Source organism: Nomascus leucogenys, chromosome 8 (assembly GCF_006542625.1).
Source record: "Nomascus leucogenys isolate Asia chromosome 8, Asia_NLE_v1, whole genome shotgun sequence".
NCBI classification, from domain to species: Eukaryota; Metazoa; Chordata; class Mammalia; order Primates; family Hylobatidae; genus Nomascus; species Nomascus leucogenys.
The window spans coordinates 78,544,375-78,818,716 of record NC_044388.1 but is presented as its reverse complement, the minus strand read 5'-3'; the positions used below and the strand labels follow the sequence as shown (position 1 = coordinate 78,818,716).

At 43.7% G+C, this 274,342-nt stretch overlaps 1 protein-coding gene and 1 pseudogene across 10 annotated transcripts; both read right to left on the bottom strand.

Moving 5' to 3' along the window:
* Window positions 1-13,534: 13,534 nt before the first annotated feature.
* LOC100591410 lies at window positions 13,535-37,333 on the bottom strand (annotated as a pseudogene).
* A 10,493-nt stretch (window positions 37,334-47,826) lies between these two features.
* Window positions 47,827-204,622, bottom strand: RNF38 (ring finger protein 38). 10 transcript variants are annotated; one of them, XM_030817454.1, is made up of 13 exons: window positions 204,275-204,622; window positions 138,556-138,626; window positions 104,612-104,761; window positions 90,144-90,337; window positions 83,416-83,629; window positions 70,573-70,740; window positions 69,127-69,297; window positions 65,632-65,793; window positions 65,216-65,322; window positions 63,355-63,439; window positions 56,829-56,950; window positions 54,314-54,413; window positions 47,827-51,230 (listed from the first exon to the last, which is right to left on the bottom strand). In XM_030817454.1, the coding sequence occupies exons 1-13, from the start codon at window positions 204,525-204,527 to the stop codon at window positions 51,168-51,170; spliced, it is 1,860 nt and encodes a 619-aa protein (XP_030673314.1). In that variant the 5' UTR covers window positions 204,528-204,622; the 3' UTR covers window positions 47,827-51,167. The 10 variants fall into 10 exon arrangements, with proteins under 10 accessions (XP_030673314.1, XP_030673315.1, XP_030673316.1 ...); XM_030817455.1 differs by having other exon boundaries at window positions 104,714-104,761; XM_030817456.1 differs by lacking the exon at window positions 104,612-104,761.
* Between the last annotated feature and the right edge of the window lie 69,720 nt (window positions 204,623-274,342).

Genomic DNA, 274,342 nt, shown 5'->3' with positions numbered 1-274,342 from the left:
AGCCACCATGGCAGCCTGTGTGTCTATTTTTTTTTTTTTTTTGAGATGTAATTTCACTCTTGTCACCCAAGCTGCAGTGCAGAGGCCCGATCACAGCTCACTGCAACCTCCGCCTCCCAGGCTCGAGCAATTCTCCTGCCTCAGCCTCCTGAGTAGCTGGGATTACAGGCTCCCATCACCACACCCAGCTAATTTTTGTTTTTTTTTTAGTAGAGACGGGGTTTCACCATGTTGGCCAGGCTGGTCTCAAACTCCTGACCTCAGGTGATCCACCCGCCTCAGCCTCCCAAAGTGCTGGGATTACAGGCGTGAGCCACCACACCTGGCCCTGTGTGTCTTTTATAAGGACACTTGTCATTAAGTTGAGGGCTTTCTTGGAGAATCCAGGATAATCTCCTCATTTCAAGATCCTTTCTAACATCTTCAAAGACTCCTTTTTCAGATAAGATAACACGGGTTCCAGGGATTTCTGTGATGGTTAATTTTTTATGTCAAATTACCTGGGCCATGATACCCAGATATTTGGTCAAACATTGTTCTGGATGTTTCTGTGAGGGTGTTTTGGGGTGAGATTTGCCTTTAGATTGATGGACTTTGAGTAAAGTGAATTGCCCTCCATAATGTGAGTGGGCTCTATCTAATCAGTTGAAGGCCTGAATCAAACCAAAGGCTGACCTCCCCAAGCAACAGGGAATTCTGCCAGCAGATGGCTTTGGACCTCATCTGCAATATTGGCTTTTCCCGGGTCTCCAGCCTAACTGCCTTTGGACTTGAACTGCAGCTCCTTCCTGGGTCTCCCGCATCAGATTTTGAATTCATCAAGCTCCCACAATTGTGGGACCCAATTCCTTAAACTAAGTTTATAGATTCTGTTTCTGTAGGAAACCCTGACTAATATAGGGGGTTGTTCTATTGAGGCCTTCAACTGATTAGATAAAGCCCACCCACCATTCAACCCACTCTACCAATATTTAACCTAGAGAAATGCTCTTCAGACCTGAATGTGTATATGGTCTTGTTCAAATGCAGATTCTGATTCAGTAAGCCCAGAATTCTCCATTTCTAACAAGCTCCCAGGAGATGCTGGTGCTGCTGGTTAGAGTGACCAACTCATCCCAGGACTACCCCAGTTTTAGCACTGAAAGTCCCTTGTCCCAGAAAATCTCGGAGCTCCAGGCATTCGGGATGGTTGGTCACCCTACTGCTGGTCCACAAACCACACTTTGAGTAACAAGGAGTTAGAGATCTCTATAGTAAGGAAAAGTCATAAAAATTTGGCCCTTCCTCAAATATGGGGATAAGTGTGAAAGTATATACCCAATGGATAAATCGATTGGTCCCAACATAAAGTGTCATGGATGGTGGTACATTTACTCCCCAAGGGTCTCCCCTTTCCAGTGCTTTTATTTCTTTGAATTTTCTATCAGAACAGGATAAAAGCTTCAATCAGGGTGATTTCTTATCAAATTCCCCCACAGTAGCTCAGCAGAAGCTCTCCCCACTGACTTCATGAAGACAGGGGAACTCCTAGGCAAACTCCCTCGTCCTTCCTCTCCCAAGCTGAACAATGCTGTATACACTGACCACTCTCTTCTCCTCGGCTGGCAGATAGTGAAAGGAACAAGCTTTGAAGTCGGCAGAGCTTAGTTTGAATTCTGCCTCTGCCATTTACAGTTGATTGATCTTGGACAAGTTAACTTCTCTAAGGTTGGTAGTACTTCCGGAGGAATAAATTTAAGAGGGCCGGGAGCAGGGGAAGGAGATACCTAGGCAAAGTGCACATCCACCATCTGACACTTAATGAGTTTCCTTCCTCTCTGCCAGCCAGGCAGAAGGTGATGTAGGCCCTTGTGGGTGACGCAGGCAGTGGGGGAGACAGTGCACCTCGGGCTCAATGCTGTACCAAGCACTGCTTGTAATATTATTTTACTTATTTCTTCCTTCCTTCTTTCTTTCTTTCCTTTCCTTTCTCTTTCTTTTTTCTTTCTCCCCTTTCTCTTTCTCTTCCTTCTTTTTTTCTCTTTTTGTCTTTCCCTCTCTCTTTTTTCTCCTTCTCCTTTCTTCTTTCTCTCTTCTCTTTATTTTCCCCCCTTTCTTTATCTCCATCGCTCTCTTTCTTTTTTCTCTTTATTTCTTCCCCCTTTCTTTATCTCCCTCTCTCTCTTTCTCTCCTTTCTTTCTCTCTTTCTCTCTCCCTCTCTCTTTCTTTCTTTTCTTTTTTCTTTCTTTTTCCTTTCGAGACAGGGTCTTACTCTATCACCCAGGCTGGAGTGCAGCGGTGTGAGCCTGGCTCACTGCAGCCTTAACCTCCCAGGTTCTATTTATATCTTTCTTGAAGTCAACTTTAAGTCAATTCATTTTTTTAAATTTAGCCTTTTCTAACCAATATTATTTGTGAAATCATGGGTTTAACATGCCAATCATATATTTTTCTTCCAATGCACTGTAAATACATTTAGTCATTCATTCAAGATATATTTAGGGCTGGGTGCAGAGGCTCGCACCTGTAATCCCAGCACTTCGGGAGGCTGAGGCGGATGGATCATCTGAGGTCAGGAGTTCAAGGCCAGCCTGGCCAACATGGTGAAACCCTGTCTCTACTAAAAATACAAAAATTAGCCGGGTATGGTGGCAGGTGCCTGTAATCCCAGCTACTCAGGAGGCTGAGGCAGGAGAATCGTTTGAACCCGGGAGGTGGAGGTTGGAGTCAGCCAAGATCACGTCACTGCACTCTAGCCTGGGTGACAGACATTCCGTCTCAAAAATATATAACTAATATACATTATAATGAATGCATTCAAGTAGTCATGCATTCAGCAGCTATGGAGAGTGCCTTTTTATGTTAGAACAGCCTGGCACAGTTCTAAGCTCTTGAGCACTTGTGCTGATCCCAGACCCCAGTCGCTCCCATGACTGAGAAGAGTGATGACTTAAGAAGTTCTGTGGTGTATTTACTGGGGACCCAAGTCAGGGTGCACCCAATCCCAGGCCTGGCGCTGGAAGCTTTCTTCTACTCTTCATTTGCCTCCATGCAGTGGGCAGGAGGGAGGTCAGAAGGCATGGAGGGTTCTATGTTAGGGCCTGGCTTCTTGTGTTCACTTTTTCATCTCATTCTCCCTTATAGGTGACTGCAGGAAAAATGGACTAAAGCCTGCCCTGTGGGTTTGGCTAGCGTGTGTGTGTGTGTGTGTGTGTGTGTGTGTGTGTGTGTGTGTGTGTTTTCTCGTTCTTTCTCTTCCTTCATGTCCTCTTTCCAGGCACCCCCATGAGTAAATTGGCTCAGGGCAAGCCAGCCACGCTCACACTTTTTATTTTCCCGACAGGCCTTCATCCTTCTCCTAACATTGCTTTGGTCTCCAGGCCCACGCACTGCTAAGATCCCAAGATTCAGACTGGGGGATAGAAGTTGAGGAGATGCCACCGTTAGGCTGAGCTGGGAGCTTCTGTCCACCTTTATCAGACTTGATCAGACTGTGCACCCTGGGGTATCACCCTCTGCTTCAATCAACACAATGACTTCTCACCTTCACATGCTTTTCCAAGGCTCCTTCTTCAAGGGGGACTTGGCTCGGTCAATTATTTCCTTCGCCTTTTGCATGTTCAGTGTTTTCCTTTCTTCTCGAGCCTTCCCCTCTGTGGACTGACATGTTCCTCCATGGCAAAAACAAAAACAACCAGCCCAAACCGGTTCTCTCTGCCCTCCTGCCCTCTGCATGTCAGTGCTGCTTCCTCCCTCCCTTTCATGGCACTGAATGGTGAGAGTGCAATACCCTCAGCGGCGCCTAACAGTCAGCAGTGAGCGCTCAGGACCCTCACCCACCTCTGCGGCTGATGACCCTCTCTTTGGCTCTGGCCCCAGCCGGCCTTGCGCTGTTCCTTCTCAAGGTTTTTCCTGGCTCATTTTCGTGCCCCCTCCCCGGAGGGTCCTGGAGGTCTGAGTCCTCTGGCCGCCTCTCCTCTCTCCTTGCACTCCTCCTCTCGTGGAGCGACCCCATCTGTGCCACCTTCTCACCTTCCACGCCACACACCTTCAGCCTTCACTGAGAAGACAGCAGGGCTGCAGCATCGTGTTGCATTCTCATCCCTCATGGAGCCGAGAACTAAAAATTGAAACAGAGAAACCTCCTGACAAGGCCTCTGGCAAGTTCAATGGGAACAACTCAGGTTTTCAGAAAGAAGTGTGATCCCTGCAGCCAGCGGGTTCAAAAGAACGAAGAGATTTATCAAGAATGAGACATACCAGACCAGCTGTGTTGCTTTCTATTGACAGGAAGCAAATCAGCTGCTCAGGAAAAGGTCAAGCGTGGCACCTGGTCTCAGAGAGGTGTCCATCAAAGGCTGTCATAATAGCCCTATGGACAAGAAGGAGACCTGGGCCAGGTGAGAGTGCTGCAAAACCATTTGTCCCAAGGAGTTGTGGATGGGACTTAGGGAAAGGAGGGGCTCCAGAGGCACTGTGACAGTGTCAGAGCGACTACAGGCTCCTCAGGAGATGTTGAGGGAAAAGAAAGGGCTGGGACGTGCCCTAAGACTTCCTGTGCGCAGGCACTGGTCCCCTCTGCTGATTCAGGGCTCCCCTAAAACAGCCACCCTCATCACGAGTATGGTACCAGGCAGTGGCAAAACCTGTTACAACATCAGCAGGGCCGGGCGCGGTGGCTCCTGCCTGTAATCCCAGCACTTTGGGAGGGCATTGCAGGAGGATCACTTGAGGCCAGGAGTTCGAAACCCCTTCTCTACAAAAAATACAAAAATCAGCCAGCTTGGTGGTGCATGCCTGTAGTCCCAGCTACTTGGGAGGCTGAGGTGCGAGGATTGTTTGAGCCTGGGAGGTCGAGGCTGCAGTGAGCTATGATTGCACCACTGCACCAAAGCAAGACCCCATTTCAAAAAACAACAAACAAACAACACACCAGCAGGTTCTGACTGTGCAGCCTCAGAAAGCCCCCGGCTTTCCTGTTCAGCAAGCAGGCGCCCTGCAGAGTGAAGGTGCTTTCCCAGAGCCACCCTCAAGTGCTGCTGGAGGCCCAGATTCCTTCAAATGACCTGGGCAGCCCTGCTGGAATGCAGTGTGACAACAGAAACAAGTTGGCTGCTTGGGGAAACCATGCGGGTGTCCCCAGGCTCTGATTTGGTAACCGCAGATACTCTTTGATAAATCGTAGAACCATTAGGCACTGGTCTGGACAGTATGTGTGTGGATGGGGAATCTGTTTATGAGAATATAAAATAAAACGTGCAAACACAGGAGAAGTAGAAGATACAGGTGGCAGGGTGGAGTGAGAACTGAAGTCAGGACTGGGGAGCTGGAGGAGGAAATCAGGCCTGAAGAAATTTTGTGGCCAAAGCCAGCAAATCTTGTATATGTAGGATCTCCATGAACTGTCCTAAAATTTCCAAGAGAAGCAGACATCTATCAAGTAGAAGACAAAAAGGGATGCTGACCAGGGAGGCCGGATGCTGGTAGGTAGAGCCCATGACTGGAGAAGCAAGAGCAGCACAATGTCCCTGAGGGGTAGTTAAGAGCAGCTGGTGGCCGGGCGCAGTGGCTCATGCCTGTAATCCCAGCACTTTACGAGGCCGAGGAGGGTGGGTCACTTGAGGTCAGGAGTTTGAAACCAGCCTGGCCAACATGGTGAAACCACGTCTCTACTAAAAATACAAAAAAATTAGTCAGTCATGGTGGCACGCACCTGTAATCCCAGCTAAACTTGGAGGCCAAGGCAGGAGAATCATTTGAACCCCAGAGGCAGAGGTTGCAGTGAGCCAAGATTGCACCACTGCACTCCAGTCTGGGGCAACAGAGCAAGACTCCGTCTCAAAAACAAAACATAACAAAAAACACAAAGAAAAGAAAAGCGGCTGGAGGCTGGGTATGGTGGCTCATACCTATAATCCCAGCACTTTAGGAGGCCAGGGCAGGAGAATCGCTTGAGTCCAGGAGTTTGAAACCAGCTTCGGTGAAATCCCTTCTCTACAAAAAAAAACAGAAATTAGCCGGGTGTGGTGGTGCCCCAGGTCTCAGCTACTTGGTGGGCTGAGGCAGGAGGATCCCTTGAACCCAGGAGGCCAAGGCTGCAGTAAGCCAAGATTGTGCCCCTGCACTCCAGCCTGGGTGACAAAGTGAGACCCTGTCTCAAAAAAAAAAAAAAAAAAAAAAGCAGCCGGCACCTTGCCACCTTCCCATCTCTCTTCTGTTATGGGGTGGGGGTTCAAAATCAAGATAAATAATTAAATAATTTAAATATTTTTTCCTCCAGATTTTCTTTTTCTTGACAATAAACTTATTTTTCATAAAATATATCAAGTATAGAGGCAAAAATAGAGAAAAATATAACAACCAATCTTTTAAATATTAGCATTATGCTGGCTGAGCATGGCATCTCACTCCTTTAATCTCAGCACTTTAGGAGGCCAAGGCAGGAGGATCACTTGAGGCCAGGAGTTCAAGACCAGCCTGAGCAACATAGTGAGACCCCCATCTCTACAAAAAATAAAAAATTAGCCAGGTATGGTGGCACATACCTGTGGTCCCAGCTATTCAGGAGGCTGAGGTGGGAGGATTGCTTTAGTCCAGGAGGTTGAGGTTTCAGTGAGCTGTGATCACACTACTGCACTCCAGCCTGAAAAACAGAGCCAGATCCATCTCAAAAAATAAAAAAGTTAGCATTATTGCATTTTGCATCAGATTTTATTTATTTATTATTATTTTTTAAGACAGAGTCTCACTCTCTTGCCCAGGCTGGAGTGCAGTGGCGCAATCTCAGCTCACTGTAACCTCTACCTCCCAGGTTCAAGTGATGCTCCTGTCTCAGCCTCCCAAGTAGCTGGGATTACAGGTGGGTGTCACCACGCCTGGCTAATTTTTGTATTTTTAATAGAGACAGGGCTTTACCATGTTGGCCAGTGTGGTCTCGAACTCCTGACCTCAAGTGATCTGCCTGCCTTGGCCTCCCAAAGTGCTGGGATTACAGGTGTGAGCCACCACTCCCGGCTAGATCTTGTGTTTTAGATAGTATTGCAGATACAGTGGAGGGATGTACTTTCTTTCTGTTTCTAAGAGGCTACCTCAGTTCTATCAGCTTCTAGTCACTCTTGCTGGCTTCTGGCCATGGAGTACAAATCCTTTTGAGAATCACAGTACATAGATTTTTTTTCTTTTATTCTTAAAGAGTTCATTTTGCCTGGTATGTACATAGGTCTTGATGTCGGAAGGCAGGCACTGAAGTGAATGCTAAATTCCCTCTCTTGCTCAGGAAGGGAGGCAGAGGGTGGAAGGTGGGTGTGTGAGGGAAGATCTGTTGCTAACTGAGGTCTAAAGTAACAAAGACGCCTTCAAGCTGTGCCTATGTAATTAAGAGCACCCGCCCAAGCACTGGCACCAGTTTCTCTTGTTTATGACTTTAATCTTGCTGGTTGTCCTTTCATTCACATGTTTCCTGAATTGTCCACCCTTTTTATGGTATGACCTTTTAACCACCAGGGTTCATGAACCATTATTGTAATTTTCCACTTATGTGACTTGATCTGCAGTTGGGTGTTACCATACTTTCTCAAATATTTCCTGCTTATTCCTGCAAAATTAGGACAAAGATCTCAAGGATTTTCTGAGGAATAAGTGAGATTAACGTCTGTGTATTTAGCACAGTAATTGGCAATATACAGTTCCTAGTAAATGCTTTTCCCCCTTTTCTAATTCTCATAAATGTCTGTTTAAAACTCCATTAGAATTATCAGAGTTGCCAACAAGCACTGCAGATAGAGTTTCTGGAAACTACTTTTGGTCCATTTGTGAAAATTGTGGGATTTACTTTCTTCTGATTAGCCTAGACACTGGAAAACCTGCAGGAATTAACAATGTAAAGTATAATATTTTAAGATGTAAAAACAAGGGCCAGTCGCAGTGGCTCACACTTTTTTTTTTTTTTTTTTTTTGATATGGAATCTGGCTCTGTCACCCAGGCTGGAGTGCAGTGGAATGATCTCGGCTCACTGCAAGCTCCACCTCCTGGGTTCATGCCATTCTCCTGCCTCAGCCTCCTGAGTAGGTGGAACTACAGGAGCCTGCCATCATGCCCAGCTAATTTTTCTATTTTTAGTAGAGACAGGGTTTCACCGTGTTAGCCAGGATGGTCTCGATCTCCTGACCTTGTGATCTGCCCGACTCAGCCTCCCAAGGTGCTGGGATTATAGGCATGAGCCACCGCAGCTCACACCTTTAATCCCAGCACTTTGGGAGGCTGAGGCGGGCTGATCTCTTAAGGCCAGGAGTTTGAGACCAGCCTGGGCAACATAGTGAAATCTCATCTCTACAAAACATGCAAGAAACTAGCCAGGTGTGGTGGCATGAGCCTATGGTCCCAGCTACCAGGGAGGCTGAGGTGGGAGGATTGCTTAAGCCTGGGAAGTTGAGGCTGCAGTGAGCCAAGATTGTGCCACTGCATTCCAGCCTGGGTGACAGAGTAAGACCCTGTCTCAAAAAAAAAAAAAAATTCAAAAACATAGTTTTGTGCAAATATAGAATGATCACAAGTCAAATATTTTATTCAATTCAATTAATGAGGGCACTGGTAAGATGTTAAGATTATTTCAAAGGGCATTTGAGGAATAGAGAGGCAAAGAGAAAAGATGAAATGGTTTTGCAAATAGATGCAAAACTGGTTAATATCCTACAGTGCAGGCCGGGCGCAGTGGCTCACGCTTGTAATCCCAGCACTTTGGGAGGCCGAGGCGGGCGGATCACGAGGTCAGGAGATCGAGACCACGGTGAAACCCCGTCTCTACTAAAAATACAAAAAAAAAATTAGCCGGGCGTGGTGGCGGGCGCCTGTAGTCCCAGCTACTTGGAGAGGCTGAGGCAGGAGAATAGCGTGAACCCGGGAGGCGGAGCTTGCAGTGAGCTGAGATTGCGCCACTGCACTCCAGCCTGGGCGACAGAGCGAGACTCTGTCTCAAAAAAAAAAAAAAAAAAAAAATCCTACAGTGCAATAAAATGTAATGTTTGGTGTTCTCTCTTCTGCAGAGGAGAAATCAATTGTGTCTTTATCAGACAAAATTTATTTGCATTGCTATGGATAAGAATTTGCCTTACCAGGCCGGGCGCGGTGGCTCACACCTGTAATCCCAGCACTTTGGGAGGCCGGGGCCAGTGGATCACAAGGTCAGGAGATCGAGACCATCCTGGCTAACATGGTGAAACCCCATCTCTACTAAAAATACAAAAAAAAAAATTAGCTGGGCGTGGTGGCAGGCGCGTGTAGTCCCAGCTACTCAGGAGGCTGAGGCAGGAGAATGGCGTGAACCTGGGAGGCGGAGCTTGCAGTGAGCGGAGATTGTGCCACTGCACTCCAGCCTAGGTGACAGAGCAAGACTCTGTCTCAAAAAAAAAAGAATTTGCCTTACCATCAGATTTTTTTTTACAATTTTACTTCATTTCCTACAAAATTATAAAATAACTTAGTCAATAAGAAATCAGTTAAATTGCACAACCCTATAAAATCCAAAAATTCCAGAAATTCCAATAGGCAGTAATAACAATTCCATTGAAAGGAAACCTAGTAATCTCCTTTGTCCATTTCCATATCTTGGATAATTTTCTCTGGCAATTCTTATGCATTTAGGATGTGGTCTAGGAGGAAGCCTTGGAATTTTCTCACTCTGGATTGTGGAACCACAAAGTCAGTCTGGAGCTGCCTACATCTGGACACCTAGGCTCCTGTCACAGCCAGTTTATTATTTCCAGTCACTCATTACTGGGATTCTCCTCTCCCTGGGGCATTATGAAGGTAAGGAGATGGTTCTTGGGCAGTTTCAGCATTAACCATTTTATTCCCACATTTGGCAATAGGGCTTGCCGTCCATTATTTATAGCCTCTGTCTTAGTCTGTTCTGTGTTGCTATAACACTGTACCACAGACTGGGAAATTTATGAAGAAAATCAATTTATTTCTCACAGTTCTAGAGTCTGGAAGTTCAATATCAAAGTGCCAGCATCTGACAAGGGCCTTCTTGCTGAGTCATCCCATGGCAGAGGCCAAAAGAGCAAGAGAGAGCAAGGGCAACTGAGCAAAAGGAGGCCAAACTCACTTTTACAACAGCCCACTCTCGAGATAACTAACCCACTCCCTCAAAAATGACATTAATCCATTCACGAGAGCAGAACCCTTATGACCTAATCACCTTATTAGGCCCCACCTCCTAATACTGTTGCATTGGGGATTAAGTTTCCAACACATGAGTTTTGGAGGACACATTCAAACCGTAGAAGCTTCCTTCCAAAACCTGTCTCAACAGCCCAAAGCCTTTTCCAGACTCTTCTTCTACTTGCAAACCCTCCATTCAAACCAAAGAAACAATTAATAGAACCTTAAATTTGCAAAACCATGTGGTTTGTTAAACAATTATGCACAACCTTACAACTTTTTTTTTTTTTTTTTTTTTTTTGAGACAGAGTCTTGCTCTGTCGCCCAGGCTGGACTGCAGTGGCGCGATCTCGGCTCACTGCAACCTCCGCCTCTGGGGTTCAAGCAATTCTCCTGCCTCAGCCTCCTGAGTAGCTGGGATTATAGGCACCCGCCACCACGCCCAGCTAATTTTTGTATTTTTAGTAGAGATGGGGTTTCACCATGTTGGTCAGGCTGGTCTCAACCCCCTGACCTCATGATCCGCCTGCCTCGGCCTCCCAAAGTGCTGGGATTACAGGCGTGAGCCACCGCGCCTGGCCATGCACAACCTTGAAACATCTCTTGTATCACATTTTTAAACTTGTCTATCATTTTTTGAGTGTTCTTATGTCTTGTGTTTTCAGTGAAGTTGCACTTCTAGAATAGATACCAGAAATTTTTCTCCTCTACCACCACCCCATATTAGATGTTAGTTTTTTGTTTTTTTTTTTAGACAGATTCTCACTCTGTCACCAGGCTGGAGTGCAGTGGCATGATCTCGGCTCACTGCCACCTCTGCCTCCCGGGTTCAAGCGATTCTCCTGCCTCAGCCTCCCGAGTAGCTGGGACTACAGGCACCTGCCACCACGCCTGGCTAATTTTTGTATTTTTAGTAGAGACAGGGTATCACCATATTAGACAGGCTGGTCTCGAACTTCTGGCCTTGTGATCTGCCCACTTTGGCCTCCCAAAGTGCTGGGATTACAGGTGTGAGCACCACGCCCAGCCCTGATTTTTTTTTTAATATACAGATGGGGGTCTTATTATGTTGGCAAGGGTGGTCTTGAACTCCTGGCTTCAAGCAATCCTCCTGCCTTGGTCTCTCAAAGTGCTGGGATTACAGGCTTGAGCCACCATGCCTGGCGTAGGTATTAGCTATTTTGTATTAAAGGGCTAGAAAAAAGGGCTCAGAAAAAAATCTTTGACTTCTCAATACCTTCACAATAGTGTGCAGACACTTAGCAGAGAGTCCAAGTTCCCCCTCAATATTTTCCACCTTCTTGTGCCAGGCCAAATGCTTACCCCCAAACATTTCTTTTTGCATCTCTGTATCTACGCTCCCAACTTGGAATGCTCTTTTACTTTACTTTCAGGGCTTAATTCAAATGCTGCCTTTTCCATGAAGTCTTCCTTGATCCCTCTAATTAGAAGTTACCAAGTGACTTGCCTTGTCCTGTAAAGATCTCCAGTGAGATGACGCAGGACACAGGTGTGGAGCCAGACTGCCCGAATTCCCTTATTAGTTTTGTGATCTTTGGCGAGTTATTGTAGGAGACCAGCATATGCCAGCACAAAATATGCCTCCTTAGCATAAGGACTATTTTGAGCTGACGATTTTGAGAAGCTACAGATACAAGAGAAGCTCTGAAAACAGTAGAAATTACCCTTTTGTAAAGGAAATTTAATCTATAAAGGAAGTCTCCATTTTTGTTTGTTTGTTTGTTTGTTTGTTTGTTTGTTTTGAGACAGAATCTCACTCTGTCGCCAGGCTGGAGTGCAGTGGCATGATCTCAGCTCACTGCAATCTCCGCCTCCCAGGTTCAAGCAATTCTCCTGCCTTGGCCTCCCGAGTAGCTGGGACTATAGGTGCATGACACCACACCTAGCTAATTTTTGTGTTTTTAGCAGAAATGGGGTTTCACCATGTTGACCAGGCTGGTCTCAAACTAGTGACCTCAGGTGATCCACCCGCCTTGGCCTCCCAAATTGCTGGGATTACAGGCATGAGCCACCACGACTGGCGGGAAGTCTCCATTTGTAAGGGTTGTCTTCCTTTCTGTACCAGGAAAAGCAGGATGATTCTAAATCACTAGGAACTCATCAGTAGAGATGGCTCTGATTTAAATCGGTGCAGCAAACCTCACTCTTGTTTACTCTGCTGTTCCTGGCGGCTCCCTCCTTGTCAGCCTTCTCCACACCCTTCTTTCCCTGTCCAGCAAACGATGGTATGGAACCCTGAATTCAAAGCCGCCTCTTTGAGGTTTACTCCTTTCTCTGTTTATCTCCTATGGATACCTAGGAGGTATACATGTTGTTAAAGTTCTGGAGTTTTGTTTTGTTTTGAGACAGGATCTTGCTCTGTTGCCCAGGCTGGAGTATAGTGGCACAATCTCAGCTCACTGCAGCCGCAACCTCCGGGGCTCAGGTGATCCTATTACCTCAGCCTCCCAAGTAGCTAAGAATACAGGCACCTGCCACTACCCAGTTAATTTTATTTTGTATTTTTTGTAGAGACAGCGTCTCAGCCATGTTGCCAAGGTTGGTCTCAAACTTCTGAGCTCAAGCAATCCTCCCGCCTAGGCCTCCCAAAGTACTGGGATTACAGGCATGAGCCACTGTGCCCGGCCTGTTTTTCTCTTGTTATCTGTCCTGTGTTACAGAGGCCCATCCTGTCTAAGAACTATGAAGGGCAGAAAAAGAAGTTATTTTTCCTCCCCTTCAATATTAAACCACTCTGTGCCTGAGTTTTCTAAAAAGAGTGCTACTCACTCACATCATAGGGTTTTTGTGAAGATTAAATTAATACATGTAAAGCATTTAGAAGATGCCTAGAACATAGTGAGTGCCCAGTAGAAGTTAGTTATTATTGTGGCCGGGTGCGGTGGCCCACGCCTGTAATCCCAGCACTTTGGGAGGCCGAGGTGGGTGGATTACCTGAGGTCGGGAGTTCAAGACCAGCCTGACCAACATGGAGAAACCCTGTCTCTACTAAAAATACAAAATATTAACCAGGAGTGGTGGTGCACGCCTGTAATCCCAGCTACTCGGGAGGCTGAGGCAGGAGAATCGCTTGAACCTGGGAGGCGGAGGTTGCGGTGAGCTGAGATTGCGCCACTGCACTCCAGCCTGGGCAACAAGAGCAAAACTCCATCTCAAAAAAAAAAGTTATTATTATTCCTTTCAGATGCTCTCATAATTCTTTGCTAGTGCTTCTTTCAGAGTTTTTGTTTGTTTGTTTGTTTGCTTGTTTTTGAAGCAGAGTCTCATTCTATCGCCCAGGCTGCAGCACAGTGGCATGATTTTGGCTCACTGCAGCCTCAATTTTCTGGGCTCAAGCCATCCTCCCACCTCAGCCTCCCAAGTAGCTGGGATTACAGGCGCCCACCACCATGCCTGGCTATTTTTTTTAAAATGTAATACTGTTTATTTAACTTCAAAAACATTTCAGCATTCTAAACATACCAAAAAAAAGCAAAAATGTTGCAAATCGTGTTTAAGTACAGGAGGTTCTTGAACTTTCATTGATGCAGTGGCTCTTTGCTGACAATGAAGAGTTCTACAGTTTGTTTAAAAACTACCCCACTTAACTCAAAAAAACAAACAAACAAACAAAAAAAAAAACTTCTCATGCCAGCTGACCCCGCTTTGTCCACAGCTAAGATGGCAGCAGAATGCTATGTCACTGTATACAGAAACAAGACAACCTGAAGCTGAATGGATGCCCACTGCATAGTCAACAGGTCCAGCCTCACAGTGCACGCCCTGAGCTACAGCCCCTCCAAAAGGCATCTTCCCCACAGCCTCAGTGCCGAGCAAGGAGCATCAAGAGTTTGTCTTGGCTGTTTTGTTCTTTTTACAAACTATAGAGATATACAGTTGATAACTCAGGATTTCTAGCCAATAACCATATAGTTAACACCACCTTACAAATAAAAAGAAAATGCCAGAAACATCTTTAAATACCTTGTCACACCAACAGCAAAGTGCACAGAGAGAGGAGAACATGAGAGTGCCTTTTCATTTTAAAAATGTTTGGAAATATGTACAACTTTGACGCAGTTTCAGGGTGCTCCAGACACCCATGGCCACTTCACGTAAACCACTGGCAATTTCTAGAGCACTTTGAGAGACTACACAATCATGATCAAATTTTGTAATTAAACCTAATGAGGGCAACAGACACTTCTCAAATAAGAGATGTGTCAATTACGGTGCTCCCCTACTCTAAGTATTCACAAGGAGACAGATAAACAGTTTCTTTGTTCATCCTGCTGGTCCTCCTCCTCCTCTTCTTCCTCCTCGTCGTCTTCATCTTCCTCTTCCACCTTTTTCCGGGCAACTTTAGCAGAACCCTTTGCACCATCAAACTTTCCTTTCAACTTATAGTCAATGACATCCTTCTCATCTCCTTCAGCTTTGTCGCCTTAGTGATGTAAGGCTGCTTTTCACTGTCATTTAAGTTATTCCACATCTCACCCAGCTTTTTTGCCACATCTCCAATAGAGATGCCGGGGTTTGTGGATTTGATCTTGGGGCAGAATTCTGAACAGAACAGGAAGAATCCAGACGGTGCCCTTTTGGGGGCATTAGGATCCTTCTTCTTCTTGCCTCCCTTAGCTGGTCCATAATCCTTCATTTCTTGATCATAGCACACTTCATCCTCCTTTGCCATTTCATCAAATTTAAATTTCTCTTTCCTGGACATTGTCTTCCACCTCCAAGAGCACTTCTTGGAAAATTCTGCAAAATTGACAGGGACTTCTCGGTTTTTCTTCTTATGTTCTTCTCTGCATTGGAACAGGAATTAAAAGAAATTAAAGAGGCTGGGCGCAGTGGCTCACGCCTGTAATCTCAGCACTTCGGGAGGCTGAGGCGGGCGGATCACCTGAGGTCTGGAGTTCGAGACCAGCTTGACCAACATGGAGAAACCCTGTCTCTACTAAAAATACAAAAAATTAGCCGGGCATGGTGGCGCATGCCTTTAATCCCAGCTACTCCAGAGGCTGAGGCAGGAGAATGGCTTGAACCTGGGAGGCCGAGGTTGCTGTGAGCTGAGATCACACCATTGCACTCCAGCCTGGGCAACAAGAGCAAAACTCCATCTCAGAAAAAAAAAAGAAATTAAAGAATGTGTAAGCAAAAACTCAGTTGTATGTAAGAAAACCCAATTCTCCCTGAGAAAGAAAAAAAGCTGAAGTCCTTTAAAAATTGACTGACATTTTCCTGTGGCTAGTGAGCCTTATCTCTCCCTTTCCCAGGCATTGTGAAGACTCTGTTTCTCTAGCTGTGCAGCTGCAAGGTCACTAGGCAGATAATCTCAAGTCGTAAAACATGTTGTTCCTTGGAAAGTAAGAAATGATGTAACGCATGTCTTAATTAAATAACTGTCTTTGTTTCTTGCTTCTGTAATATGCTTCCCCCTGCACAGATCTCCCTCCACCCCACAAAATGCTTAAAAGGTAGCTTGACTCTTTGTTCATGGCTCAGTCCTTTGGATGTTAATCCGACTGGGTCGGTGCACCTAAATAATTAAATAATTCCTCCTCAACCCCTCAGTCTTTCTGATTCCTTAATTATCCCGCTGCAGCATGTCTGCACAGAGAAGGCATAAGCAGACATCTTGCCCTTTGGTTTCTTGGGGTCACCTTTAGCCATCCTGACTGTATTGTTCACTAGTCTGGGTGGCACAGGGCACGACGCGTGGCTCGGCGCTCCCTAGCCTCATGCAAGCTGCCTCCATGAGAGCCGCCTCCATGCCTGGCTAATTTTTTTTTTTTTTTTTTTGAGACGGAGTCTTGCTGTGTCACCCAGGCTGGAGTGCAGCAGCACGATCTTGGCTCACTGCAACCTCCGCCTCCCAGGTTCAAGCGATTCTCCTGCCTCAGCTGGCTGAGTAGCTGGGATTACAGGTGCCTGCCACCATGCCCAGCTAAGTTTTGTATTTTTAGTAGGGACAGGGTTTCACCATGTTGATCCGGCTGGTCTTGAACTCTTGACCTCATGATCCACCCGCCTTGGCCTCCCAAAGTGCTGGGATTACAGGTGTGAGCCACTGTGCCCAGTCTGGCTAATTTTTATATTTTCAGTAGAGACAAGGTTTCATCATGTTGGCCAGGCTGATCTCAAACTCCTGACCTCAAATGATCTGCCCACCTTGGCCTCCCAAAGAGCTGGGATTACAGGCATAAGCCACTGTGCCTGGCCACTTTTTACTTTTTCTTTTGTTGTAGAGACAAGATTTCATTAGGTTTTCCAGGCTGGTCTCGAACTCCTGGACTTAAGCAATCCTCCTGCCTCAGCCTCCCAAAGTGCTGAGATTACAGACAGGAGCTACTGTGCCCAACCCTATTATACTTATAATAATTAGTTCATCAGTTTACATATATTTATACTCTTACACTAAGTTTATCAGTCTCATATATATTTTATTCACTTTTTACGTTTCTGTCTCCTTCACTGAAGTAAGCTCCTTAAGGGATGTTTAGGGAACATTTGCGAATGAGTGAACAAATTTAAGAATGAGTGAATGGGTAATTGGAGCCTTGGTTCTCAGTAAACAAATCTTAATAAAAAATCAGACTAGTTGGGTGTGGTGGCTCATGCCTGTAATCCCAGCACTTTGGGAGGCTGAGGTGGGCAGATCGCAAGTTCAGGAGTTTGAGACCAGCCTGGCCAACATAGTGAAACCCCGTTTCTACTAAAAATACAAAAAAATTTAGCCAGGCATGGTGGCATGTGCCTGTAGTCCCAGCTACTCAGGAGGCTGCGGCACGAGAATCACTTGAATCCAGGAGGCAGAGGTTGTGGTGAGCCAAGATCACTCCACTGCACTCCAGCCTGGGCAACAGCGCAAGGCTCCATCTCAAGAAAAAAAAAAAAAAAGATTCAGGCTGGGCTTGGTGGCTCATGCCTGTAATCCCAGCACTTTGGGAGGCCAAAGCAGGCGTATCACCTGAGGTCGGGAGTTTGAGACCAGCCTGCCCAACATGGAAAAACCCCATCTCTACTAAAAATACAAAATTAGCTGGGTATGGTGGCACACGCCTGTGATCCCAGCTACCAGGGAGGCTGAGGCAGGAGAATTGCTTGAACCTGGGAGGCAGAGGTTGCGGTGAGCTGAGATCACGCCCTTGCACTCCAGCCTGGGCAACAAGAGCAAAACTCTACTCAGACTTTCTGCTCATGATATGTGGAATTTTTTTGTGTGTGCGCCAAAATATCATGTTGAAGGATTTTTTGACAAACCACCAAGCCCATGAAATGAGCCTTTATTTTGCAATGTCAGGTATCTGTTTGAAGTGTAATGTTTGGACAGGCCTGAAATCTACAGCACCAGGATTTTTCCTACATAAACCATCTTTGGTATATTTCTTTTCTGGGTGTTAAATCAGAATAGTAACTTGGTAGTCAGTTTATTGTGCCTCCTAAAATTCACACAGATGGTTTTTGTCCCCCTCGCCATCAACAAAAGCCCTAAGCTGAACACTAGGTACATTATCACTAGCAAGTTTTGTGACCTTGAGCAAGTCACCTCTACAATCTCAGGTTCCATTTCCTCATTTCAAACAGAAGGTGAGTTCATTTCCTGTTCTGTGTGGCTGCTTAGTGCCATTCCCACTTCCTCCTGCGTTCTCCCTGGTATCACAGGAGCTGGCATCTGGGACATGACGGTTCCTGTACCTGCTCATCTGCAGGGCTCCAGTGCAGGTTCTGCCAATAAATAGTGTATCTACAAAATTAAGAGAGTGAGAGGAGTAGAGAGGATTATTGCTTCTGGCAGCGGAAGGCAGGTGAGCAGACTTCAGCAGGCTTTGGAAAGAAGGTTTTAGCCACATGTTCCAGGTGTCTTCTTGCAAGGTGTTCACCTCAGTGCTGCAGGGAGCTGAGTTCATTGGTAGTTCCTACACAGCTTGATTTTCTTAACACTAGCAGCAGTCTTCTGCCCTTCCAACAGTTTTGTTTGTTTGTTTTATATAAAAGTTAGGCTTGGTGTGGTGGCTCACGCCTGTAATCCCAGCACTTTGGGAGGCCAAAGTGGGAGGATCACCTGAGGTCAGGAGTTCGAGACCAGCCTAGCCAACGTGGTGAAACCCTGTCTCTACAAAAGTACAAAAAAATTAGCTGGGCATGATGGCAGGTGCCTGTAATCCCAGCTAATCTGGAGGCTGAGGCAGAAGAATCACTCCAGCCTGGGCAATCCGCGAGACTCCATCTCAACAACAACAAAAAAAGGCCAGGTGCAGTGGCTCATGCCTGTAATCCCAGCACTTTGCGAGGCCGAGGCAGGCAGATCACTTGAGCTCAGGAGTTTGAGACCAGCCTGGCCAACATGGTGAAACCCTGTCTCTAGTAAAAATACAAAAATTAGCCAGGCGTGGTGGTGCATGCCTGTAATCCCAGCTACTTGGGAGGCTGAGTCAGGAGACTCACTTGAACCCAGGAGGCGGAGGTTGCAGTGGCCGAGATCGCTCTACTGTACTCCAGCCTGGCAACAGCAAGACTCCATCTAAAAATAAAAATAAAAAGGCCAGGTGCAGTGGCTCACGCCTGTAATCCCAGTACTTTGGGAGGCCTAGGCGGGCAGATCACAAGGTTAGGAGATTGAGACTGTCCTGGCTAACACGGTGAAACCTTGTCTCTACAAAAACTACAAAAAATTATTTTTTGTATTACAGGGCGTGGTGGCAGGCTCCTGTAGTCCCAGCTACTTGGGAGGCTGAGGCAGGAGAATGGCGTGAACCCGGAAGGCAGAGCTTGTAGTGAGCCGAGGTTGCGCCATTGCCCTCCACTCTGGGCGACAGAGCGAGACTCTGTCTCAAAAAAAAATAAAAATAAAAAAGTTAGTTTTAGTTTTTATTTTAAAAATAACTACAGATTCCTTATTTACACGGAAAGACTACCAACATTTTTTTTAAGTAACAGCTTTATTGAAATATAATATCGAAAAGCCACTTAAAGTGTACAATTCAATGGGTTTTTAAAAATATATTCAAGGTGTTGTGCTGTCATCACAATGAATTTTAGAACATTTTTATCAGCCTTAAAAGAAACTGCAAACCCATAAGCAGCAGTCTCTCCCTGTTCCACCCCAACTCTGCCCATCCTCTGCTCTCCCCACCTAGCCCTAGGCAACCAGCAATTCACTTTCTGTCTCTATGGATTTGTCTGTTCCGAACATGTCATATAAATGGAAACATGATATGTGACCTTTTGTGTCTGGGTTCTTTCACTTAGCATAGATGTTTAAGATTCCTCCACGTTGTAGCTTGTTATAAGTACTTTGTTTCTTTGTATTACCAAATAAAGTCTCATTATATCGCATTTTATTTATCCACTCATCATTGGAGGGATATTTGGAGTGTTTCCACATTTTGGCTATTAGAATAATGCTGCTGTGAATATTTGTTGTTTTGTGTTGTTTGTTTTTGTTTTGAGATGTAGTCTCACTCTGTTGCCCAGGCTGGAATGCAGTGGCATGATCTCAGCTCACTGCAACCTCTGTCTCCTGGGTTTAAGTGGTTTTCATGCCTCAGCCTCCCAAGTAGCTGAAACTACAGGCGCCAGCCACCAAGCTCAGCTAAGTTTTGTATTTTTAGTAGAGATGGGGTTTCACCATGTTGCCCAGGCTGGTCTCAAACTCCTGACCTCAGGTGATCCACCCAACTTGGCCTCCCAAAGTGCTGACATTAAAGGTATGAGCCACCACACCCAGCAAATGCTGCTATGAATATTCACATACAAGTTTTTGTGTAGATGTATGTTTTTATTTCTCTTGGATATTCACCTAGAAGTGGAATTGCTGTGTCATATGGTAACTCTGTTTAACCTTTTGAGGTGCCTCCGGGCTGTTTTCTAAAGTCCCTGCACCATTTTACAGTTCTACCAGCAGTGTATGAAGATTCTATTTCTCTGTGTTCTTGCCAATATTTGTTACTGCCTGTCTTTTAAATTATCCTAGTGGGTGTGAAGTGATATCTCTTTGAGGTTTTGATTTGCATTTTCCTGATGGTTAATGATGTCAAGAATCTTTTCATGTGCTTATTGGTCATTTGTGTGTGTGTGTGTGTGTGTGTGTGTACTTGTTGTTGTTGTTGTTGTTAAGACAGGGTCTGTTGCCCTGGCTAGAGTGCAGTGGCATGATCTTGGCTCACTGCAGACTCGACCTCCTGGGCTCAAGCAATCCTCCCACGTCAGCCTCCCAAGTAGCTGGGACTATAGATACAAGCCACCATGCCCAGCTAATTTTGTTCATTTTTTGTAGAGATGAGTTCTCACTATGTTGCCCAGAGCTGGTCTCAAACTCCTGGGTTCAAGCACTCCTCCCACCTTGGCCTCCCAAAGTGCTGGGATTACAGGCGTGAGCCACCGTGCCTGGACGGCCATTTGTAGATCTTATTTGGAGAGTTGTCCATTCAAATCCTGTGCGTTTAGCTGGGCTAACTTTTTTTTGTTGAGTTGTAGATTTTTTAAAAATCACATATATGACTTGCAAACATGTTTTTCCATTTTGTGGGTTGTCTTTTCACTTTCTTCATGGTTTCCTTTGAAAAGTAAAAGTTTTAACTTTTAGGTGGGCGTGGTGGCTCACGCCTGTAATCCTAGCACTTTGGGAGGCTGAGGCGGGCAGATTGCCTGAGCTCAGGAGTTCAAGACCACCCTGGGCAACATGGTGAAACCCTGTCTCTGCTAAAATACAAACAATTAGCCGGGCATGGTGATGTGCGCTACTCAGGAGGCTGTAGTCCCAGCTACTCAGGAGGCTGAGGTATGAGAATCACTTGAACCTGAGAGGCGGAGGTTGCAGTGAGCCGAGATTGCCATACTGCACTCCTGCCTGTGTGACAGAGCGAGACTCTGTCTCAAAAAATATATATAAAAATATAAAAATTAAAAATAAAAATAAAAGTTTTAACTTTTAATAATGTATAATTTGTCTATTTTGTTGTTGCGTGTGCTTTTGATGTCATAACTAAGAAATCATTGCCTAATCCAAAGTCACAAAGATTTATGCCTGTTTTTTTTCTAAAAGTTTTATAGTTTTAGCTCTTACATTTATGTATATGATCCATTTTAAGTTAATTTTTACATATATGTATGGTATGGTATTTTGCACCCAAACACATAAAGCAGAAATGAACGGAATGGAGGGGAGAAACAGAAACTGAATAATGATAGTTGGAGATTTTCATGCACATCTCCACAGATGTATGTTTCCCAAGTTTCTTTGTTATCGATTTCTCATTTCATTCCACTGTGGTCAGAAAACATGCTTTACATTGTTTTTATCCTTTTAAATGTATTAACATTTGTTCAATGGCCTACCATATGGTCTATCTTAAAGAATCGTCTATGTGTATTTGAGAAGAATATATATTCTGCTATTTCTGCTATTGCTGGGTAGAGTATTCTAGAGATGTCTGTTAGGTCTAGTTGCTTTATAGTTTTTTGGGTTTGGCTTTTGTTTTTTTTTTTGAGACTAAGTCTCACTCTTTTCCCCCCGGCTGGAGTGCGATGGCGATCTCAGCTCACTGCAACTTCCGCCTCCCGGGTTCAAGCGACTCTCCTGTCTTGGCCCCCCCCGAGTAGCTGGGACTACAGGCACACGCCACCACAACTGGCTAATTTTTGTATTTTTAATAGAGACAAGGTTTCACCATGTTGGCCAGGATGGTCTAGAACTCCTGACCTCAGGTGATCCACCCGCCTTGGCCTCCCAAAGTGCTGGGATTAGAGGCGTGAGCCACTGCACCTGGCCACTTTATAGTATTAAGTCTTCTATTTCCTTGTTGATCTTCTGCCTAGTTGTTCTATCCACTATTAAAAGTAAGCAGGCTTGCTTGCTTGCTTGCTTGCTTTCTTTCTTTCTTTCTTTCTCTCTCTCTCTTTCTTTCTTTTTCTTCTTTTTCTTCTTTCTTCTTCTTTCTTTTTTTTTTTTTTTTGAGACGGAGTCTCGCTTTGTCTCCCAGGCTGGAGTGCAGTGGCGCGATCTTGGCTCACTGCAACCTCCACCTCCCAGGTTCAAGCGATTCTCCTGTCTCAGCCTCCTGAGTAGCTGGGACTACAGGCGCCCGCCACCACGCCTGGCTAATTTTTGTATATTTAGTAGAGACAGGGTTTCACCGTGTTAGCCAGGATGATCTCGATCTTCTGACCTCATGATACGCCAGCTTTGGCCTCCCAAAGTGCTGGGATTACAGGCGTGAGCCACCTCGCCCAGCCTCTTTTATTTATGTATTTATGTTTGTATGTATGTATTATTTTTGAGACAGAGTCTTGCTTTGTCATTCAGGCTGGAGCGCAGTGGTGCAATCTTGGCCCACAGCAACCCCTGCCTCCCGGGTTTGAACAATTCTCCTGTCTCAACCTCCTGAGTAGCTGGGATTACAGACGTGAGCCGCCACACCTGGCTGATTTTTGTATTTTTTAGTAGAGACAGGGTTTCACCATGTTGGCCAGGCTGCTCTCAAACTCCTGGCCTCAAGTGATCCACCTGCCTCGGCCTCCCAAAGTGCTGGGATTACAGGTGTGAGCGACCACAACTGTGGTGATTTCTTAATGAGGTGATAAAAATATTCTAAAATTGACTGTGGTGATGGTTGCACTATCTATGAATACACTAAACATCATACACATAATTAAAAAAATTATAGAGATGAGATCTCTCTATTTTGCCTAGGCTGGACTCAAACTCCTGGGCCCAAGCAAACCTCCTGCCTTAGCCTCCTCAAGAGCTTCAACTACAGACTAATTTGTGCATTTTAAATAGGCGAATTGTATGGTATGTGAATTATATCTCAAGGAAGCCGTTACTTTACAAAAGTAAAAACATAGCCCATGAGTGGCCAGGCGCAGTGGCTCATGTCTGTAATCCCAGCACTTTGGGAGGCCGAGGTGGGTGGATCACCTGAAGTCAGGAGTTCAAGACCAGCCTGGCCAGCATGGTGAAACCCTGTCTCTGCTAAAAATACAAAAATTAGCCAGGTGCCGTGGCGCATGCCTGTGATCCCAGCTACTCGGGAGGCTGAGGCAGGAGAATCACTTGAACCTGGGAGGTGGAGGTTGCCATGAGCTGAGATCATGCTACCGCACTCCAGCTTGGGCAACAGAGTGAGATTTCATCTCAAAAGACAAACAAACAAAAATAACAACAACAAAAAAAACCTACAATGAGATACCACTGCATACCCCCTAAAATGGCTCTGATCAAAAACGTGGAAAAATGACAAGTTTTGGAAGAGAAACTGAAACCCCCATACATTGCTAGTGGGGTGCAATATGGGGCAGCAGCTGTGAAAACAGTCAGGCAGTTCCTCAAAAGGTTAAACATGGTTATCCTATGACCCAGGAATTCTACACCTAGGTAGAGATCCAAGAGAAATGAAAATAGACATCCACACAAAAACTAGGATGTGACTATTTATAACAGCATCATTCATAATAGTCAAAAGAATAACAAACCTAAAAGTCCATCAGCTGTAGAATAAACAAAATGTGGCACAGTATATTCTTATCATGGAATATTGCTCAGCAATAAAAAGGAATAAAGTCCTGACACTTGCCCCAACGTGGATGAACCTTGACATTAACATGCTAAGTGAGAGGAGCGAACACAAAAGTCACATACTGCATGATTCCGTTTATATGGAATGTCCAGGACAGGCAAATCTATAGAGACGGAGGGTGGATTGGTGTTTGCCAGGGGCTGGAGGGAGGTGGAAAAGGGAGGGACTGATAATGGGCATGGGGTTTCTTTTGGGGGTGATGAAAGTGATCTGGAATTAGATAGCGGTAATGGTTACACAACTTTGCCAATAAATAAAAAACATTGAATTGTATACTTTAAACAGGTGAATGTTATGGTATGTGAATTATTTCTCAATTTTTAAAAAGAAAGTTTTGGAACAGAAACATTTTTGGAGAGGATTAAAATGGCACTGGATGAACAGGACATGTGGAGTGGGGAACTCCAAGCAGGATGACAGCTTTCAAGACAGAAGTGTCGGCTGGGTGCAGTGGCTCAAGCCTGTAATCCCAGCACTTTGGGAGGCTGAGGTGGGTGGATCACTTGAGCTCAGGAGTTCAAGACCAGCCTGACCAACAGGGTGAAACCCCATCTCTACTAAAAATACAAAAATTAGCTGGGCGTGGTGGTGCGTGCCTGTAATCCCTGGTACTCGGGAGGCTGAGGCAGGAGAATCATTTGAACTGGGGAGGCAGAGGTTGCAGTGAGCTGAGATCGTGCCACTGCACTCCAGCCTGGGCAACAGAGTGAAACTTTGTCTCAAAAAAAAAAAAAAAAAAAAAACCAGCCGGGCGCAGTGGCTCAAGCCTATAATCCTAGCACTTTGGGAGGCCGAGGTAGGCGGATCATGACGTCAGGAGTTCGAGACCATCCTGGCCAACACAGTGAAACCCTGTCTCTATTAAAAATACAAAAAAATTAGCAGGGCGTGGTGGCGGGTGCCTGTAGTCCCAGCTACTCGGGAGGCTGAGGCAGGAGAATGGCGTGAACCCGGGAGGCGGAGCTTGCAGTGAGCCGAGATGGTGCCACTGCACTCCAGCCTGGGGGACAGAGCCAGACTCTGTCTCCAAAAAAAAAAAACCAAACACAAATGTCTCCCTGACCCTCACGTCAAGAACAAGACCTGACATCAAGTATGCACTTGCACTGAATAAATGGTTATATTCATAAACTTGTATGAATAAACGGTTATATTCTAACACTTGTATGAATAAACGGTTATAGTCTATGGATTGGATTAACTGGGGGAAGAAAAGTTTCAGATGAAAGAGACATTATGAAGAAGCGCTTTGAGGACTTGGAGAGAAGAGCTAGGCATGGCTGCAGTGTAAGTAACATAGCAACATTGCTGGGCGCAGTGGCGCCCACCCGAGGTCCCAGCTACTTGGGAGGCTGAGGTGGGAGGAATGAGCTGAGGAGTTCGAGTCAAGCCTGGGCAATATACTGAGGTCTTGTGTCTCAAAATAAAAAGCTTAAAAAAAAAGTTTTTTAAACATGAAATGCATACAATGCAAGAATGCAAGAGATGTCATAAAACTTATGTGGCCATCACCAGATAAAAAGCATAGACAATGGCATATCCAAATAGAGGAGAGAGAATTTACTGTGAGCAAGCAAGGCCTCCCAGAAGACATCTGGCATCCAGTGGGCCTCAAAGAATAGCAAAGATTTTCAAGGCTGAAGCAGGGACAGTTTCCTGTTACTAGAACTCCTGGACCCAAGGGTTTACGCAGGACAGTGCCAAGAAAATAGATCGGGAGTTTCCAAACTGTGGCTGTCCAGTGGCCCCTGGCTACCAGGGGAGGGAAGAAAGAGTTCTATCCTTTAGTCCTTAAGATCAGAACTAAAACTCTATCTCTTCTATAACAACCAGCCATAATCCATAGGCTTTTTTTATTTTTATTTTTTTTGAGACATGGTATAGCTCTGTCACCCAGGCTGGAGTGCACGGGTGAAATCATAGCTCATTGCAGCCTTGACCTGCTGGGCTCAAGCGATCCTTCCACCTCAGTCTCCCACATAGCTGTGACCACAGGCACATGCCATCATTACTGGCTAATATTTGATTTTTTGTAGAGATGGGATCACTGTGTTGCCTAGGCTGGCCTCAAACTCCTGAGCTTGTGTGATCCTCCCACCTCAGCCTCCCAAAGTGCTGGGATTACAAGTGTGAGCCACTGTGCCTAATCTATAAATTGCTTTCTGATATAAGCTACTTTCTTTTTAAAAGTGTTTTTAGAAAAAATAAAAAGCATGTAAGAACACACCTTTAAGACCATTTTAAAAGAGAATTTAATCCAATGGTTGTGAGCTGACGTTGGTAAAGCCCACATAATGCTGGGTCATGCACATACCGAGATACTCAACAAGCCTTTGATGAATAGGTGAATCAATGAATGAATGAAATGCCTGAGGCCATCCTGATTCCCTCAATGAACTGAAGCAGGGTGACAAGGGTGTGGGCAGAGTGGGGGGGTCAGAAGTGTGAGGGGAGGGGGGATGTGGATCAGCCACTCAGGAGAAGTCTGTCTGATGAATAGGTTTCTAAATCTGTTGCTAAGAAAGCAGCAGCAGACATCTGACTTTTGTGGGTAAGCCCTTGTTCGGCCTCAGAGCTCTGTGTGCAGGAGATAGCATGACCTCCATTTCCCCTGTGTCTGGTCAAAGAGGCTTTCTGGTTAATGTTTGTAGGACACAGAGACAACAAATATAAACAAGTGCCTAGCCTGGGCAAGGAGAATTTTTGGTTTGGGTCTTTTTTTCCAGTTTTAGCAGGGTCTGTGTTGGGGGCAGGCATTATTCAATCTTTGCCAAATGATGTTCTGAAACCCCTTCCTGGTGGAGGGCACAAGGGCAGAGCCCTGTGAAGAACGGACAGGCGTGGCCAAGGCACCTGTGTACCTGGCAGCGTTTGGAGGTCCCCCTTCCCTAGGCCTAAGGCTGTCCTTTGTTTAGGTGAGCCCTCTCTAGAGCCAGACTGAGGCAAGGACAGTCATTGGCTTTCTGGAGGCAAGGACAATCCCTGGCTTTCTGGGAGAAATACACATTGATGAGCAGGAAAGTCCCAGACCTGCTGGGAAGACAGGATTTTTGGAAACAGACAGACGTAGGTTTGAAGTCTGACCACCTACCTGTCTACCGGCTAGGAGAGTCATATCTAATTCCTGCTTCTTCCCAATTTACTCTAAATCTGAAAATGTTTAAATCTCAGCCCTAAGTGAGTAGCCCCCAGGAGAAGCCAAAGGAGGAGTGGGAAGGAGGGAGAGAGACAGAGGGAGGAGAGAGGGAGGAGAAGGAGGGGGAAGAGGGGAAGAGGGGAAGGGGAGAGGAGGAGGGGGAGAGGGGGAGAGAGAGGGAGGGAGGGAGAGAGAGGGAAGAGAGAGGAGGAGAAGGGGGGGAGAGGGGAAGGAGAGGGGGAGAGGGGGAGGGAGAGAGAGGGAGGAGAGAGGAAGGAGGAGGGGGAAGAGAGAAAGGGGAGAGGGAGAGGAAGAGGAAGAGAGACGGAGGAGAGAGGGAGGAGAAGTGGGGGAAGAGGGGGGGGAGGGGGGGAGGGGGAGAGGGGGGGAGGGGGGGGAGAGGGAGGAGAAGGGGGGAAGAGGGGAAGGGGAGGGGGAGAGGGGGAGGGAGAGAGAGGGAGGAGAGAGGAAGGAGGAGGGGGAAGAGAGGAAGGGGAGAGGGAGAGGAAGAGAGACAGAGGGAGGAGAGAGGGAGGAGAGGGGTGGAAGAGGGGGAGGGAGAGAGAGGGAGGAGAGAGGAAGGAGGAGGGGGAAGAGAGGAAGGGGAGAGGGAGAGGAAGAGAGACAGAGGGAGGAGAGAGGGAGGAGAAGGGGGGGAAGAGGGGAAGGGGAGGGGGAGAAGGGGAGGGGGAGAGGGGGAGGGGGGGAGAGGGAGGAGAAGGGGGGAAGAGGGGAAGGGGAAGGGGAGAGGGGAGGGGGGAGAGGGAGGAGAGAGGAAGGAGGAGGGGGAAGAGAGGAAGGGGAGAGGGAGAGGAAGAGAGACAGGGAGGAGAGAGGGAGGAGAAGGGGGGGAAGGGGGAAAGAGGGGAAGGGGAGAGGGAGAGGGGGAGGGAGAGAGACAGAGGGAGAAAGGCAGAGAGGTGAGGGAATAAAATGGGAGCCCCCTGCAGGGCCCAGACCAGCCCTACCAGCCAGTAAATGATGGCTTCCAGGCAGAGAACATTGTACTGCAGGCAGGAGCTGAGCTGACCTGGACACTCGAAGTCAGGGGCCCACAGACAGAACAGAGAGGGCTGTACATTCAGTAAAGAAAAAATTACACACTTATTTTCATTAACCCCTAACTAAATTTTAGCTATTCCTTCAGTTAATGTATGCAACAAAGTAGGGTGTATCAGAGGCACCTGTGACTCTGGCGCAATTTGAATCTGAAATATTTTCACTTCCCACTGCGTTTGTTGCAGATACCTTGAAATTTCTTACATTCATCACTTCTTCAAAATCATCGTTGTTATTAGAGTGACTGCCAGATCTTATCATGCAGTGCATTAATAAAGTAGCATTTATCTTGCCTGAGTTTGTTTACATTTTGATAACTGTATTTCAATACAGCAGGTTCTGTCTGGAGTCCTTTGTGCTTGTTTTAGGCATGAAGAACATGACTCCAAGAATCCGTCCATCCACCTCCCCAGGCTGCCAAAGACGGGAGCACGGCACACAAGGGTGAGAACTGAGGAGGGCAGCTGGCGGGAGGGGCTCTGAAAGCACAGCTGTGTGAAGGTCCGGTTCAATATCCGCTTCAGAAGACACACAGCCCTTTGTTGCTCATGTCTGTTGCTGTCTAAAGTTGATCAAGGGCCAACTTAGGGAACAGGATGGAGCTGTGGAGAGGAATGGGTAGAACGCCATGCAGATATTGAGAACAAAAGGCCATGGCTAATATTCCCACTCCAGCCCCAGAACTCAGGCACAGGGAATCTGAGCCCCCTCCACCCGCATCTGCGAGCCCCTGACAGACTCAGCAGATGTCAGCTTTTCTGAAGAGACGGTGTCTCGCTCTGTTGCCCAGGCTGGAGTGCAGTGGTGCAATCACAGCTCAATGCAGCCTGGAACTCCTCTTTGCAAGTGATCCTCCCACCTCAGCCTCCTGAGTAGCTGGGACTACAGGCATGTACCACCACGCAGAGCTCTTTTTTTTTTTTTTGAGACGGAATTTCCTTCTTTTTGCCCAGGCTGGGGTGCAATGGTGCCATCTCGGCTCAATGCAACCTCTGCTTTCCGGGTTCAAGCAATTCTCCTTCCTCAGCCTCCCAAGTAGCTGGGATTACAGGCATGCATCACCATGGCCAGCTTATTTTGTATTTTTAGTAGAGATGGGGTTTCTCCGTGTTGGTCAGGCTGGTCTCGAACTCCCGACCTCAGGTGACCCGCCCACCTCGGCCTCCCAAAGTGCTGGGATTACAGGCGTGAGCCACTGCGCCCAGCCTCGCAGAGCTAATTTTTTACAGAGGCTGGGATCTCACTGTGTTGCCTAGGCTGGTCTCAAACTCCTGGCCTCAAGCGATCCTCTGGCCCGCAATCCCAAAGTGCTAGGATGACAGGCATGAGCCACCGTGTCCGGCCTCTGTCTGCCTTCTAACTCCCAGCCTGCTTCTATCATGTGCCGGAGAGCTGCCCTGCCTGTTGAAGAAAGCTGAGACCCCAAACGTCTTTTCCTCAGGAAGGTGAAGGTGAACTTGGTGGCCTTTACCTGATGACTCTGCTGATATTTGATCCCTGAGGGAATGAGCCACGGCTCAGCACCCAACACCCACTTGAACTCTGCAGTGTCCCAGTTTCATTAAGAAGCCCATTGTTGAGTCTGGCCGTGCGTCAAGGACACGTGGACTCTTGGGGCAACCCCTTTTCTCCAACATCCTCCCAGGTGATGGGTTGGTGTGGCCAGGAGCCAACAGGAAGGGTGTGGGCCAGAGGGGAGAGGCTTCCTAGCAGCTGGCTGCCCTGGAGCTCTGGGAAGGTTTGACCATCAGGTTTACTGCACCAGGAATATCCTTCAGTCTCCCCCAGCCAATCTGTAGAATAAGGAGAAATGGAGAGTGTAGGAAGGTAACTGCAGTGTGGATGCAGCCTCAGGTTTCTTCTTCGGTAAAGCTGATGTTTATTACACAGGGGCATAGTAAGTAAAGCATGCACTTCATTTTTCATTTTTCCTAGAATCCAGTGCTGCTAAAAAAAAAAGACAACTGTTTACTCACTGAAGAGCAAATATATACGTTGTTGGATGAGGAAGAAAAAGTTCCATTGGGACTGGGCGTGGTGGTTCACACCTGTAATACCAGCACTGTGGGAGGCTGAGACAGGAGGATTGCTTGAGCCCAAAAGTTCAAGACCAGCCTGGGCAAGATGGCGAAACCCTGTCTGTCCAAAAAATACAAATATTAGCTGGGTGTGGTGGCGTGCGCCTAGTGCCAGCTACTTGGGAGGCTGAGGTGGGAGGATCGTTTGAGCCTGGGAGGCAGAGGTTACCGGGAGCGGGAGGTTACAGTGAGATGAGATTGCATCACTGCACTCCAGCCTGAGCGACAGCAAGACCCTGTCTCAGAAAAAAGAACAAGTTCCATTGCTCCCCACCACCCTGATGAATGCCCCCTAAAACAGCTCCCGAATGGCCGGGGGCCAGAGTGGCGGGTTTTGGGCGAAACAAACCACAGCTGCCAGTTATGAGGCACCAGCTGCACCACATCGTTTCATTAGATCCCCCGCGATGCCACGAGGCAGGAGCCCTTCAACTCACTTTCCACACGAGGAAAATAAGGTTTTGGGAAGTTAAGAAACTTGTTTCTGCCACACACATCTTACCTTCTGATTTGATTTTGTGAGAAAAGCCTGGTTGGTTGGTTTGTTTTTGCCTGAGCATGGTGCATCTTTCAATCTGGAATGAAGGAGTATAGTGAGGGGGAGGCGCGGCGCACCTCAGCTGTTCAGGTATGTGGTGTTATTTAAAGCACACCGTAGCGGCTACTGGGAAGCCTGGGTCCCAGCCCTGTTGCTAAGCTGCTGCTTGACCTGGAGTAGCTCCGTTTTCCCAGCGTGCCTCAGTTTCCTCATGGGAAAGCTCACTACCAGCTGAAGGTGAGTGGACTGGGGAGGGAGAGGAGGGGACAGAGCTGGGGTGCAGGCCGGCAGACGGGTGGAGTGTGGGAGGGGCTGAGACGGGGAGAGTCCAGGGAGCAATGGGGTTCCAAGGAGGGGGCTGAGTCCTGGCCTGGGGAAGTCAAGTTCAAGGCGCTGGCGTCCCAGCTGATCCCTGGACCTGAACAGGGACCTGTTCCCTGTCCTGCTTGGAAGTCCCGTCCTGGGTGTGGGCAGCCAGAGAAAGGAAGCGTTCTCCCAGTGCTGCCACGGGCTGCAGCCCTACCTTGCTGGGCTGAGTTTTGTGTTTAACGGAGGGAGGAGGAGGAGAGGGGTGAAGAGCTGGGCCTTCTGGTACCTTTTTATAATTATTTCTAAAATGCTATATTTGGATATTATTTTCTGCTTCTACAAATAAAACACGCTTATTGTAAAAAAATTCAAACATAACAAAAATCTGAAATTGCTGGAAATATTTTCCCAGGGCTGCTCCCTAGAACAAACAATTAATTATTAGGTGCTCATTGTAAATGCTTTGTTACTCCTTTATTTTCCTTTTTTTGGTAACATATGAACATGTTTATGTTGGACAATATAGAAGTATTTGAATCCAAATATCAGAGTTCTTCCACTCCTTTCAACCCCCTGGTATGGCAGTCCAGGCCTCAGGAACGCGGGCCTCCGTAACAACTGTTTCAGCACTGAGTGGTGAAGTTAAATATTAAAAGCTGATAGAGCCAGTGTCCTTATACAAAGGCTGGAATGTAACAAAATCCCACCCAGAGTTTCGCCTAGGCCTTTCCTGGGCCTTAAAGCATGACAAAATAACAAGGCATTCTTAACAAACCCTGTCTAGGATTAAACAAACAAGTTTTACTGGGGGTCTGAAGCAACTCCCCAGGCCTCCACGAACAAGTTTATTGGAGGTCAGAAGGAACTCCCCAAACCTCGCGATTTAGTAGGAGACAAGATAAGGGTAATCACCGCAGCACCTGGACCCATTTAGATGAAGTCAATTTACTGAGGCTCCAGAGGAAGGTCCTCAGGACTCAGACCTTAGTTATAGATTAGAAGTTGATCACTTATGTCTTCAGATAAATGCACCCTTACACATACACATAGAGCTTAGAAGGTATATAAGCTCTGGAATACTTTGAAATTTTGAGTTGGTCTGGCGATAATTTCCAGGCCTTCTCCCTGCACCCGGTTACAGAAATAAAAATGTTCTTCTTTCCCAGTTTATCTGCATCTTGATGTTGGGCCACGAGAATAAGCAGCTCGCCCCTCAGTGTGGTCCGGGAGCACTGGCACTAAACACTGGGCAGTGGGAGGGCAGCTTCTGGGCAGTGCCTCCCAGCCTGCTCCCTCCTGCCTCTCCTCCTCCCAGGCAGGTCTTCCCACCTCCCCAGGGGTGTGGTGGGGAGAGCTGGGGAGGCCTTAGCACTCCACTGACTCATCAACCCTTCTGTCCTTTGATGGGTAGGATGGGGTGAACATTAATGCCAGCAGACCTGGTTTCATAATATCTTAGTGTGTTCTGCATGTGTGATCCAGCCCCTCCCTTGGGATGCAGGGGAACTATGCATCTTTTATGTATTCTCAGACTTCGAGGTCTCAGCTGAATTGGAGACAGAAATAATCCCATCTTAATGTCCAGTCACATAACTATATCATCACTTATTTAACTGGCTTTCACTGATGGACATTAGGTTGTTGTGTGTGAGTGTGCGTGCAATACACGTCACACCCATGTGTGAGCTCCTGTGCTAGTATTAATATTATAAACAATGCCTCTCATCATGCCACCTGACTTCAAACTATACTATAGAGCAGCAGTAACCAGAACAGCATGGTAGTGGTCAAAAACAGACACATAGAACAATGGCACAGGATAGCCTAGAAATAAGGCCACACACCTACAACCATCTGATCTTTGAAAACCTGACAAAAACAAGCAATGGGGAAAGGACTCCCTATTCAAAATGGTGCTGGAGTAACTGGCTAGCCATATGCACAAGATTGAAACCAGACCCCTTCCTTATACCATATACAAAAATTAACTCCAGATGGATTAAAAACTTAAAACCCAAAACTATAAAAACCCTGGAATGCAACCTAGGCAATACCATTCCAGACATAAAAACTGGCAAATATTTCATGACGAAGAAGCCAAAAGCAATTGCAACAAAAGCAGAAATTGACAAACGGAATCTAAAGAGCTTCTGCCCAGGAAAAGAAACTATCAACAGAGTAAACAGGCAACCTACAGAATGAGAGAAAAATTTTACAAACTAGGTATCTGACAAAGGTCTAATATCCAGCATCTATAAGGAACTTAAATTTACAAGAAAAAGACAACCCCATTAAAAACTGGGCAAAGGATATGAACAGACACTTTTCAAAAGAAGACATACATGTGGCCAAGAATCATATGAAAAAAAATCAACATCACTGATCATTAAAGAAATTGAAATAAAAAACATGATGAGACACCATCTCACACCAGTCAGAATGGCTGTTAAAAAGCCAAAAAAGAACAGATGCTGGCAAGGTTGAAGAGAAAAGTGAATGCTTTTACACTGTTGGTGGGAGTGTAAATTAGTTCGACCATTGTGGAAGACAGTGTGGTGAGTCTTCAAAGAGCTAAAAACAAATACAATTCGACCCAGCAATCCCATTACTGGGTATATACTCAAAGGAATACAAATTGTTCTATTATAAAAACACACGCACACATATGTTCATTGCAGCACTATTCACAATCGGAAAGACACGGAATCAACCTAAATGCCCATCAGTGGTAGACTGGGTAGAGAGAATGTGGTACATATACACCATGGAATACTATGCAGCCATCAAAAATAATGAGATCATGTCCTTTGCAGGAACATGGATGGAACTGAAGGCCATTATCTTTAGCACACTAATGCAGGAAAAGAAAATCAAATACCTCATGTTCTCACTTATAAGTGGGAGCTAAATGATGAGGACACATAGAGGGGAACAACACACACTGAGGCCTGTTGGGATGTGAAGGGTGGGAGGAGGGAGAGGGTCAGGAAAAATAACTAATGGATGCAAGACTTAATGCCTGGGTGACAAAATAATCTGTACAACAAACCCCCATGACACAAGTTTACCTATATAACAAACCTGCACGTGTACTCCTGAACTTAAGTTAAAAAACAAAAATGCCTCAGGCACTGTAGCTGCCAATTCTCGTAAGCAATTGTCACTTTGGCCTCCCTAGACCTCTAACCAGTCTCCAAACAAGTTCCCCTGCCCTGCTCTTCAAACTAGGAGAAGTTTAGCACTGGGCCTACCCAATGTATGTCACAGGGCTCCGAAAGCATCACATTTACTTAAACATCCTGGTGTAACAGGGTATGTAATGTAATTATTATGTACTTAAGAGAGGATAAATTGGCTGGGCATTTCTCCATTGTAGTGAGCCATTTGCTGTTGGTGCCAAACCTCCAGGCCCTGCAGAGTCCATTCACAGTCATTCCCCTCTGCCCTCAGGGATATTTTGACAGGAAATCTTGAAACGTACTCTCTGTAGTAGGCAGCATCCAAGATGGCCCCAGGGATCCCAGCCTCTTGATACCCACACCCTTAGGCAGTCCCTTCCCACAGTACACCAGGGTTGGCCTGTGCGACCAAAGAATATGGCAAAGGGACGGCAAGTCACGTCCACAATTAGGTTATAAGGTTACTATAGGTTATAAAAGGCTTCAAAGCTGAGTGCCATGGCGTGTGCCTATAATCCCAGTTACTTGGGAGGATGAGGTGGGAAGATCCCTTAGCCCAGGAGTTTGAGACCAGCCTGGATAACATAGACCCTCATCTTAAAAAAAGACTCCACCGGGCGCAGTGGCTCACGCCTGTAATCCCAGCACTTTGGGAGGCCAAGGCAGGTGGATCACCTGAGGTCAGGAGTTCAAGACCAGCCTGGCCCATATGGTGAAACCCCGTCTCTACTAAACATATAAAAATTAGCTGGGCATGCTGGTGGGCACCCGTGATCCCAGCTACTCAGGAGGCTGAGGCAGGAGAATCACTTGAACCCGGGAGGCGGAGGTTGCAGTGAGCTGAGATTGCACCACTACACTCCAGCCTGGGTGACAGAGCGAAGACCCTGTCTCAGAAAAAAAAAAAAAAAAAGATTTCTCTGGCTGGATATGGTGGCTCACACCTGTAATCCCAGCACTTTGGGAGGCCAAGGCAGGTGGATGACTTGAGGTCAGGAGTTCAAGACCAGCCTGGCCAATGTAGTGAAACTCTGTCTCTACTAAAAATACAAAAATTAGCCGGGCATGATGGTGCACGCTTGTAATCCCAGCTACTCGGGAGGCTGAGGCAGGAGAATTGCTTGAACCCGGGAGGCAGAGGTTGCAGTGAGCCGAGATCATGCCACTGCACTCCAGCCTGGGTGACAAGAGTGAAACTTGGTCTCGGAAAAAAAAAAAAAAAAAAGACTTGTGCTCTCTTTCTTGGATAATTTGCCTTGAGGAATAGGGATGGATACTGGTAGGCATGAAAAATGTTCATTAGACAAAATGTCTAGATTTGTAAACCCAAGAACTTAGTCCAGGAGACAATATTGCATCTTTTGATTTAGAAGAAACTGAATGCTCTAGAGGGCAAAATAATCTATTTTTCATTCAGTGCCGAGTTTCAACCACATATCATTAATATGTGAATGATTCCAGGACCTTCTCTCCAGACCTTTGGAGGTGCCTTCACATAGGAAAGGCGTTGGTTAATGAGCCTGACATGTGGGTATACCGTAGTTGGCATTTTCATTCTTACTCAATTATTTGCGTCCCTTTGATCCTGCGAAGTATCTTCTTATCCCCACATGCTAGATGAGGAAATGATGCCTAGAGAGGTTATACAAATGACCCGTGGACACGCTGCTAATTAGTGGCACATCTCTGGTGTTAATAAGGATTCTCAACGAATTCGAGTTATGTTACCAAGTCAAAACATGGGGAACTGGCTGGGCGCGGTGGCTCACCCCTGTAATCCTAGCACTTTGGGAGGATGAGGTGGGCGGATTGCTAGAGCTCAGGAGTTTGAGGCCAACCTGTGCAACATAATGAGACCTCTTGTCTCTACAAAAAATTTAAAAAATTAGCTGGGACTGGTGGCACAAACCTGTGGTTCCAGCTACTTGGGAGGCTGAGGTGGGACAATGACTTGACCCTAGGAGTGAGACCCTGTCTCAAAAATAAAAACGAAAACATGGGGAATTCGTCCTAAGGATCCACGGGTGTCTCATGGAGCTTGAGAGCTGAGGTCCAGGTAGGACACGACCAGGGACTGAAGCACCATCGGGGTGCTCTGCTTCCCCCTCTGCTCCTCTCCGTCTCTGCTCTGTTCTTCTCTTTTCCTGCAGTCAGGCTCTCTCTGCTCCTCTAGGCCTTGCGGCAGGAAAAGGTGGCCACTACGGTCACTGGTTTTTTGTTTTTTTTTTTCCTGCTTTTTTTTTTTTTTTGAGATGGAGTCTCGCTCTGTCACCCAGGCTGGAGTGCAGTGGTGTGATCTCGGCTCACTGCAACCTCTGCCACCCAGGTTCAAGCGATTCTCCTGCCTCAGCCTCCCGAGTAGCTGGGACTACAGGTGCCCGCCACCACACCCGGCTAATTTTTGTATTTTTAGTAGAGACGGGGTTTCGCCATGTTGGCCAGGCTGGTCTCGATCTCCTGGCCTCAGCCTCCCAAAGTGCTGTGATTGCAGGCCTGAGCCACCATGCCTGGCCATCCTGTTCTTTTCTTCCTCCCTCAGTTCCAAAATCCTAGAGAAGGCACACCCATGGGCACAGGGGGCAGGTCATGTCATACAAAATGGACGCTGACCTGGCCCCACTCCCGGGGGCCTCAGTGGATAGAGTCATGAGCTGCGCCGATAGCCCAGAAGCGGAACTTGCGTTGCAGATCAGCAGCAGGGAGCGAGCCCCTGTGAACTCGGCCAGGGACTCCCCATGGGTGGATTGCTGTGAAAGCAGCTTTGTGCCTACAACTTCTGCCAGCTTCCTGCTTTTTCTCTCATCACAGGCATTTTGTCCCAGCAGCCTCTGAGGCTACTTATTGTGCAATTCACAGAGTGCACTGAGGAGCCTTCAAGAAATAGCTGCCTGGGCCTGAGTTTCTGTCCACATCTTTGTGAGTTGAAACTCTGGGGCATTTCCCTCCAGCATGGCCTTTGGTTCCAAGTCAGGTTTGGGTGGTAGATTCCTAGGAAGAGTCACGATGAGCCAGTCCCTGTGGGACAGGCGATGCCCTCTCTGGACCATGGGCCCCGTGGACCCTGGACGGTCGAGGAGCTGATGGCGTCTGAGTTCTGTGCACGGGCCAGGGCTTGTTGCTGGTTGCAGTTTCTGTGTGCGTGCGGTATGTGGGGGCGGCTGTCAACTCTGTCTGGGTTAATAATGACTGACTTGAACCTAATTCATTAGGTACACAAGTCCAGGAAGGTGGTTCACCCAGAACTGGGCAAGTCATGGGAGCCGTGGCAGCCTTCCTCTGGCCTGTCTCTGCCAGGCCTCTGCAGTGCATCACTCAGAGCTGAGAGGAGCCCTGCCCAGCTCAGCAGGCCCAGGGTCCTGAAGAAGGTGTTGTTGGCCCAAGGCCCCCAGGCAGCCCTGGGATGGCAGAGGTGGCTCCTCACCTGTCTGGAGGCCCTCTACAGCCCCTGAGGCCTTTCCCAAGAAGGCCTTCACCCTGGATCTAATCTGGAAGGGAGGAATCTTCCTCTAGTAGTAAAAGGGGTAGTCCTCTCTTAAAAAAGGAGGCTTCCTTCTGAGGCCTCCTGAAGTCAGCCTTGTCTTAGCTGCCACAATTACACGCTAACACCCAGTGGCCCAGGCTTCTCTCTAGAGCTCTAGGTCTGGTCATCCAGCTTGTCTGCTGGACATCTGCCCTTGTGTGTGCCCTGGGCACCTCCTAGCATGCGAAGCCTGGTCCACCTCACTCATGGGTACTCTGCTCTCCTTCCTTACTCTTCTCAAAACCTGCTCCTCTAATATTCACTCCGTACGGGACTGTTCCCACCAGCCCCCTAATCAGTTCGAGCCCAAGTGTTATTCTCCACTCCTTCATTCAAGAAACATTTATTTGGCCTGCAGTGGCTCAAGCCTGTCATCCCAGCACTTTGGAAGGCCGAGGCAGGCAGATCGCTTGAGGTCAGGAGTTTGAGACCAGCCTGGCCAACACGGGGAAAACCGATCTCTACTAAAAATACAAAAATTAGCCAGGCGGTGGTGGTGTGCACCTGTAATCCCAGCTACTTGGGAGGCTGAGGCAGGAGAATCGCTTGAGCCTGGGAGGCAGAGGTTACAGTGAGCCGAGATTGCACCACTGAACTTCAGCCTGGGTGATGCAGCGAGACTCTGTCACATACACACACACACACACACACACACACACACACACACACACACACAATTTATTCAACCCCTGCTATGTGCCAGGCCCTGTGCTGGGCCCCAGAGGTAAAGGCATGAGTCAGTGCCAGCACAAGATGCTCGCAGGCTAGTGGAAAGCACACCACTCCACCCTGGGAAGGGAAAGAATGAGAACTTGGCAAGCTCACAACAGAAGGAGGGTGTGGAGCGTCTTGCCCCCTGGCTTATAAGATTCAGGAAAGGTTTCCTGGAGGAGGGGATACCAGAATTGAGTTAGGGGAGAAGACAGAGGAGGGAGGAAGAGGACTTCCAGGCAGAGGGGAATCTGGGGCCCAGTGTGTCTCGGGGAACTGGGAGCAGGCTGACGCTGCCAGAGTGTAGTATGCCGGGCAAGAGAGTCCTGGCAGCCAAGGCTGGAGCCATTATCAGGAGCAGGTTAAGAAGGCTCTTGTTGGGAAGAGGAGCATCTAATAAGATTGGACTTTGTCCTGTGGCAGGGGAGAGCCATTTCAGGGTTTGGAGCTATGGGTGGGAGTGGGGGGTAAAGGGGCCATGATCGGGTTGTATTTGAGTGATTCCCTCTGGAGGCTGTGCAGAGGTCTGAATGTGAAAGTGAGGGGTACAAAGCAGGAAGCGAGATCGTGGAAAGGCAGGAGATGATGGGGCCTGAACTAGGGCTGTGGAGGAAAGGGAGAGAAAAGGACCGTTCACTAGGCGTGGGGGAGGCAGAAGATGAAAGAGTCAAGGATGACCCTCGTGTTTCTGGCTAGGGTATCTGGTGAATGGTAGGCCAGCCATGGAGCCAGACAGTGCAGGAGAAGAAATGTGTGTGCGGGGAAGTTTGAAGGGTTCATATTTGGATATGTTGAGTCTGACTGCCTACAGCTGGGGTGTCCAATCTTTCGGCTTTTCTGGGCTGCACATAAAACTCTGTCACTAATGATAGCTGATGAGCTGAAAAAAAAATCGAAAAATCTCATGTTTTAAGAAAGTTTATGAATTTGTGTTGGGCCACATTCAAAGCTGTCCTGGGCTGCATGTGGGCCCGTGGGCCATGGGTTGGACAACCTGGCCTACAGGATATTCAGGAGGATAACTTCAGGAGGAGATGTTTAGCAGGAAACACAAGGAGAAGTGGGACTGGAGATAGGAATCCCTGTGTTAGGGGAACTATAAAAATGTTGCTGGTGCAAGTAGGAGAGGATGCAGTAGCTCCAGGAAGAGTACGCAGAATGGGAAAACGGTGAGGGGGTGAGGGTCATATCCTAGTGAGCCCTGATGGGAACGGGTGGGCCAGAGAAAAAGAAACTCAGGAGAAAGAACTCAGAGAGCAACACCGAGGACTCAGTGAGAGGAGTATCATGACAGCCAAAGGGCGAGTCATGGGAGCCGCAGCAGCCTTCCTCTGGCCTGTCCCTGCCAGGCCTCCACACCTAGATATGCAGAGTCTCACACCACAGAGCAGTCCAGCAGCACAAAGACTGGAACGTGTTTATTAGACCTGACATTTAGGAAGCCACTGGCAAACCTGTGGTTGGGAGAGGCAGGCCTCAGCCGACATGGTAGCTCCAGTCTCAACCGTACCTATGTCAGTGTGGAAGGAGCATGGGAGTGGAATTCACATGCAGGAATCAGTCTTGTTCAGCACAGACGAGGCTTGATTTTAAAGCTAAACAAATTTGTATTTTGGAATACAACCAAAGCTGGGCACGGCGCCTCACGCCTGTAATCCCAGCACTTTGGGAGGCTGAGGCGGGCGGATCACTTGAGGTCAAGAGTTCGAGACCAGCCTGTCCAACACGGTGAAACCGTCTCTACTAAAAATACAAAAATTAGCCAGGTGTCGTAGTGGGTGCCTGTAATCCCAGCTACTCGGGAGGCTGAGGCAGGAGAATCACTTGAACCCGGGAGGTGGAGTTTGCAGTGAGCTGAGATCATACCACTGCACTCCAGCCTGGGCGACAGAATGAGACTCTGTCTCAAAAGAAAAAAAAAGAATACAACCAGAAAAAATCCATTATTAAATATTCAAAAACCACATAAACTTTTAGAAGCCCCACTCTGTAGGGAATAAACAACATTGCTCAAGAAGGAATGAGGTTGTAAGCTGTAGTGATCCTGGACGATTCTGGCAGGCGGATTTCTAATGTATGCTTTCCACGAATAAAAGCCATCTGAAAGCACATTAGCTGTTTATAACCGCGTCAATCCTGGCCTGTGCATTAAGAAGCTTGTACTGTATTTGGAACTTGGTTTTGAACAACAGTGCCCCCTGGTGTAAATGTCATGCATAAATACTTTACTAGCATAGTGGCAATATTCTAATAGAAATATTGCTGCTCTGATACTTTTTTGCTTAAAAAGCAAGTTAAAAACATGTTTTGGGATGAGGAAAGTGATATGGGGGACTTGTTTAGGTTTTATGTAGTACAGCATTAGGGATATTGATAAAGCTATCATTTAAGATGATACAAATTCATCTGCCCTTGCATTGTACAGCTGTGCTTCTATAAAGTGTCACAGAGTGGGGTCTACCACTTATTTTTTTAAATAAAATTTATAGCCAGGTGAGGTGGCTTATGCCTGTAATCCCAGCACTTTGGGAGTCTGAGGCGAGCAGATCACCTGAGGAGTTTGAGACCAGCCTGACCAACCAACATAGAGAAACCCTGTCTCTACTAAAAATACAAAAAAAAATTAGCCGGGCATGGTGGCTCATGCCTGTAGTTCCAGCTACTTGGGAGGCTGAAGCAGGAGAATCACTTGAACCTGGAAGGTGGACATTGCAGTGAGTCGAGATCGCGCCACTGCACTTCAGCCTGGGCAACAAGAGCAAAACTCAAAAAAAAAAAAAAAAAGTTTATAAAATGATACAGAAGATTGAACAATGAATTTCTCCAATTGAACCATTTGTGTAACCAAGCACGTAGATCAACATATAAAAAATGACTGACAGCCCAGATGCCTCCTCATGCCCTGAGCTCCTATAGGTCACGACCACCTGGCTAGGGTAATCACAATCATGTCTTCTCACATCACAGATCAATTCTGCTTGTTGATATTTCTATGATTGGAACAATTTGTAAGAATATTCTCACAAGTATATTGAATAAGACACAAGAGTGTGTTCTTTTGGGTCTTATTCAATCATTAGCAAGATTTACCCATGTTGCTTGGTGTAGTTGGTTTTCTCTTTGCTGTATAAAAACCATTGTAAAGCTCAACCATAATTTATTATCAGTCCTATGGCCGATAAACATTTGGATTGTTTCCAGGGTTGGGCTTTTATAGCCTGCTATGAACATTATTGTACATGCCTTTTGGTGCCCATATGCATGCATTTTATTAGGAATATACCTAGAAGAAGAATGACTGGGTTATAGCGCAATGAACTTTAGTAGACAATGCCAACCAGTTTTCTAAATTGGTTGTTCCAATTTATATTACCATCAACAGCGGATGAGAATTTCAGTTTGCTTCACATCCTCACCAACATATGGTATTAATCTTTCTAATTATAGGTATTTTCTGGTGGGTATATGTCATCGTACTTTTTAAAAGCAGCTTTATTAAGATGCAGTTCAATTATAGATAATTGCACCATACAACTGATCCACTTACTGTGTAGAATTCAGTGGCTTCCAGTATACTTGGAGTTGTCATCCATCACCATAATCAATTTTAGAACATTTTCATTACCCCCCAAAGAAATCTTATAGCCTTTCATTATAACCCTCAACTCCACTATCCCCTCAGCTCTAGTCTACCACTAATCTATTAATACTTTCTCTGTAGAGTTGCCAATTCTTAACATTTCATATAAACAGAATCATACAGGCCAGGCACAGTGGCTCACGCCTGTAATCCCAGCACTTTGGGAGGCCGAGACGGGCGGATCACGAGGTCAGGAGATCCAGACCATCCTGGCTAACACGGTGAAACCCCGTCTCTACTAAAAATACAAAAAATTAGCCGGGCGTGGTGGCAACGCCTGTAATCCCAGCTACTAGGGAGGCTGAGGCAGGAGAATGGCGTGAACCCGGGAGGTGGAGCTTGCAGTGAGCAGAGATTGCGCCACTGCACTCCAGCCTGGGCGACAGAGCGAGACTCTGTCTCAAAAAAAAAAATAAAAATAAAAATAGAATCATACAGTAAGTGGCCTTTTGTGACTGGCTGCTTTCACTTAGCATGATGTCTTCAAGGTTCATTAGATTTTGATTCTCCATGTGGGACACAGGTTGTAGGCTTCCTATTTATTCCCTTTAAGCTCATCTATCTGATGATACATTTCATAGTGAATTTATCTTCATGGACCTACCAGGAAGCAGTGCTACTCTAAATCAATCTGTGAGGGCATGACTGAGGTTTATCTTTGACTGCAGGAATGAGTGAGCTTTGTTAACATTTTCTAGGCCAAATTATTTTGGTCATCCTTTATGATGAGACATTCTGAAGTCTCAAGTTCATTTGTTGGAATAGATCCAAATGATTTATTGAGTTGAAACAAATCTGGCTCTTTATTTTTTGAGAGGGGTTTTTCGCTCTTGTTGCCCAGACTGGAGTGCAATGACACAATCTTGGTCATCACAACCTCCACCTCCCAGGCTCAAGTGATTCTCCTGCCTCAGCCTCCCGAGTAGCTGGGATTACAGGCATGTGCCACCACGCCTGGCTAATTTTGTATTTTTAGTAGAGAAGGGATTTCTCCGTGTTGGTCAGGCTGGTCTCAAACTCCCAACCTCAGGTGTGATCTGCCTGCCTCGGCCTCCCAAAATGCTGGGATTACAGGGATGAGCCACCGTGCCCGGCCTGAATTGGGCTTTTCTTTCAAGTATCCCTACAGCCAATCTTATTGCTGACATCTATGTGGAGGCATGGGAACTTCCACCCAGCTGAAGAAGATACACATGTGGGAGGTGGCCATGTGAAGATAGAAGCATAGATGGGAGTTATGTCTACAAGCCAAGATATGCCAAGGGTTGCTAGCAGCCATCAGAAGCTAGGAAAGGCATGGAATGAATTCTCCCCCAGAGCCACCAGAGAAAACCAACTCTGCCAACATCTTTACTTTTAACTTGTGGCCTCAACTATGAGAGAATAACTTTGCTTTAAGCCATCACATTTGTGGTAACTTGTTATGGCAGCACTAAGAAATGAATACACTAAAGACCTGATTTCAGAGCTGCCTGGCATAAGCTGGTGCTCAATAAAAGCTCGTGGAGCCGAGTTAGGTTGTGAATATTCCTTAGCAAGGACCTGGACCTCTGTGTGTGTGTGTTGAACAAGAATAACTGAACGTGAGCTCTTTTTCCTGATTTGTTTCCCTAACTAAAATTTAGTAGCTTGGATCAGAGAGATGGTCCCAGTTTCCTGTAGATCTTCTGGAATTAGAGTAAATGTGACCTATTTTCCTCTTTAATGGCATCAAGCCTGGGGCATTCTGAGCATGAATCACCATGGATAGTGACACATTTTTTATTGGCAAGGGGACCGGCCTTATTTTGGTAGATGAGTAGTTAGTTATTTTCCTCTGATTCAGCTTAAGTTTAGCACTAATGTCCAAAAGCAGAAAAGGAGAAAAAGAGCCAGTTAGGATGTCTGGATACCATACTGCTTACACTGACTACAGAAATGTCTATCATACTAGGATTAAGTTCGAACTATCAGAAATCCGCCTCAGCACATATTTGGAGATTTTTTGTTTGTTTAAAGACAGGGCCTCACTCTGTCATCCAGGCTGGAGTGCAGTGGCATGATCAGAACTCACTGCAGCCTCCACCTCCTGGGCTCAGGCAATTCTCCTGCCTCAGCCTCCCTAGTAGCCTGGACTACGGGTGTGCACCACCACGTCTGGCTTTTTTTTTTTTTTGTATTTTTTGTGGAGATGAGGTTTCGCCATGTTGACCAGCCTGGTCTCAAACTCCTGAGCTCAAGCCATCAGCCAGACTCAGCCTCTCAAAGTGCTGAGATTACAGGTGTGAGCCATCACACCCAACTGGAGAACTCACCAGAAGATATACAATAACCACCTTATTTAGCCAGACTACTGGGTCCTGGCAGACTGCTAGGTGTGGCCCATTGGTTATTAACCAGTCACCATGTATTGTTCCCATGTGTAGATGAAGAACTAGACGTTTGAAGGGGATGTGGATTTCTTCTTCCTGAACAAGTCACTTCTTCTATATAGCGGGAAAACATCCAAACTAATCCTACCACATATTTTCAGATTATAAGGTGACATTCAATATTCCTGCCTGTCACTATGTTTTTTCCTTTTCCTTTTCCTGTATTTCCTGCATTTCCTGCCAAATTAGGAGACAGAGATACATGAAAAGGTCAAGAGTATGTGTGCTGTAGAGTATCTCAAGAGGAATCCACTCCATCTCAAAGTGGGGCTCAAGTTTCCTACCCCCAATTCTTCGGAATGCTGAATTTTATGAGGATCAAATTATATATATATTTTTTGAGACAGAGTCTCACTCTGTTGCCCAGACTGGAGTGCAGTGACATGATCTTGGCTCACTGCAACCTCTGCCTCCTGGGTTCAAGTGATTCTCCTGCCTCAGCCTCCCGAGTAGCTGGGATTACAGTAGGCATCTGCTACCTCGCCCGGCATTTTTTTTTTTTTTTTTTGAGATGGAGTCTCGCTGGGTCACCAGGCTGGAGTGCAGTGGTACGATCTCAGTTCACTGCAACCTCTACCTCCTGGGTTCAAATGATTCTCCTGCCTCAGCCTCCCAAGTAGCTGGGACTACAGACATGCGCCACCACACCCAGCAAATTTTTCTATTTTTAGTAGACACAGGGTTTCACCATGTTGGCCAGGATGGTCTCGATCTCTTGACCTCATGATCTGCCTGCCTTGGCCTCCCAAAGTGTTGGGATTACAGGTGTGAGCCACCATGCCCGGCCTTTTTTTTTTTTTTTTTGTATTTTTAGTAGAGATGGGGTTTCACCATGTTGGCTAGGCTGGTCTTGAACTCCTGGCCTCAAGTGATCCATCCACCTTGGCCTCCAAAGTGCTGGGATTACAGAAAGGAGCCACTGTGCCTGGCCCAATTATTTTAAATAGCTGTGAATTCAAGCAAATATATCTGAAGATTTACTGACAAACAAGGAGCTTTGTTCTTGAATCTATGGCAGCTTCAGAGAAATTAAGACTGCTTTAAAAATGAGTATTTTCTAATGTAGCAACAAAAGTTACATTCAACTATATATAGAATAAAATGTTTTAAAATCATACTGTAGTTTAAGGCATACAATAATAGAAAGTCATCTTGGATATCACGAGTAATGTTCAATTCTGTAGAAACCAGGTAACTTTGCACAGTTCTGGTCTAGACCTATGCCGTCTACCTTGGCCACTATGCACATGTGGCTCCTGAGCATTTGAAATGTGGCTGGTCCAAATTGAGATGCATCGTCATTGTAACATACACACTGGATTTCAAAGACTTGGTAGGAGAAAATATAAAGTATCTTAACATTACAGTAGAAATATTTTGGCATATTGGACTGAATATTAAAAATAATTTCAACTGTTTTCTTTTTAATGTGGCTACTAATAAAATTTAAAATCATGTGGTTAATTACACTTTATTGAACGGCCTTGTTCATCCAGTTCATTAAAGTGTACAAGAGAGCTAAACATTGGCTGTGATGTGACCCCATTCCTAAGAATCTTATCCTCCTGGCCAGGTGCGGTGGCTCATGCCTGTAATCCCAGCACTTTGGGAGGCTGAGGCGGGTGAATCACCTGAGGTCAGGAGTTTGAGACCAGCCTGGCCAACATGGCAAAACCCCGTCTTTACTAAAAATACAAAAGTTAGATGGGTTTCGTGGCACATGCCTTTAATCCCAGCTACTCGGGAGGCTGAAGCAGGAGAATCACTTGAACCCAGGAGACAGAAGTTGCCGTGAGCTGAGATCACGTCACTGCACTCTAGCCTGGGGGACAGAGCAGGGGAAAAAGACAAAACAAAAAACACCACTCTTTTCTAGGGAATGACTCAGGCTGCCACTACCCAAGCAGACGAAGAGAGCTGGCTTTTATGTATGCTTCTGCATGGAAAGGCCACATAGCCCATGCTTACAGGCCCTTGGCCAGAACCATGCCCCTCCATGACTTATTTAAGTAGGGTGACTTGGGATAGTGCATGGGTACTTAGCAGTAAATGCCTCTGTCATAAGACATGGCGTTAGGTTTTGGGTTTCTTGAAACATTCAAAGTTAAACACAAGTACTCTTCTACGTATGTTGGAAAAAGGAGGGAATAAAATCAGGATGTGGTCACTTCTGTCAGATGAGTACTGGAGCCAGTCAAGAGGGTAAAATCTTAATTAATACAGCCTATATATATTGTTTTTATTTCCTTTTTTAGTCAAAGAAAACTATTAAACATGTGGAAAATGACAAGCAGAAGCTCCTCTTTCCATATTATGTTGACAGTAAGTTGTATATAAACTGTAGCTAATGTGGACAAAACTAGTTGTCCATTGCAGTCTTGTAGAAAGAACTCTAGTTGAATTCTAGTTACCTACGTGTATCTTTTTTTTTTCCCCCCTTCCCAAGATGGAGTCTTGCTGTCACCCAGGCTAGAGTGCAGCGGCATGATCTTGGCTCACTGCAACCTACACCTCCCTGGTTCAAGCGATTCTCCTGCCTCAGCCTCCCAAGTAGCTGGGATTACAGACATGTGCCACCATGCCTGGCTAATTTTTGTATTTTTAGTGAGACAGGGTTTCACCAGGTTGGCCAGGCTGGTCTTGAACTCCTGACCTCGCGATCCACCCACCTCAGCCTCCCAAAGTGCTGGGATTACAGGTGTGAGCCACCACACCCAGCCTTTTTTTTAAATTTTTCCTGAAGAGACAGGGTCTTCTTGCTATTGCCCAGGATGGAGTGCAGTGGCACAAATATAGCTCACTGTAACCTCAAATTCCTGGGCTCAAGTGATCCTCCAACCTCAGACTTCCAAGTAGCTGGGACTATAGGTGTGCGCCACCAGGCCCAGCTAATTTTTAAAACATTTTTGTACAGATGGGGGTCTCGTTATGTTGCCAGGCTCTACTTACGTATCTTTACTGTTCAATATGCATATACCACGTTTGGCTATACTTTCTGCTATCTTCTTGGCCTTTATAGAAATATAAATATGGCCGGGCGCAGTGGCTCACGCCTGTAATCCCAGCACTTTGGGAGGCTGAGGTGGGTGGATCGCGAGGTCAGGAGTTCAAGACCAGCCTGGCCAAGATGGTGAAACCCCGTCTCTACTAAAAATACAAAAATTAGCTGGGCATGGTGGCAGGATACCAGCTACTTGGGAGACTGAGGCAGGAGAATCGCTTGAACCAGGGCTGCAGAGGTTAGTGAGCCGAGATTGAGCCACTGCACCCCAGCGTGGGTGACAGAGTGAGACTCTGTCTCAAAAAAAAAAAAAAAAAAAAAATTATATATCTATAAATAGGTACCATATGTTACAATGCTAGTTACTTTTGCATTTCTAAGTTGTTTACGCAAATGCAGAAATACAGAATCTAATAGCCAGTAATTCAACCCAGCTCTATCTTCCTGCTGCTCTCTCCCCATCCCCATGCATATACACCCCTTCCCCATCCCTAACACAACGACATGAAACACAACAGATGTTGTAAGTGTACATCATACATTTATTACCAACAACCCTCTCAACTCCAAAATTGGGCACAGGGATTAAAAATAAAAATTCATTGCACTACTTAGTAAAGCATTACTAGTAACTTTCATAAAAAATGTACAAACTTTGTTAAAAATTTATCAAGCCTTCAAATGATTTGGTTACAGATATTTATAATACATACATTTAAAACTATGTTAACTGATACAATGGAATATGATTTGAGAAAATGACTCAGCAAATGATTCCAAAAAACACCCGTGAGCTTTCACAATCTGAAACGGCAAAATGAGGTAACCAAATGTACCAACAGGGGGACAAACAGCTTTCTAATGAAAAGGCCCAAAGATATCTGTGAAAAATATTCTCACAAGTGAGTCGGTAGATCTCATTCAAAATTATTCTAAGAGGCCCAAATTTAAGAATCTTAACAAATCACATTTCAGATAGTATATAAAATCTAAATATGCTTTCACATTTTCCAGATTTTGCTCAAAAAATTAAGGACAGAAAATCCTAATATGAGATCTTGATACCTGGAGGCCTTATTTTTTTGAGGAGTGGGGGTTAAAAAAACACCAAAGATGACAATTCATGCCAAAAAACAAACAAGAACCCACAAAAAACCCACAGCTGAGTTAAGATGGTAAAGCCAATATTATTTTAGGAGGAAAGAGGACGAAGGCCAACAAACCAACATCTGCCTGCTATCTGGTGCATCACCCAAGGTGACAATGGCTGGGCACAAATAAACTGTTCTCTTTTGCTAGCCACAAAGTTGCTCACTGCGGCAAGCCTGAGCTGGTCAGAACACCTGTGCGTGTGTTCCTGATACACACTAACCACAACAAGCAAGTCTGCACACATGTCCATGAGCCCCATGCAAAGACAAGACATTCCCAAAGATCATTCACATGAGTGCAACAACGAAATTCAAGATTTTACCAAAACAGACCCTGCTGCCTCCTAAATTGCCAACTGCCTCTCAAAAATTTACAGAAAAAGGGACATTATAAGAATTCATAGAGGGAGGCAAGAAAAAGCTGCTACTCCTAGTCATTAGTACAATGTGCTGTGTTAATTAGGTACCTCTATATAAATTAGAAAAAGTGCTTTACTTGCATGCTTCAATAAAATGAATACTGAGTGTAGTAGTGTTGTTAGATCTGTACAGATATAAATTTTTTGCAGCTATATAAAAGTGTATAAGATGGGCTTTTGCCATTTTAAACATGATTTTTTTTCATTAAAAAAGATTAAACTATATGTGATTTGTATGTAGCTGATTATTATGCCAAGAATTTTGGTCTTTAACACACTTTTTATTCATCAGGAACAGGTGAGGGATATCCTAATGATTTAAAAGTAACATGTGCATTAACCATGTGCATTTTTACCACTGTTTATAAGTATTTCTGATGCACTGACAACCTAGGGGCAAACAGAGTATGCAAAACCCTACTTGTAGGACTAGATAGAGGCAACAGTGTCTCGAAAAGGGCAAAATTGTGCTTCTGTGAATTGACTTTACTTAACTCTAGGCTGTGATGAGCTTATAGACACTTCAAGGGAGGGCAAGCAGCATGGCAGTAACGAGTAGTTAACACTGAGTGGAAAACTGACACAGAGCCAACTGAAAGTTGAGTGGGGCTGGCAGCAAGTTATCAGAGTCCTGACTGGAATAATGCAGCTTGTGCTATTGCAAACAAAGCAATTACATCAACTGCAGGAAGAGGCAGACAATGTTGAATACACTAAAAGAATGAGAAAGTAATTTAAACATTGCTGGAAAAATGACTTTAAAGTGAATTATGCTCAAAGAACTCACTAAAAAAAACCCCATACAGCTATGTATTAGATCAACTAAATGAAGGTCAATTCCTGTTTAACAGCATTATTTTTTTATACAAAAATCAAATCTTCATTTATACTGCAAGTATTCTGGACACCTGTTGTATCAAACTTTTCTCATTCAAACAAAAATTAAAAGGAAAAGCAATAAAACATCAAAACAAATCAGGTCTAAGGAACATGAGCTGTAACAGCACTTGATCCATCCTGAAACAAGGGTTTCGAAGAGAAGCACATGTGATGAAGGAAGAACTAGACAACTTTCAGAATTGGAGTCTGGCAAGTGAATTAATATGAACAGAAATATAGTTTTCTTAAAACAATTTAGTTGCCCACAGGAGCTTGAACACAGAACACACATCAGAAGTCAAGCTGAATTAACAGGTTTTGTTCTGGTGGAAGTCAACAAGGTGAGACTTCATGGGACTAGTGGTCTTCTTAGAAATATATTAATCAAATATCTTCAGAATAGACTACAAATCTAAACATTAAAAAAAATCACAGGTACTTTCTGTAAGAAACTTACTGGAAATGTAAAGGAAAAAAAGTATCAACATTCAAATCATTGATTGAAATGCTAATATTGCTAACTGATTATATATGATATTGCACCTTCTTTTTGGAAACAGCAAGTTGGAGATTTAAAAATTTCCACAACAGAATCAAAAAAATCACGTTCATGGAGTGAGAATTTGTTACACTTTTTTTTTTCTTAAGTGACCCACTTAGGACCACCAATAAAGAGAAGGTGACAGCTGCCTGAAGCAAAGGAAGAAGACTTTTCTCATTCCATTCACTGGGAGGGAAGGGGATGGAGTATTCAATGCTTGTAATTGATGCACCCTCAGCAATCAGTGTGCAACAGCAAACACAAGGGGAAAAAAACCAGTGTACAGTACTAGTGCTGTTTAAATAACACACCAGATTATACATTGCAGCATAATTAAAACTACACACACATTCTTGGTACATGCTGGTATATAGGATCTCATACACACGTTAGCTACCATGCCCTCACACAAGTAGTTGCACACTCTCACACAGATACACTTATCACCAACACTCATACGCTGCATTCATTTCCACTCACAGTTTCTGAAGGCTCTATATAAGGTAGATTGCTATATCATCTGTAGCTACCACTTTTTATAAAAGCACATGCTAAAAGATCACGTCCACTGTAATCTTGCAGCAACACTCGGAATGATCACACAAAAACCAGGGAATGTTAGTGCACACACAAAATTAAGCTAAAGAAAAAGTCTTTGGAGTTCCAATCACACGGTTAGTATAACAATCCCATAACTGTGAAGACTAATTGTAAGCTTTTATAGTTGATTAAGTCACACAGTGCAAAGAAAGGTCCATTGACCCTTTTGGTAAAGGGAGGGCTGGAAGCCACACAGATTAAGTTCAATGGATAGTCCGTATATACATGTGATGAGGAACACCCAAACTAAATTTGTGCTTCTTAGGTTGGTCATTCTGAATCCCGATGCACTTCTGAAGCATCAGCTCGGCAAATTGGGCAAGTACGATTTGCCTACAAAACAAAAGGGAAAACTTGTTTAAATTGTGACATATACAATGACACACATTCAAAGCAATGGAACTACTTTTACTTCCCACAGTTTTTACATTCTTTCTTCCTCTGAAGAGGTACAAAGCAATTTTTGTCTTTTTTTAACCCACAAACCTCCAAATTAGCCCAGGAATTTTTTTTTTTTTTTTTTTTTTTTTTTAGACGGAGTCTCGCTCTGTTGCCCAGGCTGGAGTGCAGTGGCGCAACCTCGGCTCACTGCAAGCTCCGCCTCCCGGGTTCACGCCATTCTCCTGGCTCAGCCTCTCCGAGCAGCTGGGACTACAGGCGCCCGCCACCACGCCCGGCTAATTTTTTGTATTTTTAGTAGAGATGGGGTTTCACCATGGTCTCGATCTCCTGACCTCGTGATCCACCCACCTTGGCCTCCCAAAGTGCTGGGATTACAAGCGTGAGCCACCGCGCCCGGCCGGAATTTATTTTTTGAGATGGAGTTTCGCTCTCGTTGCCCAGGCTGGAGTGCAATGGCACGATCTCAACTCACTGCAACCACCACCTCCTGGGTTCAAGTGATTCTCCTGTCTCAGCCTCCCAAGCAGCTGAGATTACAGGTGCCCACCACCATGCCTGGCTGATGTTTGTATTTTAGTAGAGACGGGGTTTCACCATGTTGGTCAGGCTGGTCTCAAACTCCTGACCTCGGGTGATTCCACCCACCATGGCCTCCCAAAGTGCTGGGATTACAGGCGTGAGCCACCGCACCTGGCTGCCATGAATGATTTTTAGTAGGTCTGTTAAAATATATAAACAAGATTACCATTCACCATTTTGGACCAAGTTAACAACTGACATTAAAGTAAAAGCTTGGTTAGTCTTTTTTTTCCCCCTTTTTTGAGACAGAGTTAAACCCTGTTGCCCACAGGAGTGCAGTGGCATGACTACAGCTCACTACAGACTTGAACTCCTGGGCCTAAGTGATCCTCCTGCTTCAGCTTCCTGAAAACCTAGGATTAACAGGTGTGTGCCACCACACCCAGCCAATTTAAAAGGCAGGGGTTTCACTAAGTTGCCCAGGCTGGTCTCAAACTGCAGGCCTCAAATGATCCTCCTGCCTTTGCCTCCCAAAATGTTGGGATTACATGCCTGAGTCACCATTCCTGGCCCCTTGGCTATTCTTAATGAAGACATAGAAAACATTTAGTGGTACCGAGGAAAGCTTGATTGTAAAATAGGTGACTGACACTATACTGATAGCTCTACTTACTCACCTGTTCCCTGGCTACTAAATTTGCTTTCTCCATTTCAACAAATGGGACCATAATTTGTGGAGTTGCTAATGCCAGAAACATAAGCATCACCTGCTCTCCTACATCCTACAACCCATTATTCAGCACATAATCTTATTTCTGCATTATAGTAATTCTCAAATCAGTCCCTCTTTTCATCTAGTTGCCACTATCCATCCTCTGGCCCACCATGTCTTTATTCTATCTCCCTGTCTCTCAGAAATTACCTCTTTTAGGCCTGGCGCGGTGGCTCACGCTTGTAATCCCAGCACTTTGGGAGGCCGAGGCGGGTGGATCACGAGGTCAGGAGATCGAGACCACGGTGAAACCCCGTCTCTACTAAAAATACAAAAAAATTAGCCGGGCGTGGTGGCGGGCGCCTGTAGTCCCAGCTACTCGGAGAGGCTGAGGCAGGAGAATGGCGTGAACCCGGGAGGCGGAGCTTGCAGTGAGCCGAGATTGCGCCACTGCACTCCAGCCTGGGCGACAGAGCGAGACTCCGTCTCAAAAAAAAAAAAAAAAAAAGAAATTACCTCTTTTATTCCATCCTCCAACAGTGGCCAGAAATCCTTCTAAAACACAGTCTGTTATATCCTTCCCAAATGCCTTCAGGATCACACCTAAACTCCTTTACGCTTCAGAGTGGCTTCACAACAAGCCGGTCATTGATTTTATCTCTGAACACCTTTTCTTTTCCCACTCTTCCTCACATTCCAACTATCAGCCACATGGAACTTGTGGTTTTCTGATTCTCTGTCTGCACGTGTCAGGGATTTACACATATAATGCTTTCCTTTTAAAATAATTTAAGACTCTTTGTCTTCAGGATTGAGTTTGGGCTAAGCTAGATACTCTGGAACTGTGCTCCCTCAGAACTGACTTTAACTCTATCTTCCTCAGCAAATTGTAAGGTTATCTAGTTTTATCCAAACCGGAACACTTAATTTAAAAAATAACATAAATTTGACTATATAATTTTCTTTATAGTCATGGAGCCACTGCACCCAGCCTATTAAAATTCTTTTACTGTATCACATTTTTATTCTACTGTTACAATTTGAGACTATGAAACTATGAAGAGTAAAAAAGCAGCTTTTGTAAACTTTTTTTTTGAAACATTAAATAGCCAGGTGCAGTATATAATCCCAACACTTTGGGAGGCTGAGGTGGGAGGATTGCTTGTGCCCAAGAGTTCAAGACCAGTCTGGGCAACACAGTGACACCCCGTCTCGCTTGAGCCTGGGATGTCAAGGTTACACTGAGCCATGACTGTACCACTGCACTCCAGACTGGGTGACACACTGAGACCCTGTTTCAAAAAATATATATAAAAAAAGAAGCCCCTGCAATAATTTCACCCTGTCATAGCCACTCTTAGGATTTGTGTCCTTTGTGCTTTTGTTCATATATACAAAGGAGAAAATGGTCAGAATTAAATAAAAACACTAGATGTATTTTTCTCCATGCAAACCTCTGACAATAGAGCTATAATTAGGTAGCCTTCTAAACTCTCAAACTGTGGCCTAGCAAGTTCGGGCCTTGTCCCTATATACCATGAAAAAGGACATACTGATTGTCAAGAGGTCATCCATTTTGGGTTTTGTATAGTCACTCCTATGTTGTTGACTGCAGTTAATTTTTACTGGCCTTTTCTCCTCATTTGCAGAGATCATACTGAAAGCTGTGTTTCCATTTTTGTCTTCTTTCCTGTCCACTGAGCTACGAACTTACTCTAATTAACCTGTGGTCAATAAAATAGAAAATTCAATGTCATTTCCTTTAAAGATGTCATCACTTTACCTTAAGCCATTTGTCAACACACTTGGCATGGAACTCGTGGTTACAGGGTAAGACTCTAAGTAGCTGCCTTGACTCAAAATCACACATGCATACTACACACCTAAAAAAAGCAAAAAGATCATTTCACCACAAAACCAGATGGTTTTCTATTGTTACAACTATTGAAACCTACAAGATAATTTATTCTGTTATCAAAATGTCACTTAAATTTTTAAACAAAATTATCAACCAATACCCTGAAAAAATTGTGATGTTAAGACAGTAAGAGTTTTGCTTTGCTGACAGAGTAGCAAGAAGATTTCCAGTTAACATCAAGTCAATCTTAATACCAAAGATTCTATACTATTTAAAAAAAAAAATGGTATTGGAACAACTGGATGTCCATATACAAAAGAATAAAGGTGGACCCCTACCCTCATACCATATACAAAACCTGACTCAAATGGATCAAAAAGTTACTTAAGTGTTAAGAGCTGAACTATTAACCTCTTGGAAGAAAACACAGTAAATCTTCATGACCTTGGATTAGACAATGCTTTCTTGGAGATGACATTAAAAAGCACAAGAATTAACAACAAAAAAAGAAATGCAGTTGTTCTTCAGTATTTGAGGAGGATTGATTTCTAGGACCCGCAATGGATACCAAAATCTGCAGATGTTCAAATCCTTTATATACAATGGTATAGTATTTGTGACCTATGCACACCCTCCTACTTTAAAATCATCACTGTAATACCTAATACAATGTAAGTGCTATGTAAATAGTTGTTATACTGTATTGTTCTTTATTTGTACTATGTATTGCTCTATTGTTATTTTCTATTTTTATTTTTTCCTGAATATTTTCAATCTTTGGTTGGTTGAATACAGAGGGCTGAGTGTAGGCTGAAATAAACCAAAATCAAAATTTAAACATTTTGTGCTTCAAACGACATCACTGAAAAACTCAACAATCCACAGAATGGCAAAATATTTTTTTACACTTTTTATTATTCCGTTCCTCAGAGATCCCTGTTCTGAGGGAAGACATTTTTGAAGATAATTTATCTGGTGAGATCTATAATATGTATAGAACTTCTACAACTCAATAATACAAAGACAAACCAATTTATGGAAAATGAAGTAAGGGTCAGAATAGACATTTCTGAAAAGAAGGTACACAAATGGCTGGCAGCACATGAAAAGACACTCAAGGTCATTAGCCATCAGGGAAATGCAAATCAAATCTGCAGGAAATATCACTTCACAACCACTAGACTGGCTATAATAATAAAAAAAAAATAGACCATATAGAGTGATTCAAAGCCATTATTTAGCCTTGGCATTTATTCAATGTCCAAAGCAGAAACCCAAATGTCCATCCACTGATGAAAAAAAAAATATGATCTATACAATGGAATATTATTTGGCCATAAAAAGAAATGACTTACTAGTAAAAGCTACAATATATAGAAAAAGTTATGCTAAGTGAAAGATGCTAGACACAAAAAGACCATATATTATATGACCCCATTTATGTGTAATCTATACAGACACAGTGTAGACTGGGGATGGGGAGGAGGCACCAAGGTGAGGTAGAAATATGACGAGTGTTGCTAGTGGGTGACGGGTTTTTCGTTTTAGGGTGATGCAATGGGTCTAAATTTGATTGTGGTGATAGTTACACAGCTCTATACGAAAAACCACTGAATTGTACTTTTTAAATTATTATTATTTTTTTTGAGATGGAGTCTTGCTCTGTCACCCAGGCTGGAATGCAGTGGTGTGATCTCGGCTCACTGCAACCTCCGCCTCCTGGGCTCAAGCAATTCTCCCTGCCTCAGCCTTTCGAGAAGCTGGAATTACAGGCGCCTGCCACCATGTCCAGCTAATTTTTGTATTTTTAGTAGAGACAGGGTTTTGCCATGTTGGCCAGGCTGGTCTCAAGCTCCTGACCATAGGTGATCCACTCGCCTCAGCCTCCCAAAGTGCTGGGATTACATGTGTGAGCCACTGCGCCCGGCCTGAATTGTACATTTTAAATGAGTGGAATTTTATGGTATGTAAATTATATATCAATAAAGCTATTTTTAAAAGATCCCATACTATGCAGAAATTTTAGGTAAGAACCTCAAACTTTATGTGCATGAATTTTCAATCTTGTGTGAAAACAAACATTCTAGAATGTGAATTAGAAACAAAATTGCTAAGCAACATAAAAATCCAAAACAGCCCTAACAGAACTTTCTAAGATGACAGAAATGTTCTACATCCATACCACCCAACACAGCAGCCATTAGCTAGTACGACTAAGACATTTAATTTTTAATTTAATTAGCTCTACATTGACTTATTGGACAAGCATTGGTTTAGACTATGAAATAGAGATAACTTTATCAGTTATCTCTGACTCTGAAGCATTTTCTTTTAATTTTTTATTTCCTCTCCCAACTTTTACCTTAATGACTCTTAAGCTTTTATTTCATAAAGGTAGAAAAGGAAATTTAGCACAGTGATGTCAGAAAAATTTACTTACAAAGTCTGTTCTGACTGGTGGTTGTTAGGATTGAACCGGTAAGAAGGAAGTTGTTCAATATCTGCTTTAGTCAGTCCACGAGGCTTTGCCTCTCCCAGTCGCTCTGCCAGGTTTAACAGGGCCTGCAGTGGTAAAAAACATATTTTCATCTATCTTTACATTTTGCATTCCGATACTTTTTTTTTTTTAAGAGGTGGAGTCCTGCTATGTTGCCCAGGTTAGAGTATAGTGGCTGTTCACAGGCGTGATCATTGTGCACTGAGGCCTCGAACTCCTGACCTCATGCAATACTCTTGCCTCAGCCTTCTGAGTATCTGGAACTACAATTGCATACCACCGCAGCCCTATTAAAATAATTTTTTAAATGTTTCTTATGAAAAAAATCTAAACACATACAAAAGTAGAAAAGTAATGTTAATGAACCTTGATCTTTCCATTATGCAGGTCAGTAGTCCATGGCTAATCTTTTACCTATTACCATCTATCCTAAACCTCACATTATTTTAAAACAAAACTGAAAGATGGTATTATTTCATTCATATCAAGTGCATCTGTAAAACAAAGTTAGTAACTTTGACCCTGAGAGCTGGATAATTCTTTGTTGTGGGGGCTGGCCTGGGGACTACAGGATGTTTTGCAGCATTCCTGGCCTCCCTCTACTCTCAGTGCCAGTAACGCCCCCTAGCTGTAACAACCAAAAATGTTTCCACACATTCCCAAATATCCCCTAGGGGACAAACTGTCCCCAGGTTGAGAATCGCTGCTCTAAAAAGATAGACTTTTTAGAATATAACCACAATGACATCATCACACCTAAAATATTAACACTAATTCTTTAACATCAAATGACCAATTAACGTTCAAACGTCTTTGTTTTCAATTCAAAACTTTAAAAAGTAGTTTGTTCAAATCAGGATCCAAACAAATCCGTAACTTACCATGGCCTAAGATGTCTCAAGACTCTTTTTCACTCTTAAATCTGAAGAAACCAGCTTAATGAGCTGTAGAAATTCCCAGTTTGAAATTTGCTAAATGAACTTCCCATCCCTGACCCACTGGGTTTAACAAATCCCTTGTCCCCTTGTCCTATAAATAGGTAGATGTGAATACTTTTACCATAAGACCCATCATGTCTACTGGTTATGTTAGCAGCCAATCATGGAATACTGTCTAGATCCATTAATTCATTAAAAATGGCAAAACGGTAATATTCTAATTTTATAATTCATTTATTAGAATGCCTCATATTAAATACTCAGAATAATTTAGGTAGAATAGGATAAATGAGACCACCTAATTTCTTTTATGAAGTATCCACCATCAACTCATGAACTTTAATATATCTGATGTGTTTCAATATTGTAATTACTATGCTTTTTTTTTTTTTTTTTTTTTTTTTGAGTCAGTCTTGCTTCATCCTCCAGGCTGGAGTGCAATGGCATGATCTTGGTTAACTGCAACCTCTGCCTCCCAGGTTCAGGCGGTTCTCTGGCCTCCTCCTCCTGAGTAGCTGCCCAGCTAATTTTTTGTATTTTTTATTTTTTAGTAGAGAAAGGGTTTTGCCATGTTGACCAGGCTGGGCTTAAACTCCTGACCTCAATTGATCCACCCGCCTTGGCCTCTCAAAGTACTGGGACTATAGGAGTGAGCCACTATGCCCAGCCAATTATTATGCTTATTGATTTTACACCAGTACCTCCTCCTTTCCTTAATGACTCTAATAACTCACTTGTTTTATCCCACAATTAGTCTGCCTTTTGTGGACTGCTTTTCTCCATTTTTCAGGTTGCCCCAGGGTTAACAGAATGGGTAACAAATAATAATAGATGAGAGAAACAGAAATAACTTCCCCAAATGTCAATAGTTAATGTGGTAATAACTGTGTGTGTTTTATTATGATACCACAACTTTGCTTCTGTGTCAACATTATTTAGATAATTGCGTCATCTAAATAATTTGTTCCCCTTTCACTAGCTCCCCAGCCCTTCTAAATGCTGGAATAGAAAGTAAATTGCCAGGCCACACGTGGTGGCTCAAGCCTGTAATCCCAGCACTTTGGGAGGCTAAGGCAGGCAGATCACTTGAGGTCAGGAGTTTGAGACCCACCTGGTCAACACGGTGAAACCCCGTCTCTACTAAAATTACAAAAAAATTAGCCAGGCATGGTGGCGTGCACCTGTAATCTCAGCTACTTGGAAGGCTGAGGGAGGAGAATCACTTGAACCCGGGAGGCAGAGGTTGCAGTGAGCCGAGACTGTGCCACTGCGCTCCAAGCCTGGGCGACAAAGCAAGGACTCTATCTCAAAAAAAAAAAAAAAAAAAGTAAATTGCCAAATTGATGGTGATCACAATATATAAAATTTAGATACAATTTATGATATCATTGATAATGACCTTTTATATCTCTTAGTACACAAAGGTCAACAAATACAATTTGTGACAAAATGTGTTAAGTTCTGGCCAGGCGCGGTGGCTCACGCTTGTAATCCCAGCACTTTGGGAGGCTGACGCGGGCGGATCACGAGGTCAGATCGAGACCATGGTGAAACCCCGTCTCTACTAAAAATACAAAAAAATTAGCCAGGCGTGGTGGCGGGCGCCTGTAGTCCCAGCTACTCAGAGAGGCTGAGGCAGGAGAATGGCGTGAACCCGGGAGGCGGAGCTTGCAGTGAGCCAAGATCGTGCCACTGCACTCCAGCCAGGGTGACAGAGCAAGTCTCAAAAAAAAAAAAAAAAAAAAGGTCCTTACAGTATAAAGACTACACAGGCATACTTCACTTCACTGCATGCCACAGGTACTACCTTTTCAAAACAAAAACAAAAAATTGAAGGTGTGTAGCCACCCCATGTTGAGCAAATCTATTAATTCAATTTTTCCAACAGTCATGTAGTCATTTCATATCTTGGTGTCACATTTTGGTAATTCTCACAGCATTTCAAACTTTTTCATATCTGCTATAATGATCTCTGATCTTTGACATTACTATTGCACTTGTTTTGTGGTACCACAAACTGCACTTGTATAAGACAGAAAACTTAATTGATAAATGTTGGGTATTCTGACTACTCCACTGAACAACTGGCTATTCGCCCATCTCTCCCCCTCTCCTGGGGTATTCCTAGTCTCTGGGACACAATAATATTGAACTTATGCCAATTAATAACCCCACAATGGCCTCTAATTGTTCAACTGAAAGGAAGAGTCACATGTGTCTCACTTTAAAAACTAGAAATGATTAGGCCGGGCACGGTGGCTCACACCTGTAATCCCAGCACTTTGGGAGGCTGAGCAGGTGGATGATGACATCAGGAAATCGAGACCATCCTGGCTAACACAGTGAAACCCCATCTCTACTAAAAATACAAAAAATGAGCCGGGCATGGTGGCGGGTGCCTGTAGTTCCACCTACTGGGGAGGCTGAGGCAGGAGAATGGCGTGAACCCAGGAGACGGAGCTTGCAGTGAGCCAAGACTGTGCCACGGCACTCCAGCCTGGGCAACAGAGACTCCGTCTCAAAAAAAACAAAACAAAAACTAGAAATGATTAAGCTTAGGAAAGGCATATCAAAGCCGAGACAGGCCAAAATGTAGGCCTCTTGCACCAAACCAGTAACCATGTTCTAAAGGCAAAGGCAAAGTTCCACCAATAGAAAAAGTGCCATTCTCACTGGGCACAGTGGCTCACGCCTGTAATCCCAACACTTGGACTAGCCTTGGATGGCAAAACCTTATCTCTGAAAGAAAAAAAAAAAAAATCCACAAAAATTAGCCAAGTATGGTGGCATGCATCTACTGTCCCAGCTACTTAGGAGGCTGAGGTGGGAGAATCGCTTGAGCCTGGGAGGTTGAGGCTGTACTGAGCTGAGATCGTGGCAATACACTCCAGCCTGGGTGACAGAGTAAGACCCTGTCTCAAACAAAACCAAACAAACAAAAAAACAGAAAAGTCACTCCAGTGAATGCACGAATAAGAAAGCAAAGCAGCCATATTGCTGATATGGAGAAAGTCTGAGTGATATGGATAGAAAATCCAACCAGCCACAACATTCCCTTTAGCCAAAGCCTAATCCAGAACAAGGTCCTTTAATTCTATCAATCTTGAGAGAGGTGAGGAAGCTGCAGAAGAAAACTTGGAAGCTAGCAGAGGCTGGTTCATCAAGTTTAAGGAAAGAAGCCATCTTTATAACAACAAAGTGCAAGGTGATGCTGGAAATGCTGATATAGAAGCTGTAGCAAGTTACTCAGAAGCTCTAAGATCACTGATGAAAGTGAATACACTAAACAATAGATTTTCAATGTAGATGGAACAGCCCTATATTGGAAGAGGATGCCATCTAAGATTTTCATAGCTAGAAAGAAAAGGTGGCAATGTCTGGCTTCAAAGAACAGGCTGACTCTTTTTGGGGGGCTAACACAGCTGGTGACTGTAGGCTGAAGCCAATAATCATCTGCCATTCTGTGGGCCCTTAAGAAATTATGCTAAATCTACACTGCCCAATAATAAAGCCTGGATGACAAAACGTCTGTTTACAGTACAATTTATGGAATATTTTAAGACAACTTTTGAGACTTGTTCAAGAAAAAAAGATTCCTTTCAAAATATTACTGCTCAAGTGCTCTGATGAAGATGTACAAAGAGATGACTGTTGTTTTCCTGCCTGCTAACACAACATTCACTCGGCAGCCCATGGAATAAAGGATTCTCTTTTCTCTACATTCTTGCCAATACTCACTTTTTGATAACAGCCATCCTAACAGGTGTGAAGTGATATTTTATTGTGGTTTTGATTTACATTTCCCTGATTGCAACGTTGAGCACCTTTTCATACACCTGGTTGGACATTTTGTGCCTTCTTTGAGAAATGTCTATTCAGGTCTTCCACCCATTTTTTTTAAATTGGGTTATTCATTTTTTTTTGCTACTTTGTATAAGTTCTTTGTATATTTTAAATATTAACCTCTTATCAGATGTTTTTCATATTTTCTCCCAACCTGTAGTCTGCCTTTCATTTTGCTGTTTCTTTCTTTTGCGGTACAGAAGCCTTTTAGTTCAATGTAGTCTTAGTTATTTATTTTAGCTTTTGTTGCCTATGCTTGTGGTGTGATGGCCAAAAAACCAATGCCATAGCCAATATCGAGGAGCTTTTCCTGTTTTCTTTCAGCACTTTTATCATTTCAGGTATTAAGTTTAGGTCTTTAATCTATTTTGAGTTAACTTTCACGTATGGTGTAAAGGTCCAGTTTCATTCTTTTGCAGGTGGGTATCCAGTTTTCCCAACAACATTTCTTTTTTCTTTTTTTTCTTTTTCAGACAGAGTCTCGCTCTGTCACTCAGCCCGGAGTGCAATGGTGTGATCTTGGCTCAATGCAGCCTCCACCTCCCGAGTAGCTGGGATTACAGGCACCTGCCACCACGCCTGGCTAATTTTAGTATTTTTATAGAAACAGGGTTTCACCATGTTGGCCAGGCTGGCCTCGAACTCCTGACCTCAGGTGATTTGCCTGCCTTGGCCTCCCAAAGTGCTGGGATTACAGGGTGAGCCACTGCGCTCAGCCTCCCAACACCATTTCTTAAAGAGGCTATCCTTTCCCCATTGTGTCTTCTTGGTGGCCTTGTCAAAAATTGGTTGACTGTTGTATTCCTTTCTATTCACAGTTCCTAAAGTTCAGAACATGCATGGTTTTATAATTTATTGCCTGACCTATTACAACATCTAAATAGGTTTCCTTGTCACCATTTTCTAATCACTCCCATCAATGACTTCACAGTAGTGGCAGAGTTTGGACTCTTAACAAGTACTGATGCCATAAAGCACCGAAAACATTTAGTGGCTCCTTCCTCCCCCACAATATTCAAAATTATGTCCAATCTGTAGCAAGCACTGAAGGACAACCAATTGACTTTTCAATCAACTGCCGATTTTCTCCCTTTTACGTTAACCACAGACCATCTGTTGATTCTCAAGAATGTCTAGCCCTTCTCTGCCTAAATCTTAAAGATGAAAAGCTTGTACATTATTTAAGATCTAGCTCAAACATTTTGGCTTCCACAAAATCTTTTCAGCATACCTAATCAAAATTCACTGTTTTCTCATTTGCATTCTCATTGGAATTGTACGTAATTCTAATAGAGCACCAATCTACATACCTATTATCATAGCTATGTGGTAGTACATATTCAAATATCCTTAAAGATGTTAAAACATTTTTATGACATGTTTGTATCTTGAAATGCAGTGTTTAATTTTAATAAATGTTTAGATCAAGCTTGCTGAACACATGGCTTGCATGTGGCCCAACACAAATTTATAAACTTTCACAAAATGAGATGTATTTTTTGCAATTTTTTAAAAGGTTATTGGCTACTATTAGTGTTAGTGTATCTTATGTGTGGCCCAAAACAGTAATTCTTCCAATGTGGCCCAGGAAGCCAAAAGATTGGACGCCTGTGGTTTAAAGAGTTAAGTAGAATAATACTTTCATGCACACAATACTCCCCAAATTAATTCACAATTCATCTACTAACCTCGTAATTTTCTACTTCTCCATCTTCTACATCTAATTCAAAGCTGAAAGTTGGGCCCACTGCAGGTGGCACTGGAAGCATTGATCTGCAGTGAAAACAATCACACTAGCATTGATATGTTAGTACATTAAATCAATGAACAGGACAGGGAGGACAGAGGCCAGTGCTATAAGGATGAAGAATGGTCAGTGTTAATCTGACAAATTTAACAAAACATATGCAAGAACTGTACAACAAAAACTACAAATATATTGCTAGGATAACTTAAAGGTGAATAAACAGAAATATACCACATAAGACTCAATATCATTAAGATGTCACTTTCTGCTTAAAATAATCTATAAATTCCATGCAATACCTACCAAGACTGCAGCAAGCACTTAAGTAAAAACTCACATGCTGATTTAAAAATTTATAAGGAAATGCAAAAGACCTTAAACTAAAACATTTTAAGAACAAAATTGGGAGACATACTATATCTGACATTAAGATAGAAAGATAAATACAGAAAATCGGGGGAGAGAGGAAGGAAGGAAGGAAAAACTATGACCACAGTGTGGTAACATAAGCACGTGGCCTTCTGGTATAAAAACTGTATTTCCCAGCATTCCTAGAAAGTAATTATAGACAGGTGACTAAGTTCTGGCCAATGTGATACAGAGGCAGGGGTTATACGTGCAACTTCTGGGACAAATCCTTGAGAGGAGCAGGTAGGCAGAGGAATCTATTTTTATTTTTGCTAGGTGGAATGTCATATGACTAGAGCCTGAGAGGCCACCTTAGATCTTGCACAGGAAGCCATTAACATTGTTCATAGTCACAGGGCTAACAAATCATCCTTGAGCTGCCTACTTCTAGACTTTATTACGTGAGACAGAAATAAAGAATTACTGGCAGGGCGCGGTGGCTCACACCTGTAATCCCAGCACTTTGGGAGGGTAAGATGGGCGGATCACCTGAGGTCAGGAGTTCGTGACCAGCCTGGCCACATGGCGAAACCCTGTCTCTACTAAAAGTACAAAAATTAGCTGGGCATGGTGGTGCACGCCTGTAATCCCAGCTACTTGGGAGGCTGAGGCAGGAAAATCACTGGAACCTGGGAGGCAGAGCTTGCAGTGAGCCGAGGTGGCACCACTGCACTCCAGCACAGGCGACAGAGCGAGACTCCGTCTCAAATAAAAAAATAAAAAAAGGGCGGGTCACGTGTAATCCAGACTTGGAGGAGCGGGGACAAGTAGAGATCGAGAACAGTGAACCCCTCTACTAAAAAAAAAAACAGCGGGGGGGGGGGGGGCAGACCGGAGGCTGAGGGGAAGGCGTGACGGGAGGGGAGCTTGCAGTGAGCAGAGACTCCCACGCACTCCACCGGCGACAGAGCGAGACTCCGTCTCAAAAAAAAAAATAAAAAAAAAAAAAATAAAAAATAAAAAAAAAAAAAAATAAAAAAAAAACCTACCCATGGGAATTTCTGTTACAGACCAACTTAATCCAAATAGAGTAGTTCTAAGATATAGAAATAAATAATTTTTCTCCTTTCCCCCTAAGAAAAACAGCACTAAAAGCTGAATAATCAAGACTGGTGGTAAGTGTTATCAAGTTGTAAAAGAGGCAAAAAATCTTAACCTTTTGTGCTTCCTGATTTGTTAAACCTATTTTTTTGGCTCACAGATTTCTTCCTTCCCCACTTCTCCTATGTTACTGTTCTTTCTTTCAGCCTTAACTGGCTCCTCCCACCCCACCCTTTAACATTAAGACAAATAACTAACACACCGAAAGCTACAGACCACAAAGACATTCACAAAGGAAAGAGAATCTCAAGGGTTTCAAAATTCAGAAATCATTAAGATAAGAAAGAACTTACAACACATATGGCAGTAAACTGGGATGATAAGGGGGAGGTGGTATTGGCTGCTGGGATCGGTATCTACTACGTCCTGTGAGCCTCCGAGGCATAAATGGAGGATAAGGCTGCAGGGGGAAAAATGTTAAGATTTAGAATCACTCTACATTTACAAATAATCTGTCAAATAAAGTATCTAATTAAAAAAAGACAAACAGTAAAGTTCTTTATTGTTCAAGGTTTTAATATTCCTTAAATACTAACTTATTAATGGATGCAGCAACCATACACTCAGGTGTATTTCTAAATACAACTTTCCAACTGAATGCTGTCGAGAATACATATAATTCTAAATATGGTGAATTATACTAAAACATAACTCAGAACAAGTAAGTTGCCAAAGCAAGTAATTAACATAGTACTCTATGAAAACTTACTACTCCAAAGGACACCTCCTGATGCAAAGGATCATGTGTTAAGAACTGCAAGGGAGCTGATGGAGGTAATGTTGGGGGGTGGGCTGATGGAGGGTAAGTAAAACCTCCTACTGGAAGATGTTCTCCTAAAAGTTCCACTTCATTTTCTATCCTTTGCAGAGGCTGAGGAGGAGAGAAAAAAAAAAAAAAAAAAAAAAAATATATATATATATATATATACACACACACACACACACACACACTCTTCCTGTGTTTAGATATATTATGCTTTATAATAATCACAAATTTAAAATCCCAAAATGTCTCTAAGGCCATGTATCTCTTGATGTTCACGTGAATCTAAAATTCATACAAGTAAACATATAGACTACAGTAAAATCTTCCTAACTTTGATTTCAACAAGGTTTAAAACATGTTATTAAACATTTCCATTATCCTCTATTTATTTTACTATTTGAACCTTCTCTTAAAATGAGAAGGCAAAAAGTCATCGAATAAGCCAATTATAGGAAAATTAAAATTATTTTTTCAGTCATAGCACCCTAACCTAAAGGATTTTCAGACACTTAACCTTTCACAGATGAAACAAAACAGGATGTGCATTTATAAATCAGAAACAGGGCTAAATGAGATATGGTACAGAGGCATTAGGCTGTGCAGAAAGATTATGGGCTTCTGGACATTAGAATCTTGGTACTGTCACCAATCAGCCATGTTAACTTTCAGATAAATTACTTAATCTGAACCTCAGTATTGTCATCTATAAAACCGGCATGTTCACAGCCTACTTCAAAACTGTGTAGTTAACACTGAAGCAATGTAGTGCTATGCAAAGCACACAGAAGATATGTATTTTTTTTTTTGAAATAACAGCTCGGCTGGGGGCGGTGGCTCACACCTATAATCCCAGCACTTTGGGAGGCCGAGGCCAGTGGATCACCTGAAGTCAGGAGTTTGAGACGAGCCTGGCCAACACTGTAAAACCCTGTCTCTACTAAAAATACAAAAATTGGCTGGTCGTGGTGGTGGACGCCTGTAATCCCAGCTACTGGGAAGGCTGAGGCAGGAGAATTGCTTGAACCTGGGAGGCAGAGGCTGCAGTGAGCCCAGATCGCCCAGATCACACCATTGCACTCTGGCCTGGGCAACAAGAGGGAGACTCTGTCTCAAACAAAAACAAAAGCCACAAGAAAACAAAGAACAGTTCATTGAGATATAACTGACATATGATAAAAGGAATTCAACTGAATGGATTTTTGGTTTATTAACAGTTATGTAACCATCACCACTATCTAATTCCAGAACATTTTCATCAGCCCCAAAAGAAACTGTATACCCATTATCAGTCAATCCCCATTTCCCCAAGCCATTAGCTTTCCATTATTTGTTTATGTATTTATTTTTTGAGACAGAGTCTTGCTCTTCTTGCCCAGGCTGGAGTGCAGTGGCGCCATCTTGGCTCACTGCAACCTCTGCCTTCCAGGTTCAAGCAATTCTCCTGCCTCAGCCTCCTGAGTAGCTGGGACTAGGGGCGCCCACCACCACACCTGGCTAATTTTTTGTATTTTTAGTAGATTTTAGTAGAGACAGGGTTTCACCATGTTAGCCAGGATGGTCTCGACCTCCTGACTTTGTATCCACCGTGCACGGCCCAGCTTTCCATTTTTATGTATTTGCTTATTCTACACGTTTCATGTAAATGGAATCAGTTCATTTAAATAGCAAGAAGCTATGTCTACCTTCTCTGCTTAGCATAATGCTTTCAAGGCTCATCTGTTTTGCAGACTTTATCAATGCTTCACTCCTTTTTATGGGTATTACATTGCATGGATATACCACTCTTTCGTCACCCATTTATCAGCTGATGGACATTTGGATTGTCCACTCTTTGACTATTAGGAATAGTGCTATTACTACATTTGTGTACACATTTTCATGCTGATGTTTTCAACTGAATTCTCTTAGGCACATTTATTTTTAAATGCTAGTCTGACTTCTTCCCTTAGTTACAGAATAGCAACATGTTATTCAAATATAAGTAAATACTAAGCTTTAATTTGGAAGCCTATGCACGCTTGAGAGAAATCACAATTGCTTACACTATGACAACACTAGTGAAAACAAAGTCTTGATATGGCTATGTGACTGGACCTTTAAAAGAATTCCAGATTTAGATACAAATGATAGCTGAATTTTGCTTTAGCCTTGAATTCCCAGATACTGGAAACTGAGAAGGAGAACATCCTGGCACAAATCCTATCCTACTTCCAAGAAAAGATTCTCTTGCAGAAGCAATTCTACCTCTTCTGATGAGCCAAACTTGTGTCATAATTGCTTCTACAGTTTTCAGGACAGCAGCCTCTTTGGTACCCAGCATGGTATAGAAATCCTTAGTAAACAATGGTAAGACTCTGCTATAATAAACTGTCAAGTTCTTTCCACAGAGCTGAAGTTTTCCACTTTAGCCATTTCTATAGGTTATCTCTCCTGTTTCTCCTTAATGTCTGATGGTTTTGATGCTGAACCTGGCCTATCGAAACAACTGGACCTTTTTTCCTGTGCCCTTCTTTGTACTTATATAGTACTTACATCTCCCAGTGTCCCAAAATAATATGCCTCTCAACTATATCCCAGTCCCAAGACAGAATTAACTATGTTAATAGACTACCTCATCTGCTTTTTCATCACAATATAGCGAAAAACCAGGCCTTCAGAAAAACTGAAGTTCAGAAAGGTTAATTTCCTTGCCTAAATGAATACAAATATTATTCTAACAAGTATTAATAATTTTATAATATTTTCATTTTCCAATTTAGAACCACATAAAAAGAAAAAAAAATACAACTAAAAACTTTTCTTCAGATTTACTTCCTGAAGGACTGCAGATGTAATAGAACACAAATTTAGACCAGTGACATTAAAATAACTGGAAAAATTTAAGAAACCAGAAATTTAAGGTAAATGTTTATACTAATTTGTGTATGTTTGGATTCCTTTAATTCTTTTAAGAGCCAGAAGAATGCCTAAGTTATTATGTTTGTTTGTTTGTTTATTTTGGAGACAGAGTCTCACTCTGTTGCCCAGGCTGGAGTGCAGTGGCATGATCTTGGCTCACTGCAACCTCTGCCTCCTGGGTTCAAGCGATTCTCATGTCTCATCCTCCTGAGTAGCTGGAATTACAGGCACGTGCCACAATGCCTGGCTAATTTTTGTATTTTTAGTAGAGACAGGGTTTCACCATGTTGGCCAGGCTGGTCTTGAACTCCAGACCCTAGGTGATCTGCCTGCCTTGACCTCCCAAAGTGTTGGGATTACAGGAGTGAGTCACTGCACCTGGCCAAGTTACTGTGTTTAAGTGTGCCATTTAAACATAGTAACTTAGGCATTCGTCTGGTTCTTAAATCCACTAAGGTTATATGCCTGGCCTAAACGTTCTGAAAAAATTAAAAATTAATTAAAAACAAAACATTCTGACATAATAGTAGAGATACCTACCGATCGTGATTGCTGTGTTTGGAAAGGGACAAACTGGCCTGGTGGTGGCAAATGAGGAGGATGATGGGGAGAAAGGTGAGGAGGATGTATAAGAAATGGATCACTAGAAATAAGGGGTGGGAATGCAGCATATGGTACTGGTAAGTGCTGAACTGAACATGCCTGAAGCATCTGTAAGAGAAACCGTTACAGTTTGGTTAAAAATATCAGAATATATAATTAATTTAAAAGGATAGTGAGATTAAAATCTGTAATTGTCACACCTCCCCCAAAATCATGAAAATGTTTTTAATAGCTTATATTAACAATGAAATACCAGTGTATTTTTTTTTTTATCTACTAGTAAAGTAATGGTACTAATAATCTGTATTTTATGTAATTTTTACAAATTGGTTGAAATACTTGAGCCTTTTAAACATCTATGAAACAGGGTTGGGGCGGGGTGGGGGGAAGTGCTGCAAAGAAGAGGAAACTCTCTCTAGTTGGTTTAAGATGTAGCAAACACTACTGGTATTTCAAGAAACTCCCCTTTTCAATCCAGTGGAAATCTTTTTCTTCCTAGGATTTTTATAAGAACACAGCTCTCAACTAATTGCCTTATAATCTCTCAGTATTTTAGTTCGCAAATTTGGTACAATGTTTCTATTACTGAGAAACCAAACCTGAGTAAATTAATCTGTTAAGTTAGTATTGGTATAAGTGTGCGTTTGCTTTAATCTCACATTCAGAGCAACGTATTAAGAGTTACATTTAAATTTTGCTGTGATTTCCTTTGAAGACATTGTTGACCTTAGATACATCATTTAAATACAGCGCCCTCATTTCTGAAAGGAGGCTGAACTGAGATTAAAGGACAAAGCATAAGCTTCAGAGGCAAGAAAAAAAAAGTGTGACTCTCTACTCTCCTATACTAGCTGTCTCTACGGCACTAAGCAAGTCATTTAACTTTTCAGATTCAGCGACTAGAAAATGGGGGATGATGCTACTTTCATCATAGGTTTCCTATAGTAAGGAATAAGACAAAGCACTCAAAGTGCCCATTAAAACTCAGTAAATGCTGAGACTCTTAAGTGTTGAACAACAAGGTCTCTGAGACTTAGGCTGACCTTCATTGGCTTTAATTATAAACGGTGTTGATATATGAGAAAACATGGTTTGACCCTCAGGATATCCAAATATGTATAAGTTAATTAATGTAAAAATATATCCGGTTATAAAGCTAATTTTATTAAATGGTTACTATAAGGATACTATTGAGACTTTTATTGCAATAAAATTGGCCTTTTTACTTGAACGTGAAACTACAAAGACAGTCTCTTAAATTTTGTTTGCTTATATAATGCAGTTAGCCCCTCTAAAGAGGGTAAGAGTGAGTAAGTTACAAAACCAAATTCAGGCTGGTGTGCTTAATAGTAATATCTAATGAGAACAAAGATATAGACTTACTGGAGGAGGCACACTACAGACAGGGAGGTGCTGTCCACTGAAAACCACAGAGCATCCTGGGACCTGCTGTGTACTACAAGCAGGGATGTGCTGGCCTGTGCAGAGTGGAATCCCATGTGGTGCCACTGTTGTTACTGTGTAAGAAACAGGGACTGTCCCTTGATGGAGCTTTAAAGGAAAAAACAAATGAACAAACTTTAGCTGTTTAGATAAAATGTTAACTACTCAAAATCAACATTTGGTCATTTATTGGCTCCTCTCTCAGCTACACAGATTTTCACAATGTACTCTCCAATAGTTTCGAACAGAATATTCGTTGTCTTTGTATGGGAGAGTTGACTATTTCAAGAGTATATACTATTCCCACAAAATTGGGGCTAAACTCCTCCCTCAAATGACTTGAAAAGCCCAGGGAAATAATGGATTACTATATTAACTCTTCTAGCCTATCCTATAAGGCAGAATACAAAGAACTGGAATCATTAAAGCTTGTATCTTCCATTATTTGGTCACATTCAAAACAAATTTTAATTACAACTAGTGAAACAATGCAAAGTATATTTTAAAAAAACGAAATCTCATTTCCCGCCTAGCCAATCTTATTCCCATCCTACCTGCCACCCAGAGGCAAACGATGCTGATAACATATCCTTCTTCTCTTTCTCCATGAACATATGAAAGCACAATTACACATAAAATGTCACGTTTATTTGTTTTTGTTTTCTTAACAGAAATGAGATCATACTACCCTGCAACTTTGTTTTTCCATTTAATACTACATTGCAGGTATGTATGCAAGGGAGTTAAATGTAACTTGTTCTTTTTAGTACTAGCCAGATATTTTAAGAAACACTTGCTTAACACAGTCCTATCATATGGTGTATCAACACACATTCAAATTGTTTTCGACTCTTTTGCCAATATAAACACAACTGAAAAAAAATATGGTATTAGTTTGGCCGGGCACGGTGGCTCATGCCTGTAATTCCAACACTTTGGGAGGCCGAGGTGGGCAGATCACTGGATGTCAGGAGGATGAGACCAGCCTGGCCAACATGGTGAAACCCCATCTCTACTAAAAATACAAAAAATTAGCTGGGAGTGGTGGCGGGTGCCTGTAATCCCAGCTACTTGGGAGGCGGAGGCAGTAGAATCACTTGAACCTGGGAGGTGGAGGTTGCAGTGAGCTGACATCGCGCCATTGCACTCCAGCCTGGGTGACGGAGTGAGACTTGGTTTAAAATATAAATAAATAAATTTATATAAATGTATTTTATTTATCTCAGAATGATTACTAGGTAAAGGGGTGAACGTTTTTTAAACTTTTACATATACTGCCAAATCATCTGCAAAAGGCTGGATGGAATATGCCACACCCCAACAGTAACATATGAGGGCCCATTTCCCAGGCTCTTTACTCAGAAGTAGATGTATTTGCATTACAAGCATGCTTACCCGAGTGAAAAAATGGTATCACAGCAGGTTTGCGTTAAATTTGCATTTCTCTGACTAAAAAGGTTGACCATCCATTAACATTTTATTAAGCATTTAAATTTTCTTTTCTGTCAATAATCTCTATCCTTTGATCATTGCCCATTTTCTTTTCCTTTTTTTTTTTTTTGAAAGAGGGTTTGGCTCTGTCATCAAGGCTGGAGTGCAGCGAGTGTAGTGGCACTATCACGGCTCAATGCAACCTCCATCTCCCAGGCTCAAGCAATCCTCCCACCTCAGCCTCTGGGGTAGCTGGGACTACAGGCACACACCACATCTGGGTTTTTTTTTTTTTTTTTTTTTCTGGAGAGGGAGTCTCACTCTGTTGCCCAGGCTGGAGTGCAGTGGTATGATCTCGGCTCACTGCAGCCTCCGCCTCCCAGTTTCAAGCGATTCTCCTGCCTCAGCCTCTCAAGTAGCTGGGATTAGAGGTGCCTGCAACCACGCACAGCTAATTTTTGTATTTGTAGTAGAGATGGGGTCTCACCATGTTGGCCAGACTGGTCTCGAACTCCTGACCTCAGGTGATCCCATCTGGCTAATTTTTAAACTTTTTTGAAGAGACTCACTTTGAATGTAGAGTCTCACTTTGTTTTCCCAGCTGGTCTCAAATTCCTGGGCTCAAGCGATCCTTCTGCCTCGGCCTCCCGAAGTGCTGGGATTACAGGTGTGAGCCACTGCACCTGGCCCCATCGATCTTCTACTAGGTTGTCATAATCATTTGTAATTTTTTTATTTAACAGGTATATGAATCTACTGCTTGTAGTGTGTAATGAAAATATTTTCCTAGTCTATGTTTTATCTTTTGATGAGATCCTTTATTTAATGGCATATTTTTGTCTTTTGTGATTTTTTTTTTTTAATGTAGCCAGAGTGTAGCTTTGGGGTTTCCTTTACTGATGAGGTTATAAACATATATTCCTATATTTCCTAATTCTTTAGTTTTTTATATTCCAAAAGACTTATTTTTGTTTATAAAGTAGGGCTCTAATTTTGCTTGCACATGGACAATTATACTTGCTCCATTTATTAAACCATCTTCTTGCCTCTACAGTGAAATACTGTCTTTTTAAAAATTCATTAAGTACGCACATATTCCTGGATTTCATGCTGCTTTAATTACAGTATCTTACTAGAAGAGTTAGCATCTGGTAAGAAATTCTTCTCACCATACATCTTTTCATTTTTTGGCATTTTCACACAGTTATTCTTACGTATAAAATCAATTTTATTCACTTCCAAAACCCATTAGTATTAAGATTGTACTAAATATGTTATTTTACAATGGACTGAATTTTGTATTAAGTTTTTTTTTTTTTTGAGATGGAGTTTCGCTCTTGTCACCCAGGCTGCAGTGCAATGGCACAATCTTGGCTCACTGCAACCACCGCCTCCTGGTTTCAAGCAATTCTCCTACCTCAGCCCCCTGAGTAGCTGGGACTATAGGCATGTGCCACTACACCTTTCTTTTTTTTTTTTTTTTTTTTTTTTTTTTTTAAATTAGAGACAGGGTTTCACCATTTTGGCCAGTCTGGTCTTGAACTCCTGACCTCGGACGATCTGCCTGCCTCAGCCTCCCAAAATGTTAGGAATATAGGTGTGAGCCACCGTGCCTGACCTGTATTAAGACTTTTTATATCCAGAAACATTATGCCATTACGTTGAGTATCACGGTTCTGTCTTTCAAGAAGAAATTAAGTTTTCCTTCAGCCCCATAAGACAGGATCGAAAAAAAAAATTAGTTTTCTTCAAAAAGATTATTATTATTTCTCAAAGTTTATTATTAAATTTGTTCCTCAAACTGTGGTTTTGTTATACTGACAAGAGGTTATTTTTCTCTATTTCTCAAAGCGGTTAGTGTTAGTACGAAGATAATTTTTATTTATATTATCTTGAATATATCAACCTTACCAACTTTAAAATTCTAGTATTTTTTAAAAACTTAGAATCTCCTTTCCTAGGTACACAACTACAGGATGAGCATCCCTTATCTGAAATGCATGGGACCAGAAGCATTTTGGATTTTTTTGAATTTTAGAAAATCTGCATTATACTTACCAATTCGGCATCTCTAATCCCAAAATCTGAAATCCAAAATGCTTAAAATAAACATTTCCTTTGAGTGTTCAGTTGGTGCTCAAAAAGTTAGATTTTAGAGCATTTCAGATATTCAAATTAGGGGTGTTCAACCTGAATAAGGTTCAACCCAACTATCATCTTTTTGTGTTAGCAAACTAGAACTTTCAATAATGTGTATAAGTACCTATATCCTATATCTGATATTAATGGAAACGTATGATGAATTTTACCAATAAAACTATTGATTTCTGATAAATAGCCTTTGTCACAAATACCACCCCGGCACCCCGACCAACTGCATACACATTTTTTTGAGACAGAGTCTTGATATATTGCCAAAGACGGAGTGCAGTGGTGCCATCACGGCTCACCATAGCCTCAATCTCCTGGGCTCAGGTGATCCTCCCACACTCAGTTAATTTTTGTATTATTATTTTTGTAGAGACAGGGTTTCACTGTGTTGCCCAGGCTGTTCTCCAACTTTTGAGCTCATGTGATCCGCCCACTTCAGTCTCCCAAAGTGCAGGGATTACAGGCATGAACCACCGTGCTCCGCCAAGTACCATATTTTGCTGAATCCAAGACATCAGATTGTATAGTCATTTTTCCCCATACTAAGAAAAATAATTCTATTTTACTAACATAACACTTAGTCATAGATATATATATATATATATATATATATTATATTTTTTATATTTTTTTTTTTTTGAGATAGAGTCTCGCTCTGTCACCCAGGCTGGAGTGCAGTGGTGCGATCTCAGCTCACTGCAACCTCTGCCTCCTGGGATCATACCACTCTCCTGCCTCAGCCTCCCGAGTAGCTGGGTCTACAGGTGCCCGCCACCATGCCCAGCTAATTTTTTTTGTATTTTTTAGTAGAGACGGGGTTTCACCGTGTTAGCCAGGATGGTCTCGATCTCCTGACCTTGTGATCCGCCCGCCTCGGCCTCCCAAAGTGCTGGGATTATAGGTGTGAGCCACCGCGTCCGGCCAGATTGTATAGCCATTTTTTCCCCATACTAAGAAAAATACTTCTGTTTAACTAACATAACGCTTGGTCACTTATAAAGTTTATATATTTATTAGAAGCACTTTAAATGAGATCATAAAACACTTCAGCATTCACAAAAAGGAAAATATAAGTGAAATAAAGTAGTTAGTTCTAATAGTTCTTCACTTTCAGAGTCTGACTCTGGTGAATCACTTTTACTTTCAGTGTCATTGTCTGGTTTTCCCACAAAAGGTTCAGTGCCATTAAGGGAGTTGGTGATGCAGCGTTTCTTAAAACTATCCATAAAAGAAACAAAGGCTACTTGATGCTAGATTCTTAAGTCAGGGGTGTAATTATATAGAGCTTGTCTACTTTTGACTCCTGCTTGGAGGTTTATGTTAAACTCACCTCCTGCCACACCGCCTAAACACTACCACTTAAGCCCTATGGGTAAACTGCAAGACATATGATGCACAGCACAAGCAATGAAGACTGTGTCACAACTACTGCTTGGCTGACACCAAGATTAAGATGCCATCAATCGTGAGAAGCATCCGTCCCAAATTCGGAGATGTTAAAATATGGAAATAGTACATTTTAAAATCAGTGAAATAGGGCCGGGCGCAGTGGCTCACACTTGTAATCCCAGCACTTTGGGAGGCCGAGGTGGGTGGATCGCTTGAGGTCAGGAGTTTGAGACCAGCCTGGCCAACTAAAAATACAAACAATTAGCTGGGCGTGGTGGTGGGCACCTGCAATCCCAGCTACTCGGGAGGCTGAGGCAGGAGAATGGCTTGAATCCAGGAGGTGGAGGTTGCAGTGAGCCAAGATCGAGCCATTGCACTCCAGCCTAGGCAACAAGAGCAAAACTCCATCTCGGGGGCGGGCGGGGGGGGGGAAGAAGTTTCACATTTCTTTTCAGAAACTTCATTGTAAAATACAAGCAAAGTACCAAAGTACATAAAGCATGAACATCAAGACTACAAACAAACAAAACTCATCAGATGAACACTCATGTAACCACCATGTAGGTCAATAAACAGAACATTGCCAAAATCCCCCAACGACCCCCCTCAAGGACCCTTTCCTGGTCAAAATGATCTCACAGCCATTCTTTGATCCCAGTTATCAAAGGAATCACTATCCTGATTTTTCTGGTAACCATTTTTTTTTTTCTTTTGAGATAGAGTCTTGCTCTGTCACCAGGCGATCTTGGCTCACTGCAACCTCCGCGTCCCGGGTTCAAGTCATTCTCTGGCCTCAGCTTTCCGAGTAGCTGGGACTATAGGCGTGCACCACCACACCCAGCTAATTTTTTATTTTTAGTACAGACGGGGTTTCACCATGTTGGCCAGGATGGTCTCGATCTCCTGACCTCGTGATCTGCCCGCCTCGGCCTCCCAAAGTGCTGGGATTACAGGCGTGAGGCACCACACCCAGCCCTAATCTGTTTTTCTTTATGGTTGTACCACCGAGGCTTGAACCCCAACCTAGTCTTTTGTTGGTTAAATATCTTTTCGCTGTCTTCACGGTGACTGATTGTTTCAGTCTGTGAGACGGAGGTCTTGCTCTATCATCCATCCATCCTTATCTACCTATGTATCTATCTATGAGATGGGGGTCTCACTCTGTCACCCAGGCTGGAGTGCAATGGCACAATCACTTGGGCTAAAGGGATCCTCCAGCCTCCGCCTCCTAAGTAGATGGGACTACAGTGGAGCGCCACAGTGAGAACTTTTGATTAATACAAACCTTTCCAAAAAAACAGACATAAAGAGCTACTATAAACAATCCTGTAGAATTTTTTCTGTGGGGACATATGCACTCAATTCTCTTGATTACACCAAGAATGGAATTACTGGATTACTGGGTAGGTGTATGTTTGACATGATTAGAAACTGACCAACAGGTTTCCAAAAGATCATGCTACTTTTTACTTCCACTAGCAATAGAATTGTCAGTCTTTTTAATTTTGGCCCTCAAAATGTCATGTTTTCATTTGGTCACCCAACTGTCCCAGAACCACTTATTAGCAATTCTGTCTTGTTCCAACTCACCTACATTCATCAAGTCATATGCCACGTATATATACTCACGCATGGCTTAACGATGGAGATACATTCTGAGAAATGTGTCATTAGGTGATTTCGTTGTTGTGCTAACATCACGGAGTGTACTTATACACACCGAGATGGCAGAGAGCCTACTACACACCTACGCTTATATGTTATAGCCTACTGCCCCTAGGCTACAAACCTGTATAGCATGTTGCTGTTGCTATACTAAACCCTGTAGGTAATTATAACACAAGGGAAGTACAGTTAGCCCTTGAACAACATGAGTTTGAACTGCACGGGTCTACTTATATGCAGATTGTTTTTTTCTTTTCTTTTTTTTTTTTTTGAGACAGAGTCTCACTCTGTCGCCCAGGCTGGAGTGCAGTGGTGCAATCTCGCTCACTGCAACCTCCACCTCCTGGGTTCAAGCATTTCTCCTGCCTCAGACTCCCAAGTACCTGGGATTATAGGCACCCGCCACCACGTCTGGCTAATTTTTGTATTTTTAGTAGAGATGGGGTGTCACCATGTTGGCCAGGCTGGCTCGAACTTTTGACCTCAAGGGATCTGCCCACCTCAGCCTCCCAAAGTGCTAGGATTACAGGCATGAGCCACTGTGCCCTGCCCACATTTCAATAAAAGTTGCATAAGTGTACCTGCCTCTCCTCCACCAGAGACAGCAAGACCAACTTCTCCTCCTCTTCCTCAGCCTACCCCACGTGAAAACCACAGGGACGAAGACCTTTATGATGATCAACTTAATGTATTTTATGATTTTTTATCACACTTTCTCTAGCTTACATTATAAGAATACAGTATATAATATATAAAATATGTATTAATCAACTATGTTATTGGTCAACATTAGTCTATTAGTTTTTGAGGGAGTCAACCGTTATATGTGTATTTTCAACAGTGTAGAGGGTTGGTACCTCTAACCCCTGTATTTGTGTATCTAAACACAAAAAAGATATAGTAAAAATATGGTATTATAAACTTATGAGACCACTGTTGTATATGTGGTCTGTTGGTCAAACGTTATTATGTAGCATATGACCATATTCACAGAAAATGTGTTGGCTTCTAGGTTTTATATTCTATTTCATTAGCTTATTTGGCTATGCTGGCATAAATGTCTTTATTACCATAGTTTTAAAATAATTCCTGGTAACTGGAGAAGCTACTTTGCCCACCTGTTCTTTCATGACTAGAACAGTGGTTCTCTAATTACAGTGTGCATTAGAATCACCTGGAGGGCATGGTAACCTAGATTGCTGAGTCCCACACCCACAGATCCTGATTCAGTAAGTTTAGTGTACAGTCTGAGAATCTGCAGTTCTAACAAATAATCTAGGTGATGCTGCTGCTGCTCAGCTGATTCAGCTCATACTCTGAGAAATAACTGGTCTAGACCTTAAGACCAGGGTATCAATGGGCCAATTATTTCTTAAAGAGCTAGAAAGTGAATGTTTTAGGTTTGTGGGCCATGGTCTCTGCACAAAGTAGCCAAAGACAATATGGATGAACAAATAGGTGTGGTTGTGTTCCAATAAAACTTTACAGAAACAACTATCAGTTCACTTTCTATGGCTATAGACAATTTCAGGTCTTTTAAATTGTCACTAAAAATGATAGAATCATTTTCTCAAGTTACACCAAAAATCTACTGAAAATTTATTTGGGATTATACTAATTCTATTACGTGCCACTTTTAAGAACTAAGAGCCTTAAAAAAACGGGATCTTTCGAGTCAAATCTCTCGTTTAAATAAGTTTTCCTGTGGTCAGGCGCGGTGGCTCACACTTGTAATCCCAGCACTTTGGGAGGCCAAGGCAGGCAGAACACCTGTGGCCAGGAGTTTGAGACTAGCCTGGCCAACATGGTGAAACCCCATCTCTACTAAAAATACAAAAAATCAGCCAGGCATGGTGGCAGGTGCCTGTAATCCCAGCTACTCGGGAGGCTGAGGCAGGAGAATTGCTTGAACTGGAGAGGTGGAAGTTGCAGTGAGCCAGTATCTCACCAATGCACTGCACTCCATCCTGGGCAAGAAGAGCAAAACTCTGTCTCACAAAGTATGTAAGTTTTCTTTAAACTCTCTCAATAATGCTTTGGTTTTCTACACAGTGGTTTTAAACCACTTTTGTTAAGACTGATACTTAACTTTTTTTTTTTTTTTTTGAGACGGAGCCTTGCTCTGTGGCCCAGATTGGAGTGCAGTGGTGCAATCTTGGCTCACTGCAACCTCCGCCTCCTGGGTTCAAGCAACTCTCCTGCCTCAGCCTCTCGAACAGCTGGGACTACAGGTGCGCGCCACCATGCCCAGCTAATTTTTGTATTTTTAGTAGAGACAGGGTTTCACCATATTGGCTGGGCTGGTCTCAAACTCCTGACCTTGTGATCCACCCGCCTTCGGCCTCCCAAAGTGCTGGGATTACAGGCACAAGCCACTGCTCCTGGCCAAGACTGATACTTAACTTCTTTAGTATTACTATGATTTTTTCAATGGTATTTTTTCTTTGAATTTTTATTAGAGAATTTCAAATATGTTCAAAAACAGTAGGATAAACCCCCATATCCACCACCCAGCCCTCAAACCATTAAGCCATAGCCAATCCACCTGAATATACTGCTTTGTTTCATGTGTTTTGTTGAAGCAAATCCCAGGACTCTATCATTTAAAAAAAAATTTTAGTATGCATTTCTAAAAAATAAGAACACTTAACCACAATAGCATTATTATATTTTTAAAAGGAAGTTATTTAAAATCAAACATGCAATCACGTTCAAAATTCCAATTATGTCATCAAATAAAAATAAATTATTTTATTAGACCTTTTTCCCTTTCCTCTCAAACAGAATCAAAAAAAAGCTTTACATATTGCAACTGATTAGTATGTCTGGGTTGTTCAGTGTTAATGTATCTTTTAAAAAGTTCCTGTTCTGTTTGATTCTGGTATTAAAAAAACATACTGATTATTGTATATTCATTTTTATAACATTTCAATCTGTTCAATTCTTAGTGCTAACAATTACCTAAGATGCTTCGGGATTTTCTATCAATATAATCAGTTTGACTACAAATATTGATGGTGTTACCTGTTCTTTTCCTATTCTTAAACTTTTTCCTTCTTGTCTTTTCTGCTGGCTTAGCCTACTGAATAGATGTGGTAATAGTCAGCATCCTGGTTTATTCCAGGTAGCAGGAAAGTGTTGAAAGTTTCACTTTTAAGCATGTTTGAAGTAGGTGAATTCACTGTAGGTCTGTTTCTGTTAGTTTTCAATTATAGCCCTTTTTAAGTCATGTACCGAGTTAAACTTTGTTTATTGCTCGCTGTTCTTGAAAAATTATTGGGGGAATTGAGAACCAAAATGAAGGTTCCTTCTTTCAGGGAGAAATTGCCTCTGTTTTCTAGGCCCCTGAGGTACCCATTACTTTAAATGAATTTTCACTAATTTCACAGAGTGATGTGAATTTGGGCTGCAAATTCACTTCTGCTCAGTCTTATCCTAGTGACCAGATATCCCTGTATTCTGGGTACACAGTGACTTAAGGTGCCTGGTATTTTACGTAGGAAGGGTCTCCTATATAGAAAGTGACTCCTTAAATAGTCTTTGATTTTTGTCCCCTTTGCCTCCTGACAGACTCAAAATTATAAGTTCAGGTTTGCTCAAATGAACAAATGCCTTAAGGATGGAACTAGCACCCCACTTTCCCTTAGTTTTGATTTCTTCTATTAGCTCTTTTGATGCTTTCAGGATACTTAAGAGTATTTTATCTAGCACGCTTGGTTGTCCTCAAGCAAAAGCAATGCTATCAATAAGCCTTCCTACCACGTATTGAAAATTAAAGTCCTTTTTACACTTTAAGACCTTCTAATAAGAAATGATGGCTAGATTTTTTATTTCTTGCGCCTATTAATATTTTTCCTTTATATTGTTAAAACCAATTATCTTGAAAGATTTCCTAATATTGAACCCACGCAGGACGGGTTCAATATTACGTTATTCTTTTAATACATCACTAGGTATATTAAAATAGGTTATTCCAACAGGTTATTTTTGACTTTTTTTTAATTAAAAAATTGTTCTCATACCTTCCTGCTGAAAACAGCTTATTCTTTTAATACACCACTAGCTATGGCTTATTATTTAAAACTTTTTCATCTGTATTCATGAGGGAAACTAGTCAACAGCTTTCTTTTGTTGTATTTGTCTATGAAGTTTCATTGTTAAAGTTGTGTTGGTTTCATAAAATATATTTGGAAGCTATCTTTTTCTATGATCTAGAATAGTTTAAATTGGAATTACCAGTTCTTTAAAGGTTAGACAAGAATTCAGATGTTTTTATTTTTTTGAGATGGAGTCTCGCTGTTGCCCTGGCTGGAGTGCATGCAGTGGCATGATCTTGGCTCACTGCAACCTCCACCTCACAGGTTCAAGCGATTCTCTTGCCTCAGCCTGCCTCAGCCTCCCTCAGCCTCCCTAGTAGCTGGGATTACAGGTGCCTGCCATCACGTGCGGCCAATTTTTTGTATTTTTAGTAGTGACGGGGTTTCACCATGTTGGCCAGGCTGGTCTCAAACTTCTGGGCCTCAGGTGATTCGCCTGCTTCAGACTCCCAAAGTGCTGGGATTACAGACGTGGGCCACTGCGCCCAGCCTCAAGTGTAATTTTAATTTTAAAGACGGATTTTGTTATGTTTTATAATTTCTGCCATGGCTACCGGTCTGCTCAGGATTTCTAATTCTTGTGTTGTTCTGGTTATTTACATATGCAATGTTTTCATATTCTAATATACAGACTCAACACGTAACACTACTAGATAAATGAGACCTTGCCTTTTCTGAAATGCAGTCTTTTCTTTCTTTGGCTCCATCACTAACCACCACTCTTCCTTCACTTTAGCACTTACCCCACAAGCCTGGTATGTATTTCTCTATATTTTTCTCTGTGTTCACATAGTCCTATATACAGTCATATACATATTAATTATGCTTTACAAAATGGGACTTTGTAAACACTTTCCTCCATTTTGCTTTTCTTGCTCAAGGGGATGGGGAGAAGGTACAATTGTGTTTTTCAGTATTTTATATCCATACTTTTATCAGGTTACGGCCACAAATAAGGTAAGCTTTCCTACGTGATCAATTTTTAAGTGTTTCATGAACATAATAAAAATGTCTGGCATAAGAAGAGTATCTAGGTAAGATATTTTCTCAGTTGTCACTGTGTTATTGTTTATTATTATCTAGTGCGGTAGATGAAAAATGAGATCCTATTCTCATTAGCCTTCTCTGGTAATTTTTTTGGTTTATAAACTCACAAGATTTCCCCCTTATCCTTAAAATCCAGCAATTTTTATAAGGATGTGCTTAGACACATGTCTTTTTTTTGACCTCAGAAACTCCACAGAAAATACCACCATGAAATTGTGGTCTTCATCCTCAGGCTCTGAAGATAGGCAACCCCTCTCCTCAGCTGGTCCCTCAGTTCTTGGCAGGAAGAAAAGGGAAATGAAACATTGTAGCCTTGTACCTGTCATCTCCTTGGAGATCTACGAAAACCTACAAGCAAAGATGTACCCAACTGTCTTGCTTATTGAATTATTCCAGAAGAAACTAGGAAACAGGGATATGTGCTCAAATCACCAATTGTCTGCTATTTCCTATTAATCTTAAATCAATAATTTCAAATCAAGCATACATGAATTCATTCTAAGCTTTCATAACCTTGATCCTTTTTTTTAAATTTTTTGAGACGAAGTCTCGTTCTGTCACCCAGTGCAGTGGTGCGATCTTGACTCACTGCAACCTCCTGAGTTCAAGTGATTCTTCTGCATCAACTGGGATCATAAACATGTACCACCACATCCAGCTAATTTTTGTATTTTTAGTATAGACGGGGTTTCACTGTGTTAGGCTGGTCTCGAATGCCTAAGCTCAAGTGATGCGCCTGCCTCAGCCTCCCAAAGTGCTGGGATTGCAGGCATGGGCCACCGTGCTGGGCTGATACTAATTTTTTAAGTTCAACTTTCTTCTATGGAAGCTGTGTAGAGAATTTAAATCTCAATTCTTAAAAGGAATGAGGAACTTAATTAACTTCATTTTAGGTAAAACTAAAAGAAATTTGCAACAAAAAGCCAAAAAAAAAAAAAAAAAAAAATCTCCAACTGCCACAAAATTTCAGCTTCTGTATTTCCAAGACATTCTGTTATTGTACCTGATCATGTATGTCAACCATGACTGCATTCTGCTGGGGTGGATGAGCAGCAGGATGTAACAGACGGGGAGATACATTCGGAGGGTGGAAGGCTCGAGGCTCCTCTATTGCTTGCTGCTGTGCATAAGGGAGATGGTGATAGTTTTCATCTTGACTAATGGAATTATGTCGAGACAGACGATCCCTTCTTCCTCTCTGGCGCCTGACAGGAGGACTATAATAAATGTCAAAAAGAAAGTCATTATGCTTATTGTCATCCATCAAGATTCTGTATTTTCTTTGATATCTATCAATAGTATATGCTAAGGTAAGCTTTATTATTAAATAACTGCTAAAATTCCCCATCAGCTCTAAAAACTTACAAATTTAAATACAAGGTATATGTTTTATACCATAATGAAAGCAAACAGTATTGGTATTCATCTCTGAAAGTATTTAGAAATCAACAGCTACAAACAATTTTTTCTTGAATCATATGAAATTGCCCTTTTTATAAGTAAAAAATAGTGTAACAGCAACAATTTCATATTATTTAACCTACCATTTTCTCCCTTTTTAAATATTACAATAAAACGAACTTTAATCTGTAGATACCTTGTCAGTGTTTCTCATATACCTAATAGGCACCTTTTTGTCTATTTAGCTAACACATACTTAAGACATAGTTCCTATGTGGCCAAAATGACACTTTTAAAAAATGAGAAGAGAAAACATGAAATAACCAAAGAACATATAATTTGCTGACAACTGCAAATAGAAACTGGGTAAACACACGATGAATATGATTGAGAATATGATTGATAGTATCAACACAAATATTCCAAGAATATACAAAATTTTTAACTTTTAATTTTTATGGGTACACACAAGGAATGTATACTTATATAGAATTTTAAATTAGAATTTGCTTGTTGGGCCAGGTGCAGTGGCTCATGCCTGTAATCCTAGCACTTTGGGAAGCTGAGGCAGGTGGATCCCTTGAGCCCAGGAGTTCGAGACCAGACTGAGAAACATGGTGAAACCCTGTTTCTACCCCAAATTACAAAAAATTAGCCGGGCGTGGTGGTGTGCACCTGTAGTCCCAGCTACCTGGGAGGCTGAAGTGGGAGAATCACCTAAAGCCTGGAAGGCTGAGGCTGTAGTGAGCCGAGATCACGCCACTGCACTCCAGCCTGGGCGACAGAGTGAGACCATGTCTTAAAAAAAAAAGAGAGAGGAAGAGAATTTGCTCATTGAAGCAAGCCACATTTACTCTCCATGTACTAGTCATCGACACAGTTTAATAAAAGTTTTATTGTGACTAAACTTTCATTTTGTTCATCTCTAAAACTGCTTTTTACAATGGCTCGGCACAAAAGCAACTTGAAAAAGTACCCTGCCTCATTAAAATTGTACTCTACATTGGGCAAAGGAGGTCAAATATCTCCCTTCTAGGAAGAACTCCAAGTGTTGTTTCAGCAACTTTCTTTACGGTCACTTTTTCCTTAATCTTCCCACTCTGTTCCTCTAAATCTATTTCTTCTTACTCCTAATTCTCCAATCTTAAGAGAACAAGGGACACTCCTTTATGAGATCAACTCGCAAAGGTGCTCTTGATTATTGTCCCTCCAGCTTCTTGCTCCATTAATTGTTTCTTCTAACTTTATTTTTAATACAATCCTTTTTGCATTTTTGCTTCAAACTCTACTTACTGTATTATATTGAATTCAAGATGCCCTCCACCTTAGAACTAAAAACTTTTTTTTTTTTTTTTTTTTTAAGAGATGGAGTCTTGCTCTGTTGCCCAGGCTGGAGTGCAGTGGCGCAATCTCGGCTCACTGCAAGCTCCGCCTCCCGGGTTCACGCCATTCTCCTGCCTCAGCCTCTCCGAGTAGCTGGGACTACAGGCGCCTGCCACCACGCCTGGCTAATTTTTTTGTATTTTTAGTAGAGACGGGGTTTCACCGTGGTCTCGATCTCCTGACCTCATGATCCGCCCGCCTTGGCCTCCCAAAGTGCTGGGATTACAAGCGTGAGCCACCGCGCCCGGCGAACTGAAAACTTTTTTGAGACGGTGTTTCACTCTTGTCACCCAGGCTGGAGTGCAATGGCACGATCTCTCGGCTCACTGTGAACTCCGCCTCCCAGGTTCAAGCGATTCTCCTGCCTCAACCTCCCAAGTAGCTGGGATTACAGATGTCCGCCACCAAGCCCGGTTAATTTTTTTTTTGTATTTTTAGTAAAAACAGAGTTTCACCATGTTGGCCAAGCTGGTCTCGAACTCCTGACCTCAGGTGATCCGCCTGCCTCAGCCTCCCAGAGTACGGGGATTACAGGTGGGAGCCACCGCGCCTGGCCTACATTATTTCTTTTAAAATTTTCTCGTATTGTCTTCTTCTGGAAATATTAGTAGACATTTAGAACTTATGACTCTGTGTTCATACTTAAATTTACTTTTTCACATTTTTCATTTTGCCCTGTTACACTACATTCTGGGAAATTTTCTCTGCTTGATCTTCCAGAATGAACTCACTTTTTCTATTTATTAAGTTTTACCAGCTAACATTTCCAGTTGATTTTCATGAGTACAATATCCCTCATCCCTCTCCGTCTTACATCTCTCATATTACATGTACTCTAAAATTCGATCTTGCTTGTTCTATTGTTTCTTGAAGTTCATTGAGTTTAATGGCCCTGTTTATTCACAGTTCTTTGTTTTATTGCATTTATTAATAGTATCCCTCTTTCACTTCATTTGTTTTTTTCAAATACCTAGCTTTGAGCTCACCTCTGTAACTGAAATCCTGCTAGATTATTGTTAAAAACTGCATCTGCTTGGCACAGCCTGTTTCTGGGAGAAATTCTGGCAGCTATGCTTATAGGTAACCTATATTAAGTAGTAAACAAGAACAGAATACAGAATAAGACACACTGCTGAAAAAAAACACCAGGAGAGCCACTTTTCAGGGTGGTAAATACTCTCTACCACTCCTTTGTATTGCTATGAACAAGGACCATGATGCTTCTCAAAGAACTCAAAGCTAGTTACTACTATCATCATCTGTAAACAGACATTGCTGACACTCCCTTCCTGGTCCAAGGCATTTCCTATGACCTAGCAATTCTACTCCTAGACTTACATCCTAATGAAACTTTTGCACATGTACACAGAGGTGTGCACACAAAGGTTCCTAACAGTATTGTTTACAATAAAAGAGCTGGGTGCGGTGGCTCATGCCTGTAATCCCAGCACTTTGGGAGGCCAAGGTAGGCGGATGGATCACTTGAGGTTGTGGGGAAAAGAAAGAGAGATCAGCCTGTTACTGTGTCTATATAGAAGGAAGTAGACATAAGAGACTCCATTTAGTTCTGTATTTGAGATGCTGTTAATCTGTGACCCTACCCCCAACTTTGTCCTCGCAAGAGACATGTGCTGTGGTGACTTAAGGTTAAAAGGGTTTTGGGCGGTGCAGAATGTGCTTTGTTTAAAGATAAAGGAGAAAGCCGCCTTTAGGAATAAGGTGGGGCTTGCTGAAGCAATACTGCTAAAAGGTTTATGGAGATGTTCGCATATACATTTCAAAGCACAGCACCGGTGATGGTAAAGATAATCATGAATAAATACTAAAGGAACTCAGAGGCCGGCGCCGGTGTGGGTCCTCTGTAAGCACAGCACCGGTCCCCTGGGCCCCGCTTTCCCTTCTCTACACTTTGTCTCTGTGTCTTATTCCTTTTCTCAAGTCTTTCGTCCCACCTAACGAGAAGCACCCACAAGTGTGGAGGGGCAGGCCCCCCCACCTACAGAGGTGAGGAGTTTGAGACCAGCCTGGCCAACATGGTGAAACACCATCTCTATTAAAAATACAAAACATTAGCTGGGTGTTGTGGCAGGCGCCTGTAATCCCAGCTACTTGTGAGGCTGAAGCAGGAGAATCACTTGAATGTGGGAGGTGAAGGTTGCAGTGAGCCAAGATCGCACCATTGCACTCCAGCCTGGGCAACAAGACTGAAACTACGTTTCCAATAAAAAAGTTAAGAAACTGGGCATAGCTACTAGCCAACAACAGTAGGCGGATACATAAATTGTGTGGTACATTAATATAATGGAACATTATATCACAGTAATAGAACTATTGCTACTGCTACCAACATTAAAAACAGAATGCTTAATAAACAGTCAAAGAAAAATACATTTAAATGAGAACAGGCAAAAACCAAAATTATATTGTCTTAACAGTATATTCCTAAGTATTAAAAACTATGACTGAACAGGGAATAATGTCAAATTCCAGAACAAGGTTACCCTCTAGGAAAAATGAAGGGGAACAGTAGCACCTGAGGCCTTTGAGGGATCAATAACACTATTTTCACCTAGGTGGTGGGTATATGTATTTGTTAGCTTTTTTTTTTTTTTTTTTTTTTTAATTTGAGACAGTCTCACCCTATTCCCCAGGCTGGAGTGCAGTGGCACGATCTCAGGTTTTGCCATTTTGCCCAGGCTGGTCTCGAACTCTTGACCTCAGGTGATCCGCCCACCTCGGCCTCCCAAAGTGCTGGCATTACACGCGTCAGCCACTGTACCCGGCCGTGCTAGCCTTTTTTTTTTTTTTTTTTTTTTTTAAAAAGATGGAGTTTCGCTTTTGTTGTCTAGGCTGGAGTGCAATACACACCCGGCTAATTTTGTATTTTTGGTAGAGACAGGGTTTTACCATGTTGGTCAGGCTGGTCTCGAACTCCTGATCTCAGGTGATCTGTCCACCTCGGCCTCCCAAAGTGCTGGGATTACAGGTGTGAGCCACCGCGCCCGGCCTGCCATTTAACTGTCCATTGCTTTATTCACCATAAAATAGGAAAAGACTACAGCAGGTACTCAGGCCTTAACTTTGAAATAACTATACTTTCTCATGCTTATTATATTTAATAGCTATAAAATAATTTATCTGATAGCCATATACTATCTTACCTAAAAACATTCCCATGTAACTGGTTAATAAGGTACTGGGTAATGTAAAAGTGTTAATGTCTCAACAGAATATAGCTCAGAGACAGGTTTATGTTGTTTCAGCTGGAACACAGAATGGTGGTTTTAAGATCCCTTCTGTATTAGCCCGCTCAGGCTGCCATAACAAAACACTGCAGACTGGGTAGCTTAAACAGATACTTAATTTCTCAAAGTTTTAAAGCCTAGAGGTTTGAAATCAAGGTACCAGCATAGTCGGTTTTTGGAGAGGGATCTTTTCCCTGGCTCTTGCAGACAACTACATCTCACTGTCTCCTCATATGGTGGAGGATGAGTTCCCCGACATCTCTTTTTGAGACAGTCTTGCTCTGTCGCCAGGCTGGAGTGCAGTGGTGTGGTCTTGGCTCACTGCAACCTCCACCTCCTGGGTTCAAGCGATTCCCCTGCCTCAGATTACCGTCTCAGCCTCCCGAGTAGCTGGGACTACAGGTGCGCGCCACCACACCTGGCTAATTTTTTGTATTTTAGTAGAGACGAGGCTTCACCATGTTGGCCAGGATGGTCTCCCGACCTCGTGATCCGCCAACCTTGGCCTCCCAAAGTACTGGGAAAACAGGCGTGAGCCACCCCGGCGCATCGCTTCTTAAAGGACATTAATCCTGCTGGGTAAGGGTCCTAACCTTATGACCTCATTTAACGTTAATTACACTTCCTTAGCGGTCACATCTCCAAATACAACCACACTGAGGGTTACAGGAAGGTTACAGCTTCAACACATTAATTGAGGAGGAGGGGTTACAAACATTTGGTCCGTAACACCTTCCTAACTCAAGATCATTGATATTCCTTCAACATCCTGGACATGCATCTCACAATGCACTATTTCCCTGGGATAAGAAATACATGACCTCTGGCAACAACTAATGAGGAAGAAACTCAGGAAGAAATGCACTCCTCTAGGATGAAAAGACAAGAGCCAAATCCCATTGCCTAAAAGTTGAACTAAACTTGTCATCTTTTCATACCACAGGCTCCACAGTTGTTTTTTGTTTTGTTTTTTAAATACAAACAGTGTCTCATTCTGTCACCAAGGCTAGAGTGCAGTGGAACAATCATAGCTAAGGCTCACTGCAGCCTCACACTCCTGGGCTCAAGCAATCCTCCTGTCTCAGTTTCAGCTTGGACTACAGACGTGTGCCAACATCCTCAGCTAATTTTTTGTTTTTTTGAGAGAGACAGGGTCTTGCTATGTTGCCCACGCTGGTCTCGAACTCCTGGCCTCAAGTGATCCTCCCACTTTGGCTTCCCAAAATGTTGGGATTATAGGCATGAGCTACTACTGTGCCGAGTCTCCATGATTTTATAAGAAACATAATTAAGCTCCTAATTGCCTTAGAGGATACAGAAGGAAAAGGAATGGAGTAGGAAAGGGGTAGCTCATTTCTAAGATCTCCATGTATCCTTAGTTATGAACTACAAAATGCATCTTCTAATAGTCAAGATTGCAGGCTAGTCCACAACAATCTGTACCGTAAGATAGCTGATTTCATATATAATGGCATGGACTGATTTTAGCCTCTTTCCATTTCTTCATCTGTCAATGATAAGCTAAATAAACTCTTCTAACCTACTGGAAATCTAGGCAACTTTATTCTTCGTGAGTGAATGTACGTGTATGTGTGGTGATGTGTTTATGAAATGACTACAGAAAAAATGTTTTCTGATGTTAAATATACTCACAAATCTACCAATGGAAGAAAACTTAAGAAATAAATTGTAATTAACTAACCTTCTTCTGTTGCGTGCAGGTGTGTTGCATCGTTCCCCTGAGAAGTGATGTTGGCTTGGTCGAACTGAAGGGGGCTGCCTATTTGATGTCATCTCCCATGGTCGCATTGGTGGTGAGGGAGCTGGTGATGCTGATGTATAATCAAAGACTGAATGAGAGAGGCGCTGTCTCTTAGGACTTGGACTATCTTCACTCTGCCAATGCAACAAAATGGATCAACTGAGTAAGATCTTTTAAGGATTTCACATTACTGCATATGCACAGGTGTTAAGATGTACTTAACCTAAAATCTAAAAATGTAAAGCAGGGAAAAAAATATATGCTATCAATTCAAATTTAAAACCTTTAAAAAATGCTGGGATGGGGTAGAACAGGGGAGGGAGATGCACAGTAAATGATACCAAGTGAAAAATGAGCTTTGTTTTTAAAAACTCATTCTAAGGCAAATGAGGTAACGACATATAGGGTATATAACAGCATAATAAAACTTTTGTGTAGTACTTGACCTTCTCTTTAAATTCCCAAACCACCTGAAAAATTACACTACACTATAATCTCCCATCAATAAGGCATCAATTCTCAGCTGCGAGTTCAGCTTAGTAGGAGATATAATTGAGTAGGACCCTCGATTTGATTCTAAATCACACTCCTCTCCCTCCTTGTATCTGTTTAGACCACTATATTTATTTTTTTTTAAAGAGAGTTACATGGGGCCGGGCACGGTGGCTCACACCTGTAATCCCAGCACTTTGGGAGGCTGAGGCGGGTGGATCACTGGAGGTCAGGAGTTCGAGACCAGCCTGGCCAACATGGTGAAATCTCGTCTCTACTAAAAACACAAAAATTAGCTGGGCATGGTGGCGCATGCCTGTAATCCCAGCTACTTGGGAGGTTGAGGCAGGAGAATCGCTTGAACCCAAGAGGCGGAGGTTGTTGTGAGCCGAGATCACGCCACTGCACCCCAGCCTGGGTGACAAGAGTGAGACTCTGTCTCAAAAAAAAAAAAAAAAAAAAAAAAAAAAAAAGTTACATGGATAAAATAAGATTTATATTAGACAGATAAAGAAATAGCAGATTTACATCATCAGTTCTTAACTAGAATATCACAGCAGTTTGGAAGTACTTTTAAAGTTTTCAAGGGTCCCAGCATGGACTTACTAGCTACAAAACTGATATGGATCACTTTATTGCAATAACACTCCAGGGTTCTCCACCTGACTCAATTTCCCAAATCAGTCTACCCAAAAATATCAAAGTTACAAATTAACTGAAAATTTGATAAGGCTGTGTGTTTTCTAATAGAACGTCTATCTCCAATCTATTACTGCAAGTTCTAATTAGTTGGGCATTACAGTACTTTTGGTTGCAAAATAATTAGTACCTGCAGCTACCATAAAAGTCATCTTATAACGCTGCAAAAATATACGGGATTACAAATTAGTGTTAGATTGTAGATAAGCATATAAATCAGAACTGATTAAGCTGAAAGGAATGAAGCAAATTGGTAAATGGCTATATTTGATCATTCCAAATTACTTAGCAGTATTCCAAAAACCATGTCATTTCCCTTCTATATTTAGGAGATATTATAATCAATTTTATTATCATTATAATTAAAATACAAAATACAAAAGCATTTTGCTCTAACTTTCCTACCACCATACTAACCTTATTTTCTCCCTAGATTTAACTGTATAGTCGTCCCTCAGTATCCTAGGGAGTTGGTTCCAGAGCCCACTCCCTCATACCAAAATCTTAAGATGCTCAGGTCCCTGATATAAAATGGTGTCGTATTTGCATATAACGTACACACATCCTCCCATATACTTTAAATCTCTAGATTACTTAACAATATCAACACAATACAATGTAAATGTTTTATAAATAGCTGTTATACTGTATTTTAATATTTGTATTATTCTGTATTGTTACTTTTAGTTCATTTTTTCTGAATATTTCCCATCCATGGTTGGTTCAATCTTTGGGTAAGGAACCACTAACTAATCTAGTAAAAGTACACTTATTTTTATCCTTTAATTTTAGTGAGAAAGTTAGTTCTTATGTTCTGATAATCCTAAAACTTAAAAAAAAGGTAAATAGCCACTGAAATTTAAATATTCTGATTTTTTAAAAAATGTAGAATAATCAAGACCTGACAAACCTGCACATGAACTACATGAGCATCAGAAACAGGGTGGCTCCACACCTGGTGAAACAGATTTGATTAACACTGACTTTTTTTTTTTTTTTTTTTTTTTTTTTTGAGACGGAGTCTCGCTCTGTTGCCCAGGCTGGAGTTCAGTGACGCGATCTTGGCTCACCGCAACCTCCGCCTCCTGGGTTCAAGTGGTTCTCCTGCCTCAGCCTCCCAAGTAGGTGGGACCGCAGGCACATGCCACCATGCCCAGCTAATTTTTTGTATTTTTAGTAGAGACGGGGTTTCACCTTGTTAGCTAGGATGGTCTTGATATCCTGACCTCATGATCCGCCCACCTTGGCCTCCCAAAGTGCTGGGTTTACAGGTGTGAGCTACCGTGCCCAGCTTAACACTGACTTTTTAAAAACAAAATGCTAGTAACGAATCATGATCATTAGCTTTTCATACATACCCCACATTGTATATCCTACTCTGAATAAACCTAATGTAAGCTAAAACACAGAACTTTGAATGCTACAGATACTCATGCTAAAGGTCAGATGACCAGAGAAAGCCCTTAGGTTATAAACCTTTATATATTTTCAGTGATGTTCAAATTGTGGGCTAAAAATGTGCTTATTTTACAAGACATGCAAAGCTTTTAAAAGTAGAGGTAAGGAAAAGTGGCTGCGAAAAGTAAAGTTACCATCACTTCTCTTTGTGCTGTGATGGTGACAAAGAAGAGACAAAGAATGGGAACTGAAGGGAGCTATTCATTAGAGTACTACTTTTCTACTTTTCTTTTTCCTTTCTTTTTTTTTTTCAGATGGAGTTTCGCTCTTGTTGCCCAGGCTGGAGTGCAGTGGCCTCATCTTGGCTCACCGCAACCTCTGCCTCCCAGGTTCAAGTGATTCTTCTGCCTCAGTCTCCCGAGTAGCTGGGATTACAGGCATGCACCACCATGCCTGGCTAATTTCATATTTTTAATAGAGACGGAGTTTCTCTGTGTTGGTCAGGATGGTCTCGAACTCTCGACCTCAGGTGATCCGACCGCCTTGGCCTCCCAAAGTGTTGGGATTACAGGTGTGAGCCACTGCGCCGGGCCAGTAAATTTACTTTCTAACTCAAAGTCATAGGAAACCACAATGACTAAATACAAGAAAACATTAAAAAGTAGTTTGCTATATGCAATATGATTTCATCACTTCCCTTATCAATTTTAGTACTCTAAGGAACTTCAAAGAAATTCTCACAGTTTCCAGAAAAGGGAAGGGGTAGTAACCTATAAAGAAATAAGAATTATATTAGCATCAGACTTCCTATAGCAGAAACAGATGCTAAAAGTTATCTGAGGGAAATGAATATTGAACCTAGAATTTTGTACTCCAATCACCCTATTAATCTAGTGTGGAAGCATATAAAAAGACCTTTGTCAGATATATCAGGACCCAAAGGTGCTCCTTACATAGCAGAAAATCATTTGATGTGTGCTCACAACATTCCCTATCTCTCTTATTTGAAGCTATTACACAATATCCAATAAATGACAGAAGTAACCCAGAGAGTACAGTGAAATGAAATTCCAGGAATGGTAGTACATCAAGTGTGGAAATTCATCATTCCACATTAGAACAAGAAGTCAGAGGGCTCTGAGAAAAATGCCCTAAATAGAATCAAAATCTATGACTGAGAACTTGGAAGTTATTAATAAAATTTAGGCAGACGGCTCTTTGTCATAAAAAAATATATAAAAGACAATCAGTCCAGGAAAGTCAATGAGGAATGCAAATTCATCTGACCTTGTCATCTAAAGCATTCTTTGAGTGGAATGGGTAGTCAGAAGATTACCTTCACTTCTCCATGGGCCAAACATGCTCTTGGTTCTGCAATGAGTAAATACATGGATGTTCCTAACATGATGCAAAGTGTTTACTAGTTTCTGATAGTTAAAATCAACCTAGGACAAGGCATGAAAGATCACTACTGTAGTTACAGAATAGAATGTAAGTATAAACTTCGTTAACGTAAACTCTAAAAGTTTCTTTATGATAAAATCACGGACATTTAGTGAAAATCAAAATACAAAAATCTAAAAATAATGGCTTAAATATAACAAACATACTTTCTTGTTTTTTGAGATGGAGTTTTGCTTTTGTTGCCCAGGTGAAGTGCAATGGCAGGATCTCGGCTCACTGCAACCTCCGCCTCCCAGGTTCAAGCAATTCTCCTGCTTCAGCCTCCCGTGTAGCTGAGATTACAGGCATGCGCCACCACACCCTGCTAATTTTTTATTTTTAGTAGAGATGGGGTTTCTCCACATTGGTCAGGCTGGTCTCAAACTCCCGACCTCAGGTGATCCGCCCACCTCGGCCTCCCAAAGTGCTGGGATTACAGGCGTGAGCCACTGCGCCAGGCCTGTTTTTTCTTTTAAAGACAGTCTCACTCTGTCACTGAGGCTGGAGTGCAGTGGCACAATCTCAGCTCACTGCAACCTCCACATCCCGGGCTAAAGAGATCCTTTCACCTAAGTAAGTCTCCCAAGTAGCTGGGACTACAGGTGCACACCACCATGACCAGCTAATTAAAAAAAAATTTTGGAGATACAAGGTCTCACTATATTGCCCAGTTTGGTCTCAAACTCCTGGGCTCAAGCAATCCTTCCACCTCGGCCTCCCACACTGCTGGGATTACAGGTGTGAGTCACTACGCCCAGCTAACAAACATGCTTTTAAAATGCAGTGCTAAATGCAGGGGAAAAAAGGGAAATCATCAAGGACTCAGAAACTGAGGAAAACTGAAAACCAAATTTGTATTTTTGATGCTCTCAGGAGGAACAGAAGATAAGGCCTTATGACTGAGACCCCTACATGAAGTAGTCAAAATTTCCAAAGCAGTACACTTAAAATAAAAAGGAAGACAAGAAAAAGTCATTCCAGTGGAAAAGAGAAGGAAACGTCAATAAGGAAATGTCTGCTCTGTGTTGACTTCGAGTGGAAGTGGGTTTCTCCCGTGAGAATTCAAACTTAGGTTCACACCCCACACCATATTTGGGGTTCAGATTTTCACGATCCATGCTGTCTGTGAACCTCTAAACATAAAAACATAAAAACTCATCCAGAACTACGCTACTACAAGGACTCTTTACATGAGTAAATACGAAGCTGAATCTGGAAGGATATTTCCACTGCTTTTGTAAACTAAAAATAAAATCCGCCCCCCCCCCCGCCCCCAAATGACTGAACTGACTCTCTCTTGACTACAGAGACCCCAGAGAAACTAGAAAAACTGAGTTCTTGGCCTTGACAGGAAGGAAGACTAGATACACCTCATTTCATCTCTCTATTCCCTGCTTCTGGAGTTTAGGCAAAACTGACCAGCATTAATGTTAAAATAGAAATTATAGGACCTAACAGAATGGACTTTTTGTGACTGTAAACAGGACCTAAGGCCAAGCCAGACAAGGGTTAACTCACACACCCCTACAGGTCACTCTAACCCAGTGTATTGGTTAACAGACTTTCTTATAAGATTCCCTTCTGCTGAATCCAACTTTTTAGACAAAGCTTTACTCTTTCAACCAACTGCAAATTACAGAATCTCATCTCTGAATCCACCTAAAATCTTTAAGTCCTCACTTCAAGATATTCCGTGTCTTTTCAGTATGAAACAATGTATACCTTCCATGTATTGATTTATGACTTTGTAACTCCTGCCTCCCTAAAACTGTAATTCAACTGTAGTGGGTACATTTCCTTGGGACCTCTTGAGACTGTTTTCCAGGCCATGGTCACTCATATTGTCTCAGAATAAACCTATTTAAAATATTTTTACAGAGTTGGGTTTTTCCACTGATACCTATGCCAGTAGTTCTCAAACCTTTACATGCTTCAGAAACACCAGATTGCTGGCCCCACTCCCCAGTCTCTAATTCAGAAAGTCTGGACCAGAGGTCCATGAACTGTCATTTCTACTATTATCCCAGGTGATGATGCTTGGATAATTTAGATTTTGAATTATCAGGCAGAGAAGTTCTTTCCCTCCTCTCCTTGTTGACTATAGGCCAGTGGACCAACTTTTCAAAGTACCAAGTGTTGACAACTTAAAATTCATAAGATGTTGATTCAAATCTGGTACAAGTACTGTCTCTATTATTTAATAATATACAACGTTGTACAGATATTACAGTATAAAACACTGCTACAGATTTAGGGATCATGGGAGGTAAAAGAGGTCATAATGGGAGGAAGGAAGGAAAGGCAGGTTTTATGCTTAGCATTAAATCTGATAAAAATGAGTCTAGGAGTACATCTCTATTAACACCAAACCATTTTTATTACCAAAACATCAACAGAGGTGAAATGAACCTGAGGCAGGCATAAGAATGCATTCCATAATTCCAGATGAACAAGTCAGAAGTCATTAAAGGCTAAAGAAAAACAATTTTATATGTAATATATATCTTAGGTTTATATATATCAGCAAGTCTTAGAGATAATAGGAGATGCTGAGCCAGACAAACTTTTCCCAAAACAGAAACAGGTTCCAAGTTCTACTCAGTGACTACAACATGCCTCTAATGGCAACCACTAGCGAGCCCTAAGGACTTCCTTCCCAAAGCAGCAAAGAGGCAACTTGTGTGGGGAAATGGAATTTCTCAAGAACCTGGTCCTCTTTCTAATCAGTCAGGACTACTCTTCACCTTAGATTTACAAATAAGCACAGCATGAGTTAAGAATCTTCAATTCTCCTTTAAACTCCCAGACTTTCTCTACTTGCCTTAATTATCTTTAACAAAAATGAAGTTTCTTATTCCACAACTAAGGAAAAACAATTAAATGCAAAGGGCCCAGGAAGAGCAAACTCTCACTAAATTTTATTCATTTTAAATAAATGTGAAAACTTAGAAATCAACACTGTGTATAAGCAACTTGTTACTAAAAAATAAGACAAGATCCTTTTTTTGTTTTGCAGAAGATGGATATAAGCTGGGGAAAGCAGAAAATTAATAATTTTATATTTGGATCACACAATAGTTTACAAAATGACTTCTAACATTACCTCATTTTATTCTCTACAAGCTGAGGTTTTTATTTTTAAACTATGTCCAGATAATATGTAAAATGTGGTGTTTTTTTTGATGAGACAGAGTCTCACTCTGTTGCCAGGCTGGTGCGCAGTGGCGCGATCTCAGCTCACTGCAACCTCCGCCTGCTGGGTTTAGGTGATTCTCCTGCCTCAGCCTACCGAGTAGCTGGGAGTACATGCGCGCGCTAGCCAATTTTTGTAGTTTTAGTAGAGACAGGGTTTCACCATGTTGGCCACGACAGTCTTTATTTCTTGACCTCATGATCCGCCCACCTCAGCCTCCCAAAGTGCTGGGATTATAAGCATGAGCCACCACGGCCCGCCTAAAATGTGTTTCTATTAGTGAAACTGAAACTTTTTAAGGCAGTTCAGTGAACATGCTGCCCTTGAACCACATAATGTACAGTCTCATTTCACATAGAACTTTCATTTGATGCATAACTCTTATATTCCTCAGATCACAATTTTGCAATGAAATTCAGTCTCTCAACCAGACAACTAATATATTCTCCTGAAATGTTATTTTACTTGCAGATATAGAAGAAAAAGGAGGCTTTGAATGTTCTGTTTTCAAGTTACCATAAACATGCAGAAACAAAAAAATTTTGCTCTTTGATATGAGCCAAGTTTTTTTTTTTAACGGAAGCCCAAAGAAAGTAACAGTTTGATATGCAGTGGCTGCTCAGAAAGGCACTCTAGTAGTATAACATATTGCAATCATACCATAATGAATAGTAAAATACGGTATTTTCCTATCATTGGCTATAACTGCTAGTCCACCAAAACACAGGAACTATAAATAAACTGGCTTCCTAAGTCTAAGGAGGCCTGCATGGCTAGTATTCGAGTAACAGACTAGTGATGTTATATACTATATTTTTCACAGTTCCTAATTACACAAACATCATTGGTTCACAAAAACTAATTTAGCTTGATGCTACAATTGTAGTTATCACTATATTTCTACCAGAGTACTAGATTCTACTCATGTATCTGTAATAATTTTAAGCTATAATTATAGATAAGAGACTAAAATAAAAAATAAAGTATAAACATGAAACCAGTGAAAATAGGAAAAGATACTAAAACAACCTGAAATCAAGAGATCCTTTGAGAGATAACCCGCCTGGAGGTGTTCTGTAAACAGCTGAAGCTCAGAGGGTAGGAATATAAATTTAGGAGTGTTGATATATAGATAGATCATAGTTCATGAAGCTGCAGACATAGACAAAATTGCCCCTCAAAAGTTTATGTAATGAAAACAAGGCCCAATACTGAAACCTAAGAAACACCAACATTTAATGCTGGGTACTTGATTAGCAGGAGGGTGGAGTGTGATGGAAGCCAGTGGAAGGAGGTTTCAAGGATGCAAGATGAGTGGCTGAAAAATATCCACCAGATGTATTAGGTGAGTGCAAAAATAACTGCAGTTTATGCAGTGTTGGAATTTGCCGTTTGGTACTGGAGTACATTCTTAAATAAATGTGGTTATGTTATATATCATTTTAATGGGAATTTCTCACTTTATATTCTTTGTTAATGACTTATTACTTGCTATTTATGTTTATTTTAGACCAAGGAAATGATGTTAGACAAAAAGCAAATTCAAGCAATTTTCTTATTTTAGTTCAAGGTGGGTCGTAAAGCAGCAGAGACAACTCGCAACATCAACAACGCATTTGGCCCAGGAACTGCTAACGAATATACAGTGCAGTGGTGGTTCAAGAAGTTTTGCAAAGGAGGCGAAAGCCTTGAAGATGAGGAGCGTGGCCGGTCATCAGAAGTTGACAATGACCAATTGAGAGCAATCATCGAGCTGATCCTCTTACAACTACATGCGAAGTTGCAAGCTGCCAAAGAACTCAACATGAATTATTCTATGCTGTGGTCGGTTGGCATTTGAAGCAAATTGGAAAAGTGAAAAAGCTTGGTAAGTGGGTGCCTCATGAGCTAACCGAAAATTAAAAAAAAAAAAAAAACAAAAAAACATCGTTTAAGTGTCATCTTCTCTTATTCTACACAAGAACAAGGAACCATTTCTTGATCAGATTTTTATATGAGACGAAAAGTGGATTTTATATGACAACCGACAACCAGCTCAGTGGGTGGACCAAGAAACAGCTCCAAAGCACTTCCCAAAGCCAAACTTGCACCAAAAAGAGGTCACGGTCACTGTCTGGTGGTCTGCTGCTGGTCTGATCCACTACAGCTTTTTTTTTTTTTTTTTTTTTTTTTGGAGACACAGTTTCGTTCTTGTCATCCAGGCTGGAGTGCAATGGCGTGATCTCAGCTCACAGTAACCTCCACCTCCCAGGTTCAAGTGATTCTCCTGCCTCAGCCTCCCGAGTAGCAGGGATTACAGGCATGCACCACCACGCCCGGATAATTTTTGTATTTTTAGTAGAGATGGGGTTTCACCATGTTGGCCAGGATAGTCTTGAACTCCTGACCTCAGGTGATCCACCCACCTTGGCCTCCCAAAGTGCTGGGATTACAGGCATGAGCCACCGTGCCCAGCCACTATAGCTTTCTGAATCCCTGCAAAACCATTACATCTGAGAAGTATGCTCAGCAAATTGATGAGGTGCACCGAAAACTACAATGCCTGCAGCCAGCACTGGTCAACAGAAAGGGCCCAATTCTTCTCGTCGAATTCTTGGCACGTCGCACAACCAACTCTTCAAAAATTGAACAAATTGGGTTACAAAGTTTTGCCTCATCTGCCATATTTACCTGAACTCTCGCTGACTGACTACCACTTCTTCAAGCATCTCGACAACCAACTTTTTGCTGGGAAAAGCCTTCTACAACCAGCAGGATGCAGAAAATACTTTCCAAGAGTACGTCCAATCCCGAAGCAGTGATTTTTATGCTACCAGAACAAACAAACTTATTTATGTTTGGTAAAAATGTGTTGATTGTAATGGTTCCCATTTTGATTAATAAAGATGTGTCTGGGCCTAACTATGATGATTTAAAATTCATGGTCTGAAACCAGAATTACTTTTGCACCAATCTAATACCAACACAGAGGTCTCTGACAGAGCTATTTCTAATAGGATTTGCTATCTCTTATGGCATATTTCTCCCCTTATGACAATTTTTGGAAAAGTCTTTCCCCCTTTTCTTCAATAATCTTCCATATGAATTTAAAAATAATTCTGAAAGCTCTAAAAACAAAATTCTGCTGATATTTTGGCTGGAAATTTCATTAAGTCTACAAATTTGCTAGAATATAGATATTTTCACAATAATTTGTTTTCTCTTTCAGAAACCTGGCGTATTTCTCTATGTGTATAGCTTTTCAAATTTTCATTCACCTAAGTTAACTTCAGTAAATTTGTTAGAGGTGTTTGAACCACAGTACCTCCATACTAAACAGTGGCTTGGTAAAATAAGACTGAGACCTGCTGGGCTGCATTCCCAGCAAGTTAGGCATTCCGAGTCACAGGATGAGATAGGAGGTCAGCACAAGATACAAGACCTTCCTGATATAACAGGTTGCAGTAAAGAAGCCAGCTAAAACCCACCAAAACCAAGATGGCGATGAGAGTGACCTCTGGTCATCCTCACTACTACACTCCCACCAGCACCATGACAGTTTACAAATGTCATGGCAATGTCAGGAAGCTACCCAATATGGTCTATTTTTATTTTTTGAGAGGTAGTCTTGCTCTGTTGCCCAGGCTGGAGTGCAGTGGCACAATCTCAGCTCACTGCAACCTCTGCCTCCCGGATTCAAGTGATTCTTGTGTCTCAGCCTCTTGAGTAGCTGGGACCACAGGTGTGCACCACCACGCCTGGTTAATTTTTGTATTTTTAGTAGAGACAGGGTTTCACCATGTTGGCCAGGCTGGTCTTGAACTCCCGACCTCAAGTGATCCGCCCGCCTCGGCCTCCCAAATAGCTGGGATCACAGGTGTGAGCCACCACGTGGGAGCCCCTATCTTGTCTAAAAATGAGGCATGAATAATCCACCCCATGTTTAACATATAATCAAGAAATAACCACAAAAATGGGCAACCAGCAGGCCTTAGGGCTGCTCTCCTTTAATAAACTTGCTTTCACTTTATGGATTCACCTCAAATTCTTTCTAGCATGAGATCTAAGAACCCTCTCCTGGGGTCTGGATCAGGACCCCTCTCTGTTAAGATATCACAAACACCCCTGAAATTAATGGTTGTGCCAGATATAAAATTATCTCACCATGTACTTAATTACCTTTTGAAAACTTACTATCTTCAATCACAACCATTGAATCCACTGATAGTAAAGACATGGCTAATTTTAAAACTTTAAGATAGGGGTTGACAGCAAAGAGACATGAAGGAATTTTGGGGGGTGATGAAACTGTTTTATTATTCAATGTGGTGGTGACTCCACATCTGTATGCATTTGTCAAACTCACAAACCTATATGCTAAAAAAGTAAATTTTATGTTAAGTATACCTTAACTTAAAAAATGTTTAAAATATTGTATGAAGCACTTTAAGATTCTAATTTTAAATATGAGTTTTTATAGAGATGCAAATGAGCCTACACTTATACCTCTTCTGTGGGCAATGAGTACACAAAGCCATCATTTTCACAGAAACATTAAAATACCAACCAAATGTGCACTGGGAAGCACATACAAAATATTCCTGGAAGCACTGCTTGTAATAACATTAAAAAACAAAAAAAAAGACAGGAAACTACCCAAATGTCAAGCAAAAAGAAAGGAGACAAGCTGCAGTATATTCATCTAATAGAAAACTAAAAACAATAAAATAAATCAAGTACACAGGCAGATGCACTAGTAGGGATGAATTTTTTAACAAGTATACAAAGTGTGACATCATTTATACTAACTTCAGAAACAAGCAAAATTAAACAGTATAATATCAAGGGATATTTTATATGGTAAAACCATATAGAAAAACAAAAGGATACTGAAGAGAGATGTACGTGAGGCACAAGTATGGGATATAACATGGAGGATCATATGGGGGCTTCAAAAGTGTTGGTAATAGCTGGTTTCTTACACTAGATGGTCTTATTATATAGGTGTCTGCTTTACATTTTCTAAATTGCATATATGAAATATTTACAAATATTATTTCACAAAGCATGTAAAATTTAAAAGAAAACCCAGAATTTTGGGCAACTAAAAAGAAGTCTTGACTAGGAGCAATACAAAACAAGCAAATATGAGAAGCAAAATGTAAGTTTGTAATAAACAAGGACAATGACAGAACCGATAAATAATAGATATGACTGACAAAAGCTCAAAAACAGGATAACTTTTTTTGTTCAAAAAGACTGGTAGTAGAAACAACAGTAAGAATCCAGGAAGTGTAGCAACACATTTTTTCTCCCATATGGCCACTTGACTGCCACACACCCAATTCCTCATGCTTGATGTGGGGGGTGGTGGAAGTCAATTAACTTCTTTACTCCTAGAGAAGGCTGATGTCCTCAGAAAAGACAGGAGTTTAAAGGAAGCAGAGAGGATGCCTTAAGAAAAAAATGAAAACACAGGTAAATCTGTTTAAAACAGATTATTCTAAAAAGAAGGAAAAGTAGAAAGAATTGGGAGAGAAGGTACTTGAGGAGAAAGCCAAGAAGAAAGCATTAAGGGAGCACATTAAGGGAATAATTTTGTGACACTAGATGGCTGGGTAGGTTTTCCTTTCCATGTGGTAACTAAGTTTTTAAGGATAAGAAGCATAACTGGAACTAACAAATTACACCCTTTTTAAAAAGATATCAACTAGCTGAAGGTATCAGTATCTCAAAGGAGTTGTGAGAAAGATCTACTTTGCTTCATGTCGAACAGTGGTAGGGCAGTTTCTGGGCAAAAAAAAACTTCTAGATCCCCCTGCACCCCCGCCCCAAAGTTCACTGAGGGCTTTGTTCTAAGGTTCAAGGAAAGTAAGGCTTAAGTCAAATTAAGACTATTTAAATAAAAATTTAACAACAATATATTTCATCTTTCTGCAACACTCAAATGCAACTGGCTCTAACTTTGTTTCGTTTTCACAACATGAGTTTAAATCTATTGCATGCGGCAGCTACTCTCTGAAATTAAAGTTTATATTGAGTTATTGTTTGAAAACACAAAGGGAATATGGAGAAAAGTATCCCCCCCCCAAAAAAAAAAACCCTTTTTATTGGTGGCAGTAGTAAGGGTATTAAATCCAATTCTTCCACAAATACATAGTAGACAAGATACAGCTAAAGTTAGATTTGAGGCCCTTCTCTGCCAAATAACTACATATGTGATTAGGCACCTCACTGAGCTTTTCTTAGCCTGTTTTCACATCTTAAAAACCATCAATGACTAGTTTATTGTGAGGGCTAAAAACAAAGAGTTAATACATGCAAAGCAGAGAACCTGGCACAAATTCCAAGAAGGAATACCAGACTGAAGAGCCCTAGATCACCTATCCCTCCAAATTTTGTCTCTCCAACTTTATGTGTCACAAGGATTTCACTTTCATACAAACAGAAAATGAGCTGGCTCTTATTCAAAAGTCCCAGCCTTGATGATCAATTAGTTCACTACCTCAGGTTTATACACATTGGCCTGCAATCCTACCACTCAGAGGCAATTGTGTAACCTAACTTTTGTGGTAACAGCGATACTGACTTCCATTACTAAAACATGCTTCTCTAGGAATATGGATTGAAAGTTTGGTAGCCAATGATTTCTATGAGCAGATCCCAGCAATCCTGTTAATAACCTAATGAGTTTCAATCCATTTACACACTTTACTTTCAAGTTTTCATTTTATATTTAAAAAAATTTTTTTAACTCACATGTTTACCCACAGGTAAAAGAAGACAAGTAACCAAGTTTTCTCTCAGAAATATATGTTACTATCGAACTCTGGGTGCCAAGCAAGTAACTAGTGAACATCTTACATGCTTTCATTTTTCCTTTCCTACACAACTTCATATATTCCACACTATCTTCTACTTTCCTACAGAACTTGACCTATTAGGACAAGTGATTTAAGACCAAAAGATCAAAACACAAGAATATTTAGTCAAATAATTAACAGTAGCTGAGTAGCTCAAGAAGACAAACATTTGTCAGAAAAGCTGGCTGAAAAAATATTGAAGTCCTCTAAGAAGAATACTTATTTCCACATACAACAGAAAACAAGGAGACGGTATTGGGCATTTTGTTTCAAGCCTTCCTAGAAACACCGCAGAATGTGACTTTCAGCCCTATGTAGGGAAAGGGTAAATATATAAGAACCTGGAAGAAAGCTTTGAAGTGAGCATCCTCTTGAACGGTAGTGTTCTGATCACTTGGGAGGAGAGGGAACAGGCTCTGAAGTCTCACCCTTTCACAAATCACCTTGTTAGGATGGCCAGGTAGAGATGCTGAATTGGCCCCGGAAGACATCTGGGAAAAAGAGGAAGAAAAGGATAGTTCATGGCTAGCTGCACCAATGTGGAGAAACACGCCTACGAAGGATAGTCTGGATTTTCTAGGTAATTTGATGATTCTGCTAGCAAAGACAGGAAAGAAATTAAAAATTAATGTTAAACATCAAAACATATAGAGGGCAAAGGTTGCCTCTGGCAATGGATCTCTCTTACAAAAACTGTTGGAGGCAAAACAGCACAGCCCAAGAACACCACGTCCTTCCTGTTTCCCAAATACCTATTGGTAAGTTTTTCTGTTGGTGTTAATTCCGAAATCCTAAAGGACAGACACTTCATGCTAAGAAAACCCAAGGTAAAATTACATATCTTAAGTACAGAAAGGTTAAGTGTTTGCCTGGACCAAGATTAATACTTTTTCTCATTCTGTTTTTTAGTTAAGCTTCCAAATAATCATGCAAAGGAAGATGACAGATTTAACAATAGTTGTGGCAAATTTTCTATAGCAATCATACATCTGACTGCAGAAATCTCAGCTCTATTCAACACAAACCTAATGACCTTCCTAAGGAATAAAGGACACAATCATAAGCACAAAAGTAAATGACTGCCACGTTTCAAATGCTTGATTTGGCCAATGCAGTGGTCACACCTGTAATCCCAGCACTTTGGTATGCCAAGGTGGGAGGATCGCCCCAGTCTCTACAAAAACTAAAAAACAAAAATAAATGTTTGACTTGATTATGGGTTAATCCCCTTAAATTCATATGTAAATATACTTACTCTGTAACATTAAAAAAAAAAACCATGAACATAATGTGTTCCACTGTGCTGTGACAGTGAATTCTTCTTGGGGGGTTAAGGCTCGTGGTCCCTTCTTGTCCCTACACTAAAAGTTATATACTTTAACATGGTCTTCTTTTTAGAGTTTCATTGCCTCATTCATTCACTCAATCCTACCTTTAAGCATCTATTTGGTGACAGGCATTAAACCAAAAACAAAGGCATCGTTTCCTACTTTCAAAAAGTATATGCTATAAGAAACAAACAAAAGTAAATCACTGCATGATGTAAGTATTATGGTAACGCTAGGCACTAGGTGCTATGCAGAAGTAGCTGCCAAGAGACAGCAATGTAGCCAGGAAACTGCAAAACATTTAGTATGGCTAGATAGTAAGGAAGCAGCCAGAAACCGATCATAAAATGAAATGCTATTAATATCCCTGCTGTTAGTATATTAATACCCCCTACCTTCCTTAGCCTTTTTATAGTATTTTGTTTCTGGTTTGCTATGGACCTGGTAAACAGATAACTGTGCCCACTGGTAAGAGTAAAAATACTTCCAAAGACTCACCTAGAAGTAAAAAACAAAGCGCTTGAAAACAGGAACTTTAGAATTCATTAGTTTTCTGTATAGAATGTTCTGATCCCTGTACTACAAACATGAATGTACTATCCTTTACCATTACGCAGAAGTATGCATTGCTGAATCAAGGCGTATTTACTGACTGACTCCTACAAGCCAAAAATTACATTAGGAAGAATACAGACAGGCCAAATGCAGTGGCTCACACTTGTAATCTCAACCCTTTGGGAGGCCCTGGTGGGAGAAGAGCTTGAGCACAGGAGCTCAAGAATAGCCTGGACAACATAGAGAGAACCCCATTTCTATCCCAAAAAATAAATAAATAAATAAAAATTAAAAAAATTAAATTAGTGTGGCATGCTGGCACACTCCTGTAGTCTTAGCTACTCAGGAGGCTAAGGCAGGAGTTTCACCTGAGCCCAGCAGTTTGAGGTTACAGTGAGCTATGACTGCAATACTATACTCCAGCCTGGTCAACATGGTGAGACAATTTCTAAAAATAAGTATTTGTTAATCTAATAAGATATAAAAACATGGGCCCTACCCTCAAGAAGCTTATTCTAACAATTTTTGAAACCCAGATGCAAGCAGCCAACTGTAACACAATGTTTAAAGGCCATAAAACAGGGAAAAATTAGGAGTAAGAGTTCTGAATTAATGTGAAGAGTTAAGATTTCATAGAAAAAGGAGTATTTCACATTCCTGACTCAATCTAAGGAAGGCTTTTGCCGCTCTCTCAAAATGGTTTGTTTCTTTATGTAGAAATCTTTTTGCATCCTCTTAAGCTTCTCATTTGCTCATTATGTATCCTTTGTAGTGTGTTATCCTAAGGCCATCCTGCCTTCAACTATCATGCCCAAAGCAGTCTTACAAAATTGCTAGTACAAGTAGCTGGCTGGGAAAAGACAAATCAAGGTTATGTTTCTTCTCCTTCATTCCTTGTTCCTTTGAAATGTTAAGATCTTGGTCACAGACAAATGAAACACTGGCCAACGCGGTCCCTGTGGCCATAATTTTCACGCATATCCTCTCCTACTCACAATAGTTTCCTTTGATCAGAGGCTCCATTTGTCTTAAAAAGGATGGACCAATATAATGGAGAAAAGCTATATTCAAAATAAGTCTGGGACAAAACCATAGATGGGCTTGATTAAAACGAGGTACAATTTCATTTTACTACTAGGTAAAATAAAATCACGCGTGTGTGTGTGTGTGTGTGTGTGTGTGTGTGTGTGTGTATGGGGCAGGCAGTGCCATACATAGGTTGCCCAAGATTACCTCTGGTGTCCATCTCCTATACAACCCCCTTCCCCATGTGCGCAGGCAGGGCTGTGAATGTGATGTATTTCATTCCCATGATTAGGTAAAATCATATGACGAAAGAGGAAAGACGTTCAGATGTAACGAAGATTCCAAGTAAGGTGAATTCAAGTTAAAGAGAGAGATTATCCTGGGTGAGCCTGGGCATGACTTAATCAGAGAAAGCAGAACTGAGTCCTTCCCAAGAGATTCTCTTGCCAATTCTTCAGACTAAGATGTGAGAAGGCAGGCAAAAGGTACCATTTGGCAGGAGCTTGAGGGCAGCTTCTAGGAGCTGAAAGCAGTCACCAGTTGACCGCCAGCAAGAAAATGGAGGACCTCAGTCCTATAATCACAAGAACCACATTCTACTAGTGAACTTGGAAGGAGACACGGATGAAATCACAGCTCTGGGCTGGGTACGGTGGCTCACGCCTGTAATCCCAGCACTTTGGGAGGCCGAGGTGGGCAGATCATGAAGTCAAGAGATAGAGACCATCCTGGCCAAAATGATTAAACCCCATCTCTACTAAAAATACAAAAATTAGCTGGGCGTGGTGGCGCACACCTGTAGTCCCAGCCACTTGGGAAGCTGAGGCAGGAGAATCACTTGAATCCAGGAGGTGGAGGTTGCAATGAGCCGAGATCGCGCCACTGCACTCCAGCCTGGCGACAGAGCAAGACTGTCTCAAAAAAAAAAAAAAAAAGAAAAGAAAAGAAAAGAAAGAAATCACAGCTCCTGCAAGGTAAGACCCTGGACAGGGGGCCCAGCAGCTAACCCATACCAGGACTCCTGATTCGTGGAAATTGTGAGGAAATATTTGTGTTTTAAACAAATAAATTTGTAGTAATTTGTTACAGAAAACACAATGTGTATGTATATAACTTGAATAAAAATTATTGTACCACAGTGAAAAAAAGTTTCTTCTCCAGAATTCTGGCTACACTGATTTGATTACAAAAGACATAAAAATTAACACATTTTTATTTAAGCAGTATAGCAGGTTTTAAAGCCTCAATCTGGTAATAGCTAGCTTCATGCCAGAAACTGAACTGGGCTCTCCCATCTTTATACACTGAACACCAGGTTTAACAGACTTGCTTAAAGTCACACACCTCAGAAATATCAAAACCATAATCTGAACTCAAGTCTATCAAATTCTAAGGTTCATAATCAACCCACAAAACCACCTTCTACTTTAAAGTAACATTCTTTTTTATAATCTAGTTTGATTAGTATGTATCAACTATTCCACCAGGCCTATTTAAAACCATTTTTAGTACTTAAAAATAAACTTGTTTCCTGAAAACTGATATAATTTTTATCTAGGCTGGCAACTGTTCAGCATTACAGATTTGGTAACTCTGGCTTTCTCTCAGAATGCAAACTGTATTTAAAAAGTCCTGCCAAGGAAACATCCTGAGACTAGATTAAGTCTGCAACTCCCAAAACTTACCATGTTTAATGTCTATTTCCATAAATATCGACTAATTCATTAAGCATAACTAAGAAAACCCTATTTCACAAAACTAAAGTTTACAGAAAACAGTTTAACCTTTTAAGCATCAACACTACTATTTTAGGACATCCTTTGTTTAATCTGGCCATTCTGTGTTTCGGTAACATAACCAACAATTTAACTTTTCTTGGAGACTGCAGGCATTATTAGTAATTATCGCACTAAAATTAGCACTTAGGACAAGACACTGTCCCAAAACATTTAAAATTGCTTCTGACAACAGCATCCTTCTTCGTTCATTTCTTTTTTTTTTTTCTTCAGTAAAAGTGAGAGAGAGGATACAGTTACATGACTTCTAAGCCAGTATGACATAATGTACTTCTACAAAATAAGGTGTTCACAAAGGCCCACAGAGCATTCTTCAGCATACCAACTGGTCGGTCAAAAGCACTAAAATCACAGCCTAATATAAAAGACGAAAACAAAACATTAGATGAGGAGTCAGGTGCTTAGTGTCACCTCTAGCTACAAGTCTGGGTATCTGTAAAATAAAGTCAAATCCAAAACTCCAAATATTCTCACCACTTCCATGATGGCAACTGTTAATCTCTTGGAAGTAATTAGGTAGATTTTATTAATAGTTTAAAAAACATGTTTGAATCTCTAATATTTAAACTGACAAATTATCAGGTTATATACCAAAATATGAGAAAAGCCATATGCATGAATACGGTCACCACAGCACAATAATAGTGACAATTTAAAAGGTAACTAGAAGCAACCTAAATGTTTAACAAATATTTGCTAAGTAAAATTACGGTACACTTGCTTCAACTATGCAGCCATTAAAAAGTAGCAACCAGAAACACTACTACTTGGGGGAGGGAAAAATTATTTAAATGCTATGATCATAAGGTAGGGTTAAATATAAACAGGACTTCATAAATTCAAGAAAAAAGTTATCTTGGAATATTAGGAAGAAAAACAGAGAACTCCCTATAAAGATTAAAGAGCAGCCAAATCAATGAGGTGACTTGAGCATAATACCCTCAGGAGAACATGTGTAAGCTCCATGTCTTGTTCAGCACAATGTCACTAACACCTAGAAGAGTACATGGCACATGGCAGGCATTCAACTATTTATTAAAAGAATAATCTTCCACACTGTAAGCAAATGATGTAACAGCCTGCCTTTCTGATTTGTGTAACAAGTTTCTTAGAAATCTGGTTGGCAATGAGACAAGCTAAAAGCTTTGATCAAGGAAGAGATCTGATGCACTCACCTGCAGTTACCATTAAATGAAGTCTGTGGTTGCCCAGTAAGTCCACCCCATCCTACTGAGGCAGAATAAATCATTGAGCTACTACTGATGCATGCTGTGCTCCTTCTAGGATTTTTTTTCCCTGTTCGGAGAATAAACTAGACCTAAATGTCACCTTTCCTTTGAGAAGAGTTCTATCACTGGGCCTAAAACAAATCTGTTTCCTTGGCTTTTGTTTTCTGGAAGCAGAGTTCTCTTAAAGGATTTTGACAGTGTGGAGCAGGGGTACTCAAAGTCCCGGATGGCATTCTTCAAAGCTGGTCCAGGAGAGAACACTGCAAGCAGGAATGGGACTGTGCACGCTTGGAGTTATGCAAAAGGCAGGCCTGGATGGGCACAGGGATCTTTGGGGGACGACAGAAATGTTCAAAATGTAACAAAAAAAATCTAATTGAATGGAGTGAATTTTATGGTATATAAAACGTAACTCAACAAAGCTCCTTTAAAAAAAAAAAAAATCGAGAGCCTGGTTCTGGAAAACTGAGGTCCAAACACTGGATAGAACTGACCCTCTGAGGTGTTATTACCCTTAGAGATCCAAGACAAAATTTCTAAGTCATTCATCTCTAAGCTTCAACAATTCTCATACACAAATGACACATGAAAAAGACTGAAAGGAATAAAAAATAAAATTCTATCACTACACAATGGTCACAATTTGCTTTTCATATATATATGTGTGTGTGCATAGGTGTGTGTGTGTGTATGTGTGTATATATTATATATATATATATATATATATATATATTTTTTTTTTTTTTTTTTTTTTTTTTTTTTTTTTGAGACGGAGCTTCGCTCTTGTTGCCCAGGGTGGAGTGCAGTGGCGCAATCCTGACTCGCACGATCCTGACTCACTGCAACCTTCACCTCCCGGGTTCAAGCAATTCTCCTGCTTCAGCCTCCAGAGTAGCGGATTACAGGTGCTGGCCACCACACCCGACTAATTTTCTTGTATTTTTAGTAGAGACAGGATTTTATCATATTATTCAGGCTGGTTTCAAACTCCTGACCTCAGGTGATCCACCAACCTCGGCCTCCCAAAGTGCTGGGATTACAGGCGTGAGCCACCATGTCTGACCTAAAAAATAATTTTGAAAAGCTAATAGGCAGTATTAGGAAAAACCATTCAAGGACTGGTACTATGTGGGTGAGGATGTTCATTACTGCCCAGCACCGGGACAATCATTTCTAAAAAGAAATTATTGTTCCCACTCTTGAGTTTAGGCAAACAAACTGGACCCATCTCTTTCTGAGAGCATAGCAGAAAAAGGGTCTGTGAAAATAGCCTAAGGCTCCCCTACTTCCTTTCCGCAGTCCACAATCCCATAAGGTGATGAAAAAGAAGGAAAAGGGAAAAGAAAACAGATGCAACTAAAGAAATCCTCTATCCATTACACAGAGAATGCAGAAATAAAGGGTAAGAAAAATAAGAGTTACATATTTTAAATAAACTTTTCTTTCCTTCCCTTCCAAAATCTAGATTTGCCTACACAAAGATTTTTCTCCCCTCTAAGAAGTATGTCTAAAATCGTTTTACTTAGGTTAGTTACCAAAAAGAATTACACAGATGTGAAAAATATCTAGACCACAAAAGTCCAAACCAATAAAAAATTTTATACGCTCTCTCCCCCTCCCTCTCTCCAAACACATACGGCGCACACACATATAATTACTTACACAATAATTGTGGGTTTTACGATAGTGGGAAAAAAAGAGGTATGATTGAGTTATGATTGTACTAAATAACAATCATAATTCAAATATTTATTGCTTGCCTGCCATATGCTGGATGCTGCGACTACAAAATGGGAAAAAGAAACAGTCCTTACCCTTAAAGCGACTCAGTCCAGTGAGGGACAATTAATAACAGGAACTACAAGAGGATAATAGGGCTCCATAACCTAGACAGAAGCAAGAGGTAAAAAGTTCAGATCCTTAAATAAGGGAAAGATCTAAGGCAGGCAGGCTCCATGGCAAACACCTGTAGTCCTAGTTACTCAGGAGGCCAAGAAAGGAGGATCACCTGGGCCCAGAAGTTCGAGTCCAGAATAGACAACATAGCAAAACCCGTTTCTGGAAAAACTAAAATTAAAAAAAAATTTTTTTAAATGAAAGATGTAAGATTTGGGAAAAGAGACTGTGTGTACATGACCCCTCTTCTTCATCTGTTTATTCTAAATTTCTCTCATTAATTTACTATATAGAGTTCAAGTATTAATGCTTTATCTCCTCTAGATAACGTCGTATTAACGTTTGCTGATGAAGGAACTAGACAAGAACTATACTGTTCAAATCCATGTTTACAATCTGTTCGCTCTTTCCAGAGAAAAGGCTATGAGTTAAGTAGAGTAAAATGGAAGTGAAAACTGTCTGACATGTTTTCTTAGCAGGAAAACCAAAACAAACACAATGCAACAATCAAGACTAATTAAGAACTACCTTTCCAGCAAGATGAATTACAAAATGGTGGTGGCCTAAACCAAACTAGAGGTAGTACAGAGAAATAGGTGGAATAAACTAGAAGACATAATCTTGACCAATAATCTTTCCATATTGATCAAGTACCTAATCATTTCAGAAACTTTTATCATAAGAATTTCTCACCCACAATTTCCACTCATAGCCTCAAAAAAAGAAAAGTGAGCACAAACAGAAAGCCTGGGAATGTAACATGAATTAACTAAAAGCCTCATCCAATGCTGTCGACAGAGAGACAACAGATCTACACTCTACATTATGATGCTAACAGATTCAGTTATGTCTGACTATGCTATCTTGTTTACTCTTCATCAAAAATTAGGTTATTTTAGTAGAGAAAATTCTCAATATTCACCCAGAGTAATACTTGACAATTTAACTATAAAAACAAGATGGGTATATAAAGCCCAACAAGTATGGAAATACGAACTACCTTCTAGAATCACAGACGAAGTCAGAGGTGGAAAACCCACAGATTATTTAAGTCCAACTTTTTTTATATTTTACGGATGACAGCCTGAGGCCCACATGACGAGTCTGTGGCAAAACTTATTCAACTATAGGCTCTAAGGCCTTCAAATCTCTTAGAAATAAGTCTTACAGAAATATCATAAAAATCAACTTAAAATTGAATGAACAATGTATGATTAGTAGGTTCGCAAAAGGTGAAATATACCATATCTTAAATATACATTTATAAACCCCAGAGAAAGGGGTATGTGAAGTGACACAATTCCCAGGTAAACTTCCAGTCAGAAATTTCATCTTTTTATTCCAAGTGTGTCCCAGCTTCCCACACCTGATCTGACATCTATATGTATTTGGTTTCGTATTGTTACCTCTACAAAAGTTCTATTTCTTCCATTAGACGGTGTTCCCTGAAGATAGGAACAATTTTACTTCGATTTCAACTGTCCCTATAAAAGGGAATTTTTTTAAAAGCCTACATACAAGGTTTGTTTGCTATTGAAAGAAATTTATGGTAAATGTTCAACAGCACTCGCAATCAAGGCCAAACAAGATACAGCAGACTTGCAACTCTAAGGTAACAACTGTATTATGAGCTTTGTGTACATTTAAGTTTTCATACGTTAAGTCCACCGCTTAAGAAAAAAGAAATGGCAAATTCATATGATGGTGGCGATAATTACATGTGTGTGTTTCTACTTACGGTATAAATAGCATACCCAACTTTTACTGAATAATAGCATACATCATTTTTGCAACACAAAGAAAAATACCGTACCTTACAAGCCATACAGACGTAAACAAAAACTTTATTTTTTTTGGACCTCAATAACCTGAAATACTCCCGTTTCAAAAACCAACCTCTCTCACGCTTCAGCCCTGAAAGAACTTGCATCTCCTGAGAACAAAACGCAGCCTGTCCAGAAACCCACGGAAGTAGAAGGACGCCAGAGAGGACCCTTTCGACCGGGTTCCGCGTTGTCCTGGGTGACATCATTTCACCTGCGTCTCGGCAAAAAGGGAGGGAGCGAGAGAGCGAGGCCATCTGCAGGGCAGAGGGCCGGCGGCTCCGCGAGCTGAGACCGCGCCTCCTCGCCACCGCGGGAACAAAGAGCGCCGGGCGGCCGAGCCAAACCTTAGCCCAAGACTCGGGCGCGGCCCCGCAGGCTCTCAACGGCCCGCAGCCCGTCCCGCCCTCGCGCTGCAGCCAACGGCCGCGGCGGCCAGTACCTGCAAGGGGAGGCTCCGCCCTGCCGGGCAGCTCCCGCGGCTCCTCGCTGGGCCGCCGCCTCCTATTGTGACTGCTCGCCCAGCCCGCGGCCAGCTCGCCAGATCCGCCGTCCGCGGGCCTCCTCACCCCCGGAACCCCGGCTCCAACTGAGGCACTATCACTGCGCTTCCTTCCTCCCGGCACCATCACACGGGCCGCGCCAGGAAACGACGGCTGCACGCCCAGAGATGAGAGTCGCCTAACGCCTTGGAGGCTCCATCCTCTCCGCCCCCGCACCCCAACCGCCCGAGCCTCGGCCCAGTCCTGCAACACCGCACTAGGGGCCCGGCCTGGCCCGGCCCGGCCCCGCCCCGCCGCACCCCGCCTCTGCGATCACAGACCCGGGCTCGCTGCGCGCCGGCGCACTGGCCTCCGCTGCGCGCGCAGGCGACTCCCCTCGCCGCTAGGCCGCGACACGCGCGACCCTCCCACTTCTTGGGTCCGGGTCGCCCGTCCCACCCCGTCCCTTCGCCAGCACAAACCTAGCGAGCCCAGCGCGCCAGACCGCCGGAGGGCTCCTCCCTTTTCCCCTAGGCTCCGCACCGCGCGCCGAGCCCCCTTTGTTTCCACCCCGAGGAAGAAGGGGGCGGGGCGGGGCTGCGCGCGGCCCGACGCACGACTCGGACTAGTTCCGGCAACAGAGCTCCGCGCGCAGCACCACTGCGCAGCCCCGCCCCAGCCCGCCCCCCCTGCGGACCCCAGGGCCCTGTTCCAATTCCTACAAATTTTCTTAGTAAATTGTTGCTACTGTTCCGTGCCTCCTACCTACAAAACTCCGCAATCAAACAGTAACTAACCTCACGTAGTTCTTACAGCATAAATGCATTCACGTGGCCCGAAAAGTAGGAATTTTTATTGCAGTACACAAAGGTGTCTCTCAATGCAGCAAGCAAACAGGTTCGAACCCAACTTGTCCGAGGCTTCGTTAAGTGTGACAGTTGTTCAGATGTCGCTTGGGGAGGGGAAATAAGGACAAAGATTGAAGCCGGCTTGGCTCCTGTCCTGATAATCACGATACAAGAGAGGAAATAAAAATTTCCACAAAAGCACAATCCACACAAGTAAAAATAGTAAAGTGGTATCAGAGTTAAGGAGAGAGGGCAGTCAAGAGGACATCATGGAAGGGGTGGGCTTTTTAAAGCAGCAATCAGATGTTTCCCGCAAGGATGGTGGTCATATTTTAGGGTGGTAAAGTAAAATTATTAAGGACCAGTCAACAGAAAACTCGGGTTCTCAGGTTCTAGTTCTTTTGGCATTACTTAAACCAGTCTCTCTTTCCCTCTCTGGGCCTCAGCTGCAACCAGTAGAAAATGGGGGAAATCAGACTAAATGTTGTTTCAGGACCTTCTGGACCTTGGACATTCTCTTTATGAACAACATTATATGGTAATTATTTATGTACACTTGTCTCCCATATCAGACTGAGCACCCAGATGCTGTTGGGACTGTGTAAACCCAAGGCCCAAGCCTAGTGCCAGAAACACAAGAGTAGGTGTTTAGCAACTGCTGAATCAAAGTTCCAGCAATAACGTCACAGGTTTTGGAATTCCAGGACAAACAAAGAGAAGCTGGAAAGAGGTATTAGGTCCCTATGAACATATCCACCCCAAACCCATACTCGAATTATGTAACCCAGTTAACCAGCTGGCTGGCTCTCTCCCGAAGCAGCCAGTTTGGAGATGATCACATCTAAATTTTTTTTTTTTCATTTCAAGGTAAAGTGCCAACCATACCTTTAAGTTTATCCAATGTATCCTATTTTCTATCCTCTGTATCCCTCACAAATCGCAATCTACTGTGAATTCGCCTTGCAATTACAGATCTTCCACCAGAATCTAAGCTAAAAAAAAAAAATCTTCCTTACATAACGCAGACCACCCTGAAGTAGCTTTTCCTCCAAGCTTGGATAGGACTATGTGAAGAGAGGGGAAAGGGAAGAAGAACATCAGGAAAGGGAAGGGAAGTTACATTTGGGGGCTGTCTAATTATAAGAGGCAGATTCCTCAAGTGCTGAACTCAGCAGCAAAGATCTATTACAGTCCTCCAGCATTCCTCACCTCTAAGCTTCAGCAAATCCCTCTGAGCTTCAGCCAACCTTTTGTGAGGCAAGCTTCCTGAAACCTCTCAAATGGTTGCGGATCTTCAACAATGCTGTCACAACCCTAGGTTGGATAGTTTTAAATTTCTTTTTTTAAATTTTTTTTTATTTTGAGACACGGTGCTCTGTCACCCAGGCTGGAGTGCAATGGCTGGATCACATCTCACTGCAGTCTCAAACTCCTGGGCTCAGGCAGTCCAGGCTAAATTTTTAATTTTCTGTAGAGACAGGTCTCACTATGTTGCCCAGGCTGGTCTCTAACTCCTGGGCTCAAGCAGTCCTCCCATATTGGCCTCCCAGAATGCTGGGATTACAGGTGTGAACTACCATGCACAGCCTCTAATTCATTTCTTAACCAGAAAATCTTAAGCCATGCAAGTAAACACCCAAAGAGTAGGCAGGCTTTTAAAGTGATGGGCCACCTTTGACACCTAATATGGCAGGGGTTAAAGTTATACCACAGCAGTCACTTAACTACAGTCCAGCTAAAATTTTATTTGGTGTCTGTCCACAAAGGTGGAAAGTCCCATTGTAGAACTAATAGAACTTTCTGCAATGACAAAAATATTCTACATCTGCCCCATCGAAAAGGCTGCCACTAGCTAGTGACATGTGGCTACTGAGCACTTGAAATGTGGCTAGTCCAATTAATGAATTGTCCAGGATCAGTTTTTAAAGCCACACAGGGCTACGGGACAGTACAGCATTTGTAAGAAAAGGTGCTTTTGGCAAGAGCTTTTTGAGAATTCTGACTCTCAGGCTGCCCTTTAAAAAACTGGTTTTCTTGACAAAAGTGAAAATTGTAAAGGACTACTTATTCCAGAGCTACCGAAGTCATTTGAGTCCTTTCAATTTTAAAATAAAAATATATCAAAACATTGCTTACTGAACAGGAAAATGCTGAAGTTCCTTCAGATGGTTCTGGTAGTTATTCAATGAGATTGTTTACTCTGGTGTTCTGCCATTCTAATACATGGGAATAACAGCAGCCACTATAAAAAACTGCATAGGATTTTAGAACTGATCACCTACTGAACAAATTCAGCCTATTCTTCAATGCTAAATCTCACCCACTTTTCACCTTTTAAAGAATGTGACTCTACAAATTCTCTTTTATACCATCATGTTTTTCTCTTTATTGGATTATTCCTAACAGAACACAAAAATACACCATTAATTTCTCCCATCTTTAAATCTTCATAGTTAATGGTTTCAGGTTTGTGTTTCTAGTTGCTGTTATTATCCTGTTTAAGAAATATTTCCCGGCCGGGCGCGGTGGCTCACGCTTGTAATCCCAGCACTTTGGAAGGCCAAGGCGGGTGGATCACAAGGTCAGGAGATCGAGACCATGGTGAAACCCCGTCTCTACTAAAAATACAAAAAATTAGCCGGGCGTGGTGGCAGGCGCCTGTAGTCCCAGCTACTCAGAGAGGTTGAGGCAGGAGAATGGCGTGAACCCGGGAGGCAGAGCTTGCAGTGAGCTGCGATTGCGCCACTGCACTCCAGCCTGGGCAACAGAGCGAGACTCCATCTCAAAAAAAAAAAAAAAAAAAAAAAAAAAAGAGGAAATATTTCCCTTCACTTGGGTCATAAAGACATTTACCTATATTATCTCCTTAGAATTTTTATTATTTTCTCTTTTCCATTTAGATCTACACATCACCTGGAATTGATTTTTGGTGTTGGTGAGGTGGGAATCAAGTGCCCCCTTCCCCATACGGACATCTACTTGACACAGCATCATATACTGAAAAAGACTTGCCAACTGCTCCTTTGTTTAAAAAACTGTGGCCACATATGCATGAGTTTGTTTCTGGGTTCAGTAGTCTGTTGCACTGTTCTCTTTATCCCTGTGCTGATCCACACCATTGTCATTACTGCAGCTTTATAAGACTTCCTTTCATCTGTTACAGCAGGTTGTCCTTCAGAGTGTCTACATTATCTCTGGCCTTTTACATTTCCATAGGAATTTTAGAATCAAATTATTTCAAAAGAAGGAAAGAAAAAAAGACAAGGAAAAAGGTAAAATTGCTGGGATTTTCTTGGGCTGCATTAGATCTAGAAATGAATTAAGGAATATAGGAAGATTAAATATTGTAAAGATAGCAATCTATAAGCTATTTACTTGAGTCTTTAATTCTTTCAATAATGCTTCATAGTTTTCTGTCAAGGTCTTGCACATTTTAGTTCTTAGGTTTATTCTAGGTTTGTTAATATAATTCAATTATTAATTCTAATAGTTTATCTCAGTTCTTTTGAGTTTTCTATACACACAATTCTGTTTATATCCTTGTCTACTTGGCAGAAAATACTGGCTGTTCCATTTCTTTCTTTCCAACATATACTCATTTTCTTGTCTTAGTGCACTGGCAACGACCTCTAGTACAGTGCTAACCAGACAGCTTTGTTTTATTCCAAACCTCAACTGAAAAACTGTCGATATTTAATATTTAAGTACGGTGTTTGTAGTTTTTCTTTTAAGACCCCTTTAGAAAATTAAAGGAGTTCTCTACTATTTCTAATATATTAAAAATTTATACATGGGCCAGGTGCAGTGGCTCACGCCTGCAATCCCAGCACTTTAGGAGGTCAAGGTAGGCTGATCACCTGAGGTCAGGAGACCAGCCTGGCCAACATGGTGAAACGCCATCTCTACTAAAAACTACAAAAAATTAGCCAGGCATGTGGCACGTGGCTGTACTCCTAGCTACTTGGGATGCTGAGGCAGGAGAATCACTTGAACCCAGGAGGTGGAGGTTGCAGTGAGCTGAAATCGTGCCTTTGCACTCCAGCCTGGGCAACAGAGAGAGACTCTGTCTCTTAAAAAAAAAAAAAAAAATTAATAAATGGATGTTTGATTTTATGAAAAACTTCTGTATCTACAAGTTAATCATGTGACTTTTCTGTTAATACGTGAATTTGATTGGTTTGGGGGTGTTAGGAATTCACATTCCTAATCAGCCCATTTTAGGCTTACTGTATTGCTCTAAATGGTTGATTTGGTTTGTTTAGATTTTTGCTTCTGTGTTGAGTGACATTACTTGTAATTTTCCTTTTTTGTAATGTCCCTGTCAAGTTTTGTTACAAAGACTTATGCTAGCTTCAGAAAATGAATCAGGGAGTACTGGCTTGCTTTCTATTCTCTAGAAGTGTTTTTTTTTTTTTTTTTTTTTTTTTTTTGAGATGGAGTCTCGCTCTGTCGCCCAGGCTGGAATGCAGTGGCGCAATCTCGGCTCACTGCAAGCTCCGCCTCCCGGGTTCACGCCATTCTCCTGCCTCAGCCTCTCTGAGTAGCTGGGACTACAGGCGCCCGCCACCACGCCCGGCTAATTTTTTGTATTTTTAGTAGAGACGGGGTTTCACCGTGTTAGCCAGGATGGTCTCGATCTCCTGACCTTGTAATCCGCCCGCCTCGGCCTCCCAAAGTGCTGGGATTACAAGCGTGAGCCACCGCGCCCGGCCCTAGAAGTGTTTCTTTAAGACTGGTGTTAATGCCTTCTTTAAATGTTTGGGAAAATTTGCCGGTTGGCTAATTGGACTTGGAGTTAAATTTCCTTAGATGTCCTGTTTTTTCTTTATTTCTAACTAAGGCAAAACAACTGTAATCTTAGGGTATATATATAAGAAAGACCTCATTCTGAAATTCACTATCTGCTTCTAGAAAACCATTTCCCAATCTTGTGAATTTGAAGGGTACCGTTGCTACAAATACATTTTAAAACACACTAAACAATAATCATAAATTTAAATAAGTGCTAGTTAATAGTCTGTCAAATGGTAAATATAGTTTATTTTTGTGACCAGTTTTGCATTTCTAGACATCAAGGAATATCTAAAATAATGGTTATCTGAAGGATCTTTTTACAAAAAAGGTGACTATGGGGTTACAGGCTGTCCTCCTTATCCCTCTACATACTTGTATCATAATGCCTTACAGCATTTATCAAATATCTGTTTCCTCCTGTTAAACTGTAAGCTCCTCAAGTCTCAGTTCTGCTTTGTTTGTATATCACTGACACTGATGTTGGGGGGAAGAATGGATGACGGAAAATGCACAAAAATGGAAAGAGGACCATCTCCTATTTTAAGGCATTGAAAGGCATGATTCAACAGCTACAGATAAAGAACCACTTGTCCAAATGCTGAAGAACCATTCACATGGAAAGAAATGTCAAAGGAGGTGCTGGGTAAAGAATGGCTTACCTGCTGGAAGTTCTGGACCTCTACTAATGAGAAGGCAGTTTCTCATTGGTTAACACTGTCAGTGCTGTTTTGCCATCACATCCACATCCAAGTATCCCTACTATAATCTCACTCCAACAACCTCAATCTCTATTGCCGAGTTAGTGGCCTCTCCTGTGTGTTCTAAAATAGCATTAATCATTCTGCCTTCCAACTTTGTATTTACTTGACACTTCTGCCCAATAAATAGTAAACTTCTTGAAGCCAAGGACTAAGTCTTACCAAATCTGGCAAGGGGTTAGCACATACCATGTGCTTAATAAATAGTTCAATTAATGATATGTAAATATTTCACAGCAGTGGTTGATTGTACGTTTCTCGCTTGGTAAATTCCCAAGGAAAAATGAAGTACGGGAACAACGGAAAGTGGGCAATGAAAAGAGAGGAAAAGGGATGCAAAAAGATAAATTTCAAAATTTTCCCTGAAGCTAGCTTTGCTGTCATCCCTAAGTTTCCTTTCTTCCTCCAAAACCAGCTAAAAGGACTGAACAACATAAAGCTGCACTGGGCCGGGCGCAGTGGCTCACGCCTGCAATCCCAGCACTTTGGGAGGCTGAGGCAGGCAGATCACTTGAGCTCAGGAGTTTGAGATTAGCCTGGGCAGCATGATGAAACCCCATCTCCACCAAAAATACAAAAAAACCACAAAAAAACAACAAAAAAAAGATAAAGCTGCACTGAGGGAAAAGGTATATTGGCTGAACAGCATTTAGGCTACGCAGTATCTACAAGCATGCTACAACTTGATCTACTACTGCAAAACAATCAGCATAAGCAGTTTCACCCAGAAATGTTAACACAAATCAAAGTAGAAAAAGTTAATTAGCAGCAGCTGCCGGCTATAGCAACTAGAGACCAGAAGAGGGCAGCAAAAGCTCACCCAAATCGAAGTCCACTGAAAGCCTCCCATATTATATAGCCACTTATCCAGCTTTGGGGTGAAGAGTTAGTCAGATGGCTGTTCCCACAGTGCAGTGAGAGATGACTTGGACTGAACCATGGTAGCTGGGATGACAGAGGGAAAGCTCATGGTAGTGAAGGTGTGAAGGGGCTAAAGCAGGTGGACAGTGAAAAGTCATCGGCCAGGAAGGAGTTCAAATGAAGTGTCCTAAGTGCCTAGGACAGCCAAGTCAGAAACAGAAAAACAGAGACCTATCCCAATCATAAGTGGAGACCCAAGGGCATAAATAAAGCATGCACTGCATATCACAGCATATTCAACCTCTAGAACAGGGTAAACAGGCAGGAGCTGACCCTGAGGCAAGAGGCCTCCTCTATACGGCCTGCTGTAACCTATACTCTTTGAAGCCACACTCTTGCTCTTTCTGTTCCAGAGAACAGACAGCACCTTTAGCTCAACCATATGCTCCAGCAGCTTCATCTCAGGGGCAATCATATTCTAGTACTACAGTTTTTACCAAATCCAATGGAGACCCAGAGCACAAAAAAAAGTTAGCCACATACAGATCTAGGTTATTCTTTTCAACAAAGCCAATTCTTTCTTTGTTAGGGAGGAACCATCTCTGTATTTTTTTTAAATCCTGTATTACATTTAGGTTGTTCTCAGTGTTTTGCTATTACAAAGCTATTATTAATATTCTTGTACATACATATAGTTTGGCAAGCATTTGAAAATATATCCATAAAAGTACATTTCTAGCAGTTGAATTGCTGGTTCAAACAGTATGTGAATTTTCTTAAAATTTCAAGATATATTGCTACACTGCCTCCTAAAAGGCAGCATCAATTTTTTAAATTTTTTGAAACCTGTCACCCAGGTTGGGGTGCAGTGTCATGATCACAGCTCACTGCAGCCTTGAATTCCTGGGGGCTCAAGAGATCCTCCCACCTCAGTGCCCAGTAGCTGGGACTACAGGCATACACCAACACAACAGATTAATTTTTTTTTTTTTTTTTTGTGGAGACTGGGTTTCACCATGTTGCCAAGGCTGGCAATTTTTATTCAAAGCAAAGCTAACTGATACAGTTTGGAGTTGACCCTGGAGGGGAATCAGTAGTTTTCAGGGTACTCCCTGAGGAAAGATAGGCTAGCCCTATGGACAGCAGTAAGCCAAGCATCAGGAAGACAGAAGCCCTGAGCAGAACTTGGACCAGTATACTTTGAGTGAAGCCATATTTCATATGCAGCTTTAAGTTCTCTTTGTTCTAATGCCCTTCTGTTAAATCCTTTATTAAATATTAATAGCTTAGGAACTAGGCCCAAACTATAGTCTTATTAAATACAATAGCCTAGGAGCTGGGCCTAAATTTGAGCCAAAGTGACACCAGTGAGAACACCTTAGGGAAGCTGGTGACCAATGGGCCATGGGTCAAAGGACTGGCTGGAAGGACAAGCAGTTTACCCAGGAAGTCCCAGAAATACCTGGAGAGGAAAGCCAGACAAACTGTTCAACTGAAGTTAAGAAAAGCAAGCGCTCAAATCATTAAGAATTGGGCATTAATGGAAAATGTGATCCCAAAATCCAGTGAAATAAGGACTTAAATGGGTTATACTTACATAAGTGCTTCAAGAAAATACATGATGTTATGCACATGACCGGGTGTGGTGGTTCATCTCTGTAATCCCAGCACTTTGGGAGGCAGAGGGGAGCAGATCACTTGAGGTCAGGAGTTCGAGGCCAGCCTGGCCAACATGGTAAAACCCTGTCTCTACTAAAAATACAAAAATTAGCCGGGTGTGGTGGTGAATGCTGGTAATCCCAGCTACTTGGGAGGCTGAAGCAGGGGAATCACTTGAACCTGAGAAGCAGAGGTTGTAGTGAGCCGAGATCACACCACTGCACTATAGCCTGGGTGACAGAGTGAGACTGTCTCCAAGAAAGAAAGATAGAGAGAAAGGGAGGGAGGGAGGCAGGGAAGGAAGGAAGGAAGGCAGGCAGGCAGGCAGGCAGGCAGGCAGGCGGGCGGGCAACAGAAGCACAGCCAACTAGCTACTTTACTTTTGGGAAGGACAATGAAGAGAAGTCGCTGAAAACAGACATGGGAATCACGGTCTTTAAGAAGTTTGAGATGCAAGAAACATTCGAATGTTGCAGACCAGACTGCCTGAATGTCTATTTCCATTATGTTCAATGAGGAACACACTTTCTTTCCTCTAGGGAATTCTGGTGGAGCTCAAATACCTATAAAGTCAATAACTTGCTCTAAATGACACACACCCTGCTATAGAAGTCTAACATCTTGCATTCATGAAATGTGACCAGCTCACTAAAACTGCCAGTGTTTCCACTGATGATAGTTTTAGGATCCTAACACGAGTGGTTTTGCACAGACATATGTGATACATGGCGCATCTCCACAAACCCTGTATCCTCCTGCCCGTGCCACATTCTACAGGCCTTCCAGACTTTAAGGAAAAAAAGGAAATATGTGGGCAGATTTCTAATTTGTACTACAAAACAAATCATAATATTAAGTAAATCCCTTAAGGCAGTACAACCCTTTGTAGAGTAAATATAAAATTTAAGCTTCCATAGGAAGCTTATTTATCTTCCCCTAGCTTGCTTGTTCCTGTTGCAATAGTGTCTTGTAAATAAAACAAAACAAACTTAGGAGATAATGACATTTTAAAGACCAACAAAATAATCTCCAATAACAACAATCTCAAAATACCTATCATTACATGGAATCTCTAATCAGATATTTCACAACAAAGCAAAGTGAGAATCTACTGAAAACACAGTCGGCCACATAATCATACACTAAATAAATTCCAGGTAAATAAGAAAGGATAATGTAAAATTATTAAAACTTTTAGAAAATACGGGTAAATATCTGAATGGAGACAGATTTCCTAAACCTAAAGGCAATGAAACACTACAAAAGAACATATCACAATAGATTTGTTCCTCAAATTATTTATTTATTTTTATTTTTGAAATGGAGTCTTGCTCTGTCGCCCAGGCTGGAGTGCAATGGCATGATCTCGGCTCACTGCAACTTCCGCCTCCTGGGTTCAAGCGATTCTCCTGCCTCAGCCTCCCGTGCAGCTGGGATTACAGGCGTCCACCACCATGCCTGGCTAATTTTTGTACTATGAGAAGCCATGCCACCAGGAACAAAGGGAAATCTATGAAACCTGCTGGCAGATCTACAACATGGAAATGGCTGGCAAGATCAACTTCTTGATGTAAAAGAATCAGGCAGAACCGAGGCAGGAATGCTGAGGCCTGCGGATAAGACATCCAGTATGAAAACACCCAACCAGTTTTTGTCTCTATCTTTCTTTCAACAACCCTATTTTCTATTACTCTTCTCTACAATAAATCAATCACGTTTCCAAGAAGGCCTCCACACGTAAAAACAATCCTATTAGTCAGCAGTGGACCCTCTCTTTTATTAAGTGAAGGAAGAAAACAGAGTCTGAAAGTAGTCTAGGGGTAGAATGTTGTTTCCCAGGGGCTGGAGGAGGCAATGAGGAGTTATTGTTTAATGGGTAGAGTTTCAGTTTAGGAAGATGAAAAAGTTCTGGAGATGGAGAGTGGTGGTGGCTGCACAAAAAGGTGAATGTACTGTATGTACTTAATGCTACTGAACTGTATACTTAAATGGTTAAGATGGTACATTTTATGTGTATTTTATTACAGTAAAAAATGTAACTTAGGTAATAGGTGAAAATACATGTAAATCATGTCTAATAAGAGGTTAATATCCAGAATATATAACTCCTAGAACTGAACAGCAAAAAAAAAAAAAACCTGATTAAAAAATGGCAAAAGGAAGTGTAAATGAAAACCACCATCTCACACTCATTAGGATAGTTACTATAAAAAAATTAAAAAGAAAATAACAAGTGTTGACGAGGATTTGGAGAAACTGGAATCTCTCTGCACTGTTGGTGGGAATATAAAATGGTACAGCCGCTATGAAAAACAGTGTGGCAGTTCCTCACAAAATACAAAACTGAATTACCATATGATCTAGCAATTCCACTTCTGGGTATATACCAAAAAGAACTGAAAGCAGGGTCTTTGAAGAGATACTTGTCCACCCATGTTCATAGCAACATTATTCACAATAGCCAAAAGGGGGAAGCAACCCCAAGTATTTATCAATAGATGAATAAACAAAATGTGATGTCTATTACAATGACATTTTTTTTTTCTTGAGACAGAGTCTTGCGCAATCACCCAGGCTGGAGTGCAGTGGCGCAATCTTGGGTCACTACAACCTCTGCCTCCCAGGTTCAAGTGATCCTCCTGCCTCAGCCTGCTAAGTAGCTGGGACTACAGGCACCTGCCACCACACCGGACTAACTTTTTTATTTATTTTTTAGTAGAGACAGGGTTTCACCATGTTGGCCAGGCTGGTTTCAAACTCCTGACTTCAAGTGAACCACCACCTCGGCCTCCCAAGGTGCTGGGAATATAGGCATGAACCACCATGCTCAGCCTTACAAAAGAGTATTATTCAGCCTTTAAAGAAAGGAAATTGTAACATATGCTACAACATGGATAAACCTTGAGTACCTGCTAACTGAAAGAAGCCAGTTACAAAAAGAAAAACAGTGTATGATTCTACTTGTATGAGGTACATACAGCAGCCAAATTCAGAGAGACAGAAAGTAGAAGGGTGGTCTTTTATAAACATGTCGTATTATGCCACTCCTTTGCATAAAACCCTCCAATGGCTTCTCGAAAAAGCAGAATAAAATCTAGACTACTTTCCCTGGCTTACAAAGAACTACATGGGCTGGCCCATGCCCACCTCTCCAAGCTCATCTCATACCATTCCCAATCCGCATCCACCGTGCTTGCAAATATCAGCCTTTTGTTTCCCTCATCTTTCTGGCTTTACGGATTTTGCACTAGCTGTATTATTTCCCTGAAATGTTCTTTCCATGACCCTGATTTTCACCTGAATTGTTACTTATCATTCAGATCTTTGCCGAAGTGTCAGGTTGAATGAAGGCCATCTCCAACACCTAATAGAGAGCAGCTAACTACCCAATTACTTGCACCACATGAATCTTGAAATGACCATGTGATATGGTTTGGATATTTGTCCCCTACAAATCTCATGTTGTATTGTAATCCCCAGTGTTGGAGATGGGACTTCGTGGGAGGTATCTGGATCTTGTGGGTGAATCCCTTATGAATGGCTTAGCACCATCCACTTGGTGAAGAGCGAGATCTCGCTTTGGTAGTCCACGAAAGATCTGGTTGTTTAAAAGAGCATGGCACTGGCTGGGTGCAGTGGCTCACGCCTGTAATCCCAGCACTTTGGGATGCCGAGGTAGATCACCTGAGGTCAGGAGTTCAAGACGAGCCTGACCAACATGGTGAAACCCCATCTCTGCTAAAAATACAAAAATTAGGGTCACGTGCCGTGGCTCACACCTGTAATCTCAGCACTTTGGGAGGCCAAGGCGGGTGGATCACCTGAGGTCAGGAGTTCGAGACCAGCCTGACCAACATGGTGAAACCCCATCTCTACTAAAAATACAAAATTAGCCGGGCGTGGTGGCATATGCCTATAGTCCCAGCTACTCAGAAGGCTGAAGCAGAAGAATCGCTTTAACCCAGGAGGCAGAGGTTGCAGTGAGTTGAGATCAAGCCATTGCACTCTAGCCTGAACAAGAGCGAGAGTCCACCTCAAAAAAAAAAAAAAAGCTGGGCGTGGTGGCAGGTGTCTGTAATCCTAGCTATTGGGTAGGCTGAGGCAGAAGACTCATTTGAACCTGGGGGGCGGAAGTTGCAGTGAGCCAAGAATGCGCCATTGCACTCCAGCCTGGGCAACAGAGCAAGACTCCATCTCAATTTAAAAAAAAAAAAAAAAAAAGCATGGCATCTCCCCACAACTCTCTCTTTCCCTCTATCACCATGTGACATCGCCGCCTTTCCCTAAGCTTCCTGAGGCCTCACCAGAAACCGATGTGGCACCATGCTTTGTGTAAAGTCTGCAGAACTGCAAGCCAATGAAACTTTTCTTTATAAATTTCTCAGCCTCAAGTATTTCTTTATAGCAACACAAGAACAGACTAACATAATCATGCTCAGTGAGAGAAGCCAGACACAAAAGGCTACATTTTGAGATCCCATTTTATGAAATGTACAGAATAGGCAAATTCATATACAGAAATATCAGTGGTTGCTGGGAGCAGGGGGCAAGAAATAATGAGAAGCATGGGATATGTTTCTGCTTGTTTGTGTCACCTATGATTTCTTTCAGCAGTATTTTGTACTTTTCCTTGTAGAAGTCTTTCAGCTCTTAGGTCTATTCCTAGTTTTTTTTGTGTTTTTTGTTTTTTGCAGCTATTGTAAAAGCAGTTGAGTTCTTGATTTGATTCTCACTTGGTCACTTTTGTTGTATAGTTCAAGTCCGTTGTTTCTTTGTTGACTTTCTGTCTTGATGACCTGTCTAGTGCCGTCAGTGGAGTACTGAAGTCCCCCACTATTACTGTGCTGCTGTTTATCTCATTTAACAGGTCTAGTAGCAATTGTTTTGTAAATTTGGGAGCTCCAGTGTTAAATGCAAATATATTTAGGATTATGATATTTTCCTATTGGACCAGTCCTTTTATCATTACATAATGTCCCTCCTTGTCTTTGTTAACTGTTACTGCTTTAAAGTCTGTTTTGTCTGACATAAGGATAGCAACTCCGGATAGCGACTCCTGTTTGCTTTTCATGTCCATTTGCATGGAATATCTTTTTTCACTCCTTTACCTTATGTTTATGTGAGTCCTTATGCGTTAGGTGAGTCTCTTGAAGACAGCAGACACTTGGTTGGTGAATTCTTACCCATTCTGCCACTCTGTATTCTTTGTGGAGCATTTAGGCCATTTACATTCAACGTCAGTATTGAGATGCTAGCTACTATTCTATTTATCATTCTTGCTGTTGCCTGAACGTCTTGGTATTTTTTTCCTCGTGTTATTGTTTTATAGGCCCCGTGAGATTTATGCTTTAAGGAGGCTCTATTTTGGTATACTTTGAAGTTTTGTTTCAAGATTTAGAACTCCTGCTGGGCATGGTGGCTCATGCCTGTAATCCCAGCACTTTGGGAGGCCGAGGTGGGCGGATCACCTGAGGCTGGGAGTTTGAGACCAGCCTGACCAACATGGAGAAACCCTGTCTCTACTAACAATACCAAAAATTAGCTGGGTGTGGTGGCACATGCCTGTAATCCCAGCTACTCGGGAGGCTGAGGCAGGAGAATCACTAGAACCCAGGAGGTGGAGGTTGTGGTGAGCCGGGATTGCACCATTGCACTCCAGCCTGGGCAACAAGAGTGAAACTCTGTCTCCAAAAAAAAAAAAAAAAAAGATTTAGAACTCCTTTTAGCCAGTTCCTGTAGTGCTGGCTTGGTGGTGTCGAATTCTCTCAGCATTTGTTTGTCTGAATAAGACTTTATTTTTCCTTTATTTATGAAGCTTAGTTTCACTGGATACAAAATTCGTGGCTGGTAATTGTTTTGTTTAAGGAGGCTAAACATAGGACCCCAATCCCTTCTAGCTTGCAGGGTTTCTGCTGAAAAATGTGCTCTTAATCTGACAGGTTTTCCTTTATGTTTTTCCCTAACAGTTCTTAAGGTTCTTTTCTTCATCTTTATTTTAGTTAGCCTGATAACTGTGTGCCTAGGTGATAATCTTTTTGCAATGAATCCCAGAAGTTATTTGAGTTTCTCGTATTTGGATGTATAGATCTCTAGCAAGGCCAGGGAAGTTTTCCTCAATCATTCCCTCAAATAAGTTTTCCAAATGTTTACATTTCCCTTCTTCCTCAGCAACACCAATTATTCTTAAGCTTGATCGTTTAACATAATCTCAAACTTATTGGAGGCTTTATTCAGTTTTTTCTTTTTTGTCACACTGGGTTAATTAAAAAGCCTTATCTTTGAGCCCTCAACTTCTTTCTTGTTCAATTCTATTGAAATTTTCCAGTGTATTTTGTATTTAAGTGTGTCTTTCATTTCCTGAAGTTGTGATTGTATTTTATTGATTCTATTTCTCTGGAGATTTTTTTGTCCGTATCTTGTTTTTTTTTTTTTTTTTAAATGTCAGAGGAAAGATCTGGGGCTCAATGGCTGTTCAGATTCTTTTGTCCCATGGGGTGATCCCTTGACATGGTACTCTCCCCCTTCCCCTAGGGATGAGGTTCCTGAGAGCTTGACTACAGTGATTGTTGCTGCTCTTCCGCATCTAGCCACCTAGTAGAGCTACTGGGGTCTGGGCTGGTACTGGGGAGTGTCTGCAAAGAGTCCTGTAATGTGATCAGTATCCAGGTCTCTCAGCTGTGGCCATTAGCATCTGCTCTGACGGAGGTAGCAGGGGAATGAAGTGGACCCTGTGAGGGTCCTTGGTAGTTTTGTTTAGTGCACTGTTTTTCTCAAATGCTGGTTGTGCTGGCAGTGAAGTTGTAATGTGGACAGACTCACAACCTCTGGTTAGCTAGGATGTTACAGACAGTGGAATTTGCTATTATTTTCTCCTTTCTTGGTGCAGAGTTGTTCTTTCATGAGTTGCTGTAATGACTTCAGTTGGTTGGCCTCCAGTCAGAAGGTGGCACTTTCAATACAACATCGACTGCGGTAGTATGGGGGGATATAAGTTTGCCCTAAAGGTCACTTGGATAAGTATTCTGATTTATCAGGTGATGGGCGGCACCATAGAGCTCCAGGGCAGAAACAGACCATCAGGTAAGGGCCAGGTTAGGCATATCTGAGACTCTCCTTGCGTGGGGCTTGCTGTGGCCACAGGGCGGGGGAGGGGGAGGGGGTGGGAGATGGGAGGATGGGGGATGGGGGTGTGATTCTCAGGCCAATAAAATTGTGTTCCCTGGGGGATTATGGTTGCCTCTGCTGCTTCAAACGGATCACCACAGAGTTAGGGGAAGCTGGCAGTGACAAGCCTCACCGAACTCCTGCACAACCAGCAAGGCTGGTCTCAGTCCCACCATGCCCTGACAGCACCCTTATATCCAGGCAGCCTTAGAGCAAGGCTGAGATTTTGTCCCAGGCTACAAAAGCCCCTGCTGAGAATGCAGCAAGGATTTCAGGTCTTGCCCCTCCCTGCCTGCCCTAACTTCTGTGCCGGTATCTGCACTTCCGGTTTGCCCACTCCCAAATATTGCCCAGGAAAATTTGCACTCAGTCAAAATGATTACAAAGTTAGGCTGTAAGTTTTCTTCTCCCTGTGGTCCTTCCCCATTTCTAATGGCAGCCTTTCCCAAGAACCCCTGGTAAGACAAAAGTCAGAAATGGCTTCCCTGGGGACTAGAAGTGTCTACAGGGCTCCTTGCTGCTGCCTCAATTTTTTTTTTTTTTTTTTTTTTTTTTTTTTTTTTTTTTTTTTTTTTGAGACAGAGTCACATTCTGTGGCCCAGGCTGGAGTGCAGCGGCACCATCTCAGCTCACTGCAGCCTCCGCCTCCTGGGTTACAGCGATTCTCCTGCCTCAGCTGCCTAAGTAACTGGGATTACAGGCATGTGCCACATGCCCAGCTAATTTCTGTATTTTTAGTAGAGATAGGATTTCGTCGCATCAGCCAGGCTGGTCTCGAACTCCTCACCGCAGGTGATCCACCCACCTTAGCCTCCCAAAGTGCTGGGATTACAGCACTTTTTGGCTGGGAGCCACTGTGCCTGGCCTTGCATCAACTTTTATATTTCATTTGGCTCTCTAAATTTGTATCAGCTCCAGGTAAGGTTAAATCCTTCTCCCATCATCTGGATTTTCAGGTTCCCCAGTGAGGATGTGTGTTCAGAGGCCGACTTTCCCCTTCTTGCACTTTGGGCACTCACAACTTTTGGCTGTCTCACGGAATTTGCAGCAACAAGTCGCTTATTTCAAAGGGTCTGTGAATAATTTCGGTTTTACTGTTATGTTCCTGCGGTAGTTCTTGAAGCAAAAGTTCACGATGTGAGTCTCCACACACTGTTTTGTCCATCCGAGTAGAAGCTGCAAGTTAATCCTGCCCACTTTTGATTTAAAATTATACATCTTACTTGAATTCTAACAGTAGGTTAACTTTTATTTTTGATATTTGAACTATTTACCTAAAACTACCAATAATAATTTTATAAATTAACAATACTTCCATCACTTTTTTTGGTTTTGGAGACAGAGTCTCACTCTGTCATCCAGGCAGGAGTGCAGTGGTGCAATCTTGGTTCAATACAAACTCCACCTCTGGGTTCAAGAGATTCTCCTGCCTCAACCTTCCGAGTAGCTGGGATTACAGGCGTGCACCACCATGCTCAGCTAATTTTTGTATTTTTAGTAGAGACAGGGTTTCACCATGTTGGCCAGGCTGGTCTTGAACTCCTGGCCTCAAGTGACCTGCCTGCCTTGGCCTCCCAATCTGCTGGGATTACAAGCATGAGCCACCACACCCGGCCACTTCCACCACTTTTTAAGTGAAACACTGCTTAACTTTTACAAATCTAGTTCCTATCTTAAGCTAGAGAATCTTTCTCTACCAAGGTACAATCAAGGAACTTGATTTTAACAAGGATGAAAAACATTTCATACAAATATGGTAAGAAAAAAAATCTGTTAATACTGAAATTCCAATTGTTATTTCTCAGGAGAGAAACTGAATACAGTGCTGTGTTTGTTTTTACAATCAATATGTAATTTTTTTTTTGGAGACAGACTCTCACTCCATCACCCAGGCTAGAGTGCAGTGGCTTGATCTCCATGCAACCTCAAATAATCTTCCCACCTCAGCCTCCTGAGTAGCTAGGACCACAGGTGTGTACCACTAGGCCCAGCTAATTTTGTATTTTTTGTACACACAGGGTTTTGCCATGTTGTCCAGGCTGGTCAGCTGGTCTCAAACTCTTGAGGTTGAGTGATCCGCTCGTTTCAGCCTCCCAAAGTGCTGGAATTACAGGCATGAGCCACTGCGCCTGGCCAACAATCAATATGTAATTTTTACAAATTAAAAAGAGGCCAGGCATGATGATTCATGCCTGTAATCCCGGCACTTTGGAAGACCTAAGCAGGTGGATCATTTGAGGCCAGGAGTTGAAGACCAGCGTGGCCAGCATGGTGAAACCCCGTCTCTACGAAAAAAAAAATACAGGCTGGGCGCAGTGGCTCATGCCTGTAATCCCAGCACTTTGGGAGGCTGAGGCGGGCAGATCACTTGAGGTCAGGAGTTCCTGACCAGCCTGGCCAACATGGGGAAACCCTATCTCTACTAAAAATACAAAAATTAGCCAAATGTGGTGGTACACGCCTGTAATCCCAGCAACTCAGGAGGCTGAGGCAGGAGAATCGCTTGAACCTGGGAGGCGGAGGTTGCAGTGAGGCGAAATGGTGCCACTGCACTCCAGCCTGGGCGACAGAGCAAGACTCCGTCTCAAAAAACAACAACAACAACAACAACAAATTAGCTGGGCATGGTGGTGGTGCATGCCTGTAATCCCAGCTACTCGGGAGGCTGAGGCTGGAGAATTGCTTGAACCCTGGCAGTGAAGGTTGCAGTGAGCCTAGATCACACCACTGCATTCCAGCCTGGGCAATGGAGCAAGACTCCATTTCAAAAATAAACAAATAAATATGAAAAAGTAAAAAGATCAAGAAAAAGGAAGCATACAGTCACAGAAGAAAAATTGGTACATCTCGAGCAAAAATCTAAAAATCCAAAATCTGAAATGCTACAAAATCCAAAACTTTCTGAGTACAGATTTCACACTCAAAGGAAGTACTCAATGGAACATTTTGGATTTTCAGATTTGGGATGCTCAACCAGTATATAATGCAAATACATAAAACCTGAAAAAAACCCAAAATCCCAAACACTTCTGGTCCCAAGCATTTTAGATAAGCGATATTGAACCTGTAAGTACATTTTCCATCTTCCCTGAGGGCAGTATGCATGGGATTACTTATAGCACAAGCTAGATGGGTGCTTTTTTCCAAGACAAATGAACGAAGCCTACTATAAGGAATTCTTGTCAAGAAAGACTCCTGCTCTGAAGCACACATAAGCAGTTTAGGAAGAACTCTTCTGTTTTTGTTTCTCAAATGGCCATCCTCCTGGCAATGTATCAAGAACTCTGAAAAAATATATAACTGAGGCTACAGGTTAATTCACCTCAACTGAGGGAATAGTCTTACCAAATTCTTCAATATTTTATCTCATTCTCGGGTCAGACCTAGTTCCCCAGCTCAAGCTTGTTGTCACTGTGAAAATGTGACTATTTTCAAACTGACATTAGCTGAGTTAAGTTAATTTCAGTGTCTAAGTGAAACATGACTACAGGTGGCACGGCGTCTGTATTCCCAGCTACTTGGCAAGGCTGAGGTGGGAGAATCCCTTGAAGGTGGGGGCAGAGGTCACAGTGAGCAGAAATTGCACCACTGCACCCCAGCCTGGGCAACAAAGTGAGACCCTGTCACAAACAAACAAACAAACAAACAAAAAACTAGCACAGAATTCTGAGCCTGACACAGGGTAGGGATGCCTTGGCAGAGGAGCCTGGAGTAACAAATAGTCATGAATCAGAATAAAGGCCTGGGGGCAAGAAAAAAAACTACAGACAAGGACTGGTGCCAGTGGTTCAGTTCCACTGTGACTCTCTGAGGCCTTCTCCACTTGCAGATATGTTTCTCTGAGCATGTCACAGTTGAATGGTTGAACTTAAAATAGGAATAGGTTTCTTCAAACAGCAGAGTACAGACTTGAGCAAGGCAGCTTGGGATGGAATCCCACTGTACTGCTGTGTGATCTTGGGTAAATATTTAATCTGTGCCTCAGATTCCTCACTGATAAAACTGGAATAAAGCAGTCCCTACTTCAAAGGGTGTTGTGACTACCTGGTTCAGAGCACAACCTTCGGCCAGGCATGGTGGCTCACGCCTGTAATTCTAGCACCTTGGGAGGCCCAGGCGGGTGGGTCACGAGGTCAGGAGCTCGAGACCATCCTGGCTAACACAGCAAAATGCCCTCTCTACTACAAATACAAAAAATTAGCCAGGCGTAGTGACAGCCACCTGTAGTCCCAGCTTCTCGGGAGGCTGAGGCAGGAGAATGGCGTGAACCCAGGAGGCAGAGCTTGCAGTGAACTGAGATCGTGCCACTGCACTCCAGCCTGGGCAACAGAGCAAGGCTCTGTCTCAAAAAAAAAAAAAAAAAAAAAAAAGAGGACAACCTTCTCCCAGTATTTCTATGCCCACTTCCCTGCTTTCTTATTCTTCACAACACAAATAATCAGTTAACAATATCTTTATTGTCTTGCCTTTCCCCACTCACAGAAAGCAAGCTGCATAAGAGCAAAGACTTGTTTTCTTCAATGCAGTATCCCCAATATTTAGAACATTGCTCTGTATGTAGTAGCTACTCAAATATAAACGTTTGCTACCTAGAAATTACGGAATATGGCCCTGTGAACGAATGTAAAAATAATGCTGGAGGGCCTGTGCAAATTGCTGTGCCCAATATAAATTAATGAGAATCTGTAACTCACAGGATTTAATAATTAACATCAGAGCTGGAATCAGTTTCTTCCAGCACTATAAACTATAAACAGATACATATCAGGAGAGAAACTTTAAGCTGGAGAACAACAGATCAAGCCAAAAAATTGGGGATTGGCCACCACCTCCAAGGCTGTAGAGAGGATGTCCAACAAATAAATTGGCCCTCATACTCCTTGCCTGAACTGTGTTTCTATCCCGTCATACATGGATTAGTTAAAAGTGAGAAAACTTATAAGAAAAATCATCTTTTCTTCCCCAATCTGAGAAACACACCATGCCTGAAAGATGGGCAAAGACAACAAGCAAAGAATCAACACGTTTTGACAATGTGCTCAGAATACCTAAGCAAATATTTTAATAACTTGCATTTGATACAGAAGATCTGGTCTAGCCCTAGCACTGTGGGTTACCCCTGAACAAGTAATTTCTCCCACGGTGGTCACAGCTCCCAAGTTTATTTTTTTTAAAAGCAGGTTGGGGCCGGGCGCGGTGGCTCACGCCTGTAGTACCAGCACTTTGGGAGGCCGAGGCGGGCAGATCACTTGAGGTCAGGAGTTTGAGACCAGCCTGACTAACATGGACAAACCTCATCTCTACCAAAAATACAAAATTAGCCGGGCGCGTGGTAGCAGATGCCTGTAATCCCAGCTACTCGGGAGGCTGAGGCAGGGGAATCACTTGAACCCGGGAGGCAGAGGTTTCAGTGAGCCAAGATCACACCATTGCACTCCAGCCTGGGCAACAAGAGCGAAACTCTGTCTGAAAAATAAAAAAAAAATAAAAATAAAAATAAAAAGCAAATCAGCGTAAATGTGCTCTATGATCCCTTTAATTCTGAGTGAGACTACGAAAAAGTGGGGAAGGGAGAGAGAGTGAGTGTGCAGAGGGCAACAGGTTCATTTTAGTTTTTGCAAAACCAATACCCACATTTCATAGAAAGACGTCAGGGGGCTGTTGTATACGTAGGGATCTGATTTTTAAATATGATATCCACCCACTCTCCTCCCCAGAATAACACCTGATGATCCTGTCGAAAGCTATAATCTGGCCGGGCACAGTAGCTCACACCTGTAATCCAAACACTTTGGAAGGCTGAGTCGGGTGGATCACTTGAGGCCAGGAGTTCGAGACCAGCCTGGCCAACATGGTGAAGTCCCATTTCTACTAAAAATACAAAAATTAGCCGGGCATGGTGATGAACACCTGCAGTCCCAGCTACTTGGGAGGCTGAGGCACAACCATCACTTGAACCAGGAGGCAGACACTGCAGTGGCACTCCAGCCTGGGCAACAGAGGGAGACTCTATCTCAAAATAATAAACAAACAAACAAACATAAAAATACAAAAAATTAGCTAGGCATGGTGGCACACGCCTGCAATCCCAGCTACTCAGGAGGCTGAGAATCATTTGAACCTGGGAGGCAGAGGTTGCAGTGAGCCAAGACTGTACCACTGCACTCCAGCCTGAGCAACGAAGGGAGGCTCTGTCTCCTCACTAAAAAAAAAAAAAAAAAAAAAAAAAAAAAGGAGAGAAAGAAAGGCTGTAATCTGTAACTTTTCTTTTATCCACTTCACTTATTGTAAAATGATATACTAGAATCTATCTGTTTTGTATCTGGCTGTATTCCCTAAATGCCTAGACACATAGCTACCAATCAGTATTACTTGCTGACTGAATGAGTTGAATAAATTCTAAATATATAGTCAAGAGACCCTAATCCATTTTCTCCATTTCCATTTAGGAAACAATCAATATATACATGGTAGGTAGGAAGAAAGGAGAGTTGTTTCAGACGGTTCTTTAATCTGCTGATCTCCTGTTCCTTAATAATATTCCTTAAACTTCTCTTCCCTTTTTCCCCCATATTTCCAGAAAAATCTCCTGTCTCAAAAGCACAAAATCAGCTATAGAAAGATTAATAAATTAGAAAACAAAAACATTTTAAGGGGTGACAGGAAGTACCTGGCAAAGGTAGACAAAAAGCTTATCTTCAGAATCTAAGGTCTGGAGACAACCCGGAGGGCAGTCTGGCTTCTATACCATAAATGAACAAATGGATAGTAGCATAACACACTCAGCAGAAGAAAAAAAACTTAACCCAAAAGCACCTTCATAATTATGAAGCACAATCACTTGTAACATTAGTAACCTAAAATGATTTTGCCTTTTCCCTCTATCATCACTCTTAATTTCAAATGCTCATTTCTAAAATCTGTAGTATACAAAATTTTCTGTAGCCAGCTATATATTCTAGAAGTCTCAGTGGCTTGCCTTTGAAAGAAGTTAAAAATGAAACTCATGCCTCTTGATTGGTACAATAATAAAGGAGACTCTGGAATGCTATGAGCTACCACTCTCTGTAAAGAGAGTGAAATCAGTCTGAACAAAGCTCACAGAGACCAACAAACAGAACAAAGAAACCATTTGGAAAATCCCAATTATCAACCAACTTCTTGATCCAGCTCCAACACAATGAGAGAGGAGGATCTTGATCAAAACAGCAGAGAAAAAGACTGCTTAGATTGGTCTGCACTGGAAACTACCAAGGGAGCGATAGATTCCTGCATATAACATGCAGGAAATGGGAGGGAAGCCACTAGAAATTGATGGTGAAAAAGACTAAATTTAAGTCCATCCAGATCGGCAGCCAGATGTTCCAAACGCCCAGCCCACAGAAATATTTACTGCAAGGGCTGGGCCGTCAAGGGTACTGATGAGTATTGAAAAGCCCCTAGAGACCAGGTTTCTTTAGAGATAAAAAGAACAAAAGCAAAAAACACAATGAAACCACCACTAATAGTTTGGACATAATTTAAAATATATACATATCAAGCCCAAAGTAGACTTCTTGTGTATGAACCAGATCGATTCAACTGACAATCCCCAATATTTAAATTGGCCTTTGTAAACAGAGCCAAAAAATTTTTTTGAAGGTAAAGTATAAGAAGAAAACATAATACAATGCAATTAATGCCAAAAGTGAACCAAAATGTAATGTCCAAGATATTTCCAACGTGAGTTGCTGAGATAGCTATCAACCTCTGAAACACATGTTCATATATTAAGATAATCCATTCAGGCTGTGCAGAAGAGGAAGCACCACTATGGGGACAGAGGCATAGGTAGGAAAGTGGAGTGTTGATCAAAAGTCCAACCCACCTCGGGTTGAGGAATTAGCCCTAGGTTTTCTGGAGCAGTCAATAATTTGACACACAAACCAGCAAGGCCCTCAGCATCTCAACAATGTGTCCCCACAAATCACACTCTTCTTGCCCTAGGCCCAGAGTTATGCAAGAGAATCCAGCAACATAAGATTGGCATGCATTTTCACCATGGCAGACATCAACACGAACCTCACCTTGTCACTGTCATCATGACAAATGTGGTCGTGATGGATGGACTGGCACTGAAAAGAAGCACCAACACTACCTACAAGAAAAAGGGAGGAAAGGTTAAGATGCAGTAATTCCTTACATTTAAACTGCTTTACCAATTAAAAGTGCTTTTACATCCATGATCCCATCTAATAAAATATTCATATAAGTAGACACTGTGGGGATTCTTATTCATGCATTTTAACAGAGGAAAACAAAACACAGAGAGGCTGACCCACACAAAGGAGCAGTCAGGGAGTGGCAGGTCTAAAACTACAACTCCATTATTCAAACTGCTAATCCCACCTCTTTCTACTAGACCGACTGGTCTCCTTTCAAAGTAAGATTACCTACATAAACACAAGCCTTCGATAGGGCAAACTCTTATTTATGAGGAAAAATATTACATTCCTTTTCAGACTACACATGCTTTGAGAAAAAACTGGTCCTATAAATTCTAAACATATGAGAAACAATCTAATCTACAATCACATAACACTTTAAATGTTTTTATTACTTTAAATGTATACAAAATATACCCATTTGTAAATTTTAAAAACTACCTTCCAATAACAACTGCTCTTTAATAATAGTTACATTTCTAACCAACACAAACTATTCAACAAGTGATTAGAACAACAGATTGCCCATTTTTAAAAGTTTTGGTTTATACTTCATACCATAAACAAAATGGTGAGTCAAAGATCTATGTAATGTAAAAAATGAGGCCAGTTTTAGACAAAAATGTTAAATTTTAAAAATAATCTTAGAGGCCAGGCGCAGTGGCTCAGGCCTGTAATCCCAGCACTTTGGGAGGCCAGGGCGGGTGGATCACCCGAGGTTAGGAATTTGAGACCAAACTGGCCAACATGGTGAAACCCTGTCTCTACTAAGAATACAAAAATAGCCACGCGTGGTGGCTCACCCCTGTAATCCCAGCTAATAGGGAGGCTGAGGAAGGAGAATCACTTAAACCCGGGAAACAAGAGGTTGCAGTGAGCCGAGATCGTGCCACTGCACTCCAGCCTGCATGAGTGAGACCCTGTTTCAAAAAAAAAAAAAAGAAAATGAAAATAATCTTGGAGTAAGAAAAACCTTCTGAAAGAAGATACTAAACATGAAGTCATAAATAAAAAGCACACATGACTTGGACCAAAGGCTAACAAAACCCCTCCTGAGTAGCTGGGATTACAGGCACACGCCACCACGCCCAGCTAATTTTTGTATTTTTAGTAGAGACGGGGTTTCGCCATGTTGGTCAGGCTGGTCTTGAACTCCTGACCTCGTGATCTGCCCGCCTCGGCCTCCCAAAGTGCTAGGATTGCAGGCGTGAGCCACCGCACCCGGCCTCAGACAGTACATATTAAGATATTATTAATGTTGGGAAGATGTTAAGTAACATGAGGCTAAAGACTGTAAGTGAGGATCACCTGCTTATTTACTAGTACAGTAAGAGCTTATTGATACTTCTAGATATGTAGAGCAGAAAATTCTCTTTCAGAATCGGATTTGTTTTGTTTTGTCTTGTTTTAAGCAAAATTAGTGAGACACAATTCACATACCACACAATTATCTATTATTTAAAGTATACAATTCAATTTTTTTTTAGTATATTCACAAAGTTGTACAACCATCATCACAATTTTAGGACATTTTCACCACCTAAAAAGAAACCTCAAGCCCATTTATCTCTTCCTTGAGCCACTGACAACCACTACTCCAACCTCTGTGTATTTGCCAATCCTGGACATTTCATATAAACAGAATCATAAAGCATGTGGTCTTTGTAATCAGGTTCATTCACCTACCATAATGTTTGCAAGGTTCATCCACACTGAACTGTGTGCCAATTCATTCCTTTCTATGGCTAAATAATATTCCAGTATATGGATATACCACATTTTGTTTCACTTTGGAAATATTATGACTAATGCTGTTTTGACATCAATTTACAAGTTTTTGTGTGAACGTTTATTTTCATTTCTCTTGTTGGGTCACTTGATCTCTCTATTCAACCTTTTGAGGAACTGCCAAACTTTTCCAAACTGACTGCATCATTTATAATTCCACCAGCAATATATTACAGTTCCTCTGGCATTTTTTTTTTTTTTTTTGAGACGGAGTCTCGCTGTCGCACAGGCTGGAGTGCAGTGGCGTGATCTCAGCTCACTGCAGGCTTCGCCCCCTGGGGTTCACACCTCTGGCATTTTTTGAGTAGAATGCACTTTGGAGTCAGACTTCGATACAATTCAGGAATTTACAGACTATGTGAACTTAGGTAAGTCACTTAACAAATCATATGCCTTCCTCATCTGTAAAATAAGAATATTATTATCTACTTATATATAGGTAATTTATAGAGCTGTTCTGAGAGATATTAAAGTTAGATGTATGAAAAAGCTAATAGCACAGTGCCTGGCACACAGCAATTCAAGAAATGGTACTACAATTAACACTTCTATTCACATCAAGGCTGTGATTTGCCTGTGAGACACTGCCTAAGTCCTCAATTTTTTTTGCTAGAGCTGTTTCGCCTTCATTTTTTGAGGAGGAAGGGGAAGAGGTAACATGTCTATCTCTCCAGCCACATCATAGGATCCCTAATTAATCTTTTCATCCTCCAGCATGCAGCACATTTCCTGACTCATGGCAAGTACTAAGTAATTGCAAAAGCAAAGCATGAGAGAAAAGAAATAAAAGAAAGAGTTTTTAAAAGATAAAAAGGAAAAGGGGAAGAAAGGAAATGAAGCCTTCCTGATTTCTCCCTCCCTTTCCTAGTCTACACTTCCATCGGTCCCTCCACGTACAGGCCCCAATGAGATTTAATGACCTCTTCCTCCTTTCTCCTGTACAAGCTGCTTAGCCCTTGTTACCAAAATTCCTATGTTGAAACCTAATCCCAAATGTAAGGGTATTTGGAGGTGGGATGTTTGGAAGGTGATTAAGTTATGAAGGCAGAGAGCCTTCATGAATGGGATCAGTATCCCTGTAAATTCGGCCCCAAAGAATCCCTCACCCTTTTGCCTTGTGAGGACACAGCAAAAAGGCACTCTCTATGTACCAGGAAGCAGGCCCTCGCCATAATGAATCTGGGTTCCTTGATCTTGAATTTCCCAGCCTCTATCTATCTATCTATTTATCTATCTATCTATCTACTTATCTATTAATTTACTTGAGACAGAGTTTCACTCTTGTTGCCCATGCTGGAGGGTGGTGGTGCGATCTTGGCTCACCGCAACCTCCACCTCCCAGGTTCAAGCGATTATCCTGTCTCAGTCTCCCAAGTAGCTGGGATTACAGGTATGCGCCACCATGCCTGGCTAATTTTGTATTTTTAGTAGAGACAGGGTATCTCCATGTTGGTCAGGCTGGTCTCAAACTCCCGACCTCAGGTGATCCATCCACCTTGGCCTCCCAAAGTACTGAGATTACAGGCGTTAGCCACTGCACCCGGACAAATCTCTCAGCTTCTAGAACTGTGAGAAATAAATTTCTGTTGTTTATAAGCCACCTAGGCTATGGTATTTGTTATAGCAGCCTGAAGAGACTAAGGCAGGCCTTACACTAAAATAAAAAAATGAGGCCAGACGCGGTGGCTCACGCCTGTAATCCCAGCACTTTGGGAGGCGGAGGCAGGCGGATCACGAGGTCAGGAGATGGAGACCATCCTAACATGGTGAAAGCCTGTCTCTACTAAAAATACAAAAAATTAGCCGGGCGTGGTGGCACGCACCTGTAATCCCAGCTACTCAGGACGCTGAGGCAGAAGAATTACTTGAACCCGGGAGGCGGAGGTTGCAGTGAGATGAGATCACACCACTGCACTCCAGCCTGGGCGACAGAGCAAGACTGTCTCAAAAAAAAAAAAAAAAAAAAAAAAGGATAAAACTGTAGTACAACTACTGTTTACATACAGTAAACAGTGTGTGTGTGTGTGTACATATATATATATATGTATAAATTCAATTTCCCCTGCTGGACCACGACCACATGTTTTTAGAGTCAGAGACTGAGCCTTGGTCATCTTTATGATCTCCGTAGAGGCCATAACATACATCAAGTTTTGTTCAAAGAAGGCCATACTTAAAAAGTTTACTTAATACATAAAGACTTTGAATAACAGCATTATTCTGACCTTAGGCCTAACAAAGAAACCAACCAAGTGAAGCAAGGGGCATATGACAACTGAATAAATATAACTAGACACAGCTGGGGGAAGTAACCTCTCTTCTTACATTCAGGGCTATATTTCTTGAATGGTCCATTCTAAAGACAGCCCTGAGCATTTACTATCTACTCAGTACGTACCAGACATATGTACACAAGACAAAGCAAAAAGCAAGCAAGGCCCCTAGCTCTATGGACAGCCCAGTAGAGAGCATTTGCCTGCCATCCTGAAGACTCTAATCTCACTCACACTCCAGAAATTTCATTTCTGCAATTGCTTAATTCATTAAATAAGTATTTATCAAGCCCTCGCTACATGTCAAGTCTATCCTAGGCACTGGAAACATAGGAGTAAATAACACAAGGTCCCTGCTCTTCATGAATTTTATTTTAAACAATTCTATAAAGATGCATTTCTTTGCCAATAATTCAGTGAAATACCCATATGCTCTAACTTTTAAATAAATTTTAGTAGTAACACGTGTACATAAGCTTAAAAAATAAAAAAAGAATGAAATGGATTACGATGAAAAAAGAATCCCATTGCCTTCTTCCCTATCCCTAGTCTCCCTTCCCAGAGGCAAATATTCCCCAAATCTTACAGGCATTCCCTCCAGTATTGAAGACAATGGTCCTCTGGTATCTGTGGGAGATTGGTCCCAGGACCCCCGAAGGATACCAAACTCTGCAGATGCTCAAGCCCTTTATATAAAATGGCTTAGTATTTGCATAAAACCTATGTACATCCTCTCATATACTTTAAATCATCTCTAGACTACTTATAATAACTAATACAACGTAATGCTATATAAGACACAGTGGCTCACGCCTGTAATCCCAGCACTTTGGGAGGCCGAGGTGGGAGGATCACGAAGTCAGGAGTTTGAGACCAGCCTGGCCAACAAGATGAAACCCTGCCTCTATTAAAAATACAAAAATTAGCCGTGCATGGTGGTGGGCACCTGTAATCCCAGCTACTTGGGAGGCTGAGGCAGGAGAATTGTTTGTACCCAGGAGGCAGAGGTTGCAGTGAGCTGAGATCACACCACTGCACTCCAGCCTGGGAGACAGAGCAAGATTCCATCTCAAGAAAAAATAAATTAATTAACAAACAGTAATTGTGCTACAGTTTTACTCATTTTTTTAATTGTAGTATTGTTGTTTTTATTGTTTATTTTTCCTGATATTTTCCATGCAGTTGGCTAAACCCAAGGATGTGGAACCTGCAGATATAGAGGGCCAACTATAACATACTTTATATGACTATTTCTTGGTTATTAATTTTATAAATTGTTTATTGAATTTCTAGCATACTATCATCAGATAACTAAACTATTCCACCCCTCCTACCCTACTCTCACCCAGTCCTCCAACATAATTATGTAGTATTTTGTGTTTTTATCAAGAGGATGGTCACTGAAATTCCAGAAATAGATAAGACCTCCTAAAGAGAAGGTATAATCAGAGAAAAGCAGAAGGCCAAGAATTATTATTATTATTATTAATTTTGAGACAGAGTTTCGCTCTTGTTGCCCAGGCTGGAGTGCACTGACGCGATTTCGGCTCACTACAACCTCCGCCTCCCAGGTTCAAGCGATTCTCCTGCCTCAGATTCCCAAGTAGCTGGAATTACAAGCATGCGCCACCATGCCTGGCTGATTTTTTGTATTTAGTAGAGACGGGTTTTGCCATGTTCGTCAGGCTGGTCTTGAACTCCTGACCTCAGGTGATCCACCCACCTCGGCCTCCCAAAGTGCTGGGATTACAGGCATGAGCCACCGTGCCTGGCCTTAAAATTTTTTAAATACTGAAATGTATTGGAGGAAAGAGGTAGTTAATGAAGGAGATAAAGAGAAAGAGCCAGAGGAAAGAAATTAAAGAATATGTGTGGGGATATAAGAGGACCATGAAGGAAGTGTCTGATTTGATTGATTTTCTTGCGTGTTAATGAGAGGCTAGTAGTAGAAGGAGTGGCTCTACTTTGTATTTTTCCATTTGAATGGAAATATGAGGACTTCAGATGGGGGGGGGGGGGTTCCAATTTCCAGAGCATCTCCTTATTCTTCTTGAGGAGAGATAAAGAGAATTCAGACATTCCGAATCCAAACAAAAATCTGGCCTTAATGAGGATTAAAAAAAAAACAAAAACACGGCTTTTCTATACTCTCACAACATTTCTGGCACACAATTTATGAGTTGTCCACACCAAGCAATCCTTCAGTTCTCCATGGGCATCAGTTGAACATCCTATAATTCTAACACTAACTACCCACAGTTAATGTAGACCCCAAAGGTAAAGGGCTCAGTCCCACAAGACTGCCTCCTACTTCACATGCCAATTGCAAGTAGTGGCTCCTCAGGCTAACCACAACTTTTGTCAGTTTGGCTACAAATCAGAGGTTCCCATCACCCCTTCTTCTGATTCAGTAATTTGCTACAATGGCTCATAAAACTCAAGGAAACATCTATAGTCATGCATTGCTTAATGATGAGAGTACATTCTGAGAAATGCATGGTTAGGTAACTGAATCATTGTGTGAACATCATACCAGAGAGGCTATACAGTACACTTAGACAACATGGTATAACCTACTGCCCCTGGAGCACAAACCTGTATAGCATGTTACTGTACTGAATACTGTAGGCAACTGTAACACAGTGCTATTTGTGTATCAAAACACATCTAAACATAGAAAAGGTACAGTAAAAATACAGTATTATAATCTCAGGGGACCAGTCACATACGCAGTCCCTCTTTGACAAAAACACCATTATGTGGCACAAGACCGCACTTTTGTTTACTGGTTTACTAAAAAGGTTAAAGATGAAAAGCCAATGAAAGAGGCACATGGGGTAAGATATGGAGGAAGGGGGAATGAGCAGAGCTTCCATGCCCCTTTTAGGCACACCATCCTCCCAGCACCTCAATGTCTTCACCAACCCAGAAGCTCTCCAAACTCTATTATTTAGGATTCTTATGGAGATTCCCTTAGGTAGCCATGACTGATAAAAATCACTAGCCATTGGTAACTGAACTCAATCTCCAGCCCCTCTCCTCTCTCTGGAGGGATGCTGGGTTGAAAGTTCCAACACTCAAATTGCATGACTGGTTCCTTTGGCAACCACCAGCCCTCATCTAGAAGCTATCAAGGGGACCACCAAGACTCACTTCATTAGCAGAAACTCAGGTATAGCTGAAAGGAGCTAATTACAAATTAAGACGCTCCTCTCACCCCAATCACTCAGGAAATTCCTAGGGTTTTCGGACCTCTGTGCCAGGAATTAGGGATGAAGAACAAATATATATTTTTTATTATATCACATTATCACAGTGGTCCACTCCTTGAGTTGTGAGATAAATAATCTAATTTCCTTTGCCTTCTCCCATGGCTTAATATTAATCTGGGTATTAACTTTTTTGTTTTTGAGACGGAGTCTCACTCTATTGCACAGGCTGGAGTGCAATGGCACGATCTCGGCTTACTGTAACCTTGGCCTCCCAGGTTCAAGTGATTCTCCTGCCTCAGCCTCCCAAGTAGCTGGGATTACAGAGGTGTGCCATTATGCCTGGCTAATTTTTGTATTTTTAGTGGAAACGGGGTTTCCCCGTGTTGGCCAGGCTGGTCTGGAACACCAGACCTCGTGATCCACCTGCTTCAGCGTCCCAAAGTGCTGGGATTACAGGCGTAAGCCACTGCGCCCAGCTGAGTATTAACTTTCTTATCCACTCATAACTTCCCATTTTACAAGGGACAAGGGTAAAATTCAAAGAAATACTATTGGCCAGGCACGGTGGCTCACGCCTGTAATCCCAGCGCTTTGGGAGGCAGAGGCGGGCGGGCAGATCACAAGGTCAAGAGATAGAGACCATCCTGGCCAACATGGTGAAACCCCGTCTCTACTAAAAATACAAAAATTAGCTGGGCGTGGTGGTGTGCCCCTGCAGTCCCACCTACTCGGGAGGCTGAGGCAGGAGAATCACTTGAACCCAGGAGGCGGAGGCTGCAGTGAGCCGAGATCCAGCCTGGTGACAGAGTGAGATTCAAAAAAGAAACAACAAAAACAAAACAAAAAAACAAAGAAATACTATTTCAGCCATTCAGGAGAAAATGCTAGTTACACATATGGTAAGCATGAGTCATCACTATTAATTACTATTTATTATAACTATTATTTTCATTATTACCATTTATGATAACTAAACATAACACACTTATTTTACAATTTAGTACCTACAGGAATTCAAATCTCTAGGCTAAGAAACCTGAAATCTCTAATATCTTCCCTAACTATTAAATAAGATGAGAGGGTAAGTTGCTGCTGTGATTTCTAGTATAGAGAAAACATTGATATTCACAGTGGAGATAAGAGAGAAGAATGATAGCTACCAGAGGCTGGGGAGGGTAGAGGAGGGGCTAGGTGGGGGAAGTAAGGATGGTTAATGCGTACAAAAAAAGTAAATGAGTAAGATCTAGTATTTGATAGCACAACAGGGTGACTATAGTCAATATAAGTTTAATTATACATTCTAAAATAACTAAAAACAGTATAACTGGATTGTAACACAAAGGATAAATGCTTGAGGTGATGGATAAACCCCTTACCCTAATGTGATTATTAGGCATTGTATGCCTGTATCAAAATATCTCATGTACCCCCATAAATATATGTACCTACTAGGTACCCACAAAAATTAAAATTTAAAATTTTTGAAAAAGAAAACAGGGCTGAGCACAGTGCTCACGCCTGTAATCCCAGCACTGTGGGAAGCCAAGACAGGCAGATCACTTGAGATCAGGAGTTCGAGACCAGGCATCGTGGCAGACACCTGTAATCCTAGCTACTCCAGAGACTGCGGCAGGAGAACTGGTTGAACCTGGGAGGCGGAAGTTGTAGTAAGCCGAGACTGTGCCACTACACTCCAGCTTGGGAAACAGAGTGAGACTTCGCCTCAAAAAAAAAAAAAGAAAAAGAAAATATAAATGACTTTGGATATATACAAATGTTAAGCTTTTCTCAAAAGAAAAATTGAAGTAAAAATGACACTTTGTCACCCACCAAATCAATAAAAAGCAAGAAGTTTAATAACACACTATATTGGAGAAGGTATGAAAAAAACAGGCTCTAAAACATTGCTAGTAGTAGATAAACTAGTACATCTTCTTTTTTTTTTTTTTTTTTTTTTTTTTTGAGACGGAGTCTCGCCCTGTCGCCCAGGCTGGAGTGCAGTGGCGCAGTCTCCGCTCACTGCAAGCTCCGCCTCCCAGGTTCACGCCATTCTCCTGCCTCAGCCTCTCTGAGTAGCTGGGACTACAGGCGCCCGCCGCCACGCCCGGCTAATGTTTTGTATTTTTAGTAGAGACGGGGTTTCACCGTGGTCTCGATCTCCTGACCTCGTGATCCGCCCACCTCGGCCTCCCAAAGTGCTGGGATTACAAGCTTGAGCCACCGCGCCCGGCCACATCTTCTAAAAAGAGTAATTTGGCAGTTAACTGACTCAGTGAAAAATACATACAACTTTTAGGCCAGGCGTGGTGGCTCATGCCTGTAATCCCAGACTTAGCGAGGCCAAGGCAGGTGGATCACAAGGTAAGGAGATGGAGACCATCCTGGCCAACATGGTGAAACCCCATCTCTACTAAAAATACCAAAATTAGCTGGGTGTGGTGGCACGCGCCCATAATCCTAGCTACTTGGGAGGCTGAGGCAGGAGAATGGCTTGAACCTGGGAGGCAGAGATTACAGTGAGCCGAGATCGTGCCACTGCACTTCCAGCTTGCCGACAAAGCGAGACTCTGTCTGAGAAAGGAGAGGGGAGGGGGAGGGGAGGAGGGAGGGGAGAGAGGCAGGAGGGGAATGGGAGGGGAGGAGGAGGGGGAGGGCAGGGGAGGAGGAGGGGAAGGGCAGGGGAGGAGGAAGGGGGAGGGCAGGGGAGGAGGAGGGGAAGGACTTTTATTTTTTGAGATGGAGTTTCGATCTTGTTGCCCAGGCTGGAGTGCAATGGCGCCATCTTGGCTCACCACAACCTCCGGGATTCAAGCGATTCTCCTGCTTTAGCCTCCCAGGTAGCTGGGATTACACGCATGCGCCACCACGCATACCTGGCTAATTCTGCATTTTTAGTAAAGATGGGGTTTTTCCCATGTTGGTCAGGCTGGTCTCGAACTCCTGACCTCAGGTGATCCGCCTGTCTCAGCCTCCCAAAGTGCTGGGATTACAGGCATGAGCCACCGTGCCCAGCCTACATGTAACTTTTAAACCAGATATTCCAATCCTAAAAGTGCATCTCACAAATATACTTGGCCCTCAAACTGATGTGTGTACAAATTATGCATCACAGTTTATTGCATGCCTCTCAAGATTAGAACTGGCTCCATGAGGGCAGGAAATTCCCTTGCCTTATACATTGTATCCCAAGTGGAAAGAATAGTGCCTGGCACATAGCAGGTAATCAATATTTGCTCAACAGAATGAGTAAAATCAATTATTTTAAAGGTGTAAATGCCCACCAATAAGAGAATACTCTGCAACTGTAAGTGGAGGGTGGGTGGGAAGAGGAAGCTCTAGGTACTGATAAAGAATAAGCTCCACTATATACTGTCACAGAAACAAAGCTATGTGTGGAACAGCACAGTGAGCCACCACTGTGTAAAAAAGTGGGGGCTGGCGGAGGTACAGATGTATAGAAACTGATCACACTGTCTCTAAGTCTAGGGAGAACAATGAAGCAGGACAGGCATCAAAGAAAGTCTTTTCACTGTATGCTTTTTCCTAGTTTTAAAATTTTGAACCATGAGAATATATTACCTATTTAAAAAATAAACTTTAGAAAAGAGATTGGTCTTACTCTAAATTACAGTGGTTATAATATGAAGCAGATTCTTAAACATACTTGAGGTTGCCAAGTTGAAATGCAAGGCAAACACGAGAGTAGTAATTTTTAAATGAGATGTGACCTATACCTAAGAATTATTTGTATTCCAAAACAAAAAGTAAAAATTAGGTAGAAATTTACTCTAATAATTTATATTATTCTGTGAAGTCAATATAGTTGTTTGAATAACAGGCATCATTCAGAGGGAGAAATTGAATTTGAAAATACAATAGAATGATCAGTACTGGTTCTTAAATGTTCAAAGACACTGAACATGCCTTGGCCTTACTGAATGGAGGTTTTTTTTTTGAGACGGAGTCTCACTCTGTCGCCCAGGCTGGAGTGCAGTGGCGCAATCTCGGCTCACTGCAAGCTCCGCCTCCCGGGTTCATGTCATTCTCCCACCTCAGCCTCCCGAGTAGCTGGGACTACTGGTGCCTGCCACCACGCCTGGCTAATTTTTTGTATTTTTCGTAGAGACAGGGTTTTACGGTGTTAGCCAGGATGGTCTCGATCTCCTGACCTCGTGATCTGCCCACCTCAGCCTCCCAAAGTGCTGGGATTACAGGCGTGAGCCACCGCGCCCAGACTCTGAATGGAGTTTTTATACACCACAAACCTAATCCAGTTCTTTGCAACTCTTTTTGTATCCATGAGAACCTATAGATTTTTACTTCCTAAAAAAGCACTTGTTTCAAAATGGCAAAACAATTCATTTAAATGTTAAGCTTCCTATATGAGGCTATAGGCACCTAATATTAAGGATAGACTCTGCATGTATATTCACAGTTGTGTAACAAAGTTTATAGATAAATCTTTCATTCGAATTAGGCTTTTATCAAAATTAAGTTGTAGCAGGATGTTTTGGTAAGGGAGATGCCAAGAATGTAAAGAGTGGGTAGAAAAGTAAAATATTGAGAAAGTGCATTGCAAAAATATCTAGGGAAGTCAAATGATCTCAGTGGGAAAGCTGACATTAAACAGTGATAATCCAAACAAGAAGAGACCTCAATTCAGTTTAGAAAGAGCTTAGCCATTCAGCTCCTTTTCTGAAAGATAACTGCCTATTATTAAAATAGTAATGACAGACTCATATAGCATAGTCTAGATTATCATATTAGATTCATTTATACCCATTTTCCTTCTATTATTTGTGGAAAATATATAATTTACAGAGGCAATAGTAAGAAACACTTACAATCGTGGCCGGGCGCAGTGGCTCACATCTGTAATCCCAGTACTTTGGGAGGCCAAGGCGGGGGGATCATGAGGTCAGGAGATAGAGACCATCCTGGCTAACATGGTGAAACCTTGTCTCTACTAAAAATACAAAACATTAGCAGGGTGTGGTGGCAGGCGCCTCTAGTCCCAGCTACTTTGGAGGCTGAGGCAGGAGAATGGCATGGACCTGGGAGGTGGAGCTTGCGGTGAGCCCAGATAGCACCACTGCACTCCAGCCCAGGTGACAGAGCGAGACTCCTCAAAAAAAAAAAAAAAAAAAAAGAATGGGAACATAAGTAATATAAAATGGATAATCATCCATCCTTTAGTTTTGCCATGGCAACCAGGGTCAGTCATCTTTGAAAGCTGTTTTCTGACTTCCTAGTTCTAAAACAGAGAAGGCAGTTTTCTACCACCAGAGCAGCCAAAGGTCAGACCCTTCCCTTTTCCCTCTTAGCTATTCCTATGCAGATAAAACATTTGAGGAGGCAAATAGGATATGATGAGTGGCTGCTTAACAAGGCCACTTGGGCTGCAGTGGAAGGCGGCCAGCCCTTTCCTTCACTCTTGCTCCTGGCACTGCAGCTGAGCAGGGCAGGACCAGGGAGAGAATTCATGTGTGAATCTTACTATCAAAGATGCCACTCCCCAACCAACATCAGACCAGTCATACAATGTATTTGGTTTTGTCTCAACATATCTTACAACTAAAATATCTTCTCATCAACTCTTGGTTCTTTATGAAGATGATGCAAGTGAGCCTAAGTATAAGTAAATCAACTCAGAGGAAAAATCTACATAGCTTGGTCAGTTACAGTTACTGGGTATCTCACCTAAAATTAGTCCCACATCATTGGTTGTAAAATGTTACCCTCCATCTAGGAAACAAATTATTTTCACCTGAGCTCAAAGCTTTCTAAGGACAATATTCTAAAAAACAAAGAAGGAAAGTCAGATCAGACAAACTTATAGAAGGAGCAAGGTTAAAATAAAAAAGAAGAAGAAGAAGAACAGACAAATCAATACTACTAGCTGACAGACTGAGCTAGGTGCTGGCAAGCAGGACAAAAATCAACAAAATATGGTCCTTATCTTTAAGCAGCTTTCAACTTAGGAAGGGAAACAAAACCTAAATGTCAGCTAATAACCCTAAAGTAACTTGTCAAGATGGTTTACTTCAGACTGTAAGTGCAAAGGCAATTCAGTGAGTCTATTAAAGACAGAGGAAAAGTCTTAAGAGGTAGGTCTTAAAAGAGGAGGAAGAAGAATGATATAGCAGCCAATGCTAATTCTTAGGCAGGAGTCTGTGAAGCCTAAGAAATTTTACAAAAAGGTTTGTAGGCATAAATGTACCACTTTTCTGTAGAGGATGCTGGTTGTTTTGGGTTCTTTGTTTGACACTGAGTCTCACTCTGTAGCCCACTCTGCAGTGCAGTGGCCCAATCACAGCTCACTGTAGCCTCAACCTCCTGGGCTCAATCAATCTTCCAGCCTCAGCCTCTCGAGTAGCTGGGACTACAAGTGTGTGCTACCAGGCTCAGCTAATTTTTTATTTTTTGCAGAGATAGGGTCTATGTTGCCCAGGCTGGTCTCCCAACTTCTGGGCTCAAGACATCCTCCCATCTCAGTTTCCCAAAGTGCTGGGATTACAGGAGTGAGCCATCATGCCCAGCCAAGGGTGTTGCTTTTTAATCAGACCTTCAAAGTAGTCCAGGATTCTCAAAAGGTAGATCCAATACTCTAAATAAGCTTGTCCAACCCGTGGCCCATGGGCTGCGTGCAGCCCAGGAAGGCTTTGAAGGCAGCCCAACACAAATTCATAAACTTTCTTAAAACATTAAGAAACTTTTTTTGTGATTTTTTTTTTTAAAGCTCATCAGCAATCGTTAGTGTTAGTGTATTTCATGTGTGCCCCAAGACAATTCTTCTTCTTCCAATGTGGCACAGGGAAGCCAAAAGATTGGACAACCCTGCTCTAAAATATTCAAGATTCCTCCCTCCGCACCTTATCCCAATACACACTTACAAGCAGAAGAGTTTCAGTACATTCAGTGTTTTTGTCTACAATAGCAAAGCTTTCACAGTGCTGAACAAAAGACCTAGATAGGTTAGCACATTCAGGCATTTACTTATACAAAGCTAAAAAGGGAGTGGGATGACAATGCTATTTCTACCTGAAAGAAACAATCTCCTCTTACCCAGCTGAATAGGTGAGAGACTTGACAACTTCCCCTGCTCAGGAAAGGATGTCCTCTCTCCTCCTCTCACTACCTTAGAGAGCTAGGGGCCTAGAGAAGGGCAAACAATACATGGGGCAAAAAATTTTACAACATGGACGTTAGAGCTTAAGAACTATTATCAGAGATTTCTCTCAGCCTTGAGTACTGCTAAACACACATTTATATTAAGTGCTCTCTACTCACAAACTAGAAGAGGTTAAAATAAGCCACAGGGGCCACCTCATATTATCATACTTCAAATCTATGGAGAATAGAGCTATGCATGAAAAGCAATGAGGGCGGGGTGGGAGGGGACTATTGAATTCAAATAAACAAGAAGTGATTTTTTGAAACAGAACACAAAAATTATATTCTAGCCAATTCTAACATCACGAGAAGTGATTTTTAAAACAGAATACAAAAATTATATTCAAGCTAATTCTAACATCACTGGCAGGAAAAACATTTTACTTGCTAATAGTATATGTAGACCTAGATGTGAGATGTGAAAAATAAAAAGATTTTGCAGTAAGACAGGCTTGAGTTTTAATCCTTGTCCTTCTATTCATTAGCTGTGAAAGCTTAGATCTTGAACAAGTGACCCTCATTTTTTTTCCTTACCTTCAAAGAGGTGTGACACCTATGACACAAGGTTGTTGCGAAGCTTATATGACGTATGTAAAGAACACAGTACTATGGCAAAGGAAATGGTTAATAAGTGGTTATTCTTATAACAATAGAAAATAGCCAGGCATGGTGGCTCACGTCTGTAATCCCAGCACTTCGGGAGGCTGAGGTGGGAGGATCACTAGAGGTCAGGAGTTAAAGACTAGCCTGACCAACGTGGCAAAACCCTGTCTCTACTAAAAACACAAAAATTAGCCAGGTGTGCTGGCACACACCTTTAGTCCCAGCTACTAGAGAAACCGCTTGAACCTGGGAGGTGGGGTGGAGGTTGTAGTGAGCCGAGATCATATCACTGTACTCCAGCCTGGGCAGCAGAGTGAGACTCTGTCTCCAAAAAAAAAAAAAACACTTATCAATAGAGAACGCTAACAGTACCAATCTCCTTTCTCCACATTGCCACAAATTTGTCTGGCATAATTTGTAACTGAGAAAATTTTATTGGTATCCACTGATATCTATATACTATTTATTTTACAGCCTGCCTTAAAGTTACTGACATGGGCCAGGCACTGTGGGCTCATGCCTGTAATCCCAGCACTTTGAGAAGCTAAGGTGGGCAAATCACTTGAGGTCAGGAGTTCGAGGCCAGCCTGGCCAGCATGGTGAAACCCTGTCTCTACTAAAAATCCAAAAATTAGCCAGGTGTGGTGGCTTGTGCCCATAATCCCAGGTACTTGGGAGGCTGATGCAGGAGAATCGCCTGAATCTGGGAGGTAGAGGTTGCAGTGAGCTGAGATCATGCCACTACACTACAGCCTGGGAGACACAGCAAGACTCTGTCTCAAAAAAAGAAAAAGTGGCAGGGCGCAGTGGCTCACGCCTGTAACCTGTAATCCCAGCACTTTGGGAGATGGGCGGATCACCTGAGGTGATCACCTGAGGTCAGGAGCCTGACCAAATGTCAAAACCCAGTCTCTACTAAAAATACAAAATTAGCCGGGTGTGATGGTGGGTGCCTGTATTTCCAGCTACTAGGGAGGCTGAGGCAGGAGAATCACTGGAACCTGGGAGGCAAAGGTTGCAGTGAACCAAGATCGTACCATTGCACTCCAGCCTGGGCAACAAGAGCGAAACTCCATCTCAAAAAAAAAAACAAAACAAAACAAAAAAAAAAGAAAAGAAAAAGTTACTGACATGGAAAAGTACCAAAATATATTGTTAAGTGGAAAAAAAAGCAAGTTGCAGAATAAATAAATAAGGCCCTGTTATCTAACCATAGAGACTAGAAATATGTACAAACTGCTCACAGTAATTATCCTTGAAAAGGAAAATGGAACTGAGGACATATTGATCTATTTCGTATTGTTTGCATCTTCTACAATATTAAGCACTATTTGCTTAATTAAAAACCAATAACAAAAGGAAAAAACCACTAGTAAAATGAAAATTATTCACACAAGGCACTTATATAATCTCAGATACTTTGGGAGGCCGAGCTGGGTGGATCATGAGGTCAGTTTTAACCTTCCTGTGCAATACTTCCCCCCGCCCCACCCCAAATGCCTCATGGTCTGACAGTCTTGAAAACTCCATGGGCAGACACATTTTTACTCCACCTGTCTGCCAATCTAATACAGTCAAGGCTAAGTTGAGCATGGCTCCTTTAACCCCAATAATAGTGACTATGGAGTGGGAGAGTAGGGTCCTGGTAGGAAAAAGGGTGTTAGAAGAAAAGATGAGAAAGAAAAAGCTCAATGGAAAAGAACATACCCTTTTCTATTTTGTAATGTACTAAGGTTACAAAAAGGCCTTTGTCCATCCTGGCAGACATTTATTGTGACCTCAGCTATTTATATGCAACACAAACTCTCCAAGAATGTCAGCTAAGTGAAAGATAAAATTTACATAATTTCATTTTGCAGGCTTTTCATCTGTTCCGGGTTACTAAATTACCAATTTTTTTTTTTTTTTCATGGAGTCTCACTCTGTCACCCAGGCTGGAGTGCAATGGCATGATCTCAGCTCACTGCAACCTCCGCCTCCCGGGTTCCCACGATTCTCCTGCCTCAGCCTCCTGAGGAGCTGGGATTACAGGCACGCGCCACCATGCCGGCTAATTTTTCTATTTTTAGTAGAGCGGGGTTTCACCACACTGGCTGGGCTGGCCTTGAACTCCTGACCTCATGATCCACCCAGCTCGGCCTCCCAAAGTGCTGGGATTACAGGCGTGAGCCACCGCGCCTGGCCCCAATTAAAATACTGATTATAATATAATATCACCTAGGATGGATTTCACCAAACACTACAAAGGTCTAAGATGCATTCAAATACATACTCTTCAATTAAAAACAACAACTTGTGCACCTCTTTCAAAAAGGCTTGCTTTGGGAAGTTAACACTATTGCTCTATGACACCTCAAGTCCATCTAAATTAGCCTGGGAATTGACCTTCTGTTCAAAGAAATCACAGCTATTTAAGGAATGACAACTTCTAAGAAAGATTATTTTCTAGTATATTAAAGCATTTGTACTTCCAAACTGATTTACAGTGAACATTAGATTATAAACCTATTTATTATCACTGAATATTAGCCTACTCTTAGACACTAATGATAATTCTTTTTGAATACATCAGTTTAACCTTGTCATTCCCCTACATAGGAACCATCAATAGCTTCCTCCTACTTATAAGGGGGGGAAAAAGTCAAATCTGTCCATCAGGCATTCCAATCTTCCTAATCTCATCACTACCAACTCTTGCCAAAGCCTTAGCTCAAACCGGCTGTCAACTTCCTGCTGTCAACTTCCTGTTCTTTGAACTCACCATAATCTGAGTGAATGTTCTCATACTATTAGACCCATCTTTAAAACTCTACCTCAATTCTGCCATCCCTCAATATCCAACTCAAGCCTCAAAAAAGCTAGACGGTATCATCTCCCCTATGAAGTTTTAGCAATGACTACTATTGGAGCTTGGGGGTTCATTAAATAAAATCCCTTCCCTCCATCCACCTACCCACTCATTTCCGGAATAAGTGAGAAATATGACCAAAAAAGTCAAATAGAGAGTGACCAAACTGTCAGCTTTATTATAAAGCTCGTATTTTAAAAATACATTAAAAATTAAAGACACCTGCCAGGCGCAGTGGCTCATGCCTGTAATCCCAGCACTTTGGGAGGCCGAGGTGGGCGGATCATGAGGTCAGGAGATTGAGACCATCCGGGTTAACATGAAACCACCCCGTCTCTATTAAAAATACAAAAATTAGCCGGGTGTGGTGGCACGCCCTATAGTCCTAGCTACTCGGGAGGCTGAGGAAGGAGAATCGCTTGAACCTGGAAAGCAGAGGTTGCAGTGAGCCGAGATCGTGCTATTGCACTCCAGCCTGGTGACAGAGCGAGACTCCGTCTCAAAAAAAAAAAAAAAAATTAAAGACACAAAAACAATGGGTTTCCTAAAATTGCATTCTGGAATTGAGCAATTCGCTCACCCAATAACAGTAGCAGTTGGAAAACCATAGGCCTACCCACATAGAGATCTGTTTCTGGAAAATTTGCAGCTTCCAAGAATAGGCTATAAGTGGCTGGCTCCTAAGCCCTGCCTAGTTCCTCACCCAAATTCTTCAATGAGATTAGTAAGTCCTCCTCTGGGCAAAGAGAAGCCAAGGGAATTACACGGTGATGTCCCTCCACATGGAAATGTGAACCTAGGAGAAAAGAGATGTCCATCCCCCAATTATGGCTTTGTTTCAAACACAGGCTTATGCCACTTCTATGGATGCCTTAAAAAGTTATTTTTAAGTATCATACTGTTTTTAATATGTTTGTTATCTCCACATAGATTAAGCTCCTAGAGAGTGAAATATTAAATGGATTGTCCGCAGGCATAGTGATGGCAAGACTTGGAGTGGGGACAGCAACACTGTGAGCCAGATAATAAAATCTCTGATGAATTGAGGGGTGAAGGATGAGAGAAATGTCTGTGCCTAGAGCTTTAGTAGAAGACGGCAAAAAGGGGTTATAGGGAAAAATAGCATAAACCTCAAAGACCGATTTTCGCACGAAGATATTAAAGCAATGGCTGAAAGTTGCAAGAGTGAGAAAAATGTCAATGCTATATATTTACATTACAAAGGAAAAACAAAGCAATTCTATCTTTATATTATTTATATGCACAATACAACCACTCAGTTGTTGGGACACAGAAGACTCAAATGACAAAATGACAATTAGGAATCACTACAAATAGATAAAGACTTAACTAACATTCAATGCTGGAAAATTACTTCAAGCCATCAAACCATATAGACCAGAAAGCAACAAAAAGAGTGTAATTAAAATGCAAAAAAGAAATGAACTTAAACGCTGAAAGGCAGGTATAACCAATGAACTGAAAAAAATAGGATGGTAAACAGATTCATCCATCTGGTTTCCATGACTAATGGGAACAGAGGTGCTCAGGGAGAGCGAGTGGAGAGAAATCAGGAGGTTACGGATAAGAACCTGGTGAATATACACAGAAGACAGGTGTTGCAAATTGAAATGTACAGAGACAAAATTAACTACAGTCAACTTTTGGCTGATGAATGAGTGAAGTCACTCGACAGAACCAAGCAGGCTGGAGCCAGCATGTTCTCCTCCCAGAAGAGCAGCTCTAATGATCACTGCCACAGGAAAATGGCCACCCAAGTGCAGCCAGGTCATCTTTTCCCCAAAAAGGCCATACATTCAGATTTTAAATATTTGTATTGTTAGCAACTACAATAATGTTTTCAAAACACTCTGAGGGCCAATAAAACATCTGCAAACAAGATTTGAAAGTCAGCTAGCCATTCTTGATTTAGGACATGGACAAAGAAAAAGCCACAAAAGCACCTGAAAAGAAGTAATTTAAAAAAAGGACAGTGAATGATCAGGATAGAACAGTTCACTGAAACCAAAGGCAAAGGGTTTCAAGAAAAACAAATGAGGGTTGGAGATAGCGGGGGAGAGCATCAGGAAGAATAGCTAATGGATGCTGGGCTTAATCTGTGCTGCAAACCACCATGTCACACGTTTACCTGTGTAACAAACCTGCATTTCCTGCATTTGTACCCTGGAACTTAAAAGCTGAAGAAAAGAGGGATTAACAGGAAGTTCAATTAAAAATCAAGACAAAGGCCAGGTGTGATGGCTCATGCCTGTAATCCCAGCACTTTGGGAGGTCGAAGCAGGCAGATCATTTGAGGTCAGGAGTTTGAGACCAGCCTGACGAACATACTGAAACCCCATCTCTACCAAAAATACAAAAATTAGCCAGAAGTGGTGGTGCACACCTGTAGTCCCAGCTACTTGGAGGCTGAGGTGGGAAAATCACTTGAATCCAGCAGGCAGAGGTTGCAGTGAGCTGAGATCGCACCACTGCACTCCAACCTGGGTGATAGCAGTGAAAACCCTGTCTCAAAAAAAGATTTGAATAAATAAGGGAATACCACACCCCTCAAATAAAATGTCGTTAGTGCTCTTTAGTAACCTGAAAATTTAACATAGTTTCATACTGCAGCTTTAAGAGCCATTCTCCTTTTTTTTTTTTTTTTTTTTTTGAGACCCATCAGTGATCGCCAGAGATTCTGGTTAATCCATTATCCCTCAGACCCAAACAAATCCTGCATAAACTACAAAGGCTCAAATCTCCTGGACTATGCTAGGAGACCCAGAACACCTGGAGCCCCACTGGGGTTCGGCATCCACAAGGGTGACACTTCACCGTCTTTTGGGATGGGACAGTCTGTTGTGACATGATGCTTCCACTCTAGAATGACAGAGAAGGCATGCACTTACAGACAACCTATCAGCAATAAATAGCAAGTACTGGAACCAAAGAACAGAAAAAAATCCAGGTAGAATGAAGTTGACCATGAAATGCTTTCTGGGAAAATTTGAACATAGCAGAGAAGTTGAACATGGTAAGGATAAAGATGAGTCATACAAAGTAGATTTTGTGGCCATGTGCCCCCAATTTTGAGACAATATGATTTCATGTAATTTTTTTCTTTTCAATGGTTATTTGTTAAACTGCATAATTACTTATTTGTCGCATTCTTTTTCATATTAATAATTTTACAACTAAATTCCTTCATCAGACCTTCTACACAATTTGAGTTTGGATAACTGGTCACCACATGTATGAAAGCAATGGAACCCACACGGGTATAGAGATGCTTATGAATAAATTGGAGTTGGGATGAGAGAGAGTGAAACAGTCCATGCTAAGACAGGGGAATCAAACCACAAGCCAGAACCACTGGAGGATGGTGAAGGGGAGAGAGAACTAGCTGGTAAAAGACTCCTCTAAAGTAAGGAGGCATGCAGCTCTCTGAAAAGCCAGCCAACAACTTCTTAATCCAGTTTTTCAATCTACTACTTCAGATTGCCAGCTGATATCAAGGAGTGTCACAAGACACCGTAAGGTGTCACAAAACACCACAGCTTTAACATGTCACCTGAAATGACAGCCTAGGGAAAAATGTATTCAGATTCTTCTCCCTTTCAACTATCAGGCTCAAACGATTCACCCTGATGTGGAACTTCAGAGCTGTTGCCACACAGAGTAGCACTTAGTCCCTGCGTTGTTTTGTTCTCCCACATGCATTCTGCTTGAATCCAGTCCTTGTCTTCCATCTTTCCCGCCTCTTAAAGTTTTGGCTCTTACACAGGGAAGTCCACCAAGCTTTGTGATGTGCTACAAACTCTCAGGCTGTTCTGTGTGGTCCATGAGCACACCTGAACCTCTGATCATGTCAGGCAGTTTCCCAGTAACTTAGCCCTGCCCAAGTGTTAACTATGCCAGCAGCCTCTGCTAAGAATTCTGGCCCCTCAAGTACAAACTCTGGGAATGTTACATTGATTTGTATCACAAAAAGGGTTAGTCTCTGTTCCTGGAGTTTGAAGGAAACTAGTTAATATGAAGCACTCATATAAACAGCAAGGATTCTCCCAACAATCTGTAAGAGTTGAGGACAACAGAAATTCAGTACAACAGTTTATATGAGATGCTTTTCTCTCCCCTGTGCTTCCCGCACAAGAAAATTTGGGACAAGGGAATGGTTTGGAAACAACTGTTTCTTTCTTTTATTAAAGTACAAATTAAATCTGAAAACACTTTATTAAGTTGAAATACACATCAGCCCAGGCGCGGTGGCTCACGCGTGTAATCCCAACACTTTGGGAAGCTGAGGCAGAAGGATCACTTGAGGTCAGGAGTTTGAGACCAGCCTGGACAACATGGTGAAACCCCATCTCTACTAAAAACACAGAAAGTTAGCCAGGCATGATGGCCCCTGCCTGTAATCCCAGCTACACGGGATGCTGAGGCAGGAGAATCACTTGAACCCCGGAGGCAGTTGCAGTGAGCCGAGATTGCACCACGCACTCCAGCCTGGGCGACAGAGCGAGACTCCGCCTCAAAAAAAAAAAAAAAAAAAAAAAAGCCAGGCATGGTGGCTCATGCTTGTAATCCCAGCACTTTGAGAGGCCGAGGTGGGCGGATCACTTGAGGTCAGGAGTTCGAGACCAACCTGGCCAATGTGGTGAAACCCATCTCTACCAAAAATACAAAAAAAAAAAAAAAAAAATAGCTGGGTATGGTGGCGGGTGCCTGTATTCCCAGTTACTTGGGAGACTGAGGCAGGAGAATCGCTTGAACATAGGAGATGGAGGTTGCAGTGAGTTGAGATCGTGCCACTGCACTCCAGCCTGGGCAACAGGGCAAGACTGTCTCCAAAAAAAAAAAAAAAATTTAAATCTGATTAAGTGCTTGTGATTAAGTGTGGCTAGAAATTTTGAGTAAGGAGTCCCATCACTGTGACCTAATAGCCCAATTTTAGATGACTCCTCCTGTATTTACACAGACCTCTGCATACACCTATCACATCACACTGCTTTGCTTCTCCTTCTAGACCAAAAGTTGCTTGAGAGCAGAAGCCATGACTTACATGAATTGATTAAAAGCCTAGGACAGTGCTGGGCACACAGTAGGTATTAAACAGTACTGAATGGAAAGCCATGATACAAATTCATTTACCATAAATTCAGGAGACAAATTTCTAACTAAAATTCTGAATTCTGCTAACTCTAAAGGATTCCAAATCAGCAGTAAATAGCTGCACACCTCAAGCCCTAAATGTGTAGGCATCTGATAATATATAATACTAGTAAGCGGTCAGTAACAACCAACCTGCTAAAATAGGTACTAAGGAAAGGAATAAGCCACCAAAGAAGCCTAATGAAAATATGCATTTTAATATAATCTGAACTCTTCAGCTGTCTTAGGATACTTGGTACAGTATTCAAAATAACAATTGAGTACCTAACAGAAATGTAAACATAGGAAGAATGGCCAACTACCATTTGCTTTCTCTCAAACTCAATGACCTTAGGGTCCAGACCAAGAGGAAGCTTGAGATTTTAACACTGGGAAGAATTACTAACGGTATTAACAGGCCTAAATGAAAATGCATTCAACTGAACTTCATAACTGGGTTTTGTTTTCACTGCGTGCATTAACTACTCTCATAGGCAACCAAGAGCAGCGGCCTCTACCCAAGTTCTTCTTAACTAGAAGCATAACAGAGGGCAATTCATCACTGTAATATTGAAGCCTACATGCAGCTCTGCAGTGCTGAAAAGAGCCTTTAAAGCTCATCATATCTACAATTTTACACCAAGCACAAAAGGGGAGGTGACTTACTCGAAGGCACACAGAAACTTAATGACAGGGTGAGGGCAGAGTGAGGACAGAACTGGTCTTCTTAAGGCCTGGGCCAGCAATCTACCACCCCAAACCAACCATATCCCTGCAGCTACTATGTTTGTATCCATTGTGATAAACTATATCCAAGTATTAGGCAAACACAAATGTAAACATAAATGATCAAATATAGCAGAATCTTCTTAACCAGACTTCTCAGAGCTGTATGTTCTAGCTGACTTAATTTTCTGGTTACCAGAGATTGATATTGAAAAACGAACCTCACAATTATCATCAGGAAAAAGAAAACAAGGGAAAAAACAAACAACAAATACTAGTCCTGTCCTTAGACACATGCAGAAAGCTGTTTTCTTTTTGAGAAATCTTTGCTATAAAGTAGTGGTGGTATGGTACAAATAGTCCAGCCCTATCAATAACTGACTCGTTGTGTGACATTATTCAAGTCAATCTCTCTGCAACTCAGTATTTACACTTTAAAATGAAGAGACAGAACCAGATAATGTAAAGTGCCTTCCAGCTCGGAAATTCAAAGTTCTTCAGAGAGTGCCTGCCCCACCCCCAGATAAATTCTAAATATATTATCTCAGGTTGAAATAGACCCAAACGGACCCGGCGCGGTGGCTCAGCCTGTAATCCCAGCACTTTGGGAGACAGAGGCGGGCGGATTGCCTGAGGTCAGGAGTTTGAGACCAGTCTGGCCAACATGGTGAAACCCTGTCTCTATTAAAAATACAAAAAAATTAGCTGGGCGCCTGCAATCCCAGCTACTCGAGAGGCTGAGGCAAGGGAATTGCTTGAACCAGCGAGGTGGAGGTTGCAGTGAGCCAAGATTGCGCCACTGCACTCCAGCCTGGGCGACAGAGCGAGACTCCATCTAAAAAAAATTAAAAAAAAGAAAGAAAGAAAGAAATAGACCCAAATGATAAACCAGTTAAAACATACAACTGATACCTAGATCTCCTCTACAAATACTTGAAACTCTTAGGATCACTTGAGCCCAGGAGTCTGAGGTTGAAATGAGCAGTGACTGTGCCAGTGCACTCCAGCCTGGGTGACAGAGTGAGACCCTATCTCTCTTTTTCTTTCTTTCTTTTTTTTTTTTTTTTTGAGACAGAGCATCACTCTGTCACCCAGGCTGGAGTGCAGCGGCGCCATCTTGGTTCACTGCAACCTCCGCCTCCTGGGTTCAGGCAATTCTCCTGCCTCAGCGTCCCAAGTAGATGGGACTATAGGCGCATGCCAACATGCCCGGCTAATTTTTTGTATTTTTAATAGAGACGGGGTTTCACCATGTTAGCCAGGATGGTCTCGATCTCCAAACCTCGTGATCCGCCCACCTCGGCCTCCCAAAGTGCTGGGATTACAGGCATGAGCCACCGCGCCCAGCCTAGACCTTATCTCTTAAACAACAAACACAAAAACATTTGCAGGTCCTACAATTAAGTAGAAGCAGGGGAAGTTGCTCAACTGGATGGAGGAAGCTTTGTGGACTTCTCACTCAGGATATTGGAACTCCTCACTCAGGAGTTCCAATATCATGTTTTATTTTTCATAGTTCTGCTATTTGATGTAATTTTGGAAGCTCACTGATTTAAAGGCTGGTCTAGGTCTTTCTCGCCCAGAAAATACATACTATTGACAAACATATTTGTTCCGTTCACAGGAACTGCACTACTGAATTCCCTCATGTATTTATATGCGATCATATACTATCATAAGGCTATCCCTTTCTTTTGTATTTTTTATTGTGGTAGAATATACATAAACTTCACCATTTTAACCATTTTTAAGCATAAATTCAGTGGCATTAACCTAACTCTTCGAAACCCAGTTATAAAGCTTAGTTGTGCAACCATCATCACTCTCTATTTCCAAAACTTTTTTGTTGCCCCCGACAAAAACCCTGTACCCAGTAAGCAGTAACTTCCCACTCCCACTTGACTTTTTTTTAAATATATAATTATATTCTCAAAAGGCTTAATAACTTTTAAACTGTGATATGCTGCCACCAGGTGGCAAGAGAGCATCATGGCTCCCCTAAATTGGGAGGAAAGGCAGGGAACCACTAAGTACTTTCTTCCAAGAATTAGAAAAGTTAAAATTTCACTCACCAAAACCACCTAGGTACATAACTATAAATTTCTACATGTTTTAATTTCCCTCTAAAATCTATAATAACTGAACTCATGCAAACTGCAAACAAAGAATTTCAGGGAACAATTTTAAAACCAAATAAAGCTCAAAATACAGAACTTGGTGAGTATTTCCTAACTTAATAATCACTATACCTATTCAACTTTCAAAATTAACCTAGAGCCGGGCGCAAAGGCTCATGCCTGTAATCCCAGCACTTTGGGAGGCTGAGGTGGGCGAATCACCTGAGGTCAAGAGTTTGAGAACAGCCTGGCCAACATGTTAAAAGCCCATCTCGGCCGGGCGCGGTGGCTCAAGCCTGTAATCCCAGCACTTTGGGAGGCCGAGGCGGGCGGATCACGAGGTCAGGAGATCGAGACCATCCTGGCTAACAGGGTGAAACCCCGTCTCTACTAAAAATACAAAAAATTAGCCGGGCGTGTTGGCGGGCGCCTGTAGTCCCAGCTACTCGGTAGGCTGAGGCAGGAGAATGGCGTGAACCCCGGGAGGCGGAGCTTGCAGTGAGCCGAGATCGCGCCACTACACTCCAGCCTGGGGGACAGAGCAAGACTCCGTCTCAAAAAAAAAAAAAAAAAAAAAAAGCCCATCTCTACTAAAAATACAAAAATGGCCTGGCGTGGTGACTCACGCCTGTAATCCCAGCTACTTGGGAGGCTGAGGCAGGAGAATCGCTTGAACCCGGGAGGTGGAGGTTGCGGTGAGCCGAGATTGTGCCATTGCACTCTAGCCAAGCCCCATAGGTTGAGGCAAAAATCAATCATCACAAAAGTGAGATAACCAGACAATATGAGTCTCCTAATGAAAGAACACAACTCCCTTATGATGTAGTCTTGCATTCCCCAATTCCAAATAAAGTATCCTTAAATATGACTGAACCTCTAATTCTAGCAACCAATGCAGTGCAAAGAGAGAACACAGAGGACTGTGTTAATAGACACCTTGGGAATGCAATCAGCAAAGTTCAAACTAAAAAATTATGGAACAAACAAGCGGCTTTCTTCAACAAATAAACTGCAGTACTTTGGCCGGGCACAGTGGCTCATGTCTGTAATCCCAGCACTTTGGGAGGCCGAGGCAGGAGGATCACTTGAGGTCAGGACTTTGAGACCAGCCTGGCCAACGTGGTGAAATCCCATCTCTACTAAAAATACAAAAAATTAGCGAGGTGTGGTGGCGCGCACCTATAATCCCAGCTACTCAGGAGGCTGAGACAGGCGAATCACTTGAAGCTGGGAGGCTGGAGGTCGCAGTGAGCCGAAATGGCACCACTGCACTCCTGCCTAGGCAACAAGAGTGAAACTCCATCTTAAAGAAGAAAAAAAAATTGCAGTAGTTTTTTTTTTTTTTTTTTTTTTGAGACGGAGTTTCGCTCTTGTTGCCCAGGCTGGAGTGCAATGGCGCGATCTCGGCTCACAGCAACCTCCACCTCCCAGGTTCAAGCTATTCTCCTGCCTCAGCCTCCCTAATAGCTGGGATTACAGGCATGTGCCACCATGCCCAGCTAATTTTGTACTTTCAGTAGAGACTGGGTTTCTCCATGTTAGTCAGGCAGGTCTTCAACTCCTGAACTCAGGTGATCTGCCGGCCTTGGCCTCCCAAAGTGCTGGGATTATAGGCATTAGCCACGGCACCTGGCCTGCAGTATTTTTTTAATGATAAAAGGGAAAGGCGCCAGGCACGGTGGCTCACGCCTGTAATCCCAGCACTTTGGGAGGCAGAGGCGGGCAGATCACTTGAGGTCAGGAGATCGAGACCATCCTGGCCGACATGGTGAAACCCCGTCTCTACTAAAAATACAAAAATTAACCGGGTGTGGTGGTGCGTGCCTGTAATCCCAGCTACTCGGGAGGCTGAGGCAGGAGAATAGCCTGAACCCAGGAAGCAGAGGTTGCAGTGAGCCAAGATCGCACCACTGCACTCCAGCCTGGGCGACAGAGCAAGACTCTGTCTCAAAAAAAAAAAAAAAAAGGGAAAGGCAATATATAGTAAAGATTTGAGAAGCACTGTGAATCACTTACAAAGTATTAGTTGATGTGGATCCTAATTCAAACAAACTTTTTTTAAAAAAAAACTTTTTAAGGCCAGGCGCGGTGGCTCACCCCTGTAATCCCAATACTTTGGGAGGCCGGGGAGGATGGATCACTTGAGCTCAGGAGTTCAAGAATAGCCTGGGCCACATAGTGAGATCCCATCTCTACTAAAAATTTTTTTTTAAAAAAACAGACACGCACGATGCCGTGTGCCTACAGTTCTAGCTACTCAGGAGGCTGAAGTGGGAGAACCACTTGAGCGCCCAAGGAGTTCAAGAGTGCATTGAGCCGTGATCACACCACTGCACTCCAGCCTAGGTAACAGACTGAGCTGATGTCTCTAAAAAAACTTTAAAATGTTCTTAAAGTGGTTTTTAGTATATTCACTGGGTTGTGCATCAGTCACCACTAATTCTAGAACATTTTCATCATCCCAAAAAGAAACCCTGTATCCATTAGCAGTCAGCTCTCCCCATTCTCCCCTCCTCCAGCCCTAGATAACCATTAATTTACTTTCTGTCCCAATGAATTTGCCTATTCTAGACATTTTACATAAATAGAAGCATACTACATGTGGTCTTTTGTGTCTGGTTTCTTTCACTTAGCATCTTGTCAATGTTCATCCATGTTGTGGCATGTTAGCAAAATCTTGCTTCTTTTTTCTTTTTTTTCTTGAGATGGAATCTCTCTCTGTTGCCCAGGCTGCAGTGCAGTGGCGCAAACTCAGCTCGCTGCAGCCTCTACCTCCTGATTCAAGCGACTCTCCTGCCTCAGCCTCCCAAGTAGCTGGGACTATAGGTGTGCGCCACCATGCCCAGCTAATTTTTGTATTTTTGGTAGAGATGGGGTTTTGCCATGTTGGCCAGGCTGGTCCCAAAGTCCTGGCCTCAAGTGATCTGCCTGCCCTGGCCTTCTGAAGTGATGAGATTACAGGCATGAGCCACTGCTCCTGGCCAAAACCTTGTTTATTTTTATGAATAATATGCCATTGTATGGGCATACCAATTTTTGTTTCTCTATTCATCAGCGGAAGGGCATTTGAATTGTTTCTGTTTTTCAGCTATAATGAATAATGATCAATCCTGTGAACATTTGTATAGAGCTTCTGTGTAGACTTAACGTTTTCAATTATCTTGGGTATCTAGGAGTGGAACTGCTGGGTCATATAGTAATTCTATATTTAACTTTTTGAGGAACGGCCGAACTGTTTTCTAAAGTGGCTGCACCATTTTACATTCCCACCACCAGTCTGAATGTTCCAATTTCTCCACATCCTTGACAACATGTTATTGTCTGTCTTCTATTATTATAGCCATCCTAACAAGTGTGAAGTGGAAATATTATTATTATTATTATTTTGAGACAGAGTCTTGCTCTGTTGCCCTGGCTGGAGTGCACTGGCACAAACACAGCTCACTGCAGCCTCAAAGTCCCAGAACTCAAGCAATCTTGCTGCCTCAGCTTCTCCAGTAGCTGGGACCACAGGTGCATGCCACCATGTTCAGGTAATTTTTTTTTTTTTTTTTTTTTTTTGAGATGGAATCTCACTCTGTAACCCAGGCTGAAGTGCAATGGTGCGATCTCAGCTCAATGCAACCTCCACCTCCTGGATTCAAGCGATTCTCCTGCCTCAGCCTCCCAAGTAGCTGGGATTACAGGCGTGCGCTGCCACGACTGGCTAATTTTCTGTATTTTTAGTAGAGACGGGGTTTCACCATGTTGGCCAAGCTGGTCTTGAACTCTTTTTTTTTTTTTTTTTTTTTTTTTGAGACGGAGTCTCGCTCTGTCGCCCAGGCTGGAGTGCAGTGGCACAATCTCGGCTCACTGCAAGCTCCGCTTCCCGGGTTCACGCCATTCTCCTGCCTCAGCCTCCCTGAGCAGCTGGGACTACAGGCGCCCGCCACCACGCCCGGCTAATTTTTTGTATTTTTAGTAGAGACGGGGTTTCACCGTGGTCTCGATCTCCTGACCTCGTGATCCGCCCGCCTCGGCCTCCCAAAGTGCTGGGATTACAAGCGTGAGCCACCGTGCCCGGCCTGGTCTTGAACTCTTGACCCCAAGTGATCCACTGCCTTGGCCTCCCAAAGTGCTGGGATTATAGGCATGAGCCACCACGCCAGCCACTGAGCTAATTTTTAAAAAATTTTCTGTAAAGATGAGGTCTTGACATGTTGCACAGGCTGGTCTTGAACTCCTAGTTTCAACCAATCCTCCCGCCTCAGTTATACACAAAATAACTGATGTGAGTCATTGCGCACAGCCAGAGGTATTAGTTTTTAAGTGTGATAATGACATAGTAGTCATGTACACTATTAGAGATTCATACTGAAATATTTATAGATAAATGATATGTTGTTTAGAATCATTTCAAAATAACACAAAATAGGGACAAGGGGAGAAGGTAGAAGTGGAGATGCATAAAATTGCCACTCTAATAATTATTGAACCTTAGTAATGGGTACGCACGAGTTTGTTATACTAGTCTCTCTAAAGCTATATTTAAGATTTTTTCCATAACAAATATTAAAATGTACCTACAATACCACAAATACATAAAATTCTTTCACACCTTTTTTTTTTTTTTTTGAGGCAGAGTCTCACTCTGTCGCCCAGGCTGAAGTGCAGTGGCACAATCTCAACTCACTGCAACCCTACCTACCAGGTTCAAATGATTCTCCTGCCTCAGCCTCAGTTGTAGCTGGGATTACAGGCACCCGCCACCATGCCTGGCTAATTTTGTTTTGTATTTTTAGTAGAGACGGGGTTTTGCCAATGTTGGCCAGGCTGGTCTAGAACTACTGACCTCAAGTAATCCGCCCACCTCGGCCTCCCAAAGTGCTGGGGTTACAGGCATGAACCACCATGCCTAGGGTTTTTTATACCCTAGAAAACAAAATATCATACCTATTACATTATTTCACATCTCAACATTGCACAAATATTATGCTAGGTGTTTCTGAAAACCTAAGAAAAAAATTATGCCTAATAAAAATATCAATTATACATTAATATTATTTATGTTTTGTTGTTTTTTTTTTTGAGACGGAGTCTTACTCTGTCACCCCGGCTGCAATGCAGTGGCACAATCTTGGCTCACTGCAACCTCCACCTTCCAGGTTCAAGTGATTCTCCTGCTTCAGCCTGCTTAGTAGCTGGGATTACAGGCATCCACTACCAGGACTTGCTAATTTTCTGTATTTTTAGTACAGACGGGGGTTTCACCATATTGGCCAGGCTGGTCTTGAACTCCCGACCTTAAGTGATCCACCCGCCTCAGCCTCCCAAAGTGCTGGGGTTACAGGCGTGAGCCACTGTGCCCGACCTAATTTTAAATCCTGTAAACAGATTTTCAAGGTTATATATTTAAGCTAGTTAACAAAAACTGTGTTGTATCCAACTAAACTTCATTAGCTACAAATGTGAAGAATCAAACTCATCAGTATTCAACTCCCATGCGTATAAAGAAATAAATTCTTAAGAATATAAACTGCAAATGAAATCTCTTTTTTTTTTTTTTCTGAGACACAGTCTCACTCTGTCACCATGTCTAGAGTGCGGTGGTGCGATCTTGGCTCACTGCAACCCCCGCCTCCCAGGCTCAAGTGATTCTCATGCCTCAGCCTCCTGAGTAGCTGGGATCACAGGCACAGACCACCATGCCCAGCTAATGTTTCCTATTTTTAGTAGAGACAGGTATTTCACTGTGTTGGCTAGGCTGGTCTCAAACTCCAGGCCTCAAGTGATCCACCTGCCTCGGCCTCCCAAAGTGCTGGGATTACAGTCATTAGCCACTGCGTCCAGCCTTGTAAATGAAACATTGTACTTTATCTCAGTTGAGAAAGTTTTGTTTCTTTAATACTAAGCACAATACTAAAAGGAGTCAACTCTCAATTATCTCCAGAAGGAAGCTAAGGAGCAAATAGTTTAAAAGTGCACTCCTGGCCCGGCGCGGTGGCTCACGCTTGTAATCCCAGCACTTTGGGAGGCCGAGGCGGGCGGATCATGAGGTCAGGAGATCGAGACCACGGTGAAACCCCGTCTCTATTAAAAATACAAAAAAAAAAATTAGCCGGGCGTGGTGGCGGGCGCCTGTAGTCCCAGCTACTCGGAGAGGCTGAGGCAGGAGAATGGCGTGAACCCGGGAGGCGGAGCTTGCAGTGAGCCGAGATCGCGCCACTGCACTCCAGCCTGGGTGACAGAGCGAGACTCCGTCTCAAAAAAAAGTGCACCGGACGCGGTGGCTCACGCCTGTAATCCTAGCACTTTGGGAGGCCGAGGCGGGTGGATCATGAGGTCAGGAGTTCAAGATGGCCAAGATGGTGAAACTCAGTCTCTACTAAAAGTACAAAAATTACAGCACGCCTATAATCCCAGCTACTCGGGAGGCTGAGGCAGGAGAATCACTTGAACCTGGGGGGCGGAGGTTGCCGTGAGCCGAGACTGCGCCACTGCACTCCAGCCTGGGTGGCAGAGCGAGACTCCACCTCGAAAAAAAAAAAGTGCACTAATTTAACTTAATTCATTTTTTCTTTCACAAATTGCCATTTAACCAAATCACAGAAAAGGTAGCCTTCCCATTTCTTTCTAGCATCAGAGGGAGTAAGAAGTTCCACCTGGATGAATGTTCTTGATAACGATCCAATAATAATTTTTTTTTTTTTTGAGACAGAGTCTCGTCTGCCATCCAGGCAGTGGCGTGATCTCGGCTCACTGCAACCTCCACCTCCTGCCTCAGCAATTCTCCTTCCTCAGCCTTCCTAGTAGCTGAGATTACAGGTGTACACCACCACATCCGGCTAACTTTGTATTTTTAGTAGAAACGGGTTTCATCATGTTGGCCAGGCTGGTCTCGAACTCCTGGCCTCAGGTGATCTGCCCACCTCGGCCTCCCAAAGTGCTGGGATTACAGGTGTGAGCCACAGTAGGTGGTCTCAAACAAATAATTTTTATTTCAACCATATTTAACAGAAATTATTCCAAAACATAATATGCATTTCTGTGTGTTATAAGTCACTAAAATGCAAAGTAATTTTAAACTTTTCATGATACATAAACATCGCTAACATCAATTATCAAACTTTTTGATGCTATAGAATCGGGAAAACTAGACATCTGCTTTCATGTATCTCAGGGTCTTGGTTTTTCTCTGCAAGGATCTATCCTAGACTCTGGCTTGCCAGTGAAGGCTGTCTCTCCCACTGGGCTGAGGGTTTCTCTGGGCCTCTTCCTGCAATTCACCTCTCAACCTACTGGACACCGAATCTAATGAATACTCACTGTTTTTCCATTCCAGGCTAGCTAGCACAAATACCCGCTATCTCCTTGAATCCAGAACTGTTATATTCTGCATTGTGCCAAGCATGAATACCAACAGATTGGGCCATGTTGATCACTGTGCTAACTTACTTAATGGTAGATATGTTTTAGAATTATAAGATATGAGAACTTTAATAATACAAGTGTAGGAGTTCAACCTCCCTGCTTTATAGATAAGTAAAAAGCCCGGAAGATTAATTGACTCATCCAAGGTCACTGGGTATTTTCGTAGCAGAAAAGAACTGCTGGTTTCTAGTCCAAGTGCTTTTTGCACTACTTCATCAACGCCCACATCCTACAAGATTATCATGCAATAAAGTATAAACTAATTAAGGAGCTAAATTTTGCCCTAATTCTTTAAATTCATGGATGCTGGTCCTTCCAGAAATAAAACAAAACCCTAAAATCTGATTTCTGCTAGATGAATTTATATTAAAGTAGAACTAGCTTTATCACAGGTACCTGCTTTCTTACCAAACACGAAGGCACTGAAATAATAGGAATCAATCACATTTAAACCAAACATAAGATACAACTATCTTCAGAAAAACACATACTGCATACAGGTAACACTTTGGAGTAAGGCATGCTTTAAACAGACTTCCTCTAACTGAATTTAAATCATTTAATTGTCAATTAATCTATTAATTGTAACTCTTTTCCACTGAGCTATAACAGAAAAACATGCATCTATCCCTCCAACTGAGTTCTGCTTACACCATTAGATTCTGAAAGTCTGCAATGGGCACAAACATTAATATTTACTTAAATAGTTAAGAAGACTTTGTTGGAAATAACTTTTAAGCCTTTATGTATAAACTTTATGGTTGATGGTAATCTTTAAGGCACAGGTTCTCAAACTGAGATCCACAGGCTTAAGTTTATCAGGGGACTGGGCGTGGTGGCTCACGCCTGTAATCCCAGCACTTTTGAAGACCGAGGAAGGCAGATCACTTGAGGTCGGGAGCTCGAGACCAGCCTGGCCAACATGGTGAAACCCCGTCTCTACCAAATAAACAAAAATTAACCAGGCATGGTGGCGGGCACCTGTAATCCCAGCTACACGGGAGGCTGAGGCAGGAGAATCGCTTGAACCCAGGAGGTGGAGGTTGCAGTGAGCCGAGATCACGTCACTGCACTCCAGCCTGGGTGACAGAGGGAGACTCCGTCTCCAAAAAAAAAAAATTATCAGGGGACTTCAGGAGGTCTACAAACTCCCTAAAACTGTACACTAAATTCAGAATGTACGTGCATTTGTGCATGTGTTAGGTTGAGAAGAGCCCTAGCTTTTATCAGATCCTCGAAAGAGAACCATGATGCCAAAAAGGTTCAGAATCACTGCTTTAAGTAAAACAAAGCCTTCAAGCTGTGGAGGTAAGGCAGTCCATTGATGGTTGGAGAACACACAACAAAGGTTGCCTCTCCTCACATACACCAATGCTTTTGGAATGCAGAGCCTCAATATAGTAGTAATGAGAGGTGAAGCCACCTGGGCTTCTGGGTCGGGTGGGGACTTGGAGAACTTTTCTGTCTAGCTAAAGGATTGTAAACGCACCAATCAGCGCTGTGTGTCTAAAGGATTGTAAGCACACCAATCAGCACTCTGTAAAATGGACCAATCAGCACTCTGTAAAATGGACCAACCAGCAGGATGTAGGCGGGGCCAAATAAGGGAATAAAAGCTGGCCACCCGAGCCAGCAGCGGCAACCTGCCCGGGTCCACTTCCACACTGTGGAAACTTTGTTATTTCGCTCTTCACAGTAAATCTTGCTGCTGCTCACTCTTTGGGTCTGCACTACCTTTATGAGCTGTAACACTCAAGCACAAGCGTCCGCGGCTTCATTCCTGAAGTCAGTGAGACCACAAACCCACCGGGAGGAACAAACAACTCCTGACGTGCCACCTTTAAGAGCTGTAACACTCACTGCAAAGGTCTGCGGCTTCACTCCTGAAGTCAGTGAGACCACGAACCCACCGGAAGGAAGAAACTCCGGACACATCTGAACATCCGGAGGAACAAACTCCGGACACACCATCTTTAAGAGTTGTAACACTCACCACGAGGGTCCGCAGCTTCATTCTTGAAATCAGTGAGATCAAGAACCCACCAGAAGGAATAAATTCCGGACACAGTAATATTGAGAAACCATAAGTTCACCGGTCACAAGACAGAGAGACAAGTCCACTATATATCCTGACCAACATATCGCCACATTTGGTGTCTTAACCACAGAGCATCAAGACATTCTGTAAGACAGAAAGATTGCCCTCTGGCTGGACACGGTGGCTCACCTGTAATCCCAGCACTTTGGGAGGCCAGGGTGGGCAGATCACGAAGTCAAGAGATTGAGACCATCCTGGCCAACACTAAAATACCTGTCTCTACTAAAAATACAAAAATTAGGTGGGCGTGGTGGTGCGGGCCTGCAATCCCAGCTACTTGGGAGGCTGAGGCAGGAGAATCACTTGAACCCAGGAGGTAGAGGTTGCAGTGAGCCGAGATCGCACCACTGCACTCTAGCCTCGTGACAGAGCGAGACTCTGTCTCAAAAAAAAAAAAAAAAGAAAGAAAGATAAAGATTGCCCTCCACAGCTACACACTGAAAAGACTGGGGAAGGGATAGAAATGTTCTGGGAGAATCTCTAGGGTAAAGGGCCTTTAGGCAAAAACACTCCCTGAAATTACTTTATCTCAACTAGTACTACCACTTCCTGTGTATACTTAATTCAGTAACCTGTATTTACTCCTTTTATTTGTCCAAAACAAAAATCTCTCTGTCAAACATTAAGGATAGGGCATTGCCTTCATTTTGGTACACTATTTTGTATTTAGAGAATAAATCCATTATCACAATTTTATAAGCTGTGAACACAAATCCCCTTAGTGTTTTCTGACACTGAAGAATTACTTTGTATTTAACACCCTGGATATGTGAGTGTGCAAGAGAAGAGTATGTGTATGTGTGTACATACTCCATCACAGGCTACATAAAATATTAACTCTAATTATTGTACGGTGCTTACAAAGAAATCCTGCTTTCCTTCTACCACCACTAAATACTATTAATTTTTCAGTTCAGAGACTTGTGGATTTTAGGAAAGTTTATTTTCATTTACCATCTTCTACTGTCATGTACAATACTAAAAATCAGTTTTAACTGATTTTAGTGTTTTCCCAAAAGAAAATGGAGAAAGGATTATTGAGTCAAGAAATCTGTGCATACAAGATACTTGTGGTGATTAGTAACATCGTTGTATTTTACACCTATGTATTTTTAGGCTATTGCTATACAATACTATAAGGGAAAATTTTTTATCTTAATGCAAACGAATGTTTTTCTAACTTAAATGACAGAGAATTAAATCCTTTCACCAAAACCATGCTTCTTAATATCTAAAAAGCCTACTTAGGGCCAAAATCAGTGCTCCCAATTAGAGATCACAAATGTAACTTTAAAAACATTTTTCTTGTGGTTTCTTAAGCTTATGATCAACTGCCTACAAGATAGTAAGAATGTTGCCTACAAGACGTTGAGGATTAAAAACAGTAAAGAGCAATAAATATACTAGAAATTCCAATTATCTAATTTATTGGTACAACTGATGGTTTACTTCTCTAGCATTAAATGACCACAGGAAGGCAAAGACTAATTTAAACTTTACGCAACAAACAGGAAATTCAAAAGCAGGAATAAAAAGCTTTTATCTATAGTGGTTTAGCCAAACTATCATACATATACATACTGGAGTAAATGGAGGTGACAACATTAAGTGTGTGTGTGCAAGTGCCTGCCCCGACCCCATCACCAAGAACAGGGCTGATCCAGAAAGTAACGTAAATCAATGCACAGTGGTGGGAAACAGGCTTTTCCTAGTCCCAGAACACTTAATGGACTGGAAGCAGCAACTAGCTTAATCAGTGACATTCACACATATAAAGAAAAAAAGGAGCCGGGCGCGGTGGCTCACTCCCGTAATCCCAGCACTTTGGGAGGCCAAGGCAGGCAGATCAGCTGAGGTTGGGAGTTCGAGACCAGCCTGACCAACGTGGAGAAACCCCATCTCTACTAAAAATACAAAATTAGCCAGGCGTGGTGACACATGCCTGTAATCCCAGCTACTCAGGAGGCTGAGGCAGAAGAATCGCTTGAACCTGGGAGGTGGAGGGTGCAGCGAGCCGAGATTGCACCATTGCATTCCAGCCTGGGCAACAAGAGGGAAACTCTCTCAAAAAAAAAAAAGAAAGAAAGAAAGAAAAAAAGGAGGCTGGTCGCAGTGGCTCACACCTGTAATCCCAACACTTTGGGAGGCCAAAGCAGGTGGATCACCTGAGATCGGGAGTTCAAGACCAGCCTGGCCAACATGGGGGAAACCCCATATTTACTAAAAAATACAATAATTAGCTGGGTGTGGTGGTGCACGCCTGTAATCCCAGCTAGTTGGGAGGCTGAGGCAGGAGAATGGCTTGAACTCGGGAGGCGGAGGTTGCGGTGAGCCAAGGCTGCACCACTGCACTGCACTCCAGCCTGGGCAACAAGAGCAAAACTCCATCTCAAAACAAACAAACAAACAAACAAACAAAAAAACTCTGGGCCAGGGATGTTAAAGCCATGAATGAGTAGTGGTAAGCTGTATGCTATAAAGGAAAAAGAAAACCAGGATACAATGAGAGAGCAGAGAGGTAGAGCCTTCTTTAGACTGAGTAGTCAAGGAAGGCCCTCAGAAGAAAGCTGAGAGCTCATGGATGAGAAGGAGCTGAGTACTCGAAGGGTAGAACAAGAGTGTTCTAAGCAGAGAAAACAGCCTGGAAGAGACAGGAAAAACTGTGTAAATTCAAGTGCAATGGGACGCCACTGAATAGTTTAACTAACCATGTGACCCATTCTTTCAAAAGCTTTCTCTGGCTGCTATGCAGAGAAAAAAATCGGAGAGATCAGAGAAGAAGTGTGAAGACCAGCTTAAAGGCTACTGTGGCAGTTCAGGGGGAGAGATGGGATAGCTTCAGTGAAAAGAGGTGAAACAATACAAAATACATTCTGGAGATGTGTTGGAAAGGACTTGGTGAAGAATGTGGTGGGGAGTGGTGTGTAAGAAAAATGAAGGTGCCAAAAATGACTCCTAGATTCCTGGTTTAAGCAGTTCGGTGCCCATTTCCGATGGAAAAAACTAAGGGGAAAAATAGTTTTGCAGATAATAATTTCAGTTTGGACATGTGAAGTATGAGCTCCCTGTAAAATACAAATTTGGATTCTCAGCACATAAATGATATTTAAATCCTTGGGAACAAATGCTATCATCCAGAAAACACAGAAGAGAGATGAAGAAACAGGCCCGAGCCCTGAGGAACTCAAACATGCAGTGACTGGGAAAAGAGGTTGGCAAAAAGTATATGCAAAGGTGAGAGGAAAACAAGGATTATGAGATTACAGAAGCCAACAGGCTGGGATCCAAGAAAGAGGATGAATTATGTGGATGACTCTGGTAAGAGATGCAGTGAGATGTGGCCTGAATATCCACTGGTTTGGCAACCCACCATTATGGATGACCTTGGCAAGAGCAGTTTCAGGGAACTAGAATAAAGGATTAAGTCAACAAGGGCTGAAGGGTGACTGACTATACACCAACCAGCCTGTATGCAACTTAGCAAACTTCCCAGCTATCACCAAGATGCAGGTAAGTCACCCCATCTCTCTCCTGCTCTACCATAACAGCCTCCAACTGCTTTTCCTGCTTCAATCCTTACCCTCCTACAGCCCATTCTCAGCACAGCAGCCAGAAAGATCCTAGAAGGGAAGTCATACCATATATCACCACTCCTCTGCTCAGTGATCTCATCTCATTCAGAACAAAGGTCAAAAAAAAGTATTCCTAATAGTCTAGAAGGTCACCATCTTACCTCTGAACACTCCTGTTCATGGAATACAGCAAGCACACTTTTGCGTCAGGGCTTCTGCACTTAAACAGCTTGATGCCTAACTTCCTTTGAATTTCTGCTCAAATGTCACTGCACCAATGAGGCTTTCTCTGACCAACTGATTGATTTTTTTTTTTTTTTTGAGACAGAGTCCTGCTCTGTCGCCCAGGCTGGAGTACAGTGGCATGATCTCAGCTCACCACAACTTCCACCTCCTAGGTTTAAGTGATTCTCGTGCCTCAGCCTCCCGAGTAGTTGGGACTACAGGCAGGCACCACCACACCTGGCTAATATTTGTATTTTCAGTAGAGATGGAGTTTCACCATGTTGGCCAGGCTGGTCTCCAACTCCTGACCTCAGGTGACCTGCCTGCCTCAGTCTCCCCTGCTGGGATTACAGGTGTGAGCCACTGTACCCCGCCCTGATTTACTTTTTTTTTTTTTTTAAGTGAAAACAAGTTTATTAAGCAAGTGAAGAAATAAAGAATGGCTACTCCATAGGCAGAGCAGCCTGGTCAAGTGATTTAAATAGCACCTGCTTTCATTCTTTGCTTATCTTTGCCTACCCTGATCTATTTTTCTTCTTACCACTTAGCATCCTTATGGCATATTTATGCTTACTGTCTGTCTCACATCATGAGGATGTAAGCTTCATAAGAGTAGAGGTTTTACCTGCTTTTGTTCACTACTGTGTAGCGAGTATGTAGGCCTGGTACACAGTAGACACTCATTTGTTTCTTGCATGTAAGTCAGGAGAAAGGCCCTGCACATTATGAAGTAATAAACTGGCACTTTCAGTTTGATACAAGCCTTCTGTTATTTAGATAATATGAGTCTGATCACTCACAGGAATGCAAGAAAGTCTCATTTCTGGATCCATGAAATAGAATACTAGTTTTTCAATGATCTAAACGTAGGCCTTGAAAAACTCACAATTATGCCATTCTGCTGGGTGTCTCCTTGTAAACTCAAGAGCATTTCCATTCAATTTTCAATATGAACTGTTTACCTTTTGGGTAAAGCAAGGTACACTAGACAAAAAAAAATCATTTGTAATAACGCAAAGATGTGGTCACGAAGGGGGCAATGGTACTGATGAATCACACAAATACAAAGATATGTACATATTACATTTGAACAAAGGCAAGTACGTATGGTGCACTGGGGTTAGGTAATTCTTCCAAATAACTGAACCATGCTCTCCAGTCTGTCTATTTAATTTCCCTAATCATCCCTCTAATCACCAAGAAAAGACTAAGCTATTTTTCTCTGCAAACTCCCTAGCTCACACTTACTCTTTTGTCCTCAGAAAAATAAGTGACCAAAAACTATTATCTTAGGCCGAATGCGGTGGCTCATGCCTGTAATCCTAGCACTTTGGGAGGCTGAGGCGGGCGGATCACGAGGTCAGGAGATAGAGACCATCCTGGCTAACATGGTGAAACCCTGTCTCTACTAAAAACACAAAAAATTAGCCAGGCGTGGTGGCGGGCACCTGTACTCCCAGCTACTCAGAACGTTGAGGCAGGAGAATGGCGTGAACCCAGGAGGTGGAGATTGCAGTGAGCTGAGATGACGACACTGCACTCCAGCCTGGGTGACAAAGCAAGACTCTGTCTCAAAAAAACAAACAAACAAAAAAAAACCACACAAAAAAATATTATCTTCTAATTTCTGACAAGATCAAAGCTCTGCATTATGTAGATGAAATGCAAGCCTTAATTATAGTTTGAAATCATATTTAGGCCGGGCGCAGTGGCTCACGCCTGTAATCCCAGCACTTTAGGAGGCCGAGGCAGGCAAATCACAAGGTCAGGAGTTCGAGACCAGCCTGGCCAATATGGTGAAACTCTGTCTCTACTAAAAATACCAAAAAAAAAATTAGCCGGGTGTGGTGGTGCACACCTGTAATCCCAGCTACTCAGGAGGCTGAGGCAGGAGAATTGCTTGAACCTGGGAGGCAGAGGTTGTGGTAAGCCGAGATCGCGCCACTGCACTCCAGCCTGGGCGACAGAGTGAGACTCCGTCTCAAAAAAAAACAAACAAACAAACAAAAAAAATATTTGTAACAGATTATCAGTCATATATATCTACTCATGTAACCCTAAACAAATTCTGTGAAAACACAAATCCTGGAAACTGCAATATTCACCCAATAAATTAATATACATACACTGTATAGCTAAGAATGGAAGCAAATGGCAAAACAAGTTAAAATACAGATAAATCTAAATAACCATGATCAATCTGGCTACATAATTGTGTGGAACATTTTTAAAAATCATTTCCAAAAATATGTAATATATAAAGATAACATACATAAAATTCCAGATTTGCAAAGAAAAAAGAAAGCAGATGTACTAAAATGCTTGTTTTACAATTATGAGGACTCAGAAAGATATTATTTAGTGCTCTGCCTCTGACAGAGAATTTTAAAAGCCTTCTTAAAATTTGCATGGACCAATAACACAAAAAGATACTTAACATCATTAGCCATGGGAGAATGCAAAACAAAACTAGGAGATACCACTTCCCACCCACTAGGAGGTCTATAATAAAAAAGACAGATAACAGAGAAAAAGTGTTGGTAACAATGTGGAGAAATTAGAACCCTTGTACACCGCTGGTGGGAATATAAAATGGTGTAACAACCTTAAGAAACAGCATGGCAGTTCCTCAAAAGGTTAAGCATAGAGTTCCATTTGACCCAGTAATTCTACTCCTACATAGGGGTGGGTTCGTGTTTACACAAGAGAAATAAAAATATATGTCCACGTAAAAACTTGTACACAAGTGTTCATAGCAGCATTCTTTTTTTTTTTTTTCTTTCAAGATGGAGTTTCGCTCATTGCCCAGGCTGGAGTGCAATGGCGCAATCTCGGCTCACTGCAACCTCCACTACCCAGGTTCAAGCGATTCTCCTGCCTTAGCCTCCCGACTAACTAGGATTACAGGCATACGCCACTACGCCTGGCTGATTTTATATTTTTATGGAGACGGGGTTTCTCCATGTTGGTCAGGCTGGTCTCGAACTCCTGACCTCAGGTGATCCGCCTGCCTCGGCCTCCCAAAGTATTGGAATTACAGGCATCAGCCACTGTACCTGGCCCATAGCAGCATTATTCATAATCATCCAAAATAGGATGCAATCCATATGTGCATTAACTGATGAATGGGTAAAGTATAATACATCTATACAACTACTATTTACCTATAAAAAGTAAAGTGCTGGCCGGGCGTGGTGGCTCACGCCTGTAATCTCAGCACTTTGGGAGGCCGAGGCGGGCAGATCACAAGGTCAGGAGATCAGGACCATCCTTGCTAACACGGTGAAACCCCGTCTCTACTAAAAATACAAAAAAAATTAGCCGGGCTTGGTGGCAGGCGCCTGTAGTCCCAGCTACTCCAGGAGGCTGAGGCAGGAGAATGGCGTGAACCCAGGAGGCGGAGCTTGCAGTGAGCCGAGATCGGGCCACTGCACTCGAGCCTGGGCAACAGTGCGAGACTGAGACTCCTCTCGGGGGGAAAAAAAAAGTAACAAAGTGCTGATATATGTTACAACATAGATAAACCTGAAAATACTATTCTAAGTGGAAGAAGCCAGTACTGTTCATAAAAGTGCAGATTGTATGATTCCATTTATATAAAAGGTCCAGAACAGGCTAATCTACAGAGACAGAAAGTAGATAGCTGTTGCCTAGGACTGAGATGGGAGGAAATGGAGAGTGACTGCCAATGAGTGGAGGATTTCTTTTCAGGGAGATGAAAATGCTCTGGTATTAGATAGTGGTATTGGTTACACAACTGTGAATACACCAAAACCCACTTAATTGTATACTTTATTTGGGTAAATCGTATATGTAAATTTGTATTTCGATAAAGCTGTTAAGAATGAGGTAGCAGGCACAATGGGAGGCTTATAAAGCGTAGTTTTAGTATTTTATTTCTTGACCTGCTTGGTAGTTACACACGTGGGTTCACACTATGATGATTCATTGAGCTGCAAACTTACAAGATATGAATGTTTCTATACGTATTTTGTATGTCAAACAAATGTTTCAAAAAATAAATTTATAAATACTGACTTGGAAAGAGACCCAACATTATTATAAAGTGGGAAAAAAGCAAGTTTCAAAACAATATATATACTATGGTCCCACTTTTTGTAAATTTATACACAACAACACTACATGAATATACACATATCCCATCCTCACTGACCTCTGCAGGATTCAAATAAAGGAACTTTTATTTTCTCTAATATACATTTCTATAACATTTTAAATTTTGCCATGTATATTTTTGTAATCAGAAGACAATAATGTCTACTTATAAAAAAATTAAAAAGGCATAAAGACAGCCGGTTGCGGTGGCTCACACCTGTAATCACAGCACTTTGGGAGGCCAAGGCAGGCGGTTCACCTGAGGTCAGGAGTTTCAGACCAGCCTGGTCAACATGGCGAAACCCCGTCTCTACTAAAAATACAAAAATTAGTTGGGCATGGTGGCACATGCCTGTAATCCCTGCTACTCAGGAGGCTGAGGCAGGAGAATCGTTTGAACCCAGGAGGTGGAGGATGCAGTGAGCCAAGATCACGCAATTGTACTGCAGCCTGGGCGACAAGAGTAAAACTCTGTCTCAAAAAAAAAAAAAAAAAAAAAAAAAAGAAGGCATAAAGACGAAATTTAATAAAGAGAAGAGAAATTCCTGAATTAGTATACAAAAATATAGAGATAATAAATCCAAGAATAGATTTTTTTTCTTTTGAGACAAAATCTTGCTCTTGTCCCCCAGGCTGGAGTGCAATGGCGCGATCTCTGCTCACTGCAACCTCCGCCTCCCGGGTTCAAGCAATTCTCCTGCCTCAGCCCCCCAGATAGCTGGGATTACAGGCGCCTGCCACCACGCTGGGCATTTTTAGTAGAGGCATTTTTAGTAGAGATGGGGTTTCACCATATTGGCCAGGCTAGTCTCCAACTCCTCACCTCAGGTGATCTACCCGCCTCAGCCTCCCAAAGTGCTGGATTACAGGCGTGAGCCACCACGCCTGGCTGAATACATTCTTTAAAAGATGATCATTTAAAAAATAATAGCAACTACAGCCAGGCATGGTGGCTCATGCCTGTAATCCTAGCACTTCGGGAGGCTGAGGAGGGTGGATCACGAGGTCAGAGTTCAAGACCAGCCTGGCCAAGATGGTGAAACCCCGTCTCTACTAAAAATACAAAAATTAGCCAGGCTTGGTGGCAGGCGCCTGTAATGTCAGCTACTCGGGAGGCTAAGGCAGAGAACTGCTTGAACCTGGGAGGTAGAGGTTGCAGTGAGCCGAGATCGCGCCATTGCACTCCAGCCTGGGCGACAGAGCGAGATTCCGTCTCAAAAAAAAAAAAAAAAAAAACTGCAACTAATCTGATTGCTATTACATATATATATGTATTTTTTATATATATATACACACACACACATATATACACACACATACATATATACATAACAGTAATAGTGAAATTATCTTTTCCAACTATTTAAAATTATGAAAAAAATTAGATGTCTACTTAAAATTTTTCAAGATTTTCAGAGTATATATTCAAAATACTTTGAATATCACTGAATTAAGGAGAGTAATTATGCAGCAAGAGAAAACAGCCCAGTGCAAGGAGGCCGCAGCTCTGAGCTATGGGGCCTGAGAGAAGAGCCTAGCCCTCTGTGGGCCTGTTTCCTCAATATGACAATAAGGAGGTCAGATTATGATTCTGTTGCTCTCTGCTTCAAGAGTCACTAACTGGGTGGGTCAGGCCATTTGGGATATAACATCACTACCAAGAATAACACCATTAGCAGCAATAATAAAACCCCCTACAGCTTTTTCAACAATTAATGTACACTTCCATGCATCATCTCTATACACAAATGCCTGCGCCTCTCACACGGGTAATTTGTGGACACACACCAAAATGGTACCTGTTACCACCTCTGGGATTATAGTGGGGAGAGGAATAAGAATGGAGGGTCCATCAGTCAAGTCCCAAAAGTAAAGAGATGGCAAATACAAATTAGAATAATCTGAGAAGGGTTTGTTTATAAAAGAAATAATTACAAAGTTTGGGGGGTAGAGGCTACAGAAACCATGGGGATGGAACAGAAATCAGGACTAGTAAAGACAGAACAAGGCTGAGCACCAGTGGCTCACACCTGTAATCCCAGCACTTTGGGATGCCGAGGTGGGAAGACTGAGTGAGCTCAGGAGTTCAAGACTAGTTTAGGAAACACAGCAAGATTCTATCTCTACAAAAAATATTTAGAAACTAGCCAGTTGTGGTGGCGCACGCCTGTCATCCCTACTCAAGAGGCTGAGGTGGGAAGACTTGCTTGGGCCCAGAAGCTCAAGGCTGCAGTGGGCCATGATCGCACCACTGTACTCAGCCTGCTGGGCAGAGCAATATTCTCTCTTTAAAAAAAAAAAAAAAAAGCAGAACAAGTATTGCTTCTAGAAGTCCCAAAGAAGATAGGAGACAGAGATTACTAGAACGCAGAATCCAGGTATATAATACATGCTACCCTAAGAGGTGAAGGGATAAATATTCTGACCTCCTTCTCCTCTGGCCCTTCAATCCAGAGGGCCTAAGAGTTCTTTATCTGGGGCAAAGAGCCAGGTAGAAAAGAGTAGAGGATGGATCTGGAGAGGTAAAGAAAAGATATCCAGCCCAGATTTCTTTTAACTTTTTATAAAATTAAATACACGAGCCTGGCGTGGTGGCTCACGCCTGTAATCCCAGCACTTTGGGAGGCCGAGGCAGGTGGATCACTTGAGGTTAGGAGTTTGACACCAGCCTGGCCAACATGGCGAAACCCCATCTCTATTAAAAATACAAAAATTAGCTGGGCATGGTGGCGGGTGCCTGTAATCCCAGCTACTCGGGAGGCTGAGGCATGAGAATTGCTTGAACCTGGGAGGCAGAGGTTGCAGTGAGCCGAGATCGTGCCACTGCACTCCAGCCTGAGCAACAAGAGCAAAACTCTGTCTCAAAAAAATAAAAAAAAATTAGGCCAGGCACGGTGGCTCACGCCTGTAATCCCAACACTTTGGGAGGCTGAGGCGGGTGGATCACAAGGTCAGGAGTTCAAGGCCAGCCTGACCAATACGGTGAAACCCTGTCTCTATTAAAAATACAAAAATTAGCCGGGCATGGTGGCAGGTGCCTGTAGTCCCAGCTACTCAGGAGGCTGAGGCAGAAGAATTGCTTGAACCCAGGAGGCGGAGGTTGCAGTGAGTCGAGATCACACCACTGGACTCCGGCCTGGGCGACAGAGCAAGACTCCATCTCAAAAAAGTAAAACCTTACACAGAAACCTGAAGTCCCACCCTCCATAATCCTGGATCCTTCTCTCCAGAAGTAATCATCTTTGTTATCAGTTAGGTGGGGTTTACTGTTGGCCCTTTCTATATAGACAGAAAGACGTATCACAGTAAAATACAGAGAAGTGTTTTTTTTTTTTTTGAGATGGAGTCTCACTCTGTCGCCCAGGCTGGAGTCCAGTGGCGCAATCTCAGCTCACTGCAAGCTCCGCCTCCCGGGTTCACGCCATTCTCCTGCCTCAGCCTCTCCTGAGCTGGGACTACAGGCGCCCGCCACCATGCCCGGCTAATTTTTTTGTATTTTTAGTAGAGATGGGGTTTCACTGTGGTCTCGATCTCCTGACCTCGTGATCCGCCCGCCTCAGCCTCCCAAAGTGCTGGAATTACAAGCGTGAGCCACCGCGCCCGGCCCAGAGAAGTGTTTTATGGAGTGCTATTCATTTAACATGAATGGTATTACTCTACTACATTGTTCAATCTTTTTTTTTTCCCCACTATTTTCAGTTCAGTTAGAAAATAATGTTCAAGGGCCAGGCACGGTGGCTCATACCTATAATCCCAGCACTCTGGGAGGCTGAGGCAGGCGAATCACCTGAGGTCAGGAGTTCGAGACCAGCCTAACATGGAGAAACCCCATCTCTACTAAAAATGCAAAAAATTAGCCAGGCGTGGTGGCATATGCCTGTAACCCCAGCTACTCGGGAGGCTGAAGAAGGAGAATTGCTTGAACCCGGGAGGTGGAGGTTGCGGTGAGCCAAGATGGCACCATTGCACTCCAGCCTGGGCAACAAGAGCGAAACTCCATCTCAATAAAAAATAAAAACTATACATAATGTTCAAAGCCTGGTGCGGTGGCTCACACCTGTCATCTCAGCACTTTGGGAGGCCAAGGCGGGTGGATCACTTGAGCCCAGGAGTTTGAGACCAGCCTGGCCAACACGGCGAAAACCCGTCTCTACTAAAAACTACAAAAAATTAGCCGGGAGTAGTGGCACCTACCTGTAGTCCCAGCTACCTGGGAGGCTGTGGAGAGAGGGTCACTGGAGCCTGGGGAGATCGAGACTGCAGTGAGCCAGGATCGTGCCACTGCACTCTAGCCTGAGTGACAGGGTGAAACCCTGTCTCAAAACAAAAAGAAAAAAAGAAAAAGGAAATAATGCTCATGAAGCCAGGATGAGATGGATGGGCTTGATTCTCCTCAGTTGTTTCTACTCCACCACAGTGGCTCTCAGAACACACCTGGCCCTTCATCTGCATTAGCATCACCTAGGAATCTGTTTAAAATGAAAACTGCAGGCCCCACCCAGTGAGGTGAATCAAAAGCACTGGTGGGGGTGTCCAGCTTTTAAAGTCTAAGAACCACTACTCTACCTCCTGGTACTCAAAACTTTCTTCACCATCACCTGATGCCTTGCCAGAAATCGGCATTTTAACAAGATCCCCCTGGCCTACCTCAGGGCCACAAACCATAACCCCCAATCCATAATGCTTCACACCCATTCACACAGTGTCTGAATGGTTTCTGGGAATGGGAGGTAGGCGAGGCCCGCTGAAAGAGAAGTGGTTTTTATCTCTTTGAATATGAATCTATCACTTACCAATCCTGTGGGAAAAACAGCACTGCATGCCCTAGTTAGACAAGAGTATGTTGTGTGTGTGACAGAAAGCACACAACTACCATTAAACTGCCATGGAAATTTATTCTGCTTAGATGTCACTGTTATGTCATAAGTTATTTTTCTTTTAAAATAAGGGAATTTCAATTTTAACCCCAAGCATAATAAAATTACCAAGATTGTCTAACCTTTGTATTGCAAATATTATAGTGGGAATCCATCACCTTAAAACAAACCAACCAAGGGGATATACCTTACCTTCTCTGCTCGAACAAGGACACCTTTACCAACATCTAGCCCCCACTTCCATGCAGCAGCCTCCACCTCCACACAGCATGGAGGAAGGAAAACTATTTCCAGTATTCCACCTTTAACTTCCTGCTGCCTCCCTCAAAGACTCATAGATTTTATTTCAAAATCTGAACCCGAAGGCCCCTAACTCCATCTCTCCCTTGCTTCTCTCTCATTTTCCTCCACTGAGACTTCTCTGGTCTGTTGTACTGCAAACATGTCGGCTCTTCCAGCAAATTTACAGGTGAACTACGTACATATTTATGCCTAAGAATTGTACTGTCGCACTGCTCAACCCAGCTTGACTCAGCCTAACACAACGATGTGCTTTTTTAAGGCACTTCCAGTTTCACTTCTAGCTCCTACCAGGCTTCCGCCCCGCCCCAGTGCAACATATCCCCCTCAGTTTCCCAGACCCAGGAAGTAGCAAGGTCAATTCTGTGAGGCCCATATCCAATTTGACTTGCCGCTCTCTTCTTAAAGCAATCTTTGAATTAAAATTTCTAAAGCCCCCTTTCAATTTAATAACTTTTCTTCCATAGAAACAAAAGGTTTTAATCAAGCCTTAAAAAGAAATTTGAGCCTTGTGTCTTTAATCACATAGCATTGGGAAAAATAATATAATTATTCTACCAAATTTCAAAAGGAAACATGTTTACATCTCAAACGTGCTATAAAAAGATCCTGGTATGGTAAAACTAGTTTGATTTCGACTCCCATCCCAACCTTTTTTAAACTTCTCCAACACAGTTCCAGAATAACTTGTCAAAATCACCTCTAAAGCGGTAATCCCAGTTACTCCAGAGACTGAAGTGATCGCCTGAGCCCAGGAGTTCCAGGCCAGCCTGGGCAAAATAGTGACTCTTACCTCAAAATAACAAAACAAAACTCACCCTGTGAATTAGACTCAAAAGATGTACAGTACTAACTAAACATTCCAGAGTCAAATTGTAACTTCAGTTTTTATCTCAACACAGAATTCATGAGTTGCACATAAATTTACTTTACTTCTTTTTAGAAATGGAGTCTTGCTATGTTGCCCGGGATGGTCTCAAGCATCTGGCCTCAAGTCATCCTCCCACCTCAGCCTCCCAAGTAGCTGGGATTACAGGTGAGCCACCGCATCCAATTTACAAATTCACTTTAAAAAGTCAAATCTTTTCACTTCTTGCCTTGCTTCTTGGATTTGTTTGGGGAGGAGGAATGTTTCTTTTTTTAGCAAATAATGGTAGCTTTTACTTGAAGCTTTATCAATTTTAAAAAAACAATTTTAAAATAACGATTTCTGTTTTCAACTATATATGCAGTTTTAATAAAAATATTAGATAATTCGATTACAAGAGTTCTTGACTTACATTCCTGCCATTAGCAAAGACAGTCAATAATGTCTTAAGAGCCACCAAACATATCAATCTCTAGATATGGTCTAAACCTAAGGTTATTTTAAAAACTAAAAACAGTGAGTGTGTAGAAACTGTTCAATTATCTGGATTAATCAGTTTTTATCCTGCCTGTATAGAATCAATGTTTTCCTCCTATGAATTAATTCCACAGTTTAGTAATTTTGAAAGGCAGAGAATTCATTTTTCCTTCCTAGGTATCCATAAACCAAGCTTGTCTAACCCATAGCCCAGGATGGCTTTGAATGCCCAACACAAATTCATAAACTTTCTTCAAGTGTATTTTATGTGTGGTCCAAGACAATACTTTCAACGTGGCCCAGAGAAGACAAAATATTGGACATCCCTGGCCAGCAGTTAGCAGCACTCAAATAAAAAACAGGCCTTATTCCAAAAGTTTATATAATCTGGCTTTGACCTTAAAAGCCCATTTTGCCATAGATCATTTTCTAAATGGTAGGTTCCCAAGATGGCCCACCAATACCTATTAAGCCCACAATATAGATGAGATACTGAACTAGCAAGCCCAGCCAAGAAGTTTTTCTTCATCTGTTTAAGTGCCCAAACAAGCACTCAGTTAAGATCTAATGTTGAGAATCACAGAGCATGGGACCTTTTCTAAGAAGTAACTTAGGCCGGGCGCGGTGGCTCACGCTTGTAATCCCAGCACTTTGGGAGGCCGAGGGGGGCAGATCACGAGGTCAGGAGATCGAGACCACAGTGAAACCCCGTCTCTACTAAAAACACAAAAAATTAGCCGGGTGTGGTGGCGGGCACCTGTAGTCCCAGCTACTCGGAGAGGCTGAGGCAGGAGAATGGCATGAACCTGGGAGGCGGAGCTTGCAGTGAGCCGAGATTGCGCCACTGCACTCCAGCCTGGGCGACAGAGCGAGACTCCGTCTCAAAAAAAAAAAAAAAAAAAAAAAAGAAGTAACTTAAATATGCCTGATTTATAGAGAATCCAGGTCTGGGTACGGTGGCTCACATCTGTAATCCCAGCACTCTGAGAGACCAAGGCAGGTGGATCACCTGAGGTCAGGAGTTCAGGACCAGCCTGGCCAAGATGCTAAAACTCTGTCTCTACTAATAATACAAAAATTAGCCAGGCATAGTGGCATACACCTTTAATCCCAGCTACTCGGGAGGTTGAGGCAGGAGAATCACTTGAACCCAGGAGGTGGAGGCTACAGTGAGCCAAGATCACGCCATTGCACTCCAGCCTGGGTGACAAGAGTGAAACTCCATCTCCAAAAAATAAATAAACACAATAAATTAAAAAAATAAAGAGAATCCAGTGCGAGGCACAGTTAGGGGTGCCTATAGTCCCAGCTACTCAGGAGGCTGAGGCAGGAGGATCACTTGAACCCAGGAGTTCAAGTCCAGCCTGGACAACATAGTGAGACCCCATTTTTAAAAATAAATGGCTGGGCGTGGTAGCTCATGCCTGTAATTCCAACACTTTGGGAGGCCGAGGCAGGCAGATCACCTGAGGTCAGGAGTTCAAGACCAGCCTGGCTAACGGTGAAATCTCGTTTCTACTAAAAATACAAAAAATTAGCCAGGCATGGTGGTGCGCACCTGTAATCTCAGCTACTTGGGAGGCTGAGGCAGAAGAATTGCTTGAACCCGAGAGGTGGAGGTTGCAGTGAGCCAAGATTGCACCACCACACACCAGCTTGGGCAACAAGAGCGAAACTCCGTCTCAAAAAAAGATATTAAATAAATAAATAAATAAGTGTACCACTCTGATGCAGGTACTCCTACTCCTGATGTGACCATGTAATGGATGATTTAAAAACTCAATTTTTGGCTGGGCGCAGTGGCTCATGCCTATAATCCCAGCACTTTGGGAGACCAAGGCAGGTGGATCACAAGGTCAGGAGTTCAAGACCATCCTGGCCAAGATGGTGAAACCCCATCTCTAATAAAAATACAAAAAAATTAGCTGGGTGTGTTGGCAGGCGCCTGTAATCCCAGCTACTCAGGAGGCTGAGGCAGAGAATTGCTTGAACCTGGGAGGCGGACGTTGCAGCGAGCTGAGATCATGCCATTGCACTCCAGCCTGGGCGACAGAGTGAGACTCCATCTCGAAAAAAAAAAAAAAACAAACCTCAATTTTTAAAACCCTAGCATAGACTGGGCACGGTGGCTCACGCCTCTAATCTCAGCACTTTGGGAGGCCGAGGCAGGCGGATCACGAGGTCAGGAGATGGAGACCATCCTGGCTAACACGGTGAAACCCCATCTCTACTAAAAATACAAAAAATTAGCCAGGCATGGTGGCAGGCGCCTGTAGTCCCAGCTACTCGGGAGGCTAAGGCAAGAGAATGGCGAGAACCTGGGAGGCGGAGCTTGCAGTGAGTCAAGATCACGCCACTGCACTCCAGCCTGAGCGACAGAGCGAGACTTTGTCTCAAAAAAAACAAACTCTAGCATAGTAATTCAGAACTTAAAAACAAAGTTATTTCTCAGGAGAGACAAAGGCAAAACAAAAGACTGCAAATTCTCTTCATCGGCTAAAATAGTGATCAACTTTGTTTATATTCAGTCTTTTGTTATCAAAACTACTTGCTGTGTTTTCGGAGGCTATCTGTAAAGTAAGATGCAGTAAAGCATGATGGCTAAAAATACAGATTCTGGAACTAGACTACCTGGGTTCATATCCCAGGTAACACCCTTAATAGCTGTATCATCTCCAGCGAGTTGTTTAACCTGTGTGCTCCAGTTTCATCTGTACAATAAGTATAATATGAGTCCCTTAGGGGACTGCAGTGAGGATTAAATGAATTAATCCACATAAAATACTTAGAATAGACCCTTAAATAATAAGCATACAATAAGTGACCACTATTATCTAGATATTTAAAAATAGGTAGAATTTAGAAAAGGAACTGAAGGGAAAAGAGGCATTATAGGCTGAAGTAACAATCTAAGGAACAGAGGTAGAAAAATCACACACAGGGCCGGGCGCGGTGGCTCAAGCCTGTAATCCCAGCACTTTGGGAGGCCGAGGCGGGCGGATCACGAGGTCAGGAGATCGAGATCGTCCTGGCTAACACAGTGAAACCCTGTCTCTACTAAAAATACAAAAAAATTGGCCAGGCGTGGTGGCGGGCGCCTGTAGTCCCAGCTACTCAGGAGGCTGAGGCAGGAGGATGGCGTGAACCCAGGAGACGCAGCTTGCAGTGAGCGGAGATTGCGCCACTGCACTCCAGCCTGGGCGACAGGGCAGGACTCCGCCTCAAAAAAAAAGAAAAGAAAAAGAAAAATCACACACAGGTGGGCGAAAAGGTGTTCTATTTCCCTGGAGAACAATATTTATGATGAAGAACAGTAAAGACTAGAATAATGAGGACTCAAGAATGCTGGCCCTCAATGCCAGACTAAAAAATATGGCTTTTACTTAGAAAGCAGCCACTTAAATATTTGATCTAAATATGTGCTTTGGCAAGGTTATCAAATCATATCATTAAGCCCAGCACGGTGGCTCACTCCTGTAATCCCAGCACTTTGGGAGGCCGAGGCAGGCGGATCACCTGAGGTCAGGAGTTCGAAACCAGCCTGGCCAACATGGTGAAACCCCATGTCTACTAAAAATAAAAAGATTAGCTGGGCATGGTTGTGCGCACTTGTCGTCCGAGCTACCCACTCGGGAGGCTAAGGCAGGAGAATTGCTTGAACCCAGGAGGTGGAGGTTGCAGTGAGCAGAGAGAACACCATTTCACTCCAGCCTGGGCAACAGAGTGAGACTCTGCCTCAAAAACAAAACAAAACAAAAATCTTATTACTATTAATGCAATTGTGATGTTTTTGCAATCCCAAAAATGCATTTGTTCTGCTAACACTGTCATAATCTATCACTTTACTGATGCATATCTGAATTATCTCAAATCCTCACTGTGCCTAGTACATAGTAAGCATTCAACAAATGTTTACCAAATTATTATTAATATAAGTAATCATTATTATTAATCATTATCTTTTTGTGTGTGTGAGAGACAGAGTCTCCCTCTGTCACCCAGGCTGGAGTGGAGTGGCATCATCTCAGCTCCTGCAACCTCCATCTCCTGGGTTCAGTCAATTCTCCTGCCTCAGCCTCCCAAGGAGCTGGGATTACAGGCACCCACCACCACGTCTGGCTAAGTTTTTGTATTTTTAGCAGAGGCAGGTTTTCACCATGTTGGCCAGGCTGGTCTCAAACTCCTGACCTCAGATGATCTGCCACCTTGGCCTCCCAAAGTGCTGGGATTACAGGCGTGAGCCACCATGACCGACCTCAAATCATTATTTTTTAGTGGCCAACAGAGAGCAGTAAAATAGAGACAGGGGTTAATCCCCTAAAGAAATATAAACTAGCCAGGTGTAGTGGCTCACGCCTGTAATCCCAGCACTTTGGGAGGCCGAGGCAGGTGGATCACAAGGTCAGGAGTTTGAGACCAACCTGGCCAATATGGTGAAAGCCCGTCTCTACTAAAAATACAAAAATTAGCTAGGCGTGGTGGTTGTAGTCTCAGCTACTCTGGAGGCTGAAGCAGGAGAACTGCTGGAACCCAGGAGATGGAAGTTGCAGTGAGCCGAGATCATGCCACTGTACTCCAGCCTGGGTGACAGAGCAGGACTCTGTCTCAAAAAAAAAAAAAATATATATATATATATATATAAATTATAAATGAGGCAAATAAAGTAACCTAGATAATAGTTTACAATTAAGCTAAAATAAGTCATTGCTAATCAACATACTTAACTAAAACAGGTTTTTGTTTTGTTTTTGAGACCGAGTCTCACTCAGCCACCCAGGCTACAGTGCAGTGGCGTGATCTCGACTCACTGCAACCAAGGTCTCCTGGGTTCAGATGAGTTTCCCGTCTCCCCAGTAACTAGGATTACAGGCACCCGCCATCATGCCTGGCTAATTTTTGTATTTTAGTAGAGATGGGGTTTCCTCTTGGCCAAGCTGGTCTTGAACTCCTGACCTCAGGTGATCCACCCACCCTGGCCTCCCAAAGTCCTGGGATTATAGGCGTTTCCTAATCCAGGACAAAATTATGCTGGCAGGTAAGAATAAAGGTCTAACTCCTAACTTGACTCCAAGTAATTAGAAGAAAGGGCAGCTTACAGTAGCCATAGGTTTCCATGGAGTACACACTATCTACCTGTACACCATAGACGTCAATGCTAATTACAGCAACAAAAAGGGCCACCCTCATCCTGAGAATGGACTCCTAAAGTTTACAGTCTTAAAGTCTAAAGATTATTGGCCAGGCATTCAAGACCAGCCTGGTCAAGACGGTGAAACCCCATCTCTACTAAAAATACAAAAAAATCAGCCGGGTGTGGTGGTGAGCGCCTGTAATTCCAGCCACTCGGGAGGCTGAGGCAGAGAACTGCTTGAACCTTGGAGGCGGAGGTTGCAGTGAGCCGAGATCGCACCACTGCACTCTAGCCTGGGTGACAGAGCAAGACTCGTCTCAAAAAAAAAAAAAAGAGATTACCTTGCAATCAATTCTTTGGTGTATTTCTTACAAAATACAACAACAAAACCGGCTGGGCATGGTCACTCATGCCTATAATCCCAGCACTTTAGGAGGCCAAGGTGAGAGGATCACTTGGGCCCAGGAGTTCGAGACCAGCCTAGGCAACATAGTGAAACCTCCATGTCACAAAAAAAGTTTAAAAGGTTAGTGTAGTTGGCCGGGCTCAGTGGCTTACGCCTGTAATCCCAGAACTTTGGGAGGCTGAGGCAGGCAGATCACAAGGTCAGGAGATTGAGACGATCCTGGCTAACATGGTGAAACCCCCGTCTCTACTAAAAAATACAAAAAATTAGCCAGGCATGGTGGTGGGCGCCTGTAGTCCCAGCTACTTGAGAGGCTGAGGCAGGAGAATGGCGTGAACCTGGGAGGCAGAGCTTGCAGTGAGCTGAGATCGCACCACCGCACTCCAGCCTGGGCGACAGAGGGAGACTCTGTCTCAAAAAAAAAGGTTAGTGTACTAGTCACACTCATAGTCCCAATAGTCCCAGCTACTCAGGAGGCTGAGGTGGAAGGACTGCTTGAGCCTGCGAGATGGAAGCTGCAGTGAGCTATGATTACCACTGCCACTGCACTCCAGAGTAGGCAACAAAGCAAGACCTTGTCTCAAAAAACAAAAAACAAACAAACAGAAAACAGCAGTTTGAGATATCAACAACAAGTAATACAGTAATAATGAACATATTAAGAAAAAAGTTTTCACTAAAAGATTGCCAACAAGACTTCTTAGAAGAACATCATGACATAGAATGGTTGATATATGTGTTTATTACCAGGCGTGGTGGCTCACGCCTGTAATCCCAGCACTTTGGGAGGCTGAGACCATCCTGGCTAACATGGTGAAACCCCGTCTCTACTAAAAATACAAAAAATTACCCGGGCGTGGTGGCGGGCATCTGTAGTCCCAGCTATTTGGGAGGCTGAGGCAGAAGAATGGCGTGAACCTGGGAGGTGGAGCTTGCAGTGAGCCGAGATCACGCCACTGCACTCCAGCCTGGGTGACACAGCAAGACTCCGTCTCAAAAAAAAAAAAAAAAAAAAGAAAAAGAAGAGTTTATTAAGCATACATCCCCAGATAAACTGATTTTTTTCTGGTGGCAACAGGGAGAAATCGCTTCCCAAAAATGTAAGTATTTAAAAAAAAAAAAAAAAAAGATTGGCCAGGCACGGTAGCTCACACTTGTAATCCCAGCACCTTGGGAGGCCGAGGAGGGCAGATCACCTGAGGTCAGGAGGTCAAGACCAGCCTGACCAACATGGAGAAACCCCGTCGCTACTAAAAATACAAAATTAGCCAGGCGTGGTGGCGCATGCCTGTAATTCCAGCTACTGGGGAGGCTAAGGCAGGAGAATGGCTTGAACCCGGAAGGCGGAGGTTGCGGTGAGCCGAGATGGTGCCACTGCACTCCAGCCTGGGCAACAAGAGCGAAACGCTGTCTCAAAAAAAAAAAAAAAAGATTAGTGGGCGCATCCCTGGGAGAGTAAGCAAGTTATGTATTTGGCTTTTGTGGGCAATCAATCATTCTGGTAACACAAACATAAGGCAAAGTAGACCCAGATTTCTATATATTTTCCTCTAAAGTACTTTTAAGTTACAATTTCAGACTTAAAAAAAAGAAAAAGGTTCCAAGCTCAGTCTTGTCCTTTTTTAAAGCTGCAAGTATTATAATTTAAAACTCTGAAATGTATTCACTTAAACACGTTCCTGTCACTATTAACAACAACGCTCCATTATCCACTTTTGGTACTGTCTCCAGATGATTTTTAATCCCTGCCTGACTTCTCCCTACCAACAAGTACTTGGATACCATCTTTACCCCGCCTGCCCCCACTACTTGGTTGTGCCTAGGGAATTATAATTACAGCAATCCCGCCTTTAGAACATCCTCAGAGCACAAAGCTTCTTTGTATAATGGTGGAGGGAGGGTGCCCTCCAGGCTCCACAGAAAAGAGTGGGTGGTAGCAACAGAGGAAGAGGAACTGGAGCCACTATGGTGGCCCTCAGTTCTAGTTCAATATTGTTTGTGGGAATTTACTTGTAATGACCAGCCAGGGTTCTGTTGAGCTTCTGCATCTCCTCCCATGTGGGGGTGGAGAGAAGCAGGGCTTATCCTGGCAAATGGGCACAATCACCATGCCCAGAAGACCAGGGAGCAGAAAGAAGCAAGAAATTTGGAAGAAAAGCAAGCAATAACTGTCTTGAATTGCACCCCTCTATGCGATTCTCAAGATCTTAAGTTTTGACAACAAAAGCTATCATCCTAATTAACCAGTGGTTAGTATTGGCATTACTGGCACTCGGTAGATGCTCAAAGATGTACTGAGGTGGCAATAAAAATCTACATAGGAAGACAAATCTATAAAAAAAAGTTTTAACAAGAAGATAGCACAAAAGCCAAATGAAAAATACTTTTTATTAATTATGAGTCCCAGCCAGGCATAGTGGCTCATTCCTGTAGTAATCCTAGCACTTAGGGAAGTCGAGGCAGGAGCATTACTAGAGCTCAGAAGTTCAAGACCACCCTGGGCAACATAGCAAGACCCTGTCTCTTTAAGTAGGAGTTCCAACTCTTCTCTATCTGTAAATGTGATTTTTTTTTTTTTTTTTTTTTTTGAGATGGAGTCTCACTCTGTCGCCCAGGCTGGAGTGCCGTGGCGTGATTTCGGCTTACTGCAAGCTACGCCTCCCAGGTTCAAGTGATTCTCCTGCCTCAGCTTCCCGAGTAGCTGGGCCTACAGGTGCACACCACCACACCCAGCTAATTTTTTTGTATTTTTAGTAGAGACAGAGTTTCACCATGTTGCCCAGGCTGGTCTCAAACTCTTGAGCTCAAGTGATCCACCTACCTTGGCCTCCCAAAGTGCTGAGATTACAGACGTGAGCCACCGCGCCTGGCCCTGTAAATGTGATTATTAAATGAATACCTGTTTTACTTTCTGCCTACTCTACTTCTGTTCAGTCTGAGAAACTGCTCACTTTTTAGTTCTCTGACAATAAAACAAACTTCAACAGAAGGTCAGCATGCAGCATCTGCAGCCACTAAAATCCAAGGTGCAGAAGCAGAATGGACAGGCAACTTTTCAACTCCAAGAACATCCCAAAAGCACTACAAATTGTCCTACTACCTAACTGCTTGCTATTCTTCTTTCCATGTATATAGTTTTCTCTCTTTTTTTTTTTTGAGACAAGGTCTCACTCTGTTCCCCAGGCTGGAGAGGGCAGTGGTACCATCTCGACTCACTGCAATCTCCGCCTCCCAGGCTCAAGCGATTCTCGTGCCTCAGCCTCCCAAGCAGCTGAAATTACAGGCAAGTGCCACCACACCCAGCTAATTTTTGTATTTTTAGTAAAGACAAGGTTTCACCATGTTGCCCGGGCTGTTCTCAAACTCGAGCTCAAGTTATCCACCTGCCTCGGCCTCCCAAAGTGCTGGGATTACAGGTGTGAGCCACCACGCCCGGCCCCGTCCCTGTATATAGTTGGTCCTCTTACTACTACTTCCCTACATTTCTCAACAAAGTCAAAGGATCAGTATTTACACCAAAACTCACAATATCTCACTCCCCTATTTCTATACATATTTTACCACAAAAGCAGAAAATGCAGTGATAGCTTTTTCTTTTTTTTTTTTTGAGACGGAGTCTTGCTCTGTCACCCAGGCTGGAGTGCAATGGTGCAATCTCAGCTCATTGCAACCTCCGCCTCCCAGGTTCAAGCGATTCTCCTGCTTCTGCCTCTCGAGTAGCTGAGCCTACATGTGCATGCCACCACACCCAGCTAATTTTTGTATTTTTAGTAGAGGCAGGGTTTCACCATGTTGGTCAGGCTGGTCTCAAACTCCTGACCTCAGGTGATCCACCCGCCTCAACCTCCCAAAGTGCTGGGATTACAGGCGTGAGCCACCGCACCAGCTAGTGATAGCTTTCCATAGCCTAACTATTGATAAACCCTAATATACTCCCATCATTCTACTCTTCCACCTGTCCAACATCACTGCAGTTAACTGTTCTAAGCAGTCCCAAGAACAGCGCTAATATCCATTTAAGTAGAACAGGAAAAAAACTGAAACCACTCTGGGTAAGGCCTGCAGGTAAGAATTGTTTATTTTCCTTCTGTGGGCAAAAGACCACTTTTGTTAAACATCTTTAGTTTTTTAACATGTAATTTCTTTTAAAAAATTCCTCCAAGACAGCAGCATAAGCAAATTGAAACTTCCTATCCCACCACCCTCAATCATGTTTAAAAATAATAATAAAAAAGACAACAGAAACCACTTCAAATGTATCTTTCCCTTGAGCCCCCAGAACAGCATTCATCCACGACAACCGTTCTGAAAAACTCTGCCATTATTTCCAAAAGCAGTAGGAAGTCCGGTCTTGTCCTTGGTTTGCACTCTCCCTTCCTCTCTCTCCAAGAAAAAATGAAACAGCAGGAAGCGTAAACAACCACTTAATGGAAAATACAAATGGGTAAATATTTTCAAAATTGGCTAAAAAGCCTCAGGTCTTCGGGAATGCTAGTGCAGGGGGAAATAGGAAGAGAAAAATAACTGCATTTACCCCTCCAAGTGAGCACTGTAAGAAGACAAGAGGCCGGGCGCGGTGGCTCACGCTTGTAATCCCAGCACTTTGGGAGGCCGAGGCGGGCGGATCACGAGGTCAGGAGATCAAGACCATGGTGAAACCCTGTCTCTACTAAAAATACAAAAAAAAAAAAATAACCGGGCGTGATGGCAGGCGCCTGTAGTCCCAGCTACTAGGAGAGGCTGAGGCAGGAGAATGGCGTGAACCCAGGAGGCGGAGCTTGCAGTGAGCCGAGATCGCGCCATTGCACTCCAGCCTGGGTGACAGAGCGAGACTCCATCTCAAAAAAAAAAAAAAAAAAAAAAGAAGACAAGAGCAAATGTGGCACATAGGTACTATACTTTCTCTCCTCCATTTGCCAGATACTTTTGTCTTTTATTTTGAGACGGAGTTTCGCTCTTGTTGCCCAGGCTGGAGTGCAATGGTGCAATCTCGGCTTACAGTAACTTCTGCCTCCCGGGTTCAAGCGATTCTCCTGCCTCAGCCTCCCAAGTAGCTGGGATTATAGGCATGCGCCACCACGCCTGGCTAATTTTGTATTTTTAGGAGCGACGGGGTTTCTCCATGTTGGTCAGGCTGGTCTTGAACTCCTGACCCCAGGTGATCTGCCCTCCTCAGCCTCCCAAAGTGCTGGGATTACAGGCATGAGCCACTGTGCCCAGACTTTTTTTTTTTTTTTTTTTTTTTGAGACAGTCTCACTCTGTTGCCCAGGCTGGAGTGCAGTGGCGTGATCTCAGCTCACTGCAACCTCCACCTCCCGGGTTCAAGCGATTCTCCTGCCCCAGCCTCCAAAGTAGCTGGGATTACAGACATGCGCCACCATGCCCAGCTAATTTTTCTATTGTTAGTAGAGACGGGGTTTCACCATGTTGGCCAGGCTGGTCTTGAACTCCTGACCTCAGGTGATCCACCCGCCTCGGCCTCCCAAAATGCTGGGATTATAGGCGTGAGCCACTGCGCGAGGCCGACAATGGTATTTTCTAAATAGCTTATTCTGTACATATTTCTTCAGCCTCATAACAAAGTTTACTATTTTAAGCTATGCTCTTGGGTTCAGCTGAGCATGGTGATGAAAAGCCCCTTCCCATGAAAAGTTCACATGGAGAACTCCTGAAGCCCCTAGGGCAAGCACCAATCCAGACCTCATGGTAAAGCCCACAATGCATATGGATGAAACTGTTAGTTACAGCTGGACTAACAGTTCCAAAGCTGCAGAGCAGTGCTAGATCACAGATCACCTTTGCGTGGATTAGAAAAGGTGCCCCTTCTCTGAGGGCACACAGTTCCACACCAGGTACTCATCTTGGTAAGTAGAGTACAGAATAGATTTCCACCTCACTTGCCACCCGAAACAGGTATCCTTTTGCTGAGTGCAATCTCTATGGTCCTACACAGCAGCACCGTTAAGAAGTGTACCGGCCAGGCACGGTGGCTTACGCGTGTAATCCCAACACTCTGGGAGGCCGAGGCAGGCTGATCACAGAGGTCAGGAGTTTGAGACCAGCCTGGCCAACATGGTGAAACCCCGTCTCTACTAAGAATACAAAAATTATCTGGGCATGGTGGCAGGCGCCTGTAATCCCAGCTACTTGGGAGGCTGAGGCAGGAGAATCACTTGAGCCTGGGAGGTGGAGGTTGCAGTGAGCCGAGATCGCGCCATTGCACTCCAGCCTGGGCAACAAGAGCGAAACTCCGTCTCGAAAAAACCGAAAAAGAAAAAGAAAAGCGTACCTGGGCAATGCTGCACCTCCAAAGTGGGTTTCCAGATACAGGAACCTTAACAAAGACAAACAGGCACTTCACAAATTTCACTATCAGAAAGCCTCAGATTCGTTAATATAAATTCATTCATAAACACATCAGGACTACAGGAAGAAAGGTCTAGCAGAGAAGGAAAACTAGCAAATTTGGGAGAAAGGACACTCTTCCATCTTGAGGGATAATCAGTTGTTTCCTAAAGACCTTAATCTCTGACCATAGGTTCAGACGGCTAAACCTCAAATGTTGGTCACAAGCTAAAACAATCACTAGCATCTGCAGAGGGATGGATTATCTTTCTCAAGACATGATGACATGTTTACCTTTGGGAGTCTTACTTTCCCCAAATTTTCCTTCTCTGCTAGACCCTTTTTGCCCTTACTTTTTGCCCTAACTTTAAAACCACATACAGTTGACACATGTATTAAAATCTGTAAAACCTGATAAATAACCCTGGTAGGTAGTGGGCCCCTTAGCTAACTCCATGAAAATCAGAGGAATGGACAACCTAGATTAAGAGGGGTATGGCACCCAACCCTATCATTCTTTTATGCTCCACAAAAGAGGTAAAGTATCACATGGGTCAAAATTCCATCCCAGTCATCCAGGAGTGGGAACAGAGGGGCAGCCTAAGGAAAAGATGAGAACTAGGCTGGGGCAAACCTAAGATAGTGGTTCTCAAACTTTAGCGGGCATCCGAATCTACTGGGGAGTTTTCTCAAATCAGATGTCTGGGTCCCTCCCTACACCTGATATATCAGAATGTCCTGGAGCACATCTATTTCGACAAAGCTCAAACTGCAGACACAGGTCCACTAGAAAGTTTAGAAATAATGAGAAATCTACCGCAACTATCAGCAGTTCCGAAATAAAAGTCATCCATTGCAAAACTAGGTTTAGCAGGTCAGAAAGGGGCGAAAAAGGATCACCAGCCTGCATGTCTAACAGGCTGTGCTGGGCTGGAGCCTGTAGGAGAGGTCCATTATTATGAAACAAAAACTGTGTTCTATAAACAAAATTTTTTGTGTGAGAAATATTTCAAGCATCTGAAAAATACTTAGAGTATATTAAATATCTCTATACCCTACACCCAACATTACCAAATCTTAATTTACAATTACTTGATTCAGATTTTTTTTAAGTAATAGAACATTAAAGGTATAAATAAAGCCCTTTTGGGTACCCTTGTGTAATCCCATTCCTCATCTTCTCTTCCCAAAGACAATCATTACACTTAATATGCATATTTTAATACTATCACCACATATGGGCATAGCCACAAACAATATTATTTTTCATATTTTCAGATTTTACACACGTGAAACGATTCTGTAAGAATTCTTCTGACTTGCTTCCCTGCTCCATATTGTTTTTGAGATTCACCTATTTTAATGCATGAGGCTAGTTTATTTTTCACAGTGCTGTAATATTCAATTGTATGGGTCTATCTAAAAATCTATGTATTCGCCGGGCGCGGTGGCTCACGCCTGTAATCCCAGCACTTTGGGAGGCAGAGGTGGGCAGATCACAAGGTCAGGAGATCGAGACCATCCTGGCTAACACGATGAAACCCCCGTCTCTACTAAAAATACAAAAAAAAAAAAAATTAGCCGGGCATGGTGGCGGGGGGCCTGTAGTCCCAGCTACTCAGGAGGCTGAGGCAGGAGAATGGTGTGAACCAGGGAGGCGGAGCTTGCAGTGAGCTGAGATCGCGCTACTGCACTCCAGCCTGGGTGACAGAGCAAGACTCCGTCTCAAAAAACAAAAACAAATAAATAAATAATAAATAAAAATGTATGTATTCTTCTGTTGATGGACATTTAAGCTGGAATGAGCATTCTTGTATTTTTTTCATACTTATTTTCTTGGACAAATGTACAAGGATCTCTTAGGGTATATATACATACCCAGAAATTGACATTTTACGTAAATGAATATGTCTGCCCGCCTTCACACTAAACACCAAATACCACTACTCTCTAAGGTGGTTGGATCCATTTACATTTCCACTATACTATATACAAGTTTATTTATCCACAACCTTAATAATCCTCGGTTTATCACAGCATTACATTTTTGCCAACCTGATCGGTGTGAAATGTCATCTCACTGTTGTTTCAATTTGCATTTCCCTGATTGTAAGTCTCTCACAAGTACATTTTCTTGCTTTTAAGTATATATTTGCCAAATATGTGTTTCTTAGAGTTTTTTAGGAAAATCTAACCCATCTTGTCTGAATTGGGGCAGTCCTTCCCAAAGCACCCTGCCAACAGCCACCACAGCAGGAAAGCTAAGGTGCAAGAGGGCAGCAAGAAAACAGCTGACTTAAACAAGGAATCATCTTGGACAAAGGGCCTTAATTAATGCATTTGTTAATTAGTCTTTCCCTTCCCTCTTTTGTCAAGCCTTACTTCCAAGACAATACTCCAGGCCCTGGGGGTCTGCATCCTTAGAACAGGAGCGAGAAAGAAGGGGAGGGGGTGCTCAAGCTAGCACGTTTCTATAAAAGTATAGCTGTCCTTACTCAAAGAAAAGAAGTGACTGCAGACCAATTCATACCCAACCTTGTAAGCTACCATCCACCTCCAACAGACTCCTTTCAAACTCATCACGTTTGGCACCTTCTTTGAAACATCCCAATCTTTTTCTCCAGACTAGACACCGCCCCCCCGCCCTTCAGCAACCCTTTCATCTCCCTTCCCCCACAATGACTGAATACCCTCTCCTTTTTCCCCATTCTATTTTCTAGCTCCACGGGACCCTCTTCCCTGCCTGTAACACGTTGCTCTCTCCCTTGCCTCTAGAACTGCAAGTCCTTTCCCCTTCCAAGGGACATCCGCAGTCAAAACAACCCACCTCATCATCCACCCCAAATAAAAACGGAAATCCCATGTATTACATGCCAGGCAGGCGGGTGACTCGGTCCCAATCCTCCCAGCTTCCTTCCCCCTTCACGCCTGGGATAGCTGTTCTTTCTCGGGGAGTTCTCCAAGTGTGGTAGGTCCAAACCACCTGGAAAAAACTCACGTGGCCTTCTGTGCCGTAAATGTCTTTACCAAGGCCATGTATGCATTTCTGGTTTCGGCATGAACGAAATTCGGGCCATTTACTGAAAAAAGACACCTTACGGGCGCCTCCACAAAAGCGGGCAGGCCTCCCTCCCAGTAATTCCAGCTGAATTGGTTTAGTCCGTGCAGTGGTGGGGAAGGTGGCCTGGCAGAGACCAAACGGTCCCCACGATAAGAAGTTTCCGAAGCTCTGCCCCACTCACTCAAGAAAGCCCTCTCCCCGAGAGCACACCCCGCACAGAAGTCTTTGCCGCTGCGGCTCCCCAGGGCACCACCAAGCTCCCAAGTCGGCCCCCTGCTCTTCCGTCCCACCCCGCAAGAGATCATTACTCCCAAGCCAGCCCAAAAAGGGCTGGGTGGGTGTGCCAGGGTCCAGGGCCTGACCCCCTCGCCCCAGATCTATCTCCCTCGGCTCCCGGGGGCCGGGGGATCGACCTCTTCCCAGCCCCCTCTGCTCGGGGCCCGCGCCGGCCCAGGGTGGCCCTGGGTCCCAGCCAAGCTACGGCTCTCACTGGCTATGTGACCTTGGGCAAGTCACTTCCCCCTCTAAGCCTCGGTTTCCTCCTCCGCCGAGCAGAGACCTAGAGAGGTCCTGCCCTGCACACCCTGGGGGAGGGGGCTACCCACCGGGTGGGAAAACGCTTTGTGAGCCGCTCAGCGCGGCTGAGGCGCAGGGCTCGCAGGGGCTCCGGGGCCGGACAAAGCTGACCCGGACAACGCTCCTCCCCGTCGGCGGGGCCGGGCGCCTGGACCACACGCCTCCGGCCCCCACCCGCGGGACCGACCCACGCCCCTCCCTGCCTGGCCCGCTCCCGGACCCCGTACCTGCTCCCGGCGCTCGGCCGCAGGCGCCACCACCCTGGGCGCCCGCCCGGAGAGGCCCGTGGCCCGGAGGGCTGAGGCGGTCCGTGGCGGCGGGCTCCGGCCGGGGCGGCGGCGGTAGGGGGCGCGGGCGGCGCGGGGGCCCGAGCTCGGCGGGGCCCGGCCTGGGAGACGACGACTGAGGCTGAAAGTGCGCGGCGGCGGCGGCTGCTGAGGCGGCGGCGGCAGCGACCGCGGCGGCGGCGCTTCCGCTCATGGCGGGGCCGCGAGCAGCGGCTCCGGCTGCGACTCGACTCCGGCGCGGCGGGCGCTGGCTGGGCCCCGGCCGGCAGCAGCGGTGGCGGCGACGGAGGCGGCTCCCGAAGGGGGAGGAGGCGGAGCCGGGAAGCAGCGGCGGCGGCGGCGGAGGGGGCGGGGACGTGGAGGGGGCGGGGACGCCGAGCCGCCGCCGCCAATGGGCGCAGGGCTCCTCAGCCGCGGCTCCGGGGGCGGGCGGGCGGCGCCGAGGGGTATCCTCAGTCTCCGCCGCTCCCCGAGGCGGGGAGGCTGAGCGCTGGCCGCCCGCCGGGAGAGCCCCGCTGCAGGGGCTGCCCCGCCCCCGGCCCGCCCCTGAGACGCGGCCGCGGGCGTCTGGGTCCAGGCCCCGCGCGACCCAGGCTGGGGCTGCGCTTGGGCTCCGCTGTGCAGGGGTTCGCGCCCGCGAGGGGGCCGGAACTCGGCCCAGATAGCTACTGCTCGCAGCCCGCCTGCCAGACTCCCTCCTCCGCTCCCACGCACTGGAGACGGAGCCTCCTCTCCCCTCCTCTGCCTCTCTTGGCTGTTTCCTCAAAGTTTTTCCCTTTCAGACACTTAGGAAAGAAACTCTCCCTTCTGTTCTTAGGCTGCGTTTCAGTGATAAATTAGTCCCCGCGGACCCAGAGAGAACAGCAGAGGCAGAAACCAAAGAGATGGAAACGAGCTGCCGTCCTTGAGTCCCCGAGACCATCTTGAATGCTGAGCAGGAGCCAGCCAGGCTCAGCCCTGGCCCCCCGCCCCTTTCTCTGACTTTCTCTTTCTCTTTCTCACTTCACATGCCCTTGTTGTTAGAAGACTTAAATAAAAACATCCAGCCCAGGTGGGCCTAGTCTCAAAAGAGGGGGAGGGTGTGAGGTAAGGAAAGGGTTTTGACCTGTCCCGACGGCTTTCCTATGAGGGGAAGAATTCTGCGAGTTGGTGACCCCCTTTGGGCCCTCTTCCACTTGGATGTGATGTTGGTCACTGAAACCGTTTCCTCCTCATGTTTCTGTGGCTCTCATATCAAAGCCGTAGAGGAGCAAAATAACCATGTGTTAGGGGTACCTCTAAAGTGCAGGCACGGGTGGGCCAGAGTGCAGCTAAACTGCTGAGTGGATCATTTCAATAAAACCTTATCGTCAGCCATTCTCCACTGAGCAGAGAAAGAAAGAGCTCTATTTGAATCTTTGACAACAGACATTTCAAATTCCATGCTGATACTTAATAGGTGCCTGATCTTTCATTCATGCTGGTCTTTCTGTCATCAGCAATGCTAGGCACTGGGAATACAAGAATAAAAAAGATATAGTCGAGGCCTTCAAAGAGTTTACAATCTCATTGGAGGACAGTGAGATATTTTTAGAAGTTGAAAACTTACGGATGAGCAGGAGTTCACCAAGGAGGGCAGGTTGGGGGAAAGTGGACTGGGAAAACGTTAAGATTGTATTTGGCCAGGGGATCTAAGATTTTCTGAATCCCATCCTTGACTTTTTGGTCACAGAGGAAGCAGGTAATATATTACTTGCTGGAGCTTGGGTCCCAGTGCCCACTGTAGAACACCTGTCAACTACTGCATGGAGGCACCTTCTTTCCTCTGATAGGTCTCAGCAGCCTTGAGCAACTTTGGATCTATTTCTGTGCCAAAGCCCAAACCCCAGTTTCAGCTCTTATAACCCCAATTTGAGCAAATGCCTTGACCACCAGCCCTAGAAGAGAACGGACAGATGAGCAGTTTAATCCAGTAACCAAAGGAGCCCATCCAAGGATGCCTTGAGGCCAGGAAGAAACAGGAAGAAATAAAGGGAGAGGGCCAGGCAAAGCCTTGGGCCACCTCACCTTGCCAGTTTAGGGAAACAAAATAAAGAATGGACCACATTCATGTTGGTTGCGATCTTTATCTCTTAACTTTCCGTCCCCCAATGATGATCAGGAAGAGAGATGAGCATTGGGGTTTAGGAAACGACAGGTTTAATAGGACTGGAGCACAGCTCAGGTGATGAGTGGTAGGAAAAGAGCAGACTGGAATTTAGTTAAGACAAGACTAAATCATGAAGAGTCTTGAGTGCCGCATTGAGGAATTTGAACTTAACCTGAATAACAAAAGTGAGCCATTGAGGACATAATGAGGAAATGATGTGATTAGATCATATTTCGGAAAAACTCTGGCTGCTGTGTAGAAAATGGATTGGAGGGTGCTATGGTTTGAATATTTGTCCCTTGCAAAACTCATGTTGAAATTTAATCCCCAGGCCGGGCACAGTGGCTCATGCCTGTAATCCCAGCACTTTGGGAGGCCGAGGCGGGTGGATTACCTGACGTCAGGAGTTCAAGACCAGCCTGGCCAACATGGTGAAACCCCATCTCTACTAAAAATACAAAAATTAGCCAGGCCTGGTGGCACACCCCTGTGATCCCAGCTACTCAGGAGGTTGAGGCAGGAGAATTGCTTGAGTCTGGGAGGCAGAGGTTGCAGTGAGCCGAGATCGTGCCACTGCACTCCAGCGTGGCTGACAAAGCGAGACTCTGTCTCAAATAAATAAATAAATAAATAAATAAAATAAAAAATTTAATCCCCAATATCGTAGTATTGAGAGATGGAGCGTTTAAGAGGTGATTGGTAGAGCCCTCATGAATGTATTGATCCATACATGGATTAATGGGCTATCATGGGAATGGGACTGGCCTTTATAAGAAGAAAAGAGACCTAAGCAAGGATGTTAAGCCCTTTCACCACGTGATGCCCTGTGCCACCTCAGGACTGTGCAGAGTCCCTAGCAGCAAGAAAACCCTCACGAGATGTAGCCTCTCAACCTCAGACTTCTCAGACTTTGCAACTCTAAGAAATACGTTCCTTTTCTTTATATATTGCCTAGTTTCAGTTATTGTGTTATATATAAATAAGCAACAGAAAACAGCCTAAGATAGAGGAGAACCAAAAGAGAAGAAAACTGGCTAAAAAGTTTTAGGCATGGGATGAAAGTGACCTGAATTAAAGCAGAGATAGCAGGAATAGAGAGATTTTAAGGTGGTAGAATCAACAAGGCTTGGGGAAGATGAGACTGATTCAAGGATAACAAAGATTTTTGGCTTGGACAACTGAGTGATGGTGGTGCCATTCCTGAAAATATTAACAGATAATACAGAGAACTATGAAAAGCAGAGAACTATGACCCTGGTTAAATCAGATTATTTCTGTGACTCTCCACATAAAGCAGAAGGGCTGAAGCAATTGGACTAGAGTCACCACTATACAATTACTAATGTCCTCTGAGATGGGGATCCAAAGATATGCAAAGGAGAGGCACAATAGAAGGATTGCCCATTCCTTTTTTTCCATTAAAAAAAATTGTGGCCCAGGCGCGGTGGCTCACACCTGTAATCCCAGCACTTTGGGAGGCTGAGGTGGGCGGATCACCTGAGGTCGGGAGTTCAAGATCAGCCTGACCAACATGGGGAAACCCTGTCTCTACTAAAAATACAAAATTAGCTGGGCGCGGTGGCGTGTGCCTGTAATCCCAGCTACTCAGCAGGCTGAGGCAAGAGAATCTCTTGAAACCGGGAAGCGGAGGTTGCGGTGAGCCAAGATCGCACCATTACACTCCAGCCTGGGCAACAAGAGCAAAACTCCGTCTCAAAAAATATATATATAGGCCGGGCGCGGTGGCTCACGCTTGTAATCCCAGCACTTTGGGAGGCCGAGGCGGGCGGATCACGAGGTCAGGAGATCGAGACCACGGTGAAACCCCGTCTCTACTAAAAAATACAAAAAATTAGCCGGGCGTGGTGGCGGGCGCCTGTAGTCCCAGCTACTCGGGGAGGCTGAGGCAGGAGAATGGCGTGAACCCGGGAGGCGGAGCTTGCAGTGAGCCGAGATTGAGCCACTGCGCTCCAGCCTGGGCGACAGAGCAATACTCCGTCTCAAAAAAAAATAATAATATATATATATATAAAAAAATAATAAATTGTGGTAAAATATGTAAAATTTATTATTTTAACCATTTTCAAGTGCATAATTATACTTTCAGGTGGCATTAACTATATTCACAATGAATTAGCTGGGCTTGATGGTGGGCACCTGTAATCCGAGCTCCTCAGGAGTCTGAGGCAGATAATTGAATTGCTTGAACCCAGAAGGTGGAGGTTGCAGTGAGCTGAGATCGATCCCACCACTGCACTCCAGCCTGGGCGACAAAGCGAGACTCTGTCTCAAAAAAAAAAAAAAAAAGAAAGAAAACTGTATTCCCAATGTTGTAAAACCATCACCACTATCTGTTTCCAGAACATCTTCATCACCATCCCAGACAGAAACCCATTAAATAACTTTCAGTTCCCTCCTCCCCTCAGCCCCTGGTATGTCTATTCTACTTTCTGTCTCTACAAATTTGATTATTCTAGATACCTAATGCAAGTGGAACCATACAATATTTGTCTTTTTGTGTCTTTCTGGTTTATTTCACTCGCATAATGTTTCCAAGGTTTATTCATGTGGTAGTATGTATTAGAATTTCCTTCCTTGTTTTATTTTTATTTATTTTTGTTTTAGTTATTTTATTTTTATTTATCTTGGCAACAAGAGTATTGGCAACAAGGCTGGGGTGCAATGGCACAATCTCAGCTCACCGCAACCTCCACCTACGGGGTTCAAATGAGTCTCCTACCTCAGCCTCCTGAGTAGCTGGGATTACAGGCATACGCCACCACACCTGGTTAATTTTTTGTACTTTTTGTAGAGACAGGGTTTCTCCATGTTGGTCAGGCTGGTCTCGAACTCCCAACCTCAGGTGATCCGCCTACCTCGGCCTCCCAGAGTGCTAGGATTACAGGAGTGAGCCACCAAGCGTGGCCTTACTGCTTTTAGTTCTTTTGAATATATACCTAGGAGAAGAATTGCCGCATCATAATGGTAACTCTGTGCTTAACTTTTTGAGGAAGCACCAGACTGTTTTCTATAGGGGCTGCACCATTTTTGCATTCCCACCAGCAATGCATAAGGGTTCTAATTTATCCACATTCTTGCCAACACTTGTTATTCCACCCCCACCCGCACCTTTTTCTTCATAATAGCCTTCCTAATGGATGTGAAGTGGTATCTCATTGTAGTTCTGATTTGCACTTCCTATTTCACTTTCAAGCTTAGCACAATGTCTGTTTACTTGTATTTGCCCCAGCCTAGCTTGTAAATCATTATTTTATTTGGGGATTAATGAGGGAGTGGAGGAGAGAAATTGTAAGAAAATACTGAAGGGGCACCGGGCGCGGTGGCTCAAGCCTGTAATCCCAGCACTTTGGAAAGCCGAGGTGGGCGGATCGCGAGGTCAGGAGATTGAGACCATCCTGGCTAACACGGTGAATCCCCATCTCTACTAAAAATACAAAAAATTAGCCGGGCGTGGTGGCGGGCGCCTGTAGTCCCAGCTACTCGGGAGGCTGAGGCAGGAGAATGGCATGAACCCGGGAGGCGGAGCTTACAGTGAGCCGAGATCGTGCCACTGCACCCCAGCCTGAGCGACAGAGCAAGACTCCGTCTCAAAGAAAAAAAAAAAAAAGAAAAGAAAATACTGAAGGGGCTATTTCATGAAAAACGATAAGACAATGATAGACCTAATAGCACATAAAACCAAAAGAGGAGCAAGATGGTATTTCAGAGTATTACAGAATAATACTTTGCAGCCTTAGCAGCTGAAGGAATCTAGATAAGGTAGACCCAATGGAATTTGTAACCATGCTCAGCAAAGGAAGTGAAAATAGCAATGCCAAATGGAAGGGGCTGGGGCAGGAGATGAAATTAACCACCAATACCACATGACTACTTTCCTTCACAAACACATCACAAGCACATGTGAGACAACTATATGGTTTCCCTGAAATGCTTGGGGATGTAAATTGCAGGGTGTGAGCCAGGGCGAAAGAAAACATGCTGAGCATTTTTCCTCACTATTATCATATTAATAAACATTAGTTTCTATTTCCTTAGGCCACATTCCTAAAGGTGGAATTGCTAATTCAATGTTTTGAAAAGTTTTACTTTCCAGAGAGATCATAGCAATTTATTTGTTTAATCATTTATTTTTATTTAAATATAAGGGATTGAATTGGTCATATTTCTCACTTGTAAGGCTACTCTCATTTGTTTTATTTATTTATTCGCTTTTATTCACATTCACTAATCTCATTCCCCTTTCTCACTACAGGCAATTATTCTGATGTGTCTCATGTATATCCTTTTGTTTGTGTTTATTTAAAATATGTAGTATTGGGCTGGACATGGTGGCTGACGCCTGTAATCCCAGTACTTTGGGAGGCCAAGGCAGGCAGATCACTTGAGGTCAGGACTTTGAGACCAGCCTGGCCAACATGGTGAAACCCCGTCTCTGCTAAAAATACAAAAATTAGCTGGGCATGGTGGACCCCGTCTCTGCTAAAAATACAAAAATTAGCTGGGCGTGGTGGTGCACGCCGGTAATTCCAGCTACCCGGGAGGCTGAGACACCAAAATCCCTTGAACCCTGCAGGTGGAGGTTGCAGTGCACCATTGCACTCCAGCCTGGGTGATGGAATGACACTCTTTCAAAACAAAACCAAAACCAAAACCTCCCAACAAAGAGATTTTTCAAAAAAAAAAATAGTAATAGGATAAAATACGTACTATTGTCTTAGATGCATGTATTTTTTTCTTCTGTAAATAACATTGTAGGTTAGATTTTTTTTCTTATTTTTCTTTTTTGCTGCAACATGTTTTTAAGATCTGGCTCATTGCTTCTATCTACTGCATATTACTCCACCCATCACATTTTGCCTGAGGTCTTCTTCATTAGGGACACCCAAATTGCCTACAACCAAAAACATCACTGCCATAACTATCTTTATACATATCCCTTATAGAACCTGTGTGAGAATTTTAGGAGGGTTATATATATAGTATCAGAATTGGAATTTTATATTTTTTCTGTGTTATATAGTTTTAGCTTTCATATTTTTATTATTGGTAAGGATAAATGTGTGTGTGTTGTCTGCGTGTGTGTGTGTGTGTGTGTGTGTTTCTTTAACCACAGTATTCTAGGAATTTTCTGATCACATCCTTAGCCCTATCCTCTATGGCTTCTTTAAAGACTAATTGAGTCTGTAATTGATTGTAATACATTGAATAAATGTAATGCATGAGTCCATAATGATGCTCAAAGAGCAAGAAAAGAGAAAGGAGGAAAAAATTCATTTGCCACTATTGGAAATACTATGACACCAACTCCTTTGTCAGGAAATTGGTAATTAAAGAGAAAGAATGAAGCATTTAACCTGCCATTTTAGGAAGAAATGAGGTTCATCCCCAATTGATGAGAGGAAATTCTTCTTTACAGAAGAATGTCATCTAATAAATGTAGAAGGATTGATAGAATTAAAAACTCACCATTTTGCAATCTCCAATGAGATAATTGATTCAAGCAAGTATCATCAGTGAATGTTAAACTATTTAAAAAGAAAGAAAAAAGAGCAATCTACCATTGTATCTATTTCCCACCATTCACTTGCTCTACAAACACTTCCAATTTGACTTCTGCTCCTACCATTCTATTAACTACATGCTTGAAAGACAATGCTGGCTTCTCAATTGCCAAATACAATGGTCTTTACTCCGTTCTCATCCTCCATGATCTCTTCATGGTATTTGACAATAGCAGCCACCTCCTCTTTCTTGTAACTCTCTCCTTTCATCTACAAAAGACTGGCTATCCATTGCTGTGTAACAAACCACTCTAATATATTTAGAGGCTTTAAACAATTTATTGCTATTTTTCATGGTTCTATGGGTAGACTAGGCTCAGTTGGGTGGTTCTCACTTGCGATCTCTGATGTTTCAGTAAATGGTGTCTAGGGCTGGACTCATCTGAAAGCTTGACTGGGCTAGACATCCAAGAAGGCTTCTTCACTCACTTGTCTGGCATCTCGAAAGGATGGCTGGAACAGCTGGATGTTAGTAGGGCAACTCTCTGTCTCCGTGTGACTGGCTTGGGCCCCCTAACAGCGTGGTAGACTCAATATAGTGAAGACTAAACTCTGATTTTTTAGTTTGTCCAAATTCCTACCTAAGGGCCCTGGGGAGTCATGCCCTACAAACCATAAAGTCTCATCAGAGGGGTTTTCATTTTAACTCTATATAGTGTGGTCTGCTTTCTAACCTGACTCTGGCATAACATCACAGAACAAATAAGGGAAGAAATCAAAATATTTTAACCCTAAATATAATTCCTTGCCATATCTTGACATTGCCCTGAAAAGTTGTCTCTTGTGGGAAAAATCCACATTCCATAAAGAAACCCCTTTACTGGCCAGGTGCCTGTAATCCCAGCACTTTGGGAGGCCAAGGCGGGCGGATCACGAGGTCAGGAGATCGAGACCATCCTGGCTAACACGGTGAAACCTCGTCTCTACTAAAAATACAAAAAAATTAGCCGGGCATGGTGGCGGGCGCCTGTAGTCCCAGCTACTCGTGAGGCTGAGGCAGGAGAATGGCTTGAACCTGGGAGGCGGAGCTTGCAGTGAGCCGAGATCGCACCACTGCACTCCAGCCTGGGGGACAGAGAAAGACTCTGTCTCAAAAAAAAAAAAAAAAGAAACCTCTTTCCTGTTTTTTTCCTTCCTTCATTTCCAGATCCAGCAGATAATCAACTAAGAGCAAGGCACTCTTTTACATCGGATAAGAAACATTTTACAACCCGTTCTCTCTGAAGTCTGCTATCTGAGAGCTTCCTCTGCACAATAAAACTTGGTCTCCACAATCCTAACCTGAACATTTCCTTTCTGTTGATCCCAGGTCTTCAGATAAACTCAACCAATTATCAACTGGAAAATATTTAAATCTAACTATAGCCTGGAAGTCCCCCCCCCCCACCAAAAACCAATGTACATCTTAAATGTATTTCATTGATGTTTCCTGTCTCCCAAAAATGTATAAAACCAGGCTGTGCCCTAACCACTTCAGGCTTTTATACATTCTTGGAAGACAGGAAACATCAGGTCTCAGGATCTCCTGAGGGCTGTGTCACAGGCCATGGCTCGTATTTGGCCCAGAATAAATCTCAAAATATTTTACAGAGTTTGAGTCTTTTCGTCGACAATAGATAAGACTTCTTACATAGTGCCTGGCTTTCCCCAGAGCAAGCGTTCCCAGGTGGAAACTGCAAGACTTCTTAAGAGACAATTCATGCTCTTTCTCACCCAATATGCATCATCTACTATTTTCAGCATTGGTTTCTTTAGAGGGGGAAAAAGAACTGAAAGACTTTTCCAAAGCTGAGTGTAATTTCTTTTTTTTTTTTTTTTTTTTGAGTCTCACTCTGTCACCCAGTCTTGAGTGCAGTGGCGCGATGTCGGCTCACTGCGAGGTCCGCCTCCCGGGTTCACGCCATTCTCCTGCCTCACCCTCCCCAGTAGCTGGGACTACAGGCACCTGCCACTATGCCCGGCTAATTTTTTTTGTTTGTTTTTGAGACGGAGTTTCGCTCTTGTTGCCCGAGCTGGAGTGCAATGGCGTGATCTCGGCTCACCACAACCTCTGCCTCCCAGGTTCAAGCGATTCTCCTGCCTCAGCCTCCCTAGTATCTGGGATTACAGATATGTGCCACCATGCCTGGCTAATTTTGTATTTTTAGTAGAGATGGGGTTTCTCCATGTTGATCAGGCTGGTTTCAAACTCCCGACCTCAGGTGATCCGCCCGCCTCGGGCTCCCAAAGTGCTGGGATTACAGGCATGAGCCACCGTGCCCAGCCTAATTTTTTATATATATATTTTTTAGTAGAGACGGGGTTTCACCGTGTTAGCCAGGATGGTCTCGATCTTCTGACCTTGTGATCTGCCTGCCTGGGCCTCCCCAAGTGCTAGGATTACAGGCATGAGCCACCACGCCCAGCCTATTATTTCATTTCTTTTTTTTTCTTTTTTTTTATTATACTTTAGGTTTTAGGGTACATGTGCACAATGTGCAGGTTTGTTACATATGTATCCATGTGCCATGTTGATTTCCTGCACCCATTAACTCGTCATTTAGCATTAGGTATATCTCCTAATGCTGTCCCTCCCCCCTCCCCCCCATTATTTCATTTCTAATGATGTGTCTATCCATATCTAACCCCAAAGCAATTTTTAAAGGAAGTTTTTTATAGAGACAGGGTCTCACTATGCTGCTCATGCTGGTCTCAAACTCCTGGCCTCAAGTGATTCTCCCCCGTCAGCCTTGCAAAGTGCTAGGATTACAGGAGTAAACCACCACACCTGGCCCCCAAAGCAGTTTTGAAATACCTTTATCGGCCGGGCACAGTGGCTCTCTCCTGTAATCCTAGCACTTTGGGAGGCAGAGGCGGGCAGATCACCTGAGGTCAGGAGTTTGAGAACAGCCTGACCAACATGAAGAAACCCCGTCTCTACTAAAAATACAAAATTAGCCAGGTGTGGTGGTGTGTGCCTGTAATCCCAGCTACTCGGGAGGCTGAGGCAGGAGAATCACTTGAACCCGGTGAGCTGAGATCATGCCATTGCCCTCCAGCTTGGGCAACAAGAGTGAAACTCCATCTCAAAAAAAAGAAATACCTTTATCAAGTCTTTCAAAAACATTTAGCTTAATTTTCATAGAAGCAGGAACAATCTTTCCACTTGCACTTGTGTTTCCACAGTTTACTTAATATTTAATTATGTAACATAATTTCTGTAATAAATAAAACTAACACAAACAGATTTGTGGAGAAACTTCTCAACTGGTAGGCTCAGTAAGTCCCAGAAACTAGTTTACCAGCTATGAGCATTCAGTGCACATGGGTGTAAATTCGTATATTTTACAGACGGAATAGAGGGCATTGGTTAATACAATTAATCGGTTAAAAGAGTTTCTAATGTATCTTTTTTAAACCTTTTGAATTGGAAGTACATAAACCACTTTAAGAAACATAGACTCGGCTGGGTGCAGTGTCTAACACCTGTAGTCCCAGCAATTTGGGAGGCCAAGGCAGGCGAATCACTTGAGGCCAGGAATTTGAGACCAGCGTGGCCAACATGGTGAAACCCCGTTTCTAGTAAAAATACAAAATTATCAGGGCATGGTGGCATATGCCTGTAATTCCAGCTACTTGGGAGGCTGAGGCACGAGACTCACTTGAACCCAGGTTGCAATGAGCCAAGATGGCACCACTGCACTCCAGGCTGGGCAACAGAGTGAGACTTGGTCTCAAAAAAAAAAAAAGAAAGAAAGAAAGAAAAAAGAAAAAAAGAAACATAGGCTGTATTGGCTTTTATAATCCAAAGCCTGGGGTGGATCTGGCATGACTTGATTCAGGGACTTGAATGATGTGTCAGCTCCCAATATTCCTCTGTCTCTCAGCTGTGCTTACCACCATGTTGGTTTCATACTAGACTCCATGCAGTGATAAGACAGTGATGCCAGCTCCTGGCACAGAAGAGAGAACACGTAACCCTCTCAGCAATCCTAACAAAAAGTCTCACTACTTTTTTTTTTTTTTTGAGACGGAGTCTTGCTCTGCCGCCCAGGCTGGAGTGCAGTGGCGCGATCTCGGCTCACTGCAAGCTCCGCCTCCCGGGCTCACGCCATTCTCTTGCCTCAGCCTCTCCGAGTAGCTGGGACTACAGGCGCCCGCCACCACGCCCGGCTAATTTTTTTATATTTTTAGTAGAGACGAGATTTCACTGTGGTCTCGATCTCCTGACCTCGTGATCCGCCCGCCTCGGCCTCCCAAAGTGCTGGGATTACAAGCGTGAGCCACCGCGCCCGGCAAGAGATGGGGTTTCACCATGTTGGCCAGGCCGGTCTTGAACTCCTGACCTCAGGTGATCTGCCCACCTCAGCCTCCCAAAGTGCTGGGATTACAGGCGTGAGCCACTGCGCCCAGCAGAAGTCCATTCTTGAAGTAATGATTGGGTTAAGGAAGGACTATGGGCTTCTTGAGGACAAGAATGGCATCGTGTTTCTGTCTGTATCCTCACTGTTCATACACAGCACCCAGCATGTTTCCCTACACACAGCAGACATCGCTTAATTGTGAACCAAAAAACTGCAAGCATCTTTCTTCATTCACTGTGTATCTTACTGCTGTTTATAGAAGACTTGCTCTTGCTGTGCAAAATGCCAGTCCTTATTTGCTTGGGTTTTGTCATCTTTTGATCTCTTGTGCTGCCAGAAGGCCTCAAAGCATAAGTTTGAATGGGGCTTGGACTCCGAGACCCATAGAGCTAAGCTCCGTATAGAATTCCCTGAGGGAAGCCTTTTCCTTTCCATCTCAAGTCTGGCATATTGCTCTATAACACTGGTTATGGTGATGCTGCAGTTTTAATCTTACCTTTTGTGTTTGTTCTAGAGCCACTTTAAAGGACTCTCTTTGGGTCTTTCCCCTAATCCTCCTTTCTGACCCCCAGCTTCCCTTGGTCCCTCTCTTCCCTGCAGCCACAGCTGCCTGGCTCCAGGGCACTCAGACGGCACTGTCGCCTAGGCAACCCAGAAGGGGGCTTCAATCTACTGTCTCCCCAGAGGGGTTGGGCTGGCCCTGAGCCAGGAAGAGGCAGGGGGCAGGGGACCTGTACTAGCCCTGCACAAGGCATGTCGGGAAATAAACAGACTACTGGTGCGCTGTCTGCATTAAGAGACAAGGGGAATGTCATGGGTGTGTTGTCTGTGTGTTATGTAAGCAAACAGCCAAGGATGCCACTGCCCGCTAAGAGCAAAGAAATGGAACAAGAGAAAGAAGGCCCTCCCGTACATCTTGGACTCAGATCTGCAGTGATGGGGTTAACTGGCCAAGGCTCTGTTTTAGTTTCCTAGGGCTGCTGTAACAAAGTACTACAAACTGGATGGCTCGAAACAACAGAAATGTATCTTCTCACAATTCTGGAGGCCAGAGGTCCAAAATCAAGGTGTCAGCAGGGCCATGCTCCCTCTGCAACCTGCCGGAGAACTTCCTTGCCTCTTCCTAGTTCCTAGTGGTTTGCTGGCAATCTTTGACAATCCTTGACTTAACAGCCACATAACTCCAATCTCCGCTTCCATAGTCACATAGCGTTCTCCCTGTTTGCCTCTGTTTTCGTGTTGCCTTCTTCATATAAGGACACTAGTCATATTAGATTTAGAGCGCACCCTTGCTCCAGTATGACTTCATCTTAACTAATTACTTGTGCACTGACCCTATTTCCTAACAAGCTCACACTCTGGAATGGGGATTTGGACTTCAACATATCTTTTTTAGGGGACACAATTCATCCTGTAGCAGCCTCCCAGATGGGTATGAAATGATGGGAGAGATGGTTTTAGAAGTTCCCATAGTATAAGAGAAAGCCCTTTCTAGGGCTAATTGACAAGACTAAGGAAGCTCTGGAACACCAGGCTGAGGATCTTGGCTTTGTTTAGTAGAGGGGAGCCATGAAGGGTCTCAGAGAAGACAGCAGTGTGGCAATCTATAAGACTCAGGGTTTTTGTCATTGGTTGCTTTTTATGTTTTAGTGCCAGTGAAATGAACCACTCTTTTCTCCAACGCATACTCCCAGCTGCCTCTTTAAGTAACAGCCCTACACAGCCAGTTGTAGCATGACAAAAACCTTTGAAATGAATAGCATAGAGTTTGGTGTGGTTCCGAAGTAAGACTGCCACTTGCCAGCTGTGTCAGCCTTAGTTGCCTCCTCAGTCAAATGAGGATTATAAAAGTACCAACCTCAAAGAGTTGTTACAGGGATTAAATGAGTATGTATGAACATATATAATATATATATAACATATTACATATATGATATACATATATATATATATATATATATCTGTCTCAGAAGAAAGCCTGGCAAAGTAAGAACTCAGCAAATGTTCACAATTATTATGCAAAGATGAACAGTTAATTTGGCTAAGGAGTACAGTAGAAGTCATTATTATTAGTGCTGGTTATTAAGACTTTAGACCCTGGCTGCGCACAGTGGCTCATGCCTGTAATCCCAGCACTTTGGGAGGCCAAGGGGGTGGATCACTTGAGGTCAGGAGTCCAAGACCAGCCTGGCCAACATGGTGAAACCCCGTCTCCACTAAAAATACAAAAATTAGCCGGGTGTGGTAGTATGCACCTGTAGTCCCAGCTACCCAGGAGGCTGAGGCAGGAGACATGCTTGAACCCGGGTGGCAGAGGTTGCAGTAAGCCGAGATCACACCACTGCACTCCAGCCTGGGTGACAGAGTGAGACTCCGTCTCAAAAAAAAAAAAAAAAAAAAAAAAGGAGAGAAAGCTTTCACTTTTACTTTATACAATTTAAAAATAAGCACATAGTATTTTAATAATGAAAACTTAATTCCATTTATAAAATTATTAAAATAAAGCATTTCGTATGCAAGCAACATTATTATAAGCATATCTTGAATCTGCTCTGATTTTCTTCAAGGAAATCATTCATGAATATGCATAGACTATTTCTGGAAGTATCTTCAAGAAGCTGATGACAGCGGTTGCCTCTCCAGAGGGAGATTGGGGGACTGGTGTTTGGAGTCAGGGATGGGAAGAAAATGACCTTTATGCTGTATTTTCTTTTACAAGATTTAATTTGTTTTTAACCAAATGCATGTATTATGAATTCAAATAAATTAAAAGAAAATTTTTAAAAGCTACAGTAATTTATAGTTACCAATGAATAATGTGTAACTTACCTCATGACTGATCACAACACACCAGTGCTTCCAACTGGAGTAGATGCTAAGCAGAGTGCTGACAGTCAAACTCAGGACTCCAAGTCCAGAGGTTTTTTTTTGGGGGGGCGGGGTGAGGGGGACAGAGTCTCTCTCTGTCGCCCAGGCTGGAGGGCAGTGGCACGATCTCACCTCACTGCAACCTTGCCTCCCAGGTTCAAGCAATTCTTGTGCCTCAGCCTCCTTAGTAGCTGGGACTATAGATGTGCACCACCACACCTGGCTAATTTTTTTTTTTTTTTTTTTTTTGAGACAGAGTTTCGCCCTGTTGCCCAGGCTGGAGTGCAGTGGCTGGATCTCGGCTCACTGCAAGCTCTGCGTCCGGGGTTAACGCCATTCTCCTGCCTCAGCCTCCCGAGTAGCTGGGACTACAGGTGCCCGTCACCACGTCTGACTAATTTTTTGTATTTTTAGTAGAGACGGGGTTTCACCGTGTTAGCCAGGATGGTCTTGATCTCCTGACCTCATGATCCATCCGCCTCAGCCTCCCAAAGTGTTGGGATTACAGGCGTGAGCCACCGTGCCTGGCAGTTTTTCTATTTTTTAAGTACAGACCGGGTTTCGCCATGTTGGCCAGGTTGGTCTCAAACTCCTGACCTCCTGTGATCCGCCCACCTCGGCCTCCCAAAGTGCTGGGATTACAGGCGTGAGTCACAGCATCCAGCCGTCCATGGCTTTTAATAATACATCATTGCCCGACACGGTTGCTTCAAGGACTGCACCCTTGCAAGCCCAGTACCTCCAGGACCACCCCCTGACTCAACAAGCCATGCCAGTAACATCACAATTGCCATAGCAGAAAAGTCATGACTGTGGAATTAACTCCTCAACAAACATTAAATATTCAGCTCAGTGAATTTTTATATATGTTCACCTGTGTAACCATGATCTGGATCAAGATATATAGACCATACTGGTCAAGCACGGTGGCTCACGCCTGTAATCCCAGCGCTTTGGAAAGCTGAGGAGGCGGGTGGATCACCTGAGGTCAGGAATTTGAGAGTAGCCTGACCAACATGGAGAAACCCTGTCTGTACTAAAAATACAAAAAAAAATTAGCCGGGCATGGTGGCGCATGCCTGAAATCCCAGCTACTCGGGAGGCTGAGGCAAGAGAATTGCTTGAACCCAGGAGGCAGAAGTTGTGGTGAGCAGAGATTGCACCATTGCACTCCATCCTGGGCAACAAGAGTGAAACTCCATCTCAAAAAAAAAAAAAAAAAAAAAGATATAGATCATACTATCTCTCCAGAAGGCTCCCTCAGGCCCCCTCCAGTCCATACCCCCTAAATGTAACTACTCTTCTGATTCCTATCATCATGAATTAATTTTGCCTGTTTTTAAATTTTGTATAAATGGAATCATATAGTAACTATTTGTTCGTGTCTGGTTTCTTTTGCTTGACACTATTTTGTGAGATTTATCCATGTTGTTGTATGTAGTAGTTGTTTGTTCATTCCAGGATTGAAAGTGCTGAGTCACAGGGCATAGATATGTATATTTAACTTTATATATACTGCCAAGCAGTTGTCCAATGTAGTTGTACAATTTATACTCCCACTAGCAATGTAAAAAAAATTTCAGCCGGGCTCGGTGGCTCACGCTTGTAATCCCAGCACTTTGGGAGGCCGAGGCAGGCGGATCACGAGGTCAGGAGATTGAGACCACGGTGAAACCCCGTCTCTACTAAAAATACAAAAAAATTAGCCGGGTGTGGTGGCGGGCGCCTGTAGTCCCAGCTACTCGGAGAGGCTGAGGCAGGAGAATGGCGTGAACCTGGGAGGCGGAGCTTGCAGTGAGCCGAGATTGCATCACTGCACTCCAGCGTGGGCGACAGAGCAAGACTCCATCTCAAAAAAAAGAAAAAAAAAAAATTCAGTTGTTGGGCCAGGTATAGTGGCTCATGCTTGTAGTTCCAGCACTTTGGAAGGCTGAGGTGGGAGGATCACTTGAACTCAACTGTTCGAGGCTGCAGTGAGCTATGATCATGCCACTGCACTCCAGCCTGGGCAACAGAGTGAGACTTTATCTCTACATACAAAAATGTTCCAGTTGCTCCACATCCTCACAGACTCTTGTTATTGTCAGTCCTTTTAACTTCTGCCATTTTGGTGGGGGTCACTATTTTAAACCCCTCTTGGTTCCTTGGTTTTCCATCCACTCAGTCTTCCGGTCTGATAGACCCTCAATGGACTTTGAACTCCTGACCAACACTTCCTGCCCTTTCTTTCCTGGAATAGAGCCGTATACTGTTATTACCTGATTGAATCCTAGAGCTCACCACACACAATTCTGATCTCTGCCACAGGCTGAGACCTGACTCCAGCCCAGACTAAGCTCTAATGCTAATCACAGACTGGTCTCTACTCTAATCACAGACTATGCTCTTAGCCCCACACACTGAGCCCTAATCACAACTACAGGGTGAACCCTGATCCCAACCATACCCTGAGCCATTACCCCAGCAACAGATTGAGCTTTCATCCTAGATAGAGGTTTAAACTGATCTGATCCAAATTCAGACTGATAAACACAAGTGGGCCAAGCACAGTGTCAGAAATTATTAGAAGATGTCAAATTGCAAGAATAAAATGCATTGTAAACTGCTATCTCTGTAGTCTGTCCTTGGTTCACGTCAAATTTTAACTGTGACTGAATTTTGCTAAGTTAGGGAAAGAAACTACAATCAACCCCACCCTGACATGTTATAAAGAACAGGCTGGGGGCGGGGGAGTGTGGCTCAAAGAAGCCTAAAGCTGAGCCAGTCTGCAGATGGTGGCGGGAAGACGGGTAACCTTCTTCCTGTCCTCACAAGATGGCAGGTTTATTTTAAGGGTGTTTTTAACAGCTTAAAAAATGGATTCAAAGAACACTGGGGGAAGCCTCTGATTTTTGGGCTTCTGCCCATGGTGCCTTTTTTTTTTTTTTTTAACAATGGTATTTGACTCCCAGTGAGATTTGTTCCTTCATTACATTCTGATCATATTGCTTTTCACATCCCCCTCCCTGCAGAGGCTGTTGGGAAGGAAAAAGGAAACAGCGCCTTGAAGAATGAATGCTTAGAGGTTCTATTTTTTTTTTTTTTTTTTTTTTTTTTTTTTTTTTGAGACGGAGTTTCGCTCTTGTTGCCCAGGCTGGAGTGCAATGGCACGATCTCGGCTTACTGCAACCTCTGCCTCCCAGGTTCAAGCAATTCTCTTTGCTCAGCCTCCCGAGTAGTTGCCATTATAGGCATGCGCCACCATGCCCAGCTAATTTTGTATTTTTAGTAGAGACGAGGTTTCTCCATGTTGGTCAGACTGGTCTCGAACTCCTGACCTCAGGCGATCTGCCCGCCTCGGCCTCCCAAAGTGCTGGGATCACAGGCGTGAGCTACCGTGCCTGGCCTGCTTAGAGGTTCTATTTGCCCTATATCTGCTAATCAGCAGCAAGCTGGGAACATAATTTTCACTTTTTCTTTTTCTTTTTTTTTTTTAAGACAGAGTCTTGCTCTGTCACCCAGGCTGGAGTGCAGTGGCGCAATCTTGGCTCACTGCAACCTCTGCCTCCCGGGTTCAAGCAATTCTCCTGCCTCAGCCTCTGGAGTAGCTGGGCCTACTGGCGCATGCCGCTACACCTGGCTAATTTTTTTTTTTTATTTTATTTTAGTAGAGACAGGGTTTCACCGTGTTGCCCAGGCTAGTCTGGAACTTCTGAGCTCAGGCAATCCGCCCACCTTGGCCTCCCACAGTGCTGGGATTATAGGCGTGAGCCACCGTGCCTAGCCAATTTTCACTTCTTCTTATGCCCATGAGAAAAATCTTGATTTTACCCTTAGTACCAGGAACACCCTTAATGCCAGGTCCACAGTGCAAAGTGGATCTTCATACACGTTCTCTCTACTGGACAAAAATCCTGATTCGTTTGAGATTTCTAAACCTTAACTGGGCAAGACAACTTGGATGATGAGGCCACATGGCATTGTGGAAAAGGCTCTGGATGGAGAGTCAGGGGAGACAGTCATGCCATCCTGTGTCGTGCCACTACAAGTCCCACCCTGTCTCTAGGCCTCCCTTCTCCATCAATAAGAGTAAGGTTTAAGTGCAGCTCTTTGTAGTGTATTTACATACATTATTTCATTTAATCCTCATGAGAAGCATAGTAACTCCCATTTTATAAAAGAAGTATCAGGGATTTCGAGAAATTGACTTGCTGAAGGTAACAGAGTAATCAAATAGTTTTGATTGGTTTGGTTTTGTTTCAGTTGAATGTAACCTGCTAATGTTGTTATTTGTCATTAATTCACTAATTGACAAATATTAATTCAGCATCTTCATGTGCCAAATACTATTTTTTGGCTCAAGGAACACGGACGTTTTCAGGAATAATCTTGTTGGTTAATGGTCTACACAGGTCAATGTATCAGTTAAAAAAAAGTATAATTGCTGGGTGCCGTGGCTCACGCCTGTAATCCCAGCACTTTGGGAGGCCAAGGCGGGCACATCACCTGAGGTCAGGAGTTCGAGACCAGCCTGGCCAACATGGTGAAACCCCGTCTCTACTAAAAATAAAAAAAATTAGCCGGACTTGGTGGCAGGCGCCTGTAATCCCAACTACTTGGGAGGCTGAGGCAGGAGAATTGCTTCAACCTAGGAGGCGGAGGTTGCAGTGAGCCAAGATCATGCCACTGTACTCCAGTCTGGGCAACAAAGCAAGACTCTGTCCCAAAAAAAGAAAAAAAAGTATAATTAAGGGTCTTCCTCTTCTTCCTCTTTTTCCTCTTCTTCCTCTTCTTCCTCTTCTTCCTCTTCTTCCTCTTCTTCCTCCTCCTCTCCTTCTTCTTCTTCTTCTTCTTTCTTCTTCTTTCTTCTTCTTCTTTCTTCTTCTTCTTCTTCTTCTTCTTCTTCTTCTTCTTCTTCTTTCTTCTTCTTCTTCTTTTTTTTTTAATGGAGTCTAGCTCTGTCGCCCAGACTAGAGGGCAGTGGTGTGATCTCGGCTTACTGCAACCTCCACCTCCCGGGTTCAACTGATTCTCCTGCCTCAGGCTCCTGAGTAGCTGGGACTATAGGCGTGTGCCACCATGCCGAGCTAATGTTTTGTATTTTTAGTAGAGACAGGGTTTCACTGTGTTAGCCAGGATGGTCTGGATCTCCTGACCTCGTGTTCCATCCACCTTAGCCTCCCAAAGTGCTGGGATTACAGGCATGAGCCATGGTGTGCAGCCCCTTTCTTCTTCTCTTAAGACAAATATGGGTTAACTTTCCATCTTTCTCCCCCTGGAAGTCTAATAAAGGGGCAATGTCAGCTGTGGTATTAGACAGCATTGCTCATGGTACAAATAACTCCAGATTGGTAAACTTCTTCTGGGCCAGGATACATAAGTACCTGATGAGAACACAGCTTTGGGCCACTCTAATTGCAGTGACACTTGTAACCGGTTCATCGTCTATGGAGAATGTGATAGCTATGCTCCTGAGACACTAGATATGATTGCTATTTGGGACGGGGCATTTCTTTTCTTTTTTTTTTTTTTTTTGAGACAGAGTCTTGCTCTGTCGCCCAGGCTGGAGCGCAGTGGCGCGATCTCAGCTCACTGCAAGCTCCGCCTCCTGGATTCACGCCATTCTCCTGCCTCAGCCTCCCGAGTAGCTGGGATTATAGGCCCCGCCACCACGCCTGGCTAATTTTTTGTATTTTTAGTAGAGATGGGGTTTCACAGTGTTAGCCAGGATGTCTCGATCTCCTGACCTCGTGATCCGCCCGCCTCGGCCTCCAAAAGTGCTGGGATTACAGGCGTGAGCCACCGCGGCCGGCCAGGGCATTTCTTCTTCTTCTTTTTTTTTTTTTTCTGAGACGGAGTCTCGTTCTGTTGCCCAGGCTGGAGTGCAGTGGCGCGATCTCCACTCACTGCAAGCTCTGCCTCCCAGGTTCAAGCGATTCTGGTGCCTCAGCCCCCTGAGTAGCTGGGACTACAGGCACATGCCACCAGGCCCGGGTAATTTTTTTGTATTTTTAGTAGAGATGGGATTTCGCCATGTTGGCCAGGCTGTTCCTGAACTCCTGACCTCAGGTGATTTGCCCTCCTTGGCCCCCCAAAGTGCTGGGATTACAGGCATGAGCCACCGAGCCCGGCAGGACAGGGCATATCTAAACTAAGGTTGTCGCTGCACCTGTGAATATGATCCTGTCTCCTTGCACCTGAGCTGTCACCTGGGGGGCCAAAGAAGACTAATCACTGGATAACTACAATAACTCTGCTGAAGAGAGGTTTCAGATGTTGTTCTGCTGGCACAGTGTGTCATGTCTTGAATCCTTCTGAGTTAATCTGATGCAAAGTAAAGCCTATGGTATTGAGGGTAAATGTCTGCTTGAGCTCAAAGACCACCTAATAATGAACATTTCAGGGGGCAAATCCAGATCCAGTAGTTTTGAAGATATAATTCCAACCCTATTTTGTCTGACTCTAGCCATGGTTCTCAATCTTGGCCACACATTGGACTCATGTTGAAATGATATTGAATCCCTTGCCACAGTGAACACAGCAATAAAAAAGAAGAAAGCACTGCTACACACAACATGGATGAATCTCTCGGGCGTGATGGTGAAAGAAAGGAGCCAGCCACAAAAGAGTACAAACTGGATAATTCCACTTACCAGAAGTTCAGACGCAGTCCAAACTAACCAGAATAGTGGCTATTATTGAGGGGGTAGGTATTGACTGGAGGCAGAAGGGAGCCTTCTGGGGAGCTATAAATATCCTGTATCGTGATCTGTGTGGTGGTTACATGGGTGGGTGTATATATTCATAAAATATGTGAAGGCAGGGAATCTAGAAGCAGAAAGATAGGCTGAATCCAAAGGTGGGTGGGGGGCTTAACTAGAGATTTGAGGCCTGAGCTGGAGGCTGAATCTTCTGTAAAAACTCCCACTGACCCTGCGAGGTGGAAAGTGTGAGCCCCATGGAAAGGTACTGAATAGTAATTCTATCAGAGGGACCCAAGACTTTGAGAAAGGAGAAATAGGAGAATTGGACCCGGATGTTCAACTCCCAAGGGAAGCGGGAAAGCAGCCTGCAGCTGCAACCAAAAGGCAAAACTCCACTATGCAAGGAGCTATGAATATAAAAACCCAGGGGAGGTAACATTTTGTGGATATTAAGTGACAGTTTTGGAGACGGTATTTTACTTTTTATGTGTCTCTTTCTTCCCCCATCTATTTTTAAGATTTTAATTGCAGGAGAATTAAATAAAGTAATGTACAAGGCTTTATTTTAGTCAGACTGGAGCCCAGACAGCACCTGAAATTAGGTCCTGCCTTTGTTAAAGTGGATTAATTTATTCCTAGCTTCAAGCTGGGATGAAACTTCTGGTGTAAGACCAAATTGAAAGAGAAAATCCAGGAGTCATGCTTCATGACAACTGGCTGAAAGGATGGAGGCCACTGTCTTGGAGGAGGAAGGATCTCAGGGAAAGGGACAGGACATTGGAAGTGTTTCCATATATCTGAAGGTTTGCCATGTGAGAAAAAGGCAGATTTGCTCAAGATGAGTGCGGAGGGGAAGAAGGAAATTCTATGTGGAAATTCTTGGAGGCACCAGAATTGCTTGAACCCAGGAAGTGGAGGTTGGAGTAAGCCTAGATTGCGCCACTGCACTCCAGCCTGGGTGACAGAGTAACTCTGTCTCAAAAAAAAAGAAAGAAAAGAATTTTCTTCTGACATTTTCAAATAACATCATCTGCATTAACAAAGATAGACAGCTAAAGTCATAAATTTGTGTTCTAAGTGATTCAAAGCTGTGCAAGTATTGATATGAACAACTATATTTGTGTAGACAGGGAAGGATAATATCACCCATGTAGAGATGGCAGGATGAGTGATCTTCACTGGAATTACACCAGCATGCTCATGCTCTTCCTTTTTCATTTTTTTTCAGGTTTTTAAAATAATCTACCATATTTTTATTGGTTGCAAGAAATATTTTCCCTCCTCCAGATTTGGAGAACGGGATATTCTTCCCTCCTCCCTGCAACCCATTCCAGTTGCTCACCCTATGTTTGGCTTGGCTAGCCAAGTGATTCCCTCCTGCATGAAATTCTTACATTGCTCTTGATTCAAATTCATACTAGGTGTTTAAAAATGCATAATCTCAGTTAATCCTCTCAACGGCCCACAATATCAGTATAATTATTCTCATTACAATTAAATTCATGTCTTAGATCTTTGAGGCTGTTTGTGAGTAGCTGAAACAATGAATAGTAATTCACAAATGTCAAGGGTCTGTTCTAATTTACCTGTCTGTCTCCCAAAATAGACTATGAAGACTTGAACTTTTTTTTTCGTTTGGTTTGTTTTTTGAGATGGAGTCTCACTCTGTCGCCCAGGCTCGAGTGCAGTGGTGCAATATCTGCTCACTGCAACCTCTGCCTACCCGTTCAAGCAATTCTCCTGCCTCAGCCTCCCCAGTAGCTGGGATTACAAGCATGCGCAACCACGCCCAGCTAATTTTTGTATTTTTGGTAGAGATGGAGTTTCACCATGTTAGTCAGGCTGGTCTCGAATTCCTAAGTGATCTGCCTGCCTCGGCCTCCTAAAGTGCTGGGATTTGTAGGTGTGAGCCACCACGCCCGGCCAACTTTGAACTTAGGAACCATATCTTATCCATCATTATATTCTCAACAATACCTTGCATGGTTTCTGACACATAGTAGGGGCTCAAAAGTATTTTTCCAATAAATAAATGGATTAATGGAAACGTATAATAATTAATATTACATTTGAATCATTTAAATAGGGTGCATTTATGTATAATAGATCAAAGATACTTGAGGGAAATCTCAAAATAGTTTTTTTTTTTTTTTTTTTTTGAGACAGAGTCTCACTCTATCTCTCAGGCTGGAGTGCAGTGGCACAATATCAGCCCACTGTACCCTCTGGCTCCCAGGTTCAGGCTATTCTCCTGCCTCAGCCTCCTGAGTAGCTGGGACTATAGGCACCCGCCACGAGTCCGGCTAATTTTTGTATTTTTATTAGAGACGGGGTTTTGCCATGTTGGCCAGCTGGTCTCCAACTCCTGACCTCAAGTGATTCACCATCCTCGGCCTCCCAAAGTGTTGGGATTAGCGGCATAAGCCACTGCACCTGGCCTCAAAATAGTCTTAACTGTGGTGAAAAGACTAGAAAAAGATCTTACATGCAGTTTCTACCACATGAAATAATGCATTCTTGAAAAATAAGACACCAGAAATAGCGGAATCCCTTTATAACTAGGTAACACTCCTGTAATAAACCAAAATAATTTAGTTTATTCTAAGGAATAAAAGGGTAAGCCCTTCAGCCCCACTCCTTCTTGTCTCTCCTTTCCCTCCCTTTTTTCTCTTCTCCCTTTTCTCCTTTCTCTTCTGTTCCCATTTTCAAACATTTACCAAGACACTATTGCATTAACACACTGTGAGGATTTCAGCCCTTGCCTTCAAAGAGTTTACTTTATAGTCCAGAGGAAAAAAAGGTAAGAAATGGTAATATCTATAACCACAGTGACAACATCTGACCATCTGACTTTCTTTTTTTTTTTGAGACAGAATCTCGCTCTGTCGCCCAGGCTGGAGTGCGGTGGTGCGATCCGCTCACTGCAAGCTCTGCCCCCCGGATTCACGCCATTCCCTTGCCTCAGCCTCCTGAGTAGCTGGGACTACAGGCCCCCACCACCACGCCCGGCTAAATTTTTGCATTTTTAGTAGAGACGGGGGTTTTACTGTGTTAGCCAGGATGGTCTCGATCTCCTGACCTCGTGATCCGCCCACCTCGGCCTCCCAAAGTGCTGGGATTACAGGCGTGAGCCACTGTGCCCGGCCATCTGACTTTCTACAGTAGCATCAAGCCCACAATTTTGCCCGAGCTGCCCTCTGGCGCACCATGAATCCCATCTTGGAAGACTTGCCTGATCTTTTTTCCCTGAGCACAGGCACAAAGAAAATTCTTCTCCTCATTCTGTAAATACTTACTTTATCTGACTGAACTGCAATAGCAACAGGGCTTTCCTCTGGGATTAAAAGCTAGGGAAAGCCTCAAAACAATATTAAAAATGACTGGAGCTACTCAGAAGAATTATAACAACTGGAAGGGGACTTAGAGATCTTTCAATCCAACTACCTCATTTTCCAGATCTGGAAGCTGAGAACCAGAGTTGGAAGGTGGTGACCTGCCTGTGGTCACATAGCAAATCAGTGGCAATGCAATAATCCTGGGATTATTTTAAGTAGTGCACGACAAACTTTTACATATACAAATAATTGTGCATTTCTATTTTTTTTTTTGAGACAGAGTCTGGCTCTGTCGCCAGGCTGGAGTGCAGTGGTGCGATCTCGGCTCACTGCATTCTCTGCCTCCCAGGTTCATGCCATTCTCCTGCCTCAGCCTCCCGAGTAGCTGAGATTACAGGCATACACCACCATGCCTGGCTAATTTTTGTATTTTTAGTGGAGACGGGGTTTCACCATGTTGGCCAGGATGGTCTTGATCTTTTGACCTCGTGATTCACCCGCCTCAGCCTCCCGAAGTGCTGGGATTACAGGCGTGAGCCACTGCACCCGGCCTGCATTTCTATTTTTAACTTGTATAAATTTAATGAGTATAAGTGGAATATGCATTTATTTTAGTTTAGGAAATATATAAAAAGCACATCAAGCTCTGATTTTATAGATAAGGATATTATATAGTGGTCAAAAGTTTTCTTTAAGTTTTAAAATAAAAAGATGAATGGGCTGGGCATGGTGGCTCACACCTGTAATCCCAGAACTTTGGGAGGCTGAGGCAGGCGGATCACTTGAGGTCAGGAGTTCGAGACCAGCCTGGCCAACATGGTGAAATCCCATCTCTACTAAAAATACAAAAATTAGCCAGATGCGCTCGCTTGACCCCAGGAGGCGGAGGTTACAGTAAACCGAGAGTGTGCCACTGCACTCCAGCCTGGATGACAGAGCAAGACTGTCTTAAAAAAAAAAAAAAATGAATGAATTAAAATAAAAGTATTTTTTAGGCCAGGCATGGTAGCTCACGCCTGTAATCCCGGCACTTTGGGAGGCCGAGGCAGGCGGATCACCTGAGGTTGGGAGTTTAAGACCAGCCTGACCAACATGGAGAAACCCCATCTCTACTAAAAATACAAAATTAGCCGGGCATGATGGCACATGCCTATAATCCCAGCTACTCTGGAGGCTGAGGCAGGAGAATAGCTTGAACCCAGTAGGTGGAGGTAGTGGTGAGCCAAGATCGTGCCATTGCACTCCAGCCTGGACAACAAGAGTGAAACTCCATCCCCCCTTAAAAAAAAAAAAAAAAAAAAATATATATATATATATATATATATATATATACACATATTGTTTAAAAGTACAGGCCAGGTACAGTAGCTCACACCTATAATCCTAGCACTTTGGGAGCCCAAACTAGGTGGAATGCTTGAGCCCAGGAGTTCGAGGCCAGTCAGGGCAACATGGCAAAACCCCATTTTTACAAAAAAATACAAAAAATTAGCCAGGCGTGGTGGCACGAGACTGTAGTCCCAGCTACTTAGGAGGCTGAGGTGGGAGGATCACCTGAGCCTGGATGGTCGAGTTTGCAGTGAGCTGTGATCATGCCACTGCACTCCAGCCTGGGTGACAGAGTGAGACCCCTGTCTAGAAAAAAAAAGGGGTGGGGGTAGTCAGTACAATAACGGAGTAAAAAAATTATGAAAGGGGTATGCAAATTACTGAAGTTTAGAAAATATCATGTCTACTATATCACACTGCATCTCTCCAAGATAAGATAAAGGACTTTGAGGCTGGGCACAGGGGCACATGCCTGTAGTCCCAGTTACTCAAGAGGCTGAGGCAGGAGGATCACTTGAGTCCAGGAGTTTGAGGTTACAGTGTGTTATGACTGAACCTGTGAATAACCACTGCAGTCCAGCCTGGGCAACAAACAAGACCCTGTCTCTAAAAAAAACATTAAAATTTAAAAAATAAGAAAATGTAAAGGACTTTGACAAATGTACCTGCTCAGAACATTATGAGAAGACAACTTTTTAATGTAAAGGTGATGATTGAATAGTTGGATATGTGCATGTTTAGCAAAAACGGGTTAGGCACAGTTAAGAGTGGGTATTTTATTCAGGAAGAATAGAAGGCAACTACATGGGGGAGTTTGGCCTGAGTTTTGGCATTTGATAGAAATGATTGTATTTTCTTTTCTGGTTTTTTTTTTGTTTTTTTTTTTTTTTTTGAGACGACGGAGTTTTGCTCTTGTTGCCCAGGCTGAAGTGCAATGGCATGATCTCAGCTCACCGCAACCTCCACCTCCCAGGTTCCAGCAATTCTCCCGCCTCAGCCTCCCGAGTAGCTGGGATTACAGGCATGCACCATCATGCCTGGCTAAATTGTTTTGTATTTTTAGTAGAGACGGGGTTTCTCCATGTTAGTCAGGCTGGTCTCGAACTCCTGACCTCAGGTGATCCGCCCACCTCAGTCTCCCAAAGTGCTGGGATTACAGGCGTGAGCCACCACACCCGGCAATGATTGTATTTTCAAGTATGCCTTCCTGGATTAACAAAGGGTCAAGTAGAAACCCTGCAACCTGTTTTCCTATAACTGAATGTGAGTGAATATGTTATCAGAATTGGGTTCAAATCCTGCTTCTGCCACTTCCCAGCTTGTGCCCTATGCCAAGTCACTTAACCACTCTGAGCGTGTGAAAAAGTTACGTTGTGAGGAGCAACTATGAGAATGTCAAAATGTCTCGAAAGGGAGAGTGAGAAAAAGACTGAAAGAAGGATGAAGAAAAAGAAAAAAAAATGACAAAAGAGAGGAAGCCAGGTTGGAAGGACTATAAGAAGAATGGGAGCTGGTAAAATTATTTCAGACTTTATGTGCTGAAATAGTCATTCTTGTCACAAGCTGCTAGATTTTCTTCTTATGAAAACATTTCTAAGGTGGCAGATGAATATATTTTTAAAATTTTTCCTGAAACATAACACTCCAACAGGATGTGTTAGAGAAATGCCAAGAAAAGAAGGCAGAAGGAGGTAAAGTCCTTGAATGAAAAGGAAGATAAAGGGATCCGTGCATGGACCTAGTGGGGCAGAAGTCCCACCTCCTCTATGAAGCCCTCCTGAGCTCCTGGGTGGAGCTGACTGTCTCCTCCTTAGACCCCTGCTATATTTACACACCTTCTACTAGGGCCAGTGCAATGGTTTAGGAGCATCTCTGTCATTCCCATTAGATAATAAACCCTTTAACTGCTGGGACTGTCTTATTTATCTTATGTATTCCCAGTCCTTCTCACAGGACCTGGTCCATATGATATGCTTGATAAACATCTGTTGAATGAATGAGCCTGTTTCTAGGAACTTGCAGTAATGATCTTTGAGGGATAAATGGAGGTCAGGAAGACATTTAGCCTGGAGTGTATCTGGGGAGACATACTTACTGTTTTCCAGTAGCTGAAGAACTGTCTTGGGGAAGTGTATTTTAAAAATGTGCCCTGTGGTCCTTAATGGCACAGCTAGGACTAAGAAAATCAACCTGGCCAATATGGCAAAACCCCGTCTCTACCAAAAAACTACAAAAATTAGCCGGGCGTAATGGCACATGCCTAAAGTCCCAACTACTTGGGAGGCTGAGATGGGAGGATCATTTGAACCTGGGAGGTGGAGGTTTCAGTGAGTTGAGATCGCAGCCTGGGCAACAGAGCAAGATTTTGTCAAAAAAAAAAAAAAGAGCCATGGGCTTGGACTGGAATGTGCTGCCCATGTTTACTATGTTCATAAACTCTAGTGCAGGGCTTCAAGTGCCCAGAAGTTGGGTCACCTGTTTTAAATTTACACACAAGTGCCCTATGGGATTAGGAGTCAGAAAGACTTGAGTTCTAATTACTCAACTTTTCTAGCAGTGTGACTTTGAGCAAATTAATTAGCCTTTGAGCCTCAGTTTCCTTATTTCAAATATGCCAATAACTATATCTCCCTCCCGGGGTGAGGTAAGGCTTAAATAATAAAGCAGGCTGGGTGTGGTGGCTCATGCCTTGTAATCTCAGCACTTTGGGGGACCAAGGTGGTAGGACTGCTTGAGCCCAAGAATTCAAGACCAGCCTGGGCAACATAGAGAGACCCCGACTCAAAACAAAAAAAAAAATTCTTTTTGTAGAGATGGGGTCTCCCTCTATCACCCAGGCTGGAGTACAGTGGCACAATCTTGGCTCACTGCAACCTCTGCCTTCCAGGGTCAAGTGATCCTCCCACCTCAGCCTCCCAAATAGCTGGCACCACAGGCCCACACCACCAGACCCAGCTAATTTTTTGTATTTTAAGTTTCTCCATGTTGCCCCGACTAGTCTTGAACTCCCAGCCTCAAGTGATCCACCTGCCTTGGCCTCCCAAAGGGATGGAATTACAGGCGTGAGCCACCACACCTGGCCAGAATTTTTTTTTTTGGAGCTGGGGTCTTGCTCTGTCACCCAGTCTGGAGTGCAGTGGGGTGATCTCAGCTCACTGCAACCTCCACCTCCTGGATTCAAGCAATTCTCCTGTCTCAGTCTTCCAAGTAGCTGGGATTACAGGCGCCCACCACCACGCCTGGGTAATTTTTGTATTTTTAGTAGAGACAGGGTTTCACCACATTGGCCAGGCTGGTCTCGAACTCCTGACCTCAGGTGATCCGCCCAGGTCAACCTCCCAAAGTGCTGGGATTACAGGCGTGAGCCACCGCACCTGGTCCAGACATTATTTTTTTCAATTAGCCAGATGTTGTGCTGTTTGCCTGTGGTCCCAGCTACTCTGGAGGCTGAGATGGGAGAATTCCTTAAGCCCAGGACTTCGAGGCTGCAGTGAGCTATTAATGCACCACTACACTCCAGCCTGGTCAACTGAGCAAGACCCTGTCCCACACTGCACCCCACAGAAAAGCACATAAAGCTCTTAGCACAGTATCATAATAAGCATTTAATTTCTTTTAAGAAGAAGGCCCTAGTGTTTGTTTGTTTGTTTGTTTGTTTGTTTGGAGGCGGAGTTTCACTCTTGTTGCCCAGGCTGGAGTGCAGTGGTGCGATCTCTGCTCACCGCAACCTCTGCCTCCTGGGTTCAAGCTATTCTCCTGCCTCAGCCTCCCGAGTAGCTGGGATTACAGGCATGTGCCACCATGCCTGGCTAATTTTGTATTTTTAGTAGACACGGGGTTTCTTCATTTTGGTCAGGCTGGTCTTGAACTCCCAACCTCAGGTGATCCACCTGCCTCGGCCTCCCAAAGTGCTGGGATTACAGGTGTGAGCCACCGTGCCTGGCTGCCCTAGTGTTTTTATTTTCCTTTCAGTCTCTTCCTAGATATAAACATGGATAATTGAATAAAACTTCTCAACATTGCAACTTCTCTTTCTGTAGGAAACAACCCTGTTCAATCCCATTGTCTGCCTCCATGAAGACTTCCCTTACATTCATTAACTAGATGACATTGCATAGTCACTTCCTTCTGAGAGCTTGTTTTTCTATCTGTAATGAAGACAAGAGAGGGAGGAATGTCTAGTTCTATTTTTAGCAGTCCATTTCCACAAGTGTATGTTAATTTTGTAAAGAAATAAAAGATTTTTAAAAATTGAACTAAACTGCTGTCTAATGTCCCTTTTTGCTCTGACATTTTTTGAGCCTGAGAATCTAAGCCTCCCTCTCTTTCTCCTGTTCCCATTGCCTTCCTCCATTCCTAGCTTCTCTCTCTCTCTGGCCTTAGAATGCAAAACTCCATTGAGAGTGCATCATGCAGGTGGAAGGATTGCAATAAATACATTTCTCCTCTGGCCCCATGCTAGGACCTGGTCCCAGAAATGGCTATAGCTGGGAACATGTAGGGAAGCCCAGAGCAGATCTAATTGCCTTACTTAGCTGGAGCTCAGCCTATCTATTCTTTTTCTTTTTTTTTTTTTTTTTTTTTTTTGAGACGGAGTTTCGCTCATTGCCCAGGCTGGAGTGCAGTGGCGTGATCTCAGCTCACTGCAACCTCTGCCTCCTGGGTTCAAGCGATTCTCCTGCCTCATCCTCCTGAGTAGCTGGGATTATAGGCATGCGCCACCATGCCCAGCTAATTTTGTGTTTTTATCAGTAGAGACGGGTTTTCTCCATGTTGGTCAGGCTGGTCTCGAACTCCCGACCTCAGGTGATCTGCCCGCCTCGGCCTCCCAAAGTGCTGGGATTACAGGCATGAGCCACCGCGCCCGGCCCTTTCTTTTTCTTTTCTTTTTTAAAAAACGGAGTCTCGCTCTGTCGCCCAAGCTGGAGTGCAGTGGAATGATCTCGGCTCACTGCAGCCTCCACCTCCTGGGTTCAAGTGATTCTCCTGCCTCAGCCTGTTATGTAGCTGGGACTACAGTGGGACTACAGGCGTGCGCCACCACAGCCGGCTAATTTTCTTTTCTTTTTTTTGAGAAGGAGTCTTGCTCGTAGTCCAGGCTGGAGTGCAGTGGTGCAGTCTCGGCTCACTGCAACCTCCACCACCCTGGTTCAAGCAATTCCCCTGCCTCAGTCTCCCAAGTAGCTGGGATTACACGCGCACACCACCACGCCCAGCTATATTTTTTGTAATTTTATTAGAGACGGGGTTTCACTATGTTGGCCAGACTGGGTCTGGAACTCCTGAACTCCTGACCTCAAGTGGTTTTTTGTTTTGTTTTGTTTTGTTTGTTTTTGATGGAGTCTTGCTCTGTCGCCCAGGCTGCAGTGCAGTGACGCGATCTCGGCTCACTGCAACCTCTGCCTCCCGGGTTCAAGCGATTCTTCTGCCTCAGCCTCTGGAATAGCTGGGAGTACAGGCACACGCCACCACACTCGGCTAATTTTTGCATTTTTAGTAGAGATGGGAGTTCACCATGTTAGCAAGGCTGGTCTTGAATTCCTAACCTTGTGATCTGCCCACCTTGGCATCCCAAAGTGCTGGGATTACAGGCATGAGCCACTGCGCCCAGCTCACCAGGCTAATTTTCATCTTTTTAGTAGAGACGGGGTTTCAGGCTGGTCTCGAACTCCTGACCTCAAGTGATCCACCCACCTCGGCCTCCCAAAGTGTTGAGATTACAGGTGTGAGCCACCGCACTCGGCCTTCAGCCTATGTTTTCATTTGAGCACTTTTCTTTATAATTTCTCTTTGTCATCCTCATCTAGTACCCAATTTCCTTTAGGGAAATCTAGCAGTTGAGTTACAGAATGATAGACTTAAAAGTGTGCAAACTGGGTAACAAAGAAATCACGTTCCGGCTGTGTGAGGTGGCTCACGCCTGTAATGCCAGCACTTATGGAGGCCGAGGCAGCTGGATCACGAGGTCAAGAGATTGAGACCATCCTGGCCAACATGGTGAAACCCTGTCTCTACTAAAAAAAAAAAAAAAAAAATTATCTGGGCATGGTGGCGCCGGTGGCACGTACCCGTAGTCCCAGATACTTGAGAGGCTGAGGCAGGAGAATCGCTTGAACCTGGGAGGCGAAGGTTGCGGTGAGCTGAGATCGCGCCACTGCACTCCAGCCTGGGCAACAGAGTGAGACTCTGTTTCAAAAAAAAAACAAAGAAAAGAAAAAAGAAATCACGTTCCACAAAAACTGTGCAACCCAGCCGGGCTTGGTGGCTCATGCCTGTAATCCTAGCACTCTGGGAGGCCGAGGCAGGTGGATCACTTGAGGTCAGGAGCTTGAGACCAGCCTGGCCAATATGGTGAAACCCCGTCTCTACTAAAAATACAAAAATATTAGCCGGGCATGGTGTATGCCTATAGTACCAGCTACTCGGGAGGCTGAGGCAGGAGATCACTTGAGCCTGGGAAGCGGAGGTTGCTGTGAGCTGAGATCACACCATTGCACTCCAGCCGGTGCAACAGAGCAAAACTCCATCTCAAAACACACACACACACACACACACACACACACACACACACACACACACACTCTATGTAGTCCACCCTGTCCTTATTTCTGTTATCCTTTTTTTCCCTCAAGGACCAAGTGGCTTAAGCTTTTCTGTCCAAATAACATTAATTTTATCTTTTACCCTCTCCCTCTTCCCATCCCTCTTCCCCTCCCCCTCCCCCTCTCTCTCCCTCTCCTCTCCCTCTTCTTCTTTCTTCTTCTTTTGAGACAGGGTCTTGCTCTGTCCCCCAGGCCAGAGTACAGTGGCAGGATCTTTGCTCACTGCAACCCCTGCCTCCTGGGTTCAAATGATTCTCATGCCTTAGCCTCCCGAGTAGCTAGGACTATAGGTATGCACCACCACGCCTGGCTAATTTTTTGTGCTTTTAGTAGAGGTGGTTTCTCCATGTTGGCCGGGCTGGTCTGGTGACCTCAAGTGATCTGCCAGCCTCAGGCTCCCAAAGTGCTGGGATTACAGGCATGAGCTCTGCAGCCAGCCATCTTTTCTTCTTTAAATGTTTTATTTATTTGTTTATTTATTTATTTTTGAGACAGAGTCTTGCTCTGTCACCCAGGCTGAGTGCAGTGGCATGACCTCGGCTCCCTGCAACCTCCGCCTCCCGGGTTCAAGTCTCCTGCCTCAGCCTCCCTATTAGCTGGGATTACAGGCTCACACCACCATGCCTGGCTACTTTTTTTTCTTTTTTTTTTTGAGATGGAGTCTCACTCAGTCGTCCAGGCTGGAGTGCAGTGGTGTGATCTCAGCTTGCTGCAACCTCCACCTCCTGGGTTCTAACGAATTCTCCCGCCCCAGCCTCCCGAGTAGCTGGGATTACAGGCACCCGCCATCATGCCCAGCTATTTTTTGTATTTTTGGTAGAGACAGGGTTTCACTATGTTGGCCAGGCTGGTCTTGAACTCCTGACCTCAGGTGATCCACCTGTCTCGGCCTCCCAAAGTGCTGGGATTATAGGTGTGAGCCACCATGCTGGCCCAGTTAAAATGTTTTAAAGAGAATACAAAAACATAAAAATTAGGAATATATGAAAAGGCATTTCTGACATTTCTGGGAAAAATGACAAGATTCGGTGAGAATAAAACCCAGTCAAAAATCAACTGGGATTCAGTAGCAGCTGCCCTAGTGTCACAGACACTCTTCAGTTGGTCTTCAGTCTCTGTCCCTTCCTGTTATCACCTGACCCCCACCAAGGTCAATATCAATTCCAATACACTGTTAAACCCAGCCCACTTCACTAGAGCCCAACCCCTGTAGACAAATGAGTGTATGACTCCAAGATTAGAGTGAACCTATGGATCAACAAACACGCAGAATTATTTGCAGTCAATTAGTAAAATGTCAAATGCAATTAATGAGATTACTTTACAAAAGTGTCTGGACCTGGCATATTATAGGTACTCAACAAAAAGTAATTGCTATGACTAGTATTAAAATTATTATTACTTAACTGAGATGCATCTTGTTACTTTGAGGACAATCTTAGGTCAATGACATATCCAAGAGAAAGGAGTCGGTGACTTTTCTGATGGAAAGCAGTCTCAACCTATCTTTCTCCAGTCCTCCAGGAATTTTGCTGAGTAATGTTTTCTTCATTTTGTTACAGAGGTGTTTATAACGTGGGAGCCCAGAGGAGTCACTGACTCTATCAGGATGAGGGCACAGCATCACTGGAAGAAACCTCTTTATCCCAGGTTTCATGTATTCACATGGAAGAACCTCCTTTAGGGGAGTAGTGGCTTATATAATTGGTCAGTTTGGAAGAAGGGACAATACCATATACAGGGCTTAGCATTTACCTTTCTGTTTTTATTTGGCACAACCTTACATGAATCTGGTAGATATTCTGATCTGTTCCTTCGTACGTCAAATATAAAGTATACAGGAGCTCAATGATTGCCTGGACCTGAGTGAGAGAGGGTCAGGAAATGTATTACAAAGGAGTATGAGATATTTTGGGGGGCAATGGATGTGTTCATTATCCTGATTGTGCTGATGGTTTCACAGGTATGGAGAAATGTTAAAACTCATCAAATTGTACACTACGGCTGGGCATGGTGGCTCATGCCTATAATCCCAGCACTTTGGGAGGCTGAGGTGGGAGGATCACTTAAGCCCAGAGGTTTGAGACCAGCCTGGGCAACAAGGTGAAACACTGTCTTTACAAAAGAAATATAAAAATTAGCCAGGTGTGGCTGGGCGCAGTGGCTCATGCCTGTAACCCTAGCACTTTGGGAGGTTGAGGCAGGCAGATTGCCTGAGGTCAGGAGTTCAAGACCAGCCTGGGCAACACGGTGAAACCCCATCTCTACTAAAATACAAAAAACAGGCCGGGCACAGTGGCTCATGCCTGTAATCTCAGCACTTCAGGAGGCCGAGGTGGGCAGATCACGAGATCAAGAGCTTGAGCCCATCCTGGCCAACATGGTGAAGCCTGGTGTCTACTAAAAATCCAAAAATTAGGTGGATGTGGTGGCGCACGCTTGTAGTCCCAGCTACTTGGGAGGGTGAGACAGGAGAATCACTCGAACCCAGGAGACAGAGGTTGCAGTGAGCCAAGATCGAGCCACTGCACTCTAGCCTGGCAATAGAATGAGACTCTGTCTCAAAAAAAGGAAAAAAAAAAAAATTAGCCAGGTGTGGCAGCATGCGCCTATAGTCCCAGCTACTTGAGAGACTGAGGCAGGAGAATTGCTTGAACCTGGGAGGCAGAGGTTGCAGTGAGCTGAGATCATGCCACTGCACTCCAGCACGGGTGGAGCCTTAAAAAAAAAATCAGCCAGGTGTAATGTCACATGCCTGTGGTCCCAGCTACTCAGGAGGCTGAGGGAGGAGGATTGCTTAAGTCCAGGAGTCCAGGACTGCAGTATGCCATGATCGTGCCACTGCACTCCAGCCTTTGTGATACAGCAAGACCCTGTCTCAAAAAAATAAAAAAATTTACACTCTAAACAAGTGCAGCTAATTGTCAATTATATCTCAATAAAGCTGGGAAAGAGCCATGTAAGTAAATGGAGAGATAAATGTAAAAAGTCATTTTATAATGGTGAAAAAGCATTTTCTATAATTACATGATTTGATTGTAAGACCAATGAGAGTCACCTATACAATTTGTGTATACACACATGGAAAATGGAAAAAAAAAGTTAATCATTTAAAAATCTTCCAGATAAAGAAGGTCAGTGAGGTCAGTGAGTGGTTTTTAACCCATTTCTTTCTTTTTTCTTTTCTTTTCTTTTCTTTTCTTTTTTTTTTTTTTGAGACGGAGTCTCCGCTCTGTCGCCCAGGCTGAAGTGCAGTGGCGCAATCTCGGCTCACTGCAAGCTCCGCCTCCCGGGTTCACGCCATTCTCCTGCCTCAGCCTCTCCGAGTAGCTGGGACTACAGGCGCCCGCCACCGCGCCTGGCTAATTTTTTGTATTTTTAGTAGAGACGGGGTTTCACCGTGGTCTCGATCGCCTGACCTCGTGATCTGCCCGCCTCGGCCTCCCAAAGTGCTGGGATTACAAGCGTGAGCCACCGCGCCTGGCCTTTCTTCTTTTTTTTTTTTTTTTTTTTTTTTGAGACGGAGTCTTGCTGTGTCGCCCAGGCTGGAGTGCAGTGGTGTGATCTTGGCTCACTGCAATCTCCACCACCTCCCGGGTTCACGCCATTCTCCTGCCTCAGCCTTCTGAGTAGCTGGGACTACAGGTGCCCGCCACCACACCCGGCTAAATTTTTGTATTTTTAGTAGGTTTTACTTTGTTAGCCAGGAACGTCTTGATCTCCTGACCTCGTGATCCGCCCGCCTGGGCCTCCCAAAGTGCTGGCATTACAGGCGTGAGCCACCGCGCCTGGCCTCATTTTTATTTTTTTTTTGAGACGGAGTCTCACTCTGTCGCCCAGGCTGCTGGGAGTGTAGTGGTGTGGTCTTGGCTCACTGCAGCCTCCGCCTCCCAAGTTCAACCCATTCTTCTGCCACAGCCTCCCAAGTAGCTGAGACTGCAGGTGCATGCCATGACACCTGACTAATTTTTGTATTTTTGTTTTTTGAGACAGAGTTTCGCTCTTGTTGCCCAGGCTGGAGTGCAATGGTGCGATCTCGGCTCTCTGCAACCTCTGCCTCCCGGGTTCAAGCGATTTTCCTGCCTCAGCATCCCGAGTAGCTGGGATTACAAATGCCCACCACCATGCCCAGCTATTTTTTTTTGTATTTTTGTTGAGACTGGGTTTCACCATGTCAGCCAGGCTGGTCTTGAACTCCTGACCTCAGGTGGTCCACCCACCTTGACCTCCTACTGTGTTGGGATTACAGGTGTGACCCACCGTGCCTGGCCTCAATGTTTGTATTTTTAGTAGAGAAGGGGTTTCACAGTGTTGGCCAGGCTGGTCCCGAACTCCTGGCCTCAAGTGATCTGCCCACCGCGGCCTCCCAAAGTCCCGGGATTACAGGCATGAGCTACCATGCCTGGCACTAACCCATTTCTTAAAACTATTGGAGTGCCACATCTTCCAAATAGTTTGTAAGGAAAATTGATTAATATAAAGGAAGTTGAAAATTTACTAGCTGGATTTCAACAAAATGCTGTGCATAGTAAGTATTTATTTTTTTATTTTTATTTTTTATTTTTTATTTTTTTTTGAGACGGAGTCTCGCTCTGTCACCCAGGCTGGAGTGCAGTGGCGCAATCTCGGCTCACTGCAAGTTCCACCTCCCGGGTTCACGCCATTCTCCTGCCTCAGCCTCTCTGAGTAGCTGGGACTACAGGCACCCGCCACCACGCCCGGCTAATTTTTTTGTATTTTTAGTAGAGACGGGGTTTCACCGTGGTCTCGATCTCCTGACCTCGTGATCCGCCCGCCTCGGCCTCCCAAAGTGCTGGGATTACAAGCGTGAGCCACCGAGCCCGGCATAGTAAATATTTATAATTGAAAGAGGATATCAAGGCCAGGCGCGGTGGCTCACGCTTGTAATCCCAGCACTTTGGGAGGCCGAGGCGGGTGGATCACGAGGTCAGGAGATCGAGACCACGGTGAAACCCCCTCTCTACTAAAAATACAAAAAATTAGCCGGGCATGGTGGCAGGTGCCTGTAGTCCCAGCTACTCGGGGAGACTGAGGCAGGAGAATGGCGTGAACCCGGGAGGCGGAGCTTGCAGTGAGCCGAGATTGAGCCACTGCACTCCAGCCTGGGTGAAAAAGCAAGACTCCGTCTCAAAAAAAAAAAAAAAAAAAAAAAAGAAAGAGGATATCAAGTTTTAATATAGTCGTGGATCTACATGTCACTGTGAAACATCTTTTTTAGTATGACAGTCTCCAAACAAAGCATCCACAAAAGCTGAAATTAGAACAGACCTGGGTTGGGTGCAATGGCTAATAAAAATACAAAAATTATCCAGGCGTGGTGGTGCGCACCTGCAGTCTTAGCTACTTGGGAGGCTGAGGCATGAGAATTGCTTGAACCCAGGAGGTGGAGGTTGCAGTGAGCTGAAATCGCACCACTGCACTCCAACCTGGATGACAGAGCAAGACTCTATCTCAAGAAAAAATAAAAGAACAGACCTGGCTGGGCGCCGTGGCTCACGCCTGTAATCCCAGCACTTTGGGAGGCCAAGTCGGGCGGATCACGAGGTCAGGAGATCGAGACCATCCTGGCTAACACAGTGAAACCCCGTCTGTACTAGAAATACAAAAATTAGCCAGATGTGGTGGCGGGCGCCTGTGGTCCCAGCTACTTGGGAGGCTGAGGCAGGAGAATGGCGTGAACCTGGGAGGTGGAGCTTGCAGTGAGCCAAGATCGCACCACTGCACTCCAGCCTGGGCAAGAAAGCGAGACTCCGTCTCAAAAAAAAAAAACAAAAAAACAGACCTTTAAATTTCTATATCACAAATTATTTTAAAATATTCTTAGAATAAAGAAATACATTCGATCACATTGTACTCATTAAATATCTCTGGTCACAAAAATATTTTTCTATAACTAATAGATAAAATAAGATAAAAATAATTTGAAATGTTTTTAAGATAATTATTAGCTACAATAAAATTTAATTTTTTTAAATTCTGTGTCCAAATCTTTTTATTTTATTATTTATTTATTTTTTGAGACGGAGTTTTGCTCTTGTTGCCCAGGCTGGAGTGCAATGGCGCAATCTCGGCTCACCTCAACATCTGTCTCCTGGGTTCAGGTGATTCTCCTGCCTCAGCCTCCCAGGTAGCTGGGATTACAGGCATGCACCACAATGCCTGGCTAATTTTTGTGTGTGTGTATTTTTGGTAGAAACAGGGTTTCTCCATATTGCTCAGGCTGGTCTCAAACTCCCAACCTCAGGTGATCTGACTGCCTCGGCCTCCCAAAGTGCTGGGATTACAGGTATCACCGTGCCTGGCCTTATTTTATTTATTTATTTATTTATTTATTTATTTTTGAGACAGAGTCTGGCTCTGTGGCCCAGGCTGGAGTGCAGTGGCTGATCTCCGCTCACTGCAACCTCTGCCTCCGGGTTCAAGCAATTCCCCTGCCTCAGCCTCCCAAGTAGCTGGGACTACAGGTGCCCGCTACCACGCCCAGCTAATTTTTGTATTTTTAGTGGAGACAGGGTTTCACCATGTTGGCCAGGATGGTCTCGATCTCTTGAGCTCGTGATCTGCCTGCCTCAGCCTCCCAAAGTGCTGGGATTACAGGCATGAGCCACCGAGCCCGGCCCATCTGTTTCTTTTTTGGAGAGTCTGGTTCCCTTTGCCCAGGCTGGAATTCAGTGGTGCAATCATGGCTCATTGCAGCCTCGACCTCCCAGGTTCATCCTCCTGAGTAGCGGGGACCACAGATGCACACCATCATTCTCAGCTAATTAAAAAAGAAATTATTTGTAGATGTGTGGTCTCTCTATGTTGCCCAGGCTGGTCTTAAACTCCTGGGTTCAAGTGATCCTCCCACTTAAGTCTCCTGAGTAGCTTCCCAACTACTCAGGCATATGCCACCAAGCCCAGGTAGTGTTTTTTTTCTTTTTTTTTGGTAGAGACAGGGTTTCCCTATGTTGCCCAGGCTGGTCTTGAACTCCTGGGCTCCAGAGATCCTCCCATATCAGCCTCCCAAAGTGCTAGGACTACAGGCATGAGCCACCATGCCCAGCATAGCACCAAATATTAATAAGGTCATTTGGCCTCAAACATAGCCATGTTCTCCAACCTAGACTTTATTAATAATGAAAATGACATTTTAGCCGGGCGCAGTGGCTCACGCTTGTAATCCCAGCACTTTGGGAGGCCGAGGCGGGCGGATCACAAGGTCAGGAGATTGAGACCACGGTGAAACCCCGTCTCTACTAAAAATACAAAAAAAAAATAGCTGGGCGTGGTGGCGGGCGCCTGTAGTCCCAGCTACTCGGAGAGGCTGAGGCAGGAGAATGGCGTGAACCCGGGAGGCGGAGCTTGCAGTGAGCCGAGATTGCACCACTGCACTCCAGCCTGGGCGACAGAGCAAGATTCCGTCTCAAAAAAAAAAAAAAAAAAAGAAAGAAAATGACATTTTAGCCTTAATCAGCCAACATCTTTGACTACAGCTAAAATAGTTTTGAACTGAAAAGAAAAACGGGGGCGGAGGTTGTTGATCTCCTAATAGTGGTGACGTTTTGTTTGATTTTTGAAGACTGAGTAGAAGGTCACCAAGCAAAGATGTGAGAGAGGACTTTGCAGGAAAGGATAATGAGTACAGAGAAAATTTCATGATCAAAGTTATGGAAACATTAAAGAGTCCGGTGCACCAGGGAAGTGCATGGCTGTTGTATTCAGGGTATGTATTGAAATGTGGTAGGAAAAGAGGCTGTTGGGCCATAGGCACGGATCCAGATCAGTGCTAGCTATATATGTCTTCAAAATAGCAGTTGTTTTTATCATGTTCTCCACTGGTTTCCTAGCGCTTGGAACAGTGTCTGGCGAAGGGAAAGGAATGAAAGACATTTTACACTATGTTTAATACATTTGCATGTTCCCCTGTAAGTGATAGGGGATTTGGTTCTTCAGCCATTCCCTTTCTTCTGTGAGCTAGCTCATACCATTTTTTCCTTAAGTTAAACATGGCTGCTTTCTGTTGCTTGCAACCAAAGAACCCTGCCTGATTCAGTTGGCATAGTTCATCCCCTTACAGGAGATACATCCCCTGTAAGGGAGTATCTCTTTTTTTTGAGATGGAGTTTCACTCTTGTTGCCCAGGCTGGAGTGCAATGGCATGATCTCGGCTTACTGCAACCTCCGCCTCCTAGGTTCAAGCAATTCTCCTGCCTCAGCCTCCCTAGTAGCTGGGATCACAGGCGCCTGCCACCATGCCCAGCTAATTTTTTATATATTTTTTAGTAGAGACAGGGTTTCACTATGTTGGCCAGGCTGGTCTTGAACTCCTGACCTCAGGCGATCCACCCACCTCGGCTTCCCAAAGTGCTAGGATTACAGGCGTGAGCCACCGTGCCTGGCCAGGAGTATCTCTTATATGAAGAATATCAAGGACATTCAAAGTGCTTTTAGTAGTGGGCCACAAATTCAGAAATCCCTGGGTGTGCAGCCACTGGCATTTAAACTAATCGCAAGTCAAGAGGGTTAGTATGCGTAGTAGATGGAAGTCAAGTGTACGTATTTAAGTCAAGTGTATGCAACATATGAATGAGCAGAAACATTAAACATAACCTTTAGGAAAAGACAACAGGCAAGTGCAAACAAAAAGAAAGCAGACTGTGCATTATTCATATCACAAAATAAATTCAAGGAAAGCAAAATCTATTTAGATATTTACTAAAAGGAGAGCACTACATAACAGAGCTTATGGGAACGGGCCGAATCTCCACTTACAAGAAGATTAACAACCTTCAATTTCTTTATTGTAGAACTAAGAATGAAAATACCTGAACTCAGCAGTCAGTTTAAGAAAAATGACAAAAAGAAGGGAGCAGATTGAATGAGAATTTGGCCACAGTCCGGTTCATAGGTGTGGGACAGGGAAAGGAAAAAGGCCTCAAATGACAAAAAATAAAGAAAAAAAGGAGCCAGTTCAAGAAAAGGGAACAAGTGGTTTGTTTCAGACCGGGTCTTGCTATGTTGCCCACACTGGTCTTGAACTCTTGGCCTCAAGCGATCCTCCTACCTCAGCCTCCCAAAGTGATGGTGCTGGGATTACTGGTGTGAGCCACCACGCCAGGCCATGGGAAATGGAGGTTTTTTTGCTTTTGTTTTTTGTTTTTTTTTGAGAAAGAGTTTCACTCTTGTCCAGGCTGGAGTGCAATGGCGCAATCTCAGCTCACCGCAACCTCTGCCTCCCGGGTTCAAGCGATTCTCCTGCCTCAGCCTCCCGAGTAGCTGGGATTACAGGCATGTGCCACCATGCCCAGCTAATTTTGTATTTTTAGCAGAGACAGGGTTTCTCCATGTTGGCCAGGCTGGTCTCGAACTCCCAACCTCAGGTGATCTGCCCGCCTTGGCCTCCTAAAGTGCTGGGATTACAGGCATGAGCCACTGAGCTTGGCCTGTTTTTGTTTTTGAGACAAGGTCTCACTCTTACCCAGGATGGAGTGCAGTGGCATGATCTCAGCTCACTGCAACCTCCGCCTCCTGGGCTCAGGGATCCTCCCACCTCAACCCCCCCAAGTAGCTGGGACTACAGGTGCAAGCCACCACACCTGGCTAATGTTTGTATTTTTGGTAGAGACAGGGTTTTGCCATGTTGCCCAGGCTGGTCTTGGAACTTCTGAGCTCAAGCAATCTACCCACCTCGTCCTCCCAAATTGCTAGGATTATAGGCGTGAGCCACCCATCCAGGCCAGGAAATGGAGTTTTAATGAATAAGTGAGGAGCTGCAGAAGGGAGGGAGTAATCAACAGGGTCAAACGAAAAATGAGATCCAATAAGAAAATGTCTTAAATTTCTACAGAGTTTGGCAATTACCAGTAAGAGATCAGTAGGATTTATTCTGAGCTTTCCATAGAAAGAAAATACTTTGGCAGAATTAAAGGGAAAGACGCTAGAGTCGTGGTCATTTCTCGTGTTTGCCATCCAAAGTCTACTTAGACCTCTTATGCTATGTGTACTCCAATTTTGCTGGGGAAGAGACATCCTTTTTTTTTTGAGACAGTCTTGCTCTGTTGCCAAGGCTGGAGTGCAGTGGTGCAATCTCGGCTCATCACAACCTCTGCCTCCCGAGTTCAAGCGAGTCTCCTGCATCAGCCTCTCAAATAGCTGGGACTACAGGCACACACCACCACGCCCAGATATATATATATATATTTTTTTGTATTTTTAATAGAGACAGGGTTTCACCACATTGGCCAGGCTAGTCTCGAACTCCTGACCTCTAGTGATCCGCCTGCCTCCCAAAGTACCAGCTGATGCATTTCTATGTCCAGAGTTTGATATGGCAGACTGCGGGTTGAATAACCCCATTCTCATTCCCAACCCTCTTTTCCCTTGCCTGCCTCACTTGTACTCATTTTCCCAACAACCTTATAGCAAGCAGTGGCCAGGTGGTATGTATCCCAAAACAGACATGATATCCAGGTAGATATAAATGACTAGAACTGGGCCGGGTGCAGTGGCTCACGCCTATAATCCCAGCACTTTGGGAGGCCGAGGCAGGCAGATCTCTTGAGGTCAGGAGTTTTTTTTTTTTTTTTTTGAGACAGAGTCTCGCTGTCGCCCAGGCTGGAGTGCAGTGGCATGATCTCGGCTCACTGCAGGCTCCACCCCCCAGGGTTCATGCCATTCTCCTGCCTCAGCCTCCCGAGTAGCTGGGACTACAGGCGCTCGCCATCTCGCCTGGCTAATATTTTGTATTTTTAGTAGAGACGGGGTTTCACCGTGTTAGCCAGGATGGTCTCGATCTCCTGACCTCGTGATCCGCCCCCCTCGGCCTCCCAAAGTGCTGGGATTACAGGCGTGAGCCACCGCGCCCGGTGAGGCGAGGAGTTTGAGACCTGCCTGGCCAACATGGTGAAACCCTGTCTCTACTAAAAATACAAAAATTAGCTGGGCATGGCAGCATGTGTCTGTAATCCCAGCTACTTGGGAAGCTGAGGCAGGAGAATCACTTGAACCTGGGAGGCAGAGGTTGCAGTGAGCCGAGATCACGCTATTGCAGTCCAGCCTGGGCAACAGAGCAAGACTCCATCTCAAAAAAAATAAAAATAAAAATAAAATAATACAAAAATTAGATGGATGTGGAAGCGGGCACCTGTAATCTCAGCTACTTGGGATGCTGATGCAGAATTGCTTGAACCCAGAAGGTGGAGGTTACAGTGAACCGAGATTATGCCACTGCACTCCAGCTTGGGTGAAAGGAGACTCCATCTAAAAAAAAATACAAAAATTAGCCAAGCTTTGTGATGTGCACCTGTAATCCCAGCTACTGGGGAGGCTGAGGCAGGAGAATCACCTGAACCCAGGAGCAGGAGATTGCAGTGAGCCAAGAGGTGCCACTGCACTCCAGCCTGGGTGACAGAGTGAGACTCCGTCTCAAAAAAATAATAGAAATAAAAATAAAAGATATGGCCAGAAGGGGTGGCTCACGCCTGTAATCCCAGCACTTTGGGAGGCCGAGGTGGGTGGATCATGAGGTCAAGAGATCGAGACCATCCTGGCCAACATGTTGAAACCCGCTCTCTACTAAAAATACAAAAATTAGCTGGGCATGGTGGCGTGCCCCAGTAATCCCAGCTACTTGGGAAGCTGAGGCATGAGAATCGCCTCCGGGAGGCAGAGGATGCAGTGAGCCAAGATCGCGCCACTGCACTCCAGCCTGGGTGACAGAGCGAGACTCTGCCTCAAAAAAAAAAAAAAAAAAAAAATACAAAAATTAGCCGGCATGATGACGGGTGCCTGTAATCCTAGCTACTCAGGAAGCTGAGGCAGGAGAATCACTTGAACCTGGAAGGCAGAGCTTGCAGTGAGCCAAGATCACGCCATTGCACTCCAGCTTGCGCGATAGGGCAAGACTCCATCTCAAAAAAAAAAAAAAATTGGCTGATGTGGTGGCCAGTGCCTGTAATCCCAGCTACTTGGGAGGGTGAGACACAAGAATCACTTGAACCCGGGAGGCAGAAGTTGCAGTTAGCTGAGATCACGCCACTGCATTCCAGCCTGGGCGATGAATCGAGATTCTGTCTCAATAATAATAATAATAATAATAATAATAAAATAGGCCGGCAATGGTGGCTCACGCCTGTAATCCCAGCACTTTGGGAGGCCAAGGCGGGCAGCTCTGCAGCACTGATTTATTCCAGAGGGGCTGCTTTCCTCACTGTATTCTTCCTCTATGGGTGAACAAATCCACCTGTTGGTACTTATGCATTCATAGGGCATGAATATGCCTTGCTATGGATTATTGCTGTTCATCATCACTGTATGATGGAGAGGGTGATTGGGGGCAAGGAAGACCTTGCTGGTAGGCAGCAGCAAGCCACTGTTACAGGGAATCCTACAGTCAAGGTTTGCTCAGCATTTTCCCAATTCAGGGGGTTAGTCCTGGGGTTATTCATCCTGTATCACACAGTTCTACAAGAATACTTTACTGTGGCATCTCTTAGTTATGAATGTTACTTCTTTTTCCAGGCTAATGTACCACAGAGCAGTGAAAACTTAGGAGTTCCCTTTCAGGCTATTGTGTTCCTAACTGGTACCTGTGACTTGCCAAAGATTCGCGAGTGCCTTGTTTTGGTGGTTTTCATGTGGCTGTGGCTTGTCTCCAGGCAGGCCTGCAATGAGATATGTGTATCCATGTGGGTGGTCTGCACAAAGTACAACCATGGGAGTGGTCAGAAGAATTTCATAAGGCTGAACAAATGGGCTTGGCAGGTCTTTCTCCAGAATTCCTTTTGTAGACCAGTTTCCCAGCTGCAATGGATGTGTTGGCATGGAGTCCAGTCTTAGCCTTGAGGCCTGCTGAGGCCTGCAGTTCTTTTTCTTTTTGAGACTGAGTCTCGCTCTGTCACCAGGCTGGCATGCAGTGGCACAAACGCATCCAGGGTGTTTTTTGTTTGTTTGTTTGTTTTTTTGAGACGTAGTCTCGCTGTCCCCCAGGCTAGAGTGCAATGGCACGATTTCGGCTCACTGCAGGCTCTGCCCTGCGGGGTTCACACCATTCTCCTGCCTCAGCCTCCCGAGTAGCTGGGACTACAGGCACCCGCCACCTCGCCCCGCTAATTTTTTGTATTTTTAGTAGAGACGGCGTTTCACCGTGTTAGCCAGGATGGTCTCAATCTCCTGACCTCGTGATCCGCCCACCTCGGCCTCCCAAAGTGCTGGGATTACAGGCATGAGCCACCACGCCTGGCCTTGGGGTGTTTTTTTAAATCTACATTTTATTTATTTATTTATTTATTTATTTATTTATTTATTTATTTTTTGAGACGGAATCTTGCTCTGTAGCCCAGGCTGGAGTGCAGTGGCATGATCTTGGCTCACTGCAGCCTCTGCCTCCCAGGCTCAAGCGATTCTTCTGCCTCAGCCTCCTGTAGCTGGGATTACAGGCGTGCACCACCATGCCTGGCTAATTTTTGTATTTTTAGTAGAGACGTGGTTTCACCATGTTGCTCAGGATGGTCTCGAACTCCTGCCCTTGTGATCCACTCACCTCGGCCTCCCAGAGTGCTGGGATTACAGGAGTGAGCCACCGCGCCCGGCCTATTTTATTATTTTTAGAGACAGGATCTCACTCTGTTGCTCAGGCTGGGGTGCAGTGGTGCAGTCATAGCTCACTGCAGCCTACAACTCCTGGGCTCAAGAGATCCTCTTGCCCCAGCCTCCCAAGGAGCTGGGACTACAGGCACCCAGCTAAGGAAAAAAACATTTAATTGAAGGAGGGGTAGCACATGCCAAGGCAAATTTTAGATGTCAAATTGAAAAAAATGAGAAAGTATGATATTTCCATTTGTTTTCACAAAGATAAGGATAATATAACACCCAAGTTTCCTATTTTAAAATTCTACCTTATGTAGAGGCATATATTATCTATTAATTAAAAAGATTTAAACTGGGCGTGGTGGCTCACGCCTGTAATCCCAGCAATTTGGGAGGCTGAGGTGGGTGGATCACGAGGTCAAGACATTGAGACCAGCCTGACCAACACAGTGAAACCCCATCTCTACTAAAAATACAAAAATTAGCCAGGCATGGTGGTGCATGCCTGTGGTCCCAGCTACTTGGGAGGCTGACGCAGGAGAATTGCTTGAACCCAGGAGGCAGAGGTTGCAGTGAGCCAAGATAGCACCACTGCACTCCAACCTGGTGACAGAGTGAGACACCATCTCAAAAAAAAAAAAAAAAAAAAAGGTTTAAGAGACTGTATCTCTTGATAGGTCAAAGGAGAAGATGGATAAATATATAAAGCTATGAAACTATGCTGTCTAATATAGTAACCACTGGCCATATATGGCTATTGAGCAAAGCTAGTCTAAATTGAGTTGTGTTATAAGAGTAAAGCACATATCCAATTTCTTTTTTTTTTTCAAGGCGGAGCTTTGCTCTTGTTGCCCAGGCTGGACTGCAATGGCGCGATCTCGGCTCACCGCAACTTCCACCTCCCAGGTTCAAGCGATTCTCCTGCCTCAGCCTCCCTAGTAGCTGGGATTACAGGCATGTGCCACCATGCCCGGCTAATTTTGTATTTTTAGTAGAGATGAGTTTTCTCCATGTTGGTCAAGCTGGTCTCGAATTCCCGACCTCAGGTGACCCGCCCGCCTCAGCCTCCCAAAGTGCTGGGATTACAGGCATGAGCCACCGCGCCCGGCTCCAATTTCAAACACTTAGTATAAAAAAGAATAGGCGGCCGGGTGCGGTGGCTCACCGCTGTAATCTCAGCACTTTGGGAGGCCGAGGCTGGCGGATCACCAGTCAGGAAATCAAGACCATCCTGGCTAACATGGTGAAACCCCATCTCTACTAAAAATACAAAAAATTAGCCGGGTGTGGTGGCGGGCGCCTGTAGTCCCAGCTACTCGGGAGGCTGAGGCAGAACGGCGTGAACCCGGGAGGCAGAGCTTGCAGTGAGCCGAGATTGCGCCACTGCACTCCAGCCTGGGCAACAAAGTGCTCCGTCTCAAAAAAAAGAAAAAAAAAAAAAGAAAGAAAGAAAGAAAAGAAAAGAAAAGTGTAGGCCAGGCATGGTGGCTCATGCCTGTAATCCCAGCATTTTGGGAGGCTGAGGAGAGCAGATCACTTGAGGTCGGGAGTTTGAGGCCAGCCTGACCAACATGGAAAAATCCCGTCTCTACTAAAAATACAAAATTAGCCAGGCATGGTGGCACATGCTTGTAATCCCAGCTACTCAGGAGAATGAGGCAGAAGAATCACTTGAACCAGGGAGGCTGAGGTTGTGGTGAGCTGAGATCCCGCCATTGTACTCCAGCCTGGGCAACAAGAGCAAAACTCCCTTTCCAAAAAAAATAAATAAATAAAATAAAAATAAAAAATATATAGAATACTTCATTAATGATTTTTTTTCTGCCAGACACGGTGGCTCACACCAGTAATCCCCACACTTTGGGAACCTGAGGCAGGAGGATTGCTTGAGCTCAGAAGTTTGAGAGCAACCTGGGCTCATATCTACAAATATATTTTTTTAAATCAGCTGGGCATGGTGGCACATACCTTTGGTCCCAGCTAATCAGAATGCTGAGTGGGGAGGATCACCTGAGCCCAGGAGTTTGAGACTGCAGTGAGCTGTACTTGTACCACTGTACGCCAACCTGGATGACAAAGTGAGATTCTATCTCAAAACCAAATTTTTTTTCTAAGTGATTACATGTTGAAATCATATTATGTATCTATTGGGTTAAATAAAATATTAAAATTAATTCACCTTTTAAAGAAAACTTTTTAATATGTCTGCTAGAAAATTTAAAGTTTGAACTCAGGAGGCAGAGGTTGCAGTGAGCCAAGATCGCGCCACTGCATGCCAGCTTGGGTGACAGAGCTGTGACTCCATCTCAAAAAAAAAAAAAGAAAATTTAAAATTATAATATGGCTTGCATTATATTTCTATGGGATGGCACTGCTAGAGAGAAATTGTGATTAAGACCCATGGGAAATGTATCAAAGTTGAAATACATGGAAAACTTAACTAAACGGTTTAATAAGTACATTTCTTTTTTTTTTTTTTTTTTTGAGAGGGAGTCTCGCTGTCTCCCAGGCTGGAGTGCAATGGCGCGATCTCGGCTCACTGCAGGCTCCGCCCCCGAGGGTTCACGCCATTCTCCTGCATCAGCCTCCTGAGTAGCTGGGACTACAGGCACCCGCCACCTCGCCCGGCTAATTTTTTGTATTTTTAGTAGAGACGGGGTTTCACCATGTTAGCCAGGATGGTCTCGATCTCCCGACCTCATGATCCGCCCGCCTCGGCCTCCCAAAGTGCTGGGATTACAGGCGTGAGCCACCGCGCCTGGCTAATAAGTACATTTCAATAATATTTTTTAGCATTGTGTCAAAATTATAAAGTGGCAAAAACATTAGCTTTTCAGAAAATAACTCTTACTAATGAAATGTAATGGTATTTGCATTTCATTACTCTGCCAATTTAATAATTGGTATTTGGTTCTAAGTCTGTTAAAAGGAGTTTGAATCTTCTCTGTTACCTACTTGCATGTGCATTTGTTTTTTGTTGTTTGTTTGTTTGAGATGGAGTCTCACTCTGTTCCCAGGCTGGAGTGCAGTGGCACTATCTTGGCTCACTGCAACCTCTGCCTCCCAGGTTCAAGAAATTCTGCCTCAGCCTCCTGAGTACCTGGGATTATAGGCATGCGCCACCATGTCCAGCTAATTTTTGTATTTTTACTAGAGACGGGGTTTCACCATGTTGGCCAGGCTGGTCTTGAATTCCTGACCTCAAGTGATCTGCCTGCCTCAGCCTCCCAAAGTGCTGGGATGACAGGCGTGAGCCACCACGCTGGCCTGCATGTAATTTGCAATTACAAATGTAGTGACCCAGGAATGTTGTACTAACACTCACATTCTAGTAGATGCATGGCCAAAAACAATTTGATTTCCCAAAATGGTCAACAACACTTGGAAGGTTCCCAACAAAACAAAGTACATTTTTCCTACATTTACACAGCAGTTTGGTTCCTGGAAAATTCAGTGAATGTTAAAACCATGCAAAAATACTTCTCTTTGTGTGTATGTGGAATGGGGGCGTGTATGTAAAACAGAATCAGCTCAGATCATTATAAACAGATTTTTATCTTACAGGAATCTCTGGTGATACAGTGGAAAATCCTAAAAGACACAAAGCAGTTATTTGCTATGAAGAGAGTGTGGCATCCCTGCCCTCCCCAATTACATGCTTATAGCGTCTCAATAGTTTGTAAACATTTTTTGGGGGGAATACTTATAGATTCACAGGAACTTCCAAAGAAATGTCTAGGAAGGTCCAGTGCACCCTTCACTCCATTCTCCCTCAATGTTAATATCTTCCATGGCTACAGTGCAATATCAAAACCAAGAAATCAACATTGATACAATGCACAGAGCCTATTCAGATAGGAAACCAACATTGGTATAATCCTCATAGCTTATTCAGACTTCACCCATTATACTTGCAGTCATTAGTGTGTGTTACGTGTCCTGCTTTATATAACATTACCACATGCCTAGCTTTGTATATAATTACCATTATAATCAAGATACACAACTGTCGAGTAGGGAGGGATCATGGCCGTGGGGAGGCAGGACTAGATTGCAGCTCCCACTTGGACGGACAGAGTAGTGTGTAGACTCTCGCATCGTGAGCTTTTGCTCCAGAAGTACTACAGAAATAGATCAGGAGAACCGAGAGAACCCACAGACCCCAGGAAGAAATCAGATTGCTCCTGCAGGACCTGGGAGATACCATAAATACTGTGTTGGTATCCATGGCTGAGAGACCTACAGATGGTCACAGCACATGACTCTGTGCAGACAACCCCCAGTATTAGCCGGGAGCCTGGTAGACCTGCTGGGTGGCTAGATCCAGAAGAGAGATAACAATCACTACAGCTCTGCTCTCAGGAAACCACATCCTAGGAAAATCGGGGGAGTACCACATCAAGGGAACACCCTGTGGGACAAAAGAATCCTAACAACAGCCTTGATCCCTAGACCTTCCCTCTGACAAAGCCTACACCAACGAGAAGGAACCAGAAAACCGACTCCGGTAATATGACAAAACAAGTTCTTTAACACTCTGCAAAAATCACACCAGCCCAGAAGCAAAGGATCCAACCAAGAAGAAATCCTTGATTTGCCTGAAAAAGAATTCAGAAGGTCAGTTATTAAGCTAATCAAGGAGGCACCAGAAAAAGGCAAAGCTCAAAGTTAAGGCAATCAAAAAAGTGATACAGGAAATATAGGAAGAATCTTCAGTGAAAAAGATAGCATAAATAAAAACAATCAAAACTTCAGGAAACAATGGATGCACTTACAGAAATTCAAATGCTCTGGAAAGTCTCAGCAACAGAATCAAACAAGCAGAAGAAAGAACTTCAGGGCTCGAAGACAAGGTTTTCGAATTCAACAAAGACGAAGAAAAAAGAAAAAGAAAATATGAACAAAGCCTCCAAGATGTCTAGGATTATGTTAAACGACCAAACCTAAAAATAATCGGTGTTCCTGAGGAAGAAGAGAAATCTAAAAATTTGGAAAACATATTTGGGGGAATAATCAAGGAAAACTTCCCCAGCCATGCTAGAAACCTAGACATCCAAATACAAGAAGCTCAAAGAACACCTGGGAAATTCATCGCAAAAAGATCATCACAAAAAAAAAAAAAAAAAAAAAATGGCCGGGCGCGGTGGCTCATGCCTGTAATCCCAGCACTTTGGGAGGCTGAGGTGGGCAGATCACCCGAGGTCGGGAGTTCGAGACCAGCCTGACCAATATGGAGAAACCCCATCTCTACTAAAAATACAAAAATTAGGCCAGGCGCGGTGGCTCAAGCCTGTAATCCCAGCACTTTGGGAGGCCCAGGTGGGCGGATCACGAGGTCAGGAGATCGAGACCATCCTGGCTAACACGGTGAAACCCCGTCTCTACTAAAAATACAAAAAAATTAGCCGGGCGTGGTGGCGGGCGCCTGTAGTCCCAGCTACTCGGGAGGCTGAGGCAGGAGAATGGCGTGAACCCGGGAGGCGGAGCTTGCAGTGAGCTGAGATCGCGCCACTCCACTCCAGCCTGGGCGACAGAGCGAGACTCCGTCTCAAAAAAAAAAAAAAAAAAACAAAAATTAGCCAGTGTCGTGGTGCATGCCTGTAGTCCCAGCTACTCGGGAGGCTGACGCAGGAAAATTGCTTGAACCCAGGAGGTGGAGGTTGCAATGAGCTGAGATTGTGCCACTGCACTCTAGCCTGGGCAACAGAGTAAGACTCTGTCTAAAACAAACAAACAAACAAACAAACAAACAAAAAAAGATCATCTCCAAAGCACATTGTTGACATTGTTGTCAGGTTATCTAAAGTTAAGATGAAGGAAAGAATCTTCTTTTTTTTTTTGCGATGGAGTTTTGCTCTTGTTGCCCAGGCTGGAGTGCAATGGCGCAATCTCGGCTCACCGAAACCTCTGCCTCCCGGGTTCAAGAGATTCTTCTGCCTCAGCCTCCTGAGTAGCTGGGATTACAGGCATGTGCCACCACGCCCGGCTAATTTTGTATTTATGGAGGAGACGGTGTTTCTCCATGTTGGTCAGGCTGGTCTTGAACTCCCAACCTCAGGTGATCCGCCAGCCTTAGTCTCCCAAAGTGCTGGGATTACAGCCCAGCCCTACCTAGATTGACATTTATTATTATTATTATTTTTGTTTGTTTGTTTTGTTTTTGTATTTTTTTTGAGACGGAGTCACTCTCTGTGGCCCAGGCTGGAGTGCAGTGGCACCATCTCGGCTCACTGTAAGCCCCGCCTCCCAGGTTCAGGCCATTCTCCTGCCTCAGCCTCCCGAGTAGCTGGGACTACAGGTGCCTGCCACCATGCCTGGTTAATTTTTTGTATTTTTAGTAGAGACGGGGTTTCACTGTGTTAGCCAGGATGGTCTCGATCTCATGACCTCGTGGTCCACCCGCCTCGGCCTCCCAAAGTGCTAGGATTACAGGCGTGAGCCACCGTGCCTGGCCGTTTGTTTGTTTTTTGAGACAGAGTTTCGCTCTTGTTGCCCAGGCTGGAGTGCAATGGTGCGATCTGGGCTCCCGCAACCTGCAATTGGCTGGTTTTTTTGGGTTTTTTTTGTTTGTTTGTTTTTTGAGACGGAGTCTCGCTCTGTCGCCCAGGCTGGAGTGCAGTGGTGCAATCTCGGCTCACTGCAAGCTCCGCCTCCCGGGTTTACACCATTCTCCTGCCTCAGCCTCCCTAGTAGCTGGGACTACAGGCGCCCACCACCACACCTGGCTAATTTTTTGTATTTTTAGTAGAGACGGGCTTTCACCGTGTTAGCCAGGATAGTCTCGATCTCCTGACCTCGTGATCCGCCCACCTCGGCCTCCCAAAGTGCTGGGATTACAGGCGTGAGCCACGGTGCCCAGCCGGCTGTTTTTACTTAGTATGATTCACTTGAGGTTCATCCAAGTTGTTATGTGTCAATAGCTCATTCCCTTTTATTGCTGCGTAGTAGTCCATGGTTTGAATGTTCCGCAGTTCAGCCATTTACCTATTGAAAGACATTTAGAGGCTGAGCATGGTTGCTCATGCCTGTAATCCCAACACTTTGGGAGGCCAAGGCAGGCAAGATCACTTGAGCCCAGAAGTTTAAGACCAGCCTGGGCAACATGGCAAACCCCCGTCTCTACAGAAAAATGAAAATTAGCCAGGCTTGTTGGTTCACACCTGTAGTCTCACCTACTCAGAAGGTTAAGGTGAGAGGATCACCTGAGCCTGGGGGGCGGAGGTTGCAGTGAGCTGAAATCGTGCCAGTGCACTCCAGCTTGAGTGAGAGTGACACTCTGTCTCAAAAAAAAAAAAAACAAACACCTTTAGATAATTTACAGTGTTTGGCTATTACGAATAAAGCTGCTGTGAACATTATTACAAGCTTGTGTGTGAAAAAAAAAAATTATCTGAGATAAATGACCAAGAGTGAAATTGCTGAGTCATATGTTAAGTCTATTTTGGGTTGTAAAAAAAAACAGCCCTGGCCGGGCGGGGTGGCTCATGCCTGTAATTTCAGCACTTTGGGAGGCTGAGGCAGGCAGATCATGAAGTCAGGAGTTCGAGGCCAGCCTGACCAACATGGCGAAACTCCACCTCTACTAAAAATACAAAAATTAGCCAGGCATAGTGCCGTGTGCCTGTAATCCCAGCTACTCAGGAGGCTGAGGCAGGAGAATTGTTTGAACCTGGGAGGCAGAGGTTGCAGTGAGCTGAGATCGCACCACTGTACTCCAGCCTGGGCAACAGAGTGACACTCCATCTCAAAAAAAAAAAAAGAAAAAAGAAAAGGAAGAAGAAACAGCCCAAGTATTTTTCAGAGCAGCTGTACCATTTTATGTCCCATCCAGCAAAGTATGAGTGACTCAGAGTCTCCGCATCCTCACCAGCTCTTGGCATTATCACTATTTTTTATTTTAGCCATTCTTAGTACTTTGACAATCAAAATTTGCCCACAAATTTCTAAAATATTACCTAGGTAGTAGCATTGTGTCTACTGAGAATCATTAGATGACTGGCTCTCAAACTAGGCTGTGCATTCAGATTGCCTAGAGCACTTTATAAACATACCTGTGGCTAGGTCCCTGCTTCACAGATTCTAGTTTAATTGGTCTGGGATGTGACCTGGCCATCAGGAATTGTAAAAGTTCCCCAGGTATTTCAATGTACAAACAAATTCATGCATCATTGATACTATTCCCATGTCTCAGTCATTTTAGTCCTAAAGTTTCAAGCTCCTATGGATGAGATAAATCAAGGGTTGAGGCCAGGCACAGTGGCTCATGCCTGTAATCTCAACACTTTGAGAGGCTGAGATAGGTGGATCATGAGGTCAGGAGTTTGAGACAAGCCTGGCAACATGGTGAAACCCTGTCTCTACTAAAAATACAAAAATTAGCTGGATGGCCGGGCACGGTGGCTCACGCTTGTAATCCCAGCACTTTGGGAGGCCGAGGTGGGCGGATCACGAGGTCAGGAGATCGAGACCATGGTGAAACCCTGTCTCTACTAAAAATACAAAAAATTAGCCGGGCGTGGTGGCGGGCGCCTGTAGTCCCAGCTACTCGGAGAGGCTGAGCCAGGAGAATGGCGTGAACCCGGGAGGCGGAGCTTGCAGTGAGCCGAGATCACGCCACTGCACTCCAGCCTGGGTGACAGAGCGAGACTCCGTCTCCAAAAAAAAAAAAAAAAAAAAAAAATTAGCTGGATGTGGTGGCATGTGCCTATGATCCCAGCTACTCAGGAGGCTGAGGGAGGAGAATTTCTTGAACCCAGGAGGCGGAGGTTGCCGTGAGCCAAGATCATGCCACTACACTCCAGCCTGGGTGACAGAGCAAGACAATGTCTTGGGGCGGGGAATCAAGGGTCGAGATCATTTCTCCAGAATAAATAAGATTTACAGCTAGTGCAGCATTATTTTCCCAGCAGAGTGTCAGTAGAGCTAAAGGGGAAGCAAAAGTAACTGTGGCCTGACATGCTGGGTTAGAAGAAGAAACTTCTTAAAATAGATATGTAAGACTAAAACTAAGTCCAAATTACATAAAAACAAAAAACAAACCACAAACACCTAGGACGCATTTCAATTCCTAGACGTATGATGTAGTGGTACCAAAAGACGGGCTTTCGAATTAGAAGTTCTGGCCAATCGCTGGGCACGGTGGCTCACGCCTGTAATCCCAGCACTTTGAGAGGCCGAGGAGGGTGGATCACTTGAGGTCAGGAGTTCGAGACCAACCTAGCCAACATGGCAAAACTCTGTCTTTACTAAAAATACAAAAATTAGCTGGGCGTGGTGGTGCATGCCTGTAATCCCAGCTACTCGGGAGGCTAAGGCAGAAGAAACACTTGAACCAAGGAGAAGGAGTTTGCAGTGAGCCGAGATTATGCCATTGCACTTCGGCCTAGGAGACAGAGCAAGACTCCATCTCAAAAAAAAAAACAAAACAAAGAGTTAGAAGTCCTGGTTTTGAGTTCTGGTTTTTCCACGTAAGGGCTGTGGGATCTTGGATGACTCATTTGACCCCTCTAAACTTTAGTTTTCTATCCCTGAGATCTATAATGATGAAAACCTCAGAGTTTTTTGGCAAAGCTTAAAGTGCCAATATGTGCTGTATTTTTAACAAAAAACATGCTGCAATTATGATACAATTATTACTGATAGGAAAATTAGAAATATTTGTTATCCAGACCTCATCCAACTCACTCCAACCAATATTTGATGACCACATTTTATGTAATATTTAATATATATTATCATGGCTAGGCACAGTGGCTCATGCCTGTAATCCCAGCACTGTGGGAGGCGTGGCAGGTGGATCACTTGAGGTCAGGAATTTGAGACCATCCTGGCCAACATGGTGAAACTCCGTCTCTACTGAAATTGCAAAAATTAGCCAGGTATGGGGGCGGTGCCTGTAATCCCAGCTACTCAGGAGGCTGAGGCAGGAGAATTGCTTGAACCCAGGAGACAGAGGTTGCAGTGAGCTGAGATCACACCATTGCACTCCAGCCTGGGCAACAGAGCAAGACTCCGTCCCCCCGCCCCCCCAAAAGAAAGGCCTGGTGGGGTGGCTCACACCTGTAATCCCAGCACTTTCAGAGGCCGAGGTGGGCAGATCACCTGAGGTCAGGAGTTCGAGACTAGCCTGGCCAACACGGTGAAACCCCGTCTCTACTAAAATACAAATATTGGCCAGGCGTGGTGGTGGATGTCTGTAATCCCCAGCTACTCGGGTGGTTGCGGCAGGAGAATTGCTTGAACTCGGGAGGCAGAGGTTGCTGAGATCCTGCCATTGTACTTCAGCCTGGACGACAAGAACATAATTCTGTCTCAAAAACATAATTCTGTCTCAAAAACACATACACGGCCGGGCACGGTGGCTCACGCCTGTAATCCTAGCACTCTGGGAGGCCGAGGTGGGCGGATCACGAGGTCAGGAGATCGAGACCATCCTGGCTAACACAGTGAAACCCCGTCTCTACTAAAAAATACAAAAAATTAGCCGGGCATAGTGGTGGGCGCCACGCCTGTAGTCCCAGCTACTAGGGAGGCTGAGGCAGGAGAATGGTGTGAACCCGGGAGGCGGAGCTTGCAGTGAGCCGAGATCGCGCCACTGCACTCCAGCACTCTAGCCTGGGCGACAGAGCGAGACTCCGTCTCAAAAAACAAGCAAACAAACAAAAAAAGAACACACACACACACACCAAAAAAAAAAAAACCCATAGAATAATACAATTTTATTTATTTATTTGTTTATTTACAGAAACGAGGTCTCATTATGTTGCCGAGGCTGGTCTTGAACTCCTGAGCTCAAGTGATCCTCCCGCCTCGGCCTCCCAATATGCTGGGATTACAAGCATGAGCCACCATGCCCGGCCTGGAATAATATAATTTGGGGCTTCTTAAGTTTAGTGTGCCTGCGAATCACCAAGGGATCTCTTTAAATTTCAGATCTGATTCAGCAGGTCTTTGGCAGGGCCTGAGGCTCTGCATTTCTTTTGTTATTTCTGAGACAGAGTCTCGCTATGTCACCCAGAGTGGAGTGCAGTGGTGCGATCAATGCTCACTGTAGTCTTCCCTTCCTGGGCTCAAGCAGTCCTCCCATCTCAGCCTCGCAAGTAGCTGGGACTGCATGCCACCACACCCGGCTAATTTTTTTTTTTTTTTTTTTGAGATGGAGTCTTGCTCTGTCGCCCAGGCTGGAGTGCAATGGTGTGGTCTCAGCTCACTGCAACCTCTGCCTCCCAGGTTCAAGCGATGCTCTGCCTCAGCCTCCCAAGTAGGTGGGACTACAGGCGCCTGCCACCACACCAGGCTAACTGTTGTCTTTTTTTAAATAGAGACGGGGTTTCACTATGTTGGCTAGGCTTGTCTCGAATTGCTCACCTCATGATCCGCCCACCTCAGCCTCCCAAAGTGCTGGGATTACAGGTGTGAGCCACCGCACCCGGCCTAATTTTTGTATTTTTTGTAGAGACAGGGTTTCACCGTGTTGCCCAGGCTGGTCTTGAACTTCTGGGGCTCAAGTGACCCTCCTGCCTCAGCCTCTGAAAGTGTTGGGATTACAGGCGTGAGCCACTGTGCCCTGCCAGGCCCTGCATTTCTTTTTTTTTTTTTTTTTTGAGACGGAGTCTCGCTCTGTCGCCCAGGCTGGAGTGCAGTGGCGCAATCTCGGCTCACTGCAAGCTCCGCCTCCCGGGTTCACGCCATTCTCCTGCCTCAGCCTCTCCGAGTAGCTGGGACTACAGGTGCTCACCACCACGCCCGGCTAATTTTTTGTACTTTTAGTAGAGACGGGGTTTCACCGTGGTCTCGATCTCCTGACATCGTGATCCGCCCGCCTTGGCCTCCCAAAGTGCTGGGATTACAAGCGTGGGCCCTGCATTTCTAACAAGCTCTTAGTTGACATCTGTGCTGCTTGTCTGCTGACATTTTGAGTAGCAAAGATATAATTTTCAAATACCATAACTCAGCTTTAACAACTGTTAACTACTGGCCAGTTTTGTTTCCATCTTCTTATCCATTCTCTGCCCCAGATTATTTTGAGGTAAATCTTGGACATTCTATAATTTACCTGTATTTAATTACATATCTCATTGAAAACTTCAAAGTGCTTCCTTTGAAAAATATGATCATAATAGCATCAGGAGCTCCTCAAAAGTTTAACAATGATTTCTTTTTTTAAAATTATTTTTATTATTTATTTATTTATTTATTTTTGAGACGGAGACTCACTCTGTCGCCCAGGCTGGAGTGCAGTGGCACAATCTCGGCTCACTGCAACCTCCACCTCATAGGTTCACGCCGTTCTCCTGCCTCAGCCTCCCGAGTAGCTGGGACTACAGGCGCCCGCCACCACGCCCGGCTAATTTTTCATATTTTTAGTAGAGACGGGGTTTCACCGTGTTAGCCAGGATGGTCTCAATCTCCTGACCTCGTGATCCGCCCGCCTTGGCCTCCCAGAGTGCTGGGATTACAGGCGTGAGCCACTGCGCCCGGCCTCTTCAGTCATTTTTAATCTGAAGATTCTCCTCCCAGCTTTTTATTTTCCTTACTTTTATTTGTTTATTTATTTTTAAGAAACTAGGTATTTGTTCTGTAGGGTTTTCCAGTGTGGATTTTGCTGCCAACATCCTTCTGATGTTGTTGAGCATGTTCCTTTCTCTCTTGTATTTCCTATAAATTGGTAGTTGGATCCAGAGCCTTAATTGGATTCAGGTTTGATTTTTTTGACAAGGCTACCTAATAGACGGTGCTGTGCATTCCATCAGGAGGTGCCTCATGTCTTGTTGTCTTTCTGTCCATAATCTTGGTAAAAGAGTCATCTCGCCTAACAATGCAACCCGTGATTGGGGTCTGCTGCCACCGGGTGGTGGCAGCATGCCATAGCCGCAGGTTCAACGAGTAGTAAAAGGAAAGAAACACTGCTGTGAGATCCCAGACGGTAGGACTTGTCCTCTTCATTGAACCTACAATAAATCATCATGATTCTCAAACACGATACTTCAAAGCTACTTTTATTTTATTATTATTATTATTTTTGAGATGGAGTTTCACTCTGTAGCCCAAGCTGGAGTGCAGTGGCGTGATCTCAGCTCACTGCAACGTTCACCTCTGGGACTCAAGTGATTCTCCTGCCTCAGCCTCTCAAGGAGCTGGGACTACAGGCACCCGCCACCATGCCCAGTTAATTTTTTTTTTGTATTTTTAGTAGAGACGGGGTTTCACCATGTTGCCCTGGGTGGTCTCGAACTCCTAAGCTCAGGAGATCCACCCGCCTCGGCCTCCCAAAGTGCTCCGATTACAGGTATGAGCCACCACACCCGGCCTATTATTATTATTTTTTAGAGACAGTCACCCAGGCTGGAGTGCAGTGGCACAATTATTGCTCACTGCAGCCTTAACCTCCTGGGCTCAAGCTATTCTCCCATCTCAGCCTCTTGAGTAGCTGGGACCACAGGCACACACCACCACGCCTGGCTAGTCTTTTTTTTTTTCTTTTTTCTTTTGGTAGAGATGTGGTCTCACTAAGTTGCCCAAGCGCAAAGCTACTTTTAAAATAAGGCCGGGGACTGTGGCTCACGCCTGTAATCCTGAACTGAGGCGGGAGGATCGCTTGAGGTCAGGAGTTCAAGGCCAGCCTGGCCTACATGGTGAAACCTCGTCTCTACTAAAAATACAAAAGCTAGCTAGGCGTCCAGGTGCAGTGGCTCACTCCTGTAATCCCAGCACTTTGGGAGGCCGAGGTGGGTGGGACACCTGAGGTCAGGAATTTGAGACCAGCCTGACCAAGAGGGAGAAACCCTGTCTCTACTAAAAATACAAAATTAGTCGGCATGGTGGCGTGTGCCTGTAATCCCAGCTGTTCAGGCTGAGGTGGGCGGAATACCTGAGGTTGGGAATTCGAGACCAGCCTGACAAACAGGGAGAAACCCCGTCTCTGAGGCTGAGGGAGGAGAATCACTTGAACCTGGGAGAAGGAAGTTGCAGTGAACCGAGACTGCGCCATTGCACCCCGGCCTGGGCAACAAGAGTGAAACTGTCTCAGAAACAAAAACAAAAACAAAAAAATTAGCCAGGCATGGTGGTGCGTGCTTGTAGTCCCAGCTACTCTGGAGGCTGAGGCAGGAGAATCACTTGAACCTGGGAGGTGGAGGTTGCAGAGAGCCGAGATCAGGCCACTGCACTCCAGCCTCGACAACAGAGCAAGACTGTCTCAAAATAAATACACAAATAAATTAATTAAATTAAATTAAACAATGCTGCTGGGTGCAGTGGGTTCACGCCTGTAATCCCAGCACTTTGAGAGGTGGAGGCATGAGGATTGCCTGAGCCTAGAATTTCAAGGCTGCAGTGAACTATAATCAGCCACTGTACTCCAGCCTGGGTAACACAGCAAAACCCTGTCTCTAAAAAAATAAAATAGTCTAATGCTGTCTAATTGCATGAAATAATAGTTATAATTTATTGAGCCCAAGAACCTTATATCCATATCTCATTTAATTCTCACAACACCCAGGAATATTAAACCATGGTGTTCATGTTTTGTAAAACAGTGGTGATGCTGGAGTTTGCTGTCAAGACTTGTTCTCAACCATTTCTGTGCCAATCTTCTGTTTTGGTCTATATTGGAGTCACTTGTCCTTCCTGTCTCCTCCCTACATCCCCTTACAGTGGTGCTGTTATTTTTTCTGTTTGTCCTGCTGTCCTCCATTGCCATCCATTCCCTCTGGGAGACTGAACTTTCTCTTTAGTTTTTTTGTTTTTTTTTTAAGACAGAGTCTCGCTCTGTCACCCAGGCTAGAGTGCAGTGGCACAATCTCTGCTCACTGTGACCTCCACCTCCCAGGTTCAAGTGATTCTCCTGCTTCAGCCTCCCGAGTAGCTGGGATTACAAGAGCACCCCACCACACCTGGCTAATTTTTGTATTTTTAGTAGAAACGGGGTTTCACCATGTTGGCTAGGCTGGTCTCAAACCCCTGACCTCAAGTGATTCACCTGCCTTGGCCTCCCAAAGTGCTGGGATTACAGGCATGAGCCACCACACCTGGCCTTACTTTTCCTTTCTTTCTTTCTTTCTTTTTTTTTTTTTTGAGATGGAGTTTTTGCTCTGTTGCCCAGGCTGGAGTGCAATGGCATGATCTCAGGTTACTGCAACCACCGCCTCCTAGGTTCAAGCGATTCTCTCGCCTCAGCCTCCCGAGTAGCTGGGATTACAGGGTCCAACACCATGCCTGGCTAGTTTTTGTATTTGTCTGTTTGTTTGTTTATTTGTTTATTTATTTATTTATTTTGAGACAGAGTCTTGCTCTGTTGCCCAGGCTGGAGTGCAGTGGCGTGATCTCCTCTCACTGCAAGCTCCGCCTCCCGGGTTCATGCCATTCTCGTGCCATAGCCTCCCTAGTAGCTGGGACAACAGGCGCCCGCCACCACGCCAGGCTAATTTTTTGTATTTTTAGTAGAGACGGAGTTTCACTGTGTTAGCCAGGATGGTCTTGATTTCCTGACCTCGTGATCTGCCCACCTCGGCCTCCCAAAGTGCTGAGATTACAGGCGTGAGCCACTGCGCCCGGCCTTATTTATTTATTTTTTGTGACGGAGTCTCCCTCTGTCGCCCAGGCTGGAGTGCAGTGGCGCAATCTTGGCTCACTGCCTCTGCCTTCCAGTTCAATCAATTCTCCTGTCTCAGCCTCTCTAGTAGCTGGGACTACAGGCACACGCCACCACGGCCAGCTAATTTTTTGTTTTTTTGTTTTGTTTTGTTTTGTTTTTGAGATGGAGTCTTGCTCTTGTTGCCCAGGTTGGAGTGCAATGGCACAATCTCGGCTCACTGCAACCTCTGCCTCTTGAATTCAATTAATTCTCCTGCCTCAGCCTCCTGAGTAGCTGGGATTACAGGTGCCCACCACCATGCCCAGCTAATTTTTTTTTTTTTTGTATTTTTAGTAGAGACTGGGTTTCACCATGTTGGCCAGGCTACTCCCAAACTCGGATGACCTGAAGTCGGAAGTCCAAGTCGAGACCAGCCTGACCAACATGGAGAAACCCCATCTCTACTAAAAATACAAAAAATTAGCCAGGCGTGGTGGTGCATGCTTGTAATCCCAGCTACTTGGGAGGCTGAGGCAGGAGAATCACTTGAACCTGGGAGGTAGGGGTTGCAGTGAGCCGAGATCACGCCATTGCACTCCGGCCTGGGAGACAAGAGTGAAACTCCGTCTCAAAAAAAAAAAAAAAAAAAAAAAAAAAAAAACCTTATCCTTTTTCTCTCTGGGCTGCATGCAGGTCCCTTTCTTTCTCCACTTTTGTTACCAGCAATTTACGGTTTCCTTGATTATCATTTCTCTGATAACTATGTTACCAGAAAGGGCTCCTGATGCACATCTCAAGAGAGGGTTCTTGGATCTCACACAAGAAAGAATTCAGGGTGAGTCAGTAGAGTAAGTGAAAGCAAGTTTATTAGGAAAGTAAAGGAAGAAAGGAATGTCTACTTTACAGACAGAGCAGCCCTGAGGGATGCTGGTTGCCCATTTTTATGGTTATTTCTTGATGATATGCTAAACAAGGGGTAAATTATTCATGCCTCCCCTTTTTAGACCATGTTGGGTAACTTCCTGACGTTGCCATGGCATTTGTAAACTGTCATGGTGGGGTGGGAATGTAGCAGTCAGGACACCCAGAGGTCACTCTCGTCGCCATCTTGGTTTTGGTGGGTTTTAGCTGGCTCCTTTACCACAACCTGTTTTATCAGCAAGGTCTTTATGACCTGTATCTTGTGCTGACCTCCTATGTCATCCTGTGACTTAGAATGCCTTAACCTTCTGGGAATGCAGCCTAGTAGGTTTCAGCTTTATTTTACCCAGCTTTATTCAAGACGGAGTTGCTGTAGTTCAAATGCCTCTGACAATTGTACCCTCTTAGTTATGTGCTTTCTGTTCTCTTGGTTAAGGTTTGTTCGTTTTTTTTTGAGACAGATTTTCTCTCTCTTGCCTAGGCTGAAGTGCAGTGGTGTGATGTTGGCTCACTGCAACCTCCGCCTCCGGGGTTCAAGCTATTCTCATCCCTCAGCCTCCCGAGAAGCTGGGATTACAGGCACCCACCACCACGCCTGGCTAATTTTTGCATTTTTAGTAGAGACAGAGTTTCACAATGTTTGCCAGGCTGGTCTTGAACTCCTGGCCTCATGTGATCTGCCTGTCTCAGTCTCTCAAAGTGCTGGGATTACAGGCATGAGCCACTGTGCCCAGCTTTGGTTAAGGTTTGAAGGTGTCACAGGGTGAACTCCAGAATTGGGGTAATTGGGCTAATGTATTATGATTAGCTAATGTATTAGAATTGGGCTAATGTATTATGATTAGCATGTGATAAGCAGTGAGGATGACCAGAGGTCGCTTTCCTTGCCATATTGGTTTGGGTGGGTTTTGACTGGCTTCTTTTACTGTATGTTTTATCAGCTGGGTCTTTGTGAGCTGTGTCTTGTGAAACCAGTCCTGCCAAACTCCTATCTCAAAGGAAGTGCCTTCATTTCATTATCAACATTCTTAAAATTTTTTTCCTTTTTTTTTTTTTGAGATGGAGTTTTCGCTCCTCTTGCCCAGGCTGGAGTGCCATGGTGTGATCTCGGCTCACTGCAACCTCTGCCTCGCAGGTTCAAGCGATTCTCCTGCCTCAGCCACCTGAGTAGCTGGGATTACAGATGTGCACCACCATGCCCGGCTAATTTTTGTATTTTTAGTAGAGATGAGGTTTCACCATGTTGGTCAGGCTGGTCTCAAACACCTGACCTTGTGATCCACCTGCCTTGGCCTCCCAAATTGCTGGGATTACAGGCGTGAGCCACCGCGCCCGGCCATGAACATCTTTTCATATGTTTAAGAGTCATTTGTTTTTACTGTCTGTTCATAACTTTTCCCTATTGTTATTCTGGTTGTTAGCATTTTGTTTTTTTGTTTGTTTTTTTTGAGGCGGAGTCTCACTCTGTCTCCCAGGCTGGAATGCAGTGGCGAGATCTCTGCTCACTGCAACCTCTGCCTCCCGGGTTCACGCCATTCTCCTGCCTCAGTTTCCCGAGTAGCTGGGACTACAGGCGCCCCCCACCATGCCCGGCTAATTTTTTTTATTTTTAGTAGAGACAGGGTTTCACTGTGTTAGCTAGGATAGTCTCGATCTCCTGACCTCGTGATCCACCCGCCTCGGCCTCCCAAAGTGCTGGGGTTACAGGCGTGAGCCACCATGGCCGGCTTAGTTTTTTTTTTTTTTTTTTTTTTTGAGACGGAGTCTTGCTCTGTCCCCCAGGCTGGAGTGCAGTGGCGTGATCTCAGCTCACTGCAAGCTCCGCCTCCCGGGGTTCACGCCATTCTCCTTCCTCAGCCTCCCGAGTAGCTGGGACTACAGGCGCCCGCCAACACGCCCGGCTAATTTTTTGTATTTTTAGTAGAGACGGGGTTTCACCCTGTTAGCCAGGATGGTCTCGATCTCCTGACCTCGTGATCCGCCCGCCTCGGCCTCCCAAAGTGCTGGGATTACAGGCTTGAGCCACCGCGCCCGGCCGGCTTAGTTTTTTTATTGATTTAGTTTTCCGTATTGATTTGGAGAAATTATGTATTAAAGAAGCTGGCCCCTTGTCCATACATAAGTGATAAATATTTCCCACATATTTGTTTGCTTTTGAATTTATTTGTGTTTTGGTCATGTTGATGTTTTAATATTTTTATATAATTGTGATGGTTAATTTTAGGTGTTACCTCTACTGGATTGAGGAATACCTAGAGAACTAGTAAAGCATTGTTTCTGGATGTGTCTGTGAGGATGTTTCCTCACAGTCAGTGGACTGAGAAGGGAAGATTCACTCTCAGTGTGAATGGGCACCATCCAATTGTCTAGGGGCCCAATAGAACAAAAAAAAGAGAGGAAAGGATTTTCTCTTCCTCCTTCCTCACTCCCCTCATCCCCAGAGCTGGGATATTCTCCTTCTCTTGCCCTTGGACATCAGAATTCCAGGCTTTCCAGACTTGGGACTCCAGGGCTTACAATCACCCTCCTGCAGGGTTATCAAGCGTGCGGCCTCAGAGTGAGAACTGTACCATCAGCTCCACGGTTCTGAGGCTTTTGAACTTGGACTGAACCACAATACTGGCATACTAAGGTCTCCAGATTGCAGATGCCCTGTTGTGTCTCCCATGATCACCAGAGCCAATTCTCCTTATTAATCCTCTGTCTTATATTTATATCTCTTTGTTTTGTTTTTGTTTTTGTTTTTTGTTTTTTGAGATGGAGTCTCGCCCTGTCGCCCAGGCTGGAGTGCAGTGGCACGATCTTGGCTCACTGCAACTTCCGCCTCCTAGGTTCAAGCTATTTTCCTGTCTCAGCCTCCCGAGTAGCTGGGATTACAGGTGTGCACCTCCACACCCAGCTAATTTTTTTTTTTGAGATGGAGTCTCGCTCTGTCGCCCAGGCTGGAGTGCAGTGGCGCAATCTCCGCTCACTGCAAGCTCCGCCTCCCGGGCTTATGCCATTCTCCTGCCTCAGCCTCCTGAGTAGCTGGGACTACAGGCGCTGGCCACCACGCCCGAAGAATTTTTTGTATTTTTAGTGGAGACGGGGTTTCACCGTGTTAGCCAGGATGGTCTTGATCTCCTGACCTTGTGATCCGCCCACCTTGGCCTCCCAAAGTGCTGGGATTACAGGCGTGAGCCACCGTGCCCGGCCAACACCCAGCTAATTTTTGTATTTTTAGTAGAGACGGGGGTTTCACCATGTTGGCTAGGCTGGTCTCGAACTCCTGACTTTGTGATCCACCCGCTTTGGCCTTGGCCTCCCAAAGTGCTGAGATTACAGGTGTGAGCCACTGCGCCCGGCCTCTTAGTTTTATATCTCTTAATGGCCATGTCAATTTGGAGAATCCTAACACAATAGTCTATTATTTTTTGATAGAAAATTTTGTTAAAAAATGCATATAATAGGCCAGGTGCAGTGGCTATTTTTTTGAGATGGAGTCTGGCTCTGTCGCCCAGGCTGGCGTGCGGTGGCAGGATCTCGGCTCACTGCAACTTCTGCCTCCTGCCAAGAGATTCTCCTGCCTCAGCCTCCCAAGTAGCTGGGATTACAGACACACGCCACCACACCCGGCTAATTTTTTGTATTTTTAGTAGAGGCAGGGTTTCACCATGTTGGCCAGGCTGGTCTTGAACTCCTGAGCTCAAGTGATCCACCTGCCTGGGCCTCCCAAAGTGCTGGGATTACAGGCTTGAGCCACCACACCCAGCCAGGAATGAGCTATTGATATATACGACAACTTGGATGAATTTCCAGGAATTTATACTGTGTGAAAAAAGACAATCCCAGGTTACATGGTGTAAAATTCCATTTATATAGTCTTTTTGAAATGATAAAACTTCAGAAATAGAGGACAGATTAGTGTTTGTCAAAAGGATAGGGGGTAGAGGTGGGGATAGATCCAGTGGGAGGTAGAAGTTGTTATAAAAGGACAACATAAGGGATCCTTGTGATGTTGGAACTTTGCATTGTCTTGACTATATTGGTAGGTACATGAACTTACACAGGTGAAAAATTATATAGAACTTAATGTACACATATACAAATGGGTAAATTGGGGAAATCTGAATAAGACCAGTGGATTACTGAGCCAATGTCAATATCCTGATTATGATATTGTTCTTTTTTTTTTTTTTTTTTTTTGAGACGGAGTCTCGCTCTGTCCCCCAGGCTGGAGTGCAGTGGCGTGATCTCCTCTCACTGCAAGCTCCGCCTCCTGGGTTCACGCCATTCTCCTGCCTCAGCCTCCTGAGTAGCTGGGATTACAAGCGCCCGCCACCATGCCCGGCTAATTTTTTGAATTTTTAGTAGAGATGGGGTTTCACCATGTTAGCCAGGATGGTCTCGATCTCCTGACCTCATGATTCGCCCGCCTCGGCCTCCCAAAATGGTGAGATTATAGGCGTGAGCCACCGTGCCCAGCCGATGTTGTTCTATAGTTTTGCAAAATGTTACCTTGGTTGAAACTGAGTAAAGCATACAAGGGATTTCTTTGTATTATTATTATTATTATTATTATTATTATCGTTATTATTTTGAGCCAGAGACTTGCTCTGTCACCCAGGCTGGAGTGCAGTGGTGCCATCACAGCTCACTGCAGCCTTAACCTCCTGGGCTCGGGTGATTCTCCCACCTCAGCCTCTTGAGTAGTTGGGACTACAGGTGTGAGCCACCACACTGGACTGATTTTTATATTTTTTGTAGAGATGGGATTTCACCACGCTGCCCAGGTTGGTCTCAAACTCCTGGGCTCAAGCAATCTGCCTGCTTCGGCCCCTCAAAGTGCTGGGATTACAGGCGTGAGCCACCACAGCCAGCCTGTGTTATTTTTTACTACTGCATATGAATCTGCAATTATCTCAATAAAATTTTCAATTAAAAATGCAGGCAATACAGTAGTTTAGAAAGTAAATACTAACAGTCTTCTCTCTGCATGCCTACTCTAGAGAATTTCATTCCCTAGAGAGAATGTTAACACTATAATACATATTTTTCCAGACTTTTTTCTATACTTCCACATTTTTCTAAACAAAAGTGGGGCTGTGCTATTTATGTATCTCAGTAGCTTATTTCTTTCACATAAAAAAAAACCAGACATCTTTCCATAGCATTTAGGGTTGCCAGATACAGCAAATAAAAATACAGGATGCCTATTTAAATTTGAAATGGCTGATCTTTTAGCATAGGTATGTCCCTAATATGTTGCTATTTTATTTAGCAATACTAATGGGAGTAGGCTTACTTAATTCTTTTGAAAAATAATTGCATAATATTCCTCTGTATAACATTTTGCCTTTGCCTAATAATGAGGGTGCTGTTTAGATCAGTGTTCATCATCATTCTCATTAATACAGAGAGTCTCTTATATTTCTTTTTTTTCATTTTTGAGATGGAGTATCACTCTGTCACCCCGGCTGGAGTGCAGTGGTGCGATCACAGCTCACGGCAACCTCCGCCTCCCAGGTTCAAGCAATTCTCCTGCCTCGGCCTCCTGAGTAGCTAGGATTACAGGCATGCACCACCATGCCTGGCTAATTTTTATATTTTTAGCAGAGACGGGGTTTCACCATGTTGGCCAGGCTGGTCTTTAACTCCTGACCTCATGATCTGTCCACCTCAGCCTCCCAAAGTGCTGGGACTACAGGCATGAGTCACTGGGCGAGACGGAGTCTTGCTCTGTCACTGGGTTGGAGTGCAGTGGCACAATCTTGGCTCATTGCAACCTCCGCCTCCCGAGTTCAAGCAACTCTCCTGCCTCAGCCTCCCGAGTAGCTGGGATTACCAGCGCCCACCACCACGCCTGGCTAGTTTTGTTTTGTTTTTTTTTAGTAGAGATGGGGGTTTTACCATTTTGGCCAGGCTGGTCTCGAACCCTTGACCTCAGGTGATCCACCCGCCTCAGCCTCCCAAAGTGCTGGGATTATAGGCGTGAGCCACCAAGCCTGGCCTAAAACTTTTTTTTTTTTTTTTTTTGGTCTTCCTCTGTTGCCCAGGCTAGAGTGCGGAGGTGCCATCTCTGCTCAATGCAACCTCCAACCTCCTGGGTTCAAGCAATTCTCGTGCCTCAGCCTCCTGAGTACCTGGGACGACAGGGGTGCGCCACCATTTTTTGGTGGCTAATTTTTTGTATTTTAGTAGAGAAGGTGTTTCACCATATTGCCCAGGCTGGTCTTGAACACCTGAGCTCAGGCAGTCCACCCGCCTTGGACTCCCAAAGTGCTAGGATTATAGGCGTGAGCCACCACACCTGGCCGGTACCTTAAACTTTAATTATTCTAACTCGTATATTTAATTCAGCGAACACTAAGAACTGCAGTGGAAAAAGCCTTGGCTTTGGATCCCTGGCTCTGCTTCTTACTAGATACCTAACCACATTTTTTTTTTTTTTTTTTTGAGATGGAGTCTCGCTCTGTCGCCCAGGCTGGAGTGCAGTGGCACAATCTCGGCTCACTGCAAGCTCTGCCTCCCAGGTTCACGCCATTCTCCTGCCTCAGCCTCTCCGAGTAGCTGGGACTACAGGCGCCCGCCACCACACCCGGCTAATTTTTTGTATTTTTAGTAGAGACGGGGTTTCACCGTGGTCTCGATCTCCTGACCTCGTGATCCGCCCGCCTTGGCCTCCCAAAGTGCTGGGATTACAAGCGTGAGCCACCGCGCCCGGCACCACCTTTTATTTTTACTTATTTTTTACTTTAATTTAGAGATGGGGGGCTGGGCAGGGTGGATCATGCCTGTAATCCCAGCACTTTGGGAGGCCGAGGTGGGCAGATCACCTGAGGTTGGGAGTTTGAGACCAGCCTGACCAACATGGAGAAACCCCCGTCTCTACTAAAAATACAAAATTAGCCAGGCGTGGTGGCACATGCCTGTAATCCCAGCTACTAGGGAGGCTGAGGCAGGAGAATCTCTTGAACCTGGGAGGCGGAGGTTGCGGTGAGCCGAGATCACGCCATTGCACTCCAGCCTGGGCAACAAGAGTGAAACTCCGTCTCAAAAAAAAAAAAAAATTTA

Excerpts from the sequence above, each read along its gene's own strand:
- RNF38 (XM_030817454.1), bottom strand. The coding sequence starts at position 204,527 with ATGAGCGGAAGCGCCGCCGCCGCGGTCGCTGCCGCCGCCGCCTCAGCA. Across the intron at positions 70,741-83,415 it reads TGGTTGACATACATGATCAG|CTCCATCAAGGGACAGTCCC; the intron begins GTACAATAACAG and ends TTTCCTTTAAAG. Across the intron at positions 54,414-56,828 it reads CACCAGTCAGAACAGACTTT|GTGTGTAGTATGCATGTGTG; the intron begins GTAAGTAAATTT and ends TGCTTTTTTTAG.